General features: G+C 42.3%; 1 protein-coding gene and 1 long non-coding RNA gene across 13 annotated transcripts; both read right to left on the reverse strand.

Annotated features, from left to right (window-relative positions):
- Nucleotides 1-24,312: 24,312 nt before the first annotated feature.
- AHI1 (Abelson helper integration site 1) lies at nt 24,313-205,301 on the reverse strand. 12 transcript variants are annotated; one of them, XM_043511021.1, is made up of 28 exons: nt 204,978-205,301; nt 198,149-198,195; nt 195,779-195,861; nt 192,042-192,122; nt 191,750-191,821; nt 191,167-191,285; nt 184,102-184,712; nt 183,020-183,195; nt 179,983-180,202; nt 179,024-179,216; nt 176,756-176,851; nt 168,424-168,609; nt 164,641-164,793; nt 163,189-163,321; nt 161,766-161,889; nt 159,953-160,182; nt 151,247-151,350; nt 150,428-150,546; nt 144,748-144,878; nt 142,462-142,602; nt 135,903-136,105; nt 118,869-118,986; nt 74,439-74,497; nt 60,144-60,209; nt 58,078-58,240; nt 56,547-56,626; nt 35,248-35,327; nt 24,313-25,644 (listed from the first exon to the last, which is right to left on the reverse strand). In XM_043511021.1, the coding sequence occupies exons 5-28, from the start codon at nt 191,757-191,759 to the stop codon at nt 25,431-25,433; spliced, it is 3,729 nt and encodes a 1,242-aa protein (XP_043366956.1). In that variant the 5' UTR covers nt 191,760-191,821; nt 192,042-192,122; nt 195,779-195,861; nt 198,149-198,195; nt 204,978-205,301; the 3' UTR covers nt 24,313-25,430. The 12 variants fall into 12 exon arrangements, with proteins under 12 accessions (XP_043366956.1, XP_043366952.1, XP_043366954.1 ...); XM_043511017.1 differs by having other exon boundaries at nt 56,523-56,626; nt 204,978-205,296; XM_043511019.1 differs by lacking the exon at nt 192,042-192,122 and having other exon boundaries at nt 56,523-56,626; nt 179,024-179,213; nt 204,978-205,298.
- On the reverse strand, nt 127,525-129,180 carry LOC122459359. The gene is made up of 2 exons (XR_006279987.1): nt 128,713-129,180; nt 127,525-128,587 (listed from the first exon to the last, which is right to left on the reverse strand). It is a non-coding gene; the product is annotated as an uncharacterized LOC122459359 (long non-coding RNA).
- Nucleotides 205,302-288,358: the final 83,057 nt, after the last annotated feature.

Consider the following 288,358-nt stretch of genomic DNA (forward strand, 5'->3'; position numbering starts at 1 on the left):
CATAACTAGAGCACTGCTGATGCCAAATACATCAGGAAGCTTGAATGGCCGAACACAGATGGGCATGAATGCACGTATACTCCTCTGTTTGCCATTTTCTAGCGATAATGTTTCACTTACTCTGAAATCAACAGACGTGGGCACACTCTAAACTTGAGGGAATGGTAAGCCATGGGTTTGCAATACAGTACCTATATTCCCAATAACCACAGGTTTTGATCCTAGAAACACTACTCCAACTTTTGTAGGTAGATAAAATACGTATTGTGCAATTCATCATGGAGTTGTGGGGAAGTGGTGGCAGGTCTATTGGAGGGAACCTTAACAATGGAGCGTCCTATTTGCATTGCATTGACATGAGAGCATAGCCCTTTCCACATATAGGGCTTTGCCATTATGTCTTTGGCCAGCAATGTCCCCTGCATTGCTGTGTATGGATGGCTGTGAGTAAACAGTTTATGAAGTGTTTAGGTCTGATCAATAAGGAGAGGGAAAGGAAATGCCTCTTTTGCAGTTTTAACCACAGCCCCTGAATACTGTAACATAGCCACACATGAGCACAGATAGAATATGATCAATAAAAGCTGTTTGTATTGAACAGTGGCACAAGACTGGTGTCATTAGCGTAGGAGCAATGAAGAAAGCATATGAAGCTTTGGCTGCTTTCCCTGACACAATCTGCATCCTGTGATCGCCTAAACCCAGTGACAACGGTTCTGCATCCCTCAATGAAGCCTCAACCCCTCTGTGGTGTGGTTTGTTTCAAAGAGAAAAGTAAAGAGCCAAACAAAATACAACAGGGATTACCTCAGCCAGAGAAAAGACAAGCCAGGGCTTACTTCAGCTCCTTCCAAAGCAAAGGTCTTAGCTACATCTCATTTCAGTCATGGAATAAAGAAGAGCAATATTTTCTTTCTTCTTTTGCCTTTCAGCTCCAGTCATGTTTCTAGCACTCTCTTGCTGGTAGACTTAGCCACCACAGCATATCTGTGTGATAGGGCCTTAGCCAAAGCCCATTGATGCCAATGAAAAACCACATTGACTTCAGTGGCTTTCGGATCAGACCCACACAGTACTGGGCTAGAAAATATTAATTAATTGCCCACAGCTGACCCAGCCCTGCACTCAGGGAAGGCACCTGTGGTTCTCACTATGATATTTCTGAAATGCTTGCTATCTTGGTGTCTAAGGGCTTGTCTTCACTGCAAAGTTAATTTGAGTTGTAACTCAGGTGTTGCTGCAACTAACATCCCACCCATACACAAAAACCCTTAACTGGAATTGACTGGCCTATCAGGAGATGTAGGCTGAAGCTTGAATTAGCACAACTCATCAGCTGCTTAACAACTACTCCTGCAACGTGGGCATAGGCTAGCACCATTTGAGTGCTACTAGTCCTCCAATGCCTTCCCACAATCCCCACCATGTGCTCAGAAAGGGCCAGACTAGTTCTCCCACAGTTTCCTGGTAAACAATTTATAGAGTGGCTCAGCTTATGCAGGGCTAGGCACCATGGGATGTGTATCTAACCGTCTTAGTGCCACATCTGAGTGAGTGCAGTGCCTATGGGCGGCAGGTATAATAGGCCAGAAGAAGCTAAGCCTCCCGTGGCACAGCCACTGCTGACTGGCTGCCAAATGCCTGGGTGGTATGGTGGCCCCGCCTGCACTCCTCCTCTTCTCCTCCCCACTCCACCCCTTCCCCAAGGCCCCCACTGCCTGCCCCTACCTGGTGAATCTCTCCTGTCCTCCATTCCGCCTCCTCTCTCTGGAAGTCCCAGCTGCTCACCACGTCCCTCCTCTCCTTCACCCCACTTCCTGCGAGGTCTCCCTGCCAACTACTTGCCGCATCCCTCCTCACTCCACCCCTAGGGTGACCAGATGTCCCGATTTTATAGGGACTGTCCGATTTTGGGGTCTTTTTCTTATGTAGGCTCCTATTACCCCTCACCCCATCCCGATTTTTCACACTTGCTGTCTGGTCACCCTAGTCCCCGCCCCGATCGCGGAGGACAATGGAGGAGAAGAGAGATGAGGGGAGTGGTGGGCGAGGGAGCCTCGCTGGGGAGGAGAGGAGCAATATGGTGAGTGGTGGTGGCACATGGAGGGCAGTGTGGGGAGGGGGCAGAGGTCTAGGGCAGAGCAGGGGCAGGGACAGAGTGTGGGTGGGGACATGGGGGGAAGAGGCAGGACAGGGAGCTATCCTCCCCCAGGGGAAGCTTCACCTGCTGCCCACAGCAGTGCCATTATTGACACAGCAGCTGGAGTTTTGTTTCACAGCATGGCCACTTTCACTAGAGCTAGGCAAATTTGAGAAGAGTAACTTGAGTGTAGATAACTTCAGTTAACTCTGCAATGAAGACATAGCCCTAGCTTCCTCTAACCAAAATAGGATTAACCCTTCCCTTGCCAACCTCTGATTGGAATCTATATACTTTGTGACAAAACCCACAAAAATACAACTGTAGCTCATATAGTGAAAGAAAACCATCACAGAAACTACAGTGTATATATCCTATGCACCTCAACTGTAAAAACAATGTGTCCCAGCTCATCTTTGGATTGTTACATTCAACCAAAGTGGCATAGTCTGAACGTTTAGGTCCCAAGAACAGTGTGAGGCGAAAGGGATAAATCTGACACACCTGTCCTATACTTTGGCCTTAGGCATCACCCCCCCCCCACCTATTTGATCATTAAAATAACATGCTGGATTATTTTCCTATTGTTAAGCTGTCACTTCTAAGGTTTGGGCATCTTTCTGACATCCAAAAAAACCCTGCTACCATCCACTTTGGCATTGGATGAATGGAACAACCACCTTTTTGATATGATAGCTTGAATGGATGGACTGTTACATTTAAAGTGATGTCTTGGTTTGCCTCCCTAACCATCAGACTGACACAAGCTCCTTTTGCTTCCTCTTTAACTGACTTTGTTCAACGGATTTCCAAACCAAGAAATAAACTCTTGTTAAAAAATTTATCTTGAAATAAAGAAATCCCATTTGAAAGGCCAATTTGTCCATGCTTTTTAAACTTTCAAGTACTTGTGTGTCATGTCAGAGAGACTCATGATGCTAGAACTGCAGTCTGGTTACATTGGCATTACCTGCTTAGGACAGGGTCGAAAGTTCACAAGGAAATTGAAATATATGGAAGAAAGGAGAAATTCATTTCAGTACATTTAGAATAATTTAAACTTAGGTTTTCTATTAATTGTGTACATTGGTGGGGAGAGGGCTGACCTACCTACTGCTCTAGTGGCATTCAGAGAATACATCGACGAGGATGATATATGATATTCTAGAGAAGAGAAGAATGTAATCGGAGGATGTAGCGCTCCAGGTACAACTCACCATCTCCCTGAGCTACAAAGGACTAGGACTGCTCCAGAGACAGTGTATATGCTGCTCTTTGAGAAGTTGCACTCCATATTTCTCTTAGGAGCGCCCCCTTCCAGCCAACCTAGGGGAAGTATTGATGCACCTCAGAGTATTGATGCGCCTTCTTCGCCCAAAAGACATAGGGTTACAAAAGGGAATAAATGGAGGGAACTGATAGCCCCCCACTGCAAAAATTGACAATAATCCAAAAAGAGATTTGCTGTGTGAACAACAAAGACCATTTTTTTGTTATGAAAAATGAAACTGCGTGCTACCAGTTTTCATTGAAGACAAAGCAACAAAAGGTCTGAAATCAGTCATGTTTGATATGTTTGAATAAAACCATTAACATTTATTTGACCCTGTTCAGATGTTAGATGATAGTGATTTGTCCAGCAACATAGGGCTTTAAAGTTTCTCACATATTAGCTTCAACATGTGTAAGCTGCAGCCTGGACTTAACTGTAGAATTGTCTCTAACAGTAATTTCTGCTTGCCTTACTCAAGTAGTCCCAGTGAAGTCAATGGGAGTAATCATGTGAATAAGGCAAGTACCATTTGGTCTGAAAATCCCTACCATTCTAATCTGTGGGTCAAAGTTTCTTTGCCTTAGGAAAGGTGCAATGCAATGCCAACAGTAAATGGCCTTTACGTGGTCCATTTCCAAGAGATATAATGATACCACGAAACCAGTGGGACTGTATCCACATAATGAAATGTGACAATGCATTCATTTGTGAAGGATATAAGAGAGCCACAGTAGTTAGGACAGCATTTGCATAATCACATTAACTTCAAGGACCTACTTTAAAATTGACCTAACAATGCTTCCTACTGTTGAGAGCCACAGCTGTCCATGCTGATCTGGCAATATGCTGGGGCAACCTGTGTCGCCAGGGTTTAGTGTCCATGAAGCCCTAGGTTTCGAAGCTCCATTAATGTAGTATGTCCCTCTGTGAATTATGTGACCTCAAATACAACATTCTCTATTTTCCACAGCCTTTCAGAGCACAAAGTGTGAAAGTACACACATGAGGCTGGAAATTACTTATTAAGAATGTTGCAATAGATAGATGTCAAATATGTTTGCATAGCTGGGGGCATGTTGATTCTGGGCTTAAAAGAGATACAGAGACACTATAACGATTCAGAACAAATATTCTATATCTTACGGATCCTGGTGACATACATGTTGGCTTTAAAACTTAGTTAGGGAAGGTTGGTTTATATTCATCTTAAATCTTGTACAATGGTTCCTGTACATAGATGTAGATGGCATTCTGTCCAAAAAATGTATTTGGCAAGGACTATTTCATAGGAGAACTATTCACTTAAAGTATTGGTGAATTTAATGTTAACTGTTGATAAACAGAAGTACAATAATCTAAATTCTGATGAAACAACAGCATCCCAATAGCTGGTCCCAAAGGCTTCTTTTTGACAAAGACAACCTTGTCCAATCCAAAATGTGGCATTTGTTTTAAATATATCCAGAATTCTGAGATAAGCAAGGTGTTTCAGGATTAGCTTCTGGGAACCTGAAGCTTTAGAGTGAATCTTCTTTGACTAACACTAGCCACGTCACAATTAGTAAGAAGGTTAGTACTATTGCAGGTAATGAAATTACTTAATGCACCTTCTTTATTTGAAACAAATAAAAGGGATCAATAAAAAAAACAGTTTTAGCAAAAATGGTTCAGCCATTTCTGAAAATGAGGGTAGAGATTTTTTTTATTTTATTTTTTGCTCACCTTAAAAAATAATAATATTGCAACCATTTAACTGAGAAGTTCTGGTGCCTCCATGCTTGGGATCAGGGACTTAACATTTGGCAGAGTGATTGTTCTGCAGTCCGGGATGTGCCTTTTGTGAACCAAGTTTGGCCAAATTATAACACTTGAAAATCTGAGTTCACACATGCTCAGTAAAGACTTTTTGAGTTTGGTAGCTAAATTATCTGGAGATTATGTCTGTACAGAGCATGCTCCATTCCAGGTTGCAGGGGCTGAGAAGAATATCCCGGAAAATGTTCCTCCCACTACAGAGGGCCATTGTGATGCCAGGCATCAGAACTAAGAGAAAGAGGATTGGCTCTCCTGTGCTCAGAAAGCTTCCTCTGATAGCCCCAAGGCAGTGTAGAGGAGAGGGAGGAAGCAACCTGACTCAACTACTGAGGGATGAAGAACAAAGTGGGAACAAAGATAGGCTGAGAGTGGTAAGAACCGGTGGAAGTGATCCTGTAACTAAAAACTGTATCATAATGCATACACACCAGGGGGGACCAAAGCCAGGGCCGGCTCCAGGCACCAGCTTTTCAAGCAGGTGCTTGGGGCCGGCATTTAGAATGGGGCGGTAGTCTGTGTCCCGTGGCGGCAATTCAGCAGGAGCTCCACCACTCTTCCTGCCATGGCGGCTTTTGGCAGCGACTGCTTGGGGCGGCAAAATTGGTAGAGACGCCCCTGACCACAGCTGTGGTATCTCCTGAGTGCCTGACTATGCAACCTCAATGTTTTTTTAACATAGTTTTTTTGGATGTAACTTTCTTTATATGTAATCAAAACAAGGGGAATATTTTACACCAGACTTCATTCAAGTTGAGAAGAGTAACTGAAAAGACGCAAATGGTAATCAAAGGTTATGCACTGTTTATATGTGAGCTAATTACTGGTAAAGCGTTTAAGCAAATTTACTTAACTGGGATGTTATTTATTTTGTTTAAATGTTTTACATCATTGGTGATGGGATTCTTGCTTCATTCATTCTTGGTACTCCTCTCTGAACATTTTATTAATCACATGAGAGTCTGGGGGAACAAGTGTACTAGCATTAAAAGAGAATTATGAACTTCCTACTGGCAACAGCCAAATATGAAAACACTGTAGGCTGGAAGTGGAACTGGAAACAGACCCACAGGCAAGACAACTGACTATCAACTTTCATGTATATTTTAGTAGCGGACGGGTGGAGGAAGATACAGGTTATGGATGAGATTCGTTTGGCAGTTCTTAATAAAACTGCCCATTTGGGAACTGTTAATCCTATGAGGAGATGCAGCTTCAGATGGCTTAGATTTGCAACAAATCCTTGAGTTTGGTCCTTGGCTTCCTGGCAGTACCAGGGAGTGCTGCAAAGCAAACTCTGTCAGAAGGGGAAGTCTCAGTCACCCTGCAGTGACCCCTTGTAGCCCATTGAAGGAATAACTCTAACCTTCAGCACACTCCTTCAGCAGTGTTGGGATACATTGGGGCTATGTCTGCACAACTTATGAATTTTGATTGATATTGTGAAGTGTACTGTGGAAAACCTGCTATATCATGAATACCTACATGTATGTGGATCCACTGTTGCCAAAAGGGCCTGTAGCAGGACACACCAGACAGGGACAATAAAAAAATACTTATTAACAATGGTACTTATTGCTCACAAAGGTTATGCTAAAAAGCAGCTGGCTCCTTAGAAATCTAGTTTTAGCGCAACCCCTCTGAAGGGAATGGGGAAGGCAGGAGCAACAGAAAGTTACCCAAAAGATAGAACAAAGGCTGCCAGGTGACCAGGAGGAGTTTGAATAAGGGAGCCACACAGGAACAGGGAGTCGGATAGGAAGAGGAAATGCGCGGCAGGAGAGGGCAAGGTCACAGCAACTGGGTAACGGGCTCCAGGAGGGAGAGACCACCCATCATGTAACAACCTCATGAGGCAGAGGACACCCCCACTTGCCTTTCTGAACCCCACTAGTGCCACAGGACTCCCAAGGAAAAGGTGAGGTAGACAGGGAAATGTGAGTCCTGTTGATTGGTTTTGTATGATCTGTACTCTCTTGTGCTTTTGTGTGATTAAGAATAAAAGAGCATAAATGGGTTAGACTCTGTGCAAAGTGTGTATTAGCTGCTTTACAACTACTGTATGCCCCTGAGAGTCTTAAACTAAACAAGAAGCTTCACACCTTAGGGCAGAGTTCTGGGGAAGAGGAGGGCAAATAAATAGAGTATCTTGGGGTTCAGCACTGGTCCTAGAGTCAGTGCCCAGAAAATATGCCAGAGAGCCTAAGGGTAGAAATATGGCGGAAGCCTGCTGAGGCTTTAAGCTTAACACACTTCAGGGGATCCAGCTCATACAGACTTGGATTCCCCCCACGGCAGTCCTAGTGGGTGACCAGGATAAGTGCTCGCTAGGATTTGTGACAATTATCATTTAATTTACCTTAATTCAGGTGCTACAGAGGCGAGAGCTATAGAAATGCATGTGGATTCATTTATCAATATATGGCTAGATTATGTAACACTCATGTTGATTATCATTAACTCATGCAGCTAGCTCCAATGATTTCAAGGGGAGTACTCCCCTGAGTAAACACTTCTCAGTGTGAGTGTGAATTGCAGAATCTGGCCCCATGTCAATTGATTAGATATTCTGCTCCTTAGAAAAATCTCACACATTTTACAGCTCTGGGAGGGGAACCAGGGAAAGTGAAGGGAGCATATGAGAAGGAGAGGGACTTGTACACAAGAGCAATTTTAATGTATTCCCATGTAGAAATCAAAGTGTGAAAAGCCTACAAAAAGAGAAGGATTTATATTCAAATAAACTAGAGATTCCATTAACTTGCTCCATGGGCATAGTAGCTAATCAAATCCTTCCTAATATATAGCCATAAACCCAGGACCCACCATGCTCTATACCACCACAGAGCACATTTCCACATTCAATACATAAAGGCTGCAATCAGGAGCCATTCCCAACTAGCTCTCAGACACACTATGGAGAGTGCCAACTCATCCCTTTCTGGGGAGTTGCTAACATAGAAATTAACAACCATACAACACATGATTCAGCTCAAACCTTCTTCTTGGGCTTGGCTGCTCCTAGAATTCCTACCTCAGGACTGCTCAGCCCTCCCCTCTCTTTAGAGCACCTCTCCCACCTTTTCACTTACATCAGGCAGAGGTAACGAGCCACCTATTTTAGTCAGTGAGCAGAACCCAATACATTCCATGTCAGCTGCAGCAACATCTGCTAACAGGGTGGGCTGGTTCAAGTGACAATCCCAGCCTGCCCCACAGACAAGTTAATACCAGTTATCAAAATCTGTTCATGCAATGGGAGAAGATTTTGAAATTATTTCACTCACGCATGCATAATTCAATGAAATGGCTGGTCTTATTTATTATCTTTAGAACAGTATAAGCATATTAGAGCAAATTAATCCTGGCTGTAACACCATTGAAGCCAGGATAAATCTGGCTCGCAGAATAACCTGTCCAGAGCCTGCATGCTACAGCACCACCCAAGTCAAATATTTCTTTTAATACAATAGGTCATGTGCCTTAATGGCACTAGTACTCTGCCAAGCATATGGTAACGCTGAAGGTCATTAATGGAAAGCTGGGCAGCTTGTTCATGCTTCAGGCAGTCCAGAGTCATGTGTCAGGTAAGTGCTCATCTGCCATAGGTGGTGGAACAGTGACTCATTTACTGAATGCAGTGCACGGGAAAAGTAAGAGCTATCCCATGACCACATATGAAACTAGTGTTGACGTTTGCCCATTGACAGACCCCTCCTACACGCGGGTCTGTGGCAGCATCCACAATACTGCATCAGAATGTCCAAATACCAGAAAATGCACAAGAGCATATGATTTATTGAACCAAATAAGACACTTGATCCCTCTATCCTGGTATCTTGCCTTTCACAGCAGGCAATACCTGTTACTTCAGAGTAAGATAAGCACCGCCCATGATGCAACTAATTCCTTGTGGGTCCTTTTGGGGGAGATTTCATTATCCTTACATAAGATAGGTGATGTTATCTAGATAACATTGTGATTATCGTGGCATACCATGATGAATAGATTGACCCTCTAACATTTGTCTGCTATGTAGCCACTTCTAAAAGAAACCAACACCCCCATACTTAATTACAATATACATGTGGGTTATTTTCAGCTGCTGTAACCCGTTGATCTCCATTTAGCAACTTCTGTATTTTTTCCTCTTTTTCTGTCACTTTGGAGGCGTGGGGTCATAGAGCAGTGATGTAAAACAACAACTTAAGAAAACAACCTAAATTAAGCAGCTGTTTGTGTGACTTAAAAAAAGAGCAGATGTCCCTTGCTCCTAATAGCATTTACAAAGCCCATTCAATTGGTGCACAGCTCTTTTACATTTAACCTTTCCATCAGATCTGATAGTTCTCTCCCCTCTTATAAATGGTTTTTTATGTAGATTCTTTATATTTCTTGTGACTTACTCACACTGAGTTCTTACATTCCTATCAGAGGATTATTATTTATTTCTATCACAGTCACACCTAAACACTCCAGTCAGGACTGTGACCTGGTGCAAACCATATAGTCTCTCTGTGCATCAGTTCCCCATCTGTAAAATGGGGATAAACCTCACAGTGGCATTGATTGTGAAATGCTTTGAGATTTACTGATGAAAAGCACTCTATAAGAGCTCGATATTATCATTATTACTAGGCAATACTCATAGCACAAAGGCAGTTGTTGCCCCAGAGAGCTCCCAGAGCATCAAGCGATTAGATAAATCTCAGTTAAAAGATTTACTTCACAATATTACTCTCACAATCTGAGAATAGGTCTAACCCCTTTAAAAAGTCTGGACGGTAACTTGTTTTTCCACCACAGACAATGAAAGTGCCTCCAGGAGCAGGTGGGGCTGTTTATTATATGCCAGCACATATGACTTGACTCTACAGGGTCCCTCAGAAAGCTGCTTTGTCAGACATACATCATGTCATATATGTAGTGTTCCAGGGCACTTCATTTCTGTGTACTGGATTATTTGAACAAATACAACTGCTCCTTAGTGGAGGAAGTACGGTACTGATACTGCCTGGCATTGATTTGAAGTGAATGCTTGTCCCTTCTGTGTATAGTTGCTCAGATTGGGATTCCTTCCATGCATCCACTATGCCTTTCAAAAAGAAGAGGAATATCTCCAGCTTTTTCTTTGGATAAAGTGTCCCTCACAGTAGCTAGGCATGTAGCCTGCAGCTTGTTCTGTGCTGCTTTGCCATGTTATGTAGCAATACAGTAACTTTGATCTCCTGGGAGGTGAAGCGGAAGTTGGTCTTCACCATTAAATTTTTTATAGATAGCAAAGTCCATCCTTCCACCTGCATCCAAAGCACTGAGGCAGCTGGCAGAACAAAGCACTAGAGAAAAATAGCTGACCAGAATCTAGCTGAAATTGCCAGCATACAGGTGCAGTTTTGTTTTTCATCTCAGTTTAGTAGTCTCTAGTGACTGTCAATGTTTTACTGAGACTTATTAACCCTTTTTTCCCCAAGATGGACCAAAAAAAAAAGCCTAGCTAAAAATTGAATAAATAAATAGCTAAACTAATGATATGACAGTCCAAAAACTGTCCCCCAGATTAATCATAGTACTTTTGCAGTTTCTTTTCATTTCCATAGTACTTTTCATCTTAGGCTCTTAGAGCACTTTCCAACCATTAGCCAATTAATTACAAAAAACTTTCCTTAAACAGTTAAGCTATGCCAAGGTCACTTCACCCTCTCCCCTTCCCTCCCCCACTGAAATGCAGCCAAGTCTGGGGTGGAAGGCAGCAGTCATTTAACAGAGGTAGTAAAACTATGCAGTAGTTTCAGACAAGCACTTTGGGACAGGAAGAGAAGAATATAAGCAACTGGAAATAAAGGTGGGATTTATAGAGCAGATTGGAATTTCCCAGATTGAAGGTTGATTGAGACATTAACATTAAAATAAAAAGTTCCATGGGATCTTTAAGGAGCACAAGTGATCGAGGAGACCTACAATTTATTATTCCTTCCAAAAAACAAAGCCCTGTTAGCTTATCCAGTCCCTGGCCCTGCCAATGCAGGATTGTTCCCTAAGGTGCCATGGCTAGTGTTACTTTCCTGTCTAGTTTTCAGAGGCTCAAACAATGAGGTGTCTATTACTCCCCTTGGTGCACTATTCCACAGTATCAAGGCCAGGATGTTCCCCGATAGTCTGCCTACCTTTTCCCGCTCTTAATTTCATCCAATTCTGGCTAATTATACCCCCAGCTACCATACAAAATCATAATTCTCCATACTTGGTGTTTACCCTCTTATACATTGTCATGCCCATCCCAGCCTAATGAGCTGTCACAATGCCAAGATATACATATTTAGCTCCTTTAAACTTCCCCCAGGGTCCTCCAACCCGCTGATCATTTTTGTTCTAAACGCTCTCAAATTTTCCAGGTGTCTCTCTGGTAACACAGGTCTCAGAAATGAATTCAACATTCCAGGTGAAGCTGCACCTGACCCATGGAGGGGGACTCTCGCATCCCCACGCAATGACGTGAGGCTGTTACATAGGCAGCCCAAAATTGTTGCCATATCATGTGGCAAAATCTTGTCTAACTTGCGCTTCGCTGTCACCCACACAGTTCCTCCCGCCCACTGAGTACATGTGGGCCAGATTATTTTTCCCTACATCCATTTTTCCACAGTGGCTCTCATCATTCTGATCTCTCACCTGTGGTCACATATTGAAAGCTTCTTCCTCGCTCTCTGGAGCCAGGAACCGGCATGATTTAAGGGGCTAAACAGCCAGACTCACTTTTACCTTCCTTCTTTCGTGTGACCAAGCCAGGAGGAGGGGCAGGAGGAAGGGGAGGAGGGGTGGGAGATAGCATCCGTGTCTCCCAGCAGGCTGTGCTCTGCATTGCTCCCTTGGGCACCCTAGCTTCATTTTCTATGTCTCTCGCTCTCCAGCCCACTGGGTGGGAAGGGGAGGTGGGAAGAATGGGCTTGTGCTGCTCCCCAATCTTGCCTCCATTGATGGGAGCCAAACTTAGCCCCAGCTAAGCCTCATTAGCCGCAATGAAGAGGGGATAACGCATGGGGAAATGTGGAGATCACCAGGGCTCTGAGAGGGCGAGACTGGGCACCTGAGTTGCAGTGGAGGGGGAACGTTGAATAATGTTATTATTGACTGAAGCTTGTGCTAGCGTCAGGCAGGCAGACTGTCAGCTAATTCACTTGGAATAATGAAGTTAAAAATAACTTGCCTCGGGCAGCTTGACCTTGCTAGCCTGCCATTGTATTCCTGCCCCCAGCAATGCCCCCTTTTCCTTTCCCCTTTCTCCTGAGCGTCACCATTGTCACGTAAAACAACTCCTAGGTTTTGTGAGGTGGTAGCTGGCCATGCTGCTACAACTACTTGGGGACTCTGGAAAGCTGAACAAGGCTATGATGCCATTGTCTGCCACTAGCCTAGATATGCTACTTCCAAGCTGCAGCCCTGTGCCAGCTATGGCTTCAGTGGCCTTCATTTGGAATGCCCATGCACAAAGCTTCTCCATCGCGCAACCAGGAAAGTGAAAACCATTTCATCTGCCGGCCAGCCTGTTTTTAACAGTGAGGCTTGGATGTTTTCTTGGTCATACTAATACATTACCTACCTTATAAATCAGGGTGAGTTTTAATTCATCAGACACTTAGAAATCTTCAGCTAAAAGGTGCTATAAAATTGCAAAGTTCTACTATTATTTTTGTATCCGTTATTATCAAATTGTAAATAATACTCTAATACTTCAGGCTCTTCGCTGGCTAAATTGGACTCTCACTGGTCAACCTTCACTAGTTTGAGTGGAATTCCATGGCGAAGGGAACTCTAGCCTTGTAAAACCATTTCCTCCCACTCTTAAATCAAATCATTTTGCATATATTTGTATGCCCGCACAGCCATGACATAATTGGCTGTTTCATTAACAGGGATAACAGCACATAGTGATTGTAGGTGAAGTAAAACTCCTTTATTGTGCACGGACGGCAGTCTTAGAACCATGACGACAATCTAATGATACAAAAACTTGGCCGCCCTTCAGTGGCATCAGAACAATAGGTGCTGTCAGCATGACATAGCTAGGTACAAACAACAGAGAAACCAGAGTGTGAAGTTACACTCTCCCTCTCTATTTATGGACACTGTTTAAGTACAATATCTTACTATTTACCAAGCAAAAGTTGTACAATGAGAGTGCTAATGACTAAGGGCCTGAGCCAATTCCCACTGAAGCCTAGTTATGGTAAAACTCCCACTGACATGGATCAGACTACATTAAAGATGTTGTGTGGTAGATATGCCTAGCAATCCCTATTGACTTCAGTGGGACTTGTAGTGTAATGAAATATTTAAATATTTATGCTTTCAAGCCCTTTATGCTTTGAAATCATTGGGCACTTGATCTGGGTAAGGACTTGGAAAGTTTTTAGCATGGAAAATAATTGCAAAAGCTACTCCAGCACTCGAACTTGGATCCTGAAAGAACTTTACCCTGGCCCAGCCCAAAGCTTATCGAAGTCAATGGAAAAAACTCCTACTGAGTTAATTGGGCCTTGGATGGGGCCTGTAGGAAGCAATGTCCAGCTCTTGTGGTTTTTTATCAGGCACCAAGTTGTTTTAATGAAGTTTTGAATGGGGGTAAGTGGTTCAGTGGCTTTATTTGCAGTTCGCAGAGTCACATCGCTCTGCACTTAATGCTGTACGAGCACATTTTGCTTAGAGGCAAAATAAATAATAATAAATAAAATAAAATAAAATAAAGTAATAATAATAATAATCTTGGACTCTAATCTAGTCTTTGGAATGGATTTGGCCATGGTGTGTGTTTTGTGGAAGTTGGAAAGTGTGGGAAATACCAACAATCAAAACATTATGATCATTATTTCCCCCCATTCTCCCCCCCAAAATGGTTGGATTCACTAACTACATTTTCTAAACAGAAATATCTTTGGGTCTGAAAGGTAGGATTGTTTTTTTTTTCAAAATAGACAAAAATGTGATCTCATAATATTTTCGTTGACACTTTAAAAAAAAGCTGGTTTCAAGTTACAAAATGAACAAAAAGGAAGTTGTTAAAAACAAAAGTAACTCTTGCACTCCAATAGCTAAACATCTCAGACTGGATCAATGTGTTTTTTATTTAATAAATTTGTTTAACGAATGAGTCAACTGGAGTTGCATACATCAGTACCACTCAGGATCTGGGCCTACGATTACAATTGTATGTGACATATTTTAAAGAAACGACCTTTCGTTAGCCTTTGTTAGCCATGTTCCAGCCCAAAGGAACTCCCATTCCTCTGTTACAAAGCCCTGAAAATAGAGACTGATGCTGGAACGGCTGGATCATCCTTCGATCTTCTGATACTGCTTTCAGACCTGACGTAACGAGCAGATCAGCTCTTTGCTCTTCATCACTGTTTTTGTAAAATAAACACTTCATCCAATGTCGTATGCAATGTCATTGTAGCCATGTTGGTCCCAGGATATTAGAGAGACAAGGCGGGTGAGCTGAAATCTTTTATTGGTTCCACCTTGTATCTAGCAATGACACTCTGAGTTAGTTTCCCAGACCAGAAGAAGAGCTCTTAGTAAGCTCGAAAACTTGTCTCTCTCATCAACAGAAGTTGGTCCAATAAAAGATATTGGCTCACCACTTCATCCAGTGTGATATATAGACAGTCCCCATTTGTGGGGAACAACTGTCTTCTTCCCTGCCAGCATCTCCAGCATTCTCCTCTCATTCTCCTGATCACTAATTTAGGAGTTCAAGAAAACCTGAGGGAAAAGGCAACCCTTTTGCCTTTAAATGGAACATGCTGTAAACTGCCCGACATGAGGAAGATTTAAGTATTCAGCGGAGATTAATATTTTTCACACACAAACATTTTTTTCCATTGAAAAATGTCCTTTTTTCAAAAGAAACTTTCTGTAAAAAACTATTAACGTTATCAAAATTTTGGAGAAAATATTTTGTCATCATTTTTAAAAGCACACTGGAAATTTTTCTCTTACCAAAAACTGCGTCGATAAGAAAACCTGGCTTTGGGTATAGAAAACAATGGGCATAATGATTTTAACAACAGTTAACAACAGCATGAAAAGCTTCATGAAAAACAGCTCGGGTTCAAACCCTGCAAAATGGAAACGTCCTTTCAACATGTTTTGTGACATTGCTGGTTTTCAACGAGCTCTCGGATTCTACAGAATAACTTTAGGCTTTTTTTCATAGATTCATAGATTCATAGAATATCAAGGTTGGAAGGGACCTCAGGAGGTCATCTAGTCCAACCCCCTGCTCAAAGCAGGACCAATCCTCAATTTTGCCCCGGAACCCTAAATGGCCCCCTCAAGGATTGAACTCACAACCCTGGGTTTAGCAGGCCAATGCTCAAACCACTCAGCTATCCCTCCCACCTAAGCTGAATACTTTGCCTCCAGGTACACTACCACACTGCAAAAAGCCCTCTTCTTCATTCCTTTACCTGCTTCGAAAGATACAGTGACAAATAAACCAAAACACCACCACCACCTCACACAAACAAAGCAGCAATATAAATATTTGCATAAATGCATCCCAGACTGAATAAATGACCTGCGTTACAGAAGGCATTAGCGTGTGAAGAAGCTTGTCAGCTCATGAATGCCTGGGTGTCTGTCAAAGGGTGTTTGCTGCATGGATGCCTGGCATGTTGCCACCCATCGGCTTACACAATTGGAGTTTGGAATTTTAAAGAAGCTGCAAAAAAATTGAAAGCAGATGAGTGTGAAGGGGAGCAAAACGAAAAAGTGCAGGTACCTCAGAGCTCACTTGATTTAAGGTGATGCCCTTCACAAAGCTATATACGTATGTATATACACATACACACTCTGCTGCTCTGCATTTTGTGTAGTCACTTATACCTGTGCAAAGTGGGTGTCAAAGGCTATGTCTGAATTGGTGGAGTTTCTACACTCACATTGCCCAAGGTGAAGGGTAGTGGAGAATCAGGACCAAATACTCTCTCCCCACCTCTTTGTACCTTATTCACGTGGAGCCCAATCCTGCCACACGTACACATGCAAGTAATTCCATCGAAGTCAAGAGGCCAATTTGTTTGAGTAAGGATTACTCATGTGAACAAGTGTTGCAGGAACAAGAACGAGAAATGTACCGAACAGTTATCCCTTTGTGTTTGTTGTGCTGTTATCACACTAACTGGCACCATGGGGGTCTGTGTCTGGACCTGACTGATCTCAAGTCTGGTGGAGCAAGAAAGTCCTCTGGAGAAGAATGCCGACTGTTTAAATTAAAGAGGAATAGGTATCCTGGATGGTGTCAGGACAAATTGCCAACATATAGTACCATAAATCCAAAAAAGAAAGTAAACAAGATACCCAAAAATATATCCCCTTAGCAGGGTAAATCCACATGGCTTTACTGACATCAATGGAGCAACCTTGATTTACAACAGCTCCAGATCTGGCTGTGACAGTATTTGAAACATATACCAATCCCAATGTACTGAAGTAATCACATCCTCCTCTCGCCCAACACAATCCTTACTGTTGTAAGTATACTGGGCTAAAAACCAGGCTTTATAGCCCTTGGCTGGGAGCTCATCAGGGGACATTAGCCTTAAAACTTTCTTCTAGCAACCTCCCTGTTCTCCTCTGCCCTGAGGCAATCTCAGTTAGCAGTGGTGGGTCTGATCCAAACCATTTGAGAACAGAAATTAGTGCTTTATTGCTCTCCATTTTACTGGCACTAAAATCCCAGTGCTAAGTATCATAGGGGCAATACCACCCCAAAAGCCTCAATCAAGATAGGTTGCATCCAGATAAAAGTACCAACAAATACTTTGGGGGTAATGGTTAGAGCAGAGGACTGGAAGTCAAAACTCCTGTTCTACTTATGACTGCCACTGCCTTGATCTGTGAATGTTGGCCCATCGCCTAGATCCGGCTGTTAACCTTGGGTAAAATCAGACCACTTGTTTGTATATAGGGTGACCAGACAGCAAGTGTGAAAAATTGGGATGGGAGTGGGGGGTAATAGGAGCCTTTATAAGAAAAAGATCCCAAAATTGGGACTGTCCATATAAAATCAGGACATCTGGTCACCCTATTTGTATAAATTGAGGGGGCCTAATTTTAGGCAGGCAAGTTTGTCAATTTTAGCCCAGGTGACTTATTTAGAGTGACATGGTGGCAGACCCAGGTCTCCTGACTCCCAGTCCCCACTGCTCTAATCATGACCCTATGCTGCCTCAATCAATAACTGCAGCCAAAAATATTTGTTTGTACTTTCCTCACTTTGCACACGTGAATAGAAAATGTGTATTTAAATTCACCATCAATTAAAGCCTGCGGTCATCAGCTATGTCCTCACCATGTGGTTGGTAAAAAGGGAATGCTGGCAGGGGCTGACTGGCTCCTTCTGCTGCACCTTCCACCCCCTGAGTTAGCCCATTAGATATGCAGAGTCCTGCACTTAGGATGGAAGAATCCCATGCACGGCTACAGGCTGGGGACTGACTGGCTAAGCATCAGTTCTGCAGAAAAGGACCTGGGGATTACAGTGGACGAGAAGCTGGATATAAGTCAACAGTGTGCCCTTGTTGCCAAGAAGGCTAATGGCATATTGGGCTGCACTAATAGGAGCATTGCCAGCAGATCGAGGGAAGTGATTATTCCCATCTATTTGGCACTGGTGAGGTCACATCTGTAGTATTGTGTCCAGTTTTGGGGCCCCTACTACAGAAGGGATGTGGACAAATTGGAGAGAGTCCAGAGGAGGGCAATGAAAATGACTAGGGGGCTGGGTCACATGACTTATGAGGAGTGACTGAGGGAACTGGGGTTATTTAGTCTGCAAAAGAGAAGAGTGCAGGGGGATTTGATAGCATCCTTCAACTACCTTAAGGGGGGTTCCAAACAGGATGGAGCTTGGCTGTTCTCAGTGGTTGCAGACAACAGGACAAGGAGCAATGGTCTCAAATTGCAGTGGGGGAAGTCTAGATTGGATATCAGGAAACACTATTTCACTAGAATGGTGATGAAGCACTGGAATGGGTTACCTAGCGAGGTGGTGGAATCTCCATCCTTAGAGGTTTTTAAGGCCCGGCTTGACAAAGCCCTGGCTAGGATGATTTAGTTGGGATTGGTCCTGCTTTGAGCTAGACTAGATGGACTAGACTAGATGGACTAGATGATCTTCTGAGGTCTCTTCCAACCCTAATCTTCTATGATTCTATTATATGGGGGGAGGGGGAATGTTGATTTACCTCATTTCATGGACTTTTTGGATGTCATTTTCTCATTATGACATAACACCAAACCATAATGAGGATTAGCCATCCACTTTTATAAGCCTATTATAGGCTTATGCATGTTGTTATAGCTTAGCTTTAGATAGCATTTATTTTAATGAGTAGGAGGCTGATGTCATATACAACTACAACAGCCGTGAGTGTGTTGTGACAAGTTATCCCCAACAAGTGAGGATTAATGCCTTACATAGAATTAAGCGATTACAGACATTTATACAAGGATGCTATTAAAATATGAATGCCAGATATATTCATGAAATGAACAGCTGATGGTATTCTGGTGAAATAAAAGCATCAATAATATTGTAGAACTATGCATTTAGGGCCCATTACAAATAACCAATACTAGGCGAATATTAATATAAACACATGGTGGTAATCTTCATATAATAGGTTACATTTATTATGCATCTCTGGCTGCCTCACCTGCACGCTGCCTATGAATGCATCTGTGCTGGGACTTACTCTACCACTTGAATCTATGAACGGATTCAAACTGCTGCCATTAAAACAATAAACCAACCAAGCAAAAACAGCTGGCCAAGCAATTAAGCAAAACAGCTAAACATGTTATCACATGTTGTGAGGGGAAAAAGACTTCCCCTCAGATCACACACTTCTGAGGTGCAGGGTGGGCTGAATTTAGTTCTACACCAGTGACAGATTCAGGGTCTAATAGCTTGTGACCAATCAGCTCCAGCAATGGGATTTATACCATCGGATTGAGGACAGCCCCATGAGAAGACAAAGTTCAGTATTACTTGGTTTAAATTGTGAACTGAGGTGAAGTCAGGAGGTGCAGTTGGATAAACAGAAAGCCTCTTCAGATCTTGTTTCTAAACTGGACCAGCCCTACCCCCAAAAACCTTTTGTAGTTTTGAGTATTAATTTTTTTCATTGAAACAACATTCATTCTTGAAACAAAATAAATGATGTCCTCTTCCAATATTATTGAACAAAACTGAATGTGTCCAGCATCCAGATGGACAAAAACAGGCTGCTGAGCCTGGCCTCACGAAATGTGTGGGGCACAGTTGCTTTTGTTGAACATGGTGTGGGGACTAGCTGACCTCTTGAAGTCCCTTCCAGCCCTACATTTCTATGATTCTGCCTGGTCTATCACTTTGACTCCTTGAGAAGAAGGATCCAAGTCTGTATATTCTGGAGAATACTGTCTACATATACTTACCCAGGGCCATTCCGAGAGTTTGAAGATGTGGGTCTGGGAAGGATTGCTACCTCTGGAGAAATAATGCATCAATTTAATATTCCCCCGCTGTATTTTTTCAGCTATACCTGCACGTTATGTGACTACAGAGTTTTCAAACAGCTATATCATAACAGTCTGTTGCAAGTGTATTGGGTGTTTCAGTTTGCCAGACCTGTCATAATAAATTAATTACAGGATGTTGCAGAAATGGCTAAGTTCCAGCAGCATCTTGCACAGTTTAATATAGCCCCATTTCCCCATTTCAATGTATTTGTGGTTAGATAAATCCTCAGAAAATTTACAGCTGCTGCAGACTAGTTTGTTACCCTCTCTGCCTGTGCAGGAGATAGGAGGGTAACAAGAATTTGATGTCTTCTAAGTGCATAGATTTTACTGATATTTCTTTACCGGTGTGGAAACTTTTTTCCGCTAAAAGTGGCATCTGCAGTTTCTACTGAATATTCACCTCTGAGCATTAGACAGGAATTGTAAAACTGGTTGGCCACAGCCAACCCTAGTACAAAGAGCACAGTGACAAAACATAGACAGGTGGTGGGAGCATGTCAGATGAAATACAAAAGTTGCCATCCACATTTGTCAGAGTGAAATGAAAATACAGCCTTTTGAACCTGAAGGATCGCCAAGTAATGTGTAAACCATAGCCCCTCATTCTGAAGTTTTCCAGCCACGTAGAACCCTGCTCACACACTGACTCCCCCCTTCCCCCCTCTGATTTCAATGGGCTTCTACTTGGGCACAGGGGTCTAGCTCACACAGAGTAGCTTGCATGATCAGGGGAACATGTCAGGGACAGGGCTGTGGCACCACAGCATCAGCAGTTACTGGCAGCATCCATCTAAGTTATGACAGGTACCTGTCCAGGGCCTGGAGCAGCCTAGAAGTGGGAGGGCACAAAGCCACTATAGCCCCTTCCCCCCTGGGCTGAGTTCCATGCTGAGCCTCTTAGAGGCCCGGCCCAGAATCTCCCTCTTGGTTTCTAAGGTTTAGTCTGAAGGACCCCAGTAAATAGCATGGAACTCAGCCTACACACCAGAGAAGGATGAAGAGCTTGGTAGGATGATTAAAAGGTCTTGGCTCTGAAAGATTAAAAAACATGATGGAAGCCACCAAAGCTCTGTTATAATGAGCCTTTCCCCTCTCTCCTGTTTCTTCTTCTCAACCTCCAATTCCTAGTTGCTACATTCTCCTAAATCTGCTCCAGACAGCAGTTTTCTTCTCAAGCTGCTCATTTACTTCTTTCAAACCTCCCCTCCCTTTTATTCCTTACGCTCAGTAGTTCTGTTCCAAATGCGAACATTGCCACTTTTAAGCAATACAAACCTTTGAATTGATGCAGTATGTTTTTACAGGCACAGTTGCACATCCATAAATTATTTCCTCCAAAACATTCTGGGTTGTTTTAGGACAGAATGCTAAGCAAAAAATATGAAAGACCTGTAAATTAACCTCTCATCTCCTTTAACATTCAGCAAATGCTTCTCATTTTCCCCCCACTTCCAGACTACTACAAGTACTTTTTTTTAAGACTGTACGATATGCATGGAAAGCGTGCCCACTTTTATACTTTGTTACGGAGGTAACTTTTTCTGACACTCTAGGTTACCCCTTCAATTGGAGAGAGTATGTATTTTATAAAATGAATAGTTAGGATAAGCACTAACTTGGCCTTTAAGTCAATGGTGGAAAACTAGTTAAGTTGTTACATCAGCCCTGCGGAAAACTGAAACAGTTTAGTTGGGGATTCAATTTAAAAATTATAGCTGCTTCATTTTAAGCAGTTGGAGGCAGTACACTTTTAAAAATATAATACTACAGTACAACTAGGACTGGGTTAATATCTAACACCCATTGTACTTGGAGACGAAACTCTGAACAGGCATACATGCTAATACAAAGGTAAGTATGAAACTGAAGTTCATACTAATTTCATAGATACTAGAAAAGAATCATTTAAAAAAAAAACTTCTGTGTTTACCAAACAAGTGTTTTTTGCTTTAGCTTGTTCCCGCCTTAGATGAAGTGTTTCCTATTCACCTTAGTAATTAGAGCAGAAAGATGTGGTGAATGAAGTGCCTCATTATCAAGTTTGCCTCCATGGTCTCTGCAGAATGGCTACTATGCCGGCTATTTTTCATAGCTGTCTGCTTTTGCTTGTGTTGGACCATTGTTAACCCTAAACGATACTGACATTCAATTCTTCATCAGACAATCAGGTCCAGCCGGCAGATTTAGTTCACTAGTCAGAGACTTTCAATTGTCATATTCTTCTGTGTTCTCATTAGCCCTTGTTTGACTGTGATCCATTGCCTATTGCCTTTTGAGTTAAGTGATGCTACAAATATACGACTTGTGTTTTATGATGTCCATTCTTTAAAGCATTAAAAGAAAAACATGCAAGCTGATGGTTATGGGGGAATGCAAGATAAAAATGAGTCGTCTCTTCCTTTCCATTTTAATTGCTCACATTTGTGTATTGTTCAACATGTCTTTGTTGAACCACACATACATGTTACAGATGGAGAAATGTATGTATCCACACAAAAAAATACGCAATAGAACCCCAAAACAACAAACCACTATACTATTACTGGCCAGGTAGTTATAAACTTTTGTAATGTTTCATCTCCTTGTATAGATTTCTACCTGCTTTGTTCCACCAGTGATCACCATTGTCATTATTCCACTGACACTATTTGTGCCACTAGATCAAAGTTAAGTCTGTGTTTCCTGTAGAAAACCCTCATTACAACTCTGACACTCTGGGCTGTAACTTAGTGAACAAGGTTTCAGCTCACTCACATTTGGGATGTTTAATATGCAGCGTTAAAAAAAAATAGGGAGGAGGGAAAATGTTCAGATCATGTGTGCAGTATGCACTCTGAACCCTTCACCCCCTTAAATTAAAATTTCGTCCCTCTAAATGTGTAGAAAGTGTGTAAAGTTCACCATTTTTAATAACTTTTTATGCATGTGCTGCATTATCATGAAAAAGGCACCATGCTTCACAAGGACACAGTTTCATTTCCAAGATTAGTTTACTAAACCATCCCCTTGCTACTACAAATTGACTTGACAAATAGAAAACTTATTCTTCTGTGCTTGTATGTATATTTAAAACAATTTGAATGCCTGGGGGGAAAAAGTGTTGCCATTTTTCAGACTTCAACACCACTGAAAAGAAAAATGAGATTTTTTAAAATGAATGTATTGGCTACATTTCTAAACACAGGTAAAAACTACAAGTCCTTGATATTATCTCCTGATACGTACTAGTTTAAAAGGTTAATAATAATCTTAATCTGACTCTCCTAATTTGGATATTGAAAAAGGCTCAGAAGTGTTGTTTTGTTAAATGCAGATCTTTGTTCTTTCTCATTTCCTCTGAAGTAAATGCAGTTTGCTCTAACACTGCACTGAAGGAATACAAAACAGTAAAATAACCTAACCTTCATGAGGCAGGGAGAAAAGGATAATGCAGATAAAGCCAGTGATTCTGTAATAATGAGACTAGTAACGAAACAGTTTTTAAAAGTATATTTCCAACTCCATAAATTTTCATGTTGGGTCTTCTATTTGATTTCTCCGCTTAACTGTTATTTGGAACCATGCCTTGGAAGACACATCTTCTGCCTCTCCTCTCTCAATTTGGAAAGTGTGGCAAAGCAGCTCTGTTTAGCTTCAGAGCAGTGAACATAATTGGAGCCCTAGTTCCAAGCATGAAAGGAGGCACTGTGCCTTTGATTAGAACTACCATTTATCTCTGGTGTGTATCTGAAGTGTTATTTTTATCTTCAGCATCCACAATGCCAAATTAACATTTTACTAGGCTTTCCAAAGGAGCACCCAGTTCTTGGCTACTGCTCTGTTCACCCTTACATCAGTGGTGTAGCCTGATGTCATGCTTTGCCCTCATCTTTAAATGTGACCGATGACATTTTTAAAGTCATAAGATGCTGATGTTTTCCTTTCATAAAGCATTAAATCCCACACACCTCACTGAAGTGGCAGCTGGGCTGTATTTCAACAGCAGCTAGACAAGAAGCCAGGATAAAATATTAAGCAGTTTCACAACACAGGAATAATATGCTTTTATAATACATGGCTAGGGAAACATACACATAGGAGTTCATTATCACCCCAGTGCACATATGTAACTCCTGTTTAGGATAATATGGGATTTGCATATACACACACACACACACACACACACACACACACACACAGGGCAAACAGAGCCCTTAACAATGCCCCCGAACAAAAGATTTTTTCCTGGGGAGTTTTACCCAACCGAAACATGTTTACATATTTTATGCCTTCAAAACGTGTGCAGGGATGACACTATAATATATGGCAACTAGTTCTTTGCATCTGGGTGCATTTCACACATCAGTGCCCAACATGGTTATTCTCACTTCTTTTTTTAATGGAATCAAGTGCCCTGTCTACTAAATAAGGGTTTTCTAATTTTATGTTATTTATTGCTTCAGAGGGGGAGGGGGAAGATTTTCCTAGCAGAGTAAAAATAAACTGGATACCATCAGTCAGAAAAAATACCAGCATTAACTGATGGAAAGTATTTCATTTAATGTAAAATGTAAAATGATAGTATTATAAGAAGTTATTGAAATAATTAATAATGGTTCACAACATAGTGCCATTATTTTCAAAACTAGATAAACTAAACATATAAAGGAAATAAATACTACATACAGCATAAAATAAACTACCCATTTTGATATGAAACCTTTCTTCAAAATAAAGTAAAATATATTTGGCAATGCTGCTCTTAGTGCAGCAAAAACTGAGTTTTACAAAGTTTTAGTGCACATTTATATATGTATAAAAAGCTTTCATTTTAAAAATCAATGTACCAAAAAGATGAATTTTCCAATCCTTACTCATGTTGGTGAGCTTTATTTACAAGTAGTTCCACTGAAGTCAATATACTTGCATGAGTAGGTGTTCACCAATATAAACAAGGGTTGCAAAATCTAGTCCAAAGTGAATACTCAACAAAAGTAAGACGTAAAAAGTGTGTTTTCATGTAGACCCGTGTAAGATTCTTTCAGAGTGGTCACATGCTACCTACAGAATACTGTCTTATTTTTACTTGCAAGAAAATCAAAATTGCTAACACAAAACCTTCTATTGTGATCAAGCTTGTTTAATTTTAGGTCACAGAGTACTAACAACTTTGGACTTCAATCTACCACCTTTGCTCATGCTCAAAAATGGCCTGGATCCAAAGCCCATTGAAGTCAGTGGGAATCTTTCCAACAGTAAAATTCTAGTCAGCATGAGAAAGGTAGCAGAATCGGGATTTAGATTATTTCAGAATGCATCTGTAAATGCTGCTTTTGGGAAATATGAAAGCCAAACTTCATGCTTGAACTGTCCAGGAGCCCAATTCTGTGAACTGCTGGATACTCAAATTTTGTTAACATCAGTAAGAGCTGGAGGTGCCAGGTTCCTTGCAGAATTAGGCTCTATATGACATGGCATGTCTTGACAGGCGTATGGAGGAATTGTGTGTGTTTGTCTATGTTTAATGTTTTGGTTTTCAATGTTTTTTTATCCTGAAAGTGAGATCATCATTTCAGCATAAATCCCATTCAAATCCATTTTTTGCATATAATATTCTGAATGCGACACCTATACCTGGAGTTAAATGATGACTACACTTCAACTGTCAGGCTCAAAGGCAACATTTGTCTTTCCACTTGCACTTGAGCTTTTCACTGCTCTTTTCTTCTGCTTCAGTTCTAACCCATGTGTTCTAGGTTTGTTTTCAATGCTGTTAGTGGTAATTGATGATGCAAGGGTGTCAACAGCCATTACATTTGGCTGATTCTCTATTGTTTCATTCTTCAGTATCCTTTTCTTCTTCTTCGTAACTCTGTTGGGGGAGGGGGAGAGAAGGAGGATAAGAAACATACAGAATTAGCGAAAGTTTAGAGCTATTTCCAACCACAGCTGACATGCTAAAACGATTGCCTGCTTTTCCCCCTTGAGTATAGTGGTGAAACAGCTGTAAGTACTACTGAGCTACTGCAGAACCAAAACAGACAAAAGCACTAGAACCAAGTATGGTAGTCTCCATTCCAAATCCATTGCAACGTATGTTCTAACGGTCCTGTTTGATGACAGCTGCCCATGATTTTTAAAACTAACTAGAGCCTTGAGTAATCAATAACTTTAATTATTTTAAAAGTCTCCAATTACCAACCCTCTGGCCCCTTTCAAAGAGCCATTACAGAATATTTGTCATCCTCCAACTTTGATTTCTACAATATTCCAGTCAAAGAGAGATTCCTGGTTTGTTTATTTATTCACCCACTCTAGAAAAATCATGCAAAGTGGAATAACTCATTTGGTCATTTTAAGTATCTGAACTAGGGTGTATTTACAGAAATACAAGCTGCTTTCATGTCCACTAATGTACTGGGCACCTCACATAAGCACCAAACACACCATGGATCAAGCCAGTTTCCTTATGTACCCTCCCCAACTGCTGCCACCCAATAATGGGTTGCGATGGCCATCTGCAGACCTGCAAATGGAGCAGGAATTTGAGTGCATTGTAGCGCTGCAACTCTCATCAAGGCAAAGTCATGGACCCTCTGTTCTAGGCAGAAGTTGATGTAACCTTACTTAAATAATGACTTAGTTTAGACTGTAAGTTCTTTGGGTCAGGGACCATCTCTTCGATCTGTGTTTGCATAGTACTCAGCATTATGGGGTCTGGGTCCATGACCAGGACTCCAAGTGCTACCACAGTACAAATGAATAAATAATAAGCGTGGATGACTGAAGTCCAAAGCACATAAAGAGCTTCATGTAGCTGCCCGGGAAGTTGCAAGGCAGAACAATAGTTGATGTTGGTGATACTGCTCTAGTGCAATATGCTTTCATATGCAAGCCCTTCAAATGGTGATCTTGCTAAAGAAATGAAGGTTATTCTCCTGTAAACGGAGTTCTTTTGAGATGGACTGTGCACATCCACACCCCTGGGATGTGCTAGCAGTGCAGCTCGGAGCACAGGTGCTGACTTCTGTTTTTGCCAGTAGGTACTTTCCGCCTTCCGGTTTCACTGTGTGCCATATATATGCTCCTGCCACCTACTGGTGTCTTGTGGGTGCTCAGCACTCCCCCTTTTTTCCCCCCCAATGGGTGCTTGAGCCCCAGAGCACCAAAAAAGTCGATGCCTATGGCTCTGAGCACAAAATGTTTGACAGCAGTGCCTGGTGGAGCGCCCTCACCCTCACCGATCCTGAACATTCTGAGCAGGAGGCTATAAAAAAGGGGCAAGGCACTCTGGCCACCACAACTCTTTCTACCACCTCCTCCTAAGGTCCAAGATTACATTAGCACTTCGAAGAAAATAGGAAGGTAGGCAGGGACTGTGAACATTCAGGGTCCATCTTTAAGATCTCCAGTTCCATGTGAGTGACCTTCATTTTCAACTCTTCAAGTGGCCTGTGTACATCCCCACTCATGGAATAATTTGATATGCAGTTCTGACATGTAAGGAAGGTGGGATGTGGAGTCCTAATTAAATAATGACTGAAGTACCATTGTACCAAAATGAGCATCTGAATGGGAGGCTGGGTCTACTGCATAACGTTTTGTAAATGTGTATAGAGTTCCATGTAGCATATCTTCCACTCCTGCAATTTAGAGCTGAAATCGAAGCCATTGTGACCAACAATTCATGAAACTGAATGGCATCTTCTGATGGGGAAGATGCTGGAGCAACTTCTACGTCATCATCAGGAGAGGTCTCATCAGCAGGCTCTAGATGTGTGTCCTGGAATTCATGGGTCCCATTGGTTCTTTCTCTGAAAGGGTTTCTAGGACTACTGATGGGAGAGGGTCCTATAACCCAGTGATGCAGATTGATATGGGAGCAGAAGATTCAATGTATGAAGCTTCCCCTGACCTCTATGAGGGGACTGATCCCTGTAAGGACAAGTGTGTTCACCATCCCCCTAACACCTAGGTGAGAACCAGTAAGGTCATCTGGCACAAGGAGGGAATTGCCAGTCCTGCCAATATTTTGCTTCAGGTTCCTTATCATAGTACCTACTGGGGTAAGAGCATGGTCTGTATCTATGTGAACTGTGTAGAGCATCAGTGTAGCATTTGCCCTGATATGCTTTCTTGGGAACCGCAATGGTAATTCAACCTGTCTGTCACAATCTAATTCAATGTTAGATTGAGGATCTGATCTCTGTTGATGGCACCAAGGAGTCAGAACCAAGATCCAGAACTGATATTGTTGTTGCATTAGGGGCATGACAGTTCTATAGGCATTTTCACTGTGCCATAGCCTTAACCTTTCGCCCCGGGTGTTTTCATAACTGACCTAAGGATCCAAGAGGGATCTGGAATGGTGCTCAGCCCTGCTAACAGGTGCCATATCTCACCTCAATCTTATTTGGAACAGAGATGCTGGATGTGAAGGGGGTGCTCCCACTAGGACTGGCTCTGCTAACACATATGGGGTTCCATTTGTGTCTCGAACTGGGATCTGATGGCTTAGGATCCTTTGGTACTGAAGGCTTTGCTTTCACTGAAGGAGCAGAAGACATTACCTTCAGCAGCATCTTGAGCTTTTTATTGCCTGAGGGGGTAGGGGCTGACATGGGCCTCTCTGCACTCACAGAGGTGGGTAGGGTTTGGCTGCTAATGCCTCCTGAAGTACTAAGGCTTGGTGCTGGCTCTGACGCTCTTTGTGAGCTCTTGGGATGAAGGTGCTGCAGACTGCGCACCATGCAGGAGAGCATTCCTTCCCCCAAGAAAGCCAGACACCTGGCATGGGCATCCAAAGTGGGAATACAGCACGACAAGCGGCACAACTCTTAAACCCTGGTCTCGTCATCTTCAGATCTGCCATAGACACCTAAACTGAGGTGTTGGATCTAATAAAAACTAAAAAAAGAAATACTCTTAATAAAGAAAATGAATAAGCTAAAATTTCTAATATTAATCCTAACTAAAAAAAAAAAATTCTAACTAAGGCACCAAGTTCTCAAAGAGGATGGATCAATCTGGAGAGGTTCTTGGTCTTTCTGCTTCTGTGTTTGGAAGGAACTGAGGTGGCTGGAGTGCCATGACTCCTTTTTATAGCCTCCCTCTCAGAAGATTCAGGAACAGTGAAGGCAGGAGAGGAGGGGGCATAAGAGCACTCGGAGGAAACTGTTATGAAATGTTCCACCACCAGGAGCTGTACTCCAGTGCGTCCCATGAGTGGAAAAGTGCAGGGGCTAGTCGAAGAACAATTAGAAATGCATGAACAACATTATTCTTCCATACTGTCTCAACAAGGTAGGCACTGCTGTCTTAAGAAATCATGAATCTTGGCATCCAGTTCAGATCATGTATTTTCAAGGACTCTGACCCACAGATCAGTCTCTCATGACTGAACTCTTGTCTAAGACATGAATTTTTGTGTGGAATAACTTCACAATCTCTTTCTTTGCAGCTATATTTACATGCACAACTGGCTGCTTTCCTGTTTCTTTCAAGAGGGTACAGGAACTTGAGAAGAATGTTGTTTTAGGCTCAAAAGCAGCTCTCCCCATGATGTCAGAAAAGGCAAAAAGGAAAGGAGTACTTGTAGCACCTTAGAGACTAACAAATTTATTAGAGCATAAGCTTTCGTGAGCTACAGTTCACTTCATCTGATGCACACAGTGGAAAATACAGTGGGGAGATTTATATACACAGAGAACATGAAACAATGGGTGTTACCATACAGACTGTAACAAGAGTGAACAGGAAAGGTGAGCTATTACCAGCAGGAGAGCGGATGGGGGGGGGGGGAAGACGACCTTTGAAATCATGGTGGAATTCTTCAAGGGCTTCTTTTCCATGGGTCCAGATGATGAAGATGTCATCAATGTAGCGCAAGTAGAGTAGGGGCATTAGGGGATGAGAGCTGAGGAAGTGTTGTTCTAAGTCAGCCATAAAAATGTTGGCATACTGTGTGGCCATGCAGGTACCCATAGCAATGCCACTGATTTTGTAGTCCTACCAAGACTACAAAAAGAAGGATTCTGGGTGGACTCCTCCTGAAGGTCGAAACAACAGAATGGCCTTCTACATAGAGTGCTTCCGCCAACATGCACGGGCTGAAATTGTGGAAAAGCAGCATCACTTGCCCCATAACCTCAGCCGTGCAGAACACAATGCCATCCACAGCCTCAGAAACAACTCTGACATCATAATCAAAAAGGCTGACAAAGGAGGTGCTGTCGTCATCATGAATGGGTCGGAACATGAACAAGAGGCTGCTAGGCAGCTCTCAAATGCCACTTTCTACAAGCTGTTACCCTCTGATCCCACTGAGGGTTACCAAAAGAAACTACGCCATCTGTTCAAGAAACTCCCTGAAAAAGCACAAGAACAAATCCTCACAGACACACCCCTAGAACCCCGACCTGGGGTATTCTATCTGCTACCCGAGGTCTATAAACCTGGAAATCCTGGACGCCCCATCATCTCAGGCACTGGCACCCTGACAGCAGGATTGGTCATATAAACACCACCCTATGTTGGAAACCTACTGACTGCTAAACTTACCTACATGCCTCCAGCTTTCATCCAGATCATATCACACGATCCATTGTCTACAGGCAAGCTCTACGATATAACCGCATTTGCTCCAACCCCTCAGACAGAGACAAACACCTACAAGATCTCTATCAAGCGTTCTTACAACTACAATACCCACCCGCTGAAGTGAAGAAACAGATTGACAGAGCCAGAAGAGTACCCAGAAGTTACCTACTACAGGACAGGCCCAACAAAGAAAACAACAGAATGCCACTAGCCATCACCTTCAGCCCCTAACTAAAACCTCTCTATAACATCATCAAGGATCTACAACCTATACTGAAGGATGACCCATCACTCTCATAGACCTTGGGAGACAGGTCAGTCCTTGCTTACAGACAGTCCCCCAACCTGAAGCAAATACTCACCAGCAGCCACACACCACACAACAAAAACACTAACCCAGGAACCTATCCTTGCAATAAAGCCCATTGCCAACTGTGTCCACATATCTATTCAAGGGACACCATCATAGGGCCTAATCACATCAGTCACACTATCAGAGGCTCGTTCACCTGCGCATCTACCAATGTGATATATGCCATCATGTGCCAGCAATGCCCCTCTGCCAGGTACATTGGCCAAACTGGACAGTCTCTACGTAAAAGAATAAATGGACACAAATCAGACATCAAGAATTATAACATTCAAAAACCAGTTAGAGAACACTTCAATCTCTCTGGACACTCGATTACAGACCTGAGAGTGGCTATTCTTCAACAACAAAAAACTTCAAAAACAGACTCCAATGAGAGACTGCTGAATTGGAATTAATTTGCAAACTGGATACAATTAATTTAGGCTTGAATAAAGACTGGGAATGGATGTGTCATTACACAAAGTAAAACTATTTCCCCTCCTACTGTTCTTGTAAAGTGCTGGAAATGGCCCACCTTGATTATCACTACAAAAGATTCCCCCTCCACCCCGCTCTCCTGCTGGTAATAGCTCACCTTTCCTGATCACTCTCATTACAGTGTGTATGGTAACACCCATTGTTTCATGTTCTCTGTGTATATAAAATCTCCCCACTGTATTTTCCACTGCATGCATCCGATGAAGTGAGCTGTAGCTCACGAAAGCTTATGCTCAAATCAATTTGTTAGTCTCTAAGGTGCCACAAGTCCTCCTTTTCTTTTTACGGATAAAGACTAACACGGCTGCTACTCTGAAACCTGTTAGAAAAGGCAAAACATCAGGAAGAAAACTAAAGGTTTAAAAAAACCCTAACGTGTCCCTGAGAAACTAGCACTGTACAAAACTTGCCTGCTCATCTTTTAATTTAATCCCCTTCCCTTCTAAATTAGCTCCTTCCTGTCCAGGTGTAGCCGGAGTGTCTCTCCCACTCCTATTATCAGGTTCAAATGGCCTCAGCATCCTCAAAGCCTGAGAACTAACATTCTCTGCAGCACTGCTGCCTGCCCATGCAGGACAGTAATGACATAGAATCACAGAACTGGAAGTGACCTCGTGCAGTCATCTAGTCCAGTCTCTTGCACTCAAGGCAGGATTAAGTATTATCTAGACTGTCCCTGACAGGCATTTGTCCAACCTTCTCTTAAAAATCTTCAATGGTGGAGATTCCACAATCTCCCTAGGCAATTTATGCCAATGCTTAACCACCCTGACAGCTAGGAAGTTTTCCTAATGTCGAACCTAAACCGCTCTTGCTGCAATTTCAGCCCATTGCTTCTTGTCCTAGCCTCAGAGGTTAAGATTAACAATTTTTCTCCCTCCTCCTTATAGAAACCTTTTATGTCCTTGAAAACTGTTATATCCCCTCTCAGTCTTCTCTTCTCTTCTCCAGACTAAACAAACCCAGTTTTTTCAATCTTCTCTCACAGGTCATGTTTTCTAGATCTTTAATAACTTTTGTTGCTCTTCTCTAGACTTTCTCCAATTTGTCCACAGCTTTCCTGAAATGTGGCACCCAGAACTGGACACAATACTCCAGTTGAGGTCTAATCAGCATTGAGTAGAGCAGAAGAATTACTTCTTGTGTCTTGCTTTTAATACTCCTGCTAATAAATCCCGAAATGATGAGGTTTCCTTTTTTTGCAACAGCGTTCCACTGTTGACTCATATTTAGCTTGTGATCCACTATGACCCCCAGATCCCTTTCTGCAGTACTCCTTCCTAGGCAGTCATTTCCCATTTTGTATGTATGCAACTGATTGTTCCTTCCTAAGAGGAGTACTTTTCATTTGTTCTTATTGAATTTCATCCTATTTACTTCAGATCAATTCTCCAGTTTGTCCAGATCATTTTGTATTTTAATCATATCCTCCAAAACACTTGCAACCCCTCCCAGCTTGGTATCATCCGCAAACTTGTTAAGTGTACTCTCTATGCCATTATCTAAATCATTGATGAAGATATTGAACAGAACCGGACCCAGAACCGATCCCTGTGGGACCCCACTCATTATGACCTTCCAGCATGACTGCGAACCACTAGTAACTACTCTCTGGGAATGATTTTCCAACCAGTTATGCACCCACCTTATAGTAGCTCCATTTAGGTTGTATTTCCCTAGTTTGTTTATCAGAAGATCATGTGAGACAGTATCAAAAGCTTTACTGAAGTCAAGATATCCCACACACACCACTCCCCCCTCCCCACAAGGATTGTTACTCTGTCAAAGAAAGCTATCAGGTTGGTTTGAATGATTTGTTTTTGACAAATCCATGCTGGCTATTATTTATCACCTTATTATCTTCAGGTGTTTGCACACTGATTTCTTAATTATTTGCTCTATTATCTTTCTGGGTACAGAAGTTAAGCTGACTGGTCTGTAATTCCCCCAGTTATCCTTATTTCCCTTTTTATAGATGGGCACTATATTTGCCCTTTTCCAGTCTTCTGGAATGTCTTCCGTCCTCCATGACTTTTCAAAGATAATTGCTAATGGCTCAGATATCTCCTTAGTCAGCTCTTTGAGTATTCTAGGATTCATTTAATCAGGCCCTGGTGATATGAAGACATCTAACTTGTCTAAGTAATTTTTGACTTGTTCTTTCCCTATTTTAGATTCTGATCCTACCTCATTTTCACTGGCATTCACTATGTTAGACATCCAATCGCCACCAACGTTCTTGGTGAAAACCGAAACAAAGAAGTCATTAAGCCACCTCTGCCATTTCCACATTTTGTGTTATTGTCTTCCCCCCCTCATTGAGTAGCATGCCATTCAGTCCCTTTCATGTTTGGAGTGGCATCTCTGTGACATGCCTATTCCCTGCTGCGCAGGAAGAGAGACTGCTAGAATTTAAATTCTGATGACTCAGGCATCCAACATCTTTCTGAACTGCAGCTGAAAGGTTTCTTAGGCCTGGTCTACACGGGCGGGGGGGGGAGGGAAGAGGAGGGAAAATTTATCTAAGTTACGTAGCTGAAGTCGACGTACTTAGACCTACTCACTGCGGTGTCTTCGCTGCTGTGAGACGACTGCTGCTGCTTCCCCGCCAACTTTGCTTGCGCCTCTCATGGCGGTGGAGTGCAGGAGTCGATGGGAGAGCGCTCGGGGATTGATTTATCACATCTAGACTAGATGCGATATATCGACCCCCGCTGAATCGATCGCTGCCCGCCGATCCAGCGTGTAGTATAGACGTACCCTTAGGCTTTTTATTTCCCAGATCCAGCATCTGAACCAGATTGCTAATGTGAGCTACTCTCATGATGTGTTTACTTCTCTTTTAAATGAACATTTTATACCTAGTAATGCCCCCAAACCCTGAATTAGATCATATTCTTTGTGAATTCCATATTTCATAAATCCCTGGTCCTACACTACTCTGAAGATGGTAAAAAAAAACATCACCTTTGCTGAAGTTTTAATTATGCAGTCCTGTCATACCGTGGTCCGAGTCCTGTCTTTAAAAAACTGTATCAAGTTTGTTTGTACTCCTCCTAACCATGCATTTTCTTCTTGAACAAAATCCTTTTAATACAACTATGCTCAAAATGCAACCTCATATTTTGTCACGGTGCAGTTGTACAGCCCCTTTTCTTATGGCACATGAGTGTTAAGCAAAGTTTCCCTTAACCATTTAACTGAATCTAGACACAAAGAAGGAGCCCTAGCAATGACGGTTTTGAGACATGGTTAAAATTAGATATATAAAACCATCTCTAACACTCAAGCATAGGTTATTATATGATCAGCTCTCCCTTTCAGTAGAAGGTTTGCATTTATGTATCAGCTAAAAAAGTTAATGACAAGGAACATAAGTATTTTCTAGGTATTCTTCAAAAATAAATGAATGCAGATACTTCAAATAACGGTTAGGATAACACGAAGATGACATGGAAAAGCAAGTATTTATGCATCCACACGGAAAATCTTGTGCAAAATGTTTAGATTTTATTTATTTCAAAGTTTCACACATTGTGTAGCTACATGTATATGTACACACACACACACACACACACACACAAAATACAAATGTAATAATGAAAGATGCTGGCTTGTTTGTCTTCCTTACATGTGACAAACTCATTCAATTTACATTAATTAATTCTTAGAAGGTGCAAAAAGTAGTTGGCAGCTCATAACAATATGGGTTAATCAAAAGAGCTAAGGGATGTTTCATGGCAACCCTGCACCTCTGGATTACAGCTCAACTCCCTTACACTATACTCCTTACAGTACCTCTGTAACATACCTATGCAAAAAAGTACAACAAACCATTATTTCCTTTTCACTTTATTTTTCTTAAACACTTCGCTAGACCAATTATCCTAATTTTAACTTCTTGTTTTGCTGTCTCGCTTAAAAGAACAAAGTAACCTCCCCCCTTCCCCCCAGAAAATATCTCGGTTTCCTAAGAGGAGTTGTAGAAATAACACTGCAAATTGCTTTGAATGATTTGTTGCTTACTGTGTCACAGGTGAGTCTATATCTATGTCATGCTCTGAGATAAATTTCAGGTCCCCTGACTTGGTGATGACTGCTGACATCTGCAAAAGAAAACAAGCAGGAAGGTAGAAAGAAGAAAGACAATGGGGCTAACACATGTACATTGAAAAGCCACCAGCTTCCTGAATAAGGAGAGAATATACCCAGTCTGAAAAAAGAATGTCTATCAGCCATGAAGTGTTCACTCCTATGTGGTTAAAAACAAGGAAACAGCCCCCTGCTTAACAACTCCTTGCAAACAAAGACAGTTTTCAGGTGTGTGGCGAAAACAACGGGTTATGAATCTTTGCTTGAATGAATCTTAAAATGCACATAGTCTGTAAGGGATTAAATTTATGTCAGATACTGAATTAGTAACTAAAGAATGCTGAGGAGTCATCCCATCTCAGCCTTAACTAGTGCAAAAGCTGCCTGCTTCACTTCATAGCAGATTTTGTTCGAAGCGGTTCAAATCTCTTCAGGTTCGTTTGGAGGTTAGGGTTTGTACAGACTCAAAACTCAACGTGAATTCATGCAAAATTCTCTAGTTTCCTATGAAACCAGTGAGTGTCAGCCCAGTTTGCACTTCACATCCATAAACCTCTTCAACTCCTAAATAGGACTGGGGTACTCCCTTACCACAAGAACTCCTCTTAGGAATAGGAAGGAATGGCTCAATGTGGCTTGTAACTTCCTCCTCCCAAGGTCTGAAGTCTTCCAAGGCAGAGGACTCTACTGCCTGCTCTTCCTCCTAGAGTCTTCACAGGCCTCTAGTGGCCGTTCTTTACTATTAAATTTTCATGAAGGAGAGAAGTGGGCACAACTGGAAAGCCTGCTGCTTCACTCTCTCTCTCCAAATCTTACTCAGTAAAGCTATTCTAGAATGCAACACATACCTCTCACCATGCAGCACTTACTTCCACAACTGAAGTACTAAGTCTTAGGCTAAGCCTACACTGCAGCTGGGGGGGGGGGTGTAATTCCCAGCTAAGGCAGATATACACATGCTAGTTCTGATCAAGCCCTTTTGCAAAAAATAGCAGTATGGCCATCGCAGCATGGACAGCATCTTAGGCTAAAATAAAAGGAGTACTTGTGGCACCTTAGAGACTAACAAATTTATTTGAGCACAAGCTTTCGTGAGCTACAGCTCACTTCATTGGATGCATTCGGTGGAAAATACAGTGGGGAGATTTATATACACACACAGAGAACATGAAACAATGGGTTTTATCATACACACTGTAAGGAGAGTGATCACTTAAGATGAGCCATCAGCAGCGGGGGGGGGGGGGGGAAAGGAGGAAAACCTTTCATGGTAACAAGCAAGGTAGGCCATTTCCAGCAGTTAACAAGAACATCTGAGGAACAGTGCAGGGTGGGGTGGAGGGGAGAAATAACATGGGGAAATAGTTTTACTTTGTGTAATGACTCATCCATTCCCAGTCTCTATTCAAGCCTAAATTAATTGTATCCAGTTTGCAAATTAATTCCAATTCAGCAGTCTCTCGCTGGAGTCTGTTTTTGAAGTTTTTTTGTTGAAGGATAGCCACTCTCAGGTCTGTAATCGAGTGACCAGAGAGACTGAAGTGTTCTCTGACTGGTTTTTGAATGTTATAATTCTTGACGTCTGATTTGTGTCCATTTATTCTTTTATGTAGAGACTGTCCAGTTTGACCAATGTACATGGCAGAGGGGCATTGCTGGCACATGATGGCCATTGGTAGATGCACAGCTGAAAACCTACTGACCGCTATTCCTACCTACATGCCTCTAGCTTTCATCCAGATCATACCACATTATCCATTGTCTACAGCCAAGCTCTACAATAGAACCGCATTTGCTCCAACCCCTCAGACAGAGACAAACACCTACAAGATCTCTATCATGCATTCTTACAACTACAATACCCACCTGCTGAAGTGAAGAAACAGATTGACAGAGCCAGAAGAGTACCCAGAAGTTACCTACTATAGGACAGGCCCAACAAAGAAAATAACAGAACGCCACTAGCCATCACCTTCAGCCCCCAACTAAAACCTCTCCAATGCATCATCAAGGATCTACAACCTATCCTGAAGGACGACCCATCACTCTCACAGATCTTAGGAGACAGGCCAGTCCTTGCTTACAGACAGTCCCCCAACCTGAAGCAAATACTCACCAGCAACCACACACCACACCAGAGAACCACTAACCCAGGAACCTATCCTTGCAACAAAGCCCATTGCCAACTCTGTCCACATATCTATTCAGGGGACAGCATCATAGGGCCTAATCACATCGGCCACACTATCAGAGGCTCGTTCACCTGCGCATCTACCAAAGTGATATATGCCATCATGTGCCAGCAATGCGAATACAGACTAACACGGCTGCTACTCTGAAACCCATCTTAGGCTAGCCACCTGAGTATGTACCGAGGATTTCAGATGGTACTTGAGCAGCTAGTTCAAGCCACTGCAGCCAGACTGGTATTTTTAGCATGCTAGCTCAAACAGAGCTAGCACACGTACATCTACTGAGCTTCAAATGACCACTTTCAGCTGCAGTATAGATGCACGCTTAGGGTAATTCCACATGACCATCAGAGGTGTGACTACAGCTTGAATAGGAATACCCTCACTAGCTTGAATCTAGCAGCAATGATGCACTGGCATGGACCCTGGAACAGGCTAGCAATGCGAGTACATACCCATGGTTCCAGGTGGGATTGTACACAGTGAAGCTAGTGTGGGTATGTCTACCTCAGCTGCAACTGCACCTCTGTTTGCAGTATAGACACATTTAGGCCAAAGAAACTCCACAGTGCCTTACACATTTAGCTAAAAAAACCACGCAAAGGAGTTTGGGGCATCTCTTGTTCCACGTGTAACAACATAATGGTGGCAACAGGAAGCTTTCTTGTCTCTCTGCCGCAGACTGACAGGGCTCTGCACCCTAGAAAAAATCTTTCTGGGATAAGATGGGTGGGTAGAAAGACAACAGGCAAATCTCTGAAAATTGGATAGTGCTCTCCATGGAGATTTTCAGACGCTGGAGCCTGAAGGAGGGCAAGAGGTTAAGTTGAAAAAAGTTTTTCCAGGTAGCTTATGAGAAGCGTGGACTTAAAGTGAACTCATCCAATAAAAAAAAATAATAAGCTTGGTCCAAGTTTAACAAAATCAAGTTATGTTTTGAGTTCAAAATGAAACTAAGCAAAACCCATTCCATTGTGTTTTATTTTGGACATTTCAAACAACTCTAGTTATTAAATTCACCCCACCACACCCAGTGATTTACATTAGAGATCATGATGGACCTACCCAGCTACTCTTATCTGCTCGTAAATCTCACATTTCACTCTCAACCCTCATCTCTCCAGAAAATAGCTGTGCCATTTTCTCTGACATTACTCTCTTTGAAATCCTCTCTCTAGAGCCACCAATAGTATTGGCAGAGAATATGCCCTTCAGATCCTCCTGAATGGATGACACAGTGATGTAACTACTGGAAATAGCACTCAAAGTCAGCAAGCACCTTCTGGGAGAGATGTCAAGGAAGAAAGGACAACTTTTGATAGCCTGCCAACTGGTGATTAGCATTTGTATGGATTAATAGATGAGGTATACCATGGCCATGCCACCTCTAATTTAAACAAATAAGAGAAAACAAATATTGCCTTCAAGGCAATATGATCTTATTATAAAGTACAACTTAGGCTTGCTTCACTATTATAAAATGAAATAATAATAATAATAATAATAATAACTTTACTCTTCAATACTTTCATAGCATTTAAGGCAAGAAGAGAACATTATATCACCCAGTCTGACTTATTGTATATCACAGGCCCTTAAATGTCACCCTGTAGTGAGCCCAATTACTAGTATTTGGATGGTTTCAGAGTAGCAGCCGTGTTAGTCTGTATTCGCAAAAAGAAAAGGAGTACTTGTGGCACCTTAGAGACTAACAAACGTTAGTCTCTAAGGTGCCACAAGTACTCCTTTTCTTTTTAGTATTTGGCTAAAAGCATATCCTCTAGAAAAGGCATTCAGTTTTGATTTGAAGACATTAAGAAATGGAGAATCCACCCCTTCCCTTGGTAATTTGTTCCAGTGGTTAATCACCCTCAGTACTAAAAATCTGTGCCTTATTTCTAATTTGAATTTATCTGGCTTCTGCTCACAATTGGCTCTTGTTATGCCTTTCTCCACTAGATTGAAGAGTCCTTTTGTAGTTAATATTTTCTCCCCCTATAGGTACTTATTCAATGTAATCAAGTAACTTCTCAATCTTCTTTCTGATAAGATAAGCAGATTGAGCTCCTTTAAGTCTCTCATTGTGAGGGATTTTCTCCAGCCCTTGAATCATCTTTGTGTCTCTCTTCTGCACCCCCTCCCAATTTTTCAACATCCTTTTAAAATGTGGATATGAGAGCTGGATACAATAGTCTAGTCTCACTAGTGCTATACACAGGGTTAAAATTACCTCCCTACTCCTACTTATACATTCAAGGATCACACTAGCCGTTTTTGCCACAGCATTGCACTGGAAACTCATGTCGAGTTATTTGTCTTTTATGACTCCTAGATCCTGTTCAGAGTCAGTTTTCCAAGATACAGTTCCCCATTCTATAGATCTGGTCTGCATTCCTTGTTCCTAAATGTATAAAATACATTTTATTTGAATGGGTCCAGTTTACCAAGTGATCCAGATGACTGTGCTGTCCTCACCATTATTTACCACTCTGCCAGTCTGTGTCATCCACAAATTTTATCAGCAGGGATAATAAAGCTTTCCATCAATGATCTTAAAGTCCTTCACAAACATTAATGAATGAAACCTCACAACTTCCCAGTCAAGTATTATCATCCATATTCTGAAGCTGGGGAAACTGAGGCACGGATGTTAAATGACTGGCCTTACAGTAAGTCTGTGGCAGATCTCCTGGGTCCCAGCCCTGGACTTTAATCAAACTACTAGATCATGCTTCCCTATAACATTAATTAAAGCAAAGTAAACAGACAGACATGTAAGCTCCTAATTCTATGGCTTGATTCTGCTCCCTCCATATCAATGAGACTTTTATTACTGACTTAAATGGGAGCAGTATCAAGCCCCTAATGGCCAGAGAATTAATGTATGCACATTGCTAACAAGAGCCATGTTCAGACATGAGCCATCACCACACATGACTTGTGAAGAGGTCCTAACAGTTTCCTTGGCCAGTGCAGACAGGATCACAGTGTTAGAAAATAGCATACCCAGTCAGTGTATGAATGTGTAAGAGTACTGGTTATGACAGAAAAAAGCCTCTCTGTGTTAAATTTACACATAAATCTACATTAACATAATATAAAATTTGGGACTGCACACAAAAGAAGGAAACATACTGTCACTGTCTGATAACGATATACAATGGAGTGCATTAAAGGGAGTGCAACTATGAGTGATTGCTACATTTTTCAATGTTCACACCCTCCTGATGTTTATTTTTTCCTTTTTACACTCCCTTTTCTTGTAGTCAGAACTGGGCCAAGTCATTCTCTTGGAGTTTCTCACATGAAAGAAGTTAAGGTTTTTCATTTTCCATATTTTCAAAAAAGGAAAATACAGACAGCAATCTTTTATAACGGAATCTCTCTCCTAACTCTGTTAATATTGCAATCAAACATCTTGCTTTACAAGACAAGAGAACCTGACTAAACTACACTGCAGCAAAATGCGAACCTAGTCCAAAAACGGATTGTTGAGTTTTTCAGAATGAAACACAGCCAAATGAGATTCTGCCAGACTCTTGAGTGGTGTGGGTAATATCTAGTTCTCCATGAGACATGGGGCAACACCACCATCACCTCCTGGTCACTCCCTGAAATACATTATAAATATATATTAATTCTAATTAGCCCTCAATGCTAATGTCTCTTCCCCAAACTCAAAACTCTCTAGTATAAAGCTTCACCAATCTACAGTGGGCCTTTCCCCCGAGTATTGATTAGCGACGTTCTATCATACTTCTGTCTGATACAGTATTCTTCATATTTTTAAAAATCACATTTTTGTTAAACTTAAAAGCTGAGTAATCTGCACGCGAGTGATCTTCCTGTCGTTCCTGGGGAATTAAAAGGGTTCTGTGCTGGTGAGGACTAGCTGATGATACAAAGAAAACAAATAAATCCCATGATAGTAAAGATTATAATGATGGGATATGCAAATACACTCAAAGATACTCCCACTTGTCAGTGATCCTGGATCCATCCTGTGCAGTAAATATGGCTGCAGTCGTGTGGAAAAAATAGCACAGACTCAGACTGTAAGGCCAGAAGGGACTTCTGTGATTACCTAGTCTGACCTCCTGCACATTGCAGACCACAGAACCTCACCCATTCACTCCTGTAATAGATCCGTAACCTCTGGCTGAGTAAATGAAGTCCTCAAATCATGATGTAAAGACTTCAAGTTACAAAGAATCCACCATTTACTCTAGTTTAAACCTGCAAGTGACCCCTGTCCCATGCTGCAGAAGGAGACCAAAAAAACCTAAAAGAACCCAGGGCCACTGCCAATCTGACCAGGGGAAACCCAACCCCAAATATGGTGATCAGTTGGACCTTGGGCATGTCAACAAGACCCACCAGCCAGACACCTGGGAAAGAACTGTCTGTTCTTACTCGGAGTCCTTGCCATCTACTGTCCCATATTTGGCTGTTGAGGATATTTTGTTACTAGCAGTAACAGATCGGCCACCAGCCATTGTAGGCAGTGTCTTCATATAATCCCTTCCATAAATTTATCAAGCTCAGTCTTGAAACTCGTTAGATTTTTTGCCCTCACTGCTCCCCATGGAAGGCTGTTCCAGAACTTCACTCCTCTGATGGTTAGAAACTTTTCAGGCCAAATGTTGTTGATGGTCAATTTACATCCATTTGTTATTGTACCAACATTGGTGCTTAACTTAAATAACTCCTCTCCCTCCCTGGTATTTATCCCTCTGATGCATTTATAGAGAGCAATCATATCTCCCCTCAGCCTTCGTTTTGTTAGGCTAAACAAGCCAAGCTCCTTAAATCCCCTAAGGTAGGTTTTCCATTCCTCTGATCACCCTAGTAGCCCTTCTCTGCACATGTTCCAGTTTGAATTTGCCTTTCTTAGGGCAGGTTTACACTACAAATTTACATCAGTGCAACTGCAGTGCTGTAGTACATCTGGTGAAGACAGTCTAAGCCGACAGGAGAGAGCTCCCTTGTTGGCTTAATAACTCCACCTTCACAGGAGGCGGTAGCTATGTCAGCTGGAGAAACTTTCCCACCGACCTAGAACTGTCTATATGGGGGGTTAAGATCAGCATAATTATGTCACTCAGGGTGTGGATTTTTCACACCCCTGAGCAATGTAATTATACCAAAGGTCTCACCAGTGTCTTGTACAACGGTAATAACACTTTACTATCTTAATTGGCAATACCTCACCTGATGCATCCTACCATTGCATTAGCCTTTTTCATGGCTGCCTCACATCAGTGGCTCATAGTCATCCTGTGATCAATCAATACACCCAGGTCTTTCTCCTCCTGTCGCTTCCAACCGATTCATCCCCACCTTATAGGAAAAATATTTGTCAATCCCTAACTGCATGACCTTTCCCTTTGCACTATAAAATTTCATCCTATTTCTATTACTCCAGTTTTTTGGTCATTCAAATCTGCTTGTGATATTCCACTTCTCCTCCACATTGGCAATACCTCCCACCTTTGTGTCATCTGCAAATTTTATTAGTACACTCCCACTTTTTGTGCCAACATTATTAATGAAAATGTTAAATAAGATTGGTCCTAAGACTGATCGTTGAGGAGCTCTTCTAATAACCTCTCTCCAGTCTGACAGTTCACGTTTCAGTATGACTCATTGTAATCTCTCTTTAACCAGTTCCTTACCTACCTCTTGAGTCATATATTAACCCCCATCTTCTCCAATATAATGAATAATTTCCCATGTGGAACTATATCAAATGCCTTACTGAAATTAAGGTAGATTAGATCTACTGGATTGCTTTTGTCTAAAAAAAATAAAATAAAAATCAATTCATCTTCTCAAAGAAAGAGATCAGGCTGGTCTGTCATGATCTACCTTTTGTAAAACCATTTGATATTTTATCCCACATACTGGTATGTTCTTAACTATTTTCTCTTTCAAAATTTGTTCCAATATCTTGCATACAACTGAGGTCAAACTAACCTCATGTAATTAAAGATCTTATTACTGTCACTACAAAATGCTTTCAAAACTGACAGGTTTCAGAGTAGCAGCCACTTTAGTCTGTATCCGCAAAAAGAAAAGGAGTACTTTTGGCACTTTAGAGATTAACAATTTCATTTGAGCATAAGCTTTCGTGAGCTACAGCTAATCTGTAATCAGTCTCCCTGTTGTTCATGAGAAATTAATGAGCTTCTGTGGTGGTGTGCAGAAGTAAAAAATAGCAGTGAAGATGTGGCGGCATGGAATATGGCATAGACTACCCATATGAGTATGTACACAAACTGAAAAACAAATTCCATCATATGGTATCATAACAACACCCCTGTAGTTCATCAGCAGGGTTGGGACATTTAGATACACAGCAAAGGCTTCTGCCACTTCAGCTAAGGGTGTAACTGATAGCATCACTACGGTGTCATCTTTTATGGGGACCAACACTAGAGAGGGATAAGACACACATTTTGCAAATGGGTTTCACAGACAGTTGCTGAGAGTAGAGGAAGCCTGAGACTCAGGGAGCTTAGGTTCCATTCAAGGATCTGTAGGGGAATGTCCTCGAGGGGGAATAGATTCTTCTGCCTGTTTCCCCCAAGCTTGATCTCTTCTGTCCCGTCCCCTCCAACCTGTCCTTGTCCCAAGTCTCTCTTCTCCATACCTGGCACCTTGTCCCACTCTCCACTACTCAGGCCTCTCATGCCACTCCAGTGCAAGTCTCCTTGCCCAGCAGACCCATTTCCCCCCTCTTGGCTCCTCATCCAATCTGTGTTTCCTCTCCTGCTATTGGCTTCCAGACCCAGTCTTCCTTCCTGGGCTCCTCATCTAATCTCAGATGTTCCCCTGCCCTGACTCCATGTCTCAGTCTCTTTGCCCAGTCTGACAGTTCTGCCCCTATACTACAGCTCCTTGTCAGATTCTCCTTCCCCTGCCACCACCTCCTTCCCACAACTGGTTCCTAGTCCCAGTCTTCACCTCTCCCCCAGATCCTACTGTAATCTCCTCATCTGGCATCACTGTTCCTCCTATCCCCCCCAAAAGCCAAATAGCTCCTGGTCCTACCCCCATTTCCTTCACTAGCTCCCAGTCTCCCCTAACACAGCTTCCAGTCCCAGCTGCTCCCCCCTTGGCTCACAGTCTCTTTGCCCAGCCAGTCCTAGTCGATCCCCCAGCTCCCAGTCCACTGCCCCAAATCTAAACCACTGTTTCTCTCCCCCAATCATCTAGGAACATGGAATGCAGGCCAGATCCCTACTGATCAAATTTTCTGATGACACAAAGCTAGGAGAAATGATGAGGAGTCCTTGTGCACCTTAGAGACTAACAAATTTATTTGGGCATTTGTTAGTCTCTAAGATGCCACAAGGACTCCTCGTTGTTTTTGCTGATACAGACTAACACGGCTACCACTCTGAAAGCTAGGAGAGTTGTCAACACTTTTGAGGAGAGAGCTAAATTTCAGAGGAATCTTGATAAGTTGGAGAACTGGGCTATAGACAACAAAATGAAATTCAACACACACAAATGTAGGGTGCTACACTTAGGGGAGAAAAACCAAATGCACAAATACAGAATGTGGGATAACTGGCTTGGCAGCAGCATTGCTGACAACGATCTGAGAGTTGTGGTGGATCACAACCTCAACATGAGTTAGCAATGCGATGCTGTTGCAAAAAAAGCAAATGCAATTTTATGGTGCATTAACAGAGGTCTAGTATGCAAGTCATGGGAGGTGATAATACCACTCTACTCAGTGCTGGTTAGATCTCAGATGAATTATTGTGTCCAGTTTTGGTCAGCAGTGTATAGAAAGGATGTGGAGAAACTGGAAAGGAGGTGAACAACAAAGATGATCAAAGAGATGGAATACAAGCCATATGAGCGAAGGCTGAAGGAAAAGTGTTACCTACCTTTTCGTAACTGTTGTTCTTTGAGATGCGTTGTTCAAGTCCATTACAATTAGGTGCGCACGCGCCGTGTGTACAGACATCGGAAACTTTTCCCCTTAGCAGTTCCCATCTGGACAGCAGGGGAGCCCCCTAGAGTGGCACCCTCATGGCAGTTTATATATTACCCTGCTGGCCCAACCCCCCATGGTTCCTTCTTGCCGTTGATTCCAACAGAGGGGAAGGGGGGTGGGTATTGTAATGGACGTGAACAACACATCTCGAAGAACAACAGTTACGAAAAGGTAGGTAACCTTTTCCTCGAGTGTTTGTTCACCTCCATTCCAATTAGGTGACTTCCAAGCTTACCATAGGAGGAGGGTAGGAGTCATGGAATGATTGGAGAACAGCTCTGCTGATGGCCACATCATCCATGGCCTGTTGGTTAATAGCATAGTGGGCTGTAAATGTGTGTACTGAAGACCAGGTGGCAGCTTTGCAGATCTTATGGATAGGGACCTGAACCAGAAAGGCTGTCGAAGATGCCTGTGGTCTGGTTGAATTGGCCGTGATTGCTGGGGCTGGAATCTTTGCCAACTCATAGCACATGCGAATGCAGTCTGCAATCCAGGATGAAACAGGAAGACCGTTCATTCTGTCGGCTATGGCGACAAACAATTGGGTTGACTTGCGGAAAGGTTTTGTTCGCTTTATGTAGAATGCCAGGGCTTTCCAGACATCCAGGATGTGCAGGCTGCGGTGTCTCGGGCTCTTGTGGGGTTTTGGAAAGAACACCGGTAAGCAAATGTCCTGACCCATATAGAATTGGGAGACCACCTTGGGGAGAAATTTAGGGTGAGGTCTATGCTGCACCTTGTCCTTATGAAACTCTCTGTAAGGTGGTTCAGAGGTGAGGGCCCTCAGCAAGGACACCCTCCTCGCTGATGTAATGGCCACCAGGAATGCCACCTTCCAAGAAAGGTAGAGGAGGGAGCAAGAGGCCAGGGGCTCAAATGGTGGGCTCATGAGTTTGGAGAGGACCAAGTTCAAGTTCCAGGTTGGGAAAGGTGGGCGAGAATACAGGAACACCCTTTCCAGACCTTTGAGGAAAGGCCCAATATGGGATTAGAAAACACCGAGCGCCCAGAGTCCCCTGGATGGAAAGCTGAAATAGCTGCCAAGTGTACTCTGATGGAGGAAGGGCTAGACCTTGATGTTTAAGGTGTAGGAGGTATTCTAGAATAATTGGGATGGTAGCCTGGAGCGGTTGAAGGCGACTGGGTTCACACCAACGGGAAAACCTTTTCCATTTCTCCAGGTAGGTCGCCCTAATGGAAGGTTTCCTAGTGCCGAGAAGAATGTGCCTCACCGACTAAGAGCACTGTCTTTCCGTGGAATTTAACCACACAGTTTCCACGCTATGAGGTGCAGGGATTGCAGGTTGAGTAAAGGAAGCGCCCGTGGTCCTGTGTGATCAGGACTCGGTGGAGGGGCAGTCAATCGGAGCCTCCACAGACAACTCTATAAGGGTTGTAAACCAATGCTGACGGGGCCAAGATGGGGCGATCATGATTACTGTCACCCTGTCTCTGCAAATTTTGAGGAGGACCCAGTGGACAAGCGGGATAGGAGGGAAGGCATATTTCAGACTCCCGCCCCATGGTATTAAGAATGAACCCAGACTGTGGTTATGGAAAGGGCAGAACTGAGGGCACTGACTTTTGCTCTTGGTGGCAAAGAGGTCTAGTTGGGGATAACCCCACTTCTGGAAGACTGACTGTCTGATGTCTGACCTGATTGACCACTTGTGCATGTGGTAAGACCTGCTGAGGCAATCCGCAAGCTCATTCTGCTCTCCTGAGAGGTAGGATGCTTCGAGCTGAATGAAAGGCGAAAGTCTTTCTTTCTTTCTTTCTTGGTGCGTGGCTTAAAGGCCTTGCAGATCTTGCAGCGCTCAGCTTGGTGAGACTCTCCCTGACACCGGAGGCAGGAGTCATGGGGTCGCTGTTGGGCACACATTTGCGGCACGTGCCGCAAGATTTAAAACCCTGAGCTTTCAGCATGCCCTGCAGCCCAAGGCTGGTGCTGGAAGTAGCTTCCAGACACCTGAAACAAAGGATTTCTAAACTACTGATAACTAACTGATAACTATGTACGAGGGAGAGAACGTTCCAATGCCGCCATGGATGCTAAGATGGAACTGAGGGGGGGTTGGGCCGGCAGGCTAATATGTACACCGCCATGAGGGTGCCACTTTAGGGGGCTCCCCTGCCGTTCCGACGGGAGCTGCTAAGGGAAAAAGTTTCCGACGTCCGTGCACATGGCATGCACACACCTAATTGGAATGGACGTGAACAATCACTCATAAAAGAACTGGGTATGTTTCGTTTGGAAAAGAGGAAATTGATAGTGGTTTCCAAATACTTGAAAGACTGCCATAAAAAGATGGAAAAAAGTTGTTCTCTCTTGCCACAGAGGGCAGGACAAGGGGCAATGGGCTCAGCATAGCAGGTCTAGATTAGGAAAACTTCCTAACTGTAAGAACAATAGGACAATGGAACAGACTGCCTTGGGAGGTTGTGGAAGCTTCTTCACTGGAGGTTTTCAAAAGGAGGCTGGATAGCCATCTGTCTTGGATGATTCAGATACAACAAATCCTGTATCTTGTCAGGGGGTTGGATTAGATATCCTTGTGGTCCCTTCTAACCCTATGATTCTGTACCAGTCATAACAGACTTCTTGTCCCAAACTATTTCCTCCCTCCCCATAGTTGGCTTTTGTCCCCTCTACATTTGAATCAGTTTTCTTTTTCTCACAGCCTAGGGTGCCAGCAGAGGGTCACCGAGAGCACAGGATGCTTTTCAGTTCCAGTGCTCAACCCCACCATAGGTCAGAGCAGCTGGGAGCAGCCATTACAGGGAAAGTCTTTCTAATTCCAGCCCTGGGCTGGAGTATATTCTCTGTTGCTCTATGGGAATAGTGCATGCATAGTCTGGTCAGCACTAGGAGCTGTGAGAGGCTCAAGCATACTCAGTGAAGATGGAATCATCTGAGTTTTAGCTATTAAGTTCTAGCAAGTCTCTACTAAGCAATTTTTAACATGGGCAAAATAATATATTTTTCCTTAGCCTCGTTCTCCTTGTTGGTAGAAATGACTGAACTGTTCTGAAGTAAAAATAAATAAATAAATAAATTAAAAAAATCAGCCTGAAGAGGATATCCAGCATGGAAAATTTCAACCCAAACAGCTAAAGTTTGGCAAAGTCATAAACAACTGAAAATAAGGTCTTATATGGGAACATAATAATGGCTATACTGGGTCAGACCAATTGTCCATTTAGCTCAGTATCCTGGCTTCTGACAGTTGCCAGTGCTAGATGCTTCAGAGGGAATAAAGAGAACAGGGCAATTATGAGTAATCCATCCCTTGTTTTCTAGTCCCAGTTTCTGGAAGTCAGAGGTTCAGGGACACTCAGTGCATGGGATTGTGTTCCTGACCAATTTGGCTAATAGCCATTGATGTACCTATGCTCCATTAACTTATCAAACTCTTTTTTGAAATCAGTTATACTTTTGGCCTTCACAACATCCCCTGGCAACGAGTTCCACAGGTTGACTGTGCGTTGTGTGATTAAGTACTTGCTTATGTTTGTTTTAAACCTGCTGCCTGTTAAATTCATTGGGAAGTTTTAGGCAACCTTAATAATAGATGGTGCTACAAGCCCCAACTATAAGAAAGACTCCCTTCATTCGTCATAGGCCATTAAAAGCAATTTTCCTTCATAACTTGAAGTCAATTGAGACTCATTGTGTCCAATATTCTAACAAACTTAATATTAGTGATCAAGGTAATCCAGATTCCAACAATCAAATGGCTAATTTGCAATTGCTGGGGCTGAGATTTTCTTGATGTCAGATTGCTAACACAGGTGTCTGAAGTTTTTCTATCCACAGAACACTTACCATATGATACAGATAGCAAGTTCCCTCATTCTGCCCTCCCTCAACCAGTGTCTCCATGCCCTTTTAATCCTTTGCCTTTTGACAGAGATTGCCAATAGAACTGCCAATTAGTGCCAACTGTTAAGGGGTATTTTTTCCTTTTATTTACTTTTTAATTTAATGATGTGACCATTTGTTCTCTAGCAGGTATATGAAGATCACCCCAGTCTAGTATGATGAAATAATAATAAAAAAATACTTTGCACTTCTATAACACCTTCCATTCCAGGATCAAAAATGCCTTCCAATCCAATTGGCCTTGTAACATCTCTGTGGTAGGTATTTTTGTCCCAATAATGCAGATGGGGCAACAGAAGAAAGATACTTTCCCAAATTCACACAGAAAGCCAGTAACACAGACTTAAATAAGAGGACCTAGGTCTCCTGGCTCACAAACCTACGCTCAATTATAAGACAATCCCTTCCTCCCCTGAACTACAGTTTAAGTTTTATTAGTTGCAGATTGTGACCTAGAGCATCTCCCAGAGATCTAAGTGTGTGCGGGGGTCCTCCGAGTGCAGATCCCTCCATGCCTGCTTGGAAGGGTAAGAAGTTTCTCTCTCCATGGCAATATATTCTTCCTGCCTAGAAGCATGTAGATGGCTCCTGTGGAAAATGCTGTCATGAGTTTTGGAGACAAGGTTGGGAGGAGTCCATGTCACCACTTCCTGCTAATTCTGCCTTATTTCTCCCCATTCTGGGCCCCTCCAAACACTTCCCCATTGAATGGACAATTGGCAGGGAACTCTGTAAGGTGAATCCTGTGGATTTTCTTGCCCCTCTGGTCTCTTTTTTGGGATGTAGTATGGCCCAAAATTACTTCTATAGACAGCTGATCTTTTAAAAGTAGACTTACCCTGTCATATATATTTCTGAAACTATCAGTTCAGTTTTGGATGTCTAGTAAAGCACAGGGCTTCAAACACAGTGGAGATGTGGAACTCTGTGTTAATCTAACTGGAAAAGTGCAAATTAAATGTTAGTAACAGTGGCTGCTTTTGAATAGAGACATTTCAGCATGACAAGAGAATTGAATAGCATCATAACAGATCAAAAACAAAAGGTGGAGTATGTTAGGGTCTTATCTTGTCCATCAAAGAAATACCATTTACAGATAACAAAAAATGTCTGTTCTTTCTGGATGGATCTTAGTATAATTTCCTTCAGAAAAGAGTACGACTATTTTCGCAAGAACAAGAGATGTAACTATTCTGTCAAGAACTGGATTTGCTGAGGTGTGTCTATTGTACGCAATGTCTAGTGGTAATTTGTGTGCAAGATCACTCAGAAGCTTTGCAGATCTATTCTAGGGAAGCACTGTCTCTGTCAGTCCAGGAGGCGGCATTGCTTCTAGAAGAACAGAATTTTAAGAGTACTGGGCAAGGCTGGACCTTGCATCATTGAAACACATTCTGATCTGATTGGATAACACATTTTTGTGGGGCTTCAGCCTCTTCTTTGGCTCTTCAGAATGCATTAATAACTTCCATGAAATTCCAAATCTTTTGTTCTGTTTAAAGATGAATGTTAGAATGGCCATGAAGTAAAGTCATAGAGGTACTTCCTTGTTCAGCTGAGAAAAGGCATAAGGGAGGGAGGATTATATTCTATTTTTGATTAAATTCAGTGAAAAACTCTAGCCATAATATGGCAAAATAGTCTTGAATAATGTTTCCAATCACTCTCAGTTAGGAGGCCTGATACACTAAGCCCTATCTGCAAATGCACCCAGGAGGATGGACCATACACTATGAAGAGCCCAGGAGACTTCAGGTGTCAGCCAACATGGACTCAATTGCAAGACTGGGGCCTTAGAGAGTTGATGGCAATACCTACTTTTGGTGGTGGGGAAGGGAAGAGTATTATTTATGTTTATAAACATAAAAAGTGCTTATCCTAGGCTCTGGTCAACCTCACATAATTAACTTTCAGAATAACACTAACATAGATTTAGAGAATGATTAGTATTGCCCTTCTCCTCCCCCAAGAGCAGAGCAAGTTCACAAGTGCTTATGACAAAAGGGGCTCCTAACTAAATTTTAAACTTTGTTTGATAAAAAGAGCCCTGTAACTTTAGGCCATGAAGATTCTGATAGGATTTTATATTGGCAGTTAGATGTATGTTGTAAGTAAAGATGAATATGAGCTAATTTTGTGGCTCAGGAGTTAAGTAATTCAAAAGGCAGGAGAACAAAGTTTTGCATCAAGTTGTTATATACACAAAGTGAATAGTAGAAAGTGATGATACCCTCCCAAAAAAGTGGATCCACAAGTGGATCTTAGACTGCAAAATAATGGTCCGTATTTGCAGGACCCAAAGTGGTCTCTAAGAAGTAACACACTTTGCCACTGATGTGATTGTATTAGTTCATTATAAAATTCTAGAGCTCAGATTGATGATTGTAATCAGGGCCGGCTCTAGGTTTTTTGCCACCCCAAGAAAAAATTTGCTGCTCCAAGCTCTGAGAGCGCAACTGCCCCAGCAAAAAAAAAAAAAAAAAAAAAAAAAAAAGGATGGTTGGAATGCCGCCCCTGGAATTGTGCCGCCCCACACACGTGCTTGCTTTGCTCGTGCCTAGAGTCAGTCCTGATTGTAACCAAACCACCCCAGTAGTATCTTTTTTTGAAGGGTTTAGCCATATGTGCAATCCCGTGTGACCCAAACCACATTAATCTTCATCTGCTTTTTTTTTTTTTTTGGAAGGTTCACCCATCAGTCAGTTAGGACTTAAAAATATCAGAGAACAATCACACTTATGACAACTCTCATATTAATGATACTTGTAATCAGAATGAACTTGTATATTTGAGCATTTCTCAAAAAGCACATAAATGGTAGGGTTTGTCAACACTCTGTCTAAACATTTTTTATATCAGGTGATTCCCCCCCCCCCCCAAATAGTTTTGATCATATTTTTCTAGTTTTCAGTGAAAAAAAAATCAAAGTGTAACAAACATTTCAGTAAATAGTCAAATGTCAAAAAATGTCATATAATGTTGGTAATTTTTTGTTTGTTAGTTTTTAGTTTTTAATTGGTTTTGGGGTAAAATTCATAGGATATTTAAAAATACATTTTTCCCCAAAATTTCTCATGAAAAATAATTGGCACTATTTGATTTTCTCTAATAAATGCTATATTTATTGACTTCTTTAGAAAGTTTAGGGGAAAAAATAAAAGTAGCAGCCAGAATAACTGCTGTGCACTTGCTATTATATCGGGATTTCCATACTAGTTCAGGACTTCAAGCTGTGGCCAATCTAGTCCAGTATCCTCTCTCTGACAGTGGTCACTACCAAAGGCTTCAGAGGAGAGTGCAAAAAACTCCAGGAACAACAGTTAAAGCATAACCTGCCCATAAAGAAATTTCTTTCTAAGATTCCCTAGTTAGTGGTTGGCTGATGTCCTGAGGTATTATAGTTTAGGCCATATTTACAGAATGGGGGACTCTATCCTGGGAAGCAGTAACTCTGAAAAAGATTCGGGGGACTTGGTAGAGACTCATCTGAATATGCTCGCCTAGAGTGACACTGTGGTCAAAAGGCCTAATTAAATCCTTGGATATATAAATGGGGGGGGGGGATCTTGAGTAGAAGTAGAACAGTGTTATTACCTCTTTAGAGCTTACACTGAGCTCAGACCTAAACAAGAGCTCTATGTAAACTCGAAAACTTGTCTCTTTCACCAACAGGGTTAGTCCAATAAAAGATATTACCTCACCGCCTTGTCTCTCAAATATTCCTGGGACCAACACAGCAACAACAACAATGCAAACAACTTTCTGAACAGTTTACACAATCTCCTAACTCATAATTTTCTCCATTTAACCATTTTTTAAATCTCTGAACTTCTTTTCTTTCTGCTGTATCTTTTTTGAGACAGGATGACCAGAATGGAATGCAATGTTCCAGGGAGGGCATCAAATATATAATGGTTGTATAATATTCTCAATACTGTATTTTTACACCATTCTTTATATGTATACACTAACATTTTTTTTTTTGACAGTCACTGCACATTGAATGGTCCACAATGAAGCCCTGTTCATTATTAGTACATGCTTGGTAAATTTAATTTTGGAGTAGAATCTAAAGATTAAACACACAAATATTTTCCCCTAAAATATTACTGAATCTACTACTACAGAAGAAATTATTAGAGAGATATAAAAATGATTTCCTTTAAACAATATGGTCTTAAAAAGAAGTAAATCACCCTTCAGACTGTGGGTAGTGCTCCTTTACCACATTGGTTATTTGTTACAAATTGGTTGTGATTGATGTTCACTGTTATACCAAAAGGTTGTTGTTATTCATTAATCTAATTAGATTTACTCTGGATTAAAAAAAATATCTCAAGACAAACACAAAAATAATCTTTAACTAACTACGACAGATCTTTTCCCTTTCTAATTTCTGTGTGTCTTTGATAAACAGAATTTCTAAAGGTAACACCGATGATCTGTTTCAGAGTAGCAGCCGTGTTAGTCTGTATTCGCAAAAAGAAAAGGAGTACTTGTGGCACCTTAGAGACTAACAAATTTATTTGAGCATAAGCTTTCCGATGAAGTGAGCTGTAGCTCACGAAAGCTTATGCTCTAATAAATTTGTTAGTCTCTAAGGTGTCACAAGTACTCCTTTTCTTTTTACTGATGATCTGATTAAGCTATCTACAGCTGGAATAAGAAGATAGTGGGAATGGGCTAAGGTTTTCAAATGTCTATCAGTGTAATTAAGCAACAAAATGATAATGCAGATATTGGGAAAATTCACACTAGTCTAGACTATTATAGACTATATAAACAGAAATTACTCACCATTCAGTCATATAATATCTTTTACTATATTTGTGCCAGTATGCTTTAAAATGGAGTATACATTTGTATTTAATTTGTTTACCATTTAGAATACTGTTTTGGCTATGCGTTTCTCACACATTCTTACAGTGGAACAGCTATGAAGTAAAGCAGCAGCAGAAATATTTCAAATTATTATTTCTGGTCAATATAGTGATTAATTTTACAAAAATATAATTAGAAGTATTCAGTAAGTGGATTTATGATAATTGTTGGCTTCAGCAGAGCTGAGTGAATAATATGTAATAAATAATTTGTTAGATTTCACCTCTCTCTTCCCCCTACATGAAATGTTATTTCTACACGAGGAGGTTCCAAATAGCTTTGTGACTATCTGAACCTCAAAATTTGCAATATGTTGGTAACATAAGTTGCATGATATTTTCTTTGTTTAGATGATTTATTTAACTAAGCAATATAGTAAACATTTTGAATCTTACAATCAAACAAAATTTGAACTTCATTTTGGAAAAATATTTGAAAATTCTAAGTTAAAATTATTTTTTCATAAGTATTTGTTAGTGAAGTTTGATTACTTGAACATCTGTGGAAGCAAACAGAAGAGGGATACATGTTCAATTCAAAAATCATTTTAAAATTCTTACTAATATTCACTAAACTTGTTTCCACTATTCATTATAAAAAGAAAAGGAGTACTTGTGGCACCTTAGAGACTAACAAATTTATTTGAGCAAAAGCTTTCGTGATGAAGTGAGCTGTAGCTCACAAAAGCTTTTGCTCAAATAAATTTGTTAGTCTCTAAGATGCCACAAGTACTCCTTTTCTTTTTGCGGATACAGACTAACATGGCTGCTACTCTGAAAACTATTCATTATGTATGTTTACTTTTGCTAACAAGTTATCCTACAGTTTAAGACTGTAATTTTCACCCTTTCTTCAGAGGATGAGAATATCACTTATGGAAAGGTTCTAATCAACTTTGTATGAAGATGCGAAAGTCACACTGTCTGCATTACACATATCCTTCCCATATACTCTCATATCTTTTGTCTGTGCTAAACCAATGCTGTATTTCTTTCCCCTCTTATACAATACATTTTCTCTACCTTGAGCTGGGACAGGTATTTGTGCCTTCATTCTAGTCCCTGCACCCTGAATTCACTTTGTCAAGCCTTAACATCGTGCAAAAGCATGGAAACAAGAATGTCACAACGAATCAAACACATAATAGAGAGAGTGGGATATACAGGCAATGATACACAACATGATGAGAACTTGCCAGTTGAATATAACACCTTGGGAATGCTTATCTAATAGGTACAGGCAGGATTCTGAACATACCTCTATGGTAAAATATCTATATATTGGCTGGTGAACAATACAGAGTTATTTTACTTATAAAGTGGTTTAATGATTAAAAATTATTTCTATAAATGTAAATTTCAGAAATGTGTTAAATATTTTCAATAGAAAATAGGTTTCTTTGGAACAAAGAAAATGGGATGAACCTGCAGAAAGAGGAAGGGACCAGAAGAAACAGTATTCTGCTTCTGTTTATGGATTTCCCTGCATCTCTATCCTTAACTCTCCCAAATTAGACATGTAATGTAATAGGCCGAGTTAGTGTGGATTCTTCTCCCCAAATCACCTGGAGGGAGCAGGGACTGAGAGGAGGGACTTAACTCCTTTTGAATAAAAATGTCTGTTGCTCAAGTAAGGTTTGGATGTGACATATTGCTCTGTTTGGTGAAGAGGCTTTATGGTACCAAACGTGTATGCTAATTAGGAAATTATTACATGGATTGAAAACTTCTTCCACCAGTTATATCATAGGTTTTATCTAAGCCATTTGATAAATAAGAAATTTTACAGAAGATATATATATATATATATATATATATATATATATATACACACACACACACGCATTGTGGATGTTGTGTTGCCCAAGACTAAAAGCTGAATGCCAATATCTAAAAAGTAACAAAGGGGGATAGTTCTCTATAAATTCATCTTCATACTCATGCTTCAATATCTATTTTCTTATGGTTATGTTCCTGGCCCCTTTGAAGTAAATGGGAGCTTTGTCATCCATTTCAACAATGCTTTGCTTTTGACTTCAAAGAGCAGGAGCAGGCCCAGCAATTAAATTGACAAATCATGGAGGTAACTGGATCTAGGCAACAAATTTGCATTGAACATCATCTGAAAACACAGTTGTTTGCCTAGGGAAAGATTCTGAATGTTCTGTATTTTATCAAATAAGCAGGAAAATTAAAATCCATATTCTACAGTTTATGGTCCCCTCCTCTCAAATAATTACCCCATGTGGAGCTGGATATCTTACTTCTGCTTCTGTTTGTTCACTGGGTAGAAGAGTAGAAGAATCTGGTACTAATCCAGATGACTGTTCCTTTTCATATTCAGCTAAAAATATAACACATGATTCAATTCACCATTATGTTTGTCATGAAAATTATGTAATTAAGAATGCAGTTAATAAAAATGTGAATGGCAGTGATATTATTATTATAATATAGTTAACACTGAGACATTAGCTTCACCAGTCAAAAAATATTTTTCACCAATTTTTTTCATTAGAACTTTTCCTTTTTTAAATAAAATTTTCCAATAAACTCTAGTCTTTAGCATGATTATTTACTTTAGCATAGTTATGACCACTACAATCATAAATGCTCAGCAAATATTAAAAAAGGATTAGACATTTATATGAGTAAAGAGTAGCATGTGAGGTTATAGCAACTATATTTCAAAGGCTATCAAAAAGTACCATGCTCACTGCTAGTAATTTATAATACAACCGAATAGCATAAAAGAGGGTCACCAGATGAGATAAGGACAGATCTCCTGAAGTTATTTTGCACAGCTCTTGAAGTTTGTTATGAGATTTATTTTTCACCTTTCCCAAGCAGTAAAGGCCGCTGCTGAAGATTAGATTTCAGATATCAATCTTTGGGCTATTCTGGTTAGGGAATTTCTATGTTCCAAACATCAGTATCATCACTTACTTAGAAAAGAAAATTAGATAACTAATTCTTATTCTCTGAAGAGATAACCCCAGTGGATTTCTACTCTTGAATCCATGCTTCCAGCACATAGCAGACAGATACCCCATAACTGGAAAGTTCTGAACCGATAGGGAACCTCTAGCAGCATGGTGTGCATCACTATGCCAGAGGGGCTCCCTAGGCTGCTCCTTATGTTCTACAATTAGCTTTTAGTATAGTTTTGTTTTGAGATTCAGGCTGCATCAGTGTTCTATAGAAGTTGTTTTTAATGGCTAGGACCAAGTGGCAAATTCAGAGTTTGTACCTGTGTTTGCTGTTTTAACTGGCATTCCTCTTTCAAATCCTTAGAATGGAACTGAATTATTGGGGAATGAAACATCTCCACCAGAATGGGGAAAAGTTGTATAACTTCAACAGGTAAGTTAATATTTAGGCGCCTGAGATGGCTGAGTCCAGGAGCTATTACCAAGTGGAAGTCTCAGATGCTTGTGAACTCTCTAGATGCTGTGGGAACCCCAAAGAGCTGCCAAGATACTATGTGAACCAGGTGGTTGTGTGTGAGGAGAGGGGGGAGGGGGCGGTGAGTGAGGAAGGAGGTGGTTGGTAACTGCAAAGATACTGTGTGAACTGGAACGTGAGACTGCAGAGTTGATACTTTTGAAAAGTACAAAGTACTACATGTTAACATGCTATTTTATACATAATTTCTGCATCACAGTAAGTTCTTGATATGTCATGTGTATTGTATAAACATATGTATTCAGAGTAATAAAGTAGAATAGCATGGTAAAATCTTGGACCATCAGTTAAACCCATACTGGTATACCAGGAAGAGAACAGTAAACTTACTTTCACCAGCCACATAATTAGCTGGAAAATAGCCTTGCTGTCCATTTGCTAGGCTGCCAAACCACCAGTTATCATTATCTTTGTATAACACTTGGATAATGTCACTGCGATGGATGGTTAGCTCATCTGATCGATGCGCTGTGTAGTCATAAAGAGCCACTACCTAAACGAAAGATAAGACCACCACATCTTTATCACAACTGTGCCACAGAGAAAAAAGCCCAACATTCACTTCCTCTTGCAGAAAAGCAGCTGAAACCAAAGCTGCACTTTGGTAAAAGCTGAGGCTGTCTCAATTTTTGCTAATGGGATCAGGGGTGGTGGGAACGCAGCAGGAGAAGCAAGATAAAGGACTGTGGGATTGTAGAAATGGTTAAGAACATTCAATACACTAAGATTAGCTTCAAAACAGCAGCTGCTAGTTTTATAAGCAATTGACTTGTTAAACAAAAAAAACCCAAAACAACAACAACCCTTAGTACATTCACTTTCTCAGAATTGTTACACCACTTTCAGATCCAATTCTGTGTGTGTGTACACCAAACATATATGTTTGAATAAACACTTCAACAATGTGACTGTTTTACTAGATGGAAAACTCCAATGGAACAATTTCATTATAAAGCTTTATTTTGATCCTTTCATTTATTTGTAACGTTTTGTTTTGAAACAAGTATCTGTTATAAACATTTGTACATTGGGTCCACATATTATCTACATAATAAAGCCATTTGCCTTTGAAACATGCTACATCAATACTGCCACTAGAAAAAATTGTAATAGGCTTCTCCCACCTTGCATAATACATAGAATACACAACCACCAATCACAGCCTTTCCAACTGCCCTGAAAATAAAAATACCATGGATCATTTCTTATTTAGCTTCCACAACTATATGATCAGGGAGTAATTTCTATCCCATTTTGGCCAACAGAGAGTAGAAAAGAGTAAAAACAATAGAGGAGGTATGAACAGATAGGAATCTCCACCCTCCCCAGACATAATTATATTGTATTTTACACAAACTGTTTTTGCCACCAAAGCATACCCGTATATCACAAACAGCGACCAGGGATATTAAAGAAATTGAAAAGGGGATGCTTCTATAATCGTAAGTTTAGCGTGGAACTGTGTGATTTGGCCAGCCTCAAAGCATTAAGATCAGCTTAGCTACTATTAGACAGGAATCTATCCAAACTTTCACTTAGCTGCCACTAACGTATCTAAAGGACCAAAGAAACTGAGTAACTGAATACATCCCTCTCAATTATACCTCTCCTCTCCACATCAGGAAACACAATAATATGATCAAAACCAACACTGCCAGTGTAAAATTTAGATGGAGGCAGCTTACATGATAACATCCAGCAAGGGGTGCTCTGAGAATACCAATTAATTGAGAAATGAAAGGACTCTTTGGAGATAATACTGTGAAAACCAATAGGTCACTTAAGGTAAAAGGATCATAAATTTGAGGTAAATATTCAACAGAATGCACAAAATGAAAGGCAGACCAGAAAGTGCTGTGTATTTTTGCAATCTCTTATAGTAAAATGTTCAGTGGATGTTCAATATCTGAAAAAAATTACAAAAATCTAAGGACATGACAAACTTTCAACATGCTTAAAAGAAAAGCAAGGCAAATCAAAATTTAGGTACCATTGTATTTTGTATTGTGATTGGTTTAGGGAAATTAGGGAATCACTGATTAAAAATAAAAGTGGAAGTTACCATTATTTTCATCATCTCATTAGAGATAGCTAAACTACAGCTGGGCAAATAACTGATTTTTTGGTTCACTGGCAGAAAAAAAATTATGATTTGGGTTGAACCAGACCCCAAAATTCCAAAAACTTTCAGGAAATCAAAAAAATCTGTTCTGGGTAAAACAAACAAACAAAAACATGTCCCTCAGCCAAAATGTTTGGTTTCCAGGCATTTTTAAAGGGCTAGATTTACAAAACGGTCAGAGGAGGAAGAATGATGGTGGTGTAGATTAATATTTCCAAAATTATAAATACAGTGTAGCAGGTATTGAAACAATAAACAATTGCATAATACGTACTCTCTCTTGCACTGGTGTAGAATTATTTGCTCCTCTCATACATGATGTAACCAGAAGGTCATCACTCTAAAAGAAGAAATTATTTTAACATTAGCATGCAATATTTTGGTAAGTATAGTTTTCAAAATGACCACTTGTCATATACTGTAAACACAACAGTGTAATGTAATAAATATTAATTTTTGTTTTCCCAAGGGGAAATACAAGTGATGTTGGAGAATATTCCTAGCAGTATTGATTAAAAGGTATTTAGGAGAAGATTTAATTAAAACTTCTTTGCTATATGCACCCCACTAAAGACAACTCCTTGTGGTAAGAAAAAAGGCCGTTAATGAGTACTCATTCTGAGCTTGCCTGCATTACAAACTACACAATGGAGATGATGCAGTGAATTTCACCTCTGATTATTATGCTGAAACTGTTTTTTTTTTTTTTTGTTTGTTTTTAATATAATGGCTCACTTTTGGCTGATTTGAAACAATCTTTTCACTGCTGGTTCTTAACAGCACTTTGTTGCCATTATTCATTATCATTTCACTGAAATAAATGGAATAACACTAACATTTTAGCAATGCTACAAGTGTGCTCAAACTTGGATGTACCAATACCTAGAAAGTATGATGTAATTCAAATAGCAAACTACAAGCCTTTGGCAGGTTTCTCCAAATTTAGAAGCATTTGCTGATGGTAGATTTAGAATTGAATAATTATGACAAAACTATTTTTCTCCACTATACTGAAAGCAGCTCCCTCGAGTAACTGAACTGATGCAAGGCATTTGTCAGTGCTACTGAAATAGCGAAGGTGTCAATTGCCTAATTTATTAAAGGAGAAACCAGATGCTCCTGGATTTTTTGCATGCTGAAAAGTGCATACTACAACAACTCAGAACAAACATTATGCACATGTGCGCCAGCATATAACCAGTGTGAAAGGGACTAAGATATTTTAATGGGAGCATCAACTATGGGCATTTGGAAGTGACATTTTCACCCACAGCAGATTGTGCTAAATTATAAACCAGTTTAAAAATTTATGAGAAATCTATTCAACCTAGTTCAGGGGTTCTCAAATGTAGCTTTGTGGGGGCAAGGGGTGGGGGGAAGAGTGCCATAGTCTGGCCTGGCTGACTGGCACCTGGGTCCCGCTCTGCATCATGCCATGTGCCAGTAACTAGGCCATCATCTGCCAGCTGCTCATGTGGCATTGGCTCCTCTCAGTGCCAGGAACCATCTGGGTCTGGGAAGCAGGACAGACCCATCCCTTGAGGGCTTTGGGGTCGCCAGCAGGGAGGGTAAGGTAGGAACTGGGGGAAGGGGCTCCGGGAGAGTCAGGCGGTGGTGGAGGGCACCAGTGACCCATTTTGCCTTCTCCCCCAGGTTGCAAAACCAGGCTCTACTGCTTTCTTCCTAAAACCAAGAAAACTACATTGAGCACGTGGTCAGTGCAATTATGGAATCACAGAAGTCAGAGGTAGAAAACACATTAGATCAGTGATTTTCAAGCTTTTTTCATTTGCGGACCCCTCAAAAATTTTGAATTGATGTGCGGACCTCTCTGGAAATCTTAGCCATAGTCTTGGGGACTGTCGGGGATCTGCAGACTAGGGGTTGAAAACCACTCCATTAGATCATCCAGTGCTTCTCCCTGCAATTGCAGAATTTGTTCCCTACTGTACATATTGCAGTGTTTTGCACATTGCCATTTTACACTCTGAGATGATGGGGCTTACTCATCAGTGTTCTTGGGAGCCTATTCCACAGTCTACAAAAATTTCAGTCAGAAAGTTTTGCCAGATAGTTACCCTTTCTTAATTTCATCCCATGATTTCTAGTTATACCTCTGTGCCACTCTAACTTAATTCTCTTTGGTATCTACATCCTTCAAATATTTGTAGACAATTATCATTGCCCCTACTTTGTCATCACTTAGTCAAGCTCTATATACACCATTCTTAATCTTTTCTTCTATGTCAGACCCCCATTAGCTTTGATATTTTTCTATTTGTCAGTAGTTTTCTGGTAATATGATACCCAGAACCAAACACAGTATTCCAGATGTGGTAGCATCAGAACCAAATAGAAAAGAATTAGTAGTTCTCTGCTCCATGAGGTCATCCTAAAATGGAACTGATTTTTTTCCAGCCTTATTGCATTGCAAATTTAAATCTAATTTGCTATCAGGCCTAGATCTTTTTCAGCATTATTACTTATCATGGATATTTTGGTAGCACCCAGAGACCCCAAATCAGCTTTGGTGTCCAAATATATTGGGATTTCCACAAACATATAGGAAGACACAGTCCCTGCCCTACAAATTATGGTCTAAAGATTCAAAAAACAGATGAAGAGTCAGGAAAAGGGCTGCTACGTACAGGAAAAGTGTTAAGGGCGATGATGAGCTCTAGTGATGGGGGATGGTGTCTCATTAGTTCCATTCCTTTTTTCTTTGTTTTAATTATGGAGAGGGGAGATGAATAAGAAGGAGCAAGGAAGCATAAGGAGGACACTGAGGGGCAGAAGATAAGAGGATATGGTGAAAGGAAAGAAGAGGGAGGGAAGGAGGGAAGAATGGAGGAGCAGCATGCAGGGCAGAAAGAACAATGCTGGTGGCTGATGGACTATGGAGGTAGAAGGGTGGGAGGATGCTGAAGCAAGCAAGCAGTTAGCAGACAGAAAATAATGTTGGAGTTCTGTTGGCGACATAACTATCTAGGGGGTGTCAAGATTTTTAGGATGAAGAGGGACAAAGGATCCCACTTAGCCCACTCTAGCAGCTTGTTGCTTGGGAAGTCCTTGCCTCTTCCTTGAGAGGTCCTGCTCTGCCTTCCTTAGACCATATAACTGGAGAAGGGGAGTGTAGCCAAGGCCCATGTACCTGAGGATTAGGGGAAGGTTTCTCTTCCTAGATCCTGAAGATAGAACAGGTGCCCAAGCTGGGTATTTTCTCCACTACAATGCTGCAGTTCCTTCAGATGGTTATGATACTTCCTAGATTTCTACCTCCCACTCAGTATGTGCATTTAAGATTACTCTTCCCTCAGGTGTAATAAGCTAGTATTTTTCAAAACAGATCATCATTTTTGTTATTTTCTACCCAAGTTTCTAATCTCTAGACTACTTTGAGTACCATCTGCAAATTGCATTACTTATGCTATTCACTCCCTCTCCTATGTTAACAGATGTAAAATAAGGCTGGTTCTAACACCAGTCCCTCAGTATCCCATCGACAGTATTGCTAACCCTCAAGCATTTAAAAACCATGAGTCACACTTCCCCCCCCCCCACCCATATTTTGATATTGGTTTAAAAATCATGAGATTTAAAAAAAAATTTGGGTTCTTTTTATTTTACTTGAGATTGCTGAGCCTCTAGGATGCATGCAAGTCACATTTTCCAATTTTTCCTGCATAACCAAGAGGACTAGAAACTTACCATACTTTAAAAAAATGAAAATTGTGATTTTAACAGAATCACATGGATCCTGAAGCCCAAGAAAATATTTCAAGACATACAATAAAACAACAAGAATTGCCAACACTGCCAGACACTTCCGCCTGCAACTCTTTTCTATCAAAACATCCCTTATATATATTTTTAATCTGTTTTGTACACAACAGTATAGCAATCTAAACCAATTTGTATTCTATTTTCATACCAGATTTTGTGAGACAGTATTAAATTACTAAATTACAAATATAGTAAATTTTCTGCATTCCACAGGTACCTATACATTCCTTATGTATAACACACAGGGAAGTTTTCTTGAGTAAGGAGCCAGTACCCTCACACTGGGTGTATGTTTGTGTCTGAGATGATCCCGAGCCATAGGAGGAGCCAGAAGAAAAGTAAGAAAACCTTAAACCTGTAATCTCTCAAAATACAGAGAGCAGATGCAAAAGAGAAGTAGCCCAAGTAGCAGTCTTACAAGATAGGCAATGCACAACCAATTACTTAACCTGAGTAACCAAATTACACATCCAACACTCCACTGAAATTCACATCCAAAGAGAAAAATACAGTGAAAAAAATGACTCTTTTCCTGTATCTTTCATATAGTCTGGAATCTGGCACCTGGTTCTCCACTTTTATACAATGCTTGCTTTACACTGCATATTTCTGATAACTACGATGATGCTAACTCTTATTTCACACCTATGTAAACAAGAGGAAAAAAATCAGACCCTGGATGTCTTGCTGGGTGACTGGACTATTTCCAGTTTTGCTGAGTGGAAGAGCAACCAGTCTCCTTTCAAGATTACCCAAGAGGCCAAGGGAAATCAGCATCAATAACTCCCACTTGTGTTTCCCAATCTTAGAAGTCCTTAAATTTTTTTCTGGGGTTTCTGCCAGGAAAAAAAGATGGTCACCTATCTTTCCTAACTGTGTTCTTTGAGATGTGTTGCTCAAGTCCATTCCAACAGGTGTGTGCACGTGTGCCGCGTGCACAATCATTGGAAGTTTTTACCCTAGCAATACCCGTTAGGTTGGCTGTGAAGCCCCTGGGAGTGGTGCCCTTGTGGGGGTGTATATAGGTCCTTGCTGACCTGCCACCTGCTCAGTTCCTTCTTGCCAGAATACTCCGACAGACGGGAGGCATGCAGGATCTGCAATGGACATGAACACCACATCTTGAAGAACAACAGTTACGAAAGGTAGGTAACTGTCTTTTCTTCTTCGAGTGATTGCTCATGTCCATTCCAAAAGGTGACTCTCAAGCAGTTTCAATGGAGGAGGGGTTGGAGTTCACCGAGTTGCTGATTGCAGTACTGCCCTGCCGAATGCTGCACCGTCCCTCGCCTGTTGGATGATGGCGTAGTGCGACGTGAAGGTGTGGATGGAAGACCACGTTGATGCCTTGCATGTATCCAGAAGAGACCTGCGCTCTTGTGGAGTGCACCGTCAACGCTGGAGCTAGGATCTCAGCCAGGTCATAGCACGTTCTGATGCAGGACATGATCCATGACGAGATGCACTGGGATGAGATGGAAAGCCCTTTCATTCTCTCAGTGATTACAATAAAAAGTGGTGGTGACTCAAGAAACAGCTTTGTACATTCAGTGTAGAAGGCTAGGGCACGCCTGACGTTCAGGGAAGGGAGTGCTCACTCTTTGTTGCTGGCATGAGGTTTAGAAAAGAATACGGGTAGAAATATGTACTGGTTAATGTGAAATTGGGATACTACCTTAGGTAGAAATGCTGGGTGAGGGCGTAGCTGCACTGTGTCTTTGTAAAAGACCGTGTGGGGGGATTGGAAGTTAGCAGTCTGAGTTTGGAGACCCTTCTGGCCAAGGTTATGGCCACCAGAAAGCCAGCTTTCAGGAAAGGTAGGATAAGGGGCAGGTTGCCAGGGACTTGAAAGGAGGATCCATGAATCCTGAAAGGACCAGGTTAAGATCCCACTGAGGAACGGGCTGCCTCACCTGGGGGTTAAGCCTATCCAAGCCCTTAAGAAACTGGTCCACTATGGGATTGCTAAAGACTGACTTGCCCACCACACTCAGATGCAAGGCTGAGATGGCCGCTAGGTGTACCTTCATAGATGATATTGCCAACCCCCATTGCTTCAGGTAAAAAAGGTAGTCTAGCACAAGGGGAATAGAGGCTTGCTGTGGGGCGGTACTTTTCTGTGGGGACCAAATGGAGAAACACTTCCACTTTGCCAGGTAAGTTGTGCGAGTGGAGGGCTTCCTGCTCCCCAACAGAACTTCCCTAACAGAGTCCGAGCACTGCAGTTCAAGGTCCGGGAGCATAGGAAGGGCCACTGTCCTGTCCACTAATAGGTTCAGCAGCATGGTGAACCAGTGCTGTTGGGGCCACACTGGTGCTATGAGGATGACTGAAACCCTGTCCTGCCTTGAGAAGGACCTTGTGTATGAGGAGGAAGGGTGGGAATGCATATAGCAGGTGACACATCCATGGTAGGTGAAAGGCATCCTCTATGGAGCTGTGACTGTGGTTCTGAAACCACAGTCTGTTGCTGTTCTGTTGCTCCGCATTGCAAACAGGTCCACGTGGGCATAGCCCCACCTCTGGAAGATAGAAAGGGCGATGTAAACTCTGAGTGCCCACTCATGAGTGTTGAACAAGTGGCTGAGGTGGTCCGCTAGTTCTTTCTGTGCTCCCAGCAGATATGAAGCCTGTAGTTGGATGCAATGTGCGACACAGAAGTCCCAGAGTTGGAGAGCTTCCTGGTACAGGAGAGGCGAGCGAGCACTACCCTGTTTGTTTATATAGAACATCGCTATGGTGTTGTCCGTCAGTACTGAGACACATTTGCCCTGAAGATGGGCCTGGAATGTCTGGCAAACCAGGCAAACTGCTCTCAGCTCCCTAACGTTGATATGCAGTGATAGTTCTGGTTGTGACCACATACCTTAAGTTCTGATACTGCCCAGGTGCACTCCCCAGCCAGTCTGCGATGTGTCTGTGACCAGCAACAGTGAGGGCTGAGCTTTGGCGACGGGTACTCCCGCACAGACCATCTGAGGTTGAAGCTACCAGCTGAGGACTCGAGAATCTTGGGCAGAAGGGTAACCAGTCTGTCCAGAGAGTCCTGGTTGGGTGTGTATACCCTCCCCAACCAAGTCTGGGAGGGGAGCGAAGGGGCAACCTGGCATGCTGCACTACAAATGTGCAGGCCACTATATGCCCCAGAAGCTTCACGCAGTTTCTGGTAGTTGGGAACCAGTGGAGGCTGTCGATGATGTCCTTAATGCTTTGGAACCGGGGCTTGGGTAGGGAGGCTCTGGCCTGAGTGGAGTCCAGGAGAGCCCCAATGAACTTCTGGGATGGGACCAGAATAGACTGGGCCACATTCAGAATGAGGCCCAGCCTGCTGAAAGTGGTTTGTACCAGGGCCACATGCTCCAGCACTTGCACTTGGGAATTGCCCTTGATGAGCCCATTGTCCAGGTATGGGAAGACCCTGTACCCGGCATTTGCACAGGAGGCTGCCACAACTGCCATGCACTGCCATGTATGGGGCTACTGAAAGTCCGAATGGTAGTACAGTGAACTGATAGTGCAGGCTGCTGACTATGAATCTCAGGAATCTCCTGTGTGGCGGAATAATCGATATATGAAAGTATGCGTCCTTCAAGTTGAGGGTGGCATACCAGTCCCCTGAAGCCAGGGAAGGAATGAAGGTGGCCAGAGAGATCATATGAAACTTCAGCTTTCTTATGAATGTGTTGTGGTTTCGCAGATCCAGGATAGGGCTGAGCCAACCCTTGGCCTTGGGGATGAGGAAGTACCGGGAGTAGAATCCACTGCCCCTGAACTCCTGAGGAACCTCCTCTATTGTGCCCAGTGCAAGGAGCGACTGTACCTCCTGTAGCAGGAGTTGCTTGTGAGAGGGGTCCCTAAAGAGGACTGGGGAAGGCGGGTAGGGCCAGAATTGGATAGAATATCCCACCCCTACTGTGGTCAGGACCCAGCGATCTGAAGTAATCTGTGCCCAGGCATGGCAGAAGTGGGATACACGATTCATAAAGGGAGGGCAAGGATCCAGGATTTGGGCTGGTGCTCTGTCCCTGGGCGCACCTTCAGAAGTTGGGCGTAGAGCCGGGGGGCTGCTTGGAGGAGCCCGGACTGCAGGGAATGCCTCCTGTTGTTTCTGTCCCTCCTTCAATTATAGTCCTGCCTGGGGGGGACCTGGATAGAATTGTGAGGGGGGGCTTGGATTTGAAGGGTTTTCTCTGGGGTGCCAGTGTGAATTCCCAGAGACTTGAGGGTTGCTCTCGAGTCCTTGAGACTGTGCAGTCTCGAGTCTGTCTTGTCAGCAAACAGCCCCTCACAGTCAAATGAGAAGTCCTGTATGGTATTCTGGACCTCTGCCAGGAGTCCCAAGACCTGTAGCAAATGTGCTACATCTCATTGTGATGCCCATAGCCATGGTTCACACCGCCGAGTCAGCTGAGTCCAAAGCAGCCTGGAGGGAAGTTCTAGCCACTTCCCTGCCCTCTTCCGGGACTGCAGTGAATTCCTGTCGGGATTCTGACGGAAGCAGTTCCTGAAATTTAGAGAGGGCATTCCACGAGTTGTACGCATAGCTAAGTACCACCTGCTGGTTGGAAATTCGAAGCTGGAGCCCCCAGGTCAAGTACACTTTTTGACTGAAGAGGTCCAGCTTCTTAGCATTTTTATTCTTAGGGGCGGGCCCCGGCTGCCCCTGCAGCTCTTTGTAGTTTACTGCATCCACTACCAAGGTCCCGGGTGGTGGGTGGGTGAAGAGGTGTTTGCACCCTTTCTGAGGGACAAAGTAATGCCTCTCTACTCCCCTGGCCATTGGTGATATAGAGGGTGGGGTTTGCCAGAGCATCTTCGTGGTGTTCTGAATGGTTTTTATAAGTGGCAGTGCCACCTTGAAGGGACCCTCCAGGGTGAGTATGTCCACCATGCGATCTGAGTCTTCCACCACCTCCTCCATCGTCATGTTGAGGTTCTGGACCACCCTCCTCAGGAGGTCTTGGTGGGCTTTCATGTCCATCGCCAGAAGGGACATGGTAGTGCTCACCACTGCCTCGTCTGGCGAGGAAGAAGACAAGCCTTGAAGTGGGATGGGGTCTTTCTGCCCCTCCAGTTTCCTGGTGACTTGCTCAGGGATATCCATCATTGCTGCTACTGGTGGTACAGGAGCCACCTTCATTGGTGTCTCTGACCTTGTGTTCGATACGGGAGGCCTGAGGTCTGAACCCCATGGTGGGTCCTTGGGAGCCCTGGACTGATATGGGGCAATGGACATCACAGAAGGTGGGGCATGGGCAATGGAGACTACCGATGCTGCCCTGGAACCATGTCTGTGGCCCTAGTGGTAGGCCCAAGGTGTCCAAAAAGGGCCATTGTAACGGTCCCTGCCACTGGGGAGGCCAGGACATCATCGGTAATGAGTGTTCCTCCACCTTACGGTACCAAGACCGGTGCCGGGATCTCGATCGGTATCGGCTATGTTGGGACACATACGACTCCACTTCTGATTCCGATAAATAGTCTGAGCCCGACCAGGGAGGGGCGGATCCCGACGGTGTTGGGAAGCAGTACTGCAGCAATGGGGAATGGCGCTGCGTCAAGATGGGCTTGCCCCGGTGCTGGATAGGAGATGCTGCCATCAGTGCCGCAGACGGTACTGGAAGTGGTGCAGCAGCCAGTTCTTGTGTCACCTGCACCTGAGCCGGTGCATGGGAATAGGAGGCCAGGGACTGTGCCATCATGGCAATTAAGTCCCGCACGGCCTCAAAGGTGTCTGGTATGGAGGGGAGGTCCAGGTCCTCCTACACCACTTCCCGGACTGGAGAATCCACTGATACTGGACTCAACAGACCCCCTTTCGAAGTTGGAGTCGACAGTGCTGGGACCGATGGACCAGCCTTCTGGTGTCCCAAAGTGGGACGCACAACGCTGGAGTCCTCTCCGCTCTTCTTGGCAGGGGAGTGGCCCCGTTCCGCCTTCTTATGCAGCATTGGGGATAGAGATCGGTGCTGCAGCAATGAGCGCAGGGAAGGGTGCCAATGCTCCTTATTTGGGTCCTTCCTCGGTGCCGAGATGTCCTGCACCAAGGCTGGTGTGCTGTGCACTGAGGCTGCTAGTGCTGGCTCTTGAGCCAGTTGGGGCTGGAGAGCGGACTCCATCAAGAAGAGGTTGAGGCAATAGTCTCTCTCCCTCTTAGTTCTGGGCTTGAAGCCTCTGCAGATGGTGCACTTGTCTTGCAAATGACCCTCTCCCATGCACTTCAGACAAGTGGAGTGCGGATCCCCTCCAAGCATAGGCTTATCACACCTAAAGTTTGCTTATGCATTCAGGTGCCATTTTTCTTTGGTTTGCAAACAGGTTCTTCACTGCAACAGAGTAAATATGTGGACTGTCTTCCTTTACCAATTAACTATTGCCTAACTCTTTTACACCTTCTGCCTTTCTCTAGTTGGATAAGGAGCTTTCCTCTAATTAACCTCAGTCAGACAATACCCTTGCCTCTGAACAGATGCCTCTTTTCAGGATCCTGACAAGGGCTGTGGGGACCAAAGATAAGAGCAGGGCCAAATCTGAGGCTGACAGTAGCGGAGGAGTTTGTAGTCAAGTTCTAGACAAGGGTTAATACCAAAGATCAGAGTCCAAGATAGGTTTCAGGGTCCGGGTCAGGAGGCAAGGTCCAAATTAAGCCAAGGTCAAAGCCAGGACTTTGAGAGCAAAAAGCAAAAATAGTTGTGGAAATTACAGGAGATCCACACTGTTGTCTGGACGCTTCCTAGAATGCCCCTTAGATTTATATAGGGCAGGAAGCCAATCAGGAGCCATGAGGCTGCCGCCTGTTAGAGCATGAGGACAGGGACTTCTTGTGGTTTTTGCTCACAGCTAGTCATAGATAGTGTGTGAACCAGTTACAATTGCTGCTGTGTGGACGTGTTCCTTGCCTAGCAGCTCTGCAGGCCTGATTCAAGACCTGCTGGGCACTCTCTGCCAGCCCATATTTGTCTGGATGGACTGCCATAAGGTCAGGGGCATGGATTTGGGATGCTGACTCCCAGGAACATCCTCTATGGCATAGTCCTCCAGCCTACAAGGTACCAGAGGGAGCTACATTTGATTTTCAAGTCCAGTATTTCACAGACTTCATACTCATTGTGCTCTTGGATCAGCTCCAAAGGAAGCAGTGGCTGGGCGCAGTGAGTGAAGGGGTTGTCAACAGATTTTTAGCAAGGATACGTGGAACACTGTGTGGTTTTGAAGCCTCATGATCACTGGGTTGATTACCTAGCTGATGGATTATAGCCCAAGGTATTGGTAATCCAGTTATGACATAGCCAGCCAGTGCAGATGTGTTGGGCTGATAGCCAGACTTTTTGCCTGATGGTGAATGCCAGACTTTCCCTGCACTGATGGTCAGCATACAACTTGTAATCTTCCTTGGCCTTGTCCATATGTGTCTTGAGTTCTTCTTGGACATCATGGATCAGACACACTCAGTCAGCAGCTACAGGATTGGTGGAGGTGACAGATGCAGATGGGTGGAGATGGGGGTGGAGGCCTGAGGTTGCATAGAACAGATTCTGCATGGTAGATATATGATCAGCGTTGTTGTAAGCAAACTCTGTTTGGGGTAGGAAGCTCGACCAGTTCTCCTGGTGGAAATTAATAAACACCAGAAGTATTGTTCTAATACTGGATTGTTCATTCAAACTGACCATCAGTTTGTGGGGGATAAACAATGGATGTGTAAGCAAAGATCCTAAGCAATTGTAGGATTTTGTTCCAAAACCACAACACAAACTGTAGACCCTTATCAATTGTGACTCGCTCTGGGATTCCATGGAGACAGATCAGTGTGCTTGTTAGACACAGGGAGCTTGACTATGAAGTCCAGGGTAATGGCTGCCCAAAGCGTGGATGGGCTCTCAGAAGGCATTAGGGTGTTAGAGTTTTGAGCGTGATATTGTAGCGCAGGTATGTCTCACAGAAATCAACATACAAGTGGATTGTTGTGTGCATTCAGGGTCACCAGAAGGAGTGGATGGCCAAACAGAGTCTTGAAGCAACCCAAATGGCCTGCTAATGGCAAGTCATGACAGAACCATAGTACCTCTAACTGAGGGGGTTCTAGCGGAATGTACAAGCAGCCCTTGACAGAGAGCAAGCCATCCTGGACCTGGTGTTGCCCTTGGCTTGCTGCCTCAAATTCCTTGGGATGGGGATCCTTCTCTGCAGCTGAGCAGCTCATTGACATGAAGTCCTGAGGATTTGCGACATCCAGGAAGTTTGGGGGCTTAAGAGTGGGGGGGCTCAGCATAGGGGGGCTCTTGGCTGGTGAGATACCTTTTTGGGATGAGGCATTGGCAGTCTTGTTCTGAGCTCCTGAGTGGTACATGATGGTGAAACTGAAGCATGCAAAGAACAGGGCCTAGCAAAACTGCATCTGTTTAAGAGTCTTGGCTCAGCAGAGGTAGTTTATATTTTTATGATCAAAGTAAACCTGTCCTGGGTACCAAGCACCCTCCAGATAGCAGCAACGCTCTTCAAAAACTGCTTTGATGGCTAGAAACTCCTTAACTAGATAATTCTGTTCAGCTGCAGTGAACTTCCATGAATAATACACGCAAAGCAAGAGTTCCTATTGGGGACCACCTCTTTGAGAGAGTATTGCCCTAATTGCCACATTGGAGGCATCAGTCTTGACAAGAAAAGGTCATGTTGGGTTGGGATGAGCTAGGATTGGGGTGGGGGTAAAGGTCATCTTGAGTAGGACGAATGCTCATTGAGCCTCCGGAGGCCAACTGAAGGTGGTATTTTTAAGGAAAAGTGCTGTCAATGGGGTGATGTAGCCTGAAAATCCAGAGATGAACAGCCTATAAAAGTTAGTGAACCCCAGGAAGTATTGTAGCTCCTTGATACTTTGGGTGGCATAAGGGAACATTAATTTTGTGTGGAATATAGGTGACTTTGGGATTAAAATGACTGATCCTCAAAATGAAAAATGTCTGAGAAATATCATCCAAGTTAGGTTATTACCTTGAAAATGGAAAGCATCTTTAAATTAACACTTAATATTGAATTTTAATGTATACATTCCATGTATACACAAAGGAAAAAAAACCACAAGGGAAAGTGTTAATAGTTGCATGAAAATGCTATAAGCATAGAGAAAGTAGTAACATCTTAAAATATTGTAGTGGGCTTTGGTCTTACTGAATACATCTAATATCCTGAAACTACTGTAAATGTTACTTCCTTGGGTTTCAAATGAATATGATCCTTATTTGATTATAGTTCTTCAGCATTTAATGAGCATGGGAATCTATAATCTGCCTCGAGGAAAAACTGTGCCAGGCTGCACTTTATTGAATCCTACAATGTACAAACAGAAAACAGAAATGCAAACACAGCTGCCTCAGCAAAGCCTACAGGGATAAAGAAAGAAAAAAAAAGATGAATTCAGAAGTATGTGAAATAAACCAACTCCTGAGATTAATCAAATACACAGCAAAACTATTTTGATCTATTTTGTCCTTAACTGGCAACATTTACTTTCTTTCTTTAAAGAATATCACTTCTATGCTATTACGACTTTATTTATAACATCACTAGAAAAAGGGTTAAAGAAAATATAGTCAATCCCACCAAATTTAACAGAAAGCTGCTAATTTATTTATAAATCCCTTCCCAAAGTGAGTCAATACTATAGATACTTTTAAGGGTTGCTGTAACAGAAAAGCACTGATATACATATTGAATAATTTATAATTTTTCCTAATAATTGGCTGATATCTAGAATTAAATATGTATAAAATATGCAGACAATAATAGTCACCTAGCCACAGAGAAAAAGATGAGTGCAAAACTATATTTTCAGCATTGTTTTTCAAGAGAAGTCTTATTTATTATATCAGCCTGATACAAAAAGACACATTAAAGGATTTTGTGAAGGAAAGGTATAAATGAGATGGAAATAAAAGGTGGAACAGGTTCTTGGAATTAAAGGCACAATCTAATTTATGTCCCTTTCCGATGAACACTCTGGAGGCCAGCAGCTGGCATGCAATTACCATAGCACATTAGGTCAGGACATTTCGATTGCAGGCACCAGGGGGTTAACGTCCAAGTGCAAGAGGCCCATTTTTTTAGGGGCCACACACAAAGTGTTGAGAACATTACTTCTTCTACATCTCCTCCCTCCCTGGTATTTTAAAAAAAAATACTTTAATGATTGTATAGTTGTAGTTAACTAAGTTTATAGAGTTTGGGGGTTCTTTTGTGTTGGGAAAAAAGGATCAGGACGGAGTATACATCATCACTAACCTATATGCACAATTAAAGAAATACACAGAAGATTAGTGATTTCACTTTGGTTACCATAAGCCAACTGGTACAAACAGTGCTTGAAATAGATATAGGTGAGTTAATGGTAAAAAACAGTTGCAATTGATCCAATAGCCAATTTTAAGTTACAACCATATTTTCCCCTCCTGACTTAGTATTGCCTATATTCCTGCTAAATACCAAGAATACAGGAATGTAATTCTGACATATTCATTTCTAAACAATTAGAGAGAGAGAGAGCGCAAGTGAGCACGTGACAGAAGATGACTATATTTTACCTTTTTTTTTTTTTTTTAAAAAAAACCCTCTGACCTCTATATCAACAACATGAGGTAAAAGCCTACACAGCCACGAAAGTTTCCTTAAAGATACCTCCTTTTATTCACAAAAGAAGCAAGAAAGCTTTTCTACAAAGCAATTTGTGAAGAATGCCATTTTATAGTTTAACATTATCAATTTTTTTAAATGCATAAATAGAATTCCTTACCGTCTGTAGTCTGACTGATGGTGTTCGGCTAAGAGCACTTCCTACTGGGCTGAAACTCCCTGTGAAAAGACAAAACTGTGAATTTTTGCTTGTTACCCCGTACTAATAAACCACTTTATTTTAATAACATTATGTTAGCAGGACATGTTTCACAAAACTCTAATGAAAAGCAGCACCATCTTTCAGTTGCAACTACGCATTCTTCAGTCAGGAACAGTTGGAGGGTTTATTTAACTAATAGACCTGACACAAGGTTAGTTAATCCAGTATTTCCATTCAAATGATTTGGAGCAATAGCACAAGCAATGTCCACATGCCACCTCGTGCTTAGGACAGACATTATTATCTAAGCCACGCTGCCTTTCTTTTCATTGTATTTCTGAGTAGCGCATACAAAGTTTTCAGTCAGAAATGATCACAAAACCTCTCAAAGGAATTACTTACTTATTCTTTCAGATAAAATAAGGATGTCTATTCAGTATCTCCCTTTGATCATCTGACTTCCCACCACAAAACACATCTTGATGTTTATTTTATTCACTCTTTATAAACTGCATTTGAAAAAGTGCTACTTGTAAATTTGTTCCTTTTGAAATTATTACATCGGCTAAGCTCAAGAAAATCCTTTCATCATCTATGGATTTATCTTTTTGTTATTGGTTTTTCTACTATAACTCTTCTAAGAAAACATCTTTAAAAGACAGACACATCTGAAAATTGCTAAACATGACAATACTAAATGCTATAGCTTTGCTCAAAATATTTCATCTCTCTTTTTCTCAAGCAGGTGGAGCAGAGGGAAGCCAAATATCACAGAGTTAAGCTCACCATCTTTTTGCCATGAGAGACAAGGATTCAAATCCTAGTTTAGGTTTCAAGTAAAAATGAGTTCTAACGTCTCACTCTAGTTTCCAACCACAAAACCCAACTCAATTTAGCACAACAGGGAATATCTGCTCATAAGGAGCCCAGAGTTTGAATAATGGGGATTTTTCAGGTTAAGATTCAGATGCATTGGCACAGATCCTTGGGAAACCTTGTACAATCTCCACCTGCACTATACCCGTGTGAAGCCAGTGGTATTATTCATATTCATAAGTGATTTGCTTGTAAATGTTTAACCACTGGAAGATATTTATATATGTAATTAAATGGTGCTGTGGCAAATTGCCGGCACTACTTTGACGGGTCTTGCGCTTTCTCTTCTTGGGGAGGGTTCAGGGATCTGTTTCTCACCCCTGAACTGGGGTATTAACTGCCCTATTAGTGTCCTAGAGGAGGGAAGTGGAGAGGGAGGGACCCAGGCCCGCCCTCTACTCCGGGTCCCAGCCCAGGGGCCCTAGGGATATCGGTAAAACGCTTGAACTAGAGGTTCCTTCCCCTGGGCTACTTCCCTCTCCTGCCCTTCAGCTTGTGGGGCTTCCTGCCCTCCCTCTGCACAAACCCGGTGTCCCTTTACTTAGGGTCTTGATCTTCTTAACCCACCACAGCACTTCTCCAAACTCTCCTCTGCTTCCCTCTAAATTGCTCTCTGCTCCACCACCAATCCACTCTGCTTCAACTCCTCCAAACTGCTCTCTATGCCAACACCAATCCACTCTGCTTCAACTTCTTCCCTGTCTGATTCAAGCAGGGGGGGTTTTATCAGATGACCGGCTTCAGGTGCTTTAATTAATCTATAGCAAACTTTCTTCGCTCTACAAGGAATAAGGCTCCCTTCTAACACTCTCCTGCTGCCCTCTGGTCATGCTGTATCACATATCCCTCCCTCCCCCCCTGCTCAACACCATGGGGTTGGGCTACTTGGGACGAGAGGCAGTTCTGTCATGATAGGCCATCAGCGTTGCCGTGTTGGTTTCTGGCCCTATGCTGTACCCGGAAATGGAAGGGCTGCAAGGATAGGAACCACCTAGTCACTCTTGCGTTCTTCTCCTTGTTTCTGTGCATCCACTGGAGTGGGGCGTGGTCTGTCATGAGGGTAAACCGCCGCCCAGTAGGTAGTAGCGGAGAGTCTCCATAGCCCTTTTTACTGCCAGACATTCCTTTTAAACGATGGCATACTTTTGTTCCCTGGGGAGGAGTTTCTGGCTGAGGTAAAAGATAGGGCGTTCCTCCTCCCCTACCATCTGCGAAAGGACAGCTCCTAGCCCTGCTTCTGAGCCATCTGTTTGTAAGATGAATTCCTTCTTGAAATCTGGGGCTATGAGTACTGGATGGCAGCAAAGGGCTGTCCTTAAATCTGCAAATGCTCCTTCTGCCACATCAGTCCATTTTACTATCTCAGGGCCTCGAGCCTTTATCAAATCCGTCAATGGCCCTGCTCTTGTGGCGAAATGTGGGATGAATCTCCGATAGTATCCTACTTTCCCTAGAAATGCTCTGACCTGCTTTTTGCAGACTGGTGGAGGCCAACCTTGTATTGCGTCCACTTTGTTCCATTGGGGATTTTATAAAATTGGTATTTAAGAATTAAGTTAATTCCTTTTGTTCTTTTTTGGACTTGATTGTGGGGAGGTTGACCCTGTGGAATCTTTGCTGAAAATCCTTAATGACTGAATTCTGTGTCTCCAGGTGCTTTTCTATGAAATTAGGGTTTTTTAGGCACTGGAGAAGGGCAGTAAAATAAACTCTAGCCCACCCAAAGGGTACACAAACACTTATGCATGTGAGAAGCCCCCAAGTCAATGGGACCACTACATGTGGCAAAGTCATTCATGTGCTTATGTATTTGCAGGAGCAAGGCTTTAGTGTATCAAAAGTAAAATGTAATCACTATTACATACACAGTCTGAAAGCATTACATGGGATTTAAAGGGAAATTGTACAGCCAAATTGACCGGTTTTGGTTTAAAATAAAAAACAAAAACAAGAACAAAAAACTTGTGCAAAACTCAAGACCAACAGATATATTTTCATAATTAAATAATAAAAAGACCAATGAAAATAGTTTTTTTTAAAAAACTTTAAACTTTCTAATGCCAATTTTTCAAATCAAACACACCAACTTTGTGCTAGTTTGCGAGAATCTGAAAGTCATATGAACTCAAAAGAGACTAAAAACAACTGTATTACTTTATTTTAATTCTCCAAGATGATTTAATTTAAATATTAAATTAAATTTAAATATTAAATGTATTACTTTATTTTAATTCTCCAAGATGAGAGAACTGCAGAATGTAAACATGAAAAGAAACAGATTTGAAAATTCTTTCAATTTTAGTAATTTAAGATTTTTTTAACAACAGATATGAATTTTAATGACTTGTTTTTAATCTCACAGTGCCCCTTTAAGGAAAATATATATTACTTGTCAGATTCTAAGAGAAACCTCTTGGGGCCCGAATGAACATCCTTACAAAAGGTGAGTAATCCTTTTCAGTTCATGTGCGTAAGTGTTTGCAGGATTAGGGATTTAGGGCCACACTAGCATCTTCCAATCCAGCCTGAATAGGGGGCAGCACATAACTGCACTGTCTGAAGAGAAGGTCAGGGCTCAAATTGTGACTCTGAAAGATTTTACTCCCTTATTTTAATGAATTTATTATAAATTTGCTGTAAACCAAAATAACTGGCTGAATCTTAACTTTAAAAGTCTGAGACAAGGAGAAATTTTATTTAGAAAAATCCTTTTAAAACAAAAGATTTTTGGTTTAAAGTTATAAAGTTAAAAAAATAAAGTGCAACAATATATATGCTTAATGCTTTTGTGATTCAAGAATAAATGAGTTAAAAATAAAATCTAGGTTGATTAATCCAAGAAATTATAATAAAGTAGGACTCCGTTTTAAAATGTAGTGAACCAGATGCTTATTCAAGGTGATGGTTGGAGAGGCACAGCATATGGAAGTGTGGAGGGAAAAGCCTGGTATATTAAAGTTTATATTGATACTTTTTGATACAATTACAGGCCTATAAAAGGATAAATCTATTAAAGAAAAAACAACACATAGAGGCAATGAAAAATGGAATATTCAAAACTAGTGTATCTACTTAAAAAATGTTACATGTATCTTTATGAGCCACCTAGTGACTATATTCCTGGCTGAAGTGGGGAACTAAAGGGTTTCCTGCAGGGACTAAAATCAGTTGGGCAACTAATGTGAATCCCTACTGCAAGTAACACCTCTGGAGATGCTTAGCCCACTGGGGAGATAGCATATATTGGTGTGACCAGGTTCAAAAAGCCTGGCAAACTGAATTGTAAACTGTATAAAGTTTCTCACCCTGACATAGGGAGAAAAAAGAACAGGAGTACTTGTGGCACCTTAGAGACTAACAAATTTATTAGAGCATAAGCTTTCGTGAGCTACAGCTCACTTCATCGGATGCATACAATGAAAAATATAGTGGGGAGATTTTATATACACAGAGAACATGAAACAATGGGTGTTACCATACAGACTGTAACAAGAGTGATCAGGAAAGGTGAGCTAAGTTGCTCATCATCAATACAAGAACAGAGGTGAGACCGTGACGAAGAAGGACAGGTCTCGGGGAGGACCTGAAGTACTTTGGAACCTGCCAGAGTCTCCATGTGGAAGATGGGTGACACCTGATAAACTAGACAGTTGTATAAGCAGATTATTGTTTTTAAGGTGTTTTTTCTGTAACACTTTTGTTCTGAATAATTAGTTCTTTGCTTTATGAAAGCTGGCTGGTCCCGGCTTAACCCTGTCATTGCCCCTGAAAAAACAGGACTGCAAGTGCTGACCGAAACTCAAATTCTGCTGAGATGAGTGATTTACAAGGGTCTGCAGCCCAGGTCTAGAAAAGAGACTCACCAGACTCTGCCCTGAGGGCAGCAATGACTAGAGGCCTGAGACCTAAGAGGGCACCTTCAAAGAGGCCATGAAGGAGTCGGACGTGCAGCTAGATCAGGAAATATGACACATGCCACAAAAATTTTCCTGCTGTTTTTGTAACCTTTGAAGAGAAAGTCAAGGATGAAACAAAGAAAAAATGATTACCTACCTTTTGTAACTGTTGTTCTTGGAGATGTGTTGCTCATGTCGATTCCATTCTAGGTGTGTGTGCATCCATGTGCATAATCATTGGAGATTTTTGCCTTAGTGGTATCCGTAGGGTCGGCTGTGGTGCCCTCTTGAGTGTCGCACTCATGCGTCGGTATGTTAGGTGCTGCTGGCCCTACACCCTCTCAGTTCCTTCTTGCTGGCAACTCCAATGGAGGGGCAGGAGGGAGTATAATGGAATGGACATGAGCAACATATCTCGAAGAACAGTTACGAAAGGTAGGTAAAAGACAGTTACCTTTTCTGTAACTGGTGTTCTTCGAGATGTGTTGCTCATGTCTATTCCACAACAGGTGTCCGTGCTCACCATGTGCACCGGTGCCAGAAGTTTTTCCCCTAGCAGTACCCGTAGAGGGGAGCGCCCCAGTGACCCCTGGAGTGGCGCCTCCATGGCATGGTATAAGGGGAGCTGCGTGCTCCCCCCACCCTCAGTTCCTTCTTGCCAGACAACTCCAACAGAGGGAAAGGAGGGTGGGATGTGGAATAGACATGAGCAGCACATCTCAAAGAACACCAGTTACGGAAAAGGTAACTGTCTTTTCTTCTTTGAGTGATTTCTCATGTGTATTCCACAATCGGTGATTCCAAGCAATATCTGTTGGAGGTGGGTAGGAGTTCACACACAAGTTCTCAGGACGGAGGACAAGCTGGCCGAACCCGGCATCATCCCTGTTTGGGAGACTATCGCATAGTGTGAGGTGAACGTGTGAACTGAAGACCACATGCTGGCCCTACAAATGTCCTGGATGGGGACGTGGGCCAAGAAGGCAGTCGATGAGGCCTGCGCTCGAGTCGAGTGCGCCTTCACAATTGGTGGCCAGGTGATACCCGCCAGCTCCTAACAGGAACAGATGCATAAAGCGATCTGGTTGGAAAGCTGCTGAGTGGAGATCGACCGACCCCTCATGCGCTCAATCAAGGCGATGAACAGTTGCAAGGATTTTCTGAATGGCTTGGTCCACTCGAGGTAGAAAGCCAGAGCCCCCGTTGCACATCGAGTGTGTGGAGATGGCGCTCCTCACTGGACGCGTGGGGCTTCGGGCAGAGGACCAGCGGAAAAATGTCCTGACGGAAGACCACCTTTGGGAGGAACACACAGCGTGGGCAGAGCTGGACCTTGTCCTTATGAAGAACCGTGTACGGAGGTTTGAAGGTCAGGGCCCTGAGTTCCGAGACCCGCCTGGCTGACATGATCATGACCAGAGGTGGGACCAGGAGCACGTGGCTAGCAGCTCGAAGGGTGGCCCCGTGAGACAGGCCAACACCAGGTTCAGGTCCCACTGCTGGACCGGGGGCCCAGCATACGGAAAAAGTCATAGCATGGGAGAATACCGTGTGGCCCTGCACCAGTGGATGGAAGGCCGATATGGCAGCCAGGTACACCTTGACTGACGAGGGTGCCAGGCCCTGGACTCTAAGGTGGAGAAGGTAGTCAAGGATAAGCTGGATCAGGGCAGCCACCAGGGAAACACCCCATTCACCCGCCCATCTAGAGAACTGGGACCACTTTGCCAAGTAGGCGCGGCGTGTGGAAGGGTGCCTGCTTTTTAGGAGGACGTGTTGAACCCCTTCTGAGCATGTTCTCTCCTCCCTACCTAGCCATTGAGCAGCCATGCGGTGAGGTGGAGAGCCGCTAGGTTGGGGTGGAGAAGGCGGCCCTGGTCCTGGGAGAGCAAGTCCAGGTGGAACGGCAACGGCCATGGCGCAGCAACTGCCAGGCCCATGAGGGTCCCATACCAATGTTGTCTGGGCCACACTGGGGCAATCAGGAGGACCCGGGCCTTGTCTGTCTTTATCTTTTCCAGGACCTTACTAATCAGTGGGAACTGAGGGGAAAGCATAGAGAAACTGGCCTGAGCAGGACAGGAGGAAGGCACTGGAGATAGCGCCCCTTCCCAGTCCCCCCCAGAGCAGAACCAGGGACAGTGCTGGTTCTGCTGAGTCACGAACAGGTCCAAGTGTGGGGGACTCCCCAGGTGGAAAAGCCTGTGAGCCACTTCCGCGTGGAGAGACCACTCATGTTGAGAGGACAAGTCCCTGCTCAAGTGATCTGCCTGTGTGTTCCGGGTGCCTGGTAGTTGGAAGGCCTTTAGGCAGATGTCGTGGGCTATACAGAAATCCTACAGCCTGAGGGCTTTGCAGCAGAGAGCAGAGGAGCAGGCCCCGCCTTGCCTGTTGATATAGAACGTTGAGACCGTGTTGTCCGTGAAGACCCTGACCACCCTGCCCTCCAGGTGCGACTGGAAGGCCATGCACGCCAGCCATATCACCCTGAGTTCCTTGACGTTTATATGTAGGGTCAGATCCTGAGCCGACCACAGGGCTTGGTTCCCCACATGGGTCCCCCAACCCAGGTCCGACGCATCGGATACCAGTTCCATTGACAAGGCCCTGTCCCTGAATGGGACCCTTTGGAGCATGTTGCTTGGGGTAGACCACCACCGTAGGGAGGCGATCACCAAGTCGGGTACGGTAAGGACTTTGTCCATCTTGTCCCTGGCCTAGGAGAACTCAGAGGCCAACCAGAGCTGGAGGGGCCTCATCCTATGTCTGGTGTGATGGACCATGTACGTGCACACCGACATGTGACCCAAGAGCTGGAGGCACGCTCTGCCTGTTGTTACCAGGAATCTTGTGACTGTGTCGATAAGCCCCTTCAGAGTCTTGAAGCTGTCCAGTGGGAGGGAATCTCTGGCCGACAAGGTATCCAGGAGCACCCCGATAAACTCTATGCGTTGAACCAGGACTAATGTGGATTTGGTGTTGTTTACGGTGCATGTGGACAGGAGAAGCACCACGTGATCCCTCACCTGCAACCAGGAGTTGCCCTTGACCAGCCAATCGTCCAGATAGGGAAAGATCTGTACCCCCCCCCGACGCCTGTGATAGGCCGCTGCCACTGACATACATTTTGTAAATACCCTGGGGGCAGTGGATAGGCCAAACGGGAGGACTGTAAATTGGTAATGATTCTGCCCCACCACAAAATGGAGGAAGTGTCTGTGCCCCTCGAATATATGAATGTGGAAGTACGCGTCCTGCAGATCGAGGGCAGCGTACCAGTCCCTGGGATCCAGGAAGGGGAGGATGGAGGCCAGAGAGACCATGCGGAACTTGAGCTTCACCATGTACTGGTTCAGACCTTGCAGGTCCAGGATGGGCCTTTGTCCCCCTTTGGCCTTCGGGATAAGGAAATAGCGGGAGTTGTACCCCTTGCCTTTGAACTCCTCGGGCACCCCTTCCACTGCTCCTAGGCCCAAGAGCCGCCCCACCTCCTGCTCGAGCAGAACTTCGTGCAAAGGGTCCCCCAGGAGGGACGGGGTGGGGGATGGTTGGGCAGGGAGGAAGTAAACTGGAGGGTATAGCCCCAGGAGATAATGTTGAGGACCCATCGGTCCAAGCTGTGACCACTCCGGGAGGAAAGCACACAATCGGTTGGAGAAGGGAAGCTTTATTGACGGTGATCCCTGATGAGAACTGGCAGGGCGCCCCCGAGCGTCCCGTCAAAAACGCCTTTTCCCCATCAGCTTGCCCTTGGAGGACCCAGGTTGGGGGGCAGGCTGAGACTGCCTCTGAGGGCACCCCTTATAGTCCCGTAACTTCTTATGGGCAGCCTCGTATTTCAGGTGGGTGGCCTGGGCAGGAGTCTGCTGTTGTTTGAACTTAGATTTAGCCAGAGCTGGAACACAGAGATCCAGAGTCTGGAAGGTTGTGTGGGAGTCTTTCATGCCATGCAGTTTTGTATCCGTTTGCTCCACAAAGAGAGCTTTGCCTCAAATGGGAGATCCTACATAGAGGTCTGTGCTTCACTGGACAGCCCAGAGAGCAGGAGCCATAAAGCCCTTCTCATGGACACCGCGGAGGCCTGGAACACGCAGCTGTGTCCACCGCATCTGAAGCTGCCTGCAGGGTTGCCCTGGCAGCTGCTGTACCCTCCTCCATCAGCGCTTTGAACTTCTTCCTGTCGCGCTCCTGGAGGGAGTCCTTGAACTTGGGCAGGGAGCCGCACAGATTGAACTCATATTGGCTCAGGAGAGCCTGGTGGTTTGCCACTCGTAACTGTAAGCTTGAGGACGAATACATTTTTCTTCCAAAAAAGAGTCCAGCCTCTGTGAATCTTTATTTTTCAGGGCAGGGGCTGGCTGGCCCTGCTGTTCCCTGTGGTTGACCGACTCGACCACCAGGGAGTTATACACCCACCCGGCGCTCAAGTACACGTGTCCCTTGGTGGGCACAAAGTACTTGCGTTCTGCCCTCTTAGAGATGGGGGCCAACGAGACCAGCGTTTGCCACAGAGCATTTGTAATTTTTGCCATCCCTTCATGGAGAGGCAAGGCTACCCTACCCGGTGCCGAAGAGGAGAGCACATTAAACAGGGAGTCCGAGGGCTCCTCCATCTCCTCTGCCTGGAGGTGGAGGCTTGATGCCACCCTTTTTAAGAGTTCTTGGTGGGCCCTAAAGTCCTCCTGCGGGATGGAGAAGGGCGGGGCTGTAGTCACCTCTTCCAGGGAGGGCGAGGAAGCCAGTGCGGTACTCTGGGTGTCCGTCGGCACCGGAGTGTCCACCACCTGGTCGGTCTCAGGGCATGGTGCTGAGGATGTACGTCCCACTGACTCCTTCCTTGGAGGTCTGGAGAAGAAGGCTGATGGTGCTTCCGAGGCTCCGGCTACTGAGCGAGCCCCCATCGGGGCTGCATCATAGGCCACGGTGCCCATTGGTATCATTGGGCTGGCCACGGTGCCTGGTGTCACTGCACCTGCTATGGCACCGGCGGGCCCTGCTGTTCGGCCTGGCCCATTGATAGACGACTACGAATGGAGACCAGGCTGACATACAATCTGCCGCTGTCCGCGGACTGGGAGGAGTGGCGGTGCCGGGAGCAACACCGACCACGATCCTGATTGGGAGGACTGGTACCATTGGTAACAGCTGCTCTGCGACTGGCTCCGACGGGCGGACCGGAGACAGCGAGATGCTGGCGATGGATGCCCGGGGCTGCGGAGGCAATTTGCCTTGGCGGAGTCTTGGAGTGGGATTCCAAGTGGGAACAGCATCGAAGTCCGTGCCGTGACCGGCTGCAAAACCCCTCCAAGACAAGGAACTTTGGCAACATCTGCCCCGGTCCCGTTGGTATTCACCCCTTGAGGTGGAGTGGTGCCGAGAGTCTTGGTCTGTCAGAACCCAACCAGACAGTCTGGTGGGAGTTAAGGGCGATCCACATGGACTTTGCTCTGAACCATCGCTGGGATGCGAACGGCATCAGGAACATTCCCTGGACCAAGAATGGTACCAAGCTGGGGGTGACAGGGGAGATCCCAGCGGTGCTTGCCCCCGGAGCGTGGGGTCAACATCTGCAGTGCTCCTGGTACCAGCATGAACATAACGTCCCGGGCCACCTGCATGGCCTCCGGTGTGGATAGCATCCGGGGAGGTCTGCTCCAAAGGGGACGGGCTACTCCGCTCTACATGAGTCGGAGGCCTAGAGGCCGGTGGGGACCCAGGACTGCCCGACATGGGTCTTCTCTGTCCTGGGTTTCCCTCGGTGCTGCTGCGAGGTAGGCGTCTTTCTGGCCTTCTTGGTGTGCCCCATGAACGGGGATCAGTGCCGACTGGTTGATGGCACCAGAAGGTCGCCACGCACCGACACCGTGGTGCCGGCTCGGAGCAGCGTGCCGGAGTCGGGGTCAGTGCTGACTCCATGAGAATGGCCCAGAGCCTAATGTCCCTTTCTCTCTTGGTCCAAGGCTTAAAAGACTTGCAAATTTTGCAACAATCACTGATATGGGTTTCTCCCAAACAGCACAGTCAGTCTGCATGCAGGTCATTCCTTGGCATAAATCACCTACAAGTGCCGCACAACTTAAAACCCAGGGCATGGGGCATGCTCCAGCCTGGGTTCTCTGACTAACTGGACTAACTAAACAGCTAACTAATTACAGGTACCAACACTGAACAAACGAAGAGTTCTGGGGACGAGCTACAGCAAAGCTGAAGCAGAGTAGTTCCAATGCACCTTCACTGGTGGCAAGAAGGAACTGAGGGTGGGGGGAGCGTGCAGCTCCCCTTATACCACACCATGGAGGAGCCACTCCAGGAGTCACTGGGGCACTCCCCTCTACAGGTACTGCTAGGGGAAAAACTTCTGGCACCGGTGCACGTGGCGAGCATGCACACCTATTGTGGAATACACATGAGCAATCACTCAAAGAACTGTTTTTTCTTCTTCTTCTTCTTCTTCTTCTTCTTCGAGTGCTTTCTCATGTCTATTCCATTCTAGATGGCTCGCAAGCAGTATCCCTGGAGGTGAGCTCAGTGTTCACAGTAGTGTGGCTTGCAACACTGCTTTACTGAAGCCAGCATCGTCTTGGGCCTGCTGGGTAAGTGCGTAATGAGACATAAATGTGTAGATTAGACGACCAGGTAGCGGCCCTGCAGGTATCTTGAATTGGCAGCTGGTTCAGGAAGGCCGGTGACCAGGCCTATTCCCTAGTTGAGTGGGCAGTTATTGTTGCTGGTGGAGGCACTTTCACCAGATCATAGCAGTAACGAATGCAGGACGTGATCCAGGATGAAAGCCTCAAGGCAGACACTGGGTGGCCTTTCATCCTGTCTGCCATCGCAGTGAACAACTGAGTTGACTTGAGAAATGGCTTGGTCCCATTGAAAGCAAGCGCCCTCCTAACATCCAGAGAGTGCAGCTTTCGATCCTCCTCTGATTTATGAGGCTTCGGAAAGACGCCAGGTAAGTATATGTCCTGGCTGGTATGAAACTGTGAAACTATCCTGGGTAGGAACGCTGGGTGCAGCCACAGCTGGACCTTGTCTTTGTAGAACACTGTATAGGGTGGCTCCGAAGTAAGCGCCCTGATCTCAGACACCCTGAGGACAGATGTTATTGTGACTGGGAAAGAAACCTTTCAGGAGAGAAGGAGAAGGGAGCAGGAAGCCAAAGGTTTGAAGGGAGGACCCATGAGCCACGATAGCAAATGATTCAGGTTCCAAGGAGGGACAGGGTTCCGAACATGGGAATAGAGCCACTCCAAACCTTTCAAAAACCAAACCATCATGTCGTGAGTGAAGACCGATCTGCCCTGGAGTGGAGGGTAGAAGGCAAAAATAGCAGCCAAGTGGACTTTAATTGATGACAGAGCTAATCCCTGGAGCTTGAGGTGCAGAAGACAGTCCAGGATTGCTTGCAGTGAGCGAGACCTGTTCAGCCCAAATACCTTGGCCTGAGGTCCAGCACGTAAACCTTTTCCATTTGGCCAGGTAGGTTGCTCTGGTGGAGGGCTTTCTGCCACCCAACAAGACCTGTTGGACATGGGGCAAGCATTTAGCCACGCAGTAGCTATGCCATCAGGTGCAACGCTGCCAGGTTCGGGTGCAGAAGACTGCCGTGGTTCTGGGACAACAGATCCAGCCTGTGAGGCAGCTGCAGTGGGGCAGCCACCAAAAGGTCCATCAGCATGCCAAACCAGTGCTCAGGTTTCAGAGTAGCAGCCGTGTTAGTCTGTATTCGCAAAAAGAAAAGGAGTACTTGTGGCACCTTAGAGACTAACAAATTTATTAGAGCATAAGCTTTCGTGAGCTACAGCTCACTTCATCGGATGCATTTGGTGGAAAAAAAAAAAAACCAGTGCTGTTGAGGCCAAGCAGGGGATATCAGGATCACCTTCACCCTGTCCTGTTTTATCTTCATGAGAACTCTGTGGATCACGGGCACCTGTGGGAAGGCACACATCAGAGCCCCTGTCTATGGGAGCAAAAGGACATCCTCCAGAATGAGCAGAACACTTGGCATTTCCTGTTCTGATGGGATGCAAATGAGTCCACCTGGGGAGTTCCCCATCTCTAGAAGATCACACTGATTGCCTCTGGATGGAGTGTTGGATGCCTCATGATGAGACGAGACAGTCCTGGTGAGGCGATCTGCTAACATGTTCCTGGCCCCGGGCAGATGCATGGCTACCAGATGGATGGCCTGCTGTACACAGAAGTCCCAAAGGCAGAGAGCTTCTTGGCAAAGGGCCGACAACCTGCCTGTTGATGTAACACATCATAGCTGTATTGTCCATCAGGATCTGCACCACCTTGCTCTCCAGGTGGGGCAGGAAAGCCTGTCAAGCCAGGCGAACCACTTTGAGTTCTCTGAAGTTTATGTGGAGGGACAGATTCACCCACAACCAGTGGCCTTGCATGCTGAGCTCACCCAGGTGGACTCCACAGCCCAGATCCAAGGCATCAGAAACCAAGGTCAGTGATGGGGACGGCGCTGCGAAGAGAACTCCCTCCAACACCGATATGGAGCTCAACTATCAATCCAGGGTGACTGAATGTGATCCAGAACCCTGACTACCCAGTCTAGATCATACCTACTGGGGATGTAGACGGACACCAACCATGCTTGCAGTGGCCAGACATGGAGCCGGGCTTGATGGAACACATACATACATGCTGCCATTTTGCCTAACAACCTCAGGCACATGAGAACAGTGGTGAGTGAGTGGTCTTTCACATGAGAGATCAGGCCCAACATGGCCTGGAAACATGCCTCTGGAAGGAAGGCTCTGGCTCGTGTGGAGTTGAGACGCGCCGCTATGAACTCTCTGTTGCTCCAGCCATAAGGTCTATTTTTTTTTTTTAAGTTTATCAACAGGCCCAGGTCATGGCAGGTGGAACGTACCAGATCGAGGATCCTTTGCACCTGTTCCGGGGATGTGCCCTTGATGAGCCAATCGTCAAGATATGGGTAGACCTGGACCCCTCGACTCAGGTAAGCAGCCACTGGCAGCATACGTTTTGTGAACATCCTTGGGGCTGATGAGAGACCAAAGGGCAGTGCCATGAATTGGAAATGGCACCTGCCCACTATAAAACAGAGGAATCATCTCTCCTTGGAAGATGGAGATATGGAAATAAGCATCCTTCAAGTCAAGGACGGAGTACCAGTCTCCTGGATCCAGGGAGGGGATGATGGAGACCAGGGAGACCATGCGAACTTCAACTTCTTGAGAGATCTTTTGAGGCGTGACAGGTCCAGGATGGATCTTAGGCCCCCTTTTGCTTTTAGGATTAGGAAATAATGGGAGTAGAAACCTTTTCCTCTCACTTCCCGACGGACTTGCCTCATGACCACTGCTGATGTGGCCACCCTAGCTGCTGAATCAGCTGCATCCCACGCCATTTGGATGGAGCACTTTACCGCTGCCTTACCCACCTCCACCAGGGCCCCAAATTCCTGGGCTGAATCCTGTGGCAGGGACTCCTTGAATTTACGGAGGGAGACCTATAAGTTAAATATGCCACTGCCCAAGAGAGCCTGGTGGTTAGTCACCCACAACTGAAGGCTGACCATTGAATAAATATTTCTTTCAAAAAGGGCCAGCCTCTTGACCTCCTTATTTTTGGGTGTTGAACTGGTTTTACCCATCTTTCTTTCTTGTTGGCTGCAGAGACAACCAGCTAATCCGGAGGTGGATACGTGTACAAGAATTCAAAATTCTTGGCAGGGAAAAAATACTTTTTCCTCGGCCCTCTTGGAGATGGGAGGGATGATTTGCCAGCGGGCTTTGGCTATTTTTAAGACCCCATCATGTACCAGTAGCCCGGCACAGGTAGGGATAGATGCTGAGAGTACATTAAACAGGGTATTTGCCTGTTCAGCCATCTCCTTTACCTCCAGGTTTAAGTTGGTGGCCAATTTCTGAAGCAGGGCCTGGTGTTCTTTAAGTCATCTGGAAGGCTGGCATGAGAGGGCCTCACCACCGCCTCATCCAGGGACAAGGATGATGACTGGATCACCGGGGGAATAATTCCCCGTGGGAAAAGGGGACTTTGGAACGGGCACTTGCTCCTTTACCGCAATGTCCAAAGGAGCTTTGCGCACCGAGCCCAGTGCTGCCGGTTGTTACTCTGAGGTGGCGGCCAAAGAATGGTGGGAAGGGGGCATCAACATCACAGGCATGCCTCATGCACTCCAGTAGGGCCACTGTGCCGGCCACTGGCCCTGCTGCCAAGATGACATTGTGGAGGTTGAGGCAGCCTCAGGTGCCCAGTCGCTCCAGTGCTGCCTCGGTGAGGGGCTGAACTCCCTTTCCATGCCAGAGGAATCCCTATCTGGTGACTATGGTGGGGCCATCAAAGCCTGGGTCTGCTGGCTAGTGATTGCCACAGGTGACTGGTGTCTTGAGTAGGTGGATCGGTGCCGGAGGCAGGGAGTCCGGTACTGTGTTGGACACCATTTTCATGGTCTAGGAGATGGGGATCTGAGGAGATGGCTGGTGGGAGGGTAACCAGTGCCGGAGATACAGTGACCAATGTCTTCCCTGGGCAGAGGTGAAAGTAAGCCGGTACGCCCCGGTACGGCGTACCGACAAGAGCCGGTGCACTGTACCGGGGCAGCCCGGCTTCCCCAGGGGGCAATTCAAAGGGCCTCCCAGGCTCTTTAAATTATCTCCAGAGCCCCGCTGCTGGAGCCCTGGGGTAGGCTCCAGCTGCCTCTGCCGCCCCAGACCTTTAAATAGCTGCTGGAGCCCCGCTGCTACCCCAGGGCTCCGGTGGCTATTTAAAGGGCCAGGGCGGTAGAAGAGGGGAGCCCCAGGCCCTTTAAATAGCCCCCAGAGCCCCGGGCTGCTGCTGCTGCTACCCAGGTGTGTGCGTGTGTGTGTGGGGGGGGCACTTACATTACAGGGTAGGCTGGCTCTGACCCCCTCAACCCTGCCCCTTCCGCCCTAGGCCCCACCCCGTCTGAGGGCCAGAGCTGGCCCCAGCGTACCGGTAAGTCACTTGAACAACAGAACTATTTCCCCATGTTATTTCTCCCCCCCCACCCCACCCCCCACTGTTCCTCAGCTGTTCTTGTTAACTGCTGGAAATGGCCTACCTTGCTTGTCAGCATGAAAGGTTTCCCCCCCCCCCCCCCCCGCCGGTGATGGCTCATCTTAAGTGGAGGAGTACTTGTGGCACCTTAGAGACTAACAAATTTATTAGAGCATAAGCATCCGATGAAGTGAGCTGTAGCTCACGAAAGCTTATGCTCTAATAAATTTGTTAGTCTCTAAGGTGCCACAAGTACTCCTTTTCTTTTTGCGAATACAGACTAACACGGCTGCTACTCTGAAACTCATCTTAAGTGATCACTCTCCTTACAGTGTGTATGATAAAACCCATTGTTTCATGTTCTCTGTGTGTGTATATAAATCTCCCCACTGTATTTTCCACCAAATGCATTCGATGTAGCTCACGAAAGCTTATGTTCAAATAAATTTGTTAGTCTGTAAGGTGCCACAAGTACTCCTTTTCTTTTTGCGAATACAGACCAACATGGCTGCTACTCTGAAACCTGTCAAAATGAGATGTACTGCAGCTCCTTCTTGAACTACTAGGACTCCTCCTTGGCTTATTTCCAACTCAGGAGCAGTATTCCTCTTTGTTTTGTTTAACCCTTATGTCCATTGATTATGCTACCCATGAGAATAGGAAATCTAACTTTATGTTGCATAGCTTTCTTTAAGGTTTTTTTGCTCACAAAGAGTATTTTTTCACTATTTATGGCAAAAAACAAAAAACAAAACACCCCAATCCCCCTGACAAAGTCCTCCAGTTATCCAAAAATTTGCTGAGTTTATGTAAATCATTTGGAAAGGATGGGCATCTTTTCATAAATATTTTAGTCACTTACTTTTTCAGACAGACAGAAACCACACTACCCTATTCCTGATTGGTTTTAGCACCAGAGTACTGAAAGTGTATCTTTAGCCTTCTCGCTTCCCATTGACTATAAATTATATAGTGGGTATCCTCAATCAGCATAACCATAGCTGGAAAAATTAAGTAGATTTTAGGCAGTTTTCCTACCTTCTAAAATATGTATCTGAACCACAGGAGCCCTGGATGGTCTTTCACCACCTCATTCTTACCTAATTGTTTCTGTCTTCAGAGAGAGTTAGCGTCCGTGCGCCTACATTCTACCAGAAACTGCCCTCTGTTCTGACTAATCTGCCACAGTTTGGTCACATTGAATTCATCCATTGTATCTATATCTAGAGCGTCAAGCAGAATAACCAACAAAGAGAGCAACTTTTGTTTTACAGCCACGATGACATTGCCACAAAATGGTATTCTCCATGATCAAATTTTAAAAAACCAGTCTTTGAAAGCCACTGCATACGCATATTTTCAGGTGTGATTCATACATAATAAAAAGTTGGAATCACTCAGTTGACATCACCCGACAATTTATTTTGCAGAGAAGAAAGAGAGTGTACTCTAATGCCCAATCCTTACTACAGGTGGAGATCTGTTTGAAATAGTTGCAATATTAAAACCTAGTTTTCTTGTAACATGATTTTGGACATAGTCGTTTGTCTGGCCAGGACCAAACTATATTCAAAAACTGTTTCAACAAAATTTAGCCTTCAATGCATTTTTTCTTCAATTAGTTTTGATCACTGTTAGTCTTCTGCCACAACTGTTGGATTTCTGGGTTCAAAACTAATCTGTGGTTGAGGTGAGGGGTTAAGCTGCATTTTTAACCACTATTTTAAAGCTTTCCACATGTAGCAAGAACGAGGACAAAAACAGTTCCAGCAAACCATTTAAAACACGCTTGTTGAATTGTCGTCAAGGTCAATGGTACTCATATGCTCAATGTCCTTAACTGTGTATGCTTAAGTTCTTTGGTAGATCAGGATCCCAGCCTGACCTAAACAGATCTAGGTGCTACTTGCACTCTAAAAACCCAGAATATAGCCCTGTGAATTTGCAGAATTCGTTCTACCATTCTTAGGCTACCTCTACAGCACATAGTAGGTTAGTTCACACCATTACTATCCCCTTCTCTATAGTCTTCTTCCCCTTCATATCCCTGGGAACCTCTACAGCAGTTTGAAAAGATTCCACTGTCTCCCCAAGGATGGCCACGGCTTTCTACTCTGGGTTCTAGTTTATCATATAAATCCCAGTCTGTCTACTAAAACAAAACACTCAAAATAAAAGACAAAAAACAAACTCTCTCTTATCTTCTGTACTAATTTGCATGAAATATACAGGGAAACTTTCCTTTCAATTATATTAGAAATCAGATTCCGGTGAGCTGCCTTAATGGTATATACATAATGAAAAAACATAGCTGTCAGCCCCACTATTCCCAGTTGTCACAGCTCTAGATCAAGCGTGGTCTGTCTGATCTGGCTGGCAGCCCCAAGAAAAATCCAATAAGCCAATGCAAGGCCCTACTGAAACTTGGTAAAACAGAATTTTACTCCTATTGTTTTCCCCTCAGCTTCATGGCATCACAAAATCTTTAAAGAGCAAAGTTGACAGTTTATGTCAATTATGACAAATTGTTTTGGCTACTCAAGATATTAAACCAGTAAAAATCTACATCGGACGGTATAAATTTCCAATAAAAAAAAATCAGCAACACTTGCTTTGTCCAGTGGTTCATTAAAGTTAGATATTGGCTCCAAAAAGGGACTTGTGTGGGTCAACCTATGTATACACTTCAGCCACTACAGTGGCACAGTTGCAGCACTGCAGCTGTGCTGCTGTAGTGCTTCAGTGCAGACACTCACTATAGCGACTGGAGGGGTTCTTGCTGTAGTTAATCCACTTCCCTAGAACGCTTAAGTACATCGCTCAAGAGTGTGGTGTGTGACGTAGTGGGGTCAACTAACTTTTTAGTGTAAACCAGGCCTTAGGTAAAAAGGGACATGCAGTGGGAAACAACATCCGTATTGGCATATTAGTTCTTCTATTATCAGCTCAACAAGCAATTTTCCATTGGATTCCCAAACACCAATGAATGGGACAACTTCTGGCCCCTCACAGATTAGATCTCTCAATCAGCCTGCAGTGACACCATAAAAAAAATTGTTACTGTGCCTTCCCCCAAAGGGGCCAGAAATTGTCCCAGTCACTGGTGTTTGAGCATCCAATGGAAAAGTGCTTGTTGAACTGGTAGTAGAAGCATTACTATGCCTGAAGCTCTATAATATGGATGTTATTTCCCACTGCATGTCCCCCACTGATTATTACTACCATAAGTAGGGAAAATTCATGTAATGATATAGGTCTACCCATTAACTTCCATTGCTGGATCAAAGGTATACATGCAAATATAATCAGACTATGATACGACCCCTAGGTTCCACACCACAGTAATCCTCCATAACAGAACTGTGCAGAGCAATATTTGAGTCAGAAAACTTCAATCCTGTGCTTTCCCTTTTCTCATGGATTTACTGGCATTGTACACAGGCACAACCAATATAAAGAATTTGGCCCAAAATATAACTAAACTACGCCTGCAGTATCACAAATAAAAACAATACAAAATAATCCCAACATTTTAATTAGAGATTAAAATGAAATAGATTTAGTAGGCTATGCACCCAACCATTATTTCTTGGTAATCTTATCAAAATGTCAGCTAGAGATGTAATTTTTCTTGCAGATGTAATTTCCCATAATACATAAAAACTACATGTAGCGACAGGTTTCTGAGTAGCAGCCGTGTTAGTCTGTATCCACAAAAAGAAAAGGAGGACTTGTGGCACCTTAGAGACTAACAAATTTATCTGAGCATAAGCTTTCGTGAGCTACAGCTCACTTCATCGGATGCATACAGTGGAGCTTATGCTCAAATAAATTTGTTAGTCTCTAAGGTGCCACAAGTCCTCCTTCTCTTTTTACTACAAGTAGTAGCTCAAGTCCAAGACACTGTTTTAAAGTAAAGAGCATGTACATAATACATGCTAATAAGATCAATCTGCACTACCCATGGCCAAACACAGACTGACCTGATAGGCAGCAGGCAGAAATTTGAGGGCTATTCAGCATATTTAACCATTCTAAGGGATCGCCTTCCTACCAACAGTAATAATTTTCCAAAAAAGTTGGGGGGATTGGATCATTAGGAAACTGAAGGAGACTGCCACAAGAAGACATCAGGTGATGTTTTCTGTAATATTTCTTCCCCTTCAGGAATGTGTGCGTTCAACATATGCTACTGGACCCAGCCCTTTTTGACTTTTCCTCTTTTTGGAGCTCTGAATTCCACTAGTGCACAAATAAAATGCACTATTTTTCCTCTCTCTCTCTCTCTCTCTCTTTTTTATTTTTTTTTTTTACACTTGCAGTTCTTGAAAAGTTATACCCCAAATACTATCAGTTTCCCCACACTGACAGGGCATATTCTCCTTTTAGCTACATACTGTTATTAAATAAAAAGGTCTTACAAAAATATATCCCATAAAATTCCTTCTTGCGAAAATATGTATCTGACATGTTTGCACAAATTCCTGTCACGTTACATAGGACAGTTACATCTCTGAAATGTCTCTCATTTCAAGGGATGTCAATCATTCATGTACCACACAAATGTGATGCCTTTCCAGTTTTACTGTTGTAAATTATTTGCATAAAAATGCAGAATCTTAAGTGAGGTTATGGAAAGTGTGCATAATGTGCACTATGAAACTTTTAATGGGTCAGTTACTGTGCAACACATTGGTATGCTTCAGAATTCACATCCCTGTAGTGCACATTATTGCAAGGAGTAGACAAGCCATTGAGGAATGTGTCTCACATTGTTTTAGTCTTCCTGTGATAATAGTTTGTGTGTGACCCTTATTGTTGGTCTTTGTTACACACTAAGTTCCAAATTGGGCTAACCAGGTTATGAGGTATAAGTTATAAAACAAAATTAATTCAAGGAAGGAGAAAATTAAAATTAGGGAAGTACTGGTAGCTTTGATTTAGTTGTCATATAATTAACTGAAGAGTAGCACTTAATTGTACATAATTTGTCATTGATGATTAAATGCCATTAAGTTTAAAAAAAAAATCAAGAACATGCTAATTAATAGTCCATACCATTACAGCAACAGACACTATGTCCCCTGTAGTTTTCAATTGTTTCTTTCCACAAAGTGGATAAAGGAAAATGAATGCAGACCTAGTGTCAATAAGCCTGGGTAAGTGTGCTGAATAGATAACATCACTGTCATAAAGGCAATGGCTTTCACAAAAGGTTTAAAGAAAAACTGGATTATGCCACATAACTTATTTTTAACAACTGAAAATTTTCCTTCAAAATTGCAAATATATCTTGAGAAAGCAATTATCCTTTTGCAAAGTTTATCAAGGTTAATAAAAAAGGGGAAAAGTATGATAATATGTGAAGTAAAAGAAGAAGCTAGTTTTTTATTACACTGACAGTGCTTAGTATTACTGTGCTGAAGATGTGTTCAAGAGCTACACAGAGACTGTAGGCTTGTGGAGAGGAGATGCCTCACACAGAGGTTATAATTTCTGGGCGTGGTCATATTGCTGCTTCAGCTGCACTATTTTAAAGTACCCCCTACTGAAACTGAGTAAATGCCATTTACTGGAATCTTGAAACAAGCTTTGTTTGGCTATTACAAGAAGAATGTAACTGTGACCCAGATCCAGCAAAGTACTTAAGCACATACTTTAAGCATGCGAGAAGCCCTATTGATTTCAATAAGACTACTCACATGCTTAAAGTTAAGCACATACTTAAATTGTTTGTTGGATCAGGGATGAGATTAGGAAGAGATATGGAAGAATGAAAATTAGGTAGAAAAGAAAGTCCAAAATAATCTAGTTTACTGGTTCCACAATTGAAAAGAAAAAAATAAATGATAATGGGTAGGTAATATTTCAACTAATCAATATCACGCTCACACTTATGATAAGCAGTTTATCATCTTGCTTTACAGATGAGAAGCTGTAACTAAAATCCAACACCTTGTCTGAACTTAGACCACCTTGATTACTTTACAGATTCACCCATTAAAAAATTTGCAATGCAGTCCCCTCAGTAGAGAAACTGACCAGTCACTGCATGCAGTAAACTTGTACGTTTCTGTATTGCTCACCAGCTTTCGTTTGTGAATTGAGTGTTGACTAAAAACAAACAAAAATGATGAACCTTTCAACCAAAAGCACTTGAAGAACATATGCAGCATTTTCATCTCATCTTGTTCAAGGAAAAGATTTCCAGCAAACCCACATGCAGTATTCTGGAAAATATAAATCAGCTTTATCTTTCAGATCTTTACTGTGACCACAATACCCACTGTTTGCACTTCAGCCTATTTTCCTTCTTGAGTTAGCACTTTCAGCAAGTACAGAATATTCATTTCCAGACAACACTACCAGGAAATCCTATGACATCACAGCTTGCCAAAAAATCCAGACCAGTATTTTACTAAACCTAAAAAATGCAAGACCAAATTGAGAACAAGTCAGCCATAATATACTAATTGTAATATCTCCAAAAGTAACTGAACAACAAAATATCTGTGCACAGTAGATATGCCTTATTACTACATATTCAGAAAATAAGGCCACAATCTCAATTCTTAATGGACTTTTATCCATGTTATTTTCCAGTTTTTGAAACTGTTAGGTTATTGGTTATTTTGTGTACAATTTACATGTTTTCAAAATTTAAGATGTTTTACAGACAAACTATGGTATTTTAAGGAGATCCATTCCCATAATTGAAGCATGCATATAAAAAGGCGCTTTCTAATTCATTTCCTTCTATATTTGGAAATTACATAGCAACTTTTTATAAGAAAATCTCAAAGCACTTTACCACCAAACTAACTGTGAAAGCCACCCTGTGAGGTATATTAGTATTGTTTTCCCCATTTTAGAGCAAAATGAAGCAGAGAAGTGAAATGGTTTGTGTCAGGGGTGTAGTCACAGGTGGACTTAGGCTGGCCATAGCCCATCCCATTAGCCCCAGGCCCACCAAAATCTGAGCATGTGTGAACACCCCACCCTCCTCTGCAACAAAAGCAGCAGATTGCTCCCGGAGCTGGGGAAGGGGAGGGAGAACCTTCATTTCTGGGACTGTCTTCTCCACCTCCCACAGCTGTTGCAGATTAGTCAGTAACTGTTCTGTCCCTGTCTCTCTCCCCACACCAGCAACATGGAGGAAGGGTGTGCACAACTAGGGGCCAGGGGGAACACAGCCCTCTGCAGGGACCTGTATGGGCTCTTCAGAGCCCCCACAGATTGGGGTGGGGAGAAGGGAAGCAGCCCAGGGCTGCAAGGGTCAGAGCCAGGCCACTGCAGCTACAGGACAGAAGGGAATAGGAGCTGCTGCTGCTTCAGTGTAGGAAACAGCACATTATGCAAGAGGTACTGAAAAAACTGGGTAGCTAGGACAGGAAATGGGGTAAGGTGCCAGAGCCAAAGAAGGGCCCAGCCAAGCTCTCAGGTCATTGCCTGTCTACCAAAAGCTGGGGCCCACCCAAATTTCCATTCCTAGCTATGCCACTCATTTGTCTAATGTCAAAGCAGCAGGTTATTGGCAAACCTGGGAATAGATTACAGGGATTTTTATTTCCAATCCTTTTATCTAGTTACAAGTCCATGATGCCTCGCAACACTACCTCAGTGGCCCCTTTTGGCCTTGGGATCTATGAAGTTGAGGCTGAAGGCAAGGATGGATGTTGTTCTCTTTCTAGAACTTAGGTTTTTAAAACTGTGAATCTTTAGTATACCCTGTGAAAAGGAAGAACAGTCTTTTGTTGAACCACTTTGTTACATCCACCAAAAGAGAAGATCTGGAGTTTAGTTTTGAGGAGGAAAGTCTGCACTGTAATAACCTGGTGCCAGAGAAATGGAATGTCGAAAGCACTGTCAACAAAGAGAGATCAAGGAGGAAAGCTTGCCTTATAGTACACAGCAAGCTGTGGTGTAGGATCAACAGAAGCTAATGTACAACTAATGTACTAATGTACATGTTCAACTAATGTACATACAGCCCCACTGAACAGTAAGCTCAGACAGCTGCACAGCAGATGCAATGGTTTTAGCCTTTCAAGACTCAAGTCCAAACCTGTCAACCAATCTGATGCCATCTGGTGATTTCACTAGTGACTCTGGCCCCATTCCAACCTGGGCCATCTATACCTGTCTCCATTTTTCACTAGAAAAGGGCACATTCCTTACCAAGTACTGAATGAAGAAGAGTTGAAGGACTATAGTTTTATGAAAGGTTTCAGAGTAGTAGCCGTGTTAGTCTGTATTCGCAAAAAGAAAAGGAGTACTTGTGGCACCTTAGAGACTAACAAATTTATTAGAGCATAAGCTTTCGTGAGCTACAGTGATGAAGTGAGCTGTAGCTCACGAAAGCTTATGCTCTAATAAATTTGTTAGTCTCTAAGGTGCCACAAGTACTCCTTTTCTTTTTGTATAGTTTTATGAAGTTTGCCATCCCTGAATGGCTTGAAATAGTGGAAGAATTCTATCATCATTATCATTAGACCAAGTCCATTGCTGGGCTGGTTTCTCAAGGATTATAAAACTTTGTTGCTTAGACTTATAGACTTTAAAGCCAGAAGGGCCTTCATGATAATCTAGTCTGACCTCCTGCACTTTGCAGGCCACAGAACCTCACTCACTCACTCCTGCAATAGACCCATGACCTCTAGCTGAGTTACTGAAATCCTCAAATCTTGACGATTTCAACTCTGTAACTTGAAATCTTTAAATCAAACCAGCAAGAAACCCCTACCCAGGGCCGGATTAAGACCTTTAGAGGCCCTAAGCACTGAAAAGATTATGGCGCCCCCACCCATATGTAATTCAAAATAAAAACAATACTATACCGTAAAATAAAATTTTATTTTTCAAAATGACACAAAACTTACATGTATGCTGAAATTAAAATAGCTTCTTTCTAGATTTTCTGATTGCAAAATTCTGGATAAGTTCATTGAAGCTGACTCGACGAAGCATACACAGTAGGGAAAGTGAATCAAGTCTGTCCTGACACATTGTTGTTCTCTGAGGGTTTTTTATTCTTTTCAGCTGAGAAAAAGAGTGTTCTGCGGAACAGTTAACCATCATCAATGTTAGAAAAATACGTAGTGCGATCTCTACATTTGAAAATACACATTGTATTCCGTCTTTGAATATTGTGTCATGAAGATGAATGTGACTGAATTTCATTTTTCCTATTTCATTAAACTTTGCACGCATATAACAGTGCAATTGCCGTACTTCTCCACAGAGATTCATGTTCAAGTCAACAGGGTATGAGTCAACTAGCTTTTGGGAACTTTGTGAATATTGTTCATCAGATAAGTCCATATTGTTTAGAAGAGAAAAATCTTCTCTAGAAGAGAAAAATCTTCCCCAAATCTAATCTTCTTTGTACACTTCACAACTCCTCTTCATATCAGCTTCAAAATGAATCAATAATAGCATAGTAAGTAGATACGTGAAATTTGTCTCTAGGATTCAATGCTGTTTCTGTTGCACTGCTATCATTTGCTTGTTTTTTCCTGATTTGCTTGTGGGACTGGGCTTCTTTGTAGTTATATCAAAAGATATCTTGCCTGATATTGTCTTCAAATCTTTCAAAATCATTCCTCAAAGTGTGTAAGTGGTCTGCTAATGATTGACCGAGGTCTGTACATGTTTTCAAATCCAATTCTTTTTCTTGGAGAGCTTGACTTGTATAGTAAAAAAAGTGTTGTAAAATTTAATTCCACATGGTCAACATGAATACAAACTCTAGTTCTTGCATCTTGTTTGCAATGTTGTTTTCTGCCTCTTGATTAGTTTCTCCCTTTTGTGATTGGTCTTCAGCTATACTTTCTAATATATCCACAATCTGAGTAGGACTCCAGAATTGCACTTGTTGCCACCGCATGTGCCTCCCAGCAAGTATTAGAAAGAGATTTCAACACACGATCATTGCCCAAATATGTTTTAAGAACTCCCCATTGGTGTGTTGAGGCAGAGAAAAATGTATAAAGTAACTGAACTGTTGAGGAAAAAAAAACAACTTACTGCCACCGGACAACAAACAACAGCACTGTGGCCAAAAAGACCGAGAGAGTGTGCAGCACATGCAGCAGCGTATTATCGCCTAGGCCGACAAGGCCTAGGCCTAGCGCGGCAAATTTGCAGGAGCAGCAAATTTATAATAGCCATAGGCGCCGACTTTACCTGGCGCCGGTGGGTGCTCGCGCCCCCCCCCGCCTCAACTCTGCCTCCCAAATCCTCGGCCCCACCTCCTCTCAAGGGTGCGTTGCTTTTCCCCTCCTTCCCCCTCCCTTCCAGGCTTGCCGCACGAAAGCGCTGGGAGGGAGGAGAAGCGGAGCAGCATTGCGCTCAGGGGAGGAGGTGGAGTGGAGGTAAGCTGGGAGAGTGGGGAGGGCCGCAGCAAATAACCCCTGGGCAGGGGGGGGGAGAGGAATCGCTCCCTGCCCCAGCTCACCTCCGCTCCACCGCCGCCGCCTCTCCCCCGAGCACGCCGCTGCTCTGCTTCTATCCCCTCCCTCCCAGGCTTGCCATAGGAAACAGCTGCCGGTGGGTTCAAACGAATTTGTACAAAAACCAAAACAAGTTTATATGGGGCCGGCCATTATTTCAGGGCCTAGGGGCGGCAAAATCATGAATCTGCCACTGAGCACATAGTATGAATATGGCATATTTGTTCTGTTATAAAAGCTTCTTCTGCATTCCTTGATAACGCCCTGACATGTTGGCAGCGTTGTCATAAGATTGACTTCTGCACTTTGAGAAATCTATTTTACAAACTTGGCACAGATACTGCATTATTTGATTTGCCATTTCTTCACCAGTGTGGCTTTTCAGATTGAAGAATGTTATAAATCGTTCAACTGGTTTTCCATCTGTGGGAGACACATATCTTAGTACAATACTCAATTGATCAATATGTAAAAGATCAGGGGTAGAATTGACAGATAAACTGAAGTACTCAGCAGTACTTATTTCATCCACAATAGCCGAATGAACTTTGTCACTCATTAGACCAATGAGTTCATCACATATTGTCTTGGATCAGTATGATGGGTTACCTTTGCCAGCATTCCCATATTTTGAGATATGGCCTGCTAAAAATGAGTCAAACTGAGCCACAAGCTCCAACAATCCCAAGGAATTTCCATTCTGCAATGATCCAAATGTGTCATTTGATCCCCAGAAAGGCAGACCAAGTTCAGCTAATGTTTGAATAACAGCTATAACACACTGCAAGACATGTTGCCAGTATTCACGCTCCCCTTTAATTTGTTCTTCCAATTTTTGTGTCAATCCAAAGCCCTGTCTTCGATTTAAATATGTCAACAATGAATCTCTGTGAGTAGTGCTATTTTCATGCTATTCAATTAAAACAGTATTCCGCCAGTCACTAAATCCATCTGCAGCAAACCGGGATGTTGAAGATTTATATGCAAAAAGTTTGCAAACAAAACAGTACACAGTCCCTGCTGACAGTGAATACAGTAGCCATTCTTGAGTGTATTGCTCACCATTCACTTTCATGCCAAAAAATATTTTTTGTGTTCAATATCTTATTTGCCATTGGTAAAACTCCAATGTGATTTCTCAAATGGCCTAGTGTGGTGCTGACAGTCATTTGGTCCACAATCTATCCAGTAAGCTACATCATCAGTACTGAAATCAACCCACATACCAAGTCTTTTCTCCTATTATTTACAGCATGAGCAGGTTCAGTCTCTGACACAGCCACACCTTCTAGAACAATGTCTGTTTTACCACCAGGGGTAGGATGATCAGTTACAGTCTCTGACACATCCACATGTTCTGGAATGGTGTTTGTTTCACCAATAGAAGAAGGGTTAGTCTCTGAAATACCTACGGGTTTTGGAACAATGTCTGTGCTACTGAGAGAAGATGTTGCTGCTTCTGATGAATTTGCTTTGAAAAATGACATCAGCTTTAGAAGATTTTGGAAAATTTCACTAGTTTTTTTTTCTTTTCTTCCGCCAGTTTACATTTCTGTGCTCCACTCAGTTGGTTACATTTCATCCTGCCCCTTATCTCAGTTATCTGAACTTAAAAAAAATATATATTATACAACACACACACAGTGTGTGTGTGTGTGTGTGTGTGTGTGTGTGTGTGTGTGTGTGTATACACATACACACACACACAAAATAGTGTATATATGTATATATATATGAAATAAAAAGAATCTAGTACATATAACTCAGAACAATATATCAATAATAAAATAAATTTATTGCAATATATGACAGGATCTGATTTCCTCGCATTATTTCGATCTACGTTAGTAGGACTCCCCCCTGATTTAGGTGGGGATAAGTAATAAAAAGAACACAGAAAAACGGGGAAAGAATGTAGTGGAGTGTAAAGAAGTCTAACAAAGTTCTGATTTTTCCCATGATGATTACTTCAATGCTTTTTTTGAAATATTAAATATCAATTTTTTTTAAAAAAAAAATCTTTTTTTGGTGCCGCCTGCTTTGCTGGTACCCTAAGCATGTGCTTAGTTTGCCTATTGGGTAATCCATCCCTGCCCCTACCCCATGCTGCAAAGGGAGGTGAAAAACTTCAGGGTCTCTGTCATTCTGACCTGTGGGAAAATTCCTTCCTGACCCCAAATATGGTATCCACCCAGTTAGACCCTGAGCACGTGGGTGAGACCCACCAACTCAAAACCCTCCTCATCTGGTGTCTGATCTCCGGCAGTTGAAGATATTTGCTAATAGCAGATGCAGATGGGCCATATGCCATTGAAGGCGATCTTATCATGCCATCCCCTCCATAAATTTATCAAGCTAAGTCTTGAGACAAGTTAGGCTTTTTGCTCCCAGCACTCACCTTGAAAAGCTGTTCCTGAACCTCACTCCTCTGATGGTTAGAAATCTTCATCTTTAGAAAGCCTAAGCTTGTTAATGGCCAGTTTACATCCATTTGTTCCTGTGCCAACATTAGCCCTTAATTTAAATAACTCCTCTCCGTCCCCGGTGTTCTCTCTCTATTAATACATCAGAGGGATAATCATATCCCCTCTCAGCTTTTGTTTTGTTAGGCTAAACAAACCAAGATCCTTGAGTCGCCTCTCGTAAGGCAAGTTCTCCATTCCTCTGATCATCCTAGCAGCCCTTCTCTGTACCTGTTCCAGTTTGAATTCATCTTTCTTAAACACTGGAAACTGCACACAGCAATTCCAGAGGCGGTCTCACCAGTGCCTTGTACAATGGTAATAACACTTCTCTATCTCTACTGGAAATACCTCACCTGATGTATCCTAGGATTGCTTTAGCCTTTTTCACAGCCACATCACATTGACATCTCATAGTCATCCCGTGTTCGACCTATACACCCACGCATTTCTCCTCCTCTGCCACTTCCAACTGGTAAATTCCCAACTTGTAGCTAAAATTCTTGTTGTTAGTCCCTAACTGCATGACTTTGCACTATAAAATTTCATCCTATTTCTATTTCCCCAGTTTTCAAGGTCATCCAAATCTTCATGTATGATATTCCACTTCTCCCCAACATGCGCAATACCTCCCAACTTTGTGTCATCTGCAAATGTTATTAACACTCTTCCACTTTTTGTGCCAAGGTCATTAATAAAAACGTTAAATTAGTTTGATCTTAAGACAGATACTTAAGGGTCTCCTCTAGTAACCTCCCTCCACCCTGACAGTTCACCTTTCAGTATGACCTGTTGTAGTCTTCCATTTAACCAGTTCCTTATCCACCTTTTGATTCATGTATTAATCCCCATCTTCTCCAGTTTCATGAATAATTTCCTTGCCAGTCATTGAGCTAGGGGAATACAAGGACCCCATAATGCCTGAGGTAGGCCACCATGATGGAGAAAACCTTGGTGAAGACCCTTGGAGCAGTGGTGAGTCCAAATGAAAGGACTCTGTATTGAAAATGGTGTAAGCTGATGGTGAACCTCAGGAACCATATGTCAGTCAGATGAATGTCTGTGAAAATAAGCATCCTGCATATCAAGAGCTGTAAATCACATGCCTTCTTCTAATGATGGGACGATTGCTGCTAATGTGACCATATGAAACTTGGGTTTGTGGCTGAAGCGATTATGATGGTGGAGGACCAGAATTGGCTTCCATCCACATTTCCTGACACCCAAAAAGGAAGAAGTTGAATAGAATCCCATCCCTCGGTATTCCAACTCTATTGCTCCTCTTTGCAGTAAGGAGTTCATCTCTAGGTCAGGATGCTGTTGCAAGAGGGGTCCCTGTGGAGGGATTGGGGAGTGGGCTCTGGATGAGGTACCATGATGAACTCTATCATATTACATTTAGCAAGCACTTGTCTATCGCTATTTGATTCCAGCCTGGTAAGAAGAGTGCTAGATCACCCTGGAAAGGAGTGGGGTGGTTGTATAGCAGTAGGCAAGGTGGTGATGGCTCTCTAGAGTTCCTCAGAAATCTCTCTCCTGTGGGGGTTATATCTGGAAGGAGGAAGGCTGTGAGAGTGGACCCTGAGGACGAGATCTTTGAGTCTTTTGATGCTTCCATGGTTGTTCATAAGGCCTCTGATGGAAAAATTGGGAGATTCTGTAATGCTGTGTGGGAGGTAGAATTTACATTTCGGCGTAGGTGCGTAAATACCCAAAGAACAAAGTGTAGCTCTTGAATAATTGAGGGTTTGAAGGGAATCATTCCCATTTTCTGTTTAAAAAGATGGGATTCATTGAAAGGGTGGTTTTCAGTGGTATTTTATATCTCCCTGGGAAAACCAGAAGAATGGAGCCACAATTCCCTCTGCATGACTACACCTGTAGCCAGAGAGCGTGATGAGGTATCTGCCACATCCACTGCTGATTGAAACGATGTCCTTGCTACTAATTTCCCCTTTTCTATTATTGCCTGGAAGTGGGCACAGTCTTCTTGTGGCAGTTTTTCAGCTAAGTCCTCCAGTTTGCTGTAATTCAGCAAATTGTATTTGGCAAATAATGTCTGATAATTTGAAACCCTGAATTGAAAACTGGCTGAGAAGATCTTGCAGCTCAAAAGGTCTAACTGTTTGCTCTCCTTATTGAATGCGGTGGAGCATGGGGTGCTGTTGTCTAGTCCATTTCATTGTCACCTGGACAGGTGAATTGGGAGGGAGGGTGAGAAAAGAAACTCAGCCTATTTAGCTGGTACTGAGTAGTATTTTTCTATCCTTGGGGGTATGCATACATGTGGCTGGCATATGTCAATCATTCTAGCTGGTTCAGGGATGGCATTGTTGATTGGCAGAGCAACTCTACATGGCAACCGATGAGCGAAGTATGTCCAGCAGCTTATGCTGAGTGTCTTAGATCAGCTCCAGGGGAATGTGCAGCTGCCACTCTATGCCGGAGATCTTGGCATTGGCAGTAGTCCTCAGGGGGTGGGGGAGATGCCCAAGCCACTGCCACATCAGGTGAGGACGATGGGAATCTTTCCTGCTTCAGTGGCACCATCGGAACCAGACTGGGCAGCTCTTCTTCTATCACTGGTTCCAAGCATCCACCTGAAGGCACCTGAGACAGGCAAAGTTTCCCTCACAGAACAGAGAACAGAACAGAAGTTTCCCTCACAGAACAGGGTTTTGAGGGTGGGTATTGGGGACAGGGTGCCCAATAGAGCCGAATGATGGATCCAGAGGTTGTAGCGGGCCGCATGGTGTGGGGAACCAGTGACTCCATGGCAACTGGAGTGGAGCATATTGCTATGATATAGAAGGCCTCCACTGATACTCATACGGATGGGAGGGGATGGACGGTCCCTGCCCCTCATCCAACTCCTCCAAAGACAAAAATCCGGAGACCAGTTCCATCGGTATTACCAGCAGAGCCGGTGGAACCAGGTACATCACAGGAACAGGGGGCAAGGGGTGCTTCAGCTTTGGCATGTCCTGAGCAGGAGATATAGTCTCTTGGAAATAGATGGTTCCAGAAGGTGTGAAGACTTCGGCTTTCCCACGGCAAACAATTCCTAGGGCTCTGGCCCCTTTTCTGACCTCCCTGGAGTGAAGAGTACTTTTTCTGTTCCTGGAATCGGTACAAGAGGGTCATCTTCCCAGAGTGGGTGGATTTCAAACTCTGAGGGATGCCGATGTTGATGGTGTGTGAGATTTGGTACCTGATACTGGTGGATCTGTCAGTTTGTGTGGTCTCTTTTTGTGTTTGTGTGTTTTAGAGCGCACTCCCTCCCCATGACTGGAATTCATCGAAGGAGCGTCCTCTTTGTTAGGTTTGGAGGAATAGTTACTGCCATGCTTATTTCAGAGAAGCAGCTGTGTTAGTCTGTATTCGTAAAAAGAAAAGGAGTACTTGTGGCACCTTACAGACTAACAAATTTATTTTAGCATCAGCTTTTGTGAGCTACAGCTCCGATAAAGTGAGCTGTAGCTCACGAAAGCTTATGCTCAAATAAATTTGTTAGTTTCTAAGGTGCCACAAGTACTCCTTTTCTTTTTGCCATGCTTATGTGCATGCTTCCTTACTTACTGACTAGGCCCCAGCGTGGGGTGAATAGTGGTGGTACTGCTGGTGCTGGACTCTGACTCTGTAGCCGGCAGCACACTCCTCCTGGCTGTCTCGGGCCGATGTACCGGTGGGTTGCCCGGCCTGGCTCCGAATGAGGTCTCATGGTGACTTCCAAGAGGTGCTTCCAGATGCAGAGAGCATCTGCTTCAAGGCGCCCGAGATGGGGAGATATGGGTATGGCTGGGGAAGGACTGGTAGATACTGCAGCTAGATTCAATTAGGCTTCTCCCAAGCAGTAGAGGCAGCGTTGATGTTCATTGCTGACTGAGAAGGAATATGGGCAGGAGGTGCAGATTTTAAAAGCCTGGAGTCTTCGGCATAGTCCAGTACCCACACATGGGTTGGGGGGAAGGAGGGGAGTGTTTACTCAGAAGCAAATCCCCCGAAGTCCCATTACTACTCCTAAAACTAATAAACTACTAAAAACTATATACAGTAAAATACTCTAAAATTAACTATGTAAAACTATATATTTTTAGAAGTGTGTCATACGCAAGAGGACACTAATAGTTCTGACCCAGACCATGCAGCAATGAGAAGGAACTGGAGATGTGATCAGCCTGCCTTGCTATTTCTTACCTCAGATGAAACCATGAGGTGAGCTATGGGCGCATGCGTGGATCAATGGACTATACTACTTTCAAATTCTCCAGCTCCGGACAAACGGTGTGCATACGAAAACCCTCAGTGGAATACAATAGGTACCATCACTTGAAGTAGTAGTAATAGTAGTAATGGTTCAAAAATGGAGAGACTATAAAGGAACATGTTAATTTACGGTATGAGCAGATGCTGGTGAGGAGAGATCTGTTACTCTATTTCCTCCTATATCTTTTGTGTTTACAGTGACATGTGGGCTTACCTCACTACAAATACATAATTACAGACAGGAGAGCAGACATCAACTTCGTGTTGGAATGAATGACCAACTACCATCCTTTGAAGGAATTGGAAGCACTTCTGTAGAAACAATCCTATCACTCCGTTCAACAAGCAAAAATAGACTATTTGGCAGCATAATAAATCTTCCTTATAATACAGTGTGACCTCTCAGAAGTTCTGTCAATATCTACTAGTCCAAAAACCACAGATGAGAGGCTAGGAATGCATGAGTTTATTTAGGGAATGCCCCACGAGGAGGTATCTCAGAATCTAAAGAATTGAAAGCAATCAGAATCAGCCTTTGACCTCAGGGTTTGAGAGCAGATCCTACTGATCAACAAGAAGAATCAATAAGCTCATTACAGCCTAGGGTGGATTTGGAGGACATAGCTGAGTCCTTGTGCAGGTATTCCATTGTTTCAGACCCTGAAAGGCCTGGTGGGTGGGTTCTGAGCATCTTCAAAGTGAAACTTGCATGCCATGTGGAAAAGGCAGGGGTTTCTAAAAATCTTGCTTCATTCCTTCAATTATAGTCCTGACAACAACATAACGGTGAAAGAAGGTAAATTAAAAATTCAAATTCTGAGATAGTTTAAGAAAAAAGCAAAATTAAATGTTTACTCCCTATAAATGAGAATGTTTTTCATATTTTATTAAACACACACACACACACACACACACACACACACAAGTATCCTTAAAATGACGTTTTGCCATTATCAGCAATTGTCTATAGATAACCTTCAGTTTCTCTCAGGGCTAAGGTTTAGTACACATGCTACACAGCAATGAAACATCACAACAATGAAAATTATATGGCTTGGTTTTTAAAACAGTGGCCTCTTCATGTGTAATGCTCTATAAGGAAATACACAACTTGCATTTTTCAAGCACTCACATAAAAGAGCAAATGGGTTTTACATATGAAAAGATCATCTTGGCACACCAATAAAACAATCCATAAAATGCATATACAGGTATTAGGGTTTGAAAAATGTGTGCACAGGCATGTGTGTGTACAAGGGACAGATGAAGCCCCTTTAAAACCAGGCCCCTATTGTAGGTGTACTTTGATGTTTGCCCAATTTCCAAAATGAAGGGCCAAATCCAGGGATCCAGCATGCAGCCCAAATGGTAGGTATCTTCATGTTAGGAAAAAGAGGAAAGAATGGAAAGAATCATCCCCCATACCAGTGTGACCACAGCCCTAATATACTTTGCCTCAAGAGGTGGAGGTGGAGGTGGTGGTGGTGGTGGTGGTAAGACTAGAGGGAGCCATGCAGAAATGCATCCTCTTCTCCCAACCACCTTATGCTCATTCCCGTGAAGGGAGTCCCCCTTAAAACCTGAACTTTATACTGTGCAGAGGGTGTGTACTCCATTGCAGAGCCCTTGGGCAGTGAAACTTCAAGGTTCCACTGCCAAGAGCAGCTGGATTTGTCTCAAAGCATTATCTTGAGAGCATTTCCTGCCTCATGGCTCTCTGTCTTTAGAAAATGTATAGTGGATCTATTTTCAAAGGACTAAAAGTAGTTAACAGGATCTCTCAGTTAAGAGCGAATTAAATTTGGTTCTTTTAGAATAGCATATAATTGAAAAAATAAGGGCATTTTCAGGCCAAATAAATTTTGGCAGATTAGTTCTACAATGCTACGTCATACCCTGATTTCGCAATTTACATCCATTGCTGCCAAACAGAGTAATGCTTCATTTAATCCGCACCCTTATATAATTTTGGCCGAGAGTACTTCCTTTACCCTGAAGGCACAGCAGTAATTATCCTAACATATACCAATTTCACATAAATATAAATGATGTTCTCTTGATAAAGTTTTTGGAATCTTCAAAGACTGCTGTTATTGTGCTCTGTATTTAGTGTAGTTTTCAGTCAAAGATTGTAATTAATATGCCTAGAAGTAACATGAAAAAGAACACATAATTGAGGAACGTGCATACCCTTGATCTCAGTATAAACAAATACAACAAGCTACACTGAGCTGAACTAGAAAATGCAAACTATTCTGACATTTATATTTACAACATCTAATCAATCAGCCAGAGGAAACTGAATAAGCAACTTTTTAAAACAGAATAAACAGATTGTTCTCATTAGTAAAGTAACAGACACAAAAATAATTAACTTTATTCTTATTATATGTCAAAACATTTTTGTGGTTAGATGAGTCTACTTATGACGATCTTAGGTTTTCAAATTAAATATTATATAATTCATTTTTACTATTCCTTTTATACATTGAAACACTTATAGTTATAATACTCCAGAGCTAGGGCCTGTATTCATGCCCTAGGCCTAGGTCAGATCCTGGACCCCAATATAGCTATTTTGTGCTGCTCCAGTGGCCACAGAGCAGGCTTATTTGTCTCCCTAGAGACTCTCGCTCTTGGTCATTCCCACTCATAGCCCCTGGGATCGGAGGCATGGCAGGAGAAGAGGGGCGTGGTCTGGGCATTTGTACAAACAAATTCTTGGGAGCCATTAAAGCTGGATATAATTCAGAGAATCTCAGAGGCTGCTCTAAATTACACCAGGAGCTGATCCAGCCCTCAGCAGCTTCAGTATCAGGGTAGCATAAACAGAGCTGGCTGCAGTTGAGGATTAAATCCAGGTGTTTAATTTCCCCTGAAATCAAGGAGAGTTTTGTACGTTTAGGGGATGGGGTGGGGTGTGTCTCTTTTCTCTTACTTTATTTCACATTTTTACTTCTCTCTCACTTTTCCTGTCAGGAAAAGAAGTAACACTTCAACAAAGAGCCTGATCTTCAGCTGACAATATTAGCCTTTTAATAAGTGCTTTTTGGCTCTCCTCAATTCTTTTTATAAAAACGTAAGAAAAAAAAGACCATATTTTTGGAAGACACACATCAAATTTCTTACCCAAATCCTTTTTGAATGTATAGTTTAAAGTGACTGAGTAGTATAGTTAAAATTAAAACCCAGTCTATGTAAAGAGTTGGACAAGGATATTATGTAAAATAGCTTGTAAATCAGGGGTAAAAAAGCAACTGGAGTAATATTAACAAAAGTATAGAGACTAAAAAGGAAACATATGCTTACTAACATAATGTGATTCCTTTCTAACTAGCCTCTCTGATATCAGGGCTGTATTTATTTATGTTTAAACTCTGAAAAGGAAGAATAGACAGAAAGACACCATGAAATCAAGTAGGGACTTCACCATTGCTACTGTTTTTATGTGGACGGTGCTCACACACTACAGAGATGGGTAGCAGTACAAAAAACTCTGAGAGGATAAAATCGTGAGAGCTGGCAACACTGCAGTAATCATCAAGGATTCTAAAATACATATTAGTTATGAATGGTAAGCATATTTGCATAGGTGTGGGATTTTGTAACAAAGCTTTTGCTTTCGCCTTCCCCCTACAAGAAAGAGAAAATTTGAGATTTGGTGGCTATTTAAATCAATGTAGATTCTGAATGTCCTTTTTTGGTATCCTATACATCTGTAAGATTTTGACATTACCGTTTATCTGAGACCATAATAAACATATATTTTTAAGTAGTCCATCAAATATAATGGAGGGTTTAACGACAATAGTCAGCTCTGCTAATATCTTCAGAGAGAAAGAAAGAGTTCTTTGAAGCTGCTTTCGCTTTCTTTAGTTGGAAAACCCCCTTGACTATCAGCTGTGTTAAATGAGAGAAACATTCTAATTGTTCTCATCTTTGCCAACATTTTTTTTTTTTAAATACAAGAACCATCACGTTCCTAACACAGATGTAATTTATTTTTAAGAGCAGGTTTAATCCATTGTTTTCAATTAAGTCAGTATTTTAGTGAAACTAGCTGGGCAGTATTTGCAGTCAAACAGTGAACTTTCGAAAACCAGTGTAAATTATTAGGCCAATTACTAATTGTAATAGACCGAATTTTGATGTTCTAATATAGTCTTTGCTCAGCAAACTCCTGAACTCAATGGAAGGTATAGAATTCAATGGGGGATACCCGAGAATCTCAAGATTGGGCCCATTTTTTATTTTTAAAATTGTGCTATAGACATAAAAGGTATTTTAGAGGTCAATAGGAAGGTGAAGTCTCTGTCCAGAGATGCTTACAATTTAAAATGAGATAGGTAAATAAAAACAATTAGGGAGTTAATTGTTCTCCAGGGAGTGAAAGTTTAAAAGCCGCGGGCATTGTTGTTTCTTTATTAGTTAGTTTTTATAAAGTAATGACCAAAATAATGGGGTAGCATGAAAGACAGTACAAAGATGAGAACATTATAAGGAAATGAAGGGTGTGATTAAGAGGGAAGGGCTGGGATAGTACAAAGTGCAGGAAGGTGGGATGAGATAATATCAACACTGAAATGTGCGGAGGAGCAGATTTGTGCAGAGTGAGGAAGGCAAGTAAAAGGAGTCTGCACTTGACTGCAAAAGGCAAGCATTAAAGAAGTCCTTTAAAGCTTTCATGGACATCTAGCATAGATCATGGAATCTCTCTCCTATTACTCAACAAAGAAATTCCATTTACTCTGCGCACAGCAAAGGCACAAGAACAATAAGGGGCTTTACTCCATTGCTACTCTGTGAATTTGGAGTTGAGGAAATTCCCTTCAATTCAGGCTACTTGCGCCTGGTGAGAACAGAATTTAGCCCCGAAAAAGCAGCTGCTTTAGTAGAGTGCATATCTTCTAGAGGCTCTTATAAAGAGTTTACCCTCAACATTTTGGAAAATGTGTTAAAGTGCATGAGTATTTTATTTATTTATTTTTTTTTTAAAAGATAATTCACAGGCCACTGGAATAGCCATCCATGAAAAAGTCAGAATTACTGTGCAACAGACCTTAGTCCCCCACGAGATTAGCATGATATGGCCAGATAAATCACATATCAGAGAACTTAATCTCACTGACAAACTATGGGGAAGGAAGAAAGTCACAGCTAAAGTACAGGACCAGGAGTCAGGAAATCTTTGTTCTATTTCCAGTGGTTCTCAAACTGTGGGTCTAGGACCCCAAAGTGAGTTGCAACCTCGTTTTAATGGGGTCACCAGGGCTGGCTTAGACTTGCTGGGGCCCAGGGCCGAAGACCTAGCCCCACTGCCTCCGACCAAAGCCCAAGGGCTTCAGCCCTGGGCAGTGGGGCTCAGGATATAGGCCCCTGGGCTTCGGCTTGCCCAGGCAGGGTGGTGGAGCTTAGGCAGGCTCAGGCTTCGGAACCCGCTTCTGGGGTTGTGTAGTAATTTTTGTTGTCAGAAGGGGGTAGCGGTGCAATGAAGTTTGAGAACCCCTGTTCTATTCCTATCTCTGACAAGCTTCCTGTTGAATGCAGGGAAATTGCTTAATCTCTCAGTGCCTCTGTTTCCCCATCTGTAAAATGGAATCATAGAATCAGAGGACTGGAAGGGACCTTGAGTGGTCATCTAGTCCAGTCTCCTACACTCATGGCAGGACTAAGTATTATCTAGACCAGTGGTTCCCAAACTTGTTCCGCCACTTGTGCAGGGAAAGCCCCTGGCGGGCTGGGCTGGTTTGTTTACCTGCTGCGTCCGCAGGTTCGGCCGATTGCGGCTCCCAGTGGCCACGTTTCACTGCTCCAGGCCAATCAGCTCGGCCCGCTAGGGGCTTTCCCTGCGGAAGTGGCGGAACAAGTTTGGGAACGACTGATCTAGACCACCCCTGACAGGTGACTGTCCAACCTGCTCTTAAAAATCCCCAGTGCTGGAGATTCCACCACATCCCTAGGCAATTTATTCCAGTGCTTAACCACCCTGACAGGAAGTTTTTCCTAATGTCCAACCTAAACCTCCCTTGCTGCAATTTAAGCCCATTGCTTCTTGTCTTAGTCTCAGAGGTTAAGAAGAACATCTGTTCTCCCTCCTCCTTGTAACAACCTTTTATGTACTTGAAAACAGTTATATCCCCGCTCAGTCTTCTCTTCTCCAGACTAAAGAAACCCAATTTTTTTCCCAGTCTTCTCTCAGAGGTCATGTTTTCCCCTTTAATAATGTTTGTTGTTCTTCTCTGGACTTTCTCCAATTTGTCCACATCTTTCCTGAAATGTGGTACCCAGAACTGGACACAATACTCCAATTGAGGCCTAATCAGCGAAGGCGTTGAGCGGAAGAATTACTTCTCATGTCTTGCTTATAATACTCCTGCTAATACATCCCAGAATGATGTTCGCTTTTTTTTTTGCAACAGTCTTACACTGCTGACTCATTTAGCTTGTGGTCCACTATGAGCCCCAGATCCCTTTCCGCAGTACTCCTTCCTAGGCAGTCATTTCCCATTTTGAATATGTGCAACTGATTGTTCCTTCCTAAGTGGAGTACTTTGCATTTGTCCTTATTGAATTTCATCCTATTTACTTCAGACCATTACTCCAGTTTGTCCCAATCATTTTGAATTATAACCCTTTTCTTCAAAGCATTTGCAACTCCTCACACCTAGGTATTGTCCGCAAACTTTATAAGTGTACTCTCTAAGCCATTATGTAAATCATTGATGAAGATATTGAACAGAACCAGACCCAGAACTGATCCCTGTGGGACCCTACTTGTTATGGGAATAAGAACATTTACTAACACCATATAGGAGTTGTGACATTTATTACATTAGTGTTTGTGAAGATCCACACATATTAAACGTTACTTAGGAGTCAAGTACATTACATTATATGTGAGGATAGAGGAGAGAAACTCTCTAATACTGTATTTGCTGGCTGATCAACAGATGGATTACCTTTTAATGGGACTTTTCTATCTGGCCCTATGACTATCATATCCATGATACAGGTAAGGGACAAAAGACCATAATCAAGGAAAGTCTCTAAAATGGTTACAAGGACAAAAATTACTATTATTATTATTGGTTTGAAATTTTTAGGAATGCACTGTCTGCATTGTTTAACCTAAGATATGACACTAATTGCTTCTTTTTCAATTGTTATGTACTGTTTAGGGAATATGGAGCAATTTCACAAATTTAGCAATAGACATTTCACAAATTTTTTAACAACATATGTGGAAGAAAGAGCTACTGCACAAAAGGAAATCCCCAATTAATGTAAAATAATGAAGAGAAGGAAAAAGTCTGAAGGAAAAAAAAACTGGCATGTACAAGAAAGGGATCTTTCCTCTTCATTTAAGAAATGTTCAGGAAGGTATGAACACAAGACAAGCTTATGTGAAATTGCTAATTGTCCAAGTTAGCTCTTACAGCAGTAGATTTAGTAAAGGAAAAGGTTTCAGAATGGAAGCTGTATCAGCAAAAAGAACAAGGAGTAGTTGTGGCACCTTAGAGACTAACAAATTTATATGAGCATAAGCTTTTGTGGGCTAAAACCCACTTCACCGGATGCATGCAGTGGAAAATACAGTAGGAAGATATATTTTAGCCCACGAAAGCTTATGCTCAAATAAATTTGTTAGTCTCCAAGGTGCCACAAGTACTCCTCGTTCTTAAAGGAAAAGGGATATTTCAGAAGGATAAACTGCGTTGAACAATATGTTCAGTGTCTTATGAACAAAGACTTGCCTTCAATGGTAGAAATATATATCCTTTCTGTGCATCTCATTGTTCTTACAGGAACATATTTACCGTGGCCAATTCAAGAATAGGCTTGTTAAGTTTTTGTACAAAAGAAGAATTTATGCAGCTTCTCAACATTTTGATAAAATATGAGATGATCTGTGTGATGGGGTATACAAACCCCACATGGGGCTGGAAAGGGCTAAAAGGACAGTACTGGGCCCAGGTAGCCCCATCCCTCTAGCCCTGCAGAGCATGCTCCAGCTGAAGACACGGTTGAAAATGGAACAACCCAGCTCAGAAGGGAGAGGTGGGAGAGAGAGACAGACCTACCCTGAAGGCTCCTGGCAAAAGGGGCCTAAGAAACCTCCCCGTGGGAACAGGACTGAGGCTGATCGGGGCTGATGGTTTGGCTTCTATTTCCTTTTTCTTATCTGGGACCAGAAGCTGAGGGAGAAAAGCAAAAGCAGGAAGTAACCCAGGAAGGGTAACTCAGAGGGCCCCCTCGGAGGCCCAATGCTGCTGACCCTCCTAGGGCTCTGGGTCAGAGCCCGGTGGAGTGGGCAGGCCCAGGCTCCCATACTACTGCCGTCACGACGGGGTGAGTGTTAACCACTAGGCTATCTAGCCCACAAGGAGCCTATTACAATATCACATACTCATGTTACTATATCCATGACACAGAATATGTGGTAGGGGTTACTGATTCTTGGTTAGTGTGATTTTTGGAGGAGAAGAGGGGAGGGAGACTAATGCATATTTTTATTCTTATCATGGCTTGTAAAAAGCTTCAGAGTGTCCTCCTTTGCCTCAGCTCCTGAATCTAAACAAACATGACATCAAGTATGGTAGCACTAGAAGCTCCATCATGCCAATTATTTCCAGAGCAATAATGTAAACACTACAAAAAACGGACATTCCGCACAGAAGGGTATTAGGGTTTGTGTCAGAAAAGGCTTAAGATGACCAAATGCATGTGGAAAAAAAGCTGAAATTGCTACATTTGGTTATTTGTGGCGTACATCTACTTCAAATTGCTAGGGGACATTTGGATAAAAAACTGTAGCAGTACTAGTTTCCTTTTTGCAGCAATAAAAAAAGAATATTCATAGCTACTTCTTCAAGATCTTGCAAGCTCAAGACAAATCCTTAGTATTACTTCCATTGTCACTAACCACAAGGTGGAACACCTAGCTGTTTTCTACTATTGGGAACAACTGGATGGTCTTCAAAGTAGAGATGGCTGCATGTGCCAATGCTGCAATTTGGTCTTCATCACAAAACATCAGAACAACATTACACAGATAGTATAACATACATTTACACTAACCAAATGCTTAAAAATAACTTTATCACTGTACTTAAGGATGTACTTAAGTGCTTTGTTGCACTGAGGTTATAGTGACCATCAGGAATTCTGCTTTGAGGATTACATCCCCACTGGCTCAAAAGGGAGAGTCCCCCTGAGTATTCTCAGTACTAAATTCAAATCTCATGAAGGTCTGTTTGTCAAGGAGTTCTGGTGGAAAGAGGAATATTGGAGGGGAAACAAGGACTAGGCCCTTGAGCAAACTTTTCATAGTCAATGAACACTAAGGATCCCTGTTATAAAAGGATGATTTGCTGCTCCAAATGCCAGATGAATTTGAGTAGCCAGAGTAGATCCCGACTTTTAAAAAGATACTACACAGTCAGGAATACAAGGTAATCAGGGAAACAGGTTTGATGAGCCTGTTGTAAGCTCATATCTCCATTTTAGTCCAAATTCCATAATATTCAAAACTAAAACTAAACTAGAAGTAAGAGCTACACTGAAAGACACCAGTATCTTTCTTCATACTTGCTAGCTGGTGATGAAAAATAAACTACATGAGTGAAACTTTTTCCTTATACTTCTATGAAAACAATTCTAGCAGAGCGCTACAAACATAGTAGTGCAGCTTAGAAACTGAAAATACAGCAAGTGGTGTCACTTAGGATTCTCACAAATTTTCTCATGGGAAACTCCATTTTGTCTATGCATCCCATAATCTTTCTAATGTGGTTTTTCCAGAAATCTTGATTTTTTGGTTGTTCCATTGTATATTTGAAAGATACTTTAGAAGCATATCTTCTGTAGTGTTGTTTGTATTTTCTCAGCTTTATTTGCCTCACAAAGAATGTTCCGCATTTAAGGAAGGTGCTGAAGCGTGGTCAGTTTTGGCAACAATGGGACTGTAAACAAACATGCATGCACAGTGGTAGCACACATTCATGGTTTATCATTCTATGTAAGAAGCCATTGTCAACACATTTATCTTGTGTTTCTGTCTAAAAGAAAATACAGGACTCTATAGTTTGGGAGCTATTATTTACTGAGTTAATTATAGCGTAGATTTAAAGTGTATGCTCATTTCCTTGAAAGGGCCATTCTATTAAATTTAAATGCATGTTCATACTGGGAGATGAAATATGAATAGTTACCGCTTTTATGAGATCTTCACACTTGCAAAGCTCTGAACAAATATTAATTAGCCTCACCATATACCTGTGAAGGAGGTAGTTATTGCTAAGGTACTGTTATCACTGTTTTACTGATAAGGAAACTGAAGCCCAGAAAGCTTAACTAACACAGTCAAAGTCACACTGCAAATCAGTGGCAGAGGCAAATTAGAACTTCATCTCCCAGTTCCTACACCTATGGTCAGTCCTTTAGCTCACACTAGAAAAAAGCATATCAATCAATATTCTGACTGGAAAATCTTTCTGATTCAAGCCATAATTATTAGTGCCTCTTTTTTAGCTAATTCTATATAATAACAGAACCCATTTATCTTTTTCTATCAAACTATATTATACATTTTTTTAAAAAGGTTCAATTTCCTGTTTCTATCTCATTATATGGTACTCTTTTTTTTCCTATCTCTTGCCCTCTCCCAAAGTTACAAAATAAAATCCTTTAAACGAACATACTTTGTGCCAGTACCTAGCACAACTGAACCACATTCTTGGTTAGTCCTTTAAACAGAATTAACAACAACTACCACCACCTAGCAGTTTCATATATCATTCTCACAGGCACTCCAAATAAACATCAAATATGCTGTTTTGCAATAAATTATTATTTTGATCACAATTGCAATTTGAAACCAAGATGTAAGAATTTCAGAAAATATACAATTCTTTTGCTTTTAGTCTTTTTTTCTGAAGGCTGTGGATTCATTTAAGCATTTTTTAAAAATACTGGTTTTATGCCTAATGATAGGGTTTGTATTAACAACCCTGTAAATAGTCCATTCCCAATTTGAAGACCAACTGTTTTTCTCTCTTTTTTCAACAATTACGCATTTTAAACTGTGATTGCTTATTTAATAGTGTTTGCTGTGTTTAAAGTACTTTGACACAAACACTGATAAAAACTAAGAAAATCTAGAGCTAACTCTTTTTGCTAAAAACTTAGCATAACAACAATAAGTATCTAACTGAAGAAAAAACAGTTTGAGGTAATGGTTTAAATATTGCATTGTATAAGCAATGGTACATATGACATCTTGACTACTACATGAAGTGCTGCATACTAAACTTGATTAATATAACAACAAAGGAAAAAAAGACTCATCAACTAAAACAGCATACATACATTAGAGACAGTAATCAAATTAGGAAAGACGCTCACCGTTTTGAGTAGTGAAAGGATACGGAGGAATCAGTGAAGTGCCCAGAGTACTTGGCAGCCTTAACTTGGAGTGTGGCGAGAGCAGTGATGGAGCCGGAAGCACGAGATTTGAGCTGGTCTGTAATAGGAAAGGCAAATCAGAGAGTAAGTTGTAATTTCCTGGGTTACTTACTGATGCAAGAACTGGATGAGAAGTATTTACTTGCCATAAATAATTATTAAATTCTAGATAGAATGAGCGTCACATTGAGGGCAAAAGAGCAATTTAAATTGTTTGCTTTTTTGGGGAAACATATTTGGGAACAGAAAGCTGAAAACCTATTGGTGGTTTGAAATGTAAATGAAAACTTAAATGCCTAACAAAAAATTGAGTAGTGAAAAACTGATAGAATAAAAATCCTCCACAATACAGAAAGAAATATAATATAATATAAAACAGTTTATATGGGTAATGCTCTTATTCATATTGGCCTATCATACTATTTGTATACTAGACCAAATTCAGATATGAAAAACAACACTTAATTTTAGTATTTTAAATTACATTGTGTCTAACGAGAGTACTTATGAGGAAAGGGTTAAAACTTAGTCACAGAGAAATTTATTCTTTGCAAATTGTGCAACATATTTAGACCAAAACACCAGGTACTTCCTTTATGAAGACTACACAAAAGCCATCTGCAGCACACATGCTTATTTCCATAATGACATAGATAACATAGCTGAAATCTGATTTGCTATAGAGGTTCTTTGCATACATGTAGTTACCACAAATACGAACCCTTCTCAAACTATTCCTAATGAGTTATCCTAGATAATACATATAAAATACATTAAGACAATTTGAGGCATTTACGTGATCAAACAAAACATTTTCTTATTAATTACATCTATTGTCACTGACTGCCTTTGATCATACTGTCAAACTGGTGGGAAAATATAGTCATAAAATATCTGCAACAAAATTCATTGAGTTACCTTTAAATAAAATCAGTGTAATTAGCTGAAATTGTTTTTTTCCCCAGTAACATATATAAAAAGAAAAACAAAAACCTAAGAAGTCTGTTATCAAGCACGTTCACGTAGGGTTTAATCCAAAGCCCACACAGGTCAATGGAAATCTTTCTTGTGACTTCTGTGGGTTTTAGATCAGGCCCTCAAACTTTAGTTGTGGAGAATAATTATGACATATTTAAGCCTACTTCTATTTTATTAGTCTCTAAATTCTATTTAAAGAAATGAAGCCAGTTATAAGAAAGGGCAAGCTTTCACAAGTAGTAGTGACATAAGCACTGGTTGTATAAATTACAATATATGTTCAACAATTCCCTAGACCTCGATCCTGAAAAAAAAAAATGTATGCATGAATTTAACTTTGGATTTGTCTATACAAACAATTAATTTGCAGCAAGCTGGGGTGTAAATGTATCTTGCACTAGCCTGCTGTGCACTAAGTGCCCATGAGGCAGGGACTATCTTTTATTATTTGTCTGTACAGCACCAATGAAAATGGGGCCCTGACTTGGCAACTACATACTACCGTAATAATAAATATTTTCCCAAACAGGCTAATTTGTTTTGCTCAGTTTCGGGTTAAGTGCAACACACAATGCAAAAAAATCAGACCAACCAATGAGCATTATCCAAGAATGCTAAAGCATCTGCATTTTTCTGCAGTATGAGAATTCAATTGTGTGTACATGTTAAGTAATACTCCTGAAATCTAAGCAGAATGAAGACAAGTTCTCCCCTCCTTACAACCCGACTTCTCTCCTACATACACATCTTCTTCTTCCAAATGAGCCATTTCCAATATCATGGATCTTTTTTCTAAACTTCATAAATATTTTGTAAATTCATAACCTAATGTGTGTAATAAATCACACAAACAAATAAAACTATTCAAAATTCAGACTTTCTATAATCCCTTTTTTGTACATCACAGGAAAAATTAGGAAAAATTGATTTAAAAATTTCAGGCATCAGAGATGTTTCAATAACCTGTCTCAGTTGTGGTGACCCTAAATGGAATTTTAAAGATGAAGTGACATATGTCACATGTAAATTTATTTCAGTACAGTATTTAATTCACTTCTCTTTTTAAATTCATGTTTCCTTCAGTATGCGCAACAACCTTAGTACATACCACACTGTATTGCTTTGAAATCCAGACCACAAGACTGAATTTATATTAGAGAAATACATTCTCCCTTTCAGTTTTTCTCTTAAGAAAAATGGCCCTTATTTAAAATACAAAAAAAACACAAAACAATTCATGCCTCCATTCATGTCCTCCCTCAAAAAACAAACAAACAAACAAACAAACAAAAAAACCCCACACCTTAAAGCAAGGCAATTTTTGTAAAGATTGACATTCTTTGTTAATTTAAAAGCTTTCATTTGAAAATAAATCTTACAGCAATGGTCCCAATTCTGCAACTGACTCCATGTGGGAAGACCCCCTACACAGAGCCCCCAGAAGTCAACAGAGCTCTATGCAGGCATAAGAGCTCCCCACATGAAGTAACTGCATAATCAGAGCCTGCATTTTCTTCCACGCCATTAGGTTTTGATGTTATTTTAAATCCCTTTTTAAAAACTTATTAAATAGTGAAGAACAGCACTACAAAAGGGCTAGAGAAGTCAAATGTGGATACACTATAATGACTTTTTTAATTAGTGTTGTTTCAAATTTGAAGTATGAATGTGTTAATAAAATATATTTTAAAAAGCACATTAATACTTATCTATTTTCTCTACTTTTTCCGATAGACAAACATGTAATAATACCTATGGAACAAATAGAGTGAAGCAATCGCTATTTTTGAAATGCATGCTGTGGGAAGGAATTGCTAAATACCTTTATAACCACAAGTAAGGTTGGCTAAGATAACCAACACCAATCTACTAATTTTTCATAACACACTTTGCTTGCTTCATGCAAAAACCACAGCTTTATCAAAGACACAGTTTACTACCACCCCTGAGTTGAGTAAAGCTAAAAGTTATAAAACTCAGTTTTTGCAGAGGTAAAAAGAAACCCACAATAATTTTTGCCAAGTTTAAACAATGCTACTTTGCATTCTCTTTTGTGTGTTAGGGCAGCTCTATGCAAATTATGCAAATATACATTTTTAATGGTACTAGTTTTCATGTTAAAAAAAGTGAACTGCATGTGGCAAAAAGAAAAAATACTGCAAGATTTGACAATTTCTTTTTTTCCCTGACAACTCAGTTTTATGAACTTTGCAACTGATAAATTAAAATTTACATATGTACTTGCAAGTCAAATTAAGTTGGCCAGGTCTGTTTTATTTTTTATCCATTTAGGTTTTCTTTCCAGGTTTTGTGCCTTTAGGACACTATTTTTAAAGAAGACTTTTAAAGTAGTTTTTAAATCATGATTTTGTGGGTCTAAGAAGTTGACAATGCAATCAAGTAAAAAAAATTTTTTACCATTTATTTTGTTCAATAGTAGAATTGATCCATATGCAATAACACTTCAGTATAAATAAAAATATACTGCCACAATTTTTATGTGAATTCTGAATCTCAAGTTTACATCTGATATACAATTTTTTTTATTATTTGTATTACAGCAGCACATAGTGTCCTCAGCTGAGATCAGGGTTCCATTGTATTAGGCATTGTACAAACACACAGTAAGAGCCAGTCCTTGCCTCGAAAAGCTTCCAGTCTAAGTAGGCAAGACAGACATAAGGTGGGTGAAATGAAGTATCTTCCCTGGTATACAGATCAGGCTCTGAGATAAAGAAAGATCACATGACTTTCCTAAAATCACACAGGAAGTTTATGGTAGAACCAGGAACTGAATAAATCTCTCTCAAGTTCCAGTTCAATGCCTGAATATCAAGGCCATTTCTCCTCTATGTTCTGTTTAAACATAAACATTTCTATAACCATCTGAACTAACAGGCTTCTTCCTTGGAGCCATAAGAACATGTGATTCCCTTTATGGGGCATACAGAGAAACAATGATCTTTCTTGGATGAGGTTTAAGACAGATGTTGTTTCTACATAATAAAATGCAGAGGTACTGCCATTTTAATGGGATTGCTCAATGCCATCACCAACAGCAGTGGGAAGTATATTTGTCTTGCTTAATAAAGGCTATGAGGATTATGTGACCTTTGTCTCTCCAGAGGTTGGCAATTTTTCTTCCAATTGAAGGGTATATGGGGGAAAGTACATTACATTTTCTTCACCAATTACGGGACAAAGCTTCCATTGGCTCCAGTTCAGTTTCTTGCAATGAGATATGGCAAACAGAGCATTCAAAGTTCTGTCCCACTTGAACATCTCAATCCAGAGGAGTTTTTGTTTTTAACTGACTCAGTGAACCTTTCCTGTGATTGCATTTCCCCTCCTAACTGATGGGATATGGTGCTCTTGCATACCTCAGGGACTTCCAGACAAATAATGCAAAACCCTGTTCCTGGTTCCTCCCTACCTGTTGACAGAAAACATTGTGGCATGATTGTCTGTTTTAATTTAAATAGATTTTCAGGAAACCACACAAAAGCCTGAAATGCATACACAAAACCCTCTTCCTCCAAGACATTTATTTGGCACCTCCATTTTCCCCCACATATAAAAATCCCTCTGAGTGTCCTAAGCCAGACCAAACAGCTTAATAGTGGTTATGTTAAAACAAAAACAGGATGACATTTTTGTGAAATTCAATTAGAAATCAGTTTAAGCTAAACCAATATAAGTCAGTATCCACACAAGAGTCTGTATTGGTTTAATTAAATTGGTTTACAAAAATCACATTTTCAGTTAAACCAGTGCAACTTTCTTATGTAGACAAGGCCTAAATTGCCTTTTCTGCTGATTCATTACAAGGCAGCTTGGAATTGGAAGAAAGTTAAAATAAACTACCCAGATTCACACAGAATGAGCTACACATTCCATTTTTGGATGCAAAATATGCAAGATTCTTTCTAGTGGGTTGTTTTGGTTTTTACTTTAATGGGAGGTAATCATTTCAGGTTGTTTCTTTTGTTTCAAGTGAATGTATAAACACTAAAAGAAAACTGTGAAACAGCGTTACCAAAATCTGTAAACATTTTCAATCTCATCTGCTCTTCCTTTACTTTTAATCTATAGCACCTTCAGCATCTGGGTGGGCCATGACCAAATTCACACATGGACTCTGCAGCAGGAATGGATGGAATCGAGTGGCATGAGATGCCCACAATCTTTCTTTACATCAGGGGGCTAACAAGTGCCTAGTGCAGCCCCAATAAAATAAAAAACAACAAGTGGGTAGCATTGGCCAGGGGCACAGCTAAGGTACTAATTCAATCCACTTCCTAGCCATCTCCTGTAGGGAGAGTTCCCATGGGCTCATATTGTAGATTAAAACTGCCCTCCCCCAACAGAAACACCACTGCTTTCCCTCCCATGGGAAACTTTCCCCACAGCCAGATGACATGCAGATATAATTTGTTCCTCCTTGCACCTGCAAGAGTGACTCTGGCCCCTCTGCTTTAAATATGACAATCAAAAATAGCCTTTTTCAGATGCCACAGTTCACTTTGTTCAGGAGAGAGAAAAACAATGAAAAACTTTTCTTTGTTAATCTTGTACAAACATGTTCATGGAGAAACAAGAAAGACGACAAACAAACACAGAAATAAAATGACAATACCAATCTGTAATATGCATTGATTAGTGAGGTTGTCCTCAAAGACAGAAATATTCCTTGGATCTTCTTTAGTAAAATATCAGTACTTATGTGGGTTACAGGACTATGCTAGAGTATGGCACTACTGCAATACATTCCTCACAGTGAGGTAACCTTGACTTAAACACAAAGCACAGAGAGAAAGAAATAATAAGGCAACAAAAAGGAACAAGAACTCAAACAAGCTTATGGATTTATAGCAATGAGACAAAATCTCTAGTTACAGTACTTAGTTCTAACTTATAATGAATTAAAATTCTGCTCGTATAATAGTGTCACAAAGGCTAAATACAAACAGGAACCAGTTAGGCTACACTCAAACACCAAAGAGCTTCCTTTCTTCTTCATGGCTCTAATCCTACAAGTGAATCCACATGGGTCAACTGAGCTCTATAGGGGTGCCAGGGAACGCCCATGCAGATTAAATTCCAGATTCAGGACCCATATGCATAACTCCTGTTGATAATGGGAGTTAGGCGATCCTGCAAGGGGAATACAACTCCTTGGAAACTATTTTGACATTACAAAAACACCATGGTAATAGTGGAGGAAGAGTTGCTTAATGGCTAGAGCACCAAAATGGGAGTCAGGAATTCTGGATTTTGTTATCAGCTCTGATACTGACTCACTGTTTGAGTCTGGCTAGGTCACATATCTGTGCCCCAGTTTCTCCATTTCCAAAGTAATAATGTTTTTCTACCTCTCAAATTTGCTTTCATAAGCTTTAAAACAACATTTATTGATGTGTGTAAGGCACTTGAAAATGCACATATAAAATATTTTGTTTAAGTGCAAGTTATTAATTATTAATAATTATAGGAAAAACAGTTTAGACTTCAAGGGCCTGATTTTCAGGAAGATGAGACTCAAAGTTCCCTCACTTTCTGCATACACATAGAAATTGTTAATTAAATTGCTTTTGGATGGAGATTTTCATAAGACAAAAACGACAGGAAAAGCGGAAATTTGGTCAGCTCTTTGCTAATATGGTTAACCAAATATAAGAGCAATTTATAATCCTGCCCCTGCTGTGGGTGGTAAAGTATCTTGGAGTTAAAGCTGGACATAATTAACTGGCAAGAAAAATAACTACATAAACATTTCCAATAAGCCTCTCTTTTATTACACACTATTTCTTTAGGAAATGTAATGGAAAATTCTGGTAAAGCATGCTTATACTGTTAAATATTTTACTGATCAACAGGTTTTAATAATTTTTCAAGCATTTTATGTTAGTGATCATGTTTTACGCAATGTTGACTGCTCAACACTATTTACTGGCAAATGGAGGCAATAAGGTTTATATGAAGTATATACTGCTTTGCTTTGCGTTTTAGGATTCAGAGCCCAAAGCCCTTACAATGTGGCTCATACAACATAGCCTTACAATATTATTCTTTGGGCAGCTTGGTCAAAAGTTATCATCTGAATAGAATTTCCTAGCAAAAGTAATGCCATTTGTATTCTAGAAAGAAAACTGTCTGCCTCAAAGCAAGTAACATTTTCAAAAGCCTAAGGAACCTAAATCCCATTGACTTTCAGTTAGCCTGCAAAATGTGGTATCTCAAACAAATACCTGCATATGCCTCTATCTATTTCTTTATATCATGCCTTTCCAAGGTATCCAAACACCAATAAAACCCTCAAAACAACACCTATGCCATATAGTTGGACACATGGCAACTAAGGCAGACAGACTTTAAAGGAGGAGGTATAGGACAAGAAGCTCCAATATATTTTATTAAAAACACTTAATATTTCTAACAAAAATGTTTATAAGTACAGTGTGGTGTAATTTAAAGGTTTTAGTGGTACTTGTTTAGAATTACCTGCACCACCCACTACGAGTAATGTAGCCATCCCCAACGCAGATCAATATAACTTTTATATGGTGACACATATTCCCTAGATTTTATGGCCAGAATGGGCTGCTGTGATCTCCTGACCTCCTGCATTGTGCAGATCCTACAACTTCCCTTAAACAATTCCTGTTTGAACTAGAACATATCTTGTAGAAAAAAAATCCAACCCTGATTTCAAAATTGCCAGTTACAGAAAATCCACCACAACTCTTGGTAAATTGTTCAATGACTAATTACCCTTACTGTTAAAAACATATACCTTATTTCCAATCTGAATTTGTCAAGCATCAATTTTCAACCATTGGGTTGTGTTATACCTTTTTCTGCTAGATTAAGGAGCCTATTATCAATATTTTGTTCCCCATGTAGGTACTTACAGACTGTGATCAAGTTACCTGCAACGTTCTCCTTGTCACAATGAACAGATTGAAGTCCTTGAGTCTCTCACTTAAGGCATGTTTTCTAACCCTTTAACCATTCTTGTGGCTCTTCTCTGAACCTTCTCCAATTTATCAAAATCCTCCTTGAATTGTGGACACCAGAACTGGACACAGTATTCCAGCAGCAGTCGCACCAGTGCCAAATACAGAGGTGATGACTATCACCTGGTTAAGGGGCCATTCTTGTCAGGAAAGAAGTTTGTGAGCGAGAAGTGTACATGTTGGTAAATAAACAGCTGGAAGTTCCCATCCCACAGACTGTCTCCTGAAACTCAGATGATGATGATTTTTCAAAGAGGAAAATAACTATAAGAAGTGAGAACAGAGGACCCAAATCATCTCTTCCCTTTCTCTCTGCCCACAACATCCACAATGCCTGAAGGACAAGGTAAGCAGCACGGGACTGGGGGAGAGGTTTTTGCTAAAAGGCATCCAGACAGTAAGACTGCAAAAAACAAAACAAAAAAAAAACCCAAAAAAACAGGTGATGAGAAAGACCCTTTTGCTTTAAGTTCACTTAGTTTATTAAGTTAGGTATTAGTTTGTGTTTTATTTTATATTTCTTCATAACCAATTCAACTTTTATGCCTCATTACTTGCAATCACTTAAAATCTAACTTTGTTAATAAACTTGTTTGTTTTAACTAAACCAGTGTGTATTTGGATTGAAGTATTTGGGAAACTCAATTTGAGATAAGGTTTGTGCTTATAATTTTCTAATAATGAAATAAACTTCCTATGAGCTTGTGTTGTCCAGGAGAATACTGGGCAGTACAAGACATTTCTGGGGACAGGGAATTTGCTGGTCTTACTCTATAATATAATTCAGGAGTCGCTGGCTAGAGAGCTCATATATAATACAGCTGGGAGTCATTTACATGTTAGAGGCTTTGCGAGAGCAGACCAGTAATGGTCACTTTCACAGCACAGCAGTGTAAAAAAGGTATCCCAGGTTGGAGAATTGAGGACATACAGCTGTTCAACACATAGAATGTCTTTCCCTCTCCAACCTATTATCAATTACAAAAAGTCTAATTATAAATAAACTCTGCAAGTCTTTTCTATATCTTTTTGTTTTAATACCTCAGGCTTTCCCCCTACCTATATTTATTTTTACTAATTTAGGTATTTGATTGTTTGCATACTATATGCAGTGTGTTTGTAGAGTATTATCTTGTAATTAGATTGGGTGCCAAGAGAACCTATTAAGGCAGAGTTGTCCCATTACAGTGTTTGTGTGTCTAGGTAAAATAAATTTAATAAATGTGTGCATTAATCCTTTTAGATGTGGGAATCTATTGAAATCCATTTTACATCCTGTTCTCTACTGAGGGAACACACTTATAGTATTTAAAATATGTAGAAGAAACATTTTTATAAAATTAAAAGACAAACACAACTTTACAGTAGGATTCCTCATCCATATCTATTTACATCCTTATCTAGCAAAACAGAAACTTAGAAATAAAACATATGTATTTAGAACATAGTTCTCATAATGCATTATAAGCATGAGTTTAATCCAAGATCTAGCATGTTGTTCAATTATCTTTAATAAGTAGTAGGATACTATTTTTATATTGTAACATTTTTGTGGATTTAAATGTTTTAAATTTGGGGTGAAAACAGTTTATTATTTCTAATTACAAATAGCATTAGATTTATGGTCCTACTTCAAACATAGGAAGTTAGGTTTAATAAAAATGGCTCCGATGAAGTGAGCTGTAACTCACGAAAGCTTATGCTCAAATAAATTTGTTAGTCTCTAAGTTGCCACAAGTACTCCTTTTCTTTTTTGCAAATACAGACTAACATGGCTGCTACTCTGAAACCTCACGAGAAATTGTGCATGCAAAGTCATTTTGGAGCAAAGCTAAAGCTTCTTTGGCAAGAGAAAGGGGGCAACTTCAGCATAGATTATAGAATATCAGTACCATATTTAAAAGGTGGTAAATGAAGATTTTCTAATATAGAACTGACTGAGTTCAGAGATCCCACTCCTTCTGTCTATACCGGTACTGAAATATCCACAAGACTAACAGTGCTTTTACAACGTTTTGATCATTTGGTGTATACTCATCTTGAGATTTTCTATTTCCCCATGGAAACCTGTAATAGCTGTTACGGGAACCCCTATCTTTCTGACCTGAATTCAATGCCAAAGGTGTTGTACAAGGTATTCCAGGATGTACTAAATGAGAGAAGGCCTCTTGAGGGGAGAGGGTGTGGCGGGAGATCCTCAGTACATTGGTAATGGAACTATGATAATTTACACAAGCTGAGGATCTGTCTCTTAGTCTTTAATGACAGGTTTCAGAGTAGCAGCCGTGTTCGTCTGTATTCGCAAAAAGAAAAGAAGTACTTGTGGCACCTTAGAGACGAACAAATTTATTTGAGCATAAGCTTTTGTGAGCTACAGCTCACTTCATCGGATGCATTCGGTGGAAAATACAGTGGGGAGATTTATTTACACACACAGAGAACATGAAACAATGGGTTTTATCACACACACTGTAAGGAGAGTGATCACTTAAGATGAGCCATCACCAGCAGCGGGGGGTGAGGTGGGGGGGAGGAGGAAACCCTTTCATGGTGACAAGCGAGGTGGGCCATTTCCAGCAGTTAACAAGAACGTCTGAGGAACAGTGGGGGGGATGGAGGGGGGGGGGGGGAGAAATAACATGGGGAAATAGTTTTACTTTGTGTAATGACTCATCCATTCCCAGTCTCTATTCAAGCCTAAGTTAATTGTATCCAGTTTGCAAATTAATTCCAATTCAGCAGTCTCTCGCTGGAGTCTGTTTTTGAAGTTTTTTTCTTGAAGGATTTTTATGGCTGACTTAGAACACCACTTCCTCAGCTCTCGTCCCCTAATGCCCCTACTCTACTTGCGCTACATTGATGACATCTTCATCATCTGGACCCATAGAAAAGAAGCCCTTGAGGAATTCCACTATGATTTCAACAATTTCCATCCCACCATCAACCTCAGCCTGGACCAGTCCACACAAGAGATCCACTTCCTGGACACTACAGTGCTAATAAACGATGGTCACATAACCACCACCCTATATCGGAAACCTACTGTCCGCTATTCCTACCTACATGCCTCTAGCTTTCATCCAGATCATACCACACGATCCATTGTCTACAGCCAAGCTCTACGATATAACCGCATTTGCTCCAACACCTACAAGATCTCTATCATGCATTCTTACAACTACAATACCCACCTGCTGAAGTGAAGAAACAGATTGACAGAGCCAGAAGAGTACCCAGAAGTCACCTACTACAGGACAGGCCCAACAAAGAAAATAACAGAACGCCATTAGCCATCACCTTCAGCCCCCAACTAAAACCTCTCCAACGCATCATCAAGGATCTACAACCTATCCTGAAGGACGACCCATCACTCTCACAGATCTTGGGAGACAGGCCAGTCCTTGCTTACAGACAGCCCCCCAACCTGAAGCAAATACTTACCAGCAACCACACACCACACAACAGAATCACTAACCCAGGAACCTATCCTTGCATCAATGCCCCTCTGCCATGTACATGGGTCAAACTGGACAGTCTCTACGTAAAAGAATAAATGGACACAAATCAGACGTCAAGAATTATAACATTCAAAAACCAGTTGGAGAACACTTCAGTCTCTCTGGTCACTCGATTACAGACCTGAGGGTGGCTATCCTTCAACAAAAAAACTTCAAAAACAGACTCCAGCGAGAGACTGCTGAATTGGAATTAATTTGCAAACTGGATACAATTAACTTAGGCTTGAATAGACTCTGGGAGTGGATGAGTCATTACACAAAGTAAAACTATTTCCCCATGTTATTTCTCGCCCCCACCCCACCCCCCACTGTTCCTCAGACGTTCTTGTTAACTGCTGGAAATGGCCCACCTTGCTTGTCACCATGAAAGGTTTTCCTCCTCCCCCCCCCCGCTCCTGCTGGTGATGGCTCATCTTAAGTGATCACTCTCCTTACAGTGTGTATGATAAAACCCATTGTTTCATGTTCTCTGTGTGTGTATATATATCTCCCCACTGTATTTTCCACCGAATGCATCCGATGAAGTGAGCTGTAGCTCACAAAAGCTTATACTCAAATAAATTTGTTAGTCTCTAAGGTGCCTCAAGTACTTCTTTTCTTTTAGTCTTTAATGGAGACAAAAAGGACAAGTTGCCAGCTTCTTCTACTTGATCACTTAGATCAATGGTTTTCAACCTGTGGGAGTCTGCAGATTGTCTATGGAGTCCACAAAAGGTTTTCATTACCATAGATCAGTGGTCCATGGACCCCTGGAGTCTGCAGACTATGTTTAATATTTCCAAAGGGTCCACACCTCCATTTGAATATTTTTAGGGGTCCGCAAATGAGAAAAGGTTGAGATATTATTGGTTTAAATATTATCCACTGGTTTAGATATCATCAGTATCATATTTCACCAGTACTTCACATTTTTGTTGAAAAGGCTGCATATTCTTTCAGAGGCACAGTGGCACAAGTTCTGTAAATTTCTGGTTTTTTACCAGTAGGGAGATATTTTACATCTCCAGTATATTCTGTAAGGGGACAATTTGAAGGATTTTCCAAAGTCAGATTTTGTAGTCAATAGAATAATGCTATGAATTAGCACATAAGAGATTAGAAGTCACCTGAAGTAAAAAGCTCCTAGTTTCTCTCATACTAAAGGTTCTCAGATGTAAGTATACGCTGGAAGACCACAATGATTTTTACAATTTGTACAAAAGGTGAGATCTCTTAATTTTAAATCCTAACCTTCTGTTGTCGCTGCTCTTAAAAGCCTTCAAACCTATACTGGTTGCAGGTTTTCAATAAATGAAAATTTTCAGTTATCACTTTAACAATTTTTTTCAATAAAAATTTCCAAAAAAAAGTATTCAGAAAAGTACATGAAAAAATTGAAGAAAAAAAAAAAAGGGTGGGGTTGTGTGTAATATTGCTCAGGAGTAGTTTGGCATCCGAGGTAACTGAGCCAATACATAGCTGACTCCAGCACTAAGAAAGAAAAATGGACTTGTTACAAGCGCTGTAAAATACTAGGCTTTTCTTACTTCTAAAATGATAGCAATTAAGTTAGTAGTTTAATTATAGATATTTCAAAAGTGTCATTTCACAGCCCTAATGTAACAGTATGAAATCTCCTCCCCACAACCACATAATGAGAAATACTATACAACCTTCTGATAATGAAAAAGCTAAATTGGTATTTTTTCCACTAATGGACAGTGCGAATTTTATTATACAAATAGAGAAATCCAATACAACGGGTTTTTTAGTGACTTGCTATGTTAGGCGAACACATAGGCATTAAATGTTTTGTCACTGAAGTTTATTTTAAAGTGAGAGAATATAAATTATCAAGATTAAACCCCTGAAGCACAGATAAATAGGAAGTGCTGCCAAGATTTACTATAGTGTATATCAATCCAATTTCTCCGAGAGGCAAAGGCCAACCATCAACACTTGATTCACAAAGAAAATTCTGACATCTCTTTTAAGCTTAAGAGAATATACAGTAACTCATTTTACTAAATATAGCCTGGCTTGATCTCCTGGTATAGTGCTGTGCACTGCTAAAGCGGAGACCAAGATTCAGTTCTTTGCTCTAGTCTCCCATTCTCTGGGCTAACAAAGCATAGGAATGCTTCCAAGGCTGCATGCTTTGCCATAGGGAAAAGGGGAGAAAAGGAAGCTTCTTGCTTTATTCACGAATGCCCCCCTCTATGAGTATTATATATGAGAGAAGCAAGGGTACAAAGAGAGCGGCACAGAAGGTAGTGGCCACAATATGACTGAAAATGATTCTTCATTGCTCAAGCAGACGATATTCCAGGAATGGAGAAGACATAAAAAGGATATATGCTTATATATAATCAGATCAACACTGAGCCCAAATGGTTAATTTTTTCAATGTAGATGCCTAATTTGCACAGGCAAAATGCAGGTGTGTGCAAGTTATGTATGAAAAGCTCATTGATGTATGAAAAATGGGTAGTTTTGTGTATGCATCTGCAAAAGTTGTAGATACAATTTAGACATATGGTAAAAAATTTAGCTTTTAATGCATACATAAACTAGATTACCAGGATACACATGGACCTAATCATATTTAATTATATTGATTTAAATAATGAGATTTAATGACAAAATAATTGTGGTTGGATGTTTCCTAACTATCTATCACTCAAGTAAACATGATCTTATGTGCAAATATACAATTGAACAAGTTTCTTCAATTTAATGATTACTAAAAGAAAAAGCAGGTGAGATAACAGTACATTTTCTATAACAAGCAATTATTTTAAAATTTAAATACTAGTGATGTCAAACCGACAAATGCATTTTAATTAAAAAATGAAACCTCCATAAAACTATTTAATAATTGCATGAATATTTCTGAATTAGTATTATAGTCATGTAAGTTTACAGTCTTGAAAGATATAGCATAACTATGTAACTTATCAGAGACATATCATCAACATTTGTCATTTTTAAGCAATGCCAAAAATTTTAATTGTGTGTGTTCATTTGGAAAAAATTTTGAAGGAGAAATTAGTTAAGGACATTGAAGTCAATGGTAAATGGGACAAAATACAACATGGTTTTACAAAAGGTAGATCGTGCCAAACCAACCTAATCTCCTTTTTTGAAAAAGTAACAGATTTTTTAGATAAAGGAAATGCAGTGGATCTAATTTACCTAGATTTCAGTAAGGCATTTGATACCGTGCCACATAGGGAATTATTAGTTAAACTGGAGAAGATGGGGATCAATATGAACATCAAAAGGTGGATAAGGAATTGGTTAAAGGGGAGACTGCAACGGGTCCTACAGAAAGGAGAACTGTCAGGTTGGAGGGAGGTTACCAGTGGAGTTCCTCAGGGATTGGTTTTGGGACCAAATCTTATTTAATCTTTTTATTACTGACCTTGGCACAAAAAGTGGGAATGTGCTAATAAAGTTTGCAGATGATACAAAGCTGGGAGGTATTGCCAATTCAGAGAAGGATCGGGATATTATACAGGAGGATCTGGATGACCTCGTAAACTGGAGTAATAGTAATAGGATGAAATTTAATAGTGAGAAGTGTAAGGTTATGCATTTAGGGATTAATAACAAGAATTTTAGTTATAAGTTGGGGACGCATCAATTAGAAGTAACGGAAGAGGAGAAGGACCTTGGAGTATTGGTTGATCATAGGATGACAATGTGATATGGCTGTGAAAAAAGCTAATGCAGTTTTGGGATGCATCAGGAGAGGCATTTCCAGTAGGGATAAGGAGGTTTTAGTACCATTATACACGGCACTGGTGAGACCTCACCTAGAATACAGTTCTGGTCTCCCATGTTTAAAAAGGATGAATTCAAACTGGAGCAGGTACAGAGAAGCGCTACTAGGATGATCCGAGGAATGGAAATCTTGTCTTATGAAAAGAGACTTAAGGAGCTTGGCTTGTTTAGCCTAACTAAAAGAAGGTTGAGGGGAGATACGATTGCTCTCTATAAATATATCAGAGGGATAAATACAGGAGAGGGAGAGGAATTATTTCAGCTCAGCACCAATGTGGACACAAGAACAAATGGGTATAAACTGGCCACCAGGAAGTTTAGACTTGAAATTAGACGAAGGTTTCTAAGCACCAGAGGAGTGAAGTTTTGGAATAGCCTTCCAAGAGAAGCAATGGGGGCAAAAGATCTATCTGGTTTTAAGATTCTACTCGATAAGTTTATGGAGGAGATGGTATGATGGGATAATGGGATTTTGGTAAGTAATTGATCTTTAAATATTCAGGGTAAATAGGCCAAATCCCCTGAGATGGGATATTAGATGGATGGGATCTGAGTTACTACAGAAAATTCTTTCCTGGGTATCTGGCTGGTGAATCTTGCCCATATGCTCAGGGTTTAGCTGATCGCCATATTTGGGGTAAGGAAGGAATTTTCCTCCAGGGCAGATTGGAGAGGCCCTGGAGGTTTTTCGCCTTCCTGTGTAGCATGGGGCATGGGTGACTGGAGGAAGGCTTCTCTGCTCCTTGAAGTCTTTAAACCATGATTTAAGGACTTCAATAGCTCAGACATAGGTGAGGTTTTTGTAGGAGTGGGTGGGTGAGATTCTGTGGCCTGCGCTGTGCAGGAGGTTGGACTAGATGATCAGAATGGTCCCTTCTGACTTTAGTATCTATGAATCTATAAGACTTGCAAAGTTCTTTTCTTGATTCTGATACAAGGATGTCGTTCGCTTTTGGCAGAGATGTATGGTGGCTGTATAATTTGGTTTTTTACCTCCAATTACATCAGTAGAACTTTGTTTTTCAGATTTAACTATTGATCTCTGATTAACCATAGTTGAGTAGAACTATGTCATATATATGTATCTAGGCACAGTACTAGATTAAAATCTGAAGGCACTGTTATCCCATACAAGGTTAGGTATTGTGTGTCTTGAAAAGTATCAAGCACACAAGAATTTCCTCTAATTAGTATTAATACTCCTTGTGTAACTTAGAGACAGGACTATTTTTTGCCTATACTTTAAGTGGAAATATTATTATTACTACTGAGGTAAGGAAAGGATTTTCTGGGGGTGCTGTACATCTTAGACATGACTAACTGAATTGTGAATGCCACCAAATTTTATCTTCTAAAAAGCAAAAATATGATGAAGATGGATCCCTTAAAAAAAACAGTCAGGATATGTAGGTATATAATTCACATTAATGTTAATGGGTGTTGCCAAAAGAACCTCTGGTCACTGATGGGTGGTAAAAAACAGATACCAAAAATAACTTATATTTACATGATCTAGTCTCTCAACAGGCATAATAAGTGCATTGACAATAATGGGAGTTATATTCATTTATCAAAAGGAGAATAGATCTACAAACAATATACAAATGTTTTGTAATATGTGCTTGTCTATATAGAATATAGGCATTATATGAGAGGACTTTACAATTTTCTTGGAAATATAAATAAATTTGACATACCATAACAGAGTCAAGTTTCTGCTTCACTTTCTGCATTCTCATAGATACTCTTGCAACACTGATGAATTTATTTGCTGGAGATATTGTTGAATCTTTCTGTGCAGAAATATGAGAAGAATTGCTAAGAATTTGTGGCCCTCTGGATGTTGTTGATGCGAGTGACCCATTGAGATCTTTTACTATTTCAGCCTCCTGCTGTGCAACTGCAGAAATAATCAACATTAACATTTTAGGTTAAGTCTTAATAGTGCCATGAAACAAACCACACTGAGTTCATAGGTCATATTAAATTCTAAGACTTTGCTGAACAAGATAAAGATAAATTATATATAGAAACCCTACATTAAAAGAAAATTATTTAGGTTACGTAGTTAAGTTTCAGAGTAGCAGCCGTGTTAGTCTGTATCCGCAAAAAGAAAAGGAGGACTTGTGGCACCTTAGAGACCAACAAATTTATTTGTTAGTTAAGAAAGGCCAGTTTTACAATTGCCGAGGCAACTTTAATTCTGTCCCCATGTCCATGTAATGAGGCAGAGATCTTGTGGCAAAAGAATAGGATGTGATTATTGCCATTAAAGACTGTATCATAATGCATACAACAAAAGCGCAATACTAAAGTTGCATGGGCAACCATAAATCTCTCGACTTTGAAATCTAAATGACTTATCTTAGGGTTCAGAGTAGCAGCCGTGTTAGTCTGTATTCACAAAAAGAAAAGGAGTACTTGTGGCATGAAGTGAGCTGTAGCTCACGAAAGCTTATGCTCAAATAAATTTGTTAGTCTCTAAGGTGCCACAAGTACTCCTTTTCTTTTTATCTTAGGGTTGTTTGTATGTAATTTAGGGTTTTTGTATTTTTAAAGGAATACAATAAAACTAAATCTCATTATGTCTCACTATGTAACAAACCCTACATCACATATCACTTATCAAGGCTGAAACCTGAACTTTCACTACTGGACAGACTTATCACTTGAGCTACAGGTCTAATTACAGTAGATGTTAAAAGGATAAGTTGTTTTTCCTGGGAAGGGAGAAGCATTGATGATCTGATGGCACCATGAGCTGAGTCCAAGAGAAGCCTTGCCCAACTTAGCACTCTCTCACCACCCCATTTCTACAGCTGAACTGGCAGCTCCTTGGTGTTCCCACTAACAATCTGCTACTGCTGTTTTACTAAGGTGTAGGCCTAGTTCTTTAGAAAATTAAGGTTCAGTTATTTTGATATGCTGTGAAAGTCCTTGAGGAACACAAGCAAGAAAAGGGAAGTGACAACTTTAAACAGTTAGTAACTCAGCAAAACCCAAATAGGATTTCATGGGACAAAGAAAAGGAACTTTTCTAGCCTGAGGGCTTTCTCCCTGTCAAATTTCAAAGTCCTTCTGCAAACAATGGCCATGTTAGGAGCGTCTCAAAAAAGAATCATAAGAATCTTTAACAATGTAGGTTTCAGAGTAGCAGCCGTGTTAGTCTGTATTCGCAAAAAGAAAAGAAGTACTTGTGGCACCTTAGAGACTAACAAATTTATTTGAGCATAAGCTTTCGTGAGCTACAGAGCTGTAGCTCACGAAAGCTTATGCTCAAATAAATTTGTTAGTCTCTAAGGTGCCACAAGTACTCGTTTAACAATGTAAAGTGTTAAGGACCCTAAATATAAGGGTTACTACCAGCTCCGCCTAGAAATACAGGGCATCAGTGCATACAACATATGAACAAGAAAAGAGTAAATTACAGAAAACCCTCGACAAAATAATTTAAAAGTTAGGTGCAGTATTCTGAACATGCCAATAGTATGGATGTGATGAATCTACAATTTAGGTTCAGGTAGTGTAGGAATATAAGGAATAATGCAGTATTAGTATTCAGTTACCAAAAAAAAAGAATTCAGCTGGCAAATATCACGTGTGCCTGCTCTGGAGCCATTGAATCTCTATCAAAATGTATGATAAAGGTGCTATCAAGAAAGCCAAATGTAAAGTTTAGAGAAAATCCCCTCATGCCATGCTTAACAGTGCAAAAGACTTTGGCCTTATGTGCCAGGTTCCCTCCTGCCACCCTTTCCCAGTGCTTCCCTTTCCAGAGTACACTTCTGTAGGTCTGACTCCCTTCTGCCACTCTTCTCTCTCTCTCTGCTGGTCCATCTCCCACCTGCCACATCATCCCTGTTCAAGGATTTCCAAAAAGAGCAGCTTCTCTCATGTCTTGATTCCAGAATTCCCTCTTTCTCCCTCTCCCCACACACAAGTCTGATTTCCTCCCACTGTTAGTATTCACCATCCTCTAATACTGAGCTGATTCATCACAACCCTTAGTCAGCAGTAGTTTTCTCTTGATAAAAATATTAGTAAAATATGACCTTAATAAGGCAGTCCTACACAAGTCAAAAAAGTAGATGACTGGCATTGAATTCAAGCAAATCATGCATTTTCTAACTTCCGATTCTTATTTATTTTTACACAAATAAAATAGATTACAACTGATTAATGTAACTGCAAGTAGCAATACGGAAAAATACTGTTTTTCCAAATGGGAAGAGGGGGATAAAATTTATTCAAATAAACCCAGGTTGAGATAAAGGAGAGATTATGTACCAGTAATTAATTCATGTCTAGGAAACTACCAAGATACATGAAAAAGACTGTTTTCAGAAATGGGTTTGGATAAACAAGGGCTCTATTGCAGACCATTTTTATTTTAAAAAAGGTCAATTTTCCATATAATTAAGGAAAAGTAAAATTGAAAACACCAAGTACATTTGGAAACACAAACTAAAGGATGAAGTATGACGATTAAATTGAAATGCAGGTTTCTAGCTCAGTTGAGGTTAGTAACTTGCTGGGTCCAGGTCCAGCAGGTGCCCAAGGGGGTCACCAAGCGGTACCGCTTGGGCAACTTGGATTGAAGATCCTGAGCTTGTATTTCAGTTACTTCTTTCTGCCACTAGACGCTGCTATTTCTTTCTCTCTGTAGCCTCACTGCTTCTTCTACTAAGGTTGCCTGGAGGTTTTTCCAGCCCAGCAGCACTGAGCTCATTTAGAGAACTGTCTTTGAGAAAAATTTCTAAAGTTAACAACTGAACACATTTAGGCACAGGAGATATCCTGCAGGAGCAGGCCTAGTCATGCAGAGTGAGATATTCAGCGAAACAGCTCAGGGGCTGGGAACCTCAGATTTTGGGAAAAGGCTTTTGGCAATATCCATTGCAGGGCCATTAGGGTCCAATTAGACAATCACATGGGCTAGCTGCCAGGTACCAGCGTTAACAGGTATTATCTTGATAAAAGTTAAGCCCAGCTGCCTTATAACCACACACTTGACTTTTACAGTTTCTAGATTGTGGCATCAGGAAGACAAAGGATTTCAGCATTCCTTATTTAAAATTTGCCCATTGTAAACATTAGAGAGTATTTTTAAACCAGCTGATCTAAATCAAACTATGGAAATCTTAAAAATGGTACCAGTGACTAAAAATAATATTACTGTATGATTAACTCCTAACACCAATGCAATAAAACCATCTTCTGAAAGCAAAGCAAATATTTTTAACCAAAAACGAAGAAAAAGTTAGTAGCAGACTGTGTCAGAATGTACCCGTGTCCACACCCTACACATTATTGCAATAATCTTTGTTCAATATCTGCCTTGTGAGGTATTATCTGAAAACTCAATTTGCTGGTCATTATTGCTCTGAGAAAATGTCTGTGGCAACATTGTATGTGAAGTTATACGATTCAATGTATGTGGTTCTTCATATATGTTCTAAACTGAGGTTGGCAAACAGGTCTGTCTCAAAGAAATGTGTGCTACTTAATTTGCATTTAAGCAGTAAACATAGCCATCAAGCAGGAAGAGAAACAAAAGAAGCTCCAACACATTAGGAAAAAGTAGCAGGGAATATCCTTCCCTATAGACTGTGTGTCCTGAATCTCACTTAGAAATGTTTTTCAGGAGAGGGGCTAACACTATAAAAAGGAAGGACAAACATTCCTCCTCTCCCTCTCCCCTTCAATTCACTACACCAGAAGGGACAAAGGAAGCAGCCATTGAACTGGAAAAGGGGTCCTAACCTAAGAAGTTTGGTCAGTAAGACTGCTTAGTGCATGTGATGAGAAAACTCTGCTTTGAATTTAACATAGCTTGTTAAGTTAGGCACCAGTTGCATTTCATCTTTATTTTCCCTGTAACCATTTCTGACTTTTATGCCTCATTACTTGTATTCACTTAAAATCTCTCTTTGTAGTTTATAAACTTGTTTCATTGTTTATCTAATCCAGTGTGTTTACACTGAAGTATCTGAGAGACTCCATTTGGGGGTAACAAGGTGCATGCATATTATTTCTAGTAAAGCAATAACAGATCTGATATAAACCTGTATTGTCCAGGAGAGGGCTGGGAAGTACAGAACACACATATCTAGAGGGAATTCTAAGACTGTGGATGTGCTGGGTCACCCTGCAGTATTAACAAGGCTAGTAAGAGCGAAGATGTGGCTGGCTGCAGCATATACACAGCTGGGAGTGACTAGCATGCTGGAAACTTTTTGTGAGCAGACTGTAGGCTATAGCAGCAAAGCATTTTAAAAAGCACCCAAGGTTTGAGGGCAGAGGTGACATGGCTACTCAGTCTGGATTGTACCCTGGTATGTCACACAGATTATGTCCAAAAGACCACAACCTATGAAATGGCTTACTGATGAGAAAAGATCAGTAACTTTGTTAAAACAACAGATGACTTTAACTATCAATATAACCTCAGTGTGATCCTGTTTGATTGTTCAAGATTCAACCATGTTTTCCATTAAATAGAAAATGAATTTCTAGGAGGTACAGAGTTAAACAGCTATGAAATCTGCCTAATTCAAGAATGTAATTTTGTTTAGTGATTTCAAATAGCTAATTTTCTTCACCTTTATTAATATAATTTATATGCATATTAACAAATATCTATGTAGCCATAATGCAAATTAGTTCTCAGCTTTAATTTGACATGATAAATATGTATTACTTGCAGGAAATAATAGTTTGTTTCTTTGTATAAACAAAGCAGAGTGCTTTCCAGAACTGTGATGGGCCCCAATTTAGGAAAACATCCCTGTTGAAGAAAATACTAAAGCACATGCTTAAATACTCTCCTGAACGGGACAGATTTGAGAATATGCTTAAGTGTTTTCCTGAGTCAGGCTTACAATCAGTTTTTAATAAAAGAGACAATTATCTGTGGTTCTCTAGTTAAACAGCTAAATAGAATATATTAGTGGACTAAAAGTTAGCATTTAATATTGACCATTAATTCTTTCAATTTAATTAGTTCAATAAAATCATGTCAATACAGTAGATGGAGGATTTGAACCTTCATATAAAGTCAGTAAGAGTGTTGCTTTTTTTTTTTTTAAATTATTCACTCTATATTATCAAGACAGCAACTAAATGGAAAATGTAATTTTGCATTAACTATTCATCTTTATTAGCACAAAATGCAATTACTTTACAGCGATTTAAATGGAAAAAGAAGTAAATATATATACACATATATATCTTCTTAATATATTATATATACACCTTTGTCAGATCTGCCATTAAGATGAAACATGACAACTGAAACAACATTCTCAACAAAGAAAACAGTGATGCTACTGAATAATAACCAAAAAAATTTAAAAATCAAGAAACCTACCAGTTTAAAAGACTAATTAAGTCTACAATTAACTCTATGTTAGTGATAGCCAGGGATCTCATTTTCTGTGATAAAAATCCCAAAATTCTCCAATAAAAACCCATAAAAATCCATGTTTTTCTGTGAACTGAACTTTTAGCTTCCCTAGCCATAATGGGGGTCCCATGGCCAGGGTTGGCTGCCCAAACCTCACCACCCAGGGCTGACAGCCCCAGTTTGCTTAATACAGTGAACTGGATAATGGAGGCTCAGATAAACATGGTTCTACTGTATATGGCTTTTTGTTTGTTTTTTTCCCCTCCACAAAATGTAAAATCTCGAAGATTCTCTGTAAAAACACAAATTCCATGTTTTTCCAAAACAAACAGATTTCTAGGATCCCTGATGATAACACAGTTGCTATGGAATTCCACTGCAGATGTGAGTTTGCCTACAGAGGACTAAGAGAGTCTAGATTTTCCTCAACAACCATTTTTATACAGCTTTTAAAAATTATTTTACATCCCATCAAGCATAAAATATTGAAGTTTGTGTATTTTGAGAAAATGTAAATTTGCCTGACTCCATAATCCAGCCCAAGACTGAAATATGGTTCAATGATTGACATGATATCACTAGCACAACATAGATTGCTGAGGGTCTGATCTAGCGAGAGAAGTGATGACAAGTCTGGAATTCAGTCATGCAAAATCATGACAGAAAGGTAAATTGGAAGCTATTTCTATGCTGATCTTAAACTGGTTTAGAGATTTCACCACAATTCTTGCATGGCAGGTTTTGATGTTCTGTTTTGTTTGTTTTTATAAAAGAACCTTTGCAAGTCGCTTCTAAAAAATGAAACAAACAGCTACCAAGATTCTTATGCATCAAGAAATGCTCTACAATACCTTTATAATCATAAATGTACACAAGTATTGGCTGGTTTTGACCAAAGGCACAAAATGACACCATGTGTTCATGTGGATGAAAGGCGACATCTCGAACTGGAAATGTGAAGGAGAGGTCAGAATACATGGCTACTTGATCACCTATAAAAGGAAAAATAGAGTTCTTAATTTGTCATAAAAAATTGACGTGATAACATTGCAATTTTTTTTTAAAATATCCACTCATCTCTCTATATTATATTTATGTTACAAAAACCTTAGAGAGGACTTCAACCTTTGTATTTTAAACTAGTTTATAACTTGGAAAGCACTATCCACTTAAATATTAAATGGCACATAACCATAGTATGTGCTTGTATCTTTCTAGGAAAATGCTTGTCATCTTAGTCATGGGCTTCAGTCATACTGACAATGGAAACGGAAGTTTTGCACACCACTATTTCATAAAAGTTTTGGCCCTGAACCTGAACTCAATGGAACAACTTACGTCTTGTGACAAAGTTCCGATGAAGTGAGCTGTAGCTCACGAAAGCTTCTGCTCAAATAAATTTGTTAGTCTCTAAGGTGCCACAAGTACTCCTTTTCTTTTTGCGAATACAGATTAACACGGCTGCTACTCTGAAATCCTCTACCTTGGTGGGTCCTGCGCTTATTGGAGGATTTTGCTTGCCTCAGAGATTCACAGTATCCCTCAGTTTGGCCACTTTCGTGGCTCAAATCTGCCATTCACTCAGATAACCTCATCACTGGCCAGCATGGGGAAAAGGAAGGAGAACAATCCCCACAGTCTCTGCTGGTCACCTAGTGGGTCTGGGGACAGGCCAGGGACCTTCCCCTCTGGTGGGACCTACAGTCCAAGTCAACTTCTCCTGTATCCAATAGGGAGTTGGGGGGATGGAGGGAACCCAGGCCCACCCTCTACTCCGGATTCCAGCCCAGGGCCCTGTGGATCACAGCTATAGTGTTGTGTGTACCACCTGTGTGACAGCTACAACTCCCTGGGTTACTTCCCCATGGCCTCCTCCCAACACCTGTATCCTCACCACAGGACCTTCCTCCTGATGCCAGATAGCGTTTGTACTCCTCAGTCCTCCAGCAGCACCTTTTTAAACCAGGTGTCCTGATTAGCTTTAATTAATTCTAGCAGCTTCCCAATTGCTCTCAGGTGTCCTAATTAGCCTGCCTGCCTTAATAGTTCTAGAAAGTTCCTGAGTGTTCTGGAATAGTCCTGTTATTTTACCCAGGGAAAAGGGACCTGCTTAACCTGGAACTAATATGTCTACCTTCGACCACTCTTTTGTAGCCATCTGGCCTGACCCTGTCCAGTCTATAAAGTTAAACACATGCATAAGTCTTTTTAGGCTCAGTGCTTTTATTTACAAATTCTCTCTTCCTACATTCCACCTATTTTTGATAGACACTGGGAAAATCGTGCAATGATGTGCAGGTAGTTTTGAACCCTGGTTGATGAAGATGCCTTCAAAAAAAAAATCTTCAGAACAGTCCTGCCTGCCTAAATGCCAGTTTTTAAATGTTTAATGTTTTAAAATATCTAGGTTGTAATTTGATATAAAAGAACAAAGCAGAAAAGCAACAAAACCAAATTTTTGTTACGAACCACCGCATTTAATTTCCTCTCTGCTATACACAGTACAATAAGGTTAATTTAGACAAGAAATTCTCTAGCTCTTAGTTGTGCTTTGCTTGCACTTTGTCCCGCAGGGTCCTTTCGTATTTTAGTGGTTATGTGGGAATTATCCAATTTTGAGGACAATTTTTGAGGAAGCCTAGCACTCCTATATCCAAGTGGCTATGTACACTGATCATTCAATCAGTCAATTGTGCAAGTAAAATAAACAGCTCTTAACAGCCTGATCCAAAGCCCACTGATGTTAACAGAAAGATACTCATTGACTTCAATCGGCTTTGGAACAGGGTCTTAATCTGCATACACAAGTACTTTGGTATCATATATGGAAAGGACAACTAAACAAAAGACCAAATTAGAAATGTTTAATTACGACTAGAAATCTGAGATACTACTACCTGTGATTGAGATTTATTTCCATATGAATATAATTATTAACTCAGAGCATATAACTAATAACACTGATATAAAAGGTGGACCTTACATTTATAGACTTAAGGACATCTGCCTAAATTTTTATTTTGCACCAATGTTATTAAATGAAAAAGAAAAAGTTTTGTTTTTGTTTTTTTAAAAAGAAGGTTCTTCCAGAGAGCTTGACAACCTGGCCTAATATTGTAAAATAATTGATTGGTTACCTGTTTCTGGATTCCAAACATATGCTATACCATCTTCACTTCCAGAAAAAAGAAATGTCCCACATGGTGTTAAGGTACTGTGAATCTTCTCTCTATAGTTTGTGGCACCTATGTATTTCTTTGTAGCCAAGCTAAAAATAAAGAATAGTCTGAGTGTGGCAATTGCTTTCATAACAGACAAAATCTCCCATACCTCACATATGAATTTTCTGCTGAAAAAAATAATACTAGCTCAATATCTTGTATCTAAAGTAGGCATCAGTGCACTGCACACTTATTCATTGCATGTCCCATGTTCTCCCTCAAACCCTTTCCTTTCCTGGCTTTCATATTGGCACTTTTCTCTCTGATAGTACAGAGAAATACTTAAGCCCATACCTTTGGAAATGGCAAAGGAATACCCAGATCTGGACAGTGGGTAAAAAAGTTGTCTTTGCATTTCCTTAATTCTGGGCTGATTGTTTGCTGGGCCAAAGGGGTTGGACTGGAAAAAAAAAAAGTGGTGGTACTTTTTCCACCTCTGCCAACAAAATACACTCTACCCATGTAAATTGCCAAAATGAGGTGCCCCTTACAGTAGGATGTGTAGATATTCAAAATACGATTGTGCAGCTCTCTGAGCTCAGCTCCTCCTCGCCTCAGTGAGGCTTAAATATGCCCAGGGGATTTGCTGGATTCCTTGGACTTGGCTCCTTCTTGACTGGGGGAGGGGTGGGAAAGTGGTGGTACTCCGAAACATCACCCATGTATGGCACCAAAATTAGATTTTTTTAAAAAAAATTGTATCACCATAGCACCTAGGAGTTCTAGTCATGGACCAGGACCCCATTGGGCTGTATGAACAAAGAACCAAAAGCCGGTCCCTGTCCCAAGGAGATTATAATAGAAGGCCATGCCTACAAAACAAACTTTGCTCGATTCAAGTTATATTGGCATAGAGTCACCAAAGTTTGTATATCGCTTTGGCACGTGCATACTTGGCTACTTGTGTCGACACTGCACGTACTCAGCAGGAGTGCCTGTGTTGATGCAAAGTATGGTCTCCTGCAGGTAGGTATCCCAGTGGGCTACACAGTACTGTCTAGTCCAATGCCTTTTGGGACATTTTTGCAATGTGTTATGGGGTAGAAGTTACTCATTCAGGGATCTTTGGGAGCTAGAAGTCAAGTTCCCAGCATGTACCTTTCTCCATTCCATAATGCCATCCATATTCCATACATTTTCACAACTTTTTAAAAAAATCCCACAAATCCAGGTGGCACTTTTCAGTGTCTGCCACCTCTGACTGCAGCACAGAGTTCTACACTATTCCCATGAATGTTGCAAATACAGAACATGTGATCCTCTGGTATTTGCAGACCCGCAGAAAGTACCACAACAACAGGGGACATGACAGTTTCTTCTAGGACAGATTGCTACAGGACATAGTGAGAACCAAGTCAAGGTTGTTGATGGCATTCATGGAGCAGCAGCTGACAGTGGAGCACTGTTTCCGGCCCCAAGAAACGAGCACTGATTGCAAAATAGGCAGGTTTGGGACGACAAGTAGTGGTTGCAGAGCTTTAGACTGCGAAGGGCCACATTCCTGGATCTGTGTGCCAATCTTGCCCCAGCCCTCCAGTGCATGGAAACCAGAATGAGAGCTGCACTGACAGTTGAAAAGCAAGTGGTGATCACATTCTAGAAGACTGCAACACCAAATTGCGGCCAGTCAGAGGGAAATCATTTTGGAGTTGGACAATCCATAGTGGGAGTTGTCATGCAAGTATGCAGGGCCATTAATGGTCTCCTGCAATTGAGGACTGTGCAAGATGTAGCGGATCGATCTGTAGCAATGGGGTTTCCAAGCTGTGGTAGGAAGACAAATGGCATGCACACTCCTATTTTGCTACAGAGCATATCAACAGAAAGAGATCACCAGGGATGCTTCACCAATATCAACGTGGGCTGGTCAGGGAAGGTACATGACACTTACACCTTCAAGAACACAGGACTGTTCAGAAAGCTGCAAGTGGGGACTTTCTTTCCCAACCGGCAGATTACCACTGGCAACGCTGAAATGCCATTAGTGACACAGCAAACACCTTGCTCATGAAGCCACACACTGACCACCTTGACAGCACCAAGGAAATACTCAACACCCAGCTCATCTGGTGCAGAATGACAGCTGAATGTGAAAAGATGATGTGGTATTTACTCACATGATTGGATCTCAGTGAGAAAAATATCCCAAAGGCTACAGCTGTCTGTGGTGTCCTGCATAATATCTGTGATGCAAAGGGTGAAAAGCAATCACCAGGGTGGACAAAGGTGGAGTGGCTGTTTGCCGACTGTGAACAGCCAGATACCTGGGCCATTACAAGAACTAGTGTGGAGCTATGAGGTTGAAGGAAGCTTTGAAAGAGCATTTTAACAGTCAGCCACAGTAGCATCCTGTGCTGGACTGTTCCCTGGGCCTGGAGCTTTGAGTTCAGCAAGCACCACACAATACCTAGCAGGACATTTATAAATAAGGACTACTTGTTTTGCTGAAGCTATGAGCTATTTGCTGTACATTTACAAGGACAGTGTGCTTTGACTACCACTATGCATTCTACAATGTGTGTTGGTAACCAAATCAGTCACTGTTGCAGAGATGGGATCATTGTGGAATAGCTTTTTTGTAAGCATTATGGAAAAGGAGAATTTTAAGGAGGATAATGAAATAGCTTTGAAGATGTTTATTGGGAGCTTCTCACACATGAGGGGCACATGGGAGAAAGCACAAAGATGCTTGATTGAGAACTTAACAAGTGGGCGATGGAGACTGGTATCATGGTCGATTGGAGTCAGAAGCAGACATCTTCATAGTGAATGAAAGTTGACAGGTAGGCCTGGATAGGTCTTGAAAGTGAAGACAAATAGTTTATGTCTGATACGCTCAAGAAGGAGGGTCAGTGGAGGGATACAAAGAGAAGGGTGACTTGGTCAAAGCAACAGGCTAGGAAAATTATCTTTGCTGCACCATTCTGAATGGACATGAGCAGGGCAAGAATGCACTCATGAAGGCCAGAGAGAAGGATGTTGCAGCAGTACTTGAGACATGAGATGATGAGAGTCTTAGCTGCACAGACTGATGGTACAGGCTGTATCTTAGAGATGTTAAGCAGAAAAAGTTGGCAAGATTGAGACATAGCCTAGACGTGAGGACCTAGAGAGAGAGGTCCAAGTCAAAGAGGATGCCCACATTTCAGACCTGAATGACAGGCAGAATGGTGGGGTTCTATAGTGATCAAAGAAGGAGGTAGTGGAGAGGACTTGGGGGTAAGATTAAGAGCTCTGTTTTAGCTTTAGATGTCACTCACAGCAAGTTGTCCAGATCTGCAATCCTCTTCCTCTCTCCTTTCTTACGTGAGGATTCAAATGGTTAACAATGTTGACATTTAAAAGTATAATTGCTGGGAATCCAAATAAACACCTCATGGAGATTAATAGAGCAGTTCAAACCTCTCAGAGTTACTATTTCATGCTCTCTGCAGATTCACATAGACAACTTCATATTGGTGACGCTCAGCTCACATTTTTTAAGTTTGCTTCACAGTCACAATAACTAGAAACTTTTTAGTCAGAGTGGAGATTCTGAACACAATAATAGTTCCAATGGGTCCACTACAGCACATGGTACATATCCGCTGTTTCTAAGTCTTGGCTGGGTGGTTTTCCAATGTAAGGTTCTTTGGCTGCCAGTGGCTCCAGGAGTATGTGGGGAAACCTTAGCAATGTCCACTTTCCTCTTCTCCTCCAAACACACTGCCATGCCAGTGGCAGAAAGGGTGGTAGTATAGGAACTATGATACTGGCTCTACACTTTTGTAGGATCCCCCTACATTCATATGATCCTCAAAGGGCCCATTACAATGACTCCACATACAGATTCTGTGGACAGTTCAATAAAAAGCAACCACACTGCACTGATGTTCTGAGCTTTGGCCTCTCCATCAAGACCATTCCAAGGATCCTCTCCCTTCTGGCAAGAGGAAAAGTGCTGTAAAAGAGCTAAGTCTTTTGATAGCCCAAAACATGATAGGGTCAAAGAAATTTAAACACAGTGATATGGGGAGAGAGCTAAATTATAAATAAATGTACATTCTGAAAAAATGTCCCTAGACCTCAGATACTTCCTTGTGCTGTCAGTGCTTGGAAGGTATTTTCCCCCAAGCATCTTTTTTTAAAACACTGGGGAAACTTTGAGTGTCTGTGTTTGGGAGGGGGAGGAGGGAGGGAGAAGAGGGAAATTAAGAACAAAACATCAGTACAGATTTTATGCTTTATCACTGCATTCCCTTGGATTTAAGTTTTAGCCTTAGCAGTACATTCACTTAGGGCAGTTTTGCTTTTCGTAGTTTAAGTTCTTTATTTTTATACTAATAGTTTAAATATATTAATAATAAAGGGGAAAATAATAATCACAGATTATATTTGAATGTCTCTCCACCCATCCATCTCATCTACTTATGTGGCCCCCGTTACCATAGTATCTGAGCACCTCACAATCTTGAATGTATTTACCCTGTGAGAGGGTGAAGTGCTATTAGCCCCATTTTACTGAAGGGGAACTGAGGCACAGAGAGACTAAGGGCTTGTACCCACTAGCGCTTACTTCTGTATAACTTAAAATCGCTCAGGGGTGTGAAAAAGCCACCCCCCTCCTGAGCGACATATGTTACACTGACCTAAATGCTGGTGTGGACAGCATTATGTCAGCGTGAGAAGCTCTCTCCCTTCGGCATAGACCATCTGCACTAGTAGCACTACAGCGGCACAGCTACATTGGTACAGCTGCGCCGCTGTTGCAATTCTAGTGTAGACTAGCCCTAAGGCCTGGGTCTACACTAGGCACTTACATTGGTATAGCTACATCATTCAGGGTGTGAAAAATCACAGTGTAGACAGTTTTCAGAGTAGCAGCCGTGTTAGTCTGTATTCGCAAAAAGAAAAGGAGTACTTGTGGCACCTTAGAGACTAACAAATTTATTAGAGCATAAGCTTTCGTGAGCTACAGCTCACTTCATCGGATGCACAGTGTTAGGTTGATAGAAGAATTCTTCTGTCAACCTAGCTATCACCTCTTGGGGAGATGGATTGCCATGCCAATGGGAGAATGCCTACTGTTGGTGTAGGTAGTATCTACGCTGAAGCGTTACAGTGGCACTGCTGTAGCCTTTTTAAAAGTGTAGACATACTCTAAGAGTAAAAATTTCCAAAGGTGCCTAAGTGACTCAGGCTCCTAAGTCCCACTGAAAGTCAATGAACCAAGCTCAGTAACTAAATTTTTTTTAAAGGGATTTGGGAGAACTGGATTAAGATCCCTACTCTGCTACAGACTTCCTATACGAGGCTGGACTTCCTGAGTGACATTGAAAAGTCAATGACATAGGGTAAGTGGCTAAATCATTTTTGTAAATGGGACTTAGGCACTTTTGGAAATTCTAACTTACAGGACATGTCCAATGTCACAAAGGAAGCCTGTGGCAGAGCAAGGATTTGTATTGAGGTCTCCCAAGTCCCAGTCTAGCACTGTAACTATTGGACCATCCTTCCTCTTTTAAGTATCCATTTAATAATTTTAAAACATTTTACTATTGCAATGAGTCAACCTGAGACAAAGAAATCTATGCATTGACTACAAAAACCTACTTACATTCTGAGATCCATAATTCTCAGAACACTGTCTTTCGCATGGATTAATAAACGTCTTCCATTCGGATGTACCTCTAGATGATTTATTGGAGTCCCTTTAATATCATTTTCTTTTATTTCCTACAATGCAAAAAATGAAGTTTATTGTAATGCAAGACTAATTTGATAGGAAACAAAGGTAAGGATGTCACTATGGTATTAACTTATGAAATTGGTGGAGGGCAGTGCAAGGAAAGATTAAATGCAGTTTAAGAAAAATCCAGGCCATTTTAAAAAGCAAACACTGGTTCCTAGACAAGATACTATATCCCAAATCAACAAGTTTTAGCCTATATCAAGTTTCCACAGCCATTTAAATGACAGATCCTATTATAATGATGAAATCCTGAAAACCAGAGTTGATAACAGAAATGCTGACAAGACGTTAACCATAGAAGTGTGAATAAAGCTACTTTGACAAGATACACAGTCTGTTATTTTAATTCTATCTATGGAAGTACAAACAACACGTAACTGTGTCCAATTACAATGCTACCAATTCTCAAACATTTGTTGTAGAAGCTGGTGCTAGGAATAAGCATTTACATTCTCTACTTACAGTATCATATCTAAAACTGTGACAAAAAAAAAATCTAGAAATTCCCAGTGAATCACAGCATGTTTTATCAGCCGTTTGCAAAGTGTTAACAAGACATTTAGGGGAAATTTACTTTCCAACCACACAAAAGTGACATGAAAAAGTAATTAAATGCAAATTAGATGGCTAGATTTGAAACTGCTTTACATAAAAGTTATTGTGCTAATTAAAATATTTGTATACCTTATTTATACCCCAATGTTGGACAGGATGTTGAGAACTTCCTTTGACAAAGGTATTCCAAACTATAATCAGCCCTGAGCTGTCTCCTGAGAACATGTGAAGTCCTGTAAAATAATAATTACACTTATATAGTATTAAGAGCAAGATTTTGAAACCATACTAAATGAACAGGGAATATGCAAGCTAGAGGTATCTCCAAAATTAAATATACATTAGAAACTCTGTCTTATCAGTGCTATTAACAGTTTTATAGTAATTTCCAATTTCATGGATAAACTGAATTATTAAAGCCAATATTTGAACAGCAATATTTTGCTTCCATTTTCTCCAATTAATGCAGGGTTGTCAAAAAGCCTAAATTTTGCTTATAATACATCACAGAAGTCAATATCATAAATTCCAAACAGAATAAAAATGTAAATACTGTAATACTTACAATTAAATACTTTGACTGTTTTTCACTTAGATGCTAAGTTGGTTTTATTCAATATCTTTGCTTTTTAGTATGGTCTTCTAGGGTGTGATCCAAAGGTTACTGATATCAATGGAAGTCTTTCCACTGACTTCAGTGGGCCTTAGAGTAGACCCCAGTGCATAACTATTCAGTGAAGACCCCCACTGAGAACAGGTTGGGCAAGAGCAAATGCAAATTTCCCTCCAATTGCTGCCTTTCAACAGCTGCTCTTAAATCAATAGTATACACATCATTGTAAACAATGAAGTAGAAGGTTCTTTTCTTTCTGTGGTCAGCTGCCATGCCTATCACAGAAATAACGCATCGACATTTTCATGAAATACCTATCTGAAAAACCCAGATTCCAAAATACAAATTTTCCATCTTTGGGGAGCTCCTCTACTCACACCTCCATCCTGTTATGCATTTTAGAATGCGTGTGTCTCTTCAACACCTCTTCCTAGATGTCTTGCCACCAACAGTCTTAATACTGCCAAAACTGAACTCCTTATCTCTTCTTCCAAACCCTCTCCATTCTCTGACATTGTTGAAAAGTTCACCATCCTCCCAGTTCCCCAGCCTGTAACTTAAGACCTTGTCTACACTACAGGTTACTTTGGTATAACTTATGTTACTCGGGGTTGAATAATCCACACCCCTGAGTGAAATAAGTTATACTGACCAAAGTGCTGGTCTAGACAGCACTATGCTGGCGAGAGAACTTCTCTCGCCAACATAACCAACACCTCGAGGAGACAGGCGTTATTAAGCTGACAGAAGACCTCTCGTCCATCGGCTTAGAGTGTCTCCACCACAAGCACTACAGCATCATGCTGCTGTGCCGCTGTAAGTGCTGTAATGTAGATGTAGCCTAAGAGTCATCTTAGACTCCAGTCTTTCTCTCTCTCCCCTTCCCTTCCCTCTCCTCCCTCCTTCTGAAAGACACACACACACACACACACACACACACACACACACACACACACCCACCCCCCACAACCCGGCCAACTTTAAATCTTACCTTATTTTCCTCCACACCATTTCTAAAATCCAATCTTTTCTCTGTGTCCCTACAGCTAAAGATCTCAGTGACCCAGATCTAATCCTGATTATTGCATCACCCTCGTTGCCCTCCCTATATTATACTTACTCATCTAATCCACACCAAAAGTATCCACTAAGATTTTCCTTGCCTGTTGCTCAGATCAGGTCATCTTCCTCCTCTTTGAATCCCTCCACGGGTTCTCTTCTTCTCCACCATATTAGATTCAAACTTCTAGTCTTTGCCTTGAAGTCACATCTTTCTACCTCTTCCTACTTATGCCACTGTCTTTTTTCTAGGGCTGTCAATTAATCGCAGTTAACTCAAAGGATTAACTCAAAACATATTAACTAGATAAAAAAAATTTATCGTGATTAATTGCAGTTTTAATCACACTGTTAAACAATAATAGAATACCAATTCAAATTTATTATAAATATTTTTTTATTTTTGCTATATTTTAAAATAGATTGATTTCAATTACAACACAGAATACAAAGTGTACAGTGCTCACTTTATATTATTTTTATTGCAAATACTTGCACTGGAACAATACTATTTTATCTTTTTAAATTCACCTCATACAAGTACTGTAGTGCAACCTCTGTATAATGAAAGTGCAAATTACAAGTGTAGTTTTTTGTTACATACCTACACTCAAAAACAAAACAAAATGAGATTTTAGAGTAGAGGTGGGCAAACTATGGCCCGTGGGACTGTCCTGCCCAGCCCCTGAGCTCCCGGGCGGGGAGGCTAACCCCCAGCCCCTCCTAGATTCATAGATACTAAGGTCAGAAGGGACCATTCTGATCATCTAGTCTGACCTCCTGCACAGCGCAGGCCACAGAATCTCACCCACCCACTCCTATGAAAAACCTCACCCATGTCTGAGCTATTGAAGTCCTTAAATCATGGTTCAGACTTCAAGGAGCAGAGAAGCCTCCCTCAAGTCAACCATGCCCCATGCTACAGAGGAAGGCGAAAAACCTCCAGGGCCTCTCCAATCTGCCCTGGAGGAAAATTCCTTCCTGACCCCAAACATGGCAATCAGCTAAACCCTGAGCATATGGGCAAGATTCACCAGCCAGATACCCAGGAAAGAATTTTCTGTAGTAACTCAGATCCCATCCATCTAATATCCCATCTCGGGGGATTTGGCCTATTTACCCTGAATATTTAAAGATCAATTACTTACCAAAATCCCATTATCCCATCATACCATCTCCTCCATAAACTTATCGAGTAGAATCTTAAAACCAGATAGATCTTTTGCCCCCATTGCTTCTCTTGGAAGGCTATTCCAAAACTTCACTCCTCTGATGGTTAAAAACCTTAGTCTGATTTCAAGTCTAAACTTCCTGGTGGCCAGTTTATACCCATTTGTTCTTGTGTCCACATTGGTGCTGAGCTGAAATAATTCCTCTCCCTCTCCTGTATTTATCCCTCTGATATATTTATAGATAGCAATCATATCTCCCCTCAACCTTCTTTTAGTTAGGCTAAACAAGCCAAGCTCCTTAAGTCTCCTTTCATAAGACAAGTTTTCCATTCCTCGGATCATCCTAGTAGCCCTTCTCTGTACCTGCTCCAGTTTTAATTCATCCTTTTTAAACATGGGAGACCAGAACTGCACACAGTATTCTAGGTGAGGTCTCACCAGTGCCTTGTATAACGGTACTAAAACCTCCTTATCCCTACTGGAAATGCCTCTCCTGATGCATCCCAAAACCGCATTAGCTTTTTTCACAGCCATATCACATTGGCAGCTCATAGTCATCCTATGATCAACCAATACTCCAAGGTCCTTCTCCTCTTCCGTTACTTCTAATTGATGCGTCCCCAACTTATAACTAAAATTCTAGTTATTAATCCCTAAATGCATAACCTTACACTTCTCACTATTAAATTTCATCCTATTACTATTACTCCAGTTTACAAGGTCATCCAGATCCTCCTGTATAATATCCCGATCCTTCTCTGAATTGGCAATACCTCCCAGCTTTGTATCATCTGCAAACTTTATTAGCACATTCCCACTTTTTGTGCCAAGGTCAGTAATAAAAAGATTAAATAAGATTTGGTCCCAAAACCGATCCCTGAGGAACTCCACTGGTAACCTCCCTCCAACCTGACAGTTCTCCTTTCAGTAGGACCCGTTGCAGTCTCCCCTTTAACCAATTCCTTATCCACCTTTTGATGTTCATATTGATCCCCATCTTCTCCAGTTTAACTAATAATTCCCTATGTGGCACGGTATCAAATGCCTTACTGAAATCTAGGTAAATTAGATCCACTGCATTTCCTTTATCTAAAAAATCTGTTACTTTTTCAAAAAAGGAGATTAGGTTGGTTTGGCACGATCTACCTTTTGTAAAACCATGTTGTATTTTGTCCCGTTTACCATTGACTTCAATGTCCTTAACTAATTTCTCCTTCAAAATTTTTTCCAGGACCTTGCATACTACAGATGTCAAACTAACTGGCCTGTAGTTACCTGGATCACTTTTTTTCCCTTTCTTAAAAATAGGAACTATATTAGCAATTCTCCAATCATTTGGTACTACTCCTGAGTTTACAGATTCATTAAAAATTCTTGCTAATGGTCTTGCAATTTCAGGTGCCAATTCCTTTAATTTTCTTGGATGAAGATTATCTGGGCCCCCCGATTTAGTCCCATTAAGCTGTTTCAGTTTTGCTTCTACCTCAGATATGGTAATATCTACCTCTATATCCTCCTTCCCATTTGTCATGCTACCATTATCCCCAAGATCCTCTTTAGCCTTATTAAAGACTGAGGCAAAGTATTTGTTTAGATATTGGGCCATGCCTAGATCATCTTTAACCTCCACTCCATCCTCAGTGTTTAGCGGCCCCACTTCTTCTTTCTTAGTTTTCTTCTTATTTATATGGCTATAGAACCTTTTACTATTGGTTTTAATTCCCTTTGCAAGGTCCAACTCGACTCGATTTTTAGCCTGTCTCACTTTATCCCTACATGTTCTGACCTCAATTAGGTAGCTTTCCTTGCTGATCCCTCCCATCTTCCACTCCCTGTATGCTTTCTGCTTCTTCTTAATCACCTCTCTAAGATGCTTGCTCATCCAGCTTGGTCTACAACTCCTTCCTATGAAGTTTTTCCCCTTTCTTGGGATACAGGCTTCTGATAGCTTCTGCAGTTTTGATTTGAAGTAATCCCAGGCCTCCTCTACCTTAAGTTCTTCAGTCCAATCCACTTCCCTAACTAATTTCCTTAATTTTTGAAAGTCAGCCCTTTTGAAATCAAAAACCCTAGTTGCAGATTTATTTTTGTTAATCCTTCCATTTAGTTTTAACTGAATTAGCTCATGATCACTTGAGCCAAGATTGTCCCCTACAACCATTTCTTCTATGAGGTCCTCGCTACTCACCAAAATTAAATCTAAAATGGCATCCCCTCTAGTTGGTTCAGCAACTACTTGATGAAGCAAAAAGAAAAGGAGTACCCGTGGCACCTTAGAGACTAACAAGTTTATTAGAGCATAAGCTTTCGTGAGCTACAGCTCACTTCATCGGATGCATTTGGTGGAAAAGTTTTTTCCACCAAATGCATCCGATGAAGTGAGCTGTAGCTCACGAAAGCTTATGCTCTAATAAACTTGTTAGTCTCTAAGGTGCCACGGGTACTCCTTTTCTTTTTGCGAATACAGACTAACACGGCTGCTACTCTGATACTTGATGAAGAAATCCATCAGCTATCGCATCTAGGAAAATCTGAGCCCTATTATTATTACTAGCACTGGTCCTGCAGTCTATATCTGGAAAGTTAAAGTCTCCCATGATCACGCAGTTTCCATTAGTATTTACTTGATTAAAGACATTAAAAAGGGCTCTATCCATATCCAAATTAGATCCCGGAGGTCTATAGCACACCCCAAGCACGATCGGAGGAGAGGCTTTACTAGTTTTCTTCCCCAATGTAATTTTTGCCCAGACGGACTCTGTCTTATCCATTGCATCGCTTCTTATTTCTTTACATTCTACCTCATCATTGATATACAATGCTACTCCACCCCCTTTACCTTTGTTTCTGTCTTTCCTAAAGAGCACATACCCTTCAATACCTGTAGTCCAGTCATGACTACTATTCCACCATGTTTCTGTTATCCCTATAATATCTGGTTTCACTTCCTGCACCAGTAGCTCTAGTTCCTCCATTTTGTTACCTAGGCTCCTCGCATTGGTGTATAAACATCTTAATTTTTGCTGTTTGGCCTCGCTCACATTTTGTACCCTATTAGGCACAGTCATTCTACAGCCAGTATAACCTATTAGACTAGTATCCACACCGCCCTCGCTCCTTATATACATTCTCCTACCCACGGCTGTATCCTTTCTTACTTCATCTTCTTCCCTCTCAATGCTAAAATCTGGTGTGGAGATTTCCTGGACATCTCCCATCCATCTCCCCCTAACTCCTAATTTAAAGCTCTCTTTATCAGTTGTGCCAGCCTCGATCCTAGAAGTCTATTTCCTTCCCTACTCAGATGAAGTCCATCCCGAGAGAACTGTCCTCTGTCCGTGAATGCCTCCCAGTGGCCATACATCCCAAAGCCCTCCTTATAGCACCACTGCCTAAGCCATCTGTTGACAGTCATAATCTTGTCACACCTTTGTTGCCCTTCTCTAGGAACAGGAAGGATCCCGCTAAAGATCACTTGAGCCTCAATTTCCTTAAGCGTCTTCCCCAGCCTAGCATAGTCTCCCTTAATACTTTCCAGCGAGAATCTAGCTGTATCATTTGTTCCCACATGAAGGATAATTAGGGGATTCTTTCCCGCTCCCTTTAGGATCCTTTTCAACCTCAGGTCTACATCCCGTATCTTAGCACCCGGAAGACAGCACACCCTTCTATTCTCAGGATCAGCTCTAGTTACAGGCCTGTCTATTCTTCTCAATAAAGAGTCCCCGATCACATAGACCTGCCTTTTCCTGGTGACGGTGCTATTCTCCAGTCTCTCCCCTGTTCCCTCTGGCTGCAAGTTCTTTCCATTCCTATTTTCCCTTATAATCTTCTTCAACCCATCCTGTATCCTCCTGGGGCTCATATTTGGTGTAGTCTCCCTTGACTCTTCCCCTTTTCCTATAGGACTAGCCTCTCTTCCCTTCTTCCTTACCCTTCCACCTTCAACAAGTACCTGCTGAGCCCCTTCTTCATTTTCCAACTCCGCAAACCTGTTCCTAAGCTCTATTTCTCCTTAACTAGCCAGTCTTTTCCTCTGCCTGGAGTCACGTTTCCACTGACCACTTTCCTCACCCAGTCTCTCCTCAAAATTCCCCAGCCCTGCTTCCATCCGTGAGTCTGAGCTTTTCCCTTCAGATACCTCATATCTTTGCTCCATCATCTGCTCAAACCCCTTCCTAAACTCAACGAGACTTTCCACCTGCATCTCCAAACCTCGGATCTTTTCCTCCATCAGCTCTATCAGACGACATTTCCTCCGCTGTCCCTCCTCCCCCGCAGCCAAATGGGCAGCTTGCACCCGCCCATCTCCCAGGCTTTCCAATAAGCCTGTCCTGCTGCTCTGAATGGCTTGGTAAGGGGGGGGGGTTGGATAAGGGGCAGGAGGTCCTGGGGGGTAGTAAGGTGGCGGTTGGATGGGGCGGCGGGCAGTCAGGAGACAGGTAACGGGAGTGGGGTTGGATAGGGGGTAGGGTCACGGGGGCTCGGGTTGGTCCCGTGGGGGGGGGGGAGGGGACAGGAACCGGGGGGATTGGATAGGGTGAGGTCATCAGGGACAAGGAGTGTGGTGGGGGGTTGGATAGGGCGGGGGGCCTGTCAGGGGGCGGGGCAGCCAGGGGACAGGGAGCAGGGGGCGGGAAGTGGGAGGGGGCGGATAGGGGACGGAGCCAGGCTGTTTGCAGAGGCACAGCCTTCCCTACCCGGCCCTCCATACCATTTCGCAACCCCGATGTGGCCCTCTGGCCAAAAAGTTTGCCCACCCCTTTAGGGCCTACAAATCCATTCAGTCCTACTTCTTGTTCAGCCAATCTCTAAGACAAACAAGCATGTTTACATTTAAAGAAGATAATGCTGTATGGAAGCATGTCCTCTGGAATGGTAGTCAAAGCATGAAGGGGCATACAAATGCTTAGCATATCTGGCATGTAAATACCTTGCAATGCCGGCTGCAAAAGTGCCATGAAAATGCCTATTCTTGCTTTCTTGCGACACTGTAAATAAGAATAGGGCAGCATTATCGGCCGTAAATGTAAACAAACTTGTTTGTCTTAGTGATTGGCTGAACGAGAAGTAGGACTGAGTGGACTTGTAGGCTCTGAAGTTTTACTTTGTTTTGTTTTTGAATGCAGTTACGTAACAAAAAACATCTACATTTCTAAGTTGCACTTTCATGATAAAGAGATTGCATTACAGTATTATATGAAGTGAATTGAAAAAATACTATTTCTTTTATCATTTTACAGTGCAAATATTTGTAATAAAATAATATAAATTGAGCATTGTATACTTTGTATTCTGTGTTGTAGTTGAAATCAATATATTTGAAAATGTAGAAAACATCCAAAAATATTTAAATACATTGTTTTCTGTTATTGTTTAACCATGCAATTAAAACTGTGATTAATCGCAATTAATGTTGTAATGGTGTCAAAGCCCTACTTTTTTCCACATTGCCTCTCCATATCTCCGCTCAGCCCATAATACCAGTCTTGGCACACCATTTGCCTGCTTCTCCCACAATAGTCTCCGTTCTTTATTCCATACCAATTTCTGCAATGATACGGACAAGAAACTAGCCAACTAAAAATAGTTAGGAAGAGGGTCAATTGTGGATAATCTATATATCTAATTAAAAAAAACTGTATCATCAAGACCTGGCTAGTCATCACCTTGACCCTTTTACATCTGTTATATCCTTCTTTCCTGTCTTTTGCCTGCTTATTTATCTTTTCAGCCCAGGCTATGTCTTCCTAAATGTTTGTACAGTGCCCAGCATATTGTAGACATGCCCAGATTACAGACAGTAAATAATAATTTAATACATCAACACACTGGGTAGTAGTAGATCCGAGTGAGACATTTTAATAAAATAACAATTGTAACAAAATAAAAACATCCTGTTTTTTAACAACTATCTCAATGAAATACACCAAACTGAGCAGGCTTGAACTGCTCTTTGTTTGAGATGCAATTATGACATATTGAACATACCTTCTGCATCAAAACATAGTGTATTGATGAAACTTTTGTGACCATCGAACTCCTGTATTAACTGACCATAGATCTCTTTCACTTTTGTATTCCATACCCTAATCACAGAGTCATAACAGCCTGTCACCACAAGATAGTCAGCAACTGGATGGTATTTTGCAGTGTAAACAAATGAAGGATGAGGGAAAACTCTCACAGAAGTTGTAGCCTGGGTCTCAATTTTCCACATTCTTTTAAAAACAAAACAAAACAAAAAGTTAGGGTAACTGTCTCATAATGTGATGCTTTCTAGCAAATATTACCATATAAATTAATACCAAATTTTGTGCTAATGGTTCTAGATGAAAATACATGCAAATACTTAAGGGCCTAATTCAATCTACTGAATTTTTGCAGCTATACTCAAAAGTTTGATGTGGAACATTCCAACGGGAATTAAGCTTCACATGAGGGACAGGTTTCGAACTCTGGAAATTTATTTCCACCTTATTTCTAGCATCCCTGTACAGGCATGGGGGACTAGCCTAAACTGAAACTTATTTAAGAAAAAAAATATATATTTAACTATCTAATTACATGAACAAACTAACTAGTAACTATGCAGTAAGACTACTAACTAACTACACGAACACTGTGGAGAGAAGGAGGACACTGCAAGGATTCCATCTTGCTGCTACAAGAGGTAAGATAGAACTGAGGGGCAGCTAGCCCACTCTGCCTTTTATGCCCTCAGGCTTGGATGAATGGTGCAAAGACGTCCAGGGCAAAGGCATAACCCCAATGTACACAGCTGGCCAAAAAAACCTGATCTCATACCCAAGCATACCAAGAGTGGAAACAATGTGGACAATCACTTGAAGAATTTTATATTTATTTCCCCTCTACCCCATAGTAAAACCAATTAAATTAACACTTTCAACATATATAATATGGCAATCACAATTCTTTGGGAATTTTAATTATGCAGCTGCCTGTAGCACTATGGAGTTGCCCAACAAAGGCAATAGCTAGGAGGTTTTTGTGCATTTACGCATCAGTGAAGATTAAAACCATAAGGTTACCCATAACACATTTGTGGAATACTATGGCCATATTTTTTCTTGCTGTGTTTTAAGTGTTCTGGGTTGTTTTTTTGGGAGGGATGAGGGAGCTTTAAGTACCTCAAGGTTTGCTGCTTCAATACTGCATTAATGTAACTTTTTAAATTTATACACAAGAGGGGAAAAATTTCAGAGTTAAGATTTTATATTCTAGATACAGTGATTTACCTTGAATTACACATTTAACAGCCTAGCCAAGAATTCAAACTACTATATACAATTGCAACGTGGTAAAGTTAAAGTTGCTACTGAATTCTAAATTTTCAATTTCCTGCCTGGTGTGTTCAAATTTGCAGCCTTAATATAGCATTAAGATTGGCTTTTGCATCTAGAATATGGTAATTTTTGGAAGGACTAAATGTTCCAAAAGTCCTATTGATTTCTGTAATAGCTGCTGGGTGCTGAACACTTGTGAAAAATAAGACCATTTATTTAGGAGGCTAAATATGGATTTAAGAGCCTATACTTAGGCAACTACATTTTAAAATCTTGGACCAAAAACACTGTATATTTTAAACTAAATATAATAAAATTATTCCTAAAAAGCTATACTTCTATCATAGCTTTTCAATAACATTAACAAACAACTCAAATTACACTCAAATCCATGGTTAAAAGTTGTCCAGCACAGTTTATGATAAAGACACAGTTGGGTTCACTAAGCCTACTTGTAATTTTGACAACAGTTACTATAACATTTCACTCATACTGACCTGACAGTGCCATCAGAGGATGCAGTAAGGAGGTACTCATTATCTTTTGACCAACAAAGATCATATACAATATTAAGGTGGCCATAAAATTCTCTCAAGTATTGTCCAGAAGGAATCTCGTATACTAATGAAAATGTAAATAAAAAGGTTAAATTTGGAAACATTTGAAACTGCTTTCCAATAATAAAGCATCAATACTCAAAAGAAAATGATTTAGGGCCAAGATTTTATATACAAGACTTATAACTGCATGTTCCGATACAAATTAAATCTTCAAATATGGAAGGGTTGATGCAACCAACATCTGGAATATAATTACTACAAAGCTAGATATATTCCTAGGGCCAAGTCATTGCTTGCATAAGTGAATTCAACTCCACTAGCTCCTAATTTCCATAATTCAAAATCAAATAGCTACTGGGTATGCATTGTTGTTAATTTAACACAAGTTTGCAAGCATCTACTTCCATCTAGTGGTTCATGGATGTGTCACAAGTGCATTACCCCTTTTAAAAATTAGATTAGACCGTTTAAGTTTTCAGGAATGAACCTAGGACATCAAGTAAATACTCTTTTTTTTTTTAAACTTTGATTGCCATTTGGCCAGCTACATAAGAATATTAATGGGGAGATCAATTTTTTGGTGATCAGCAAGTTTTGTAGAGAAACAATATAACCGTGATAGCTACTCTTTAAGTACTTGCATTTATAGATTTTGCCTTTTATTCTGTGTGGAGATGGAACATTGTTCCCAAGAATCTCAAAAAACTGATTATATTCTGTTTCAAAATGCAACAAGTGACATTTTCTTGCACAGAAGCAGCCCATGATATGAATAGTATTGCTAGTCATTAATGAGTTGTATTGGGAGATTTTTGTGAAGACAACTATCTGGCATCTCCAACGTTATGCCCAGCTCTAGTAAGTATTATTGGTTAGTCACTTTAATGAAAACTAAATTCATTCACAAATTCCCTTTCCCCTATAAAAAAAAACAACTAAGAAAGGGGCAAGTTATTTCCCTTAAAAACTTATCATCAGAACTTATATTCCTGGCACATTTCAGACTCTGATTTCTACTGGATGCTGAAATATTGTAATATCAGGTCCTTAAACTGGACATATACATTACCACATATGAAAAGCCATTCTGTCTTCAATCAGCAGACACTTTGCTAAAGTTGCCTTACAGCTAAGAATATTTACAATGCTGAATTACTAAATAAATCTACTAAAAGAACATAACTTAATATAAAACCTTTATGCTCCAAAAAGTAACACTTTAAAAAAAAAAAAAAAAAAAAAAAGTCCAATCGACACACTCTTCAAAATAAAAAAAACCTAAAGGGAAAAAAAAAAAAAAGAGCTCTTTGCATATTTTATAGCTCTATGTTAAAAGAGAAGTAATAAATTCATAACTTACAAATAATGGGATAACCATCTCTCCCTGCACATGCTGCTGCTAATGTTTTTCCATCTTGAGAAAAACGAATACAGAAACAGCCCATATCTCCTGCTCTCAGTGAAAAGAGATGCTTGTTTGGTATACGACAAGCCTACATTTCCAAATAAAAACAGTTATTGCACAGTTGTAAATGTTAACAAATACACAAAACTTAAAAGACTTATGTGTTTAACAACTCTTACACTGTTGTAAAAATATAAGCATTTTAAAGGTTTTAAAAACAAAGGAAAAACAAAGCAACTTTCTGCCCATGCATTGGTTATTTTGATTTTGAAAATCTTTCTTTACTCCTTGACTTCAACAATAGAACTTAAGTAAGTAAAAGGATTCTTTCTGGAAATCCTATTAATGCATGTATTAAATATGCATTTTAACTGAACACTGATTTTTTTTAATTAGTCCTCATATATTTTATTAATCTGAGGATACAAGGTTTATGTATTGCCACGTTGATCCTTTTCAAACTTTTCCACAAGCCAAAAAAAAATCAGCAAAATAAGTTGTTAGTACCTGGATCTCTCAAAAACACAACTTCTACAGTGTTTACATGGACAAGTATAATAGTAAATAATTTAATATTTGAGGATGTCTAGACAATATTCTCAAGATTATAATTCACTTAATTTGGCTCATGCATTTATTTTACTTTCTGCAAAAATTCATCATAAAATATTTTGAAAAAGAATTTAATCTAAATTTACACAATTTTTATTCATCCTAAACATGTCAAACAAATTTATTTCCATACCCTTTTTATCTTTGGACAATTTGCTGTTTTAAAACAAATTTGTTGATTTTTCTAACATTTCCTTGTTACTACTTAAATCACTGGCTGTTATTAAATATGAAAGAAATAAAACCACTGGCAGTTTTTAAGACAAATTATATAATGTCACAAAATCAAGGTACATAATCAAACAAAAGCCATTTACATCCAAGATTAAATTGGGATTTTCTTTTGAACAAATGCACTCTGTGTATTAATTGTGTTTCTTACATGGAATCCAGCAGTGAAATAAATCCTATTCCCATTTGGAGAATAAACTGAATGATTATATGGACAATAATAGGCTCACAGAAGGTCCCCTTTCCTACAAGTGGTGGGGAATCCATGACTGAGGAGTGGGCAGGACAGAAGCACCAAGAGTGGAGCTGCACTAAGCTGGTGAAACATCCTTTGAATGAGAAGTCCCAAGAATCATGTTGTCAAGGAACTGGAGAGTGCTGCAAGGGTCCCAAAACTAGGATGGGAGCTTAGGGCCTCCATGGAAAGAGTCCTGCCCTCCAGCAGGTTCCTGAGGCCCACCCACACTGTCAAAACCAGACTTTTTTCCACAATCTTATACCATAAAATAACCTTATTAGCAGATAGTGGATTTTTTTGGTACATTTAAAAAAAAAAATCTTCACCTGTCCAGGCAGTCTCATCCATTTCAATTGCTCCTTTCTCTCATGTGGACTATATACACTAGCTTTTTTTGATACCTCATTCTGGAGCTCACAGAATGACGTGCTGCCTTGTTCCTGCTGAACAGCCATCATAGAACGGAAAGAAGGATCTACCTAAAGGTGGACAAAATATCAATAGCAAAATCAATTATTTCAGGAAAACACAAAATGTTTTAAGTACAGTAACATATTTCACAAAATTGAAATAAGTCTAAAAATTTTAGGATGTAAATGTATTTTGTGTAAATACTGAAAGAAAATTAAATGGGGGCAATCCTTGTATATGAAAAAATACCTGGTAGTACAGTGATACATGCTGTTAAACAGTAATACGTAATGCTTCCATAAGAAATAAGTGAAATTCATCGTCAAATACAAATGAAGTGCAATGAAAGTAGCCAACAAGCCGACACTGGTGAAAAGTAAATTGGGGTGGTAAAATTCTGTCAGATGGTTGATAAATCTTTTACTTACATAACTGATTCATGCTTTTCTATTTTATTAGACTTTTACACAATAGAACCCAATTCAGTTTAAGCACGAGTTCTCCCACTTAAGTCAAGTTAATCTACCCACCCCAAATCTAGCAGACACCGCTCTTTACTGAAATTCACACCTGGTGCTAAGGGCCAGCACAGGCTCTCTGCATTAATTAAACCCTACTGTTTAAAAAAAAAAGTGCCGCACAAGTGGATTGCACCATGTGTGGAATTAATTGTGGAGGGAGACTGAAGTTATAAGTGATTGAAAAATATCTGCTAAGTGTGCTTAATGAACTTCTCCTAATATTTGAGCAGAACCTAATAATTTCACAAAGAAGACAGAACATCATATAGTGCAGAGGTCGGCAACCTACAGCACGCGTGCCAAAGACGGCACGAGCCGATTTTTAATGGCACGCTGCTGCCTGCTGGATCCCAGCTGCCAGCCCCGCTCAGCGGGCTGCCGAACCCAGGCTGGGACCCTGGCAGGCAGCAGCGTGCCATTAAAAATCCTGCCCGCCCCAGCCCGCTCTTTCCGCCTCCCCCCCCCCACGGGGGCAGGGTGAAGAAGCTTGGTCCTGTCGGAAGCTGCTGCAGAGCAGGCAAGCTCCCCACTCCCCCGCCTCTTCCCCCAGCGTGCTGGGTTCCTGCCCCTCCTCTGCTCCCTCCCTGCCGCAGATCAGATGATGGCCCTTGAGAGGGAGGGGGAAAAGCAGAGCTGCAGTGAGTTCGATGCTCTGGGGAGGAGACAGAGCAGAGGTGGGGACGGGGAGGGGACCGTGGGGAAGGGGGTTGGAATCAGGCTGGAATCACCAGCCCGCTGCCGTGAGCCACTCAGGGCAGGGGGCTCAGATCACCTCCACGACCCCAGTCCACACCCCTAGCCCCCTGCCCTGACCCCTGCACCCCCTCACACACACCCAGCCTCCTGCCCTGACCCCTGCACCCTCCTCACACGCCCCCAGCCCCCCGCCCTGACTCCTGCACCGACCCTCACACTCCCAGCCCCCCCCACACCCCATGTCCTGACTCTTGCATCCCCCACATTCCCACCCCCACCCTGAGCACCAAACGGAAGCTCCTGCACCTTCTCCCCCCCATTCCCACCTGCACACCTTGCACCAAATGGGAGTGGGGTAAGCACTCCACCCCCAAACCTCCTGCCCCAACCCTGAGCCCCCTTCCTCATTCTAGCTCCTGGCCAGACCCTACACTCCAACCCCCAGCCTGCTCCTTCACCCCCAACTCTGTGCTCAGTGTACTCCCATCCTCAGCTCAGTGCAGAGAGAAAGAGAGAGGAAGAGAATGGGCTAGAACCAGGGAGAAGGTAGGTACCCACTTTATGTGGGCAGGGGCGGGATCCCAGACCGGTAGCAGGCTGAGTGGCAGCGGGCTGAGCCGCTCAGCCAACTGACGGTCTGGTGTCCTGGCCGCCAGCCCTGCTCAGCCTGCTGCCAGTCTAGAGTTCTGGCTACCAGCCCCTTGCCAGCTGGGATCCCAGCCGCTTGCCCCGCTCAGCCTGCTGGCAACCTAGGTGAATGGAACCCCAGGCTGGCAGCGGGCTGAGTGGGCCAGTGGCATAAAATCAGCATTTTAATTTAATTTTAAATGAAGCTTCTTAAACATTTTGAAAACCTTGTTTACTTTACATACGACAATAGTTTAATTATATAATATATAGACAGAGAGACCTTCTAAAAACGTTAAAATGCATTACTGGCATGCGAAACCTTAAATTAAAGTGAATAAATGAAGATTCGGCACACCACTTCTGAAAGGTTGCCGACCCCTGATATAGCGCATGAGAGCAACCTACGTGATCTCTGTGCAGCCTGACTGCCACATTGGCTATTGAACTCGGGTTCCTCTTTTGATAAAGAAAACCATAAATATCTTAACGAAATGCACACTAAATACCTCCAAGAACATGCCTTAATATCAGGGAGAAGCAAGTCACTTCTATTCTCTGTGCCTCTGTTTTCCTTCCACTCTTTGTCTGGCATTATAGTTCAGGTCAAGGACCAACTCCTCCTCTATGTTTGTATGGTGCCTAGCACACCAATGCATATGTTATTCCATGTATAGCAATCAGTTACTATTGCACATGCAACAGCTACTATTGCACTTAGACCCATAGATTTCAGGAGGAATATGTGCAGGAATAGAGATTATGGAGCAGTGACTGTATGCAGGATCAGTCCCTAAAGTCAGAAAGTCAGGAAAGGCAGAAGTTAAGAGCATTTAAGAAGAACAAAAATTTAAAAATACTATAGTGTGCAAAGGATTAAATTCACCTGCGGTTCAGAGGGCCAGTACAAGACACGCTCCACAATTTAGAGGCCATGCAAAGAGACTGTGGGTGGATTGGCCAGCCATGTGGAGGTGCCTATCCACTCATGTTCTATGGAAAGGGTCAGTGTACTAGAATGGCATCATAGGAATAGGGCAAGGCAAGCAAGGGGTAAAATCCAGTGGATCTAACAATACACGTAACTAGTGCAGAAGGTCTGTAGCTGCTATTCCAATCTATAGGCTTAAATAGTGATCTCAGAGGGCTACACAACAGTTTTACATGCTGGCCTTAGATTGGGAGTGTGGATTTCATTGCCCCAACCCCACCACACTTCACCCATGTCAGTATTAAAACAAAGATTAAGAAATCTGTCAAGATTATAGATAAAGAATCCAGTAATAAAACAATGTATATAGTATTTAACAAAATTTTATTTTTAAGTCCCCATCTGGGTGGTGTTGGAGCAAAATCATAGCTATTCTGATTTTAAGATTTCACCTCCTTTAAAAGGTGTTAAATCTGATAAAAAGTACATTTTCTTATATAGTATTTAGAACAAAAATAAAAGCTAGGGGCCAAATTCTCCTCTTACTTTCACTAATTCTATACCAATTCAATTCAATTCACTTTAAATGATGTTTGGCCCAGTTTTCACCAATATGAGAGGACAAAGAGGGCCAAGATGATACATGACTGTTTTATGGAAAACATTGGCTAAATAGCAGGAAATTCAGAGTAGTTGGGGAAACTGATTTGAACGTTTTTACAGGAAGTGCTAAGCAGATTTAAAAAAAAAAAGGGGGGGCATGTTAAGATGTAGTATGCTTAGTATAGCAAGTTATAAAGGACAGTTACAGAAAAAAAATGTAAAAATGTAAATTGTCATCTGATTTTGGTTAAAAATAAATAGCTTGAATGGATCTTAAGTATTTCCGTTTATCTATAAATATGTAAATGTACTTAACTTACATGATCTGGTAGTTTTATGCCTTTTATAGTTACATATAATGTTGATGGGTAACGATTTCTAGGACCTTTTTCCCACCAATCAAAAACCTCAACAACATTTGACTGTGTCCTGGTCCTTGGAGGTGGATAATATAATTGCAGACGTAGTTTCCCATCAATATTTAAGACTCCGTTTGCACCTACAAGCTAAAAGAATAATTTTAAAAAAATTAAAGAAATTTGCTACTTTCGTTCAAAATTCATACAAGCCATTGATAACACTGACACTTTTGACCAACTAGGGGCTCAAGTTACTACTGGGGATAGTTATTATTCCCATGAGTGATGTCCCCACTCTACTCAATGGATTATTCTTGAGAGTAAGCAAGCACTATCCTAGTATGTTTGCAGGATCAAACCCTACTACAATTCAGAAAGCACTACCATTTTTGAAGTCTCTCTTCAAATTGGCATTCTTGTGTAATCTTTTTCTTGATGCGATTGAGGCATTACAAGTTACATTTTGTTGAAATAATTCAGACAAATAAGAATTTGCAATAAATATTTTATCTGTATCATATTGCCACAAAGATAGAGAGAAAATTTGTTAAAATAAATTTTGCAAATTAAAAAAAAAAATTGGCAAAAGATTATATAGCATTTAAGAGAAACGAAATATTTGTTAATTTACTCCCATCTGGCCTCAGTCTTAAATGGTGCAGAACTACAATACCTTTAAGTGACACAGACCAAGAAACGTCTACTTCTTGAACAGACGCAAAAAACAAATCATCATACCAAGAGGACTCGCCATCTATAACCCTCTGACCACTGCATAAAAGCCCAAATATGATGAACAGCTCTGCGGAAGGACCTCAGAAAAACTGAGGAACCACCTCCTCCACCTTATTCCAGAAAGGCCAACCTCAAACAAGAAATCACCACATGCTCCCACACACTGGAATAAAAAAATAAGGAAAAACATACCTGGAGATTATGCAGGAAACCCAAAACAACTATAAAAAAGCCCTCTTCTCTGATGACAGTCATCCAACATAAAAACAAAAAATAAAACTAACGACAACAACTCCACAACTGATACCACCTATGAGAGAAACCAGGACATCAGGACCCACTAAATGAACACTACTCAACACCCCATCAGCAATCTATCAAATCTACCCCAACTGGAACTGAAGTATCTGCTCTCTCCAAGGGACTGAATCTCGGCTCACTCACAGAACTGGATACCATGCTAACACGTGGAGAACTAGAATTTTTCCACTGATTCTGCCTCAAGGAATTCTTTTACAACAAAGACAATACCACCCAACTACCACACCCCCATCAACAGTCAGAAGAAAAAGAAAAATCTGACTGGACACTCCCCAGCAGACAAAACCACACATTGGGTCATTACATTGATTGCTTCAGGAAAAAAACTGATGGTGATAACCTCAATAAAACATTACATTCACCACAGCCTCTCTACCACAGAAAAGAGCCATATAGTCCCTGAAGTCCAACTACCAGATAGCGATCAAAGCAGAAGACAAAGGGGGTGCCACAGTGCTCTTTAATCATGATGACTATGTCAAGAAGGCCAACAGACACCTCTTTCACACCAACAGGCCACTTTATTTCACTGCAATAAAGAACTCAAAGATGACTCCCGCACCACAATTCACGCTGGAATTTAAAGACACATCCTAATCTTTTCCCAAACAACTCCAAGAAAAACTTTACAACCTAATCCATCACAAACCCACCCCAAGGACTTTCTATATGTTTCCTAAGATACACAAACAAGGGATCCCAGGCAGATCCATCATAATTGGCCACAGCACTCTTACTGAAGAAATATGAGGACGCACGGAAACCATCCTCAAACCACTCATCACACAAAAGGCTAGCTTCCTCTAAGACACTACTGATTATTTCCAGACTCCACAATATTAACAACCTCCCCCAGACCACCATCTTTGCCGTCATGGATGTCACCTCTTTATACGCTAACATTACTCGCCTTGATGGCATTGCTGCCTGCCTCAAACACCTACAAGATCATATATAACAACACTCAGAAATTCACCCTAAACATATTTCCTAACTCATCCATTTCATCCTCCCCCACAACAATTTCACACCTAACAAGAAACAGGTTGTCCAAACCATGGAAACAGCCATGGGTACTAGGATGGCTCCCCAGTATGCCAATCTCTTCGTGGGACACCTCAAGGAAAAATTTGTGCAAAAATGCACCATGAAATGAATGATATACCTGAGAAACACAGATGATATTTGCATCCTCTGGACAGATGATCTCAACTGAGTAGAAGGAAGATAATATGGATGGGAGCGTTCAGCTGTTGTGAGCTGCACTGGATGTGCCATGTTTGTCTTTCTTCCACAGGACAGAAGCGACTTTGTCTGTACAAAGTGCAAGCTGGTCTCCATATTGGAAGAGAAGGTTCAAAGTCTGGAGAAACAAGCATCGACCCTGCATTGCATAAGAGAAACTGAAAATTTCCTGGTCAGACGTCAGGATATGCTTCTACGGACACAATGTTTTGAAGATTCAGAGTAGGCTGCGCAGCGGGGACAGGAGGACGGTGAAGAAATTTGGCAGCATGTGACCTCCAGAAGAAGAAAGGGGAGCGTCCACGTACCAGCAATACAGATACAAGTGAGCAATTGTTTCCATGTTCTCTCCACAGGTACTAATGCGGAGAGTGGACCAGATGATACATCTGAGGGAAGGGAACAGAAGGAGACTCCACTGATTGGAAGGCATGAGATGCACTGTCCTAGGGATCGGGGTTCCACGACCACTGCTCCCAAGAGAAGGAGGCGGGTGGTGGGACTCTCTCCTCAGGGGGACTGAGTAATCTATCTGCCGCCCCAGCCGGGAAAACTGAGAAGTCTGCTGCTTGCCAGGAGCTAGGATTCACGATGTGACAGAGAGACAGCCGAGACTCATCAAGCCCTCAGATCGCTACCCCTTCCTGCTTCTCCACGTGGGCATCAATGATACTGCCAAGAATGACCTTGAATGGATCACTGTAGACTATGTGGCTCTGGGAAGAAGGATAAAGGAGTCTGAGGCGCAAATGGTGTTCTCGTCCATCCTCTCCGTGGAAGGAAAAGGCCTCGGTAGAGACCGTCAAATCGTGGAAGTCAACGAATGGCTACGCAGGTGGTGTCAGAGAGAAGGCTTTGGATTCTTTGACCATGGGATGATGTTTCAAGAAGGAGGAGTGCTAGGCAGAGACTGGCTCCACCTAACGAAGAGAGGGAAGAGCATCTTCGCAAGCAGGCTGACTAACCTAGTGAGGAGGGCTTTAAACCAGGTTCACCGGGGGGAAGGAGACCAAAGCCCTGAGGTAAGTGGGGACATGGGATACTGGGAGGAAGCACGAGTAGGAGAGTGCGACAGCGGAGGGCTCCTGCCTTATACTAAGAAAGCAGGACAAACAGCAAGTTATCTCAAGTGCCTATACACAAATGCAAGAAGCCTGGGAAACAAGCAGGGAGAACTGAAAGTCGTGGGATGAAGTGGACAAGGCTTTCTTCCGGCAATTAATGGAAGTTACTAGATCGCAGGCCCTGGTTCTCATGGAAGACTTCAATCACCCTAATATCTGCTGGGAGAGGAATACAGCAGTGCATAGACAATCCAGGAAGTTTTTGGAAAGTGTAGGGGACAATTTCCTGGTGCAAGTGCTGGAGGAACCAACTAGGGACAGAGCTCTTCTTGACCTGCTGCTCACAAACTGGGAAGAATTAGTAGGGGAAGCAAAAGTGGATGGGAACCTGGGAGGTAGTGACCATGAGATGGTCGACTTCAGGATCCTGACACAAGGAAGAAAGGAGAGCAGCAGAATACGGACCCTGGACTTCAGAAAAGCAGACTTTGACAACCTCAGGGAAATGATGGGCAGGATCCCCTGGGAGAACAACATGAGGGGGAAAGGAGTCCAGGAGAGCTGGCTGTATTTTAAAGAATCCTTATTGAGGTTACAGGGACAAACCATCCCAATGTGTAGAAAGAATAATAAATATGGCAAGTGATCAGCTTGGCTTAACAGTGAAATCCTTGCTGATCTTAAGCACAAAAAAGAAGCTTACAAGAAGTGGAAGATTGGACAAATGACCAGAGAAGAGTAAAAAATATTGCTTGGGCATGCAGGAGTGAAATCAGGAAGGCCAAATCACATCTGGAGTTGCAGCTAGCAAGAGATGTTAAGAGTAACAAGAAGGGTTTCTTCAGGTACGTTAGCAACAAGGAATAGTCAAGGAAAGCGTAGGCCCCTTACTGAATGAGGGAGTCAACCTAGGGAGGTGGTGGAATCTCCTTCCTTACAGTTTTTAAGATCAGGCTTGACAAAGCCCTGGATGGGATGATTTAGTTGGGGATTGGTCCTGCTTTGAGCAGGGGGTTGGACTAGATGATCTCCTGAGGTCCCTTCCAACCCTGATAGTCTATGATTCTATGAACTCCTTCATAGATTTCAACCACCATCACCCATCCATCAAAACTTTGTCTAGAATACTCCATACCAGCATCAGCTTCCTGAATACCATGATGAGCTTCAGCAATGGAACCTTACAAACAACTATATACAAGAAATTCACAGATCACCTTTACCACCCCAGGCACACTGTGAAATCTGTTATTTATAGCCAGACACTCAGATACCACAGAATTTGCTCCAAAGAGAAAGTCCAGGATACACACCTAAAGATCCTTAAAAACTGCCTTCATTAAACAAGGACACTCCATCAGAGAAGTAGATCACATCATGGAAAGGGCCATCCGAATACTTGTGGAGAACCTGCTTCCATTCAGAAAAAAAAAAAAGAAGAAGAAAACCTACTGACTGCACACCCCTAGTTGTCACCTGTCACCCCATACTGGAACCCATACAGGGTATCAAAAAATAATTACAACCCATATGTTATGCTTATAAGCAGCACACAGAATCTTTTTCAAGGGGATAAGGCAATACATCCCGTTTATTGAGAGTACAATTTAAGCATTAAAATCAGCACATGCTTCCATTCACACACACACACACACACACACACACACACTCTAAAGGTTCTGCAGCTGGATCTTATAGTTACCAATCCTTAGTGTTGCTCCATCAGTTCCAGTGGCCAGCTGAAACTACACAAGAGAGGGGAGGAGCTGGGTCTCTGTCGGACGCATCTTAAGCTCTGATGTTGATGCAGAACAAACCCAGAGTCCCATGGCAATACACCCTTCTTTTACAGTAATAAGTTCCCATATAAGTCTATGGACCTTGCTTTGTCACACTGGAGCTGTTAATCACGAGGTAGTCAAGGTTGCTGCCAATCAGCATTATTTTGGGTTGTTACTGGGAGTATCCGCAGATGTTTCTTATCTCGTCCCTTTGGCTCCACTCTTTATCTTGTCCTTGGGGCGTATGCCTTTGCTTTAGGGTCGTCAATCTGCCATCCGGGTGATTCTGATAATAAGGTTGGTGCTCTTGACTTCTCCACTCCCATCTTGACCATCAGTACTGACACCTCATGTGTCTTCTCTGTTAGCATGCCATACATTCTTCACTCACACAAAACAGTAAATAATTTCAAAAGAAAGAATTATAGCCATAACTATTCTATCCTTCTAAAAAACAAACAAACAATCATTAACACATAAAGCAAAGAATAAAACCAAAGCAATTTCTTCTTACTAATTGAAAGCTAACAAAATAAGCAAAGTTTCCTCGAGACAATTTTTACCCATTAGGCTTTTGGAGTGGATTTTATTAAAGATACAGCAGCTCCTGTGTCAATTAGAGCTAGCATAGGAACATATCTACCCAGCTGGACATAAATACATGGTTGCCCCCCGGGATCCCAGGTGATCTTACTATGAACCTCCACTGCTGTGCTCCTACATAATGTGGGGTTTCCCTATCCAGCAGGCCTCCCTCATTGTCTTCTGGAGGAGGAGGAGGGAAAGAAGGAGTGTTAGGGGTTATACTTGCTACCTCCTTCTGTTGCAATTGCAATTTAAGGGCCTCCCAGTCCGTGCTTAATCCCACTTTTCCTGGCTCTCCCCAAGCTACATTAGGATCCGTCAGGCTAGCTAGCGAGCTTTGTTCTTAATGGAGTTGTATTCCTTCTCCCCCTCTTGTTGGCACTGCTTAGTGCCCTCTGGGAGGTATCAGGGATCCGGTATGACCACCCTCCTTGTCCCCAGTTACCCCATCCGCGAGAGCAGCCTCGTGTGAAACCTCCATGGGGTTCCGATATCCCCTTGAAAAAGATTCCATGTGCTTCTTATAAGCATAACATTTGATGGGGACCACACCCTGAAAGAAATCTTTTCCAAACCCATTCTTCTGGCCTTCAAACAATCCCCCAACCTTGCTAAACTCATCATCAGAAGCAAGCTCCCCACAGACCAAAACACAAAACTCAAAGCAGCACCAGAACCTGCCAGAACAGATGCAAAACCCACAGACATGTCTCCATCACTACAATCATCAATACTCCCCACAATACAACTTTCAAGATTCATGGGTCCTATTTCAAATCATGCCTATCTCAAAATGTGGTGTACCTCGTCAAATGCACTAACAACAACAACTATGGGAGTAAAACCAGACAATCTCTAAGCTCTCGAATAAACTCATACAGAAAAATGATAAGACAAGACAAAAACACGTTATCACCTGTGGGTGAATACTTTTCACAAAGCAATGACTCCATATCTGATCTTTCAATACTTGTCTTCAAAGGAAACCTGCACAGCACCTTCAAAAGGTGAGCCTAGGAAATTAAATTCGTATCTCTAATAGACACCACAAACCATGGACTCAACAAGTTTCATGGTTCATTATGCCAAGTTGTAACACACCTCACTGCCTGCTAGCCCGTAATTGACCACTTCATTTTAAGTGGTCTCCTACAATGTGTGAATCCCTTAACTATCTGTCCCAGCTTATATTTAGCTTAGACTCTCTGGTTACCTTCCCCAGACCTGAAGAAGAGCTCTGTGAAACTCAAACCCTCCACCAACAGAAGTTGGTCCAATAAAACAGATCACCTCACCTACCTTATCTTTCCCCAGAGAAAAAGGCACTCATGAATTTATTATAAATTTTTCACAAGAAGTAGTTATACAATATTGTACTTGGGAAAGAATCCCTATTTGCAATATCACCATCTCCTTTCCAAGGGGAAAAGTCAAAAAAAGGTTTAGTTTTAATGTGGCTGTTTAAGACAAATTATATTATATTTTTAATGTTATTAACAATTGCAGAAATCCAGTGAGTCTCAATGGACAGTGTCACAAAGAGCAACTAGATCCCTGCTTCTGCCCCCACTTTTTCCATGTCCCAGTGAAGGAGCTTCTACAGGCTTCTGGTGGAGGACAGAAGATGCAGCAGAAGTAGCAGATCTCCCACCTTCCCCAAAGTGAAAAATTCATATCCAAGAGATGAAGTTAAGCCAACCTAAGCCTCTACATAGACACTACTATGTCAGAATTCTTCAATCGACCTAGTTGTCTAGCCTCTCAAGGAGATTGATTTATTATAGTGACAGAAAACCCCTGTCACTGTAGCAAGTGTCTATGCTGCTGCATTACAACGGGGCAGCTGCAAAGCCACAGGCATACCACTGTAACACCTGTAAACATCCCCTAGTAGCATAGCATGACTCAAGGTAAGAGAAAATAAGTGAGCTCTGGAATTTATCCCTTCCATAAGTTAGTTTTTTGCCTACTAGGGACAGGAGATAGACCATTGTTTGTCAGGATGCTTCCCCTTTTGTAGGATTAAGGGGAGTCATGACAATTTCATTATTTCAAGGGGGGGGGGAATACTCACAGTGCCCCCTCAGTATTTGGATTTAATTAAAAGCTCTAGTAGAATTCTGAATAGCACTTAAACAGGAGACACTAACTGCTCTTGAGATAGTACTTCTGGTCCCAGGTGTACAGAGAAGACACCCATGACATTTATCAATTGGATTAGCCTTTATTCAGAAGCTTCTGTTTTTTCTGCCAAGTGCTTCACTTGAAAAAGAAATGTATTTTTTCCATGCATTTTGTACATTTAGTTGAGAAATATCCATTTTCTCTATTGCCATACCTATTTTCTCTGTATACCTACATGATCTTTTAATAGCATGAGCGCTCTGTCAGAATCTGTCTCTATACCTGTGATTTAAAATACTACTTTTGTTTTAAAAAAGTTTCCCACCAAGCAATACATTTCTTTGAAAATCTGGCTTTGCCAATTTCTTTTAGATACTTTATGCAGGCTTTTTATTCTTCTTTTGGTTTTATTTTTTTGTATTTTTAAGTTCACAATACCTTTAGAAATGCCCAAGAGATTTTGTGAAAACCACTTTCCTGAATTTGCACTTCAGAGTTGGCTCTTGCTTCATCCATGCTTAAGAAATCAAGAATCTGCAGATATTAAATTAGAATATATACATATATTACCATTGAGAATGCACTTCTTTGAAGTAATAACTACTACTGCAGGTATTTTAGATAAGATTCATGGATTTAAACAAAATTCTAATTTTACTTAATATTATAAAAATATAATTTATGAACTATCTACCACAAGTGATATTTAAACACACACACCACATCAGTGTTATGATCTTCAAGAACGTAAATCTCTTTTTTTTTAAAAAGTTTATTTCACATCAGTCTCTTTATATTTTTTATAAAAACTGAACAAAAGCAACTCTTGACAAACCCTTTATATGTCCCCAAATGGACTGCACATTTAATCCAGACAGAAGTATGTAGTCAAAAAGATCATTTTGGTATACAATTCTCTTGATTTTCATGGTCTGCAACCAGAATCTCCTCATATCCGACCACTTCTGCAGTTTTACAGGGCATGCATGTAAAGAAGGCTAACAACATTTTGGGCTGTATAAGTAGGAGCATTGCCAGCAGATCGAGGGACGTGATCATTCCCTCTATTTTGCATTGGTGAGGCCTCATCTGGAGTACTGTATCCAGTTTTGGGCCCCACGCTACAAGAAGGATGTGGAAAAATTGGGAAGAGTCCATCAGAGGGCAACAAAAATGATTAGAGGGATGGAGCACATAATTTATGAGGAGAGATTGAGGGAACTGGGATTATTTACTCTGCAGAAGAAAAGAATGAGGGGGGATTTGATAACTGCTTTCAACTACCTGAAAGGGGGTTCCAAAGAGGATGGAGCTAGACTGTTCTCAGTGGTAGCAGATGACAGAACGAGGAGTAATGGTCTCAAGTTGCAGTGGGGGATGTTTAGGTTGGATATTAGGAAAAACTTTTTCACTAGGAGGGTGGTGAAGCACTGGACTGGGTTACCTAGGGAGGTGGTGGAATCTCCTTCCTTAGAAGTTTTCAAGGCTTCCTTACAAGGTCAGGCTTGACAAAGCACTGGCTAGGATGATTTAGCTGGGGATTGGTCCTGCTTTGAGCAGGGTGTTGGACTAGATGATCTCCTGAGGTCCCTCCCAACCCTGATATTCTATGATTCCATGCATAATATTAGAGTTACAATCGATCTTCAGATTTGCGGCTAAGTAATGCCAGTGAAAACAACAGAAACTGCGGGATTTCATTTGACAAAGATTTTGTCTCAAACTTTAGAACTGTTTCCATGAAGAGCCCCTATATACTACTGGAATCACTTCTGTGATAAGCCACCAGGATCCTCTCTTAGTACTTTGAATGTAGTTATTTTATGAAAATTGCAGACCATAAAGGAACATCTGGCACTGTTATTAGATTGCATATGCACAATGTATTTAGAAAAATATATGACAGGGGTATGAAAAAATTACTGATTGCACTAGGTTTCCATTTCCACATTAACACTATATAAAAACTCTCTTGTATATAGCTGTCTATAAATACCAGCTACAGTTACGCTCAAAAACATGTTCGGAGCATGCTTTACAATTTTTCCTATAAACAAATGTATTTGAGGCTGAGGTAGTTATTGCTGTTTGAGTAATGATGAAGGAGAAACAGATGTCTACTTTTTTTTTTATGGCAAACATGCAAAAAGTCTGTGGGCTACATGTTGGCTAGCCTTGCTTATGTATACAAGTAGGAGGTGGCAGCACTAAGGGGGTAGCCACTATCAGCCTCTGAACTGCTGGTGTTAGGAACCCTAAAAAAGGAAAGTGACCCTACCCTATTCTTCTGTCAGCAGGAAGTGCCAATGCAATGAGAGGAAGGTATGCTACAACCTTTTCAAAGGATACCATAGCTCCCAGTCTGGCATGCCCCTTTCAGTCCTTTCTGGAAGCATTTTGATTGTGTCAATAAGATACATTCGCCAAAGTATTTATTTATTACCCAGAACAGAATCCTGCTGAGGGAGGGATTTTCAAAACTCGTTAGTATTGGCCTAATTTTACTCCCATTGGCTTCAATGAGAGAACAGCTAGCCAATGCTGAGTGTTTTTTTAAAACCTTCACCATAATATATATTCTCTTAAAAAAAAAAAACTATGGTATTCCAGCAATATAACTGTAAATCATAAATAAAGTGCTCCCAGAAATACACAGTCAGAAAATTGCAACTTGAAAAATTTACTGTAAAAATATTTCATCTGTACCTCAAAAAACAGGACTACTTTGGGGCTTTCTTCAGCATCTTGAAGGAAATAACTAAAACGTTCATTAAATATGATTTGTTCCTCCCATTCTGGAAGTGTTGATTTAAATTGTCGGAAATCATAAGGCTGGGTCATAATAGGAAGAATGTGCTCCACTCGCTCTTGTTCATAAAAAGATGAAACCGCCCGGCTGCTGTTTAAAAACAACCAATTGCAATTGTCAATATTTTTCAAAGAAGTAAGTAAAGAACAAAATACTATGACTACTTCAACTACTATAAACAAAAATGTAGAAGATATCCTTTCTAAAATAGAATGAATATTCAATAACCACTGCAGATCCTACTGCAACTGATGATGTCCAGGGCAATAAGCATAGTTGGAGTTCTAAATCCCAATAATCAAGCATTTTGATTGGGCCTGATCCATAGCCCATTGAAGCCAATACAAATGCCACTGACTTTAGTGGGCTTTGAATCAGGCCCCTCATGGGAATAGGTAAGTGAAACAGTAAGAAGAATGAAGAACTCACCTTCATTTCAACATTTTTATGGATGTTTTGCCAATAAGCAAAAAGAAATCTCATGCCTCAATATGTTTGTTTGCTTATTCTCAACAAGGCTTCTAAAGATTCTGCCATTTCTCTCTTTGTTTTGGGAGAAAAGTCAGTCACATTGCAAATGTGTGTGTCTGACCAGATACACTGCTACTCTGATAATACATGTGCTCCAAATGTGAAAGAAAACAATGGCACCATTCCTGCAAACACTTACACATGTACTTTATTTTAAGTATGCAAGTTGTGTGGGGATTTGCAGTGAATAAGACTATACCCATTCTTATAGTTAAACATGTATGTATATGCTTATTTAAGTAATTATTTCCAGCAGAAGCAGACATATGAAGGGTGGTTTTTTTTGGCGGGGGGGAAGAGGGAAAAAAAAAATTAGTAAAATCACCTATGCTCTTTCTTGACATACAAACCAGTTTTCTGATCAATCACATGAATCTTGACCATGGGATGCGAAACCATGAGATCAGTTTTAAGTCTATCAGTTCGATGGATGGAAACCCCTAACACAAGACTGTCATCAAAAGCAAGTTTGGACTGAGTACAAATTTCTGGACTGTTCATTTCCTGTATATTTTCTGCAGCAATTTCTGTGTTTTCTTCTAATGCTAAAAGTAAAGAAACAAAACAAACAAAAAGATCTTCAAGCAGAAATGAGTGACAAATTATAAGGATTAAAAATCTATTACATTTTCACAGCAAACTTTACAAACTTTTCAGCTAACTATATTTAGTTCTGTTCTTTATGCAACAGAGTATCAAAATAAAGTCAGTGGATTTACCGCATTATACATGTTTGTCTATATACATATATATTAACATAAGCATTCTCTACCAGTGATTATCATCAAATAAAAATTAATGAACCACACACAACTCTTGCTCTTGATTTGCACTGGCTCTTCCCTGAGACTTCAATATACATGTAGCCAGCTACAGTAATAAACTACAGTATGTATGCCTGTTGTCTTTTATGATTTCAGTAGCTAAACAATATGCTGTTGAATGGTTATATAATGTGATTAAAAATACCTTACTGTCCAAATTGCAAGACTAGCACAAGATCATTTAGCACAATTAGCTGAATCCCCTAGACTATAATAGGCACTTATGGCTTTGCACCCATCTAATTTTCCATGAATTCAACCCAAAACTAGGAAACAGAAAATATGCCATATGTCTCCTTAGCTATTTTATAGTATTATAATGGCACAGGAGCACCACTACAGTTAAGGCTGCATCACATCATTTGTTTAAAGTTGACCTTTCCAAGTCCTCTTAAGCAGCTGTTCTCAAACTGTGGGTCAGGACCTCAAAGTGGGTCTCAATCCTGTTTTAATGGGGTTGTGAGGACTGGCTTAGACTTGCTGGGGCCTGGAGCCAAAGCTGGAGACAGAGGGCTTCAACCCAGGTGATGGGGTTCACGTTACAGGCCCCCTGCCTGGGGCTGAAGCCCTTGGGCTTCAGCTTTGGCTCCCCCTTCTCAGGGTGGCGGGGGTTGGGCTTTGGCCCCCCTGCCCCAGGGCAGCAGGGCTTGGGGAGTGGAGGGGGAGAGCGCGCAGGCTTCAGTCCCCCCTCCTGGAGGCATGTAGTTAATTTTTGTCATCAGAAGGGAGTCATGGTGCAATGAAGCTTGAGAACCCTTGCTCTAGATTGAACATGCTTAGTCGGATTTCTTTGAAATTTGGTGTGCCTCATGTGGGTGCGTGGTAGAGTTAGTGATCCAAATTTGGGATCATTTGAGACAGGGATTCTGGAGATGTATGCTCTGGGAAAAATAGCCGTTGCAAAAAAAATTTCTAGGTGGGTATTTCTTTTTCCCAGAGCTAGAGATTAAACTATTGATGTCATGCAGAGCAAAATGGTCTCAATCTGTCAAGTTTTACCCAAAGCAGTGCACAGCACCCACTAAATCTTTGGGGGACCCAAACGGAGAACAGCATTTAAGAAAAAATGTACATTTTTTACACTGCGCATGAACCAATACAGAAAAATGGCTAGAGGGTTTCCAGTCCCACCATTTTACATGCTTTGAAGCTCGATTCTTGTAAATGGTCTAACATCTGAATAGCTAATCAGACTATTTTTAAATTTATTATGCCTTACAAGATGCAGGGTAGTGGTAGAGACCACATTTGGGGTCATTTGAAGGGGGTGGCTCCTGAGTTACAGGCCCTCCCAAGAAACTGGTTTCCTTTTGCTGCCTTGTACTGTTAAACTGAGAGACAATTATGACTGGATGAACCACAGATCTCATTGAGAGCCATGGCTGTGAACTCACACTTCAGTTTAACATAACTGAGAATAAATTAATCACAAGCCCCTACCCAAGACAAAAGGAGTTTTAGACTGAGGGGCTGGAGGTTGCTACAATTTGTGAGTCATGGGTGTCAATTATTTTGAGGTAAAGTAATTAAAGTCTACAGGGCGGGGAGAGAGATGGTGTGTGAATGCTTCCTGGGAGGGAATGGGAGGGGCATTAGGGGATGGAGGAGTGGGAGACTGGGGAAGAGATTTGGAGATTGGGTTTAGGACTGTAGTGTGGGAAAAGGGGTCATGATAATGGATGGTAGCGGAGGCAAGAAAGGCTGGGGGCTCAGATAAAGCCAACCTCCACAATGGCCTCAGCTCTGTAGGTGCAGCCCAAACCTCTGGAACTCAACCCCTCTGCATCCCACTGTTCTGCCAGTGCACCCAAACCCCCTTGCACCTCCCAGTTCTGCCAGTGAACACCAACCTTCCTGCACCCCAACCTGCCTATACCCCACCACTGTCAATGCACCCCAACCTCCCTGCACCTACCAGTTCTGCCAGTGCACCCCAACCCCCCTGTATCCCAACACTATTCCACTGTAACATAGTTGTCCTTCACTCCAAGTACAGAAGGTGAGTCAAGTTATAGGAGGGAGAAAACAACAGCAACAGAAACATTTGTAAACTGGGAGTGAAGACATCAGGGAGCTGCACTGCAGTGGGGAGGCATAGGTACAATAGTGGAGAGGAGAATGCAGCAAATGGGTCAGGGACGTGGTTTAGATAGAATCCTGTGGGTGAGAACGAATGGAGATGAAGAGCTTGTAACATTTCAGAAACTGTGGGAATGGCAGAGTAAAGGTATGTGTGTTAATGGGACGTAATGGGCATTACTAAAAGAGGGCAGAGTTAAGAGTACATGGGCAACTTTAACTGTGCACTTCCTGGTTTTCAGAAATTTGAGTTTTGCTTAACGCAATACTCTGCAATGAGACGACATACCACCAAGCAACATTAACTCTGAGTTAATAGTTTTTTGCTTCTGAATATTTTTATAATATTTTAAGCCACCTTTGTCTCATTGATAGGAACAAGCAATAGCAAAGGAACTTAGCCGCAGCAAAGTTTTTCAATATGAAAAACTTTGACTGTAATATTTTGATTACAAAAACCTTTAGATTTCTTTTTTGCTTTCATTTTAGGTTTCAGTTTTTCCACATCTTCCTCCTCCTTGTGTTCCTCTGTGTTCATTTCATCTTTAAAGTAGGATACAAGCAGTCTTCCTGATGACTTTTTTCTGGTATCATCTTTCACTGGGTCATGCTGTAGTTCAGTAAGGGACATCGCACTGTAACACAACACACACCACTGTCAGCAAACACATACTATTTCTGTTAATCCATTAAAAAGACTCTTCCTGTTTCTCAAATTCGTTAGCTCTCCATTTTCAAAATCCTATCAAAAATATATTTTGTCTTGTTTAGCTATTACAGTGATAACAGTGGCTCACGTTCTCGAATGGTCTATCCTTAATTTCTCTCTCCATTTTATTATCGTAAGTCTTACCCTCTAAAATATTTTCACGTGGGGATTTGCACGAGTAGTCCTGTGACTACTCATGTGCACAAATTTAAACAAGATCTTTGCAGGATCAGAGCCACAGTTCACATGAAATAAAATATACTAAAGAATGATGCATTCTGTTAGCTGAGTTATGATGGGTGAGGTTTTTCATAGGAGTGGGTGGGTGAGATTCTGTGGCCTGCGCTGTGCAGGTCGGACTAGATGATCAGAATGGTCCCTTCTGACCTTAGTATCTATGAATCTATGAGTTAGCTGAGAATGATGCATTCTGTTTGACTTGAGACAATATTTCATAAATGCTGAATTTTAATCAGGCTTGAGCCAAAGGCCACACAGTCAAGGAGTAGGGTCCTCAGTGAAGAATTGGCAGATTACATGTAGTATCGCAACATTAAAATAAATTCATTCAATTTTGTAAATTCTTACAAATTAGTAAGGATCTTGGCAACACTTTTAGATATAATGTGGTAGAAGAGTTATTTGTGTATACAGGAGAAAAGGTTCCCTCCCCCGCAACATAAAATCATCTTGCTCCTTCACAGTTAAAAACAACAAACAAACAAACAAACAAACAACCTTGCAGCTCTATCACAGGATTCTTTCCCCATCTTAAAAATCAAATGGTTTGTTTAAGATGTACACATGCACAGATTACAATTTACCACTATACCTTGTTTCAGCTTCAGATGCAACTGGCACTTCTTTCTTCTTTTTCTTCTTTTTGCCCACTTCATTGTTCAATACAACTTTTTGGCTTTGAACACTGGAGGTGAATTCAGACATCTGTTCTTTAAGTTTTTTTCTTATTTTCTCCTTAATTGCATTTCCCTCATCCTCAGCCACTTGCAGCTGATAGGCTTGAATTAGCCATTCTTCCTCTTCTAATTCAGTTACAGCTCTCGCTTCATTCAAGATACTTTTTATCTTGTTGTTACCTTTTTGATGAGATGCATCTGTTTGTGATTTACTTTTTGTTTTTTTCTTTGGAAAATCAGTAATCTGTTTTTCAAAACTCTCCAATTTAGTTTCAGATACATTTTCCTCCTCATTAAATTGTTCTTGTAACACTGCTTTCTTTTTCTTCTTGTTAGACTTTGGTTGCTTGTTTTCTTCTCCACTAACAACATCATTGTTTATTTTTTCTGCAACTGAGGCTTTGTCTCTTAGTTTGTTTTTTGTAAACCGGGGGCTCTTTTCCTCAGGATTATAAGTGTTGTTTATAATTACCTCATCATTTCCACTTTCTTTAGCTAGATCAAGATTATTTCTAAAGGTGTCAAGCTAGAAATAAAAACACAGAACATAATTTTAAGTATAAATCATATGCAATGTTACAATAATAAAAATAGTTTAGTACATTATCAGTTTACACTATTTGGTGAAATATAAAAATTAAATTAGTCATCTAATCATTGTTTTGTTTAAACCTAGCAAGTACCAGATGGAACAGAAATAGATCATTCATGCTTAAAATATGTTTTTGTATTTGGACAGCTTTAAATCTGTACTTTCAACAAAGTTTTTCAACAAACACCTTACATATATATTAACCACACAGTAAAATTCAAAACTACCTCAATGAACAGGACTACTCCATAATGATATGATAAGTCAATGTAATACATTTTGAAAGATCTGGAAAAATGAAATGCAGAACCAAAACATGTCTCAAACAGATATAAATATTAATGTTAGAGGTGCCAATGCCAGTCTGGACTCCTTTTTACCATGGTCAGTGTGCCAAATTTTGGCAAAGAAAATCACTTTCCAAAAGACAGACTTGATAAAATGCAAGAACTGACAACTCTTAAGATGACAGTTATAAAACTATGTAAAAAAATATATTAATAAACTACTCTTATTAAAGAGACCGAGTCAACCTGAAATCTAGTCCACTTCAAAAACGTAGCTAAAAGTATTTTCGGATAATACTCCCACCTTTGAAACCCTCTGTCAATTTTTGTGGTTTTGCAAAATACTTTTGTAAAGGTTTCTCTCCCTTTATGGATGAATGAAAAACCCACACAGACAACACAGCAAACTTACTACAGGCCTGATCCAGCAATGAGCTCCACACAGGTATGTCCCTGAGCTTGTGTGGGGCTCCTATTAAGTCAGTGGGGCTCCATGTGGGCTCAGGGGGTTGCCAAAGTGAAGCTCATTGCAGGATTGGGGTGTTACTGACTACACAGGGGGAAACAGTAAAACTAACTATACAGACAGAGCTTTCAGATGCACACCCACAAAAACCCCCAATAACTAAAATATATCTTTTCCCCTCCGATTTCTTCCAGTACAAATATTTTATTTCTGTACTTTTCAACCTTTTCATTGCCATTATCCTATTTTTCAATAGCAAGACAATCCTGGGATTCACTTCCCATCTAGTTTGGAAGGGTACAGTGGCCAAAGAACTCTTGACACCTTTACACAAACCCCAGGTTGAGAACCCCTATCCCGGGTGTTAATTGTAAGAATAGCAGATAAAAAAAAATCTAAGACAAATCAATTTTAGATTGATAGGGTCCCTTTAAGTAATCTTGTAGTCTTTGTATTTCTCTTTTGGGTTCTTGGTTTTTTGTTTTGTGGTTTGGGGGTTTTAATACTTAAGGACTTTATATAAGAACCTGATATTTAAACATTCATCTAGTCTGTCTAGACAATGCCACTAAATGTCATCCTGAGGGGCTGGGGAAAGAAGCAGGCAGGTACAACCCTAAACATGGGCAAAGCATGTAGCTACAAAGGCGCACACACTTTTGGAATCTCTGATTTCTAGAGATCCATCTCTGAAGAATGAGAGAAGGATATGGTTGACCTTTCATGTGACTAACCAAGAAAAGTTGATCACTTCCTATCTTCCAACCAGCTGCCTCCATCACAAGTTTCACCTCAGCTTTCTTAGCTGCCAAAACTTCCCCTCTATCCTTGAGATGAGGAGGAAGCCTGATTTAGCCATGACAGACATGGGGGTGAGGAGAGATTACAAAAGGAGGTAGAAAAGGCATTGGAGATGCTGAAGAAAGAAGGGGGGGGGGGGAGAGAGAGAGAGAATTATTCTTACTAGAAAAATAAATTGGACGGATAAACAGAGAGTGGGAGAAAAAATGCACCAACACAGAGTCAACATAAAGAAAAAGGGAGTGAGGGAAAGGAAAGAGAAGCATAAACCCAGACATAGTAATGTAAAAAAATGCATGCTAAAAATATTAAATTAAATAATTCTGTTAAATGTGGGATGTAAATGTATGGAAGGATAGGGAATAGGACTGCATGCAATGATGTTCATGTAGGGTAGCAAAAAACCTAACGTCAGCCCTGTATTTACACACCTTTTCAGTATTTAGTTACATAGAGTGTACTTAAAATTATGTAGTATTTAATCATGAAAATACTCATCATATGAATTTAACCTTTTCCTGCTTAGCTAGTCCAACAACATTCTTTCCATACAAAAGCCAACAATCCAAAAGGTTGTGGCAGATTATGTACAGGTAACTTTAAGAGCGCCTTATAAAGGAAAGGAAGGAAAAATATTTTTTTTACAGTGGCTAAAAAAATGCAGCAGATTATATACAAAACGAAAAAAGGCAAAGCATACAGAAACATCAACTGATTTTGGATGGATTATCCCACCTCCTTATCTGCATTTTTACTGAGCAGGTTTTACCCATGAAGTATAATGGATGAAGTTATTTATCAGACAAATAATTATAGAGGAACAATAGTGACACCATAGTCAAGGTTATGTCACTCTTTTGTCTTTGACAGTACCTTACTCCTTCTCTGTAGCTAAGGAAGCAGTTTTCTTTCAGAAAATAACTTGGAATTAATCATTTACATGTTTGTGATTTTCTGAATTTATCCTGATATGTAAAAGTGTTCCACTGAAGAAATCTCAAAAAAAATCACACCTGAGATATTTTGACTGGTGTGTTATATTTTTTGTAAACTTTGTGCAGTTCACCATCTACAGCACCCACACATACATATATATCTCTAATTTGAACAACAAACCCCTTTGTCCACTTAAATTTAGCCACAACTCTTAGTAAAACAGAATCTCCTCCTAACTATATCAAACACTGCCCCCAAAAAACTGGCAAATTACATGAACGCCACCACACTCTATCAGTGGCCCAAAAAGATGCCTGTGGCTAGGCTCAGACCTTAGTTCTTCAGACAGCGCAAGTCTGTACAACCTTAATTCATGCCACTGGTATATATGCATTATGATACAGACTTTTATTACATGATCACATACTATTCTATTCACAGGACCCCTGCCTCATTCAGTAAGGAAGGAAGGATGGTGCTTTGGGGCTGGAACAGGATTATGCAGTGAAGGAAATTGTTGTCTGTAGGGACTCTGCCTCATTTGTTGTAGAAGTTAGAAGGTATGTAATAAAAAGATGGTGTCATGGTTAAGACACTTAATTGCCACTTAAATGGATTCTATTCCTGCCTCTGCCACAGAGCTCCTGTGTGATGCTGGGCAAGTCACATGTGTGTTCCTAATTTTCCTCAGTGATCCATTTTAGACATCTAAGGCCTACAACTGAAGTCAAAGCGAGCCATACTCTAAACCAGGGACGGGTAAACTTTTTGGCCTGAGGGCCACACTGGGGTTTCCGAAATTGTATGGAGGGCCGGTTAGGGGAGGCTGTGCCTCCCCAAACAGCCAGGCATGGCCCAACCCCTGCCCCCTATCCGACCTTCCAGCTTCTCGCCCCCTGAAGGCTCCCACGGGACCCCTGCCCCATCCAACCCCCCCGTTCCCTGATGGCCCCCCTGGGAATCCTGCCTCATCCATCCCTCCCTGTCCCCTGATCGCCCCCGACTCCCTTCCCGATTGCCCTCTGCCACCCCATCCAACCCCCCCTCCTTCCTGACTGCCCCCCCAGGACTCCTGCCCCCATTCAACCCCTGTTCCCCACCCTCTGACCGCCCCGACCCCCATCCACACCCCCACCCCCGACCACCACCCCGAATGCCCCTGGCCTCTCTCCAACCCTCCTCCCTCCATGCTCCCTTACTGCACTGCCTGGAGCACCGGTGGCTGGCGCCGCTACAGCCGCACCACCCGGAGCACCAGGACAGGCAGCCGTGCTGCGTGGCTGAAGCCAGCCACGCCACCACACAGCACAGAGCACCAGGTCAGGTCAGGCTCTGCAGCTGTGCTGTCCGGCCAGAGCTAGCAGCCCCGTCGCCCAGAGCATTGCGCTGGCAGCGCTGTGAGCTGAGGCAGCGGGGGAACAACAGGGGAGGACCCGAGGGCTAGCCTCCCGGGCCAGGAGCTCAGGGGCCGGACAGGAGGGTCCCACAGGCTGAATGTGGCCTGCAGGCCATAGTTTTCCCACCTCTTCTCTAAACAGATAAAGTGCTATAAAATGCTAAGTACGCTGAAAAAAAATCAGTCCCATGGGCTTATTGGAGACGCATTCCAGTTGCTGGGCACTCAAGTTGGTCACCCAAAATTAGTGGACACTTCTGATGTGAATCTCTCTTTGCTCCCCATCTGTAAAATGGGGATGATAACTTACCTCACAGAAGTATTTTGAAAATAAATTTATATTTGTGAAGCACTCTGATTCCATGGTGATAAGCACTATGGTGTGTGACAAGGTCGGGCCAGATGGCTATAGGAGAGTAATAGAAGGCAGATATATTAACCCCAGGTTAAGTAGGTCCCTTTTCCCTGGGTAAGGTAACAGGGAAGGTTCCAGAACAATCAGGAACCTTCTGGAGACAATTAAGACAGACTGATTACAACACCTGTAGCCAATCAAAAAGCTGCTAGAATCAATTAAGGAAGGCTAATCAGGGCACCTGAGTTTTAAAAAGGAGCTCACTTCAGTTTGTGGTGTGTATGTGAGGACGCGGACTATTGGAGGACTGAGGTGTACAAGCATATCAGACACCAGGAGGAAGGTTCTACGGTGAGGATAAAGAAGGTGTTGGGAGGAGGCCATGGGGAAGTAGCCCAGGGAGTTGTAGCTGTCACACAGCTGTTCCAAGGGGCACTCTAGACAGCTGCATTCAACAGGGCCCTGGGCTGGAACCCAGAGTAGAAGGCGGGCCCGGGTTCCCCCCAAATCCTCCCAACTCCTGGTCAGATACAGGAGGAGTCGACTTGGACTGTGAATTCAGAAAAATGGCCAAGCTGAGGGCTGCCATGAAGCTCCAAGGCAAGCAAATCTGCCAATAAGCACAAGACCCACCAAGGTACAGCAGGAACTTTGTCACAGGTGATAAGCACCACGAAGAAATTAATAATTTTGTATTCAGAACAGGCTCTGAAAGGTATGCAATAAGTTCTGAGGCCACACATGGAGTGCTGAGAATGAAATGAAATATTGACCGGCTACCAACTGAGAGAGTACCATTCATGCTGTGCACTAAATGAAGCAGAGGTCCTGTGGAAAAAAATAATATGTGATTACGTAATTAAAGATGGTATCATAATACATGTGTACCAGTGGCATGAATTAAGGTTGTAGAGGCTGGAGCTGTCTAAGGAACTAAGGTCTGAGCCCTGCCACAGGCAGCTTTTTGACCACCGCTAGAGTGTGTTGATGTTCCTGTAATTTGCCAGCTTTTACTGGCTGGATGGGGAACTCAGCAACAGAGAGATAAATGAGAGCAGTGGTTGGTGGAGTCCAAGTCAAATGAGTGGCCATTTTGGTGAGTGGACTATTGACCAGGATTGCAAGTTGAATGAAGAGGTGATGGCGAGTGGTTTTCAACCTGTGGTCTATGGACCCCTGGGGATCTGCAGACTATATTTAAGGGGTCTGTGAAAGGTTGTTATTACCATAAAACAGTGGTTTTCACCCTGGAGGTCCACAGACTAGGTCTAAGATTTCTATTCAACATTTTTTTAGGGGTCCGCAAATGAAAAAAGGTTGAAAACCACTGAGCTAAGGGGTCGGATGGGACATCACCATGGAAGCTGAAGTCACCACAAATGAGTGTGGGAAATAGCCATGAATCAAAATCGAGAGGAAGGCTGATGGAGAGGAGTTGGGTGGATGTTAGATGACAACAACCTGGAGGGTGGGAGGAGATAAGAGTCATATTCAGTGCTGTTCAGAAGCAGAGAAATGAGTGGGAAAGAGGAGAGGGAGTTCTAGTTTGATTTAATTTTGTTTTAATATTCTTATTTTCATGATACTAGCTTTGGAAAATTTAATAAAGTTGACATTTACCTTTGTTACCAACTAGACAACTGATAAGCATCTGTAAAATTCACAGACATGAACTATTTGCTCTAAGAGCTAACTACTAGTATTACTGTGGGAATGATCCTGCAAGCCCTTCACACATGACACTCCAACTGAAGTTAATGTGAATTTGGAAAGCTTGAAGGATGGTTTCCAAAATTCTACTGAAAAATGTGGTGGATAAGAATATGTTGACACAATTTTAACTATAGGCATGCCAGTAGGCATCATTTAACATTAACCTCAAATTACATTACTAGTATCAGTAGGTCACTAAGTTGTAAATTACTAGGGTTTACTCTTATTGTTTAGCATGGACATCAAAGTCATACATTAAAAATGTAAGTTTTCCATTATGAAGCAAACACCACGTTTTCTTTTCATAGTGCTTGCTGAAGCTTACAGCATCTCCTTTCTGTTGGGAAGGAGAAAGCATACTTCCTCTGCTGAGAGATATGGGATTTTTTCCACGAAGGCAAGCAGAATCACTGTTCTCAGGTTAACAAACTCACCATAATATTCTCATGAGAGTGAAATTGTTGCCGCTTTGATTTTTTTTCTGTTAGCCCAGAATGACTCCTGAATATTTCCTCAAAGCGAACTTTGGTTTTTGCCTTTGCCTCACTCTCTGCTGGAAAAAAAAAAAAGTTAAAATAAGATTAATTGGCTCAAATAATTAGGTTCATTACAACAGCAGCTGATTACACTTTTAGGCATAGAGGGCAGCATTTTCACCAGAGATGAATTACACTAATCAAGACTTTTATTTCATCTTGTGAAACTGAGAAAAAGTTCCCATTTACAATGGCAACCAGATGAACATAACTCAAAACAGCAATATACGTAGAATCATCCATCTATTGTACACAACAAGACAATTCTCAAATACATTGTTTCACATATTAACTATCAATTTTATAAATCCTGCAAATGTTAAATAAAAAAAGTTCAAAACAAAACAAAATCAGCTGTAAGCATTGACCAAGAATTAATCCAAGGCAGCACTAAAGATCAATTGATGGAAGTAACTGAACATTAATACCCAATTCTAAGAATAAAATGCATTTTGGAAATTAAAAACGTAGAAGTTCTCACCTGGTGGCATTTTCAGTCCTATATTAAGAATGGCTCAATACACTACACCTTTCTTTCTTAAAATTCAACATTCTGCAAAACACACACCAACATTCAGAATATTTTAATTAACAAAACTAAAGTTACAAAATGTATACTATACATGTATGCCAGCCTGAATGACTGGGTTAGTAATACTGAGACTTAAACAAAAAAACACAAAAACACACACCCAAAAAAACCCCAACGTTGATCGGAATAAATCTAAAATGCAATTCAATTTATATGGAACAATGCAAGAAATACTTCTCACCATATAAACAGAGTCAATGAAATAGAATCCATTTCCCTTTAATTTGTGGCATGCTCTAAAGAGAGATTTTACAGATTCACTCTTTTAATTGTTTGTTTTTTTGTTTTGTTTTTTTATTAAAGAGTCAATCCTGCACACCCTCCTCACTCAGACGATACTCCAATTGAGGTCAACATTAGCTTTGGTGGAGTAAAGATCATAGGACTGGGTCCTAAATTCCTTCTTACAAAATGTGAGATATTAGTTCTAAAAGAAACTTGAGTGGATATGCCAAGCATAAGTTCTAGCAATTACTGAACTGTCATAATGTACTAAATAGGGTTGGGTGAAATTTATTCGCCAACCCCCACCCCACACACACATAAAATACGCAAGTTCAGCAACACCAAAACACTTAACACATTTTTTTAATCGAAGCAATTATTAAAGTCTGAAAAATATCAAAGCATTTTGTTTTGACATTTTCTAAATAAAGTGTTTTGATTTTTCAGTTTGAAACAACTTTTCATTTCAATATTTAATTTATTTTTAATAAAATTAAAGTGATTACACTGAAATGAAATTTGACTTTGATAAACCAAAAATTTTTTAAAATTTTATTTTTCAGAACTGCCAACGAACCAAAATTCCAATATTTGCACAGCTCTAGAAACCAAAAAGAGAAAAACAGAAGCTACGCATTAACATCTAGTTATACTAATTCTACCTCTTGCTGCTAGGCAGTCTTTTGAGGTGGAACCATACCAACTTCTTTACATTCTGAAAGGTGTTTGAAATTGGCAGGTATGACCAAAAGTGGCTTTACATGGGGGGCTGCAGGGAGCATCTTTTATTGTAAAAATGTAGCCATTTCACAGCTAACAACATTTTTCCCCCCCAACAGAAATATCATTTATTTCTAGCTCAGAAACAAAACTATTTCATTGTCATTGTTAAACTATGCATCCCTATGGTCATAACACTTTAAAAATACATTTTCTCTTTTTTTCATTTAATATTCATGTCTTAGGGGTTTTTTTTAGTTACATAAAATCAATTTTATATTTCTAAAGTTAGATTTATTGTCACTATAAGGCACTATAAAGTATGTATCTCAACAGAATACCGCGGCTTTACACACAATTCAAATTCAGACTCAGATAGGAATAGAAAACATTTACTACTTTAAGGTAGAAACCAAAACATTGTTAAATTATAAAACCCTGGAGTTTATCAATTACTTTGGTCTTTTGGAGAGTAGGGAAGAATACATTTTGTGATTGATTTTATCCTCTCAAGAGACTGAGCACCAAGAAAGCAGGTACTCTCAAGTTTATAAAAAGGAACACAGGACAAAAAACAATAAAATATGCATAGCGCATACCTGCTTCGAATCTAATGGCTGAAATATCTTCGTTAGTATCCAAATAAACACAATAAAAAAGGGCCATTAGCAAATAAATTTTGTCCACAGCTGATCTTCTCTACAGTCTAGGCTAGTATTCTCACAGCCACTTTTTCATTTTGTGTGCTATAAATTGCACAGATCCACCAGGCTTGACTGAAGACCACTGAGCTCTCTACACACCACTCTTCTCCTGCTGAATAAATTATCCCTTTCATGACAACAAAATTAAAACCCATAATATTAATAGTTATTTTTATCCACTGTAATCGGAAGGAAGAATTACATAACATTTGACACACAGCCTTTAATTAACAGTATCAGAAGTCTAAATATAGCCCATTAATCAACATGGATAAGAACAAGGATGTTCACCCTATATAATCTCATTTTAAAATAGGAGAGATTTAATCTTGTGTTAAAGTTCAGCAATCAGAGAATCCCAAAATGACTAAAGCTAGAGTTTTCCTTAATCTATTATTTTTCTAGCACATTGATTAATAAAGCAGTTTTCCTCCAGCAATGACAAACACACATAATACAGTATAGGGCTATATTCCAGACACCAGGATATAATCTAGGAAACAGAAATCTGCAACCAGAGATTTTAAAAACTTCCTGTATATCTTCCTGCAGATTCTCATTTTCTCTAACTATATATTTCAAATTCATCAAGTAGCAAAAATAATCTTCAGAATGGCAACTAATGTACTGTCCATCATTGTCTTGTGTCTATAAACAGATAGTGTAATATTGCTGCTTCAGTATTTTATACTTCTGTAACATTTTCTGTCCTGAAAGATCCCAAGGGCTGTATAAGTTATGCTGCAAAGAAAAAAAAATATCCCCAGCCACCACAGCAAAGCAGCCACACGTAGGATATAACAAAGCAGAAGTGTGTCTACTGTTAAATGCTACACTACAGGAACTGAAGAATTCCTCATCCAATATGAGCCACAGAAGAATTTAGGTAGGTGGACCTTATTACACAATTTAGAATTTGATCAGATTAGCTTCCTTACCCTCTTGAAAAAAGGGTAATGAAATTTTTAGTGATCACAAATGGTCCTGACTCCAGATTTTGTTTGCTTACATCTCACCTGAAAGATAGCATCTGCACAGCAAAATGCTTCCCAGCGCTGAACTTAGACACTGACTGGCCAAGCTGCTGAATCTCCAGCACCATCTTGAGGCACCCCATGTTTTTCTTGGAGGTTTCCCATCCAAGGATTCACAGGTGTAACTTCTTAGCTTGAGATCTCACAAGACTGCAACCCAGAACTACTTGACAAAATGGCACAAAAATACAAACTATTCCTATTCATCACCATTTGTTATTTATTCAAAAACAAAGTGTTAGGTTTTTATTCATTTGCCTCAATGGGGTACTTTAGTTGAGAGTGATTAACTAGGCATCATTTCTGAAACTTTATTAATACCATGTATACGTTAACTTGGCAACACCAGCTAACATAATTCTCCATGTCAAAGAAAGCACAGAATTAAATATAGTAAAATATCCTAAATGAATCAAACTATACCACAGAATCTCAATGGATAGAAATTTTAAAATTTCATGCTTGAATAATCAGAGTACAGCAGCAGAAACATACTACCTACAGCTGACCAGGTGATTGTGCAATGCTCAGGGAGATTTGAGAGGCTACAAAATTGAACACCAAATGATAAAGGAGGCTTTCAATTATCTCCATATTGACTGGGAACATGTCATTTCAGGAGGAGATACAGAAATAAAATTTCTAGACACCATTAACAACTACTTCTTGGAACAGATAGTCCTGGAACCCAAAAGGGGAGAGGCAATTCTTGATTTAGTCCTAAATGAAACACATGAGCACATCCAAGAGATAAATATAGCTGCATCAATCAGTAACAGTGACTATAATGTAATTAAATTTAACATCCTTGTAGAAGGAAAAATACCAAAGAAACACACAATAGCATTTAACTTCCAAAAAAATTCTCATTTTTTTGTCTAGTTTCCTCTTTTGGTTAGAGGCTGTCTTTTTGTTCTATATTTGTACAACGCATAGCAAATGGGGTCCAGGTTCTCTAGATGCTATGATAATACACATTTATAATAAATAAAATAAATAAATAAAATAATAATAATAATATGGACAAACGTAGTCATACATTTAGGAACAAAGAATGTAGTCCTACTTACAGGACGGGGGATTCTATCCTAGGAAACAGTGACTCTAAAAAAGACTTGGGGTTCATGGTGGAGAATCCCTTGAACATGAGCTCCTAGTGCAATGCCATTGCCAAAAGGGCTAAAGCAATCCTTGGATGTATAAACAGTGAAATATCAGTATCGAGATTACATTACCTTTTTATTTGGCACTAGTGCAGACCATCATTAGAATACTGTGTCCAGTTCTGATGTCCACAATTCAAGAAAAATGCTGAAAACTGGAGAGAGTTCAGAGAAGAGCCATGAGAACGATTAAAGGATTGGAAAACATGCCTTATAGTGAGAGGCAAGGAGCTCAATCTATTAAATGTCAAAACACTTTGTTAAAGCGGAGTTAAGGTTGCCTGGTAGTAGCTCATGCCCTTCCAGAACATTAAGTTCAGCAAAACTCAAACTTCTGAAAGCCAGTAAGCATAGAGTTAAGGTAAATGCCTATGCAACCTTAATTCTACATCCACGAGGTGACAATAGCACTGAGAATGATCTACATGCACTCCTGCTGCATTCATTGTGTTAGGTGTAGATTCAGTGGAAGAGAAATAAGGTGGAGCAGCTTGGAAGAGTTGTGACAGTGATATTAGGAGACCTGGGGATTAGTTTGAGGAGCATCACAGAGCTGTAATTAAATTTAAATTTGGTATTTTTCCTTCTACAAGGATGTTAAATTTAATTACATCACATACGAGAAGATGCGGTTCTGAGTCCTCTCCCCCACATGTGCTTTATGAAAGGAAAGAGGTGTATATACACCTTGAGTTTCCACTCTGCATCATTTCAATACAGAATTGTACAGGTTGTGTCAGTGGCAGGGCACTGATACCATCAGTAAAAAGGTCAGATATGAGAGCAGTCTGTGGCTTTAATGATGGGTAGGGGAAAGTAGAGGTTTAGGTGGTATCTTACATGCAAGTGTGAAGGGGCTATAAAAAGAGTATGAAGTAGTTTTTAAATATTACAAGTGTTGTATTCTGTTGAAGCAGCAGGCTGGGTGTTTGAGTGTACAGCAAATGCAGCTGTCCATTACAGTGAAAAGGGAGAATGGGAGCATTTACGTTATGGACATATTGGGGCATTGCTCAAAGAGGGCAAAATTAAGTTGCATGAGTTTACCTTAACTCTGCACATCCTGACTTTCAGAAGTCTGAGACTTTACTGAAATCCATGTTCTAAAAGGGCATGAGCTATCACTGGGCAAATGTAACTCTGTGCTAATGAAGTATTTTGACATTTAATATCCTAGGTTTTTTTAAACAAAAAGTGAAATGTTTGCTGGTAGGAGTTAATGGTCATTTCAACAGTTGTAGTTCTCACCTAGGTTTTCTGTTTTTATGCTCCCATGGTAATAATTGGGTATAATAATATAAAATATAAATAATAATAATTGGGTAATAATTGGGCTTGGCACAATTTAATTTTTTTTTACATATATAATTTTGAGCAAGTATCAATGCTTATTTTAGGTATTTTTTCTGTTTTAATTGATTTAATTTCCTGCAACTGTGTAAATTTAGGGGGGGGAGTTGTCAGACAGTAATTATTCAATGACAGTAGACACTGAGATTCAAAATGTTAAAGCTTTAAAACAATTAACACCAATCATCAACATCACATGTCAAAATATAGAGCAAATATCCTTAAATCAGACTCTAATAATTTCTCAAGCAGCATTTCTCTCTCTGCCTATTTGTAAATTTCTATAATTCTCAATGGATATATTTTTTCATCTGTTTGTGTGTGTGTACGGTGAAATTGACATTTACCAATAAAAACCTAATCCTTCCAAGCCTAGTAATAATTAAAGACATAATATTTATATCATACTTTTCATTGATATAACTTAAAGAACTTCACATTATCATCCTCATTTTACAGGTGGGAAACTGAGGCACAGAAAGGTGAAGTGATTTCTCCAAGATCCAGCAGGCCCAGTGGCACAGTAAGGAACAGTTAAAGTCCAGTGGTCTTTCTGCTACACCATAGAGTCATAATTCCTCAGTGCTGCTTCTTCACTGCTACACACTTTGTTAGTTATAGTAGATGTGATGTTGCACCCCATAATGCTTTAAAGAAATATGCTTATGAATGACAATACATTTTATGCTACATATGTCATGTAACATCTCTCTGCAAAGGTTATTATCTACTGAATATATTCATCCTATATGTATGCATGTATCATTTTTGTATTCAAAGTTATGAATATTGGCTAGGTACTTGATTGATTTTAAGTAGCCTCAGTGAAACGTTTGGTCAGCTTCTTGAGAAAAGCCTATTCTCAGTAACTGCCCAATCAAGAAACACTTAATCTGACAATAGACTTTGACAGATGCCAATCCACATCTGAGCTTTCCTGGGAACATTCCTGTAAAGTTCTGAGTCATGCCTGGACATGTGACTTGCCCACGTGACTCCAAAACTCCATTTTGTAGCTGTAATTCTACACAGGCGGAGAGGGGGGTTTCCACCCAGAAGAGAGAAACTATACAAAGTCCTGGGAGACCACACCTTTTTGTCTTCAGTTGGCTCAAGAGGTAGCCACCCCAAAAGGACACCTGAAAGAAACGGGAACAAAGGACAGTAATCACAAGGGCGTGAGTGATTGCTGGACCCAGACTAGAAGAAGACTAGTTTGTAAAAGAAATTTATTGGAACATCTGAGGGTGAGATTTCATCTGTAATCTGTATTAGGATTAGATTTGTATGTTATATTTTATTTTGCTTGGTAATTCACTTTGTTCTGTCTGTTATTACTTAGAACCACTTAAATCCTACTTTTTGTATTTAATAAAATCACTTTTTACTTATTAACCAATCCAGAGTATGTATTAATACCGGGGTGGGGGGGGACACAAACAGCTGTGCATATCTCTCTATTAGCGTTATATAGGGTGAACAATTTATGATTTTATCCTGTATAAACTTTATACAGGGTAAAATGGATTTATTTGGGGTTTGGACCCCACTAGGAGCAGGGTACCTGAGCGTTGGAGACAGGAACGCTTCTTAAGCTGTTTTCAGTTAAGCCTGAAGCTTGTGGGGGGCGTGATTCAGACCTGAGTCCGTGTTTGTAGCAGGCTAGCATGTCTGAAGTCCCAAGCTGCCAGGGAAAACGGGCTCAGAGGAAGTCTCAGCACATCAGATGGCAGGTCCCAAAGGGGGTTTCTGTGATCCAACCCATCACAGTAGAATTAACATAATAGTTTCACTTGGAAATGTTTGCAATGTGTAGTTGCTAACAGGGCCAGTGAGAGAAATCTCATACATGGTCTATGTCCCAAAACCTTCAGTTTTATTACATGGTTGCTAGAGTGCCACTAAACATGTGACAGAAGATTAGTGTGTGTCTGCCCCACCATTCTGTCACGGAGTTTGGGAGTGCAATCCAGACCAGTAAGGAGTTGTGTCACCACTTGCTCTGCAACCCTGGATGCCTTACAATGCTTTACTGCTATAGCTACCAGCCTCGGATGCTCACAGCTAGTCTACAAGAATGCAGGTCACACTCTGTGTCTATGTGCTATGCAGCCCTAGTTCAGCAGCTCTGATCTCAGCAACCTATCTACACCTCCGTTCTGCCTCCTGCCAGCCCTGCTTATAACCAGCAAGATGACCCTACTGCACTTCCAGTCCCAAATTTCCCCCAAACCATGTGCTCTGTAGTGTCCAGTCCTCTCCTGGACAGCTCAGAGAAATGATGTTTGTTGTGCCTTTAAAGAGACAAAAGCATATTACAGTTTATTAACTTAACTGGGGTAAAGACACCTTTCCCTTCAAACACAGCATGAACTAGTTTATATTAAAATAAAACAAATTAATTAATAGGACATAGGTTAAGTCAGGGATGGGCAAACCTTTTGGCCCGAGGGCCATATCTGGGTGGGTAAATTGTATGCAGGGCCATGAATGTAGGGCTCAGGGGAGGGCGGGGGGTATGGGGTGTGGTAGTAGGCTCAGGACATGGGGTTGGTGATGCAGGAGGGGTACAGGGCTAAGAATATAGGGCTGGGGCAGGGGGTTGGGGTGTGAGAGGGAGTGTAGGAAGGGGCTCAGGGCAGGAGGTTGGGATGTAGGAAGAGGTGTGAAGTGCAGGAGGGGGTTCAGGGAAGAGGGTTGGGGTGCAGGAGGGTGGAGCAGGAGGCTAAGGGATTCAGGGGGTTGGGCTGCAGGAGGGGGCTTGGGGGCAGGCTTTGGCCCAGCACCGCTTACCTCTAGCAGCTCCAGGGTGGCAGCAGCGTGCCTGCCTGCCCTGGCCCCGTGCCACTCCCAGAAGTGGCCAGCATGTCTGGCAGTGGCTCCTCTGGGTGGGGTGGGGCAGATGGCCCGAGCACCTGCACCTGCTCTGCTGGTGGGGGGGAAACTGCACTCAAGGGCTGCAGGGGCAGGAGCTGTGGGGGGCAGCAGCAGGAAAAGGAGGCCTAGGGCAGTGCAAGGGATTAGCGGGGGGCCTGGTGCCAGCCGCAGGAGTCAGACCCGCCCCCCTGCATACTCATCGGTCACAGCGGGGAGCAGAGCGACCTGGCCCCAGCCCGCTCTGCTCCCAGCCCCGTTGCTTGTGGGAGGGGGCTTGGAGGAAGGGGTCAGGCCCGCCCCCACACTCACCAGCAGCAGTGGCGGGAAGTGGAGCAGAGCAGAGCAGGCTGGGCCTGGGTAGTTCTGCTTCCCGCCGCCGCTGGGGAGTGCAGGGGCGACCCCTTCTGCCAGCTCCAGTACCCCCACTAATCCCAGGCTGCATCACTCGGGGGAGAGGGCTGTCGGGAAGGGGTGGAATGGGGGTGGGGTGGGGGCAGAGCAGAGGCGGGAAGAGGTGGGGCTGGCTGCTGGAGCCAGTGCCGCATATGCACCATGCAGCTGCCTGGGGCACCACAAAATTTGGTACCCCAAATTACGTGGTGCCCTACGCAGCTGTGTATTCTGCGTATGCCTAAGGACGGCCATGTTGATTACCTTCAGTCCCTCCTCACTCTGGATCTGATTCCAGCTCACGTGGAGGGGCTAGGAGAGAGGGTCAGACCCCTGCAAAGAGGTAGGGCTCCCCTAGATCACAGTACACACCCAGAAGGGGAAAATTCAGGGGGATCAGGGGATGGGAACTATGCTGAGTGGGGGTGGGGGGGAGGACACTGGGAAACTTAATAGAGGCAAATTTTTTCCTAAACATTGACAGATCATTCTCAGATTTCTGCCCATGGTGGGTTTAAAACAACACCTCTGTGAGCTTGCAGATTTCTAAAGTGGCCCATTCGTCTCAGTGAAATTTTCTCACCTGAAATAGAGGACTACAGCCTGGAACAATAGGTCTGAGACATGTGAACTGCTCCACTCACGTCAGTGGGTTTTTCCATCCCCCTCCCAAGTGCTGGAAAGTTTCTCATGTGTGTAAAGCCTCCTCACCCCAGTCTCAGTCAGCAGTGTGTTCTTGGTGCATGCTCCAAGCATGCCTGTTTTAAACCCTCCAAACAGAGAGGCAGTGGCCATACTGGGTTAGACCAATGGTCCCTCCAGCCCAATATCCCATAGTGGCTAATGCCAGATGCTTCAAAGGGAATGAGCAGAACAGGGCAATCAACAAGTGATGCATCCCTTGTCATCCAGTCTCAGCGTCTGGCAGTCAAAGATTTAGGGACACCCAGAGCATCGATGCATCCTTGATCATCCTGGCTAATAGCCACTGATGGACCTATCCTCCATTAACTTATCTAATTCTTTTTTGAACCCTGTTATAGTTTGTGTCTGCACAGCATCCCCTGGTAATGAGTTCTAGAGGTTGACCACATATTGAGTGAAGTACTTCCATCTGTTTGTTTTAAATCTGATGCCTATTAATTTCATTGGGTGACCCATGGTTCTTGCATTATGTGAAGGGGTAAACAACACTTCCTTATTCACTTTCTCCACATTATTCACGATTTTATAGTCCTCTATCAAATCCCTGCTTAGCCCTGTAATCTCTTTTCCAAGCTGAAGAGTCCCAGTCTTTTTAGTCTCTCCTCATATGGAAGTTGTTCCATACCCTTAATCATTTTTGTTTCCCTTCTCTGTATCTTTTTCTAATATATCTTTCTGAAGATGGGGCAACCAGAACTGCATGCAGTATGGATTTATATAGTGGCATTATGACATATACTTTCTTATTAACTATGTCTTTCGTAATGGTTCCTGCACACTGGGCAGATGTTTTCTGAGAACTAACCACAATGACTCCAAGATCTGTTTCCTGAGTCACAACTAATTTAGACGACATCATTTTGGATATATAGTTAGGATTATGTTTTCTAGTATGCATTACTTGCATTTATCAACACTGAACTTCATCTCCTATTTTCTTGTCCTGCCATCCGGTTTTGTGAGATCCCTTTGTAACTCTTCTACTTTGAACTTAACTATCTTGAGCAATTTTGCATCATCTGCAAACTTCGCTACCTCACTATTTTCCCTTTTTCAGATCTTTTATGAAGACGTTCAACAGCACTGGTCCCAGTACAGAGCTTTAGGAGACCCCACTACATACCTTCCTCCATTCTGAAAACTGACCGTTTTTTCCTACCCTTTTTTTCCCCATCTTTTGACCAATTACTGATCCATAAAAGGACCTTACCTCTTTTCTGATGACTGGCTACTTTGCTTAAGAGTTTTTGGTGAGGGACCACCTCAAAGGCTTTCTGAAAATCCAAATACATTGCATCTACCAGATCATCCTTGTCCAAGTCTGTTGACACACCTCAAAGAATTCTGATAGATTGGCGAGACATGATTTTCCTTTATAAAAGCCATGTTGATTCTTCCCCAACAAATAGTGTTCACCTGTGTGTCTCATAATTTTGTTCTGTACTACAGTTTCAACCAATTTCCCTGGTTCTGAACTTCAGCTTACTGGCCTGTACGAGCCAGGATAGTCTCCAGAGCCAGTTTTTTAAAAAGGCTCTACAGTACAACCTGTGTTGCCAGCCGTTCTCAGTTTTGTACACTCATCTCAACTTCACCAGCAATTATTTGGGACCAGTACTATTCTGGACTGCACAGCCTCATGACACCAGGGGGAGACATCCCTAATCTCTTTTCCTCCAAAGTGCCAAGGCAGGCTTCTGTGGGAAAGAACAGGTAGGTCTGTGCTGGTGGGCTGAGTGAATTTCACTCCCCGTAGGGCAGGCAAACACCCCTCCTCAGACACCTGTCCTGAGGGCTGGGAAAACAGCAGGGCTCAGAAAACAGCAGGGCTCAGGTAAGGGAGGTGGGTGGGAAACTGCCTACAGCATAGCAGTTCCCCTTGCTTTCCCTGCTGCAGCCCACTACTCCAGGGAGAATTCTGCACCACTACGCATGTGCATAATTAATGTGCTGTGCATAATTTTTTCCCCCTGCAGAAAATAACTTCTACTGGAAAGTTACTGCAGTTCTGCCTTTTGTCCACCAGGGGCTGCTGTGGCACTAGAACAGAGCAGCCCCTCCAAAGCAGGAGCAGCCCCAGCTGCTGATATGGAAGGGAAGAGATTGCCTGCCCAGCGCTGTGACTGTGGGGTCAAGTCAGGAGACAGGGAATACGGGGGAACAGACAGTGTGGGGTTGGAGGATCACAGACTGGGGTTCATAAGGGCTAGTGGGGGAGAACAGACTAGGGCAGGGGATGAATGGGAGTGGAGGTGCTGGGCCACAAGGGTACGGGGGAAGGGTGGTGGCTGAGTGGGGGCACATATGGGGATAGGGTGCAGTCACACGGGGGGAAGGGGCTGGCTGAGGGGGTGCAGGGCTACATGGGGATGGGGGAAAAGATACAGAGACACATGGGCACCGAGGAAAGGGTGCAAGGACAGGAGGATACAGGGACACATAAGGACAGGAGCAGATGTAGCTGACTGAATGGGAGAGGCTAGAGGTCAGCCTGGATCTGCATAGGGGAGGCTCCCTAACAATCCCTTCCTGCCCCCTGAAAAAACCTGTTCCATATTCTCCCACCCATACCCATCAACCCTCCAGGTTCACTCCCAGGCTCCTACCCTCTCCCTCAGCTCCTCTGTTTACCCCGACTCCCCCAAACTTTTGCACTGCTTCTGAGGGGGACAGGAAATACGGTTCTGCATTGCAGTTTAAATTAATTATTCAAAGTTCTGCATTTATATGCCTAGTAAGGAATCTATTTGACAAAAAACATTTCCTGAATCTTATTTGTTATCTGTACGGTTACAGACATACTTGCTGACAGGTATTTTGAAATAAATTACCAAAATAATTGAAATTTGTGTGATTATATTATGTTATTTTGGCCAATAAAATATAGAGAATATTGCAGAATTTTAAAATATGTGCAGAAACTTTAATTTTTTCCCCCACACAGAATTCCCACAAGAGTAGCCTCCACTCAGGAGTCTGCCCAAGTCTGCCTGAGCCCAAATCCAGCGGCCAGTACCCAGGTGGCTGCTGGCAAGTGGGGTTAGCGACTCATGTCACAGCACCACCATGTCCCTCCCCTGCAGTCTCAGCCCCCCTCAAATCCCAAGGTAGGGCAGTGGTCAGCATAGGGTTGCCAGGTGTCCGGTTTTTGACCGGAACGTCTGGTTGAAAAGGGACCCTGGCAGCTCCGGTCAGCACCGTTGATCAAGCCGCTAAAAGTCCTGTCAGCGGTGCAGTGAGGCCAAGGCAGGCTCCCTGCCTGCCCTGGCTCCGTGCACTCCCAGAAGCAGATGCCATGTCCGGCTCCTAGGTGCATGGCCGGCCAGGGAGGCTCCAGGAGCTGCACCCACCCCGAGTGCTGGCTCCACACTCCCACTGGCCAGGAACCGCAGGCAATGGGAGCTGTGGGGGTGGCACCGGCGGGGGCAGGCAGTCCACAGAGCCCCTTGTCCCCTCTGCCTAGCAGCCAGATAGGCAGCCGCTGGAAGCAGACAGCATGAGCTAAGCACCGCTTGGCTGGAGCCCCCACCCCCCTGCTCCAGGCGCGAACCCCCAGCTGTACTGTAACTGAGCCCCCCCCCCCCCCCCAATTCCTCACCCCCCCATCCCAGAGCCTGCACCCCCGCCCACGCACTCCAACCCCGTGCTGCAGGGCAGTGAGAGTGAGTGAGGGCGGGGGAAGAGCGAGAGGAGGGGGGAAGGGGCGGGGCGGGGCAAGGGCGTTGGGTTTGGGGGATTAGAAAGTTGGCAACACTAGACCAGCAGCGGGCGGCCAGCGTCACCAGCCGTCAGGGACCCAGCGTGCAGTTACCGGGGCAGAGCCCAGGGAGGAGCGGGTGGAGCCCCAATCCCCCTGCCGCCCTCCCCGAGCCCCGCTTCCCTCTTCCCCCCGCCCCCTCCCGGTGCCTCCGCAAACGGCAGAGCGCGCGGGGCAGGGGCTCTCACTCACTTTGACCGGGTCTCCGGCACGGCCTGGAACTAGGGCTGCGACTGCCGCGGCTGCCCCTTCTCCCCCCCGCCACTTGGTTTCTTCCTCATCCCCCTCCGCGGCCTCTCGCGCTAGTTTTGCTGAAAACAAACAACAGCTGCCAAGGAAACAACGCTCCGCAGAATGCGCATGCGCCTAAAGTGTGGCGAACGCTGGGCGTGGAGAGGCAGCGCACATCCGGGACTTCTTTGCAGGCTTCCCACCTCAACGGCAACGGAAACGCATGCTCCACTACTGAGTCCCGAAGATGAAACGCGCGCGCGCTCCTTAGAATTAAGGGGGAGGAAAGGCGCATGCGCTAGAAAGTGATGCAGGGCACGCCGTTCGGGGAGATGCGGGCAAGACGTGATGCGCATGCGCGGCGCATGCCGTTGGCCCTTATGATGCCAACCGCCTAGGCGGGCAGTTGTTGGATGATGTGTTTCAGGAACGCGCTTAAACGGCTTCTCCTGCACTCGTTTAATGCCCCCGCAGCCGGCTCCTGGTAGCGTTGGCGATTGGCCGCGGCAGGGGCCTGCTCGGGGCATTGTGGGCCTGCCCCAAAGCTCAGGGAGGTGCCTGGGAAGCCTCCTGCTGATGCTAGAGGGCCCCTCAGCCGGTCCTGTGTCCCCACAGACCAGGCCCCTGAGCAGCCCCCTCCCTGCAGTGGCGATCCTGCCAGGCTGCCCCACGCCTGTGGGGTCGGCTCAGGTTCACCTCCGCTCTTGCTGCAAAGCCCAGGGGCTCAGGACTGGGGCAGGGGAGCCTCACGCCCCCGATCCCACAAGTGACTTCTTCTGAGAAGCCGAGGAGCCTGCTGGGCATGGGGTGGGGCAGTGCATGCTCCTCTGCCCCAGCCAGGGCAGGCCCTAACCCCACCAGCTATACTGTTGTTATTTGGGAAGCCCCAAATCAGTTTCTGTTGTTGCCCTTGTAATGGGTGATGGCCCAGTAAAATTCAAGTTCAAAAGTTTGAAACTGGAAGTCAAGCAAACCCACAGAAAAACATTTGCCAAAAAAAGCAGAGAACAGACAGTTTTTTCAATATTAAGTCATTCGTTGGGGGGGGAGGGATTAATTTTTTTTACAAGTTTTGTGTGTGTACAATTAACTATGAAAATTAACTTGTAAAATGAAAGTCTGAATGAAATCATGGACCCCACCGAAGTCAGTGGGAATTTTGCTATTGACTTCAGTGAGAGCACAATTTCAGTCTTTGCCTCAGTTATAAATGGCAGCATAAATAGACTCACATATGTCAGTAAATGCCAAAGTTTTTCAGTGGTAATCTGAAAACTCCATTCTCATTAGAACTACTCACATGAGTAGTAAGGGTTGCATGATCAAGTCCATAAGATTTCTGAAAGCTGACACCCGACATTTGTCAAAATTATATGCAACTAATAAAAAACATTTTGTTAATTTTAGTACAATTATGACACTGTGACATTACCCAGAGTACAATCTGGACCGATGAACAGTTCCCTCAGTTCTTCAATCTGGGGTGCCTTTTACATTGCTTCACAGTTAGAGTTATCACTCCTGGGCTGTTCACAAAACCTCCAACATGTAAATTACTCCCAGTTATAGTATATGAGTGCTATAGCCAGCCGCTCTTGAATTACACTGCAGAGCAACACCAGCCAATTCCCAGTCCCAGACTTTCCTCAGAAGTGTAGGTCGTGTACTGCCCAGCTCGCTCCTGAACAATACAAACTCAAAGTCTGCCATTTTATTAATAGAAAATGATATGCACAAATCCTATTATCCCAAATAGATAATTTAAAGTGATTACCAATAATGAGGCATAAAAGTCAGATTTGGTTACAAGAAAATAAAAGTAAAACACAACTAATACCCAACTTAACAAACTAAGTAACTTTAAAGCAAAGGTCTCTCTCACCACGTTTCAACAGTTCTACTGGCTCAATTTCTCTCAGTCAGGATCCCTCCCCAAGTCCAAAGCTGTTTCCTTTGTTCTTCAGGTTTTGTGGATGCCTTAGCATCGCGGGTCATGCACTCCCCATCCCCCTTGGGATGAGGCAAGGGTCATTATAGGCCCCCGGTCAAGTCTACGCACCCCCCACCCCGAATCCCTGAGTAGTGTGGTTCAACAGCCAAAGTCAATATACTCACCCTCACAATCAGGGCTGGGTGACCTAGTGGCCAGAGTCAGTAGAGCTGCTCTCACGATCAGGACTGGGTGGCCTAGCAGCCAGAATCAATAGGGTTGGTGAAGTGGGCCACCACCTCAGGGTGGGCGGTGGCCAGGATAGGGAGACCCAGGCCCTCCCTCTGCACCGGGTCCAAACCCAGGGCACTGTCAGTGGCGGGAATCTGGCCAAAACACACTGAGCTAGTCTCTGGTTTTTCAACCACCTCCCCGCAAAGACTCCCTGGGTTGCTTCCTACCCATTTCTCCATGGCTTGTGCTCTCGGGGTTCCCCCCGTCTCACCTCCCTCTGTAGCATCCGGCACCTGGAGATCATGTGTTGCCGCCATCTGGCTGGCCTCCACGTCGTGCAGTGCCAGCAGTCCTTCAGCAGGAGATTGCAGCACACCTTCTTCCTCTCTGGCAGTCAGCCCTGAATGAGCTGGGTTGCTCCCTTTTATACCTGGTCTCCAGCCAGAGCATGCCCAGCAGGGTCAAGGGTGCATGGACTCCTTGGCCCAAAGAGAGGAATTAACTCCTGCAGTCCCAGTGCAGGGCATGCACTCCCCATCACACATACGTAGAGAGAAAGGAAGAGATAATTTGGGGCATCTGCTTTCTCTTCTTATAGCTCTTTCTTTTCTTTGAGAATCATCTCCAGCTGACAGGTTTCAGAGTAGCAGCCGTGTTAGTCTGTATTCGCAAAAAGAAAAGGAGTACCCGTGGCACCTTAGAGACTAACAAATTTATTAGAGCATAAGCTTTCGTGAGCTACAGCTCACTTCATCGGATGCATTTGGTGGAAAAAGCAGAGGAGAGATTTATATACACACACACAGAGAACATGAAACAATGGGTTTATCATACACACTGTAAGGAGAAAGAAAAGGAGTACTTGTGGCACCTTAGAGACTAACAAATTTATTAGAGCATAAGCTTTCGTGAGCTACAGCTCACTTCATCGGATGCATTTCCGATGAAGTGAGCTGTAGCTCACGAAAGCTTATGCTCTAATAAATTTGTTAGTCTCTAAGGTGCCACAAGTACTCCTTTTCTTTTTGCGAATACAGACTAACACGGCTGCTACTCTGAAACTGTAAGGAGAGTGATCACTTAAGATAAGCCATCACCAGCAGCAGGGGGGGGAAAAGGAGGAAAACCTTTCATGGTGACAAGCAAGGTAGGCTAATTCCAGCAGTTAACAAGAATATCAGAGGAACAGTGGGGGGGAGGGAGGGAGAAATACCATGGGGAAATAGTTTTACTTTGTGTAATGACTCATCCATTCCCAGTCTCTATTCAAGCCTAAGTTAATTGTATCCAGTTTGCAAATTAATTCCAATTCAGCAGTCTCTCGTTGGAGTCTGTTTTTGAAGCTTTTTTGTTGAAGTATAGCCATTCTTAGGTCTGTGATCGAGTGACCAGAGAGATTGAAGTGTTCTCCAACTGGTTTTTGAATGTTATAATTCTTGACGTCTGATTTGTGTCCATTCATTCTTTTACATAGAGACTGTCCAGTTTGGCCAATGTACATGGCAGAGGGGCATTGCTGGCACATGATGGCATATATCACATTGGTAGATGCGCAGGTGAACGAGCCTCTGATAGTGTGGCTGATGTGATTAGGCCCTATGATGGTATCCCCTGAATAGATATGTGGACAGAGTTGGCAACGGGCTTTGTTGCAAGGATAGGCTCCTGGGTTAGTGGTTCTGTTGTGTGGTGTGTGGTTGCTGGTGAGTATTTGCTTCAGATTGGGGGGCTGTCTGTAAGCAAGGACTGGTCTGTCTCTCTGCTTCAAAAACAGACTCCAACGAGAGACTGCTGAATTGGAATTAATTTGCAAACTGGATACAATTAACTTAGGCTTGAATAGAGACTGGGAATGCATGAGTCATTACACAAAGTAAAACTATTTCCCCATGGTATTTCTCCATCCCCCCCCCCCCACCCCCACTGTTCCTCTGATATTCTTGTTAACTGCTGGAATTAGCCTACCTTGCTTGTCACCGTGAAAGGTTTTCCTCCTTTCCCCCCCCGCTGCTGGTGATGGCTTATCTTAAGTGATCACTCTCCTTACAGTGTGTATGATAAACCCATTGTTTCATGTTCTCTGTGTGTGTGTATATAAATTTCTCCTCTGCTTTTTCCACCAAATGCATCCGATGAAGTGAGCTGTAGCTCACAAAAGCTTATGCTCTAATAAATTTGTTAGTCTCTAAGGTGCCACGGGTACTCCTTTTCTATCTCCAGCTGAGGTTCAGGAGATGGAAAGTATGTCTAAACATGAACCCCCAACTTGTCATGGTGTAGATTTTTGCCCACATCCTCTTTCCTCCACAGGTCCAGGATTCCAAATGATTGTGCGGGACAACTAAAGATATAACAGGAACGGGAGTGAGATCACAGGGCTAAACGAAGGGAACCTGATGGGGACACAGAGCAGAGAACCCTGGACAGCACCCACTGCTCCTTGCAGGTTGCTGGCTCCCTTGACAAACGCTACCCAGAAGAACTCTGCCTGGATACGTGAACGGACTGAGGAGCGGAAATAGGCCCAACAGTCACAGGAAACCCCGTCGGCCAACCTCCTCTCCCTGGTTTTGTAGATGGCCATTTTGGCCAGGGCTAGGAGGAGGTTGACAAGGAGGTCCCGTGACTTTGTGGGGTTGTGGTAGGACTGTGTTTCTGCCCTGCCTTCTAAGAGATAAAATCACTGAGAGCTGAAATCAGCTGAGAGGGGGCAGTGTTTCTGCCCAGCCTGCAAAAGAGCTGAAAAATCACTGAGAGACTGATGTGTAGAGGTCACAGCAGAGAGGCAGAAGGTGACTGACAGTCAGCTGGTGAATGAGCGACCAGCAGGGCGGCAGCGGAGAGGCGTGAGGAGCGGCTAGCAGAGTGGCGGAGGAGAGGCACGACAAGCAGCTGGCTGGTGGAGGGGCATAGTGAGAGCGGTGAGCAGGTGGCCAGTGAGCGGCCAGTGGAGTGAGTAAGATGCCTCTTTACCCCCAAGGTAAGGGGTGAACTCTGCAGATGCACCTCTGAACTCTTAGTCTGCACTGACCAAGGATAGTAACTGTGAGTGGGGTGCAGAGAAGGGTCAGGCCTGTGAAAGGGACTTTTGGGTTGGATTAAGAACTTGAGGGGAAAAGGGCACTGCCCAACCTACTTGGGGGTGAGTCTTTTACTCATGGTATATGTTCATGAGCCCTGTTTGCAGTGTTTTCCCAAAATTATCTCTGAGTTACTGCCCTCCTTTTATTAAAAGTTTCTTTTCTACACTTGGACTCTGTGCTTGCGAGTGAGAAAGTATTGCCTCTCAGAGGCGCCGGGGGTCGTGTGTAATTTTCCCAGGTTACTGGGTGGGGGCTTGAGCCACTTCTGTGTTATATTGATGGAAAGGAACCCCTAGATATTGAACCCGGCCCTGGTTGCTGCTGGCTCTACATAGCAAAAGAGTTGCACAGTTTTTCGATACTGGGCCTCTGGGGGGAAAAGGGCTTTTTTCTCCTTAAAGTTTACACAGGTTTTTCTGGACCCTCTAGTCTGAGTGCCACTGAGATAATCTGCCCAAAAGCCTGTCCCCACCCCTCTTACATTCACAGGGCTCTGACATTCAAGCCCCTGCTTAATAAGGTTTGTTCAACTGAGGGTGCCCCCCCCTCATTTGGGACAGGTTAAGCACACTCCTGCTTTCCAGTATTCCTACAATAATTACAGCATTGGTAACCATATTTCACTACCCCTACATTCAGTAATAAGGTCATTTGTACCCAACACCAGACAAAGTTGATCCTTTGCCACAGCTGTAAATGATGAATATGTAAACAGCAGAGGAGCAAACTGTATTTACATAAACACACTCATAGTCTCTTCTCCTCCCAGCTAGTTGTCAGATCCTATTGACATTGGGAAAGTTTGGGAAAAACTGGAAAGAAACTTGTGAAATATTCTCTCTCAGAATGAGCCGTGAAAGAAATTTTAGAGTAATATTTAAAATATTACTGCTGCACTTCAGTCCTTCAAGATTCTGTCTAAAAACTAATAAGTATTTCAAATAAAGTTACTATAATTCAGCTTATAGTATTAGGCAATTACAATTCCTATACACAAGTAGGCCGATATACCATAGTTATCTATGTAATCCCCTGGGACACATTATTACAGTTCCCAGTCAGCAAACTGTGCAAGAAAAATAAATAAATAAATAAATAAATAAAGCACTTTATCTATAAGTACAACTAGACGGATGGACAAATGTATAGGGGGAAAGAATCATAAAATTTGTGATAACACCTAAACCAGGTTTTTTAAAAAAGCATTGAAAGAGGAGAACAGACATATTACAGAGTATATTAGTAGTGAAATATGTGAAGTACTAGAGAAGATTGGAAGTGGGAAAGTATTTGCTCTGCTGAGTCAAAATGCCAGTAATACGATAGCAGCATGGCACATCATAATGGACAAATATCCACATATTACTGCAATAGGATGTGCTTCCCATGGCCTAAAACAGCTTTTTAAATGATTTCATGCAGTTGGGCACACTGGAAAAAGATCTATAAAAAGAACAAAACGAGTTATAAAAAGGTGAAAATATGTTCATAGTGTAGTTGCAGTCTTTAAAGAAGAAGCAGGAAGAAAAGCCTGGTAAGTTTCAGTGTTACCATTTTATTCTATCTAGCAAAATGAGATGGAGAAAAACAATGTCATTTGAAAGTTTTAAAACAAAGAAAGCTCTTCCAGAAAAAGTCATAATAATTGAAGATCTTAAAATAAATCTTAAAAGTGTACTTGATGAGGCTAACTCTGAAGATTCTACAGCCAATTGTTTCTGCAATCACTAGATGAATCAGACAAAGCACTTTCGTCAAACATTCATCATCATCTTCTGGCCAAGATAAAGTCAACTGTTTTCGAGAATCTAAGTGCATCTCCACCCACAAGTCAGGAAGGAGTAAAAGTGAAGGACTTTATTTGTAGATGGGAAGAATTTTGTTGCAAGCCAGTACATGCTGCTGCAAACCTCATAGATCCAAGGTTCAAAGGTTGCAATGTTAGTGATGTTACAGCATTAACTGGACTGCTAAACAAACAAACACACTTAGCACTAGATATTGGAAAAGTACTTTCAAATGTTGCAGAATACAGAACATCTTCAGATAGTTGGTCCAGGAGTGCAATCTAGGAGTTTGCCAAGCGTATTGCTCCTACAGCACCGTGACAAGACTTTTGTACAACACAACCTCTGACTTCTCATCTGCTTCGGATTCCTCCATTTTCTGCAGCATTTGAAAGAAACTGGTCCATATTTGGAAATATATACACAAAATCAAGAAATAAGCTAACATGTGAAAGAGTTCAGAAGCTTGCTTCATTTGGTAAATCTTCAGTTTGCTGAAATACTTGAAGATCATTGTGAAAGTTCAGAAGCAGAAGTTGTGGATCTTTCAGAAATAGATTCTGATTAGAGGAATCACAAGGAAAAAAAAACTTGAGCTATGCTAGCATTTCCTAGATTATATTAGTAACTAAATTGTTTAAGTTATATTATTCTTGTTTATTTATAAGATGCTTTTTTTGCCTACAGCTATGTCATTAATATTAAGGAGTCAGGTGTTTACTATAAAGCTTGGATATATACTAGGGCTGTCAAGTGATTAAAAAATTTAATCGTGATTAATCACATGCTTAATTGCACTGTTAATAGAATACCATTTATTTAAAATATTTTTGGATGTTTTCTACATTTTCAAATATATTGATTTCAATTACAACAGAGAATACAAAGTCTACAGTGCTCACTATTTTTGTTTACAAATATTTGCACCGAAAAAAAGAATATATTTTTCAATTCACCTAATACTGCAGTACAATCGTTTTATCATGAAAGTTGAACTTACAAATGTAGAATTGTGTAAAAAAAAAAAACCCACCTGTATTCAAAAATAAAACAAAATTTTTAGAGGCTGCAAGTCCACTCAGTCGAACTTCTTGTTCAGCCAATAGCTCAGACAAACAAGTTTGTCTACATTTACAGGAGATAATGCTTCTTGATTACAATGTCACCTGAAAGCGAGAACAGGCTTTCTCACAGCACTGTTATAGCCAGTGTCGCAAGATATTTACGTGCCAGATGTGCTAAAGATTCATATGTTCCTTCATGCTTCAACCACGATTCCAGGGGACATGCGTCCATGCTGATGACGGGTTCTGCTCAATAACAATCCAAAGCAGTGCGCACCGACACGTTCATTTTCATTATCTGAGTCAGATGCCATAAGCATAAGGTTGATTTTCTTTTTTGGTGGTTTGGGTTCTGTAGTTTCTGATTCGGAGTTGTTGCTCTTTTAAGACTTTTGAAAGCAGGCTCCACACCCTGTACCCCTCAGATTTGAAGGGCACTTCAGATTCTTAAACCTTGGGTTGAGTGCTGTACCTATCTTTAGAAATCTCACATTGGTACCTTCTTTGCGTTTTGTCAAATCTGCAGTGAAAAATGTTCTAAAAATGAACCACATATGCTAGGTCATCATCCGAGACTGCTATAACATGAAGTATATGGCAGAATGCGGGTAAAAAAGAGTTCAGTCACAAATTTAATTTACGCTTTTTTTTTTTTTTTTTTTTTTTTTTAAAAACAAGCATCATCAGCATGGAAGCATGTCCTCTGGAATGGTGGCTGAAGCATGAAGGGGCACATAAACATTTAGCATATCTGGCACATAAATACCTTGCAATGCACAAAAGTGCAATGCAAATGCCTGTCTCACTTTCTGGTGACATTGTAAACAAGAAGAGGGCAGCATTATCAACTGTAAATGTAAACAAACTTGTTTGTCTTAGCAATTGGCTGAACAAGAAGTAGGACTGAGTGGACTTGTAGGCTCTGAAGTTTTACATTGTTTTGTTTTTGAGTGCAGTTATGCAACAAAAAAAATTCTACATTTGTAAGTTGCACTTTCATGACAAAGATTGCACTACAGTACTTATGAGGTGAATTGAAAAATACTGTTTCTTTTGTTTATCGTTTTTACAATGCATATATTTATAATAAAACCCATACACTTTGATTTCAGTTACAACACAGAATATAATATATATGAAAATGCAGAAAAACATCCAAAATATTTAATAAATTTCAATTGGTATTCTATTGTTTAACAGTGTGAATAAAACTGCAATTAATTGCAATTCATTTTTTTAATCAATTAATTTGAGTTGATCATGTGAGTTAACTGCGATCAACAGCCCTAATATATACCCAAATTTACTGATGTTGCATAATGTTGTTCTGTGTTAAAGAATATGTATAGGGATGTTCATTTTCCAACCTTTTACTCTAGAAACATTACTACTTTCTTCTGTATCTGCATTATCAGATCTTTACATACTATTTCTACAGATATAAATTTCCTTTTTGTTTACAGTTCAACAATACTGATCATTAAAATGTTGAAAATTAAAAGTATTTTTCTTTTTAGAGATATGTCAACAGGCAAAAAAATATATATATTCTTAAGTACCTTAGCATGCAGCTCCATCTGACACTTGGTATATTCGTCATTATTCAAACAAAGAATTTATACTTATTTCATAAATATACCTAGCAGTACTTTTTAATGGGCATAATACATTTCTCATTCTTAATGAATGAAATAAAGTTTAGTGTCAAGTTTTCAATTTACCCCCAAACTTTCCCCAAAATTTCTGGGGGGTTTTTGGGGGGGGGGGGGAAATTGGGCTTTTCCCCATGCCTGCAAAATTTCTGGAAATTTTACATCTGAGACTTCAGAGAAAAAAATCAATGCAGTGGTAAAGTATCCTGACAGAAGTTTTTATTATTTAACAGAATTACATAATAGATTATAAAGAAAAAGACTAAATTACTATCAAGGTAAAATAAAGTGGGCAGGTTTACAATGCCCAACCAGTGTGATTTATATGGCAACAATCACAGTGGAATTTGTTAGTGACATTGGCATTTTGAAGTAGTATGCCAAGGAGAAGAAAAAAAAAATATTTTAGCTTTTCCCCTTCTATATTAGAGTTGTAATTTGAAAATGAATTTATAAGAGCAATGAAAGCCTTTAAAAGCCTAAGATATAGCAAGATTGGGCCCTAAATTTACCATAATTTTGTAAGGTGCTGAGCACCCTCCACTTCTTGTACTGTGCTCTGCAGGGTCAGGTTTCTAGTGCTATGAAAGGAGCAGTCCTGGTCTCTGGCAGTCTTGTAAACTAAAGTCTCTTAAAAATAGCCAGAGCCTCGCGAACCAGCTGAGCGGCAGCGAACCAGCGGAGCAGCGGGGACAGCAGAGCAGCTCACAGCAGGAGTTTGCCTGGGACTGGTAAGTATCCGAGTGTGTGTGTTTGCTTGCTGAGGAAGTATCCGAGCGTGTGTTTGCTGGGAGGGCAGGGAGAGAGCCTGAGTGAGTGTCTGATTGGCTGCTAGCCTGCAGGGGGCGGGCATTAGGGTGTCTGTGTGTTTGCGTCAGGGAAGCCTGGCTGTTTAAAAATAGCCAGAGCCTCGCGAACCAGCTGAGCGGCAGCGGAGCAGCGGGGACAGCAGAGCAGCTCACAGCAGGAGTTTGCCTGGGAGTTCGCCTGGAGTGAGCCCAGTGAGGCTTACATCTTGCCAACGTCTCTGAGGAAGCTCATAGTAGGTAGGTGATATGGAAAGGGGGGGGTTCAGCTGTTGTGACCTGCACTGGATGTGCCATGTTTGTCTTTCTTCCACAGGACAGAAGCGACTTTGTCTGTACAAAGTGCAAGCTGGTCTCCATATTGGAAGAGAAGATTGAAGGTCTGGAGCAACAGGTAACGACCCTGCGTTGTATACGAGAGACTGAGGATTTTCTGGACCAAACTCAGGATAGCCTTCTAGGGGCACAAAGCTCTAAAGATATAGAGCAGGTTGCACAGAGGAGCCAAGAGGCCAGTGAAGAAGCTTGGCTCCAGAAGAGGTAAGCGGAATGTCCGGGTTCCAGTAACACAGACACAGGTAACTAACCGCTTTCATGTTCTCTCCACAGGTACCAATGCGGAGAGTGGACCAGATGATAGGTCTGGGGGGAGAAAGCAGAAGGAGACCCCGCTGGTTGGGAGGCATGAGATGCGATGTCCTGAGGTTGGGGGTTCCACGACCACCACTCCCAAGAGGAGAAGGCGGGTGGTGGTGGTCGGGGACTCTCTCCTCCGGGGGACTGAGTCATCTATCTGCCGCCCTGACCGGGAAAACCGAGAAGTCTGCTGCTTGCCAGGGGCTAAGATTCGTGATGTGACGGAGAGACTGCCGAGACTCATCAAGCCCTCGGATCGCTACCCCTTCCTGCTTCTCCACGTGGGCACCAATGATACTGCCAAGAATGACCTTGAGCGGATCACTGCGGACTACGTGGCTCTGGGAAGAAGGATAAAGGAGTTGGAGGCGCAAGTGGTGTTCTCGTCCATCCTCCCCGTGGAAGGAAGAGGCCTGGGTAGGGACCGTCGAATCGTGGAGGTCAACGAATGGCTACGCAGGTGGTGTCGGAGAGAAGGCTTTGGATTCTTTGACCATGGGATGGTGTTCCATGAAGGAGGAGTGCTGGGCAGAGACGGGCTCCATCTTACGAAGAGAGGGAAGAACATCTTTGCCAGCAGGCTGGCTAACCTAGTGAGGAGGGCTTTAAACTAGGTTCACCGGGGGAAGGAGACCAAAGCCCTGAGGTAAGTGGGAAAGCGGGATACCGGGAGGAAGCACAGGCAGGAATGTCTGTGAGGGGAGGGCTCCTGCCTCATACTGGGAATGAGGGGCGATCAACAGGTTATCTCAAGTGCTTATATACAAATGCACAAAGCCTTGGAAACAAGCAGGGAGAACTGGAGGTCCTGGTGATGTCAAGGAATTATGACGTGATTGGAATAACAGAGACTTGGTGGGATAACTCACATGACTGGAGTACAGTCATGGATGGTTATAAACTGTTCAGGAAGGACAGGCAGGGCAGAAAAGGTGGGGGAGTAGCACTGTATGTAAGGGAGCAGTATGACTGCTCAGAGCTCCGGTACGAAACTGTGGAAAAACCTGAGTGTCTCTGGATTAAGTTTAGAAGTGTGTGCAACAAGAGTGATGTCATGGTGGGAGTCTGCTATAGACCACCGGACCAGGGGGATGAGGTGGATGAGGCTTTCTTCCGGCAACTCACGGAAGCTACTAGATCGCATGCCCTGATTCTCATGGGTGACTTTAATTTTCCTGATATCTGCTGGGAGAGCAATACAGCGGTGCATAGACAATCCAGGAAGTTTTTGGAAAGCGTAGGGGACAATTTCCTGGTGCAAGTGCTAGGGGAGCCAACTAGGGGGAGCGCTTTTCTTGACCTGCTGCTCACAAACCGGGTAGAATTAGTGGGGGAAGCAAAAGTGGATGGGAATCTGGGAGGCAGTGACCATGAGTTGGTTGAGTTCAGGATCCTGACGCAGGGAAGAAAGGTAAGCAGCAGGATACGGACCCTGGACTTCAGGAAAGCAGACTTTGACTCCCTCAGGGAACAGATGGCCAGGATCCCCTGGGGGACTAACATGAAAGGGAAGGGAGTCCAGGAGAGCTGGCTGTATTTCAAGGAATCCCTGTTGAGGTTACAGGGACAAACCATCCCGATGAGTCGAAAGAATAGTAAATATGGCAGGCGACCAGCTTGGCTTAATGGTGAAATCCTAGCGGATCTTAAACATAAAAAAGAAGCTTACAAGAAGTGGAAGGTTGGACATATGACCAGGGAAGAGTATAAAAATATTGCTCGGGCATGTAGGAAAGATATCAGGAGGGCCAAATCGCACCTGGAGCTGCAGCTAGCAAGAGATGTCAAGAGTAACAAGAAGGGTTTCTTCAGGTATGTTGGCAACAAGAAGAAAGCCAAGGAAAGTGTGGGCCCCTTACTGAATGAGGGAGGCAAGCTAGTGACAGAGGATGTGGAAAAAGCTAATGTACTCAATGCTTTTTTTTGCCTCTGTTTTCACTAACAAGGTCAGCTCCCAGACTGCTGTGCTGGGCATCACAAAATGGGGAAGAGATGGCCAGCCCTCTGTAGAGATAGAGGTGGTTAGGGACTATTTAGAAAAGCTGGACGTGCACAAGTCCATGGGGCCGGACGAATTGCATCCGAGAGTGCTGAGGGAATTGGCGGCTGTGATTGCAGAGCCCTTGGCCATTATCTTTGAAAACTCGTGGCGAACGGGGGAAGTCCCGGATGACTGGAAAAAGGCTAATGTAGTGCCCATCTTTAAAAAAGGGAAGAAGGAGGATCCTGGGAACTACAGGCCAGTCAGCCTCACCTCAGTCCCTGGAAAAATCATGGAGCAGGTCCTCAAAGAATCAATCCTGAAGCACTTAGAGGAGAGGAAAGTGATCAGGAACAGTCAGCATGGATTCACCAAGGGAAGGTCATGCCTGACTAATCTAATCGCCTTTTATGATGAGATTACTGGTTCTGTGGATGAAGGGAAAGCAGTGGATGTATTGTTTCTTGACTTTAGCAAAGCTTTTGACACGGTCTCCCACAGCATTCTTGTCAGCAAGTTAAGGAAGTATGGGCCGGATGAATGCACTATAAGGTGGGTAGAAAGCTGGCTAGATTGTCGGGCTCAACGGGTAGTGATCAATGGCTCCATGTCTAGTTGGCAGCCGGTGTCAAGTGGAGTGCCCCAGGGGTTGGTCCTGGGGCCCGTTTTGTTCAATATCTTCATAAATGATCTGGAGGATGGTGTGGATTGCACTCTCAGCAAATTTGCGGATGATACTAAACTGGGAGGAGTGGTAGATACGCTGGAGGGGAGGGATAGGATACAGAAGGACCTAGACAAATTGGAGGATTGGGCCAAAAGAAATCTAATGAGGTTCAATAAGGATAAGTGCAGGGTCCTGCACTTAGGATGGAAGAATCCAATGCACCGCTACAGACTAGGGACCAAATGGCTCGGCAGCAGTTCTGCGGAAAAGGACCTAGGGGTGACAGTGGACGAGAAGCTGGATATGAGTCAGCAGTGTGCCCTTGTTGCCAAGAAGGCCAATGGCATTTTGGGATGTATAAGTAGGGGCATAGCGAGCAGATCGAGGGACGTGATCGTTCCCCTCTATTCGACACTGGTGAGGCCTCATCTGGAGTACTGTGTCCAGTTTTGGGCCCCACACTACAAGAAGGATGTGGATAAATTGGAAAGAGTACAGCAAAGGGCAACAAAAATGATTAGGGGTCTAGAGCACATGACTTATGAGGAGAGGCTGAGGGAGCTGGGATTGTTTAGTCTGCAGAAGAGAAGAATGAGGGGGGATTTGATAGCTGCTTTCAACTACCTGAAAGGGGGTTTCAAAGAGGATGGCTCTAGACTGTTCTCAATGGTAGCAGATGACAGAACGAGGAGTAATGGCCTCAAGTTGCAATGGGGGAGGTTTAGATTGGATATTAGGAAAAACTTTTTCACTAAGAGGGTGGTGAAACACTGGAATGCGTTACCTAGGGAGGTGGTAGAATCTCCTTCCTTAGAGGTTTTTAAGGTCAGGCTTGACAAAGCCCTGGCTAGGATGATTTAACTGGGACTTGGTCCTGCTTTGAGCAGGGGGTTGGACTAGATGACCTTCTGGGGTCCCTTCCAACCCTGATATTCTATGATTCTATGAAAAGAAGAAGAAGTACAACACAGTAATTAGCAGTGCAAGCTCACATACATCTTCCTACCCATGTGCTTCAATGCCTAGGGGTGAAAAGGTAGGTTAGTTTCCATACCAGTTCAATCTTTGTGGAGATGCCAATGTTAGTGACTGCAATTCAGGAAGGCACTTAAGCACTTTGCTGAGTAGGGATGAAATTAAGTATGTGCTTGTGCATGCATAACTTTAAGCACATGCTTAAAACCCATTGAATTCTATTGGACTTAAGTATATACTTAAATGTAAATACATGCTTATGTGTTCCTGAATAAGGGCAAGTATAATTTATCATTGTGGGGTTGTTTTTGTTTTTGTCTTCTTAACGTGGACACCTTTTCTCCAGGAGCTAAAATTACTAAGATCCAGAAGCCCTTCAAAATTTGCTACAGTCTTTCACCTCAACCAAAGCCACATAAGCTACCTTTGAAATAGCAGTTTCTTGTATTGAAAACAAACATCTGAAAAAACTCTAATCCATTTGAAAGCCTTTTCTAGAGTCCATCCAATTTCTGGCTTTCAAGTGCTTTAAGAAGTTCAAGCCAGGACTGCTTTAAGGGTACAAGTTGTGGAGACTTGGACTGAAGCTGAAACCAGAAGTTAGCAAAACACTGAGATCTAGTATTTTTAGGGATTTTAAGGCTTCTAGAATTTTAATTGGTAATTTTATTATTCATTTTAAATGGACTGTAATTAAATTAAGAAAAGTTGTGAAAAATCCCTTACATCAGTTTGTATTGCAGTATGTTAAACAGTCTACATTAGCAATGTATGGCATGACATAATATATACAACTTGAACATAAGGAATTAGTTAAATCTATTTGTTTAATTGCCAGAGAACTGGGAGTCAGAAGTCGTGGGTTCAGGTCCTGCCTGAGTCTGACAGTCTTACTGGGTGAAATCCTGGCCCTGTTTTTCCATTGACTTCAATACGGTCAAGATTTCATCCACGGTGTCTCCTGGGGCATGTATTGTAACCTCTGTGCCTCACTGTCCTCATCAGTAAAATAAGACTAATATATATTAGCTCAGGAAGTTGTTGTGATACTAAAATTAATAAATATATGTAAAGCAGTTTGATGTCTCAGATGGAAGGTTTTAAGTGGCAAGGTCAAGTATCCATCTCAACACTAGGTGGCAGTGTAGCAACACATCTCATGTAATTTCTCAACTATTACCAAAAAGAAAAGGAGTACCACCCGTGGCATCTTACAGGTTTCAGAGTAGCAACCCGTTAGTCTGTATTCGCAAAAAGAAAAGGAGTACTTGTGGCACCTTAGAGACTAACAAATTTATTTGAGCATAAGCTTTCCTGAGCTACAGCTCACTTCATCGGATGCATTTGGTTCCAATGCATCCGATGAAGTGAGCTGTAGCTCACGAAAGCTTATGCTCAAATAAATTTGTTAGTCTCTAAGGTGCCACAAGTACTCCTTTTCTTATTACCATAACACTGGCTCTTAAATTTTCTGACAGTACGTATACAATTACTATGTTTGATCTTTTTAGCATATTACTTTTTATACAATTAAAATGTCATACTGCCAGTGTGGATACATTTTAATTATTTTCATCTTACGCTCCTTATGATACCATTTTAAGGGAGACTAATTATGAAGAAAGTTTTTTTTATCTCCCTTTTGTCTACTGTAATTAACATTTCCTTTCCAGATTACTTTCCACTGCAGTCTTTTCTTAGAAAATCCTAAGAAAGATATTCTTTTATTCTGTTATATTGATTTCTTTTATTTTGCCAGACATTTTTTTTTTAAATCTTCTTGTTACTGGGATGCATTTGGAGTTGTTAGTTCTTGGAGTTTTTGTGTTTGTTTTTTTAAGGAACAGGTATTTACTATAGTCCCCCAAACCTTCAATCCTGACTGTTAATCACAAGTTGGCTATTGCACTGGAATATTTTATTCTTTTGTATTTCAGCAAGATGTGTTTTAAGTTGCCACCTGCATCAGAATAACTATATGCCCAAACTGGGGTCCCAGTATTTAACTTTGAAAGCCCTTTCACATTTCTGTTGTAATGCAGTCCTGTCTTTGTTGGATTCTTATTAATTTTTGGTGAAGTCTGATTAGAGCTTCACAAAAAAGTGGACGACGACATCTAACCCTGTGAATATACTTGGTTTCATTATGATCTCTATACTCAGCCCACATTTGTTGGAAGGTATACTTATTGTCTATGATTTATGGTTTCACACTGAAACCATTAAAAAATGCTATGACTTGATACTGATGAGGGAGTAATAGAACTTTTGGACCTAGCTGGTTAACAGTTGTTCTACCTAGGAAAGTCTGAGTCCTACTGACTTTCTTGCAGGTGACTCATGAACTCCATCTGAGAGAATAGTCGGTACCAGCACTCCAAGCTATTTTCGAGACACCACTGTCTTCCTGAGGAAACTACAATCCTTTGGTGATCTTCCAGAAAAGACCATCCTAGCCACTATGGATGTAGAAGCTCTCTACACCAACATTCCACACAAAGATGGACTACAAGCCATCAGGAACAGTATCCCTGATAATGTCACGGCAAACCTGGTGGCTGAACTTTGTGACTTTGTCCTCACCCACAACTATTTCACATTTGGGGACAATTTATACCTTCATGTCAGTGGGACTGCTATGGGTACCCACAGTATGCCAACATTTTTAAAGCTGACTTACAACAACCCTCTCCTTAGCTCTTGTTCCCTAACACCCCAACTCTACTTGCACTACATTAATGACATCATCACCTGGACCCATGGGAAGGAGGCCCTTGAGGAATTCCACGAGGATTTCAACAATTTCCACCCTACCATCAACCTCAGCTTGGACCAGTCCACACAAGAGATCCATTTCCTAGACACTACAGTGCAAATAAGCAATGGTCACATAAACACCACCCTACACTGAAAACCTACTGACCGCTGTACTTACCTACATGCCTCTAGCTTTCATCCAAACCACATCGCATGATCTGTTGTCTACAGCCAAGCTCTAAGATACAACTGCATTTGCTCCAACCCTTCAGACAGAGACAAACACCTACAAGATCTCTATCATGCATTCTGACAACTACAATACCCACCTGCTGAAGTGAAGAAACAGACTGACAGAGCCAGAAGGGTACCCAGAAGTCACCTACTACAGGACAGGCCCAACAAGGAAAATAACAGAACTCCACTAGCTGTCACCTACAGCCCCCAATTAAAACCTCTCCATCATATCATCAAGGATCTACAACCTATCCTGAAGGATGATCCCTCACTCTCACAAGACCTTGGGAGATAGCGGTCAGTAGGTTTCCGATATAGGGTGGTGTTTATGTGACCATCGCTTATTAGCACCGTAGTGTCCAGGAAGTGGATCTCTTGTGTGGACTGGTCCAGGCTGAGGTTGATGGTGGGATGGAAATTGTTGAAATCATGGTGGAATTCCTCAAGAGCTTCTTTTCCATGGGTCCAGATGATGAAGATGTCATCAATGTAGCGCAAGTGGAGTAGGGGCATTAGGGGACGAGAGCTGAGGAAGCGTTGTTCTAAGTCAGCCATAAAAATGTTGGCACACTGTGGGGCCATGCGGGTACCCATCGCAGTGCCGCTGATTTGAAGGTATACATTGTCACCAAATGTGAAATAGTTATGGGTGAGGACAAAGTCACAAAGTTCAGCCACCAGGTTAGCCGTGACAGTATCGGGGATACTGTTCCTGACGGCTTGTAGTCCATCTTTGTGTGGAATGTTGGTGTAGAGGGCTTCTACATCCATAGTGGTGTTTTTAGGAAGATCACCAATGGACTGTAGTTTCCTCAGGAAGTCAGTGGTGTCTCGAAGATAGCTGGGAGTTACCAAAAGAAACTACAGCATTTGCTCAAGAAACTCCCTGAAAAAGCACAAGAACAAATCCGCACAGACACACTCCTGGAGCCCCGACCTGGGGTATTCTATCTGCTACCCAAGATCCATAAACCTGGAAATCCTGGACGCCCCATCATCTCAGGCATTGGCACCCTGACAGCAGGATTGTCTGGCTATGTAGACTCCCTCCTCAGGCCCTTCGTTACCAGCACTCCCAGCTATCCCCCCCCCCCCCACTGTTCCTCTGATATTCTTGTTAACTGCTGGAATTAGCCTACCTTGCTTGTCACCATGAAAGGTTTTCCTCCTCCCCCCCCCCCCCGCTGCTGGTGATGGTTTATCTTAAGTGATCACTCTCCTTACAGTGTGTATGATAAACCCATTGTTTCATGTTCTCTGTGTGTGTGTATGTGTATATATATATATATATATATATATATATATATATATATATATATATATAAAAATCTCTCCTCTGCTTTTTCCACCAAATGCATCCGATGAAGTGAGCTGTAGCTCATGAAAGCTTATGCTCTAATAAATTTGTTAGTCTCTAAGGTGCCACGGGTACTCCTTTTCTTTTTTAGACTTAAGTGACAATTCTTCACCAAAAAAAAAAAAAAACTTCAAAAATAGACTCCGAGAAACTGCAGAACTGGAATTAATTTTCAAATTGGACACCATCATATTAGGCCTGAATAGAGACTGGGAGTGGATGGATTACTACAAAAACTAATTTCCCCCTGCTGATACTCATACCTTTTTGTCAACTTTTGGAAATGAACTGCCTTGATTACATTGGTCTCATTAGCACTACAAAAGTGATTTCCACCTCTTCTTGTCAACTGTTGAGAACAGCTCACTTCCACCTTAATTGAATTGGCTCATGAGCACTAACTCCCATCTTTTCATATGTTATGTATTTATACCTCTCTACTGTATTTTCCACTCCATGCATCTGATGAAGTGGGTTTTAGCCCCCGAAAGCTTATGTCTAAATAAATTTGTTAGTCTCTAAGCTGCCACAAGAACTCCTCGTTGTTTTTGCTGATACAGACTAACATGGCTACCACTCTGAAACCTTTATAGACAGTAATCTGGGTTTGAACAGGCCTAAGGTCGGAAGCACCAAGTTTGGGGAGAAGGCTTGGGCTCGAGATTGTTAGTACAGCCAAACCCCCAAAAAGCCAGGGTAAGTTTTGGCTGGGCTTCATGGTGTTTTGGAACAGGCTGGGAAACCAGATGAAACTCAGCAACTTGAACCAAGTTTCACTTTGAGATGTTGAGTTCATTTAAATCTGAATCCCAGAGAGTGACAATTGAACTCCAAACTTCATGTGGCCAGGCTGAACTGTGGCTCCAGTGGCGCAACTTACCTCTACAGGATGTGAGGTGAGCTAAACCTGTGCAGCAGAGAGCTTTTACTGACATTGTCTACATTAGAGGGGTTTGTGGTGGCACCATACTCTGTCTGGCCACGAAATTTGAAAACCCCAGTTTAGCCAAGGCTTCATTTCACAAGTGATTTACTTAAAAACAACTGATCCTGCTAAAGAAACATAAGAGAATTGTGAGGATGTGTGTTCTGTCATTTCAGGCAGTACAGTTTGGCACCAGTTCAAATCAAATCAAAATCTCAAAGTAAAACTTGATAAAGATTGCATCCAATTTACCAGAGGACTTTTTTTTAAAAAAAGAGCCAGTTAGATGAAACAAAGACTCAGTGAGTATAGAACTGAATAAAATGCATCTTTAAGGGAAATGCCGTGGAAAGCATTTTTAATAATGCTTATTGCCTTAGCCCCCACCCCACCTCACCACCAGTGCACATCCCCACTGTAGAAAAGATACACTCTTTCTCTCCTCCTCCTCCTCATGCTTTATCATCTTGAGCAAAAAACTCATGTGGTTGGAAACATATTTATCTAACTGCTCACTTTTCATTCTTTTTCAAAAGCTTTACAACTTCCCATCCCCTTCTCCTCTATGTACAGCTTCAAGTCTCTACCATTGGCAGGCTTCCCCATATATCCTGGCCCTCTGTAACATCTTTATCACTAGTAGCTACGGTGTACATCATCTGTGTGCAGACATTGCTCAATTCCATATCACCCACTCATGTCTTCCTTGATTGTCGTCTCCTGAATGCAACCATAATTTCCTATTATTTAATCCTTCATAGAATTAAATCCTTCATGGCAAAAAGAAAAGTCTTCTCTTTTCCAGTCTGATTTCACTGTTCCCTAAGCTAAGTCAGACTGCTTCTAAAGCCAGGAATCTAGGAGGCATCCTTGATCCTCCTACCTCTCTTTATCTTCTACATTCCATTTGTCTATAAAACTCTCTAACTGCTTTTGGAAGACTGTCTAAATTTGTCCTTGCCCCTTCTGAAATTCTTAGCCTTGCCATTACCACTTTCCTTCTTGACTAGTGCAGCTTCTTTTTTTCCTTAAATCTCCACTTTGTAACACCAGAGAATCGTATAGGAGCAAGAGAATAGTGACTGAAGTGAGAATAGCATTGAAGACTTCTCACTGCAGGAAGCAGAATCTTATTACCCCGTCCTCTATCACTATTTCCATGTCAATACAAAGCAGGGGGAAACAAAACAAATAAACAAAACCGGTGTGGGACAAAGACACAGCAAGCAAACCACAAAGACAAAAGTAAAAACATTGTGACCAAAACACTATATATTGTGACAGACCCAAACCAGTGGGATACAGGAGTCTGGTCGTATTGGGATCCAGGAAGTGGGCTTCGCTTGCCCACTGCTAAAGGATCCCCCCCCACCCAGCCCAAGAGGGGGTCCACAGGACCTGGAAAGCCAAATAATTACGGGGGGACAACTAATGAACAACAGGGATAGGAGTGCGGTCAAAGGGTCAAATGAAGGGAACCAGACGGGGACACCAAGCAGAGAACCCCGGACAGCGCCCACTGCTCCTTGAAGGCATCAAGGGAGTCAGTGGATGCTGCCCAGAGCAACTCTGCCCGGAGGCATGAGCAGACAGAGGATCGGAAATAGGCCCCACAGTCACAGGAGACTCCATCGGACAACCTCCTCACCCTGGTTTTATAGATGGCCACTTTAGCCAGGGCCAGGAGGAGGTTGACCAGGAGGTCCCGTGACTTGGTGGGGCCACGGACAGGGAGTGCATAGATAAGGTGGTGAGGGGAAAAGTGCAACCAAAATCTTAACAAAATATTTGTGAGAAGCCGAAATAGGGGCTTTAGCCTGGCGCACTCTAGGTAGACGTGCGCTAGGGTTTCCCTCACGCCGCAAAAGGGGCAGGTGTCAGGACTGGGGTGAACCGTGCCAAGTACATGCCCGTGCTCACGGCCCCATGAAGTAACCGCCAACTGATATCTCCGGCGGGCCTCAGGACCAAGGTGGAATAGAGGCCGGCCCACCGGGGCTCCTCACCCTCTAGAGGTGGCAGGAGGTCCTGCCACTTTGTGTGAGGGCGAGACAAGAGGGTGAGGACGTGAAGGGTGTGGAGTACGAGCACGTATAGATCGTTTCCAGACCGTGCCAAGGAAACGGACCGGCTGCAGCTCGTGTAGCCAGCTCACGGTGAAGGGGCGGGGGGGGAGGGAGAGGGGTCGGTCAGATCCACAGGGCAGGGGCCCGATGAAAAGGTCCGGAGGGCCTGGCATAGAGGGTGGGTAGGGCACTCCCTCCCTTAGGACCCGGTCGAGGTAAACCCAAGCAGCGGGCGACAAAGCTTCCTGAAGTACACGCAGGGAAGTACAAGGTCTAGAGAGCCCCATGCACTGAGCGAGCATCAGGGGATTCAGCCAGTCTCCCCAGTCGTAGACCAGGAGGTCTCCGACGCTGGTGACTTCTGCCAGGACCAACCTCTGGCGCACCGCAGGGGACTTTGCCACCTGCAGACGGAGCTGGGGGTTGTGTAGCAGGGGCTCCGTGAGGAGATCTTCCCCCCCCCGGAGGCCGCCACAGACCTGGTCACTGTGAACAGTTTCCAGGTCTGGAGGAGGTCCTGGTAGAAGACCGGCAGCTCAGAGTGGTCTCGCGGAAGACCTCTCGGATGGAGATAAAGGAGCTGCCGGTCATATCTGAGCCCCTGGAGGCGGTGCAGGAAGGCATGTGCCAATACGCTCCATGCCAGACTACCTGCACCATAAAGGAGCTTCTGCAGGGCCTGGAGGCGGAAGACACGGACTTGAGTGCAGAGCCACTTCAGGCCCTGCCCTCCCTCCTCCAGGGTTAGATGGAAGAGCCCTGCAGAGACCCAGTGCAGTCCTGACCAGAAGAACTCCAGAATCAACGTCCGGCGGTTGGCCAGGAAATCCGGGGCTGGGACCAGGGTGTTGAGCCGGTAGCAGGATCGCCATTCCAGCTGTACGAATTGTGAGATGGCTAAAGTAGACCCTATTCCCCGAATCCAGCTGCCAGCTGTCTTCGGCGGCCGGAACTGTATGGGTCTCCTCTAGGAAAACCACAGAGTACCCCCCCCCAAAAGGAAGGGGAGCACCTGGGACCTACAGAGACCCATCCTACAGCTGTGGGTGTTCAACATTGCGATGGTAAGAGGTGCCATGAGGAGGGCTGGGGAGGGGATCCTCGCGGCTCCTGACAGGTCGCGCAACAGTCTGTGACCTACCCTGTAGGCGAGTAAGGAGTCGTGGAAGAGGCAGACCCAGTGGTAGGCCATGGCGCCCTGCTTCCCGGTCTGTTTACCCTCCCCCATGAGGGCCCTCGCGGCCCGGAGGATTTGATGGAAGTCTCCCCATCGCTGGAGAGCGAGCTGCACCTTGTTACGGGAGCCATGGATGTCCTCAAGGAACCCCCGCAGCTCCTCTCGCAGCATATGGGGGGCCGGGGTCACTAGCCCCCGGCTTTCGTCCGGAGGGACCACTGACACAGCCCCGTGACCCACTAAAATGGGCAGGCAAGGGGCAGACCCCTGATGTCACACCCGATGGGCTGGCACCACATGGACCCCCTCAAACCCTAGCTCAATGGGGGGGCGGCGGAGGGAAGATAGCAGCCCCTGGTGAGTCAGGACTGGAAAATACAGAGGGGGCCATCCTCTGGGAGCGAGGAGATGACTGCCCCAGGGGCAACAATGATATCACGGGAGGTGGGCGGGACAGGGACAGGGTTGACATCAAGGGCAGGGCAGAGATCCAGAATAGGAGCAGGGCAGGGGTCGGAAGCAGAGTCAGGGAGAGGGGCAAAGGCTCCAGGAACCACACAGCTGGAAATTGGCCCCCCTCGGTCGAGCTCGAGGGACTGGGGGGTGGGAAGGGGGCCCTCCATGATGCTGGGCTCTGGCACCACAGCCAGCGGAGTAGCCACAGCATCTTCAGTGGGGTCCCCGCCCGGGAAGGAGGTCGGTTGCCCCACGCCCACAAGGGATAGCCCATGGGGCCTGGGTCCCAGCCGCATGGCACCGGCCGTCGCCTCAATGAGCTCGGCAGCCAACAGCAGGGTGCCACCTGCAGCTGGGCAGATGGAGGAGCCCAGGCAACCCTCGGAGGTGGGAGCAGAAGCAGCAGTTGGGGGGTGGGGGAGCACAGAGAAGTGGGGGGTCAGGGTGAGGCCACTCAGATAGAGGCCTGATGGCAGAGGGTCGTCCTCCCCCTGGGTAACCAGGGTCAGACCCAGGGCCTCGATCTCCTCGTAGATGGAAGGGAGCTCCCCTTCCACCACCCCGGAGGTCTCCCTGCCAATGCCCGAAGTGACGCTCGCCTCTGGGCTCACAGGGGCTCCGGATGATAACGGGTCAGGAGGGGCTCCATCGGGGGCCTTGGAGGGAAGGGGCTCCAATGAAGGGACGGTACTGCCCTCCCGTGCTGCCACATCTTCCCCAGCTGGCACCAGGAGATGGAACACGCCCGTGGGCAAGGCAGAGGGCTCGGCATCGGTGCCCCCTTTTCTGGTCTTCCTGGGGGCTTCCGCATCGGTGCAAGGGAGCGGAACTCAAGCCTTCCGCTTGCCCAGGACTAGGGTCCAGCCCTCCATGGCATCATCAGAGGACTGGCTAACAGGGGTTGGGTCAGGGGAGATAGCTCAGGGACTGTGGGAGGCAGCGGTGGGGCAGCATGAGGGAGGAAGAGTCCCCCGGGGCAGGCGCTCTCCCATGCTTGGTGGTATCCCTGCCGCACCCTCCTCTAGATGCCCCGCCGGGCTGCAGGCAGCAGAGGTGGGGCTCTCCCACTCGTCTGGGCGCACTGGGGGGAGCGTTCCTTGGGCCCGAGCGGGAGCAGTGGTAGACTGAGTAGGAGGAGGGGCGGCTCCGGGCAACAAGGGGAGCAGGTGATGACGGGGCCGGCGCCCCACCAGGGTTCGGGGGTCCCGGATGCCCCTCCTTGCCAGGCCAAGAGGCAGTCCCTCCGGACATGCCCCATCGCCCGGCAGAGGTAGCACCCGGCCTCCCCTGTGGAATAGTGCACCCGGTAATGGGTCCCCTGGTAGGGGACCAAAAAGGATCCCTCAAGCACCTCTCCGTCACGCGCCGCCGGCGGCGGTTGAAGCTGCACTTGCTGGCGGAACGCGAGGACGTGACAGAGGGTGGGGTCCTTGCAACCCAATGAGAGAGGGCTCAGGACGGAAATGGGCTTCCCCAGAGTCGAAAGGGCAAGTAATAGGGCAGCACTGGGTGGGAAGGAAGGGAGGGACTGAGGTCAGGACGAGGCGGACGCCCAGGTCGTCCAGCGGCTCCAGGGGGACGAACACGTCCCCTACTCCTGGGTGGCAGCCTCCGATGCTAAAAAGACGACAACCTTCCCGTACATTTTTGGAGGCCACCACAATGGCTGTGGGCCCCACCACCCTTGCCAACACCCGCACATAGGTCTCCACGTGGGGCGAAGCAGGCACCAGGAGACAACGGACGCTGTGCTTCCTGGTCATGGTGGGAAAGGGGCCCCGGCCGCTATAGCTGGTAGCGGAGGTGGTGGGCAGGAGAGATGATGTAGCGGCAGGTGGGGGGGCTGCCACCATCTGGGCATACGCCCTGGGGGCCGAGGAAGGGACACCCGCAGAGCTTGTGGAGAGAGCAGCGGGTAGGGGCACCGCGGCCGGTGGTGGGGCTGCGGCAGCAGTCCTTGCCATGGAGGCCCTGGTCTTTTTGGCAGGGCCCTTCCCCTTCTTCTTCCCCTGGCCCTTCTCATCGGCTGGGGGGGCTCCCCCGGAATCCAAGGGGGCAAGGGACATGGCAGCAACGGAGTGAGGGCGGTGGCAGGTGGTTTGGCAGCAGTGGTTGAGGTAGAGGCTTGGGGGTGTGACAGAGGGGCAGGCGGGGGAGGGGCATCTGGGGCTGCTGGAGGAGCCCCACCCGTCGCATCCCCCACCATAATAAGCAGGGAGGGAGTGGAAAACATCAGAGAGAGGAGGGGAAAGGGGAGGCAGGTCAACCACACCTCCCTGCTAGGCTGCAGGCAGGGGAGGAGGGCACCAAAACGGGTGGGCTGGACTGGGGGGCTATCAAGGGCTTGTAGGGGACAGTCACCGACTCAGGATAGGAATCTGGCTCCTCTAGCTGCACTACGGGAGGGGGGGTCACAACAACATTAGGGGGGTGCAGTGAGATGGGGCAAACTCAAAACAGGGGAAGGGCACAAGCGCATGGGCAGGGGCATGGGCACACTGAGTAAGGGGCCAATCAAGGAAGGGGTACCCTGTGGGGAGAGGGGAGAACCAGGCTGGAGGCAGGACACAGAACCAAGGAGCTAGCTGCGGAGGCTGGGACGGGCCAAACAAAAGCTGCAGAGAGAAAAGAGCAGGTCAGGCAAACAAAACTGAAGCCAGCGAGGTGCTGGGGTAAAGGGGAGGGCAAAAAGGCTGCAAGGGGCAAATAGCAAGGGACAAAGCTGGGGGCTCACTAAAGGGGGTCCAGTCCAGGGGGATGGGGGGTGCACGTGCACTCACAAAGAGTCAATGCTGGCTGGCTGCTGCTTCAGGCCCAAAAGGTGGGGAAAGGGCAGCAGGCCAAGCAAGCAGCGGAGTCCCAGAGGCAGGAGCTTGAGGCAGATGGTAAGTGTCCACTGGGGGTGGTGGAGGGGGCAGCAATGACGGTGGTGTTGGGGGGAGTTCAGGGGGACACACAGATGGACAGGGCAGGCTCCACACCACACCCCTTGTGTCCCTACAAACACAGTCAAAACCCCACCACAAGAGCACAGTTCAAAAGTTACTCAGCCTGAAGGCCCACTCCACAGGGGTCTGCAGAGTCCCCGTGCGCTCCCCCAGCAGCAGACAGCCTCATCCCCTCCTCCTTTGGCATCCAGCAGCTCCCAGGTAGCAAAGGCAGCAGCAGCCCGGTGGCCAGGCAGGCAGAAAGGACCCTCACAGGTGGTGCTGGTGGTGCCCACAGCAGCAGCTGGGGCAGGGGTCCCTCACTCCCCTCTCCAGGGAGCAGGCCAGCAGCCCCCCCTCCCAAGGGGCTGGGGCTGCAGCAGCAGCACCCAACGGGGGAGTCCAGAGGCTAGTCAGCAACTAGGTAGCAGAGAAGGGTGGTGTCTGACCCAGCCCAACCAGGGAAGTAGCTAGAGCAGTGGTAGTAGGAGCAGCAGCAGCAGCAAGAGCTCAAGGCCTAGTAGCAGCAACAGCGACAGCAGCAGGAATCTCCTTCCTTCCTTCCTCCAGGCCAGTTGGGTTCAGTAGAGGAGTTAGGAGCAGCTCTACTGACTACTGGGTGAACAGGTTACTGGTCCCTGAGTAACCAGGGCAGAGACTGTGCTAGAGCAATCAGGAACCTGCCAGAACCAATTAAGACAGGCAAGCTAATCAAGACACCTGGAGCTAATTAAGAACTTTCTAGATTCAATTATGGAAGGCAGGCTAATCTGGACACCTGGTTTAAAAAGGACCTCCCATCAGTTAGTAGGGGAGTGTGCCAGGAGCAGGGAGTGAGAAGGTGTGCGGTTAGAGGAGTGATGTGTTGTAGTGTGATCAGGCTTTAGGAGGAAGTTCCTGCAGTGAGGATAAAGAAGGTTCTGGGGGGAAGGTAATGGGGAAGTAGCCCAGGGAGTTGTAGCTATCATGTAGCTGATACAGGGAATATTGTGGACAGTTGCTATCCAATGGGCCCTGGGCTGGAACCCAGTGTAGAGGGTGGGCCTGGGTTCTCCCCAACTCCTGATTGGACACAGGAAGAGTTGACCTGGTCTGTGAGAAACACTGGCAGGGAAGGTCTAAATGGGAAAGGGATGCCCTGTCCTCGACCCACTAGGTAGGACACTGAGACTGTGGGGATTGTTCTCCATTTCCCCCATAATGGCTAGAGATGAGGTTAGCTGAGTGAATGGCAGGTTTGCATCACTAGCAAGAGTAGCCAAACTGAGGGTTGCTTTGAACCTCTGAGGTGAGCAAATCTGCCAATAAGCACAGGACCCACCGAGGCAGAGGAGGAACTTTGACACAATATGCAAAAACAATGCAAGTGGAAAACTTAGTTTGTAAAGCATCACCAACCGCAGTATTGCAAAAGAGAAAATAGCAACATGCATTGACTTATTACTGAGTTAATCTATTATATTTTCTTCTAATAATTTATTTACTAGATGTTTCTATTGGCAATGTTTCTGCAAAGTATGTATGATTTTATATGCTCTGTGTCTTTGCTATGTTTTGGTTCCTATACTTTTTTTTTTTTTTTTTTTTTGGGCAAATGTTGTTTTTTTTCCCCTTGCTTTGTACTTAGTTCTTGTGAACTAACTGGCAGGGGGGTTACGGGGATTTCTTGATTCTATGTATGTTCTGGTTCAAAGAATGTCATGTAAGGTCTTAAATGAAAGCTGGGGTCACAATGGTCATTAATATTGTTGTGAAATGTATGTGCAGATACTATATAAGGAGTTTGTATATACACTGAAAAATATGTTCTCAGAGTCTGTATCAAGGTATGAGTCACCAGCAGAGGTGCTAAAACAGGTTTTTGTGAGACAAATGCTTATTCAACTGTCTCTTGGTAAGGATGTAAATTAAGCATTATAAGCTTACACAATGGATGCTCTTTTGCATACAAAGTCAACAAAGAAGTGAAGTCAATACTCAGAGACAGGATAATTAACTTTGGGGGTATAAGTAGAAGGCAAAGAAGACAACCCCCCCATCCTGCACCTAGAAAATAAGGAAGGAGTGTGTTTACATCCATGAAAATGGCATCTCAGCCAACCTTGGTTGAAAAGCTGCAAAAGGTTTTGGGTGAGCAACCTTTTTAGACTGGAGGGTAACCTATAGTTTAGTCTATAGAAAGCATGTTATGATTTAGTTTTATATCTAACATTTGTTCCAATGTCCTTCCTCACTATCATTTGAACCTTAAATCTTTGATAATAAACTTATTCTTGTTTTCACAATAAATATAGTGAAGGGCTGTGATATTAAGGAAAGTGCTTAACAGGAGTACCTGTGGCACCTTAGAGACTAACAAATTTATTGGAGCATAAGCTTTCATGGGCTACAACCCTCTTCATCAGATCCATGTAGAATGGAACATATAGTAAGAAGATATAGAGATAGATATACATACAGAGAAGATGGAAGTTGCCATACAAACTGTAAGAGGCTAATTAAGATGACCTACTATCAGCAGGAGACTATTGATAATCAAGATGACCCATTTAGACAGTTGATAAGAAGATGTGAGGATACTTAACATGGGGAAATAGATTCAATATGTGTAATGACCCAGCCACTCCCAGTCTTTATTCAAACCCAAGTTAATGGTATCTAGTTTGCATATTAATTAAATATTAACAGTTTGGATTCTCTTGCCAATTTGCTCTCACTTTCTCCTTTTCAATAGTCCATGTAGTCTTCCCTGCTAAATGATTTACTTGTGAATTTTGGGTGATTCTAAAGAATATCTGTATCCTCACTCACATGTAACTCTGGAATTCCTATTATAAATGATGGCTATGCAGTGTACATTGTCATGAATGGTATCAGTGATTTTTACATGGCTTTTGCCATTTGCTTGTACTGCTTGAATTTAGCCCTTTGTGACATGGAAGAGCCTGACTAGCATCTCCCAACCACTAATCAAGTGAGTTATAGAACTAAAAGACTATTGCTATATATATCACAACCACTTCTACTGTTGTCTGAAATCGTATTCTCCTTTTTATCAAACACAAAAGTCAAAATGGTATTTGGGACCCAATTCTCCTCTGCATTGCATCTTGTGTAGTCATTTACACCAGTGTAAAATGCTATTGGATCAGAAGAGTAGCGTTTATACGCACTTTGCACAACTGTAAATGACTATACAAGGTGCATTGTAATGGAGAATCAAGCTCTCTAGTTTCTGGATAAATTATAATTTGAGGAAACATCTACAATCTATCATGAAACAATCCTTCAGATTTTCTGTTTTCTTCGCTTTTCAGTATCCATAAGTGTTCTTCCTCTGATAATCTTAGTCCAAGTTAAGACTGTTAATATAAACTTCATACAGTAATGACAAATACTTAACTGTAGCCTCCAAAATTGAGCTGTAAACTGGTTGAATAGTGATCTTGTGTACAAGCAAATTGCTGATTTGGAAATTCCTTCCATAGCTTCCTACAACACACCATGTTATAGGCAGAGAAGAAGAATTTAGATCCACTTCTGCTGCTCCACAGTCAATTGGGAGACATATCTGTTGATCTGTCTAAAATATCTATTTAGCTCAGATTTTTTTCACTTAAAAAAAAAGTACAATAGAGTCACTGAATGACATAGTAAAATATAATTGGACTAGTTGTAAAATACACACAAAATAATAATAAAGGTTCCTAGGCAGTCTAAGTGCAGTAGTATCTTCAATGTAGATGAAAGCTATTCCATTTGTTTCTGTCTACTAGACTGTTTGATCAGATTTGCTGACCAAAGCCTGTCAAAAGCATTCACTTCCATCTAATAATGACTGCATTGCAGTTGTGAACTTCAAAACCCTGTTTGGAGCAGAAGAGAGATGGCCTGGTCTCCTTTTAGAATCACCTTGTGAAGGAAGACTTGTGCCAAAAGCACTTTATGATATAAGAATAAAAGAGTGACTTTCCTGTCTGAAAAGTCTGCCCTTATTAGTGGATTTACTATCGCCTATAACTTAATAAAGATAGGATACTTCAATTTCATATATTATCAAGGGTCAGAGTTCTGATTTCCTTTTTTAAAAAATATCAGTACGTATTTACAATGTCACCATGCCCCTTTGCCAGAAAGGAGGAAAAAGCTCTTTGCTACCATATACCTGTTGTTCTTAGGGCCCATATCTGTAAGGTGCTGTGCAATCATCACTGGTATCTATGGAAGCTGAGAGTGCTCAATATTTATCTCTCTGTGGGAAAATATCAGTCTCTTCTTTTGAATGGAAGCATTGCTGGACAATTCAAAAAGGAAAGTTTGACTAACAAAGAATGGTAAAGGTCTACTGGGAAAATATTTTGTCATAGGATAAAACACTGTATTCTTTTTTACGCTGATTCCCTCATTCTTTTTGGCTTACTGTTTTTTAATGAGTATCTGTATATTTGGAGGTCACATCTTTCTCACTTTACTCACACGAATGGCAATGGACTGTTTGTAAGGCTACCCGAATGACACAGACATGGAGGATTTCGCCCTTTATGCCAGATTGGTTACATTGGTAACGTTCCCACATTTGATCCAGAATTTCATAGCATGTAGAAACGATGCCCTGGACCAGGGCTGGAAGGGTTCATGATCTGACCTGCAGTCATCTGTATTCAATGTCACCTGCCAGAAATGCTCCATCTGGAAGGAATGAACAGGAGGAAAACAGCAAATATAAGGGAGGAAGTAGGCTTTAGTGGGCTGGCTGCTTTGGCAGAGAGAAGATCTTTAGTTTGTGTGATTTGAGGAGTGTGGTGCCTGAGGAGCAAAGCCTGACTGGAGCAGTGGAAAGGAACAATAGAGCTTCCCTGAGGGGAAAGGAACCACTGTTATTTGTCCATTTCATAAGTGGGAAGATTGGTCTGGTTTCCTTGGGGCAAGGAAAAGCCTAGTGATTGGCTGCATGTGGGTTTCCCCTCTGCTGTGTGTACAAAATGTTTATAAAAACCTGAGGGACATGAAGGGCCTAAGAATGAATTAGAGAGGGAAAGATTTCTCTTCCATACCTCCTGCTGAAGTATGTATGTTTGTGGGTCCTATGATAGGGTAAAATGCAGCTTCTTAACTCTTGCTGCTTCAGTTAATGGATTTGTGCAAGCCTTTTCCTCCAGTTTTGGCTCATGTAGTTTTTATCCCCAGTGTTTTGATTTGAACTCCCTGTTCACACAAACTGCAAAGTTAAAATTATCTGAAGATACAGAGTCTTTGCCTCAGAGTCAAAGTTATACAAAGCCAATGAGTTTCATGTGGCTTTTACCCCAAACTGTAATTGCCTAAGTTTGTGAGCCCTTATGAGCTTTGCTTGAGTTCTGGGCTTGCAAGGCTATGTTTTCATTTACACTAAGGTTCCTTCACTCTGGCAGTGTAAATTACGTTTGTTCCCAACACTGCCAGAGTGGTGTAAAGGAACCTTAATGTAAATAAGAACCAAGCTTTGTAAAGTTCAGAGTTTTAGGGTAGCTTTGTATAGCTCCATCCACAAACCGGTATTAATGGTGATCCAGTAGAGGACTAAAGGGAATGCTGCATTGTTAAAGGTGTTTTCCTTCAGGTTAGAGTCTCTGATGGCTGCGTTGTATATGGATGTTAAGGGTCCAAAGCCACTCTTTGAAAGGAGTAGGCAATGATCTTGGATATGACTCTCCATCGTTCTCTCAGATTTTTTTCTCGTGTCCAGAACTATGCTGACCATGTTTAAAAATAGTCTGTTTTTCAAAAGGTTTATGTCCAGAAATGCATCTGTGTAGCTAACGTGCACACACATGACCAGTTATTGCATTTGCACATGCAAATGCCTGCACAAATTGAGCTTGAGTGCATATGTATCTAGCATGTGCACGAGCACCTATAACATTGAATGGATGCTAGATGACTTTTAGAAATCAAAATTTTTAAGACTAAAACTTCTTAATCATTTCTGCCTGCAGTCACTTCACTATTGATTTCTAACTCACTACCATTTAGAACACTATAAAATGTAATTAAGTATGAAAGGCCTTACAGAAATCAAAGTAGTAGTCTGTTTTTATTTAAAAATGTCACTTTACTGCTTTCTTCCTACACCATTTGGAATACCATATTGTGGAACAAACAAGCTCTTTCTTCCCTGGTTTAGGACACTTGATAAAAGTTAAACTAACAAAGTGCCAGATTTTTTTATTTATGCTGTGTATGGAACATGTATATTTTCAATTTAAGAATGTCACTGTAATTTTTCTCCACCTTTCCAGATCTTAGCTGGGATTGGGTCTCCGTTATCCTAGACTAGGGAGCACTGGTGCTATGAATCAATCTGACTCTACCCTTCCTGCAAGTTACTCATTAGATTTGTCGTATCAGCTGTGTCACTCTGTTATTTCGGAGGTCGCACACAAGATTTTGGCGTGCATGAAACTGCTGAGGATTTTTATTCTGAAGTGAAATATCTATTTATACAAAAGAGAAAGCACTTGGCTTTAAATGACTAACATTTAAAATCTGCAGTACCTCTTGAAGTAGATACTGAATTCAGTTTTGTATGAATGGGGATTATATAAATAGTGTGGTGAATTTTATTTTCACCTTGAGAGGAGAAATAAATTATTGCACAGCACAATAAATGGTTTCAGAGTAGCAGTCATGTTAGTCTGTACTCGCAAAAAGAAAAGGAGTACTTGTGGCACCTTAGAGACTAACAAATTTATTAGAGCATAAGCTTTCATGAGCTAAGGAGAGTGATCACTTAAGATAAGCCATCACCAGCAGCAGGGGGGGAAAGGAGGAAAACCTTTCATGGTGACAAGCAAGGTAGGCTAATTCCAGCAGTTAACAAGAATATCAGAGGAACAGTGGGGGGTGGGGTGGGGAGGAGAAATAACATGGGGAAATACATTTACTTTGTGTAATGACTCATCCATTCCCAGTCTCTATTCAAGCATTCTATTCAACATTTTTATGGCTGACTTAGAACAAGGCTTCCTCAGCTCTCGTCCCCTAATGCCCCTACTCTACTTACGCTACATTGATGACATCTTCATCATCTGGACCCATGGAAAAGAAGCCCTTGAGGAATTCCGCCATGATTTCAACAATTTCCATCCCACCATCAACCTCAGCCTGGACCAGTCCACAAAAGATATCCACTTCCTGGACACTACGGTGCTAATAAGCGATGGTCACATAAACACCACCCTATATCGGAAACCTACTGACCGCTATTCCTACCTACATGCCTCTAGCTTTCATCCAGATCATACCACACGATCCATTGTCTACAGCCAAGCTCTACGATATAACCGCATTTGCTCCAACGCCTACAAGATCTCTATAATGCATTCCTACAACTACAATACCCACCTGCTGAAGTGAAGAAACAGACTGACAGGGCCAGAAGAGTACCCAGAAGTCACCTACTACAGGACAGGCCCAACAAAGAAAATAACAGAACGCCACTAGCCATCACCTTCAGCCCTCAACTAAAACCTCTCCAACGCATCAAGGATCTGTAACCTATCCTGAAGGACGACCCATCACTCTCACAGACCTTGGGAGACAGGCCAGTCCTTGCTTACAGACAGCCCCCCAATCTGAAGCAAATACTCACCAGCAACCACACACCACACAACAGAACCACTAACCCAGGAACCTATCCTTGCAACAAAGCCCGTTGCCAACTCTGTCCACATATCTATTCAGGGGACACCATCATAGGGCCTAATCACATCAGCCACACTATCAGGGGCTCGTTCACCTGCGCATCTACCAATGTGATATATGCCATCATGTGCCAGCAATGCCCCTCTGCCATGTACATTGGCCAAACTGGACAGTCTCTACGTAAAAGAATGAATGGACACAAATCAGACGTCAAGAATTATAACATTCAAAAACCAGTTGGAGAACACTTCAATCTCTCTGGTCACTCGATCACAGACCTGAGAGTGGCTATCCTTCAACAAAAAAGCTTCAAAAACAGACTCCAACTAGAGACTGCTGAATTGGAATTAATTTGCAAACTGGATACAATTAACTTAGGCTTGAATAGAGACTGGGAATGGATGAGTCATTACACAAAGTAAAACTATTTCCCCATGTTATTTCTCCTCCCCACCCCACCCCCCACTGTTCCTCTGATATTCTTGTTAACTGCTGGAATTAGCCTACCTTGCTTGTCACCATGAAAGGTTTTCCTCCTTCCCCCCCCCCCCCCCCCCCCCCCCCCCCCCCCCGCTGCTGGTGATGGCTTATCTTAAGTGATCACTCGCCTTACAGTGTGTGTGATAAACCCATTGTTTTATGTTCTCTGTGTGTGTATATAAATCTCTCCTCTGTTTTTTCCACCAAATGCATCCGATGAAGTGAGCTGTAGCTCACGAAAGTTTATGCTCTAATAAATTTGTTAGTCTCTAAGGTGCCACAAGTACTGATTTTCTTTTAGCACAATAAATGTACTCTTTTAGTATTCTCAGTGTATAACCAGACATACAAAATAGATACCCTTGAATCAGAAAAGAGAATAACATGTTGCATGTACAATAGGGTTTGTATTTTTTTCCCTAATGTTATCTCAGACTTGTCAAATTAGACTTCCTCACTTGTCAAGTTTAAATTTTGAAAACAAAGCCATTTGTGACCTAGACACGTACAAAAAAAATTTCTGAACTTCCTTTTAAATTTTGAAGACAACTTCCACCCCTCTGCCCCCATGCTCAGATAACTATAATATGGCCAAACTAAATGTCCATGTTAAATATTAACAAAACAAAACCTTTTTGCCAAGAATCAGTAGGAAGATTTTCTTCTCTATGGGACTCTTGAATACTTATAAGAACTTTGAAAAGAGTCTGTTGCAAAGGTGTCCAGTTCCTTACAGTTATATAAAATTCTACATGTTAAACAGTGAGCCAAACTAGAAAACTTCATTACTGTTTGCACTTTCAATGAGATTTACAAATAGTAGTTCCTAATCCAGTTTAGTGCACTGGGTATTTGTCTAACTCGCATGGCGTTCAAAGGTCAGATGAGCTGTCAATACTCTGACTACAGGGAACAAACCAAATATTGAGACCAAGATTCAAATAAAACAGAGGATGCTCCTGGCGCAAGGCTTGTACACTCTATAGTGACTGAAATCCTCTTTTTTTTTTTCTTCCCCAGTAAGTGAGTATCTTATGCTCAGATGTCATGGTGAAACATATTGTATAAATACATACCCTCTGAAACAGGCTTGTCCAATGAACCCACCCTGCAGTCACACTGAACTCTTGCTAAAATAGCAGGGAAATGTAAAAGTGGGGATGGAACAGCTGTAATATTTAGCTAAACACATACAGCCCAAATTCTTTTTTCAAATTGGGTGATGTCTAAATATTAGAGTAACCAGAGCATTATAAATGGATGGATAAGTTTTATAACTGGGCCTATTTATTAGGGATATGAGTACAACCCACATACAGGTAACATTTAACCCTCCACTCTGCCTCCTGGAGCTCCTTAGCATACAATCACTGGGCCAGCTACTATATTCCTTTGTGAAGGGTTAGTTTACTACTCATGTAACCAGTTAGCTCCATTGGCTGGTGCACAGGGAGTGAGGCTGAAGGAGTAAATATGAAGCAACCCTGAAGCAACCCAGAACACAAGGACGGTGATTCTGGCTGGCTCTTGTGGGGCGCACAGGAGGGTGGGATGAAGGCTCCTTACATTTTGCCTGCATACACTGCATGTCTATATAAGGGCAATGCAGAATCTGGCCCATAATCATTATCCATCCTGCCTGAAGGCTGTCTTCTGTTATGTTGCCAAAGTGCTTAGCCTATTTACAATGGATAGTAAAGTTCCTATTTAAAATGGATAGTAAAGGTCTCACTGACTCCTGTGGAACAGAGTTAAGCCAAGAGTGCTTCTGAAAATTCCACCCAATGTGTGTAATTTCTCATTTAAAACATTAATAAAACAATAAAATTACTTTGTATGACCACTGCTTAGCAATAGTATAATTCTTGTTAACTAAACTGAAGAATACTAGCTGTTCAGAACCACCTAAGGAGATAATGGGCATGAGATAGTCATAGCATCTCTATGTTCAATTACTGATTACAGTTTGTCTGCAAAATTTTGTTTCTCAAGTTTGACAACAAGGACAAATTTTCAGCTGTTGTATTTTGTGAAAGCAAGCAGATATTTGCGTGTGGAAACTGAGTAGTTAGGTACCCTGCTTCTCAATTTGTTAATCAGAAAAGTAATTATGGCACAGATGAAAAATGATTAAAAATATGGACCACCACAAAACGTGGGGCGCGTCTATGCTGCAGCTGGGAGAGTGCTTCCCAGTGTGGTAGACAGATGCATCCTAGCTCTGCACTAGCAAGTGCACTAAAGATAGCATGGGCAGTAGGCTGTGCCTCGGGCTAGTTACCTGAATACAAATGCACCCAGACTACCAAGCTACATACTCAGGCAGCTAGCCCAAGCTGCCATCATGCTGCGCCCAGCTATGCAGCTGGTTTTTAGCATGCTAGCTTGATCAGTTAGTGGTTGTCTGCCTAACCACACTAAAACACACTCGCAGCTGCAGTGTATCCTTAGAGAGCTTCAGAACCGGAAGTAGGGTTGCCAGGTGTCCAGTTTTTGACAGGAACGCCCGGTCGAAAAGGCACCCTGGCAGCTCTGGTCAGCACTGCTGACCAGGCTGCTAAAAGTCCAGTCAGCGAGGCTAAGGCAGGCTCCCTGCCTGCCATGGCTCCACATGACTCCAGGAAGTGGCCGGCATGTCCGGCTCCTAAGCGCAGCGGCGGCCACAGGGGCTCTGCATGCTGCTCTCACCCTGAGCGCCAACTCTGCAGCTCCCATTGGCTGGGAACCATGGCCAATGGGAGCTGTGGGGGTGGCACTGTGGGTGTGGGCAGCACACAGAGCCCTCGGCCCTTCCACCTGGGAGCCGGACATGCCAGCTGCTTCCAGGAGCCACCTGAGGTAAGCGCCACCCAGCCAGAGCCCATACCCCAACCCCTTACCTGAGGTCGGAACACCCTGCTACATCCTAATTCCCTCCCAGAGCCCACACCCCTCACCCCCTCCTGCATCCCAACCCCCTGCCTCATTCCTGAGCCCCCTCCTGCACCCTGAATCCTTTCTGCCCCCACCCCGGAGTCCTCACTTTCAGCCATATCCCTCACCCTCTCCTTAGCCCAGTGAAAGTGAGAGACAGTGGGGAAGAGTGAGCAATGGAGGGACGGGGGATGGAGTGAATGGTAGGCCGGGCCTCAGAGAAGGGGCAGGGCAATCGTATTTGGCTTTGTACAATTAGAAAGTTGGCAACCCTAATCAGAAAGTCAATCATCATTCCAGACTCCAGAAAGATATAACTGTCTTTCTAGAATAAAAACAAAATAGATCTGCAGAACACTACTTTGCTTATGTTTCATATATTTATTTATTTATATAATATATATTTTTAGGAAATAGTTGTGGAAGTTGACCAGACAAAATCTTGTAGCTTAATTTCTGCAACATGGATCCTAGCATTTAATCTGCTATATTTTCAGGATCTCGTTTCCATCAAACCACCTGAAAACCAATTATACATTCTCAAATAACTAAAAATAAAGGTTATCATCTTGTATCTAAGTCACTATAAGGCATTTATACCAGTGGCCAATGGGGGCTGTGGGAAGTGGCATGGGCCAAGGGACGTGCTGGCTGCCCTTCCTGCAGCCCCCATTGGCCTGGAGCGGTGAACCACGGCCAGTGGGAGCCGCGATCGGCCGAACCTGCAGACGCGGCAGGTAAACAAACCGGTCCGGCCCGCCAGGGGCTTTCCCTGAACAAGCGGCGGACTGGCTTTGAGAACCACTGATTTATACTATAACATGTTTCGTTACACAGCAAATGCTGGTCATGAAGGTTTTATACTATAGCTTTGATTACTGAACCCATTAAATAGTATTGACCTCCTTTGGTACTAACTTTAAAATGCTGATTTATTGAAATCTGAAAAGAATTGAGAACAGGAAAGAAGCCTTGCTGATCACTGATGTCATCTGGGTAGGCAAAATTAGACAAATTGCACTGAGGCTGCATTATCCTGTGGATTTGGTTTCTGTCTCTGTTTATATAGAGACTTTTATGGGAAAAATATTGTTTCTTATCACAAATACAAGATAGCCCTCGGGGAAACTATTCCCAAAGTCAGATAGAATGACTATTTGTCATCTTTAAGGTGAATTGTTTCAAGTTAATTATAATTAATAAATTGATATAATGGCAACATATGCTTTTAAATCACTAAGTACTTACTAATTCACTCATTACAGGACAGAAATGGTATAAATGTGTATGAAGCAATCATTGCCAGTTTGCTGCATTTTTAAATAATACCTCTCAGGAAATCATGGACAGTTGAATGTTGCTTAATTTCTTTCCTTTGGTAAATACAAGTCAAAATGCAAGCTTGGACTTATAGACTGAATTCTGAAGGACTTAATGCAAGCAATGTTTTTAAGGACCCTTAGAGTCAGTGAAAGGGAGTGTAATCCATACGGGGGGGGGGAAGATAGCTGTATTTAGACTGTTTACCAGTTGGCAACTCCGGATCATGTCTTTTCCTTTGTGGGATTTTTCTCTCAACTTTAGAATATATTATTCCCCTACTCCCCTGAACCCCAAATAAAGTTGCACATTACTTATAAACCAGCCTCTGCAAGGTAGACTGTAATAGACAAAGCTGTGTAACTGCTTTGTGCTGACAGGCTAACATTCCCCAAAAGAGCTGAGATAGCGGAGTGCAGAAAGTTTCCAAGAGCAGTATTGCTCAAAGAATCTCTCACAAGTCAGTATGTTCTCTAGCACTCATAGGAAGTATGGGTTTTGTTTTCTCTTCTCCCCTCCCCCACCTACCTACTCACTCAGGTTTTGAGAAACTCATTACATGCCTTAGGGTCAGGGCTTCCACTTTGCAAGGCACTGGCTTTCATCCAATTGTATTGGGCCTTAGGAGATGTCACAGACTTGGTCAAGCTCCCTTTGCTAGACAATGACTGGGCTCCTGTGTTAGGTTCCGTCTTTCCCAGCCCACTTAGTCTGACCAGCATCGAGGCTCTGGTTTCCCAGGGAGCAGACTCACTGTTGGGTAACCCTTGTAAGTGGGACCCGATGGCCCAGCTGCCCTGGGCCCCTGGATGAACTGCTCTCCCACCACCCACCCAGCCCAACTCTCCCCAGGAGCTTAAGCACACCCTTTCACAGATCTTCACCCTTGCAAATACTCTGGTTTCCAGTTTAACTCTTTGGTGATGTCTGAGATTTACAACAAGGAACCTAGAGGCTTTACAAAGTAAACACACACACTTTATTCACAGAAACTTGCAGATCTTGCAAAACAAAGTGTTCAGAAGATTTAAGAATAAAGTAGGTAAGCAGCTGACAAAACTATGCAATTTCATTAAAATTGGCTGCTATATTAAATGACTGGAGAGTAACACATATTGTACCTATCCCCAATAAAAAAAAAATTAAAAAAAGGGAGAGGTGCCAGAGCATGACTTTCTGGGAATGAAAGAACAGTAAGCTTTACTCTAGTAGCAGAGAAACTGGTTTGAAATAACTAAATGTAAACTATAAAACAACTAGGTGATTGTGACAAAGGAAGGGCAAACTCACACAGCTTCTGTACAGGAAGAGGACATCTCTCCAAAGTACTTGCATTCTTCAGGCATGTCAACAGAACAGTGGGTAAAGGAGACTCCATAACATCATCCAACAACAATTCAAAAACAGATACAGACCAATTGCAAGGGCCTGTTGAGGAGACTATGGCTATGTCTCCAGTTCAACTGCAGTGTAATCAAGTCTGAGAGCAGCTCAGTTAGGCATACTGCCTTACTGACTTCTTTACATTTCCCCAACAGGTGTAGGAGCAGGATTTTATAACTGTACTATAAGAATAGAGGTACTAATGAATGTCTTGATATCATTTTACCAGCCACCCTTTTTGAATAGCAGAAAGGAATGACCCTATGGGACATTGCTAGGAATGCATCTGCCAGTGTCTGTACTGATGTTAAGGCAGGGACAGACCAGAACAATGACTGATGACTGATTATGCTCACCCTTTTTGTTTTAGAATAAGTTATAATGTCTACTGTGGTTTCCTATATGTTTCCTATATGTATTACAAATTAGGCACTCTAGTTAAATATACATTTTTTTGTTTTAAGATTTAGTAAGTAAAAGACAGGATCTTGTATTGTCTGTTAAGGAGATTCAAAATAAACTGACACTGTTTGTATTCTCAAAGGTCTCTGTAAAAAGACTGGTTTCAGAGTAGCAGCCGTGTTAGTCTGTATTCGCAAAAAGAAAAGGAGTACTTGTGGCTCCTTAGAGACTAATTGTTAGTCTCTAAGGTGCCACAAGTACTCCTTTTCTTTTTGTAAAAAGACTGTTTGTGTAAATGAGGAATGTATGCATCAGGAAAAGATAAGGTGTGAAGGCCATTGTTTATAGCCAGATGGTCAAGGAAAAAGGAGTAAAGAGACTTAATGACACCAAAAAATCATCAACGTGCATCCATAATGAAGGAAGGGCAAATTGATGACCCTGAGGTGAAGGCTGGCACCCCTTAAGACAGGACAATTGATTTAAATCAGGACCAGGACAGGATAACCCTCTCGGAGGTATATTGGAATATTTACATCAAAAGATACACCAATTAAGAAGTAACAGGTCACAAACTGACACAGCAAAATCCATAGACTTCAACAGAGAAAAAAGACTATAAGAACAGGGTGCTTGGCCATGGGACTTTGGGTTTGTCTTGCCGCATTCCAGGAGCATCAGATCGCTACCGGCAGAGCCCTGCTCTGCTCTGCGACCAATCTGGCTGGTCATTAGATTGATCCAGACTCTGGACTGGTAACTATGAACATCAACTGGCAGGACTGTGTGCATGGTGTGTGTGAAATTGAAAAGCATATGCTAACTGTTGTATTCTCAATAAATGTGACATGCTGCCTTCTTCCCGATAAAGATCCCGTGTGCTTTTTATAAGTATAACACAGGGTAGTGAATTCCAGCTGGTAATTGTTGCATACAATGAAATTCTGGACAAACAGCCATTTAAAAAAATCTAGCTCTGGGGCAGATTATGTAATAAAACAATGTTTAATTTTCTAGTTATTTCTTTCCTATATCTCTACCATGTCAACTACTTAAAATTAAGTGGCAATACTCAAAATACTCATTTGACTTTTTTTTATACACACCTGGTTATTTTAGAAGTAGTCTAGTTATCAAATGTAAAAATTAAGTACATTTGCATATTTTAAACTGTATCTGAATCTTAAAATTAAAATTCAGTGGCTGAAGAAACAAAATTAATACTACAATACCAGATCTCACATTATGGCTTGAGACTTTGAAGAAGTCCAAGATATTCCATTTTATTTGTGTGTTCCAGAATTCTGTTTTTTAGCTGTATGTGGGACACTGCAGTCAGAGTGATCCCTGAAAAATATTCGGGTAACATTATTGTAACTATAGCTATATTGTTTACACTTGTCATTTTTATTAGTCTCTGACTCTTGCTTTAGCAGTGGTGTTCTGAACAGGTGCTAGCAATAGGGACTGTAGAGTTCATGGGTGGGGAGAGATGGATCGACAAGTGGTGTTTTTACTTCCATGTTGTCTAGGCCTGCTAAAGCAGTCAAGGTGGCCTGGGGCTAAAACTGCCAGTAGTCCATTTGTACCAGTGCTCCCATTTTTATTGGCATTGGTTGAGCTACACTGGTTACTAGACAAGTGGCATGACGATTTCAGAAAAACCTTCTTTACCAAGAATAGTTTAATGTCAGAGCCCCAGACATTAATTTCTATTGTCCCTATGTTATAGCTGTAAAACTTATGATTGATATTGTGAAACTGTATTATGAAAAATGGCTGTATAAAGAGTGCTTATCTGCATGTGGATCCACCATTGCTGACAGGCCCTGTAGCAGATACACACCAGTCAGGGACAATAGGAAATACTTGAGGTTAACAATGTCCTTGGCCCTAGCAAAGAGTATGCTTAAAAAGTAGCTCAAGCCTTGCAAGTCCAGTCTAGCTTACCTACCTGATGGAAGGAGGAGAGGTGACAGCAGTGGAAACTTTACCACAAGTAGAACAAAAGAGATCAAGTTACCGGGAGGAGTTTAAATAAAGAAACAGAGGAACAGGGAAACCAGACAGGAAGAAGAAGCATTAGGCAAGAGAAAACAAGGTCACAGAAGTTGGGCAAGTCACCCAGCATGTAATAGCCTCATGGGGCCGGGAGGCCCTGTCCACTTTTCTGAGCCTGGATGGTCCAAGGACTGTGGGACTTGCATCCCAGTCCAAAGAATTCCCTGAAGTGGTAAGGAAAGTGAGACAAGGACAAGTGTAGTGTTTTTGTATGACCTAGATTCATGTATTTTACATGAGTAAGTATAAAAAAACATAAATGTGTTAGACACTGAGCAAAGTGTGTGTTTATATGCTTTACAAATACTGCATGCTCCTGAGAGACTTAAACTGTAAACCAGAAGCTTCACACATGTGGGGTGGAATTCTGGGAGAGGTGTATGTTTGAGTAACTTGGTTTCTTGGGTCAGTAGACTGCAGACTCAGTAATCAACCAGATTATAGTGGTTTGGTGGGGAGGCTTTGGGGGAAGGGGTGGGGCTGGGGGTCAAGCACCCCCCGGCACTTTGAAAATTCAGCACCTGTGGTGCTAAGCATTGATTTCAGATTTTACCATGGTCACTTTGCCTTCCTGTGCAGAAGGGAGTACACATAATAAATATTTTTCTAATCTCTCCTTTTTGTGGCTGTCATGCTGACACGCAGAGAGTTATGAAAATGCATAAACTAGATGTTCTACTAAATGAAAAACCCTTTCCTCTTGTTTTAAATGGCAGCCTTTAACCATCAATGAAAATTGTCTCCAAGGTTTGACAGTTTTTTGTTATGTTGGAAAAGTATAGCATAATAACCACATTGGGTTATTTACTCCAGAATGCAACCCAAACAGAATGTAATCCAAATAAACCATTTCTAGATTCCAGGTAATCTGTTCTCCTCTCATGCAATGTCTTTCAACACATCTTTCTTTCAGGTCTATAAATTGTTCTTCTATGTCCCTACTATGCCATGGGGCACTCTTTTTTTTTCTTGAGTGCCTCTTGCTCTTTGTCATTTTAAATAAACCTACATTGATTAAAAATATCAGTTGAGATTATCTTGGTGGATGCAAATTTTGGATTTCAAGTTGAGCATCTGCCCCCAGAAGCCCTGCCCTGTGCTCATTCTTATCGACTGTGACATCTGGAGTAGAAGATGCAAGAAAACTCTATTTTAAAAGCCCTTGTATTTATAAAAAATGCTCAGATGGGCATTTCATTAAGCATATAAACAGCAACCATTTTAAACAAGGACACATAGCCTAAAAATTAATCATAGCTTCTGTTGCGTGTGCATCCTGGAGTATTGTGAATATTTCACAAAATTTGTGTCTTACAACTCAACTGCCTAAAGTATGTGGTACTCCTGGACAATAAACAAGCCAAATTTTCCAGTTGAAATATTCAGTGACTTTTCGGGACTGAAGTTAATTATAGTGATTGCTCCAAATTTAAAAGTCAAAAACCTCATTGCATTTTGTGGGGGAAGAGGGGGGCACACACAAGGGAGTCCTCTTTATCTAACAGAATCCAGACTGGTAAACATCATGCAGATATCTATTTCCCTTAGCTGTCTTCAGGAACTTTCTAGGGGTGTGTGTGTGTGTGAGAGAGAGAGAGAGAGAGAGAGAGAGTGCAACAGTGGGGTATGCTAGCTGATCTCAATATGCTGAGCTGTTGTAGTGACTTTCTTCATGTACCAGGGTGTCCACTGGGCCAGACATGACTGCAAAGCCAATCCAATGACGCAAATCAGCAGCTGATATAAACAAGTTGACAAAAACCAGAAACTAAGCTAGCAATGAACCTCAAGGGACTATAACAAAAAATAAAGAAAGGAAAACATCTTATTTTATAACGGTAAAAATGCAATTGAAAGTCAGTGCATCCAATTTCATAAACAACTTAAACACATGCCCTGTAATATGTGTGTTTAAGAGTGAAATGGTCCTATTTGTACAGAGGATGTGTCCAAAGCCTAGCATGTGGGTTGACTTACTATTTAAAAGTACCTGAGGGTATGATATGTAGGGTGACCAGATAGCGAGCGTAAAAAATTGGGACGGGGTGGGGGGTAAAAGGTACCTATATAAGAAAGCCCCCAGAATCGGGACTATCCCTATAAACAGGACATCTGGTCACCCTAGTGGTATGGGAGTATTGCTCCTTTGTTTATCATTCTGTCTTTCATTTAGATAGGCCATGAAGATGCATGGCAGCAGGTACCCCCAATGAACTAGAAAGTAACTCTCTCTCCATCTCTTTATTAACCAAATTCCATCCTTCTGTAAACATGGGCTCACTTGCTTTTGTTAATGAATTCCATCCATCTGTATGTTCTCTTCTCTTCCAAACTCCATCCTTCTGTCAGGACATGTTACTTTATTGTTAGGGTTCACTCCTAGATCTTTCTAAGCACAAGCACATTCTCTCCTAGGCCAGGTGTACACTAGGAGCCCCTGCCCTCCCCCTGCAACTGAAATAAACTGAAATAAATAAAAAAAAGCAAAGTTTTACCAGTATAACTGCATCTGCACTATGGCTTTTGCTGGTACAATTATTTTGGTCAGAGATCACGCCCCTGACCAATGTAGCTATGCTGACCAAAGTTTGTAGTGTAGATCTGGCCCTAGTTAATAAACCCTATCCTTCTGATAGGATGAGTTAGTCCCCCGATTGCTAGATCAGTTTAATTTTCTGCCTTGATACTATTGCTTTATTAATGAATCCTAACCAGTCACAATATTAGCTATACTTGTCTCATAACCATAAAACCACTACAGAAAATATAAATGAGAAACATTTAAATTATTTTCCTCATATGATTCCTATAGATTCTAGTTCACTATGTCACATTTCGTCTGTCTTGTTTGTTTGTTTTTGGCCCTACACATTATGGGTAGCAATGAAGAGTGCAGTATTGCATTAGAACACTATTAGGATGACAAATTATACTGCTATCATGAGAGCTTATAAAAGGATTATAAAAAGTGTTCACAATCTCATTTTTGGTCAGTGCTTGATTTCATAATAAAGTGACAACAGAAAAATATATTAAAAATCTGGATATGTACTTTGCAGAATGTAAATAATGTCAAAAGGTTAAACTATCAAACACCTGGGAAAGGGTTGAAAAACAAAAAGAACCAAAGACATCTGAGAGAGGAGAAAGAAAAGGAAAAAAGTCTTGGATGATGACAGGGAGGGGAAACAATGAGTCTTAGAGCTTCTATTCTGATAAGCAGCCAATATTTCCAGTGCATCTTTGAACGTGACCCAAATTATCTGAAACTTTTGGGTCTGGAAACTTGAGCTAGAGGTCTCATGACAACAAGCTTTCTTGTAATTTTCAGTGATTCTTGTTTCTGGTCAAACCAAAGATTCTATGGGAACAGTCTTCTTTTCGTATTGACACATGCATCTGACCAGAGCTAAAATAGATATATGAATGAAAATGAAAATCATTTGATGAAACAAAACAATTTCATGCAATCTTTCAAACTTTATAAGGCTTGATTCTAGTTGTGGGTGAAAACTTATTAGATTACAAACAAGTTTATCTAAATGGCAAATCAAGTGCTCCTATAGGCCATCTTTCATAATGCAAGAACATGGGCACATTGAAATGGTATTTTAAGGCAGTATACTTAAAACTAAGAAAAGAAATGTTTCGTAGTCAATAGTTTTCATGTGAAACTCCCTGCCACAAGATATCAGAGGCTAAGAGCTTATGAGGATTCCAAAAAGGCCAGACTCTTACAGAGCATAGTTATACTAGACAGGACTTCTAACAGTTTGATGTAAATCGTCATACTAACTGTGACACTACCCCCCATATTCTTCAGAGAGATATGGTTATGGTATGATTATGGCATAACTAAGGTGTGTTTTATGCAAGATGGGTCATGTGAGATATCATTAGAAAGGTTATGATTTACTGAATATGATTATGCTATTTGTATGCACGTATCATTTTTGTATCTGAAGTTAGGAATATTGTCTATGCATCTATTACAAATGTATTTATACCTGGAGAAGGTCCACTAGACAGAATGCAATCAGTCTGAATGGCCTGTTGGGACGGGCCATTAGGGAAAACAATAGGTCATTGAAGATGCTAATTTCCTACTGGGAAGCCTCTGAGTTATGGCTGTAGGGACATGTGATCAAGTCACCTGATGCTAGGCTCCATGATAATACTAGTATTTTTCCACTAACTAGGTGGTGGGAATCACACTGGGAGACAAAGGATTCCTGCCATATGCAAAAACTATTTAAGGCAGGGGAGTGACATCATTGAGGTTGGTTCTTCATTGACTCCCCACCCAAGAAAGAGGAGGACTGCTGGAAACACCTGAGAACAAAAAGATTGGACTAGGGGAGAAGGGCTGATCCCAGACTGGGGGTTGTCTGGCCTGTGAAAGAAATATCTGGAGCACAGTTGCCAACTTTCACGTGGTAAATAAGCCCCGTCTTTCACAATAAGCCAAAAATCAAGCTAATTCCATTTCAAAACAAGGCCAAAACAATCCTTAAGAACCCAAACAATCTATGTGACTAGATTCCCCCCCCAACCCACCCGGCATGCAGTCTGGGACTGTGGTGGGCCCGCTGTACACCCCTGACTCTCTCTCTCTCCCCTTTGCCCCTGCTTGCCCCCCATACCCCTGCTTGCCAGGAGATGATCAAAAAAAGACGTAACAAGCTACAACAAACTACAAGCCAAACAAACTACAAGCAAAAAAACTAGCCAACAAGCAACTCACAAGCCAATTAAGCCAAAAACAAGCCCAATTTCTGCGTTGGGTTTTTTTTTTTTTTTTGCACGTTTGGCATGTCTGATCTGGAGTTTTAAGCTGCAAGCAAGTGCAGCTTCCCTTCAAGACTCTCTGCAAACTGCCTAGAACAACATTTAAGGTGAGAATTTGCTGCTCATATTCAATTTCGTTAGTATATTAAGCTTAGATTGCTTTATAGGTTTTGTTTTATTTGCTAGGTAATCTGCTTTAATCTGTTTGTTGTCCCTTATAATCACTTAAAATCTATCTTTTGTAGTTAATAAACTTGTTTTTGTTTTGTCTAAAACCTGTGTGTGTGGAAATCATAAATTGGGGCAGAAAGCTATGTATATTCCTCTCCACATTGATAGAGGGGGCGAGTTTCATGAGCTTACGCTGTATAGTTCTCTGTGCAGTGCAAGATGGTGTAATTTTGGATTTTCCCTTTAGAGGGCGGTGTGTACCGGAGTACTAGGCAATTCCTTAACTGAGCCTTCCCATTCAGAGCTGATCTTAGCATCTGTGTGTATAGCTGCAGCTGGGTGCGTCCCTACCTGTATGTGTGCGGGTAAAGTGCCGTCTGAAGCCTGAAGAAGGGCTTGGCGGGTTTACCTCAGTAATACAGTGTAAAGGGAGCCCAGGCTGGTGGGTCAGGTGGGCTCAGTGGTTCCCTGAGTGGCACCCTGTGGGGCAGGAGCCCATCATACTAACCTATAGCTAAGGAGGCTAGGAAGAAATTTCCCCATGGCTATTTTCCCCCGTGGCTAGTTTATTTTATAATTGTTTATTACAACATCTCTTGCTCCTTCCTTGGAAAAATCTGGTATTGGCCATTTGTCAGACAGGATACTGATTATAGATACTAGATGTAGCACTAGTCTGACCTGGTATGGCAAATTCTATGTTCCTGTTCCAAAACTTGATATTAAGGCTCGCCAAACTGGTATTTACAAGGGTCAGTTTGAACCTTAGCCCAATTCCAAACTAAAGATGATGGTATCAAGGTTTGGGATAGTTTCAGTTAAGGAGCAACCCTTTTGTGATGTGTGAACATATAGAGATACCATTCAGGTGGCCACTAGGGGGCACAAAGTAAGGAGGCAAGAGATAGTAAAAACAGGCAATAAGGCAGTCTTGCATTCACCCTGACCACTGTGTCCTGGGTTTCTTATCTGTACTTCCCCAGCTAAGGTCTGGTTCTTCCTCACAACCTTACACCGATCCCACACTGCTTTTATCTACCTCTCATACTGGCATCTCTACAACCAACCACTCTAGGCTTCTCCACGTGCCTAACACTCTCCCTCCAGGGCTCTCCACTCCCTTTGCCATATCTCTCAGTCCATGGCACCAGCTCCTCTTATTCCATTTAGTTATCTCTTAGATCTGCAACTCTCCTTTTTAAGAGCCAGTCTAGCAGCCTTTCTGCTAGACTTGCTCTCCTTCATATTGTATAACTTTAGAACCCCCTCCTGATGTGCTTCCTATAAGGAACCTAGTTGATTAGTCTTATATCTAGACCAAACGTTTCCCAAACGTTTTTGGCCATGGAACACTTTTTAGTCTATTACGGAACACTTATAATATTATTTTGTAGTTGTTTGGTTTTCAAATAAAAATTGCAATATTTGAGCTCAAATATATTTTATTTTATAAAACAAAGCAAAAATAAAAATTTCAAATAACTTGAACTAACAATTTCTAACTGGAAAGCATGTATAAAGTAATACAAAAATCAAGTACAAGAGTCAAAATTAAATTCTAGATTCTTTCATGGAACACCTATTCACATCATGTGGAACACCAGTGTACCACGGAACACAGTTTGGGAAATGCTGATCTAGACCATAGTGTGACCATGCACCACCTTGAATGCTCTGCTTACTGTACATTTTGAAGTCCTTTCCCCTAACCTTTGTCCCTCTAGCTTTTAAAATCACTTCTCATCTGCCACCAGAAATGGATAATGACAATAGTAATATATGCAAAAGAGGACAGAGTTAAGGCTGCACACATAACCGTAGCTTTGCTGTCTCCTAGCTTTGAGTGTTTTACTTTGTAAACTTAACATTTTGCATGTAATCTGTTTTTTGGAAACAATATACATATAGTGCTGGATATTTCATAGCAATAAAGTGATGTTGTAGTGGGCTTCACTTGGGGCCAGAAGGCCTAGAAGGCCATCCCAAGACTCAGGTCCAAAAAAAGAAGCACATTTGTCATACCAGCTCCTGTAGTATCATCAATGTCAATAAATTCTAGAAAATGCTCTCTGACAGTCACCATTGCAGGGACATTTTCACTAGGTTCTGTTGTTGTTACAAAACGCACCATTAAAGTCATTTGTTCCGTATGGCTGTCTGGTGTGCAGTCCAGAATAACAGAGTAATATCTTGCTGACTTCAGATCTGCCACAATCTTCTGTTTGACTTTTGTTGCCAGTAACTGTTTGATCTCATTTTGAATTGTTTTTCCAAGGTAGTGGTGTGTGAACGTTTCTTGGGCGGTGACTCTTCTTAGATGCTCCTGGAGTACAGCATCAAACTCAGCCAGCAGCTCCACAATTGTAAGGAAGTTTCCATTGTTTGGCACATACAGCTGATCTAAAGTGCCATGCAGTGCTAGGTTTCAGTAGCAAATGGCAATGAGCCTTTTCAGAACATTTTGCCAGTAAAGAGACTCTGACGCAATCTTCTCTTCATGCTGATCATCTATGGTGGCCTTTAACCTTAGTCTCATCTCAAGCTCTTTCCACCTATGGAATGCTCTCTTGTGATTTGCTGCCTTCTCATGGCATGCCAGATTTCTAGCCAGATTTTTCCAAGCCTTTGTTCCTGTAGAACCCAATGCGTCTGGAACATTAGACTGGAGGAGTTTGCAACAAAAACAGTATGCAGCATTCTGGGTTTTTGAGTACATAAGCCATGGCTTCTCCACTTTGTCACCATTGGGGATTTCACGCCAGTAATGTGTTGGATGGAAACTTCTATTTTCACTGTCTTTGGGAAACATGAAATTTTTCACTTGCTGTGGCCCATGCAGTACAAGGAAGTCCCTCAGGCTATTGCTCAAGTGGGTCCACAGTCCTGGATCAGCTAGACTTAAGGAACTAAACTAGGGGTCTCAAACGACCATGAAGGCCACATGAGGACGAGTACATTGGCCCGAGGGCCACACCACGGACCACCCCTCCACCCGCTGCCCCGGCCCCACCCTCACCCCCACTTCACCCCTTCCATGAGGCCTCGCCCCTGCCCTGCCTCTTCCTACCCCTTCCCTGCCCCCATTCCAACCCCTTCCCCGAAGGGGAGTCCTCAAGGGCAGGGAGGCCACCGGGTAAAGGAAGTGGGAGCGAGGACTCAGATCCTTTTGCTAGCCCACTTCACTGGGGTAGTGCAGAAGCCAGGAAAGTTCCCCACAAGAGCGGGACTATTCCCCCACTTACAAAGAGCAGAGAGAATACATATGCACCAGCAGCAGACACAATTTTCTACACTCTGGGTCCTAGTGGCGCCCTCCCACAGTCTGGCACCTGAGGCGGCCGCCTCAGTTCGCCTCATGATAAGGCCAGCCCTGACCCCCAAGCTCACTCCCGCACCCTAACTTCCTCCCAGACCCTGCACCCCCAACCCTGAGCCCCAGGAGGAGAACACAGAAAAAAAATGAAAAACGGGCTGGGGGGGAGATAAGAGAGAATGCTCCCTCTGTGGGGGGAAGGGGGGGCTTGCCCAAAATGAAGCTGAGCACAGGGCCCCACTAACTCTAAATCCGCCACTGCTCTCGTTAATTCTATCTGGAGGAACATAAGATACAGACATGGGTTAATTAAAAAATATAAGATACAGTGATATGTGAATTGAGATTTTTTAACCATGTAAGAGTAATAAAGCTTCAAAACGTATGGTAACTAGGTTATAATTCTATTCTGTAGTATTAGTGGCCAGGACTTGACTATGACTTGATATTATCCAAACCCCTGGTTGAAATTTCAGCCTTATGTCTAGTTTAGGGTATGCCATTCCTTTATGTTATGATACAAATCACAGATCACTGCAATGGATGAAAACATGAGTGAGTTGTAGCTCCCGTAGTTAAGAGTCAGCTAATTATACAGGTAATTCTTATTCAGATTAAAGTTATTTCTTCATCAAAGCCTCAGAACCTACACTTGAGCTAACTAAAACTTTCAGTTTTAATTTTGACTTGGTCCTCTGTGAATCCATAACAATAAGCTTCATATACATCAAAGCTGATATGCCTTTGTCACTTTACCAGCCATTCACTAGCCTGAAGAATTCATCTGCACTTTCCTTTCACTGTAACCTTGCTGTTGGCATGCCTTCCTGGTCTAGCAAACACCTTTCTAAAGGCCTAATCCATAGAAACTTGGAGAGTACAAAAGAGCCTGCATACATTTCCTCTCTAAAAATATACAGATTTGTCTGGTTTACCTCTTTAATTCCATTGCATGAAGCTTTTTTAAATCTGTAGTTGAAACCCTTGTACTTTCACACAGCCCTAAATGACAAAAAGAATGACTGAGCGAATCTGTCTCCATTGACAATGCATCTCTAACTCATGCTGCCGGATAAGGCAAACCTGCTAACCCAGCTAATGAAATCTATGTGCAATCTAGATGCAGCCTATGCTTGCCACAGCACAATGCACACAGGACCATGAACGCAGGGATTCTAGAAAAAATCTTCTCCACACCTCCAGCTCAGTTCTCTCTGGTAACATAACTGAAATTACAGTATTTTCTTTTTAATCCTTATTACCTTTCGGGAATTTCTAGTTTAACAACTTCAGCAAGAAAATAGCTTAAATTTCATTTCACTGGGATGTTTTTTAATGCAACAGTATTCATAAACAAAAAGTAGTGTCTCTTAAGCAAGGAGATCTAGGGCCTGATCCAGCTTCTGTTGTAGTCTATGGAGCAGGATTCAGCCCTAGGTTACATTAGCTAATCATAAGGGATTGATCACGTGTTCTGCTTTCCACAGTTTGGTTCCTTCCCACTCCTTATCTATCCCCAAAACCCCATGCTGCTTCATTCAGCCCAAGGTGCTTGTCTGATTGCCTTTTGGGGCCTCATCAAAACCCCACTGAAGATAATGGCTTTGGATCTAGGGTTCTTTTTGCCCTCAAACTTTCTCTGATACAACCTCTATGCCTGGGACTGCCTTCCTGATCCCATCTGTCACCTTCTCCCCCTTTAAGCTTTTTCAGAAAACACTTCTTCAATTACACTTCCATTACAATCTACATATCACACAGACTATGCTGAGAGATTGTGCCTTATACTCTCAAAGAAACTGCAAAACCACCTGATCAAGATCCTCTACAGCAAACAGGGAAAGATTGAGAACGAGCTCTCAAAACTGGATATTCTCATAAAAAAACAACCTTCCACACAAACTTTCTCATGGATAGATTTTACAAAAACTAGACAAGCCATTTACAACACAAACTTTGCTTTTCTACAAAGGAAAAAGGACACTAAACTATCTAAACTACTATATGCCGCAAGGAGACACAACAGTGGTTCCCTTAACCCACCCAACAATATAGTTAATCTTTCCAGCTATACTCTTAGCCCGGCAGAAGAGTCTGTCCTATCTCGGGGCCTCTCCTTTTGTCCCTCCAGGCCCACAAACATGATACAGTTCTGTGGTGACCTAGAATCCTATTTTCAAAATCTCCTACTCAAAGAATATTTCCAACACACCTCTGAACAACACACTAACCCACAGAATCCTTCCTACCAACACTACAGAAAGAAGGATTCTGTGTGGACTCCTCCTGAAGGTCGAAACAACAGACTGGACTTCTACATCGATTGCTTCCGTCGATGTGAACAGGCTGAAATTGTGGAAAAGCAGCATCACTTGCCCCATAACCTCAGCCATGCTGAACACAATGCCATCAACAGCCTCAGGAACAACTTTGACATCATAATCAAAAAGGCTGACAAAGGAGGTGCTGTCGTCATCATGAATAAGTTGGAATATGAACAAGAGGCTGCTAAGCAGCTCTCTAACTCCACATTCTTTTGGTAATCCTCAGTGGAATCAGAGGATAATGACCTGTAGAAACTACATGATCTGTTCAAGAAACTCCCTGAAAAAGCACAGGAACAGATCTGTGCAGACACATGCCTAGAACCCCAACCAGGGGTATTCTATCTGCTACCCAAGATCCATAAACCTGGAAATCCTGGATGCCCCATCATCTCAGGCATTGGCACCCTAACAGCAGGATTGTCTGGCTATGTGGACTCTCTCCTCAGGCCCTACGCTACCAGCACTCCCAGCTATCTTCGAGACACCACTGACTTCCTGAGGAAACTAGTGATCTTCTAGGCCACTATGGATGTAGAAGCCCTCTACACCAACATTCCACACAAAGATGGACTACAAGCCGTCAGGAACAGTATCCACGATAATGTCACGTCAAACCTGGTGGCTGACCTTTGTGACTTTTTCCTCACCCACAACTATGATCACATTTAGGGACAATATATACCTTCAAGCGGCACGGTTATGGGTACCCACATGGCCCCACAGTATGCCAACATGTTTATGGCTGACTTAGAACAACGCTTCCTTAGCTCTCGTTCCCTAACACCCCAACTCTGCTTGCACTGCATTGATGACATCTTCATCATCTGGACCCATGGAAAAGAAGTTGTCAAGGTTCCTTCCCCACTCTGAACTCTAGGGTACAGATGTGGGGACCTTATTTTTACCAGCTTAGGTTAAAACTTCCCCAAGGTACAAATTATTTTACCTTTTGCCCTTGAACTTTATTGCTGCCACCACCAATAATCTGACAAATATATAAACGGGAAAGAGCCCGCTTGGAAATGTCTTTCCCCCAAAATCCTCCCAAATCCTACACCTCCTTTCCTGGGGAAGGCTTGATAAAAATCCTCACCAATTTCCATAGGTGAACACAGACCCAAACCCTTGGATCTTAAGAACAATGAAAAAACAATCAGGTTTTTAAAAGAAGAATTTTAATTGAAGAAAAAAAGTAAAAGAATCACCTCTGTAAAATCAGGATGGTAAATACCTTACAGGATAATCAGATTCAAAACATAGAGAATCCCTCTAGGCAAAACCTTAAGTTACAAAAAGACACAAAAACAGGAATTTACATTCCATTCAGCAGAGCTTATTTTATCAGCCATTTAAACAAAACAGAATCTAACGCATATCTAGCTAGATTACTTACTAAGTTCTAAGACTCCATTCCTTTTCTGTTCCCGGCAAAAGCATCACACAGACAGAGAGAGCCTTTGTTTCTCCCCCCTCCAGCTTTGAAAGTATCTTGTCTCCTCATTGGTCATTTTGGTCAGGTGCCAGTGAGGTTATCCTAGCTTCTTAACCCTTTACAGGTGAAAGGGTTTTTCCTCTGGCCAGGATGGATTTTAAAGGTGTTTACCCTTCCCTTTATATTTATGACAGAAGCCCTTGAGGAATTCCACCATGATTTCAACAATTTCCATCCCATCATCAACCTCAGCCTAGACCAGCTGTGGTGAATGTGGTCCATTTCCTGGACACTACTGTGCTAATAAGCTATGGTCATATAAACACCACCCTATACCAGAAACCTACTGACCGCAATACTTACCTACATGCCTCCAGCTTCCATCCAGGACACACCACACAATCCATTGTCTACAGCCAAGCTCTAAGATGCAACCGCATTTGCTCCAATCCCTCAGACAGAGACAAACACCTACAAAATCTCTATCAAGCATTCTTAAAACTACAATACCTGCCTGATGAAGTGAAAAAACAGATTGACAGAGCCAGAAGAGTACCCAGAAGTCACCTACTACAGGACATGCCCAACAAAGAAAATAACAGAACGCCACTAGCTGTCACCTTCAGCCCCCAACTAAAACCTCTCCAGCGCATCATCAAAGATTTACAACCTATCCTGAAAAATGATACCTCGTTGTCACAGATCTTGGGAGACAGACCAGTCCTCGCTTACAGACTGCCCTCCAACCTGAAGCAAATACTCACCAGCAACCACACACCACACAACAAAAACACTAACCCAGGAACCTATCCTTGCAATAAAGCCTGATGCCAACTCTGTCCACATATTTATTCAAGTTTCAGAGTAGCAGCCGTGTTAGTCTGTATTCGCAAAAAGAAAAGGAGTACTAGTGGCACCTTAGAGACTAGCAAATTTATTTGATTATAATCTTTCGTGAACTACAGCTCACCTCATTGGATGCTCAAATAAATTTGTTAATATTTATTCAAATGACACCATCATAGGACCTAATCACATTAGCCACGCCATCAGGGGCTCATTCACCTGCACATCTACCAATGTGATATATGCCATCATGTGCCACCAATGCACCTCTGCCATGTACATGTAAACTCTGGTGGGGGGGGGAGAGGATTCTGGCCAAAATTTTCAAAAGTAGTGACTCCGGATGTCTGAAGTTTGTGTGCCCAATTTGAGAGTCTCTAAAGGTGCCTGATTTTTTTTCAGAGAGTGCTGAGCACTTGCCCTCTGAAAATCCAGCCCCTTTAAAGTATCTCAAATTGGGCACCCAAAACTGAGGCACCCAAAATTGTGAGTCACGTCTGAAAATCTTCACCTTGAGCTTTGTTTTGTAAAGGGTCGGGTATTTTTGTGGCCTTTTTATAAGAGTCACCAACCATTGTCATTCAGCATTTGTCAAGTGTGAGCTTGCTGCAGGGAGCTCTGTCAAGCAATAGTGCTTATAGCCGTAACTGAATCATGCTATATTTTTAATGATCAAGCTACTGAATTCCTGCAATGATTTTCATCTTCCCATTAGCAATGGGCAAACCTCAAAAGATTCTGACTTTCAGCTGGGTTCCTATAATAATCCAAAATTGGGCTAGAGATCTTCTGAAACAGATACTCTCATGAGACTCCTGGTATTTCCTGTTGCTCATCAGGCCAGAAATACAGTACCAGAGGAACAGCCTTTTTCTTCGTACTGTATTATGATATTTCTGCTTATGGCTGAAACCAGGAAGTGCCACAGTGCATAAAAATGAAAACAAACAAACAAAGTTAATGGAACCTTTTCAAACCTCAGAAAAGGTTCATATTTGGTTTGAGTTGTGGGCGAAGGCTTGGGTCAAGTGCCTCTTGATTTATTTAAACCACTTCACCCCTCCCTAGTCCTGTGGTGTATTTTTGTGCACAATTAAAGACTAACGTGCCGTTTTTTGAAGTCAAGCCCATGTTTTTTATAAAGCTGTCCCTTATAAAACTCTGACATATACTCTGTTATATTGGTTCTCAACAAAATAATCATAATCCAACACCTCTTTGTAGGACTAAAAATACTTGCATCCCCTTGAGGATAGGAGTAAAAAAAAATGAAGTATCCTGTAGGTAAACTTGGGGCCTACAACTTTCTCTCGCAAACTATTTTAGTGATTTTTATTAAAAACCGTTTCCAACTCCATAAGCTGGGTACACATAAAGAATTTAATAGAACAAATGACAAAAGTCAAAGATCCCAATCTCAAGCCTACTAAAAAATACTTTTAGATATACAATAGCACTCTACTTTTTTGTGTGTATAATACACATTTATAAACTTTACATTGAAATGTATTTAAAAATGCCTACCAAAAAGTGTTTCTAGGGGTGTCTGTTTTTTTAAGGAGCAGAATTTCTCTGGCTATTTCTATAGCAAGTGTATTCCAGCTGTATCAGTCTGTTATTTCCACCTTGCTGCTCATATGGTTTTGCTGTGGTGAATATGTGCGTAAATGAGGTTTCTCTTGTGGCTTTCCTGCAGATACTGGTAAGTTACAGATTATGCAAAGGTAGCAAGACAGTTTGCATTCCGGATGTAGAGAGAACGAGATGACCTCTGAAATGCACTGTTAAAATCTAAGATCAGAGTCATAGAGAAAACCTAGCGTGAGTCCCAAGAACTTTGCCCCAAAGGATTTTGCCCGTGAGTGTATGTTTTGCTACACTGTATAAAGCTTTCCTGTAAGGAAGATCATCAAACAGAATCATAGCCATAGCCTAATCTGCTGCTGCTAACTTGAAATTTCAAATTTAAAAGAATTGCATTCAACCCTATCCCCAAATAAAACCTGAATGATATTTACCAATCTTGTCTCTGACTTCTAGTGTTTTGTGAGCTTAGATCCTTTCTCATACTGAGTCTGCTGCTGTTGGTGGGAAAGCTTTAAGGTCTGTATGAGATTTACATTTGTCAGAAAGCAAAAAAAGGGGTTTACCATACCTAATAAGCCTGCTGCTGTTCCTGCTTGGACCATTGATGTCAGTGGCAAAACTTGCTCTGGCCCAAGGAGACAAATGCAATGAGGAAAGGAAGTTTAGATAAATCTAGTAAACAATATATACTTTGGTAAGATTCTGGGCTGCATTAAGGCAGATTTGTCCCACTCCCCTGGTGCAAAATTGCTCTTTTCAACAGTGTAGCACCTTCAGTGGTATAAAGCCACTTTGATTAGCTTCTACTTGGTTTTCTTTGCAATCTGCTCCTGTTCTAACAAGAACTTTTTTTTTTTCTTTTAGGCCCCAATCTCACAAGGACTTATGAACACGCTCATCGTTAAGCACACAACTAGTCCCATTCTAAGACAATGGGGACTACTTACTTTGCTTAAAGTTAAGTGTGTGAAGAAGTCTTTGCAGGATTGGGCCCTTAGATTGTATCAGTCTCCTCCTCATCACCTCTCATAAGATCCACAAAGGGACTTAGGTGTTACAATTCTAAAAATTAAGTGCCTAGAAAAATCACAGGAACAATATTGCAATCCCCAAAGTCCAAGTTCGGTACCTAGGCTCCCTATACAATGAATGGGGAGAAATAGGCACCTTAGAATAGGGTTACCATATTTGAACATTCAAAAAAGAGGACACTCCATGGGGGGGGGTATTTGCTCGCGCCCCCCCATCCCAACTCCACCTCTTCCCGGTCCCTTCCCTGCCCCCATTCCAACCCCTTCCCCAAAGTCCCTGCCCCAATTCCGCCCCCTCCTTGCCCCATTGGACCCCTTCCTCAAATCCCAACCCCGGCCCCGCCTCCTCCCCTGAGCGCGCTGTGTTCCCCCTCCTCCTCCCTCCCTCCCAGCCACACAAAACAGCTGTTTCGCAGCACAAGCGCTGGGAGCTAGGGGGAAAAAGCGGGCAGTCTCTCGGATGTTCAACATTCACTTTCTTTCTTGAATGATCAACTCTTCTATGGGGAAAAATAATAATGGCAACATCCCAGACGTTTTTAGATATTTAAAAATTTCTCACGGACGGCGATTTAAGAACCAAAAAGCCAGACATGTCTGGGAAAATATGGACATATGGTAACCCTACCTTAGAATATGATCTACAAAGCCAGGACGCTGCATAGGAAGCCACCTAAGCTAGCCAATGGGAGATGCTGACAACAGGGTGTGAACTGGGCCCTACCCTCTTACTGAGATAGGCATCTCCCTGCAGTCCAGACTTCAGCACTTATCTCTGCTAGAGATCCACAAACAGAAACCCCTCTCACAGAATTAGGTGGCTTATCTGCCTAAGTAGTTTCTTGTAGGAATGAGTTAGGCACCTGCCTCACTTGAAACAAAACCTCCAGAGGAGGTGATGGTGGTGGTGGTGATGGTCACCTTATCACTTTTATCTCAGAGGTTAAAGAATTCACCTGGGATGTGAGAGACCTGGGCTCCCTCATTCTCTCCTGCTGAAGCTGTTCCATTGTGGATAAATAAACAGGAGAGCCTGAGGTCACCCCACATCTGAATATCCCATAGCTGAATAGATAGAGAGCTCTCCTGCGAGGTGGGAGATTCATGTTCAAATCCTTTTCTTCCCTTCACTGCAGCTAAGGGTGGAACCGAACCTGGGTCTACCATGTCCTACACTTTAACCATTGGTCTACAAGTCATAAGGTGGGGTAGTGGCAGTGGATCCATCCCCTAGGCACCCTCCCCTGCTGAGCCACCTCTCTGGCCACATTCGCTGAAGCCCCTGCAGTCAGGTTCCCTGGGCCCTGTGCACAATGCATCCTTAGGGCTTAACTCCTTCCTGCCCACGCTGTAGCCAGGGGACAGGAGGTGGCTGGGTTATGTTGGTGGCCAGCAGCAGCCTGGAGGTGTTGGCTGCATTTCGACACTCTGTGGGCAGGAAGGTACGAGCTGTTTCCAGTCACAGGGGAGCGGGGGTGGAGTGGGGGTGGTGAAGAGATGAGCTCTGCAAAGCTCCCCTCTCTCCCCGTAGCTGGAAGCAGCTCCCATCCCTTCTCTCCTGCATAGTGCTGAAAAACTGCTGCTGGCCACATTCTACTATGAACCCCTGCACAAATCTGGGGAGGGAGAGTATGTGACTTTGCCTGCCTTCCCCTCGTGTTGCCTTGGGAAGATGCAGCGCCAGATACTAGGAGAGGCGGGTCTGTCCTGGGGGCCAGCCAGGCATAGAGGGTGAAGAGCACTAGGCAGGGAGGGTCGGGTCAGTCAATCACCCCCGTGTGAGAGAGGTATATGGGAGTGTGTGTGTGTCACCTCTCCCTGTGTGAGCCCTAAAACCTTAAAGATAAGAAGGTAAATAAAAAGAATCCAACTACGCAGTATTTTTTTTAATAGGGTCTCAGTCAACTTGATGTTAATTTGCACGTTTGTACTGAATAGTTCTGATTGATTGCAGTTGAACTCGCTTGCATATGAGTAATTTTACCAGGTGTCCCCGTATTCAGCATAGGGAAATATGGTCACCCTAATTCAGTGGAGTTTTGTGGATTACAGTGAAGCCAAAATTGGGACTAAGGTGCCTAAGTCTGGGATTTAGGCACCTAAGTACCTTTGTGGATCTGGGCCCTAGAGACTATGAATTAATTAGCATGCAAGCAATATATCTTACAGAGTTTTTTTTTTTTTTTTTTATGTGAGCATATTTTAATGCACCAGCAGATTTAGGCAGATGCCTGAATACTTCACTTGACTTTTTGGTGATGGCCCTGGTAGTTTTCTTAGGATGTTTTTAGACTATAGCTCTACAGGAAGGAATGTTATGGACATAGTTAACATAGTTAAGGAAGTATGGGCTGGATGAATGCACTATAAGGTGGGTAGAAAGCTGGCTAGATTGTCGGGCTCAACGGGTAGTGATCAATGGCTCCATGTCTAGTTGGCAGCCGGTGTCAAGTGGAGTGCCCCAGGGGTCGGTCCTGGGGCCCGTTTTGTTCAATATCTTCATAAATGATCTGGAGGATGGTGTGGATTGCACTCTCAGCAAATTTGCGGATGATACTAAACTGGGAGGAGTGGTAGATACGCTGGAGGGGAGGGATAGGATACAGAAGGACCTAGACAAATTGGAGGATTGGGCCAAAAGAAATCTAATGAGGTTCAATAAGGATAAATGCAGGGTCCTGCACTTAGGATGGAAGAATCCAATGCACCGCTACAGACTAGGGACCGAATGGCTCGGCAGCAGTTCTGCGGAAAAGGACCTAGGGGTGACAGTGGACGAGAAGCTGGATATGAGTCAGCAGTGTGCCCTTGTTGCCAAGAAGGCCAATGGCATTTTGGGTTGTATAAGTAGGGGCATAGCGAGCAGATCGAGGGACGTGATCGTTCCCCTCTATTCGACACTGGTGAGGCCTCATCTGGAGTACTGTGTCCAGTTTTGGGCCCCACACTACAGGAAGGATGTGGATAAATTGGAAAGAGTACAACGAAGGGCAACAAAAATGATTAGGGGTCTAGAGCACATGACTTATGAGGAGAGGCTGAGGGAGCTGGGATTGTTTAGTCTGCAGAAGAGAAGAATGAGGGGGGATTTGATAGCTGCTTTCAACTACCTGAAAGGGGGTTTCAAAGAGGATGGCTCTAGACTGTTCTCAATGGTAGCAGATGACAGAACGAGGAGTAATGGTCTCAAGTTGCAATGGGGGAGGTTTAGATTGGATATTAGGAAAAACTTTTTCACTAAGAGGGTGGTGAAACACTGGAATGCGTTACCTAGGGAGGTGGTAGAATCTCCTTCCTTAGAGGTTTTTAAGGTCAGGCTTGACAAAGCCCTGGCTGGGATGATTTAACTGGGACTTGGTCCTGCTTTGAGCAGGGGGTTGGACTAGATGACCTTCTGGGGTCCCTTCCAACCCTGATATTCTATGATTCTATATTCTAGGAGTGGGAGGTTTCAGGACTGGAGTCCTGAACAAACTTGAAAGGCTATTAGCCACAATCATCTGAAACATATGAAATAATAAATGTTTTTGTAATTGAGAAAAAATATTTTTAAAAGAATTAAATTACAATTCACAATTAGACATCTCTTGTGAATCTTGCCACTCTGACATGGATCATTGCTGATTACCTGATAACCAGCTGTAGATTTTTGGCTCTAACTTCAGTGACTCTACATTTGGCATCCCATGTAAATTGCATATTGGTGGAATGATGTGGCTTCCTATTATGGAAAAATCATTTCAAAATTGGGTGGTATCCAAATCGCTATCACTTTAGTCAGCATTTCCTAGGACGGATGGATAAAGTGCTAAGCCATAACATTCATTTTTTTGCTGGATTTGTGTGAAGTAGGGAAAATATACAATCATTCCCTTTAAAGAGGCAACAAGAAATTGATTAGTATAACTTGTTTTTCTATGTTCTGTCTCCATAGTTATTAAGAAAGGTACTGTAGCTAGGCGGTGAAGTGCAATGGTGACTTTTTTAACCACTAGAGCAAAACATAGCTTCTTTTTACTGAACGTTTTAAATCCCCTTCGCTGTATTTTAAGTTTGTCACAGACATTAAATAAAGTTAGTTTTCCAACCTTACGTTTGGGAAACTTAGTCTTCTGTTTCTGTTTGGGTTTTTCTGTTCTGTTTTGGTTTGTTTGTTTTTGTTTTGTTTTTAAAACCTATCTCAGAATCCTGTTAAAATGCTAAATCTTTCTCATTCCTTCGTGGTCTTCATTTTCTGTCTCCAATAGCAGAGCAGCATATGTCCTCATTATAAGGTATACTTTGCCTTTTTTAAGCTGAGAAAATCAAACTGTCCCAACAGTTATCTGTGTTTTGTGGTATGCTGCCAGTTCAAATTCATCCAGATTGATACTAACTAAAAGTTATTACAGTTCACAGCTTCTATGCAAGGCAGGAAGGGGTTAATGAGCTACTGAAGGCCCAGTCAGCCCAAATCAAGAGGTCTGGAGCAGGCGGTAGGCATTCCCAGGAGGTGCTTAAAAGGAAGAGCTCTGCTTAGTTGTTGGCAATGTTTGCTTGCTGACATGGGGCAAGACTGGTATATAGCAGGGCTCCTGGACTAAAGGGAAGTTTGTTTGTGTTGCTTCATACTTGTGTTAGACTTGGAGTGCCATTGGAAGGGGTAGAACTGTAAGTAAGCCAGTTGGGGGGCTTATCCTCTGCTACCCAGAAGGCACTGGAGGCTGGGTGGAGCAGTGGAAGACCAGCTAGGAAACTGAGGCTGAATAGCTGCTTCCCAGGACAACAGTGCAAGGAGGTGCTCCAGTAAGGATATGCTCCAACATCATTGCTCTTGGGATACTTTGCCATAGCTCCCAGTGGGTAAGCAGCAAGCTGAAGGTAAGGGGCCTTTTCAGGAAAGATATGTGAGGGGTTCTGCTGAAGGCTAAGCGTTTGGAAGGCAGAGTGTTTCCCACTACCTTCCCCCCCCCCCGCTCCCCCACCCCATACTCTCCCTGCTGAAAGAAACTTCCTTCACACAAAGGAAGAATTCCAAAGACACTGTCCTTGTGCTAGCTGAACAACTTTCCTGTATCTTGCTATCTTGTTGGGTTTCCAGCTCCTTTAAAAAATGTAGTTGAAAGCATATTTTCCACCTTCTGTTATACCCCTTAATTTCTCTCACACTCTCTTGTTGTTGAGGTTTGTCAAGTGTCTTGAGATACACGACAGCTTTATGACAGGTTTCAGAGTAGCAGCAGTGTTAGTCTGTATTCGCAAAAAGAAAAGGAGTACTTGTGGCACATTAGAGACTAACACATTTATTAGAGCAAATTTATTGTGTCTGTGCGGATTTGTTCTTTTCGACGTCTCCTACTCAAGGAATATTTCCAACACACCTCTGACCAACATATTAACCCACAGAGACCTTCCTACCAACACTACAAAAAGAAGGATTCTGGGTGGACTCCTCCTGAAGGTCGAAACAGCAGCCTGGACTTCTACATAGAGTGCTTCCGCCGACGTGCACGAGCTGAAATTGTGGAAAAGCAGCATCGCTTGCCCCATAACCTCAGCCATGCAGAACACAATGCCAGCCACAGCCTCAGAAACAACTCTGACATCATAATCAAAAAGGCTGACAAAGGAGATGCTGTCGTCATCATGAATAGGTCGGAGTATGAACAAGAGGCTACTAGGCAGCTCTCCAACACCACTTTCTACAAGCCATTACCCTCTGATCCCACTGAGAGTTACCAAAAGAAACTACAGCATTTGCTCAAGAAACTCCCTGAAAAAGCATAAGAACAAATCCGCACAGACACACCCCTAGAACCCCGACCTGGGGTATTCTATCTGCTACCCAAGATTCATAAACCTGGAAATCCTGGACGCCCCATCATCTCAGGCATTGGCACCCTGACAGCATGATTGTCTGGCTATGTAGACTCCCTCCTCAGGCCCTACGTTACCAGCACTCCCAGCTATCTTCGAGACACCACTGACTTCCTGAGGAAACTACAGTCCATTGGTGATCTTCCTAAAAACACCATCCTAGCCACTCTGGACGTAGAAGCCCTCTACACCAACATTCCACACAAAGATGGACTACAAGCCGTCAGGAACAGTATCCCCGATAATGTCACGGCTAACCTGGTGGCTGAACTTTGTGACTTTGTCCTCACCCATAACTATTTCACATTTGGGGACAATGTATACCTTCAAATCAGCGGCACTGCGATGGGTACCCGCATGGCCCCACAGTATGCCAACATTTTTATGGCTGACTTAGAACAACGCTTCCTCAGCTTTCGTCTCCTAATGCCCCTACTCTACTTGTGCTACATTGATGACATCTTCATCATCTGGACCCATGGAAAAGAAGCCCTTGAGGAATTCCACCAGGATTTCAACAATTTCCATCCCACCATCAACCTCAGCCTGGACCAGTCCACACAAGAGATCCACTTCCTGGACACTACGGTGCTAATAAGCGATGGTCACATAAACACCACCCTATATCGGAAACCTACTGACCGCTATTCCTACCTACATGCCTCTAGCTTTCATCCAGATCATACCACACGATCCATTGTCTACAGCCAAGCTCTACGATATAACCGCATTTGCTCCAACTCCTCAGACAGAGGCAAACACCTACAAGATCTCTATCATGCATTCCTACAACTACAATACCCACCTGCTGAAGTGAAGAAACAGACTGACAGAGCCAGAAGAGTACCCAGAAGTCACCTACTACAGGACAGGCCCAACAAAGAAAATAACAGAACGCCACTAGCCATCACCTTCAGCCCCCAACTAAAATCTCTCCAACGCATCATCAAGGATCTACAACCTATCCTGAAGGACGACCCATCACTCTCACAGATCTTGGGAGACAAGCCAGTCCTTGCTTACAGACAGCCCCCCAATCTGAAGCAAATACTCACCAGCAACCACACACCACACAACAGAACCACTAACCCAGGAACCTATCCTTGCAATAAAGCCCGTTGCCAACTCTGTCCACATATCTATTCAGGGGACACCATCATAGGGCCTAATCACATCAGCCACGCTATCAGAGGCTCGTTCACCTGCGCATCTACCAATGTGATATATGCCATCATGTGCCAGCAATGCCCCTCTGCCATGTACATTGGTCAAACTGGACAGTCTCTACGTAAAAGAATAAATGGACACAAATCAGACGTCAAGAATTATAACATTCAAAAACCAGTTGGAGAACACTTCAATCTCTCTGGTCACTCGATTACAGATCTAAGAGTGGCTATCCTTCAACAAAAAAGCTTCAGAAACAGACTCCAATGAGAGACTGCTGAATTGGAATTAATTTGCAAACTGTATACAATTAACTTAGGCTTGAATAGAGACTGGGAATGGATGAGTCATTTCACAAAGTAAAACTATTTCCCCATGTTATTTCTCCCCCCCACCCCACCCCCCACTGTTCCTCAGATATTCTTGTTAACTGCTGGAAATAGCCTACCTTGCTTGTCACCATGAAAGGTTTTCCTCCTCCCCCCCCCCGCTGCTGGTGATGGCTTATTTTAAGTGATCACTCTCCTTACAGTGTGCATGATAAACCCATTGTTTCATGTTCTCTGTGTGTGTATTTCAATCTCCCCTCAGTTTTTTCCACCAAATGCATCCAATGAAGTGAGCTGTAGCTCATGAAAGCTTATGCTCTAATAAATTTGTTAGTCTCTAAGGTGCCACAAGTACTCCTTTTCTTTTTACTACAGCCTTATGTTGCATAGACTATGTGTGAAAAATAAAGATAGAAAGGACTGAGCAGAAAGTCCAAGGGCCATAAACTGGAGTCACACTGTTAGAGAATGAAACTGAGTGAATCTCTTGTCTCAGCCTGCTTATAGACTAACAAGTGTGTTTTTAACAATGTTAAAAGTGTGTGTGTGTGTGTGTGGTGGGGGGAAGACTGGAGAGAGAACATGGATAAAGTTCAGTGACAAAACATTACTGCAACAACATTAACCAACAGTGACTATTTCACTGTAAACAAATACCAGAACAGCATCCACAGTAATTAGAGATAACTTCTGCTGGCTTATTCGTGTACCTTTCTATCTTCTGCCTCATCAGTACTTTACCTTTTTACATGTTTCATCTTTCTTTATCCTTCTTCCATATCCTGAAGTGTGCTTCTGGTCTGAAAAGAGACTATAAAAGTGGCTTCTTAATCAGCAGATTTTTGTCCTCTGTGTATTCAGAGTCACATGTACTCATTTTAGTGACACAAATGTGATATTTTTTTATTATAACTAGTCTCTCAAATTCCTGTAATAGTGTAGAACCAACACTGCTATAAGAGTGTAAGCTGAATTCTGTTCTGCTTGATTCAACATCAGCAGTGCATGCAGCTTTATCTGGTATGGCAAGAAATTTCTGGGAGTACAGAGTAGCCGTCCATGCAGGATGGCATCTCTAGGGCATTAAAATACTAGTCCTACAACATACAAAGGTTAGATTGACATTAGTCCTGTGCAAGTGAGTCAGGGGAAAAGGTCATTTAAAAAAACATTTCCTTCCTCCTTGCACTTCTAAGCAGGATCTAGTAATTATTCTAGTCCTGGTGCTCAGAGGACTACTCTTGGCTAACACCAAAGAGGAAGAAGGTGATAAGGCCATGTTTATGATATGCAGGTCTGCACCCTCCACAGTTTGTTCCACCATAGCTCTGGTGTAAATTGGGAGACACTTCACTAAAATTGGTGGTGTTACACTGGCATGAATGAGTGAAGAATTAGGTCTATTGAGCCTATATCTGAGACACTGCTTCCTGAAGGTCCCACTGACTTGTTGGGCCTGTACATTATCCTGTACTGAAAGTTGCGACTTAAAGCCACAGGCTCAAGTCTCACCTGCATCTGAACTCAGTTTGCTGTGGGGAGTGGAAGGCTCATCAGGGAGCCAATTACATCTTCCTGATTCTTCACCAGCCCAGCCTCCAGAATTAGAGTAGCCCTTGAACTATTTTAACTAATTCTTACCACTAGAATAAGGTCCCTAAGGAAGAAAATTAAAATCATTAGTGAAAGTTTGCAGATGACCCAAAGATTGGGGGAGTGATATACAATGAAGAGCACAGGTCACTGATACCAAGCGATTGGGACCAGTTGGTGAGCTGGGCACAAGCAAGCACGATGTGTTTCAATAAGGGTGTTATGACTCACAGGCCTCAAATCTGGGTCTGCAGGGTTCACAGGAGCAGCCATGCTTCAACCCTCTACTTGACAGACTGCTGCCAATTGTTTATCCAGGTCACATGAAGCCCAGCCCCAGTTTCAGGCTCTGTCCTTCAGGTCCTGTTGGTGGAGTTCCAAAGCAGCCGATTGGCCCGCTGGCCCTACTTAAGCCAGCAGCATTCTGGAACCAGCCCATGTTCTCAAGTCCCGTAACTTCCTCAACATGCCCAATTGGCGGCAGCACCTGATGTTCATCGGCTCTGCCTCTGTCTCTGGAATTCCACCTGATGAGATGGCCATTATTGACCAGAGCCACACAACACCCAGGAGGGGATTGTGTTCATAAGGAACTACTTCTGTGTTTTCCCTAGACCTGCAAGAGTGGGAGTTCTTCAGTTGTGCCATGACTCTACCCTGGCAGGACATGTGGGGTGATATAAACCCCAATGATTAAGATCCAGGTTCATCTGGTGGCCCCATATGTTCCCCACAATAGACACTTTTGTTGCTTCCTGCCAGGGGTGTGCCTGCACCAAGATCCCATGCCAGAAACCCTGTGGTCTCTTCCAACCTCTGGACACCCTACCTCGGCCTTGGTAGACCATTTCCTTGGCCTTTATAGTAGAACTATCAGAATCCAGTGGTTTCACAACCATCCTGATAGCGGTGGATTGCTTTTCAAAAATGACCCATTCCATTCCCTGCATGGATTTACCCTCCTCAGGAGAAACTGCCTGGCTCTGGATAAACAATATAGTCTGTCTTCATGGCCTCCTGGATCACGTCTGACCAGGAGCCCCAGTTCAGTGCCTTCTTCTGGCAAAAGGCCCTATGTCTATTATTGGTCTACGAGCACCTGTTCTGCATACCATCCTCAGTCAAATGGCCAACTGGAAAGAATCAGCCAAATCCTAGAGCAATACCTACAATGTTACACTGACTACCATTAGAATGACTGGTCTACATTATTACCATATACTGAATTCTTGTACAATAATTCAGACCATGCATCCACAGGCCAAATCCCCTTCTTTTTCAACTATGGATGCCACCCCTGATTTCACCCACAACTGCAGACATCCTCTCCCAATCCATTGGCCTTGGACCTAATACAAAACATCCATTACATCCAAGAAGAGGTGAAGGGACAGCTTGAAAAGATAAAGGAGGACTACAAAAATTATGCAGACGAGCATAAGCAACAAGGCCCCACTACTCTATAGGACAAAAAGTAAAGTTTTCTACAGAACACCTCCACATAGACAGACCTTGGAAACTAGGCCACCAGTTCCTTGGCCTGTTCTGGATTTGGCAACAAATCAACTTTGTCATCTTTGAGCTCCGGCTCCCTTGGAGTCCACCCCATATTCCATGTCACACTCTTAAAACTCTACCCTCAGAACATTTCCCAATACGGCCCAATCACCATCCCCATCTGGTCAAGTAAAAGGTCAGGAGGAATACACACTCTACAAAGTCCTTGATTCCAAAGTCAAGTGGTGTAAATGTGGTATCTGATTGACTGGGAAGTTTATGGTTCTCAGGAACACGCTTCAGAGCTAGCTGAGAATGTTCACACTCCAGCCCTGGTGTAGGTTTTCTGTAGGAGCCATCCTGGACCTATATTGCTTAGAGGGTGCTCCTAGGGGAGGAGGTTATGTCATGACCCATGGGCCTCAAACCTGGGTTCACAGGAGCAGCCATGCACCAACTCTCCACTTGGCAGCCTGCTGACAACTGCTTATCCAGGACCCATGAATCCCAAACCCAGTTTGAGGCTCTGATCTTGAGATCCTATTAGAGGAGTCCCAGAGCAGCCAATTGGTCCTCTGGCCCTATTTAAGCTGAGAATAGGAAGCTGTCTGAACAACTGGGCTCCACCCTGCTCTGGACTGTGTGCCTGTACTTCTTGCTCTTCCCCATTGACTTCCTGGCATACCAAGCCGGCTTGACTCCTGCTGTCTGACTTGCGGTTCTAATCTCCAGTTTGTTTCCTGCTTCTGATTTCTTGACCCCCCCCAGCTGACTCTTGACTCCTGTCTCATGACTGTGAACTCTAGCTTTGACCACTAGGTCTGGCTGCCAGGGACCCAGCCATGACAAAAGGCAAATGTTAAGTTATACATCAAGAAATAAAGAATATGATCCTTGGATGTATAAATGAGGGGATATCCAGTAGGAATAAATGTTGTTTCCTCTTTATTTGACCACTGCTGGAATACTGTGTCCAGTTCTGATATCAACAGTTCAAGAAGGATGTTAATAAATTGGACACGGTTCAGAGAAGAACCATGAGAATGATTAAAGGATTAGAAAACATGCCTTTCTAGTGAAAGACTCACAGAGCTCAATCTACTTATCTTACCAAAGAGAAGGTTAAGGGGTGTCTGAATGGTGAACAGAAATTTAATAATAAATGGCTCTTCAGTCTAGCAGACCAAGATATAACAGGATCCAATGGCTAGAAGCTGAAGTGAGACACTTTCAGATTAGAAATAAGGTACAACTTTTTAAGAAGGGTAATTAACCAGTGGAACAATTTAACAAGGAGTGTGATGGATTCTCCATCATCTGAAGTCTTTAAATATAGATGGATCTTTATCCAAAAGATATGCTCTAATTCAAACAAGAATTAATTCAGGGAAGTCCTATGGCCTGTGTTAAGCAGAAGCTCAGACTAGAAGATCTGACCTTCATAATTTATGAATTTACACTAGTGAAGAACTAGTATGACATTTGTGCCCTGCCCTGCCCCAGCCTACCCCCGACATACACTGGAGTAGGTGGCTGGCACAAGGAGGCAGGTCTGCTATCTCCACCCGCTTTATACCAGTAGCGAGTTCCTCTCTGTAAGAGGATCTCTCCACAGACCATTTGCAGCCTGAATCTATCTACTTTGCACTAAAAATGAATGGATCATAATGCAGAATCTGAGTTACTGTATTTCCCATAAGATTGCTAATGACTGCTTAACATCAAAACACTAGTCACAAAATATTAAAGCTCACTTAAAAACTTCATATTTTGAAAATGTTCAATGACAAGGAGCATTTTTCTAAATTAGTAAAACTTTCACCCACAATTTAACCCCTTTTCAACCAGCTCTAAACATTACTGATCATAGAATATCAGAGTTGGAAGGGACCTCAGGAGGTCATCTAGTCCACCCCCTGCTCAAAGCAGGGCCAATCCCAATTTTTGCCCCAGATCCCTCAATGGCCCCCTCAAGGATTGAACTCATAACCCTGGGTTTAGCAGGCCAATGCTCAAACCATTACACATAGATCTACCTAAAAAGGATATTTTATAAGCCACTGTAAAGCTGCATAGTATGATGCAAAAACATGTATCTGAGCAGAGCAATGCTTACTCATTACAGGAAAGCCTAATGGTTTACCTTCTTTCTGTGATGGAAATTTGTCTTCAAGCAGGCTTTCTTCATGCTGCAAAATGAAATTCAGAAAAGATAGTCTGTTTTAATGCAAGTGTAATTCTCATACATTCCACATTTTCTCTAATTCTGTAAAGCATATTTGTATCTTGTTGGTGACTTCCTTGGGAGTGGGGGTGGGGGCTAATGGGGATCCCCTGTGACACAAAATATATCAGGAGCTGAAGGGAAAGAGCTTCCAATTTTGTTTTGTCCTGTCTACGTACTTTCCTTCTATTCCTGGCTAGAACCTGGAAGTGCAGATGTGTGAGGCAATGAAAACAACCAAACAATCTTACTACACTTCAGTTTGGAATCTCTAAACGGTTGGGCTCATTTTCAGTCCATTCCCCACTAATAAAAAGCTTTGCTCTATGTGTGTGGATATATTTATAAATATTTTTGTGAAGCGTTTGGTTTTTTTTACCCATGAAAGCTTATGCCCAAATAAATCTGTTAGTCTATAAGGTGCCACCAGACTCCTTGTTGTTTTTGTGGCTACAGACTAACATGGCTATTCCCCTGATACAAGAATAGAGGTCAGCTTGACCCTGCCTGCAGTAGAGCTCCCTTCAATGGATTTTGCGAGAGGAAATCTCTCTAGGGGGACTCCTGTGTGGATTTCACAATATTGTCCACGTGGGGGTGGAGTGGGGTTGGTGGAAAAAGGGTGCAACACATTATTCTCAAACCTGGCATTGAGCACAAGGAGTGGCTCTTTCAGCCTGCCAGCTGAGAGGTTCCCACCTCTCCCCTGTGCAACTCCCCAAACAAGCAGAGAGAGGTCTCCGTGTGGCAGGGGGGTGATGCTGTAGAGGTGACTGAAATCTCCTTTCAAGCAGGATGGGGAGATCCATGCACAGAGGTCTCCCCCATTATGGCTATGAGCACTGCAATTCCTCACATTATTCTTTCAGAAGTGGTCTAACTGGGAAGACTAAAATATAAGGGTGAGGGTATGTGAGAGAGAAGTGAGGGAAACCTAGTGGAGTGAGTGAGTTCAGCCTCCTGTGTGTGTGTGAGAGAGCGCGTGCATGTCACTTGTGAAGCTAAAGACACAGGATAAGAGTGATATTTTTAGCATTCCTAGAAGAGTTTTTTTCAGCAGGAGCATCAGTCTGCAGAGTACACAACTTTCCTGAGATCAGTTAACTGTACCCACACCCAGCTCATCCACCTCAGGAGATTGTGAGTGAATAGAAGGATTTCCTGGAATAAATTTACTGAATGAGCATTGACCAAAATGTTAATAAATGACTGCAGGGCAGTTATTGAACATATATCAGCTGTCAAAGTCCTCATCAGCCCTGTTCATTGTGCAGTAGGTCAATTATAAAGGTTAGTATACATTTGTGTTCTTTTTATGGAGGGGAGGGGACAGAGGTACGATAAAGAGGAAGTTTCAGAGAGAGGTCTAGAGTTCAAACAACATAGGTTAGATTAGGATGTTAGCTGCAGCTTGTATTCCATCACTGCTGAAAGAAAAGTTTGTGGATCTCCATATACCATAATATTAAAAATGTGGAAGAGCAATATGGGTCTAGTGGACAGAGCACTGGCCTGGGACCCAACAGACCAAAGTTCTATTCCCAGCTCTCCCACCAGCCTGTTGTGTGATGTTAGGCTCAGAGATAAAGTGACTTGCTGTTTTTTCCCCTCCATCTTTTTTTCCCTTTTTCCTATAGTCTGTCTAGACTATAAGATCTTTGGGGAGGGATTGTCACTTACTATGTGTCAGTTAGCACCCAGTACAGTGCTGTGCTTGTTCTGGTTGTGGTCTCTCAGCACTAGTGCAGTATAACCCCTACATAATAATACACAGCAGCATGGAGACTTGTTAACATTACTTCCTTTCCTCCAAAGAAAGGGGAGGCCCCAATAAACTCTGCCTCCTATAGGGTAATATTGCTTTTTTAGATTTTAAAAATAAATAACATTTGGGAAAGTGGTCACTTCACTAATACATAATGATCTGTCTTGTTTTATACCTGAATGATGATTCATGGAAAATATATTGCATTTGCTATATGTCATTGCATCTTAGCCCATTTTTCCCCAGAATAACTTCACAAGACGCTGAAAAGGATTTTGATCAGCCAGAGTGGATCTATCTACCTGAAATATTGCAGCAATACAAACAATTTGTATTGTGACATGGTTTATTAACAAAAATTATTTTTTCCTTAAGAAAAAAGATACTTAGATACTTAGTAGATACTTTCTGAGGGCTCAGCAAATGCCTTAAAAATACAAGTTTGCTTTTAAACTTCAAACTGGAATGCATCCTCTCTGAGAACAAGTACCATTGCTGTGTTTGGGGTGGGGATGGGGAAATGATTTACAGAATCCCCAAAGTATGGAATTGGTAAGAAACATACGGAACCCACAGAACATTTCTGGCACTCTTTTATTAGAGTACAATTGAATTGTCAGGGAAGACTACAAAACTGTTCTCTTGAATATGTACTTTTGGGTAGTATCTTTCTAATAGCAGATTTGAGGGTGCTTTTCAATCTCTGAGCCTAACATCACACAACAGGCTGGTGGGAGAGCTGGGAATAGAACTTTGTGCTGCTGGGTCCCAGGCCAGTGCTCTGTCCACTAGACCCATACTGCTCTTCAAACCCCCTGCCATCCCAACTGAGTGAGGAATCTAAAGCCTAATCTACATGGGAATTTTTGATATAACCTAAGGTGTGAATTTAAACTGGTACAGTTCTCTCTCTCTCTGGTGGGGAAATTCCTATTCTGGCTTTTAACTTATCTCTTAAGAAGTGGGGAAAAAACCACTCTTACACTGGAATGAGAGTGCCTATGCGGGGGTGGGGGGTGTTATATCTGTAACAATATCTTTATACCTGGAAAACTTTCCCATGGAAACAAGGGCCTCTTCCCATTGAAAGTCAATGAGACTTAGAATAAAACTTTCAAAAGCACTGAACTGCTTTAGGAGCCTATGTCTTAGTAGGTCACATTTACCCATATTCTGAATATATGGTACAAAAAAAGTTTCCTATGTGTGTGATATGCACAATAATAGATTGTCCCAAGCAAGTAACAGAAGCAACCCAAAAGCTACTGTTGTCAATAACTGAACACTAAGGATAAGCTTCTCCTTTGTGCAGAGGGCAATCACAAGGCCCATAGACTACTTAAGTAGGATTTAAGTTTGATGTCAAAAGTTATACTGGTACGATTTAGTAATTGCATATAATGGTCCAAATTCTGCTTTGTTACATTTGCACTATCCCCACCTATTTCAGTGGGGTTGCATAATTCCTATTGATATCAAAGGTTCAGTATGTCACACCATGAGTTACATTCTTATTGATACATTTTGAAATTCTTATTGTCTCAGTGGTGGGCACTGGTATGACTATGTGTGGAGCATCACCTCTTCTCCCTTCGTACCCCCAAAGCAAAATTTGGTTATTATGCTTCGTATCTGACATTAATAACCCAGGCATCTGGGGTTAAGTTTAGGTGGGACATAAGTCAATGGAAAGGGCCTTGCAAAACCTAGGGTCAATTCTGGTGAGGCCAAGAATTTTGTGACTGAAGATCCGTGAACATCAAAAATATGTCTGACAAGATTGAGGGATGGTAGTAAGGGTCAAAAAACCATAATTGACCTACAATAGGATAAAAAGATACCCACACAAGATATGCATTGCTTAGACTCTTGGCTAGTGGATATACACCTGGAACAGTATTTGAGTACTGTACCTTTTTAATGCTGGTAGCCTCAATGCAGATTGATGTTGCCATTTTGTATCTGTCCTGAGTGTCGGGGTGTATATTAGTATATCCGGCTTGGCTCCTTGAAATAATTGAAGCCAACCTGCAAAAACACGCAGTCAGTAGAATAGGAAGCTAGACTAAAGCACATCTAAATGCAACTGTCACTTAATGCATACATAATTAGAAATACTATAAATAAGATATAGGATTTACTTAGTCTCCCATAATGTCAGTTGCAGCAGAAACCTTTATAGTACGGGTAGAATAAAATATTCCTGCACAACCCTAGTATGAAAGGGGAGCAGACTTTTGATGGTAATTTACATAATGAGCATTTGAAAACCTTTCAAGAAGAAGTTCAAAGGGGCTGGCTCATTGGCCTTTGGGAAATTTGAGGTCAGGTCCTGAACTTGTTTTTCACTCCCTGGCTAGCAGCACTTCTCATTTTTGATAGGATGTGGAAAGGAATGGGAAATGCCGGCTTTTTAGAAGGCGAATAAAAGACTAGAAAAGAGGATAGGAAGAGAGATCTGGAGGTTACCTATTCTTTCCCCCTACCTCCCCTCCAAAAAAACCCCCAACCAAACAAAACCCCCTGCCAAACAAAGCAGTTCCCAGGGTCTGCAAGATTCATGATATATCAGGATTCTTTAGAGTTTAATCCTTTCTGGTTCTCAGTAGTCCATTTCTAACCACACAGTAGTGATTTATATTTTCTTGAAGAATAGTAAAAATGATCTGATAAATGCATTATCTGCTTCTGAGAGAAACCCATGAGATAGACTCCTCTTCTGTTTCATTACACTAGGGTTTTGTCCACCCTCTTATTTTGTCTTCACTTCTATAAGAATAGGCTTCCTTCACATATGCAAAGCAGAATTAAAATTGCATTGCTAACTACTTTCACTTGCCTTAGCATAGTCACATACTCAGTCAGATTACCATCTTCAAATGTAGATGTTAAAACCTGACACTGTCTAATAACTTCCTTTCTGACAAGTATCATGTTCCCAGTGATCTCTAATTGAACATAGCATGGGTACATCATCAAACATCCGAATAACAGACTGGGCTGCAAACCAGCAGACTGAGTTACACAATAACACTATCACAGCTGTCCCCAGGCACACCAGCTGTGAAACAGCAAATGTCAAATTTACAACTGTGGATTTGGATACATTTTAAGCCCAGGGTGTGAAAGAAAACACAGTTAATGAAAATGTTAGATGTATTTTAGAAAGGAAGCAGACTCTTCATAGTCATGATTGCAACTAACTTCCATTAAAGCGCTGTTTAGCAATCCTATAACTTTGGCTTGGAAAAATGTGTTTATCCTGAAAACTGCAAGACTTCTTCGGAAGGTAAAGAAGAATGTTTCTGCAAAGTCTGATGAAAATGTATCAATTTCTTTGAGTTGGGTCACTATAAAAATTACCTCCGTTCTGAATTCTGTCTATCATTTTTTTGTGTGCTTCCCCCCCCCGCCAAAAAACAAACAAATCCAAACACACACAAAATCAGCTTGTGTGAATTTTCCCTTGGTTCTAAGGATATGAGAGTGGATGTCCCTTCTAAAGGAAGATATTTCTCAGCTCACCTGTGATGCAGCTGATTCTATGCCCCAGGTGAAGAGAATGCATTACATCATATGACAGATGATCATGTGATTAAACCCGACCTCTGGCAGTGGAAAAACAGAAGTGTGTGGACAGCCAGAAGGGGGCTGGATATGAGAGAGAGAGACTTTCCTGCAGTAGTCCCTGAGGAAGGGAGATGTAGCTGGGTAGAAAGTCCTGGCTCGGGCTAGAGGTTTTGTTTTGCCTTTTGGATGTGGCAAAGAAGGCAGGCCAGACCTTGTGTCTTCTTCTGTGACTCAGAGCAGGAAGGAGAGTGTTTGTTTGAATTTTATGTTGATGAAAGCAGACTTCAATAAGGGCTATTATTGGACTTATGTAAGGGTGGTTGTTTTGTTTTGTTTTTTGGATTTTTTTTAAGTCATTGAGGAATCAAGAAGGGAACTGAGGTAGGATACTTCTGAGCCATTGGGGGACACAGGCGGTGGCCAACCCTGTTACAGTATGGAATACTGAAGGTTGGAGGAGGCCAGTGATGGACATTCTCCATAACCATGTGTCTGCCTTAATTGGCCTACTTGATAGAGAATTGGGTCTTGTTTTCAAATAACAGTAAACTCAAACTATTCTTTCTAAAGTTTCTGTTCTTGCACTTGAAAACTGACTGTTGCATGCGCCACTGTCCATAGTTACCTAAGTTTCAAATATTGAGGAAGGTGACGTGATATTCCCCTCACTCGGGGGGGAGGGGGAGAGCAAATCAAGGGACTCAAATACTCACTCTGCAAACATTTCAGACAGGGACATTTTAATCTGTTAACCTCAAAGAGTACTGTTTTCCTTAAGTGAAATTTTTAAATTTTATGTTTTTCTCCCCCTTCCCCCAAAAGTGCAGTATAATGAATGATGTCCAGGGTTTTTATTCCCCTCTTTCATTTTTTAACTCTTGCACTCTAATTTTTCCACAGGCAAGAAAGCTTTGAAAAGTTACAAAGTAGCAAAAAGAGCAGGAGGAGGGGGGAAGAAAATATATTTATTCTGTTTGTATTCATGAGAGAAAAAAGGGGGGAGAAGAAAAACCAGAAATTCAAAATATGAAATTACAAAATTTTGGGGTTTATTTTTATTTTCAATTAAGAACTTTTTCTGAAAATCGTAAGTTTGAGATCAGCCATTTTTCAGTAGGAGGGGAAAAAATGGAGGCAAAAGATTTTGACTAGTTCTACAATGAAGCTTAATCCTTAAGCATTGAAAACATGAGCATTTTAAAGCTAAAAGGGAGATCAAAATCACTCTTTATAATGAGACTGGTGTTGTAGCCTTCATGGAGGGGCGGTACCCCTCCGTAGTGATTCCTCACAAACCTAGATAGCCAGGAGTGGTACCCAGGTCTTACATTTTCAAAAACACATGCCTCTACCACCGTTGATAAAGCAAGAGTGCTATTAGCTGTCAACTACAAAAGAACCTGTATGTTTTAGAGCTGTAACCAACCTATAGGTTTCAGAGTAGCAGCCATGTTAGTCTGTATTCGCAGAAAGAAAAGGAGTACTTGTAGCACCTTAGAGACTAACAAGTTTATTTGAGCATAATCTTTCATGAGCTACAGCTCACTTCATCGGATGTATTCACTTATGCTCAAATAAATTTGTTAGTCTCTAAGGTGCCACAAGTACAACCAACCTATAGTGAGTATCAGACTCAAACAGGTATCTTACAATGATCTATCCAGATCCCACTGAAGTCAAAGCCAAAAATGTTGTCCATTGATATCAACAGTATCAGAATTGGGCCAAAAACTACTCATAAAGGATAAGGGAAATATAGTCAGCACATGAGTTTTCAAGGAGATTTTACTGTAAGGAAAGTTACTAAACTGAGTTTGAGTGACTTAACAAAGGTTATGTAGGAAGTCTAGACTAGAGGAAGGAACTTGGGCCCTCTGAAACAAAAGAACCACATCTCATCCAATAGACTTCTGTGCCTTCATTCAAATTATTTCAAATATCTGTGCTTAGGCCATTTATGTTGATTTCCTATGTCTGAAAATGATTTTAAATCATTTAAAAGAAAAAGCATTATATATGTGCAAAGCATGTTTTTCTCTCCTCCCCCATCCCATCTAAAAAAATCTCTTTTCAATAGCAGCCATTACCATGATACATAATAAGCACCTAACTAAGATTGCATTTTGCTGATTTGCCTCAGCAGGAGAGTGGGATTAATGTCGCTTTAATGATTTAATTCCTTGCTTTTTAAATGGCGTGACAGATAAGTGCACTGTTATCATTTAGTAACCTCCACTGTTTTCTTTTAAATGAAGCTTTTTGGCTTTGGAATAATACTGTGAAGATAATGATGCTTCCTTCTGGCCTTAAAGTCTATGAGATACTGTACTGAGCATGGTAAATTCATACAGATTTTTAACAAACAATACAAGTGTTTCTTACTGTAGTGGTGGGTCTGAGGCTTTGCACATCTGGGGCAGAAAAGAGGAATGATTGTTGCTAGAACAGCGAAGCTGCCTGGAATCAAGGGTGGTAGTTACAATTTGTGGGAGGGTGGAAGGGGAATGTCTAATACATACTTCAGCTACTGCCATTGCATCTTGCCATACTGGACAATAAATCCTTCTTCCAGTAATATAATGCAATGCTGTATCCCCTGAGTGAGGTGTTTCTTTGCATGACTGCTCCAGTTTTCTAATGCAAAAAGTTTATAACATACATACAATCTCTCTTCCCCCCCTCCCCATCCCAAGGGTACTTTAAAATTACCACAAGATGTCAGTTTGTCAGAACATTGCTATGTTTGCGCTGCAGGCAATTGTTAGCTAATGATTCGTTTTACATTGTCAAAACTTCAGCAATGTAATATGGTTGACCTGCAAGGTTGAAGATCAGCAGTGATGCTATGTTGTAAACACACAATGCCACTGAAACAATGAGCTATGCAAGGGAGTATGAGAACCTACAGTGATTAAAGACAGGACTGGCCCTTCATAAAGGATTTTTAAAACTGATAGTTGCCCAATCAAGAACTGAGGACAGTTGCTGTAGTAACACCAAATTTTGTGATGCATGATGAAAATGATTAGAAGGTCAAATTACCCATTCCTAATACAATAAATTAGGATCCATTGTAACATCCTACAGGATATGGACCCAATTCAGCTAAAATGCAGCATCAAGTCAGTAAATTAAAAAAAAAATCTTTGGCCAAAGTCAGCAATAGTGTAAGATGCACATCTTGTGTAAATGAAGCTTGCAATGTTTTGGTATTCAATGGGTGTGCAAAATGAACATAATGTACATAATGAGAGGGTAGAAGTCAGGGAAACAACACAGGAGGGTACAAGATAAAACAAGTCTCCTCTTTAATTTATGCCCCCATCATCTTCAATGCTTTCAGGGCCAAGGTGAGCCCTAGACTAAGGTGGTACTAATTCCAATGAGCAAAATTCATATCTAGTATAACTTTGTTGAAATTGCTAAATCTTCTTGACCCTAGTACATTCAGTTTTAGGCCTGGTTATGATTGTGGAGAGTACTTGCAAGCTATGGAAGTAACCAGAAGGTTTGGAACCATATCTGCTCCTCTGATGCAGTTTGCAACCTGGGTGTCCTCTTGGATTCCCTCTCCTCTTTCAATTGCCCAGATAGCAGTGATCAAGAATGGTTGTAGGTTTTTCTGGGGTGAGGTTAGGGTGGGGTGGGAGGATATCAAGTTGGTGTAGGCTGACCTTGCTGAATTCTAAGGTCTTGATTCCCATTTATACTGAGGTCTCTTGACACTGTTCTGGCACATTGGTATCAAGGACCCATAGTGTAAATGAGAGTTGGGCTCTAACTTGGTAAGTTACACTTATTCCTGACATACAGCTTACATCTCCATTTATATAGTCACTGAACTTGAACCAGACTTTCTTGTGTTAGAGCAACAGTAACTGTGTTAGGCTACTGCAGAAGTTGTTTTATTTTAATGGAGTCTAAATGGATTTCATATTTAAAATTCATTATATTGGGAAATACCCCATAATCAGAATGCCTCATGCAGCATCAAGCATTTGGCATTGCTTAGTGGTAGTCTCAGTAACTGTTCACCTGCTTTACCGCAGACCGTTTAAAACCTTCACTGCCTATTACATGCCCTTCCTGTGGAAATAGGGTCATGATTATTGTGTGATGCCAACCCCTAGAAACCAGCAGGAAAGGAAGGTTTGTTATATGCACATATAGCCATTAGATCGGAACAACCAAACATCTGTTGGGCCTGTTAGCAATTGATTAATCTGGTCAGCACCTGATGGGCTTCTATTTTAAGATCACTTTGTGTGGTGGACTTTTCAGAAAAGTCCTTCTGGTGTGGTTGTTTATCAGGAAAGTTGTATAAAGAGATTTGTAGGATAGTGATGAAACGAGCTGGGTGATCCTTTACAAGTGACCCAGGGCAGCAGGATAATCAGCTTTTTGAATCCACATCTGAGCATCACAAGCGTTTAGGGGCAATCCTGGGATTTCTTGAATGACTCTCTCTTTGGATGTATTTTTTTCCATTCCAGAAGGAAGAAACAAGGAAACAAAATAATTGATTTTTGCATTATAAGTCTGAGAGATAGCTTGCTACAAAGCCTAGAAACAGCAGAAGCTGACTGTGCAAAGGCTCCCCAAAACCCTTCACCCTTTCTGGCTCACAGCCCTCTGTCCAGAGTCTATATGGCCTTTGCCTAGTTGCTGTCAGAGTCCTACAAACATCCCTTCACCCATTTGGTTACAAGGATCTCGGCCACCACTCCATGGTGGCCCTACTGCGGTGTAGGTAGGGAAGCCCAAATCCTCTCTCTATCATGAGGTCTAGGCCTGATGTTCTAAACCAATGTTCCTTAATGTTTTCAGGTTGGTGATCCCCTTCTTTTGAAGTCAAACATTTTTGACACTGCTACATGTTTTGTTTTATAGTAAATTTATCAATAACTATGATTTGTGTGCATGTTGACAAGCTGATAGAGAGCTAAAGAACAGGAGTAGCAAACGAGAGTTTCACAAGAGAGTTCTCCAAGTGAAGGAGGAGCAACTACGTGGCCACTGGGGTGACTTTGTTGTTTGTTGTGTGCTTGCTTGTTTGCAATGTGCCTACTTCATCTAAGTTTATAGTGTGGTCTGTTTTGGGCACTGTGTGCTGCGCCAAGTGGCCTGCTAGGGTGAGAACTTCTTAATGAGGCTCTAGCCTGCTATCCTTTGATCCCTAATCCCTTTAGAATCCCTTGACAAAGAGGTGTCAGGGGGAACAGGGATTTAAAAAGCCACCTCTTAAGCGACCAGAGGCGCTAGCCACCGAGGAAGTTTGCAAGGGAGTTTAGAGAGGGAACGTGAGTGCCAGATATACCTAACATATTTTAAACTTAGGCCAATAGCCCTTCCCCAACCAAAGAAAAAACCCTGCAAGAGTAAAAATAATGCTGGCAGAAGTCCAGCAGCAGAGTGGGGGCTATCTGGTTTATTGCACTGAATGCAGCATGTACAATTACCTGCCTGTGGGCAGGTGGCATGTGTATGCATTCAGTGCAAGCAACTCTAGGTGTCAGAGACAGAGTATGGACTCTTGTGGCCACAGTGACTGAGCTGGAGGAACTACGGGAGACAGAGGTACATAGACAAGAATTTCAGGGACACAGGAGAAAGTCCCACCCCCAGTCTGACCGCCTCTGTGCTGTTGAGGATGAAAGTGTTCAGATCAGAGAACATCAAGCGGTAGCAGAGGGAAACAATCCCATAGTTGGGACCCTCCTTCCAGATGATGTCATGGTATCCTCCTCTTGCACTTAGGATACTCTCTGTGGCAGAGGACCCCAGGTATTAGGAAGAGATAGTTTATAGTAATGGGGGACTTGATAATTAGATATCTAGATACTTGGGATTGTGATGACCAAGAGAACCAGATGGTGAATTGCCTGCTGGCCACAAAGGTTGGGAACCTTTCAAAACATCTAAACAGATTCATATACAGTGCTGAGGAGGAGCTTGTAGTTTTGATACATATAGTTATCAGTGACATAAGCAAAGGTAGGAGACAGGTCCTGGAGGCCAAATTTAGGCTGTCAGGTAAGACATTAAAGTCCAGGACTTCCAAGGTAGCATTCTCTGAAATGTTTCCAGTTTCATGCTCAGGGCCAGACAGACAGGCAGAACTGCGGGTCCCAATGCATGAATGAGACAATGGTTGGGGGGGAGGGGATTTAGGTTTATTAGGAACAGAGGAACCTTTTGGGAAAGGAGGAGTCTATACAGGAAGGATGGGCTCAATCTAAAGCAAAACATAACCAGATTGTTGGCATGTAAAATTTAAAAAAATCATGGAGTTTTTAAACGAAGGGCTGGGAGAAAGCTGACAGGTGCAAAGGAGCACGCAGTTTGGACAGATGCATCTCTTGGGGAGGATTTATTCAAGGGGATACTCTATATCCTAGTAAAGAGGAGATGATAGAAGTTTATAAAGTACAGGTAAGAACTGAAGAGAAACAGTCAAATAAAGAATCCCATTCAATTACATCACATGAAGGCAGATAACTAAATATTGACAAATTTTATGAGTGCTTGTATAAAAATGCTAGAAATCTAAATACAAAGATGGGTGAACTTCAGTGCATGGTATTAATTGAGGATATTCCTATAATAAGCACCCCAAACTTGGTGGAATGATGATAATCTGTGGAACATGGTAATACCAAGATACAAAATATAGGAATGAAAGAGTAGGTCAGGGAGTGGCGCTATGTGACAGAAAGCATAGTCAAATATAGTAAAAATCTTAAATGAATCAACCTTTACCATAGAATGTGTATGGATAGAAATGCCATGCTTTAACAAGAATATATCAGTAAGAATATACTACCAACCACCTGACCAGGCTGGTGACAGTAATTGTGAAATGTTTAAAGATTTGAGAGCTACAAAAA

This window comes from Dermochelys coriacea, chromosome 3, assembly GCF_009764565.3.
Source record: "Dermochelys coriacea isolate rDerCor1 chromosome 3, rDerCor1.pri.v4, whole genome shotgun sequence".
NCBI classification, from domain to species: Eukaryota; Metazoa; Chordata; order Testudines; family Dermochelyidae; genus Dermochelys; species Dermochelys coriacea.

Excerpts from the sequence above, each read along its gene's own strand:
- AHI1 (XM_038394756.2), bottom strand. Across the intron at positions 180,203-183,019 it reads AGCAAAAAAGAAATCTAAAG|CATTAGAAGAAAACACAGAA; the intron begins GTTTTTGTAATC and ends CTTTACTTTTAG. Across the intron at positions 58,241-60,143 it reads CTACACCAGTGCAAGAGAGA|GTAGTGGCTCTTTATGACTA; the intron begins GTACGTATTATG and ends TCTTTCGTTTAG.